This window comes from Corylus avellana, chromosome 8 (genome assembly GCF_965113065.1).
Source record: "Corylus avellana chromosome 8, dhCorAvel1.hap1.2, whole genome shotgun sequence".
In the NCBI taxonomy this organism is placed as follows: domain Eukaryota; kingdom Viridiplantae; phylum Streptophyta; class Magnoliopsida; order Fagales; family Betulaceae; genus Corylus; species Corylus avellana.
This window is the reverse complement of record NC_142497.1, coordinates 19040867-19327839: the sequence shown is the minus strand read 5'-3', so window position 1 is coordinate 19327839 and position 286973 is coordinate 19040867. Positions and strand designations below refer to the sequence as shown.

General features: G+C 34.9%; 27 protein-coding genes, 2 long non-coding RNA genes, 1 other non-coding gene and 1 pseudogene across 37 annotated transcripts; 14 read left to right on the top strand and 17 right to left on the bottom strand.

Moving 5' to 3' along the window:
- Window positions 1–12422: 12422 nt before the first annotated feature.
- Window positions 12423–14014, top strand: LOC132164151 (auxin-induced protein 22D-like). The gene is made up of 4 exons (XM_059574583.2): window positions 12423–12733; window positions 12826–13040; window positions 13174–13273; window positions 13623–14014. Exons 1-4 carry the CDS (start codon window positions 12549–12551, stop codon window positions 13699–13701), a joined length of 579 nt encoding a protein of 192 aa, XP_059430566.1. The 5' UTR covers window positions 12423–12548; the 3' UTR covers window positions 13702–14014.
- A 5752-nt stretch (window positions 14015–19766) lies between these two features.
- LOC132163061 (cytochrome P450 87A3-like) lies at window positions 19767–23072 on the top strand. Its single transcript, XM_088518817.1, has 7 exons — window positions 19767–19924; window positions 20037–20147; window positions 20318–20372; window positions 20483–20632; window positions 21932–22027; window positions 22335–22408; window positions 22982–23072. The coding sequence occupies exons 1-7, from the start codon at window positions 19767–19769 to the stop codon at window positions 23070–23072; spliced, it is 735 nt and encodes a 244-aa protein (XP_088374943.1).
- A 2245-nt stretch (window positions 23073–25317) lies between these two features.
- On the top strand, window positions 25318–30031 carry LOC132163461 (scarecrow-like protein 34; annotated as a pseudogene). Its single transcript, XR_015913003.1, has 4 exons — window positions 25318–26966; window position 27057; window positions 28488–29657; window positions 29770–30031. The product of XR_015913003.1 is annotated as a scarecrow-like protein 34 (transcript).
- A 1995-nt stretch (window positions 30032–32026) lies between these two features.
- On the top strand, window positions 32027–37945 carry LOC132163462 (K-stimulated pyrophosphate-energized sodium pump protein). The gene is made up of 11 exons (XM_059573762.2): window positions 32027–32357; window positions 32658–32742; window positions 33068–33264; window positions 34532–34614; window positions 35528–35573; window positions 35678–35734; window positions 35902–35956; window positions 36033–36133; window positions 36247–36310; window positions 36399–36532; window positions 37589–37945. Exons 1-11 carry the CDS (start codon window positions 32271–32273, stop codon window positions 37751–37753), a joined length of 1074 nt encoding a protein of 357 aa, XP_059429745.2. The 5' UTR covers window positions 32027–32270; the 3' UTR covers window positions 37754–37945.
- Window positions 37946–39348: 1403 nt separating this feature from the next.
- LOC132163463 (RNA-binding (RRM/RBD/RNP motifs) family protein) lies at window positions 39349–43030 on the bottom strand. Its single transcript, XM_059573763.2, has 5 exons — window positions 42750–43030; window positions 42507–42635; window positions 41448–41516; window positions 41180–41361; window positions 39349–39850 (listed from the first exon to the last, which is right to left on the bottom strand). Exons 1-5 carry the CDS (start codon window positions 42912–42914, stop codon window positions 39670–39672), a joined length of 726 nt encoding a protein of 241 aa, XP_059429746.1. The 5' UTR covers window positions 42915–43030; the 3' UTR covers window positions 39349–39669.
- Window positions 43031–43146: 116 nt separating this feature from the next.
- TRNAV-AAC (transfer RNA valine (anticodon AAC)) lies at window positions 43147–43220 on the top strand. Its single transcript has one exon. It is a non-coding gene; the product is annotated as a tRNA-Val (tRNA).
- Window positions 43221–46232: 3012 nt separating this feature from the next.
- LOC148584237 (uncharacterized) lies at window positions 46233–46592 on the bottom strand. The gene has a single exon (XM_088518816.1). The coding sequence runs from the start codon at window positions 46590–46592 to the stop codon at window positions 46233–46235; it is 360 nt and encodes a 119-aa protein (XP_088374942.1).
- A 6964-nt stretch (window positions 46593–53556) lies between these two features.
- On the bottom strand, window positions 53557–54235 carry LOC132163469 (putative histone H2B.1). Its single transcript, XM_059573768.2, has one exon. It carries the CDS (start codon window positions 54157–54159, stop codon window positions 53713–53715), a length of 447 nt encoding a protein of 148 aa, XP_059429751.2. The 5' UTR covers window positions 54160–54235; the 3' UTR covers window positions 53557–53712.
- Window positions 54236–57729: 3494 nt separating this feature from the next.
- On the bottom strand, window positions 57730–58482 carry LOC148584236 (histone H2B). The gene has a single exon (XM_088518936.1). It carries the CDS (start codon window positions 58403–58405, stop codon window positions 57959–57961), a length of 447 nt encoding a protein of 148 aa, XP_088375062.1. The 5' UTR covers window positions 58406–58482; the 3' UTR covers window positions 57730–57958.
- A 3754-nt stretch (window positions 58483–62236) lies between these two features.
- On the top strand, window positions 62237–65485 carry LOC132163460 (Pentatricopeptide repeat (PPR) superfamily protein). The gene has a single exon (XM_059573759.2). It carries the CDS (start codon window positions 62344–62346, stop codon window positions 65065–65067), a length of 2724 nt encoding a protein of 907 aa, XP_059429742.2. The 5' UTR covers window positions 62237–62343; the 3' UTR covers window positions 65068–65485.
- Window positions 65486–66613: 1128 nt separating this feature from the next.
- Window positions 66614–69687, bottom strand: LOC132163465 (actin-depolymerizing factor 2). The gene is made up of 3 exons (XM_059573765.2): window positions 69494–69687; window positions 67306–67571; window positions 66614–67196 (listed from the first exon to the last, which is right to left on the bottom strand). Exons 1-3 carry the CDS (start codon window positions 69494–69496, stop codon window positions 67046–67048), a joined length of 420 nt encoding a protein of 139 aa, XP_059429748.1. The 5' UTR covers window positions 69497–69687; the 3' UTR covers window positions 66614–67045.
- Window positions 69688–74996: 5309 nt separating this feature from the next.
- LOC132174623 (uncharacterized) lies at window positions 74997–78603 on the bottom strand. The gene is made up of 9 exons (XM_088518815.1): window positions 78058–78603; window positions 77535–77847; window positions 77279–77404; window positions 76925–77175; window positions 76542–76775; window positions 76360–76452; window positions 76171–76272; window positions 75546–76065; window positions 74997–75061 (listed from the first exon to the last, which is right to left on the bottom strand). Exons 2-9 carry the CDS (start codon window positions 77839–77841, stop codon window positions 75015–75017), a joined length of 1680 nt encoding a protein of 559 aa, XP_088374941.1. The 5' UTR covers window positions 77842–77847; window positions 78058–78603; the 3' UTR covers window positions 74997–75014.
- A 171-nt stretch (window positions 78604–78774) lies between these two features.
- Window positions 78775–81342, bottom strand: LOC148584235 (uncharacterized). Its single transcript, XM_088518814.1, has 3 exons — window positions 79349–81342; window positions 78992–79249; window positions 78775–78895 (listed from the first exon to the last, which is right to left on the bottom strand). The coding sequence occupies exons 1-3, from the start codon at window positions 81340–81342 to the stop codon at window positions 78775–78777; spliced, it is 2373 nt and encodes a 790-aa protein (XP_088374940.1).
- A 5074-nt stretch (window positions 81343–86416) lies between these two features.
- LOC132163470 (uncharacterized) lies at window positions 86417–99456 on the top strand. The gene is made up of 2 exons (XR_009438303.2): window positions 86417–86928; window positions 98963–99456. It is a non-coding gene; the product is annotated as an uncharacterized LOC132163470 (long non-coding RNA).
- Window positions 99457–101408: 1952 nt separating this feature from the next.
- On the top strand, window positions 101409–102640 carry HTA6 (histone H2A 6). Its single transcript, XM_059573764.2, has 2 exons — window positions 101409–101763; window positions 102177–102640. Exons 1-2 carry the CDS (start codon window positions 101566–101568, stop codon window positions 102417–102419), a joined length of 441 nt encoding a protein of 146 aa, XP_059429747.1. The 5' UTR covers window positions 101409–101565; the 3' UTR covers window positions 102420–102640.
- Window positions 102641–107095: 4455 nt separating this feature from the next.
- Window positions 107096–109726, top strand: LOC132163467 (glycine-rich RNA-binding-like protein). Its single transcript, XM_059573766.2, has 5 exons — window positions 107096–107249; window positions 108302–108370; window positions 108464–108570; window positions 108687–108749; window positions 109343–109726. The coding sequence occupies exons 1-4, from the start codon at window positions 107153–107155 to the stop codon at window positions 108732–108734; spliced, it is 321 nt and encodes a 106-aa protein (XP_059429749.1). The 5' UTR covers window positions 107096–107152; the 3' UTR covers window positions 108735–108749; window positions 109343–109726.
- Window positions 109727–110880: 1154 nt separating this feature from the next.
- On the bottom strand, window positions 110881–113518 carry LOC132163468 (organelle RRM domain-containing protein 6, chloroplastic). The gene is made up of 4 exons (XM_059573767.2): window positions 113437–113518; window positions 113270–113338; window positions 113085–113191; window positions 110881–111174 (listed from the first exon to the last, which is right to left on the bottom strand). The coding sequence occupies exons 1-4, from the start codon at window positions 113471–113473 to the stop codon at window positions 111106–111108; spliced, it is 282 nt and encodes a 93-aa protein (XP_059429750.2). The 5' UTR covers window positions 113474–113518; the 3' UTR covers window positions 110881–111105.
- Window positions 113519–126320: 12802 nt separating this feature from the next.
- Window positions 126321–127019, bottom strand: LOC132163704 (putative histone H2B.1). The gene has a single exon (XM_059574075.2). It carries the CDS (start codon window positions 126925–126927, stop codon window positions 126481–126483), a length of 447 nt encoding a protein of 148 aa, XP_059430058.1. The 5' UTR covers window positions 126928–127019; the 3' UTR covers window positions 126321–126480.
- Window positions 127020–130393: 3374 nt separating this feature from the next.
- Window positions 130394–136057, bottom strand: LOC132164293 (uncharacterized). The gene is made up of 2 exons (XM_059574777.2): window positions 135309–136057; window positions 130394–130770 (listed from the first exon to the last, which is right to left on the bottom strand). Exons 1-2 carry the CDS (start codon window positions 135824–135826, stop codon window positions 130767–130769), a joined length of 522 nt encoding a protein of 173 aa, XP_059430760.1. The 5' UTR covers window positions 135827–136057; the 3' UTR covers window positions 130394–130766.
- A 10784-nt stretch (window positions 136058–146841) lies between these two features.
- LOC132163816 (small ribosomal subunit protein uS8z/uS8w) lies at window positions 146842–148762 on the top strand. Its single transcript, XM_059574190.2, has 4 exons — window positions 146842–146948; window positions 147093–147243; window positions 147347–147507; window positions 148469–148762. The coding sequence occupies exons 2-4, from the start codon at window positions 147111–147113 to the stop codon at window positions 148565–148567; spliced, it is 393 nt and encodes a 130-aa protein (XP_059430173.1). The 5' UTR covers window positions 146842–146948; window positions 147093–147110; the 3' UTR covers window positions 148568–148762.
- Window positions 148763–155510: 6748 nt separating this feature from the next.
- Window positions 155511–162166, top strand: LOC132163637 (Ras-related small GTP-binding family protein). 2 transcript variants are annotated; one of them, XM_059574006.2, is made up of 9 exons: window positions 155511–155595; window positions 155808–155944; window positions 159356–159428; window positions 159526–159626; window positions 160529–160594; window positions 161078–161175; window positions 161415–161477; window positions 161551–161643; window positions 161770–162166. In XM_059574006.2, the coding sequence occupies exons 2-9, from the start codon at window positions 155872–155874 to the stop codon at window positions 161851–161853; spliced, it is 651 nt and encodes a 216-aa protein (XP_059429989.1). In that variant the 5' UTR covers window positions 155511–155595; window positions 155808–155871; the 3' UTR covers window positions 161854–162166. The 2 variants fall into 2 exon arrangements, with proteins under 2 accessions (XP_059429989.1, XP_059429988.1); XM_059574005.2 differs by having other exon boundaries at window positions 155565–155715.
- A 1011-nt stretch (window positions 162167–163177) lies between these two features.
- LOC132163570 (DNA-binding protein) lies at window positions 163178–167345 on the bottom strand. Of its 3 annotated transcripts, none has more exons than XM_059573899.2 (6): window positions 167135–167345; window positions 166797–166927; window positions 163973–165049; window positions 163817–163882; window positions 163538–163736; window positions 163178–163437 (listed from the first exon to the last, which is right to left on the bottom strand). In XM_059573899.2, exons 2-6 carry the CDS (start codon window positions 166797–166799, stop codon window positions 163373–163375), a joined length of 1410 nt encoding a protein of 469 aa, XP_059429882.1. In that variant the 5' UTR covers window positions 166800–166927; window positions 167135–167345; the 3' UTR covers window positions 163178–163372. The 3 variants fall into 3 exon arrangements, with proteins under 3 accessions (XP_059429882.1, XP_059429881.1, XP_059429884.1); XM_059573898.2 differs by having other exon boundaries at window positions 167198–167345; XM_059573901.2 differs by having other exon boundaries at window positions 167223–167345.
- A 33378-nt stretch (window positions 167346–200723) lies between these two features.
- LOC132164425 (zinc finger protein ZAT11) lies at window positions 200724–201347 on the bottom strand. The gene has a single exon (XM_059574936.2). The coding sequence runs from the start codon at window positions 201318–201320 to the stop codon at window positions 200844–200846; it is 477 nt and encodes a 158-aa protein (XP_059430919.2). The 5' UTR covers window positions 201321–201347; the 3' UTR covers window positions 200724–200843.
- An 11521-nt stretch (window positions 201348–212868) lies between these two features.
- Window positions 212869–213535, bottom strand: LOC132164469 (zinc finger protein ZAT11). Of its 2 annotated transcripts, XM_059574986.2 has the most exons (2): window positions 213066–213535; window positions 212869–212943 (listed from the first exon to the last, which is right to left on the bottom strand). In XM_059574986.2, coding segments are annotated over exons 1-2 (459 nt in total). In that variant the 5' UTR covers window positions 213524–213535; the 3' UTR covers window positions 212869–212942. The 2 variants fall into 2 exon arrangements, with proteins under 2 accessions (XP_059430969.2, XP_088375227.1); XM_088519101.1 differs by having other exon boundaries at window positions 212869–213535.
- A 5169-nt stretch (window positions 213536–218704) lies between these two features.
- Window positions 218705–227545, bottom strand: LOC132163813 (protein ALP1-like). The gene is made up of 3 exons (XM_059574188.2): window positions 227233–227545; window positions 226960–227130; window positions 218705–220051 (listed from the first exon to the last, which is right to left on the bottom strand). The coding sequence occupies exons 2-3, from the start codon at window positions 227087–227089 to the stop codon at window positions 219003–219005; spliced, it is 1179 nt and encodes a 392-aa protein (XP_059430171.2). The 5' UTR covers window positions 227090–227130; window positions 227233–227545; the 3' UTR covers window positions 218705–219002.
- Window positions 227546–232229: 4684 nt separating this feature from the next.
- LOC132164612 (UPSTREAM OF FLC protein (DUF966)) lies at window positions 232230–235725 on the bottom strand. 2 transcript variants are annotated; one of them, XM_059575149.2, is made up of 4 exons: window positions 235253–235721; window positions 234843–234912; window positions 233883–234755; window positions 232230–232518 (listed from the first exon to the last, which is right to left on the bottom strand). In XM_059575149.2, exons 1-4 carry the CDS (start codon window positions 235479–235481, stop codon window positions 232353–232355), a joined length of 1338 nt encoding a protein of 445 aa, XP_059431132.2. In that variant the 5' UTR covers window positions 235482–235721; the 3' UTR covers window positions 232230–232352. The 2 variants fall into 2 exon arrangements, with proteins under 2 accessions (XP_059431132.2, XP_088375030.1); XM_088518904.1 differs by lacking the exon at window positions 232230–232518 and having other exon boundaries at window positions 233879–234755; window positions 235253–235725.
- A 6497-nt stretch (window positions 235726–242222) lies between these two features.
- Window positions 242223–250537, bottom strand: LOC132164242 (uncharacterized). The gene is made up of 2 exons (XR_009438360.2): window positions 250195–250537; window positions 242223–242575 (listed from the first exon to the last, which is right to left on the bottom strand). It is a non-coding gene; the product is annotated as an uncharacterized LOC132164242 (long non-coding RNA).
- Window positions 245964–247353, top strand: LOC132164212 (transcription factor MYB48). 2 transcript variants are annotated; one of them, XM_059574656.2, is made up of 3 exons: window positions 246107–246193; window positions 246258–246387; window positions 246545–247353. In XM_059574656.2, the coding sequence occupies exons 2-3, from the start codon at window positions 246332–246334 to the stop codon at window positions 247059–247061; spliced, it is 573 nt and encodes a 190-aa protein (XP_059430639.1). In that variant the 5' UTR covers window positions 246107–246193; window positions 246258–246331; the 3' UTR covers window positions 247062–247353. The 2 variants fall into 2 exon arrangements, with proteins under 2 accessions (XP_059430640.1, XP_059430639.1); XM_059574657.2 differs by having other exon boundaries at window positions 245964–246387.
- An 18330-nt stretch (window positions 250538–268867) lies between the features above and the next one.
- On the top strand, window positions 268868–273834 carry LOC132164772 (uncharacterized). Its single transcript, XM_059575327.2, has 9 exons — window positions 268868–268947; window positions 269018–269103; window positions 269361–269408; window positions 269512–269597; window positions 269890–269943; window positions 271012–271079; window positions 271180–271226; window positions 271854–271942; window positions 273596–273834. The coding sequence occupies exons 1-9, from the start codon at window positions 268889–268891 to the stop codon at window positions 273698–273700; spliced, it is 642 nt and encodes a 213-aa protein (XP_059431310.2). The 5' UTR covers window positions 268868–268888; the 3' UTR covers window positions 273701–273834.
- Window positions 273835–278979: 5145 nt separating this feature from the next.
- Window positions 278980–282420, top strand: LOC132163579 (Protein-tyrosine phosphatase-like, PTPLA). Its single transcript, XM_059573920.2, has 9 exons — window positions 278980–279156; window positions 279233–279318; window positions 279554–279601; window positions 279700–279788; window positions 280077–280130; window positions 280733–280800; window positions 280917–280966; window positions 281111–281208; window positions 282012–282420. The coding sequence occupies exons 1-9, from the start codon at window positions 279098–279100 to the stop codon at window positions 282114–282116; spliced, it is 657 nt and encodes a 218-aa protein (XP_059429903.1). The 5' UTR covers window positions 278980–279097; the 3' UTR covers window positions 282117–282420.
- Window positions 282421–285299: 2879 nt separating this feature from the next.
- Window positions 285300–286518, bottom strand: LOC132164112 (aquaporin TIP1-2). Its single transcript, XM_059574536.2, has 3 exons — window positions 286329–286518; window positions 285971–286221; window positions 285300–285868 (listed from the first exon to the last, which is right to left on the bottom strand). Exons 1-3 carry the CDS (start codon window positions 286459–286461, stop codon window positions 285494–285496), a joined length of 759 nt encoding a protein of 252 aa, XP_059430519.2. The 5' UTR covers window positions 286462–286518; the 3' UTR covers window positions 285300–285493.
- Between the last annotated feature and the right edge of the window lie 455 nt (window positions 286519–286973).

The window sequence follows — 286973 nt, the reverse complement described above, 5'->3', positions numbered from 1 at the left end:
TTAATTAAAAAACAAATTAAAAATTAATTAATTAAAAAAAGGGGTTGTAGGTGGGCCGTCCAGCCACCCCCATGCTCCAAAGCCTCCTCTCTTTTCTTATCTGAAGAGCTTATGACAGTCACATGGTGCCCCATGGCCTTTGCTATCTTCACCCCCATGTGTCCCACTCCTCCAAGCACCACTATCCCTGCTCTCAACCCACTCTACTTCAAACCAAAGTGACTCAGTGGACTGTAAAATGTCACCCAGGCGCACAACAGCGGCGCCACCTGCTCTACATCCATCCCATCTGGTATCTTCACCACAAATCTGTGAACCAAAAGAAAAAACATCAGCTTTACTTTAAATTTCATCCAACGGTGATTTTTTCTAAACACATCGAAATATGCAAAAGTCACGGGGGTGGCTCGCTGGCCACCTCATGGCCTATGGGGTGGCCACCCAACCACCCCTAAACCACCCCTTTCAAATTTGTCTTTTAATTAATTTGTTTTCAAGATTTGCCAAACAACGTCGTTTTGGGGGCTTTTTTTAAATTGAATTTTTTTCTTTTCGAAAATGGCATTTTAGTAACTTAACCTTAAAAAAGGACACTGTATTGTATTTTCCATCCAATTTAACAGTATTGACTAACAGAATGGTCAAATTACAACTAGCTGGTAGTTTGTGGGGGCTACTTTATTATATTTTGAACATTGGGAGACTAAATTACAAATGGCTAATAGTTTGAGGGGCCATTTTATATTTTTTCCTTTTTATAAAATACAACTGTTTCAAAAATATTATAGTTACAAAAATGATTATTTGAAAAATAATAATCATTGAAAAATTATTGTGCTAACCGAATTACCATTGAAAAAATAAAGAGTAAAATAAGAATTTTAGAAAAGAAATAAATATAGAATCAATAAAGAGTAAAATATATATATATATATATATATATATATATAAATGACATAGATAAAAATATAGTTAATCGGATGTATGAGGCCTTTAAAAATTTATTAGCTAAACTAGATAAAGTGACTTTTGATGAGCCATTTTGCATAAAAATTTGGCTATTCCATTGTAACCACAGTTTTTTTTTTTTTTTTTGGTAAATATATTATAAGTCCCTGAATCAATCCTCCATACTTAAAAAATTCCTAAGTTTTTTTTTTTTTTTTTTTGACATTTTAGTCCTTGGGTCAATTGCAATGCCAATAAAATTCTTATCGTAAAAAATGTATAACTGCCGTTAGTCTTAATCAAAGCACACCGTTTTGTCACACCAGCATAATAATTTTTTTTATTAATTTAATTTAAAAATTAAATATTAAAATTTTTTTTTTGAAGGGGTGGCTAGTGGTGGGATTGCCACCCCTAACCCCTATGGGTGGCCGTAAGCCACCTCGATGGGTGGTTTGCCCATCCCTGGGTGGCTTCTAGCCACCCCCAAGGGGTTTGGGGTGGTCGCAAGCCACCCCAGGGGTGGTTTGCCCACCCCTGGGGTGGCTTCTGGCCATCCCCAAGGGGTTTGGGAACCATTTATGGGTGGTCGTGAGCCATCCCTAGGATACCCCAAATCACCTAGGGGGTTGGCTCGCAACCACCCCATGGGTGGTCAGGAGTAGCTCGCAACGGCAGTTACACAATTTTGATAGTAAAAATTTTATTGGCATTTTGATTTACTCAATGAATAAAGAGTCCAAAAAAAAATATATATATTAGGAATTTTTTAATTTTAAAAGGTTGACTCAGTAATTTATAATTTATTTATTTATTTTGTTGAGGGAAAAATTATAAATTGGATTGGTGGGAAATCAACATGGGAAGATGGATATGGAAGGCGGCAAATCCAACAACTCCTCAGTAATTTACCTAACGGTAACTTTATATTAAATTCTAGGGGAAACTTCAGAAAACCCCCCTGAAGTTCCAGCCGATTTGAAATACCCCCCCTAAATTTTTAAAACTCTCATTTAAGTCCCATGAACTTCCATTTTCTCTCACTTTGGACCCCTTTAACATTAAACTACGTCGTTTTGAATGTTTTACCCATTTTACCCTTCCCCAAAACTACGTCGTTTTGTATCCTAAAATTACCTAGCCTAAAACGACGTCGTTTTAGGCATTAATTTTTATTTTTTTTTTAAAAAAAAAAAATTAAAAAAAAAAAAAAACTGGGGTGGCCGAACCACCCCATTTTTGGCCAAGGGGTGGCCGGTCTGGGGGTGGCCGGACCACCCCCTTGGCCATGGGGGTGGTCCGGCCACCCCCAAAAGGGCAAAAAAAAAAAAAAAAAAAAAAAAACGGCCGGGGGGGGGGGGGGGGGGGGGGTTGATATGGGGTGGCCGGACCACCCCCAAGGGGCTGGGGTGGTTTCGGCCACCCCAGCCCCTTGGGGGTGGTCCGGCCACCCCCAAAAACACCCCATCCCCTTTTTTTTTTTTTTGGCCAAGGGGGTGGCCAGACCACCCCCTTGGCCATGGGGGTGGTTCGACCACCCCCAGATCGGCCAGGGGGTGGCTACAGTCACCCCCTTGGCCAAAAATGGGGTGGTCCGGCCACCCCATTTTGGCCAAGGGGTGGCTGAAGCCACCCGTGTTTTTTTTTTTTTTTTTTTTTTAATTTTTAATTTTAATTTTAATTTTAATTTTTTTTTTATATATATTTTACATTTTTTTTTTTAAAAAAAAAAAATTATGCTTAAAACGACGTCGTTTTGGGCTAGATATGTGTTGTGATTTTAGGACACAAAACGACATAGTTTTGGGGAAGGGTAAAATGGGTATAAAACATTCAAAACGACGTAGTTTAATGTTAAAGGGGTCCAAAGTGAGAGAAAATCAAAGTTCAGGGGGTCTAAGTGAGAGCTTTGAAAATTTAGAGGGGGTTTTTCAAATCGGTTGAAACTTCATGGAGGTTTTCTGAAGTTTCCCCTAAATTCTATTAATAGAATGTACCTAACGGTAACTTTCCCCACAAAACCAATCATACATTAATAAGATAATAAAGGGGAAACTAAATTCACTGTATACGTGGGAAGGGGATTCCGTGTGGCGCACTTGTGCGGTGTTTTGTTTGTTGGTCTACCCCCTCAGTTGGGCTTTCCTTCGGGCCTTTGTGGCTAGATGGACCTGGAATCCCGAGTGCCATTTGGGCGAGGAAAGTCCGAAAGTGGCCTTGGGTGGAGAGGTCCAATAGGCCTTCGATAATTGGTTGGTGATAGTGGGCTGAGTGGGTATTCGGTAATCAGGTACACCACATAGCAATAGATGATAATTCCATAAATAACCCCCAACAAAATGACTTTGATGTCAAATGAAACCGAACCAAAGAAGCAAGTTGTTGTCAGATCTGGCCGTGAAAGATAAACTCCATCTACTTTTCTTTGACCTGAAGGTTAGGAGACAATTACATCCTCAACCCGAAGACTTTGACAAAAAGAATAAAAAATAAAAAAAAATTTCTCACAAGCAGTGGAGGAGTAAGCCATCGTAGGCATTCCTATGAAGACATGTCTTGGGTGATGAAGATGATTAGATCTAAGGTTGAAGAAACTAGATCTAAAGCAATCCTATCAAAAACGGAGACTGGAGGAAACCACAAAGAAGACACCAAGCACTGCTATCGAAAAAGAAAGATCATCCGTAATTTCTTTCTTGGTTGCTAGAAAAAAAGAGAATGAAGAGTTCTAGAGAGAAGGCATAGCCCCTCTCTCTCTAGACTTTTATAATTTTGTAACTTCATAACTTTTGACTATGATTTTTCAGAGTTTTATGCTCAGTATTGTAAAACTTTTATGCTTTTGATATTTCATTAATGAAAATTACAAATTTTCGTTAAAAAAAAGAAGAAGAAAAAGAAATCAAACCAAAGGAAAGGATCGGCCACCAAAATATCCTTAAAAAATATCACCATATTGACAAGCTTTAGCAAAGTATGAACCCAGTTGGACCCAAAAATGTACAACAAGAGACCGACAAACACCATAAAAGATGATCAAAATTGAACTATTTATTATAGATTACACTTATTCAACCAAAAGATAAGCATTTTTTTGTTGCTCGAGCGGTAAATCTTTTTTTATTTTTTTTTAATTTTATTGACATGACAATGCGACGTGTCCTTGCTACTTAAAGAAGATGAGGATTGATAGAAGGAAAAACTTCACAAAGGACCCTTGAACTATTATGTGATTTAAAAAGACTTTTTCAAATTTTAAAACCTCTTAATTTTACTCTCAAACTTTTAATTGTATGCAATTTACTCCTTTGTCAGTTTTTGGACGTTAAAAAATGATGAAATGGCCTTCATACCATTAAAACTTTTATAAAATTTTAAATTTATCCTAAACTTCAAATTGAAAATTAAAAAAATAATAATAATAAAAATTAAATGGTAATGTGGTTTCGGTTAGGGTTTAACGAAAAAAATTGACTAAGATGATCAATTGTATCAAATTAAAAATTTAGAAGATAAAATTAAAATTTTTTAAAATTTATGAGGGTATTTTCAAAACGTATAATAATTCAAAAATCTTATGTGAAGTTATCCCAGAAAGAATTTACCGTTTCAAATTTGAATGTTTACATGTAACTTGAAAATACAAGTTTTTTTTTTTTTTTTTTTTTTTTGGGTGCAAACAAAATGTAGAAATCTCTTTCACATGGACAGACACCGAGGACCCATGATCATTGATGGTGTTCCGTCTTCGCGGGATCCTTGATTTTGCACTCACGTCAACGGTGATGCCCACGAATGGTCCTCGGTGCATCGACGTGGCTTAGAGTTTTAGACCAAACAGATGGCTCTCTCCTAATCATATGTGGGGATATTATAAAGACAAAGAGAGTACAATAATATCGGATGGGGCCCAAGAGTACCTCTCGTGTGCATCGCGCATTGGGACCCACAAACTCATCAACCACATCACACGTCAGACACGACAGATATTTGAAATCCTCCTGTCTGTGACATCTTTTTCACGCGCATTCACCACATCCTTCCCCTGGTCCTGGTCCACTACTTGTTGGAGCAGGATCCGAAGTCCGAAACCATATCCGAATATGGTTTTTCATTCCCTAGATCCAATTCAAAGGAAAAAGGAATAGATTTACAGATTTGATAATTGTATATGGTGTGTGTTATTTAAAATTTTTAGATAGCGTAACATTATTTACATAGTTAAATATAATATAATAAGATACTCTTAAACTCTTTATTGAAATTTTTTAAAAAGAGAGCATAACAGAGTGGGAGGACTCGCCCCCTCTCTCTTTTTCCATTCCTCCTTATTTTTCCTGCATCTACTATAAATCGATCAGGGTGTGTGTGTTAATGGTCTTCAAGATGTTTTTTAGCGGCGTGTGGCTAGTCAGCGGTGGCGCATGGAAAGCTTGAGGGTATGTTGGGTTTTTGTTATTGTATTTTCGTTGTTTTTAAATAAGAATATATTATCTCTAGATCTGCTTTTAGTAGCAATCTATAAGGTGAAGTTTTATTCGTTTTCTTAAGTTTTATTTTCACAAATCCTTAAGAATAACATAATTGGTTTCCAATCAGTCTTTTGTGTTTTTTTTTATGGTTCATTTTATGGGAGCAAATCATAGACTGATGACGGATGAATTATTAAGGGTAAAGAAGAATTGTCACTATGTTAAAGGCAGAGAAGGAGATTGCAATTGATAAAGCACTAGTAGCGGAGATAAAAAAAAAAAAAAAAAGTTAGGGAATCAAGGACCTGGCAGCGGATAGAGACGTAATTCGCTGGAATTTGCTGTAGATCTAAAACTGATTGAGGCGGTAACTTTTCATAGATATTATTTTATAATAGCCCAAGAGGTTATTGTATATGTCATAGATAATGTTTGAGTGTGAATATTCCAAATTATATATTTGGCATTGTACGGAGCATTTTGCCCAATTTGACTGTTATATTAATGAAGAGATAATTCATTCAAAAAAAAAAATAATAAAATAAAATAAAATTTTAAACATAAGATGATCATTTTTCATTCCACTTGAAATAGCAATTATTTGTTTTAAATAATTAAGGGCCAGTTTGAATTTATGATTTTAAAAAAGTGCGATTTAAAAATAGCTTTTTGAAATGTGATTTTTTAAAAACGTAGTTAAGCGTTCGGCAAAATTGCAGTCTGGCATTTAAAGTCGCAAATTTAACTTTTTAAAATTGTGCGTTTTCAAAACAACATCTCATTACTTGTAATTTAATTTAAAATCACACTTTTTTTTTAATAAATCCCATCACAAAACCCTTTTCTTGTGTAAGTTTAGACCAATTAACCATATATTTTTGAGAATATATGATCTTCATAAACTCTTCATCTTGATGAAACTAAAAAAATGGTTCCAACAAATAATCTAAGAAATTTTGTTTTCTAAAAGCCCTGACTAGGCCTAGGCAAATTCACCGCCTATCGACTTTCGATTGCCTACCGACAGATAGCCAACTGACTTCTACCGACACCGATTAACCAATGGGCGGTAGGCGAAACATTTGTTTTTCAACAAATTCGGTTTGGTAGGCAAAATAAAATTTGTTAACCGAACCGACTTTACCGACTGACTTCACCGATAATTTTCAATTTTTTTACATACCGACTTTACCGACCGCCTATCGGTGCCGGGACAAAAATTTGGCGGAATAAGTTGGTGAAATTTTCGACTTTACCGACATTTTGGCGAAACAAAAATTTTTCTACCGACACTAACCGACACCCAGCCCTGGCCCTGACAGATTTTAGAAACGTAATAATTGGAATTTTTGAGCTTGAATAAACTCAAGTTAATAATTTTTTTTTTTAAAAAAAAATTTAACTAGATGATAAAATTTAACTCCAATGAAATAATCTAATTTTAGGAGGAAAAGGAGGCAGGTTTCCTAATTTCATCATCCTAATTAAGATATCCTTTGCTTCATCAAAATTTCTAAATTCCTAGATATACCAATTTGGATGAGCTTTTCTTCTTTTTCTCTTTATTAATTTTTTTGTTTTTCTTTTCTTTATGAATTGGAGTTGTCAATTAAATCCAAAGATCGCATATAACAGAAGACTCCTCTGCCCTTTTGAGATTTTAATATTGGACGAAGACAATATTAGTGACATTGGAAAGCTTATTCGTAGGTCTAAAAAGTCATATTTCATAAAAAGTTTCAAATTTCAATACTTATTAGGTCAAAACAGATTGTCAAAAAAAATACCAAAAAAAAGTGTACTTGATAGCCTCGGTCAATACCCATTTGACCGAGGTGGTGCATCATACGACAATCTGAGACGTTTGGTCGCAAGCCGATCAAAGCTTGTTCGACTAAGGACTTCTTCGTAAGGTTCCATTCAAGTGGGATGCGATTTGGCAATTTCATATTGTTTCTCTTTCTTATTATGGTTTGGAGATAGCTTAGATCGCAACTTATGCTTATTTTTCTTCAATTTTCAACAAGAAACGCTCTAAGATTGAGTTTTCACGTATTCACTATTTTGTCTCAATTTCTTAATTGTACGTATTCTTAAATTTGAGAAAAGTTGCGAGATTTGAACGCACTAATTCTACGACCCACTGTACCACGATGCATCAAACTTTACAACTCAAAGGTACAAAACCAGTCTAAATCCATTTGTAGGTGCCTCATATGATCCGAAGTGATCATTTATTGAGATCATAAAATACAAATATTAAGACATTTCTATACCACAAGAGGTGGAGGGGGCAGGTAGATGGGTGTATCAAGGTGGGATTCTTGTGAAACATGTGATATGGTCCAATATAATTGCAAGATATTTGTTGGAGGTGCACAATTGTAGCAAAGAAATAAATGGTGGACCCTTTTGCAAAAGTTTTCCTGGCCAGATATGATACAGGGATACCCACGTATTTAATGGAAAATAGCCCCGGATTTAAAGCAAGAAAAGGGAAACACACCCCTCCCCCTCCCCCAACAATTAAGCTACACGTACAATGGGCTCGACAAGCTATTTTGGCTAGTTTTGTAGCCAAAATGATTTCATATCCGACTCAACAAAATGACTAGATTTGTTAAACTACTATAGTGCTAAACAAATTTGTTGAGCATTATTGATCAACAATCTATAATTTATGTTCTCAAGTGGTACCTCAATCGGCTGGGGACTACGCTTCATGAAGCGGAAGTCACTAGTTCGAATTCCCCTCCACCCTCTTGTGAACATGTCCCAAAAAAAAAAAAAAAATCTATGATTTATATTAATAAAAAAAATCAATATGATTCTCTCTCCTATTTGAGAATAAGGAAAGTAGATCGAGTTTCAAAGGAATAGCTCAATCGGCTGTGGACCACGCCTCATGAAGGGGAGGTCATTAGTTCGAATCCCTCCTCCCTCTTCTCTTGTATGGACATGTTAAAAAAAAAAAAAAAAAAAAAAGAGAGAGAGAGAGAGAGAGAGAGAATAAGGAAAGTAGATAAAGAAACAATATTTTAAATGAAAAATTGAAAGTGAAAAGGTAACATACTAAGTCGGATGTAAATATTTTAGAAAAGTGAGTAGGAAAAAAGAAGGTGTTATTCAGCTAAATTTTAGTTAAATATTTGTTTAACCGGATTTGAGTACTCCAATAAAAGCTCATATGAAACTTGTTCAAATAAATTTTAAGTTGCTCAATTGCCTGCCTATACGTACAGATGAATTTCATATAAACTTTCTCGTATTAACTGTTTAAATTGTTAATAAAGACGTGATGTGCTATATACATTCTCACCCGATCCTTCTTTCATCCTTCTAATTTTCAAAATCATAATTAAATTTGCAGGAGCTGCCTATGTGGGTCTCACACATAATCTCTCAAATATAATAATTTTAAAAAATTAAAAATAAATAAATAAATAAAAGAAAAACGAAAATGAATCATTTCTTTTGTTAATCATTTTATGTGACAGTACCCTTACTTTGTCCAGTGCTCCTTTGGGGGTTGCCTCTAGGGGACCAAGGCTCCTAGATAACTTGGTGGCATTTGTCACCTTGTCTTAGGCCCATGGGGACACCCTACAGCCAGGAAAATTCTCCCTGTTAAAGCTGGCCACCTAGTTGTGCTCTACCACTGACTCCTAAGGCTAAATGTAGGCAAATTTTTTATTCCAAGTTGCTTGGTTTTTTTAAGGATAAAGTGAGAAAGAGGAGACCTAAAAGCAGCATTTAGCTACACCAAAAGGCATCAGCACCGACCTCCTAATTGAGTCCTAATTGAGCCAAAGCAAGACAGTCCAACCTTTAACATTCTGTACAGGCCAGGGCTGCACTGCAGTGTCTGTGTTAGTAGGCAGAGCATATTCTCCATAATTGAAGAAATTTTTACAGTCTCTCATGTTTCGGACCTGCACTTCACTGTAATTACTGGATTGCATTTTATGCGGGGGCAGAAAATGAGTACTTTAGGCTTGGAGGAAAAAATTAATATCCTTGAAGTTATTAATTAAAAATATGTAAAAATAAATGATAACTTCACTTTAAACCCTTTAATTATCATTCGATTTGACAAGTCCTCCAAACTTCAAAACTTCTCAATTTGAACTCCTAAACTTTTAATTGCAGTTAATTTGAATCCATTCGTCAGATTTTAAACGTTAAAAGTGATACAATGACGTTTATACTCTGACTTTTTTATAAAATTCTAAATTTATCCTTAATTCCAAATTAAAAATAAAAAAAATAAAAATAATGGATATTTTGGTTTTTTTAGGTATTTCTGTTAGAAGTTAATGGCTAAATCTAACTGAGTGATTCAAATTGACTTCAATTGAAAGTTCAGAAGTTCAAATTGAGAGGTTTTGAAGTTTGGGGAGCGCTTGTCAAATCGCGTGGTAATTCAGGGGTCTAAAGTGAAGTAACCCCCAAAAATAATCATTTGAAAAAAAAAAAAAAAAATTAAGGAGGCTAATATGAAAAGGACACCTCTTTCTGGTGTTTTTATTTGTTGGTTAATTTTTTAATAATTTTAATTTTTTCCAGTGGCTACTTTTTAATAAATTTAAGGATATTTTGAAAAGAGAAAAATATAAAATTGTCTAATTTTATATGCAATGGTAGTATGTGAGACCTCAATATCATTTTTTAAAGTTTAGATGCATGATTGTAAAATGGGTGATAGGTCGGAGGTTTAAAGTATATATTTTCCTAATTTTTTTTTTTTTTTTTTTTTTTTAAAAAAAAAAAAAATTATGAGACCGAGGCCAATGCGACCCCTAAACTTGCAACGTTTTTACAGGTTATAGACCAAATATGTTGTTAAATACTACCATCTTCTGCCTACATATATTTATTGATTGGAAAAAAATGAGACAATTCGAATTAACTAGTATAGTTTTCATAAATTATTATATAGATATTCCTTTTTTCTGATTTTCAGCAACTGCAACAACATACAACGAGGATATAAGACAAACTTGACGCAGTAGTTAAGCATAGCAAGAAGCAAAGAACGTACAATGCAATACTCATGAGTCATGAAACAAATCTCATCCATTATCCATCACTACCATATTCTTCTTTTCTCGGATACCAAACACAAATCAGTGAGAATCAATGCAAAATAATCCATGTCGATCGTCACAGCAATGCAATGCCAACTACGTACGCTAGCTGCAGCAGCATCGACAGTACGTACACCATATCTGATCATACCCTACAGGGGAAAATTTCTTGTGTATCAAAATCTGCAAAAAAAAGAAAAAAAAGATCTAGATCTGATTCATTGATATATCTCTCTCGAGTACTTCTGGCCTGAGCAAGCGCCAAGCTTTCAGCACAGGCACCACAAGTGCAAGCTTACAGCTTACGTTGCCAGTTCATTGGTCAGAATATATTGATCAGACACCACAAATTTCAGCCAACTTTGCGGGTTTCATCAATGTTGTTGCTATCACCTCATTGCTGAAGCAATAATGACAAATTCCAACACGGCCAACAATGTTTAGACAGAATGAGCATTCCTTGCAACTAAAGCTAAAAAAAAAAGCTACTCAGCTTTAAATTGGCAAAGGGGTTTCAAAATTCATTCTAGAACTATCTTAATTTGGATCGATCAACATCGGATACCACAAATTTTAGCCTTGAAACTTATTAATATTCACTTGATAGCGGGTTTCTACACATACCCAAAAGCTTAAAATTAAACGGGTGATGTCTAATAAGTTAAATATTTAATTGAAATGATGAGTCTCGTAACATTTGGTTCTGATACCATGTTAAATCATTACTTATTCTAAAAATTTAAGCTTATGAGACGGGATGAATTTATTCATGTAATCAATACTTTAACACAATGTGCTAGCTTCATAATTTTATCTTATTAAATCACCGTTTATTCTAAAAACTTAGACAGGTAAACTATTTTTACTAGAGATGAGCATTAAGAAAACCAATCCTTGCTAAAACCCATGTTACCTTACATATGGTAACATGTATAGCTTCAATAATAAGAAAAAGTGATTAAAATATGAGCAAAGAGTAACCCTAAGTGAGACCAGTAACATCAATTCTGTATTTAAGCAATGTGTTAAATATTTAAGCATAGTTTGTCAACTTTTTATCCAGCTTAATTCAATAATTTCTCGGATAAGATCAAATTAATTGTTCAGAAACTTTGTTGATCGATCAGTTAGTTAAGTAAATTAACTTAATTAATGTAATATTTACTTGAGAAACATGTATTTCTACTTTTGTTAATGCACATTACCCATGCATGCACCAAACTATATATATATATTCTAAATTAAGATTTACTAATTCGTTCATTAATTTCAATAAATAATTATTTTGTGTTTGGTTTGTTAATTACTACTTTAATGAACCGACCTCAAGTTATTTTATTATAAAGTAAAAATTGTCTGCAAGTAGAATGCATTTTTCCCAATCGAAAATGCAAATTATTTTATTATATAAAATGAAAAGGAAGTAAAAATAAACAATAAAAGAATCATGTCAGGGATGACCATTTCCACATGCCATCCCACATGTCATGTGCCCCACAATCGATTAACGTACCAATTAAAAACTCTGCAAAAATTTAGTCCCACATGGCCAAACCTTATACCCAACGCCCACGTGGACCCCTTACACTTGGGAAGCTCTCCTCCTTTCCTTCAAACCAACGTCCCGGATTGCCGTCCCACAACCCGCCAGAACAAATCTTGACCGTCCCACTGAATCCCCAGTCTTCCTTATGGGCGGTTGAGCTTGTCCCACCCTTGTCCCCTCTTGCCGCGGCAACATGCCTAAAAGCTGCTGCTATTGCAACCGACAGCTTCGGTTGCCTTTGTCCATAATTCATGCATTTGTGAGAATAACAAAGCCCTTCACATCTCTCTTTAATGCCTTGTTTATCATATATATATATCCTATAAAATACAACCTTGCATTCCAACCATTTTCGCATTACACATTTCCTTCCAACAACTTGAGCAAACCCCAGAAGAAATTTCTTCAAACACTTGCCATTGCATCACTACTCTTGATCAAGAAGCTAGCAAGAAGAGACGCATCTTTTTAGTTGTAGATTATAAGGAAAAAAAAATGGAAAGCAATAAGGTGGTAGAAGAGAATGATCTCCATCTCAAGGCAACCGAGCTTAGATTGGGGTTGCCGGGAAGAGATGATAGCGAAGAAGAATCATTCTTTGGTGCTAGAAACAACAAGCGGCCGTTTCCCGATGCGAGGAATGAGTGTGGATCAAAGGATAGTTCTGATGCTCCGGCTAAGTAAGTTTGTCTGACTAATTTTTCCTGTAACATCATTTCAGTTGTATATTGATTTTCGATTGACTTATATATATATATGTTTGACATGACAGGGCAGCAATTGTGGGATGGCCACCAATCCGATCTTACCGGAAAAACAACCTGCAGCAGAAGATCAAGGCGGAGGATGAGGCTCATGAGGCTGCTGGAATTTACGTGAAAGTAAGCATGGATGGGGCTCCTTACCTAAGAAAGATTGACCTAAAGACTTACAAGGGCTACCCAGAACTACTCAAGGCTTTGGAGAACTTGTTTAAATTCACCATTGGTAAGAACTAATATTACTTCGATGGAATAAAAAAAAAAAAAAAAGAAGAAGAAGAAAACAAAAAAAAAAAAAAGATAAATTTTTTTATTTAACTAATAATTTAACAAAAATGACCTTGGTTTTACCTTTTCAGGTGAGTACTCAGAAAGGGAAGGCTACAAGGGTTCTGAATATGCACCAACTTATGAAGACAAAGATGGTGACTGGATGTTGGTTGGAGATGTTCCATGGGAGTAAGTTCTCTCTCTTTTCCTTTTTTCTCTTGTTAAGTGTTGATTAAATGATTAAATTTACTTTTTTCTATCAGCATAAGCTTTTGGACAACTGGTAATTTAACATGATATCAGAGTCAAAAGTTTTGGGATCGAACATTTTCTCAATCATTTACTTTTATTTTAATTAAATATTTCACATGTTGGGTTTCACTTATAAAAATGGAGTTTAAGCCCACACGTGAGGGGGAGTGTTAAGTGTTGATTAAATGATTAAATTTACCTCTTCTTATCAGTTTAAGCTTTTGGAACAACTTGTTAACATCTCTCTCAAAATGCTTACAAAGTTGCCTACTCTTAATTTCTACAGTATGTTCATGTCATCCTGCAAAAGGCTGAGAATCATGAGAGGATCAGAAGCAAGAGGTTTGGGATCATGTGGAGTATGAGAAACCCACAAGATCAGCAGGACAAGCAACGATTCTCTCTCTCATTAAGAGCAGAACTCTCAGCTTGGATTCTCGAAGATTTGAATTTGAATTTTCGTCTGGTCATGTTCTTGAGTCTTTGGCGCTCGACTGGGAAGCTGTAGACAGAAGAAATTAACAACATCTGGCAGCAACAACATCGATCTGTGCTCGTTTGTCCATCTACGATGCTATTCTGTCGAGCCAAAACTGCATGCAAGCAAAGACATATTTCTTTGAAAGAAGTTGTATACAAAGTGACATATTGTCTATTTAAGTTTGGTTTTGTATTGTTAAAGTGGATATATATAATCATATATATATAAACCTATATATTTAATATGTCTATACAAAGTGTTTGTGATCTATGGAACCTGCAAATTATGTGTGTTTATCAAGATTTTGTTCTTCTTTCTACGGTAAATTGTCTATAATTAGTTAAAATAGCATTTATGACCCTCAAAGCATTCAGCTTGTGATGGTAATTAAGGCTGTCGATTGAGAAATTGTTCGAACCTCTCATATTGAGGTGCAATAGTATTGCTTTGCTCATATGGACGATCCTTAAAACATGTTTTGTTGAGTGCGATTTCGAATATCATAAAAGACTTTGGTTTCTCTCACTGGACACCAATTGATTTTCAAACGAAATGGTTAAAAACCTGATCCAATAAATGGTATCAAAGCCAGGGTTATGGGTTCGAGCCGCAAGAGCCTCACGTTGAGTGAGGGATTGTTGAGGTACAATAGCACCACTCTGCTCACGTTGACGGCTCTTAAAACATGCATTGCGGGGTGCAATTTCAAATGCCATAAAAAGCTTTGACTTCTCTTATTTGACACTAATTTATTTTCAAATAAAATAGTCAAAGGCCTGATCTAACACCTCCTTCTGTCCCCAACCAAGAGAAGCATGTAGCCTTGGTAAAATTTGAAAGTTGTAGACCTGTATTGCAAACAGATTGGGATATCTTGTGAATTCTTAGGAACTGTAAGACCTAAATTCTTTAGATTTAAGTTGTTCTTTTTAAATGAACGACCATTATTATGTCATCTCAATCAACCCTAACGAAAAATGTTAAATTTCGATCCCCTTTCCCTCTTCAATTCTTAGGCCAACAACTTTTTGGGTGGTCAGGCTTACCCAAATAGCTAATGGATGACCAATGATCACCTCCATAAGTTGTTTTAAGTTGTTTTTGGAGTGACCGACTACTTCTAAAACAATTTTTTAGGATGTTTTGGAGTGGTCAGCTAACCTCAAAACACTTTCGACGTTGTCCAACTACCCTCAAAAGAATTGTAGTGTTATGGAGTTGCCGACCATCCCATTTGGCCTTAACTTCTCTTGTATTTTTTTTTTTTCTCTCTCATTATTTTATACATTTAGACCACCGAATTTATTTTGAGTCTTTTATTAGGAATAACATGGGATCTCAACCATTACAAATTCTTTAGAGAAAAATTGAATTTAGTTCCTAGGTTTTCTTGTGATTTCAATTTAATGGCTAGGTTTTTAACTTCGAAAATTAGGTCTGTCCGATATTTTTTTTTCTTTCTAATTTCAAATAAATCTTTTCGTTCATCTAACATCCAAAATTAACAGTATATACCATGTTAAACCAATCAATTATTTCCACGTGACTTAGTTTGACATGTCATGTGCTAACTATATATATATATATATGGGAAAATGCAGTTTACTCCCTGAAGTTTCAGGGGTTTTTAAATTTTAACCCAAAGTTTAAAAATTGGCAGTTTAAACCCTCCGTTTAATTTTTCCGTCTAAATGGACGGAAATCTATGAAAATTTGTAACGGAATGTTTAAATTGTCAATTTTTGAAACTTCAGGGGGGTAGATTGCCAATTTTTAAACTTTAGGATTAAAATTGAAAAATTCCTGAAACTTCAGGGAGATAAACTGCATTTTCTCCATATATATATCACATGACACAATTACTTTTTAAATTACTTTATTTAGTAAGCTTCAGCTAATTAATAAAGATCAATATCTTTTCTAGTAATCTTCAGCACATTACAAATTATGCATATGGGCAAGAAAAGTTGAAGTAGAATTAGAAAACTGCACATGACCATGATGCAGTTAAGTAGGAGAGAGAGATCATGGTCAATCACATAAGGGCAACTTAGATCGGAGTCCTTGCGTCAAAGTCCGTAGGATAGGTTCTATGCACATTTCACTAAATGGAATAATTACTGACATAAAAATTATTTAATTAACTTATTAGAATATTAATTAAATAATTAAATTAATTATTTTATATTAATTTAAACTTATGAGATAAATAATAATTTAACAAAATCTAATAAAAAAACTTAACCTAAGTCTGGTTGATCAAAACCCGACATGACATCTGACTATGTTAGATTTGTAATTTGTAAAATTCAATGATTTTTCACGGCAAGATAAAAATGTGAATCTTGTAGTAATCCAACACGCAAAAGTATGCTATATATGTTAAGCAAACAAATTAATGTGGTAAGCATTATTGGTTTGGTTCTTCTTTTTCTAAGAAATGGTTGTTTTTTTTAAGGTTTTAGCAGCCACCTATAAAACCTATCTAACCTTATACTTTTGTTGGGAAAATCTTATCGAGCAATGAGAAAATTTTTTGGAGTTTGTAAACATTATAGTAAAGGGTGATCAGTTAGGAGCACCAAGACATAAAGCAAATGTATAACTACTTTTTATTTAATTTCTTTAGTCTAAAAGATTACTACTTTAATTAGATTATAATTAATTTTCTTCCCTTTTCCCCTTCTTATATATAAATAAAAGATTATTAGGTAGAGTTTTCCCATGTGATTACAAGATAGTAAAGGTTCAATGGATTTCAATTATTAAACAAAAATTAGGTGAGGTTTACGAGATGCACATCTTAGTGCTAAACTATTATATTATTAATTCCAACAGTCTTATAGCAGGTTAACAAGATATTGTTCATCTTTAAACAACAAGACTATCTTCTCTTTTTCTCTGTCTTCTGCTAACAATATATATATATATACACACACACACACAAAGGTTATAGAGAGACAAAATCTGTCTCGAATCCAAGGCTTTGTCTCTTAGTGATTCTAAGTTTATGCAGATGTCGCTTTGGTGTTTGGATCTAATTGAAGAAAAATATAAGTAAAAGGTTCTTTTTACTGTTGTTCTTATTAACCGAACTTCTTTTTCTTCTCTATTCAAATAAGAGAAATGAAAAAAAATAAAAAATTATTTTACATCCTATTTTTCATCAATCTCTGTATAGTGGAGGAGTAAATTCACCATCAGACTTGTAGAGCCGTACATAGGCCTCACAAATTTAATGGTAAATTTGCAAACGGAATGGTTGGAAGAATGATCAATTTGTAATATGTATATTCAAATAAACTCTACAATAGTTATTATTATTATTTATTTGTACCAATTAAATATTCTTTCAAATAAATGTTAGAAGAAAAGAAGAGGAAAATGAGAGAGAAAATCTTTTTATATAAAAATAATGTTAATAGAAGCAAAAGTGCTATCCTAGATTTAGGGTAGCACTTTTAGTTCCTTTTGTGTTCCATTGGTTTATAATAAGGAATGCTAAACCGGTATTTCTTTTATTTTTGTTTGGACACGTGACATGTTTTTGTTACGACATGTGTCAGCCCATTAGTTTGATTGACGGAATAGTGACGTTGGTACTAAACTGATATTTACCCATAAATCATATATTATTTGTGATACAAATTGAAACCCATGTGAAAAAAAAAAAAAAAAAAAGAAAGAAAGAAAGAAAGAAAACTTAGGTACTAAAAAAGGTTATTAACCCTTTATTTAATACAGAACCAAAATGAAACTTAACATTTATATAACATCTTTGCAATCCATTCACTCAATATAGAACTTAACTTTCCAAAGCCATATTGTGCATTGTTTCTATATGACCAAACGCCTGGTGAGCTTATTTGTAGTCCATCAATGATAAATCCTGAGGTTAGGTGATATAGGTATTGGGTAGAGTTCACCCTTAAAAATCGGATTATAAAGAGAGGATGTTCAAGAACGTATATACACATGGTTAAGATTAACCTTAACCCATATGAGACACTAGAATCATAACATACCACCATGCTCATCAACCAAAGTCCATGGTAGCCTACTCTATTTTATAGGTTACCCCCTCCGTGACTCGAACCCGTAACGTAGTATTTGACTCTGATACCAAATGATATAAACTTTGAGTAGAACTCATCATTAAAAATCGACTTGCAAGGAAAAAGTGTTAAAGAGATTATATACACACATGATAATATTGAACTTGATCGTAACATTAAATTTTTTTTTTTTTTTTTAAAAAAAAAGGATGCCTTTGAAGTAGAAGAGACGACAAATTATTGGGTAAAATTTTTCTCCGATTATGAAGAAGAAATCAGCAAACTTACTAACAACAACCTAATCATAACCACAACTCAGGAACAAAATAGTCCCAATCCGAAACAATCTTCGAATAATAATCCTAAAACTAAAAATCTTCCCATCCATAAACTTCTATTATAGTGCAAGAACAATAGAAGTCTTCGGTGAAATAACTTGAACAGCATCTTTGACTTCAAATTGGACTTCTCGGCCGGCTTCTCTTACTGCTTGGGCTTAGACTTCTAACCTCAAAATACTTTGGATTGGGCTTTCTTGTACGATGAGGCCTAACAATATCCTGCATAATGATTGGGACACCATATGATTTACCTTGGACTTTAATTTTTAATTTTTTGTTTTTGTTTTTTTTTTTTTGTTTTATTTACGTTGGACTTACTCAGGAAAGATATGAATTAGCATGTGGGATATAGAAATGATTGAAGTCATTTTATTTTTAACTATTTTTAGAGTGAATAGATGAATTCACCATTAAATTTGTGTAGAATATACTTGAGTTCACAAATCTAATGGTTGATCTTTGAATTTATAGAGTGAGATGAGAAAAATATTGATGTAAATCATTTATATATCTTTAAATAACCCTAAAGAGTAAGAAGCGGTGTTATTGTCTACATGCCTTAAAATGCATGCTTTAAGTAGAGATAATCAAACAATATGGAATGTCACGATGAACATTAATATTAGGTTTCACAATGGTAACAAACTAGACTAACTAGCTAGTAGTAGCAGCAAAAACATTATATATCCCGGTTGCTATATGGCCTTCAATTGAATTAGGATTCAATTGAATTGGATAATATCTTGTAAGTTATATTGGAGAGGTATTTTTGTCATCTCAAAAAGTAAAAAGATAATAATACCCTTCAAATATAACGAACGGGATATTAGAGATGATCATGTTCCCGCTAATTACCCACCCTAGCATGATGATTGCGTAACAACCACCATAATTGCTTGCACCCCTACTCCCGAAAGAAGATTAATGGGAATCTAGATCTAAGATTTTATAAAGATTTTTCTTCTAGCAACTATATGATATTGAGTTATTGACAAATCTTTTATTAATTCTCCAAAGAATTTTTCTTCTTGCCACTAAATGATTGATATGGATTGATCGGAATAGGATCTTCTTTTGAATGGACAAAAATACTCTAAAATAACTAACTAAATATTATCCAGTTCAAACGAAATTGAGAGAATCCTAATTCGAATTGATCTTGCATTAATTATTAATTTTCTCCAAAGATTTTCAGTATGATTCTTCAAGATTTTTCTTCAGAGCCGGTAGATGGTTGACTTCTACTCCCTTTTTATGACCCACTTGCAAGACTCTTGAAAATTTTCAATCATACTTTCCTTGGTCAAGAAACATGGGGGGGTTCAATGGAGCACTTATCACATGTGTATGCTTTTCATGCTCCACACATGCAGATGAGCATTATTTAAATATACACTCAAAAGTGGGAGTATATATAGCATTTTTAGAAGAAGGAAACGCTCGTATTTGTCACCACAACACCTGTATAAGGCCGTGCTCTTTTACTGGAAACCAATTAACCCAAAGTTCCCCTAATACTCTTGTCCTGTCCTCTATTTTCAGTAGTACAAAGCATGTGGTCTGTTTGGCTTTCTGTCATTAGCTTGCTTTTAGTGGCTGTCACTCATTGGCTTTATAGGTGGAGGAACCCTAAGTGTAATGGAACATTGCCTCCAGGCTTTATGGGCTTCCCACTCATTGGGCAGACCCTGGATTTCATGGTCTCAAACAGGTACTCATCAGACATGTCCCCTTTTATTATGGCTAGCCCACAATAATCCTCACCATCTGCTCAACTTTATTTTTGCCATTTTCGACTCTTTTAATTATATCTGTCGTTTCAGATATAGACCAATATTTCGGACAAGCTTGGCAGGACGACCAGTTGTGGTATCATCTGATTCAGATTTCAATCATTATGTTTTCCAACAAGAAGGAAAACTAGTGGAACAGTGGTATATGGACTCCTTTGCAAAGTTTCTAACCAAGACTCAAAAAGAATTAATAATAATGCTCATAAAAACAATCATAAATACCTCCGAAACTTAGTGTTGGGTCACTTTGGTCCGGAGGCTCTCAAGCACAATTACATGCTTCCTAAGTTAGAGGATGCCATTAATCAAAGGTTGCAGGATTGGGCTCAGCTCCAAAGTTTGGAAGTGAAGAAAAGTACAGCTGCGGTAAAAACATTCCCATATATATATTAATTTGAAATTCGTATGCTAAACAAAACCTTTTTTTTAAAAAAAAAAATCTTTATTTTTACCTATAATTTGTTGGCTATTTGCAGATGATCTTTGATTTTACAGCCATGCAGTTATTAAGTTATGATGGTGAGAAATCAGGGGAAAATATTGGTAAATCTTTCACTAACTTTTTGCGTGGACTTATGACATTCCCCATTAACATCCCTGGCACAACTTACCATACATGTCGACAGGTAAGTTATCAAAATCTAAAACATTTCTTAATTATCTCTTCTTTTAGATAATAATAATAATAAATAGAATTTTATTAATTGATTTAACATATATATTATTGATCATCAATTCGTTTTTGACGGAAAAACTCATTATTTATATGATGTTTGGGCTTCTCCTCTTTGAGATAATATCATCAACTCTTACGTTGGCCATTAAGTTAATTACCGACAGCCCTCAAGTGTTGCAAGAACTAACGAAGTAAAATAGTTTGTAGAAAATGAATTTTGCATTTTAGAGTGTTTACTATGACTTAAAATAGTGGTTAACAAAAAATATTTTTCTTTTGATTGAAAATTTTTCTTTAATTTTCAAAAAATGGTTTACTGTTTTTAAAACAATAAACTATTTTCCGACTTTGACCATCTCATTCTCAAATTGACGGACTCTACCAAAACACTTCTAGGACCTCGCCGAGACTTGACTGAGACTTGCCCATGACCCGCTTGGGACCCCGCTAGGACCTGCCCGGGATCTAATCAGACCTGAACAAGACCTACCTAGGACTCGCTTGGGACTTGACTTACCTAGGACCTTGCCCCGGACTTACCCGGGACCCACCTAGGACTTGACCAGAATCGGATCGGGACCCTGCCAAGACCCACCCAGGACTTGCCCGAGACCCGACTCAGACTTGCTTGAGACCCCGCTAGGACTTGGTTGGGACCTGCCCGGGACCCCGCCGAGACTTGGCCGAGACTCGCCTAAGACCTGCCCGAGACTCGTCGAAAAATACTTTCGGCGGAAAACATTTTCTTTGAAAATGATTTCTTAGAAAACATTTTTTGGTATTTGGTGTATACGCAAAATCATATTAAACACTAAATTACAAAAATGTCCCTATCAGGTCTTGGGCAGGTCCTGCCAGGGTCTCGAGCTGATCCCGACAGGGTCCTGTAGGGTCTAGGCGTGGGGGCGGGTCCCGGGTGAGTTGCAATGGGGTCCTTACGGGACTTGGTTCGGACACCTCTAAGACTTGGTCAGGACATTTTCATAATTTAGAGTTTAATATGATTTAATGAAAAAATATATATATTTAAAAAAAAAAATTTATTTTCCGTGTGTGCGGTAAACGCCGTAAAATGTTTTTGGCAGAAAACATTTTCAGAGAAAATGACTTTCCTGAAAATATTTTCCGACGGAAATTATTTTACGTCGAAATAAACGGAGCCTTAATTAGTGACGAAATTAAAACAACATTTTTGGTGTTTAATCAGTATTTATTTCTTAACAACGTTTATATAATTATAATTAATTAGGAGGAGCATGAAGCAAATGTTAATAGTAGAGATGAAGATCATGATAATTCTGGACTCACGTGGAAGGAATATAAATCCATGACCTTTACCCATCATGTGAGCGGATTAATTCTCCCACTTTCCTTTTTTTCTTTAGTTCTTGAAGGGCTTATTTGGCTTTATTTTTACAATAGAGACTAATAATGCAATAATTAAGCGGAATAATAATAATGATAGAGATTAAAGTGGTTTGATATATACTCTACATCTACACATGTTAAAGCCTTATAAGCTACGTATTTTATTGATTTATAATTTGAGTATACAAAGCTTTACATATGATTTGAAATATTTCAAATACAAACATATCCCTTAAATTATGATTAACAAATATTATTTACTGTCCAATGAATTGGAAAAATAGGTTGTCAATGAATCACTAAGACTTGCTTACTCCTGGGATTCTGAGAAGAACACTTCAAGACATTCAAGTAAATGGTAAGCTCTCTCTCCCCCACTTCACAAAACTACCTAATAGTCTCATAAGAGCTAAGTGAAAATAGATTTCCTTTGTTGATAACCACACCATCTCCCATGAGCCGTTACAACCAACTTGTGCCCACAGTAGGATTGTCAGTTCATGGGAGCAAATTGACAATACGTTGTAGATGATGAGAGAAAATGTGGGATATAAAATTTCAACATGGCATGTGGGACGCATATGACGGGTTGACCGTCTAAGTTAACGCCTTTAACTGATAGAATGGGGATTTTGGGCATAAAATGGTAGTTTGATAGGGTCGGGTAGTAAGATTGTCAGTTCATGGAACAAAGTGACAATGCGTTATAGTTGATAGGAGAAAAAGGTAATCACACCCCTTTCTTTTTCTTTTTTTTAACTGTTTGGCCCCTTAAAATTGAACTTCTAGCTCCGTCCCTCTTCTAAATCATTTCTATTAACTATTTCATTCAATTTCCTTCAATATTGACATCACTTAACATGGACCAATTTTAGTTGGCTTAATTAATTACCTTATATTTTTCGAATCTTTCCTCAATTATGATCTGAAGGGCATCTCGGCAAACGTCAAAGCAAAGAATTTCATACCATTTGGAGCAGGCACGACGTCGTGTTCTGGAGCAGATTTCAGTTGGGTTCTAATGGGTGTTTTTCTTCATGTTTTTGTCACCAAATACAGGTACCTACTTTTGAGTTTGAGTAATTTTATAAGAAAGGCTTTTGTCTCATTCTTTTGTCTCTAGAGTTGATATAACTTTTAAAATTATCATTTGATTTATAATTAATCATTATTGAATTCTGATATAATGATAATTTTAAAAGTAACGTTACCTCAAGAGATAACTCAATTATGTGCCCTCCCTGTATAAGTGGACCACAATCAAGGGAGGAGAGGTGATTCGGTCTCCTTCTTTAGGATTTGGAGATGGTTTTTACATCCATATTTCAAAAAAGCATCGATGTTCATAGCTTCTGGATAATCATCAAGATCACAGGGCAAGTCGTTCAAACAGACACATTATTTTCCTCCCAACCTATAATGAAAGCAATCACCGTGTTCCACAATTAATACTATACCTTACTTAATAAGGTTGACTATTTATTTTTGGGTTTGTTGTAAAGGAGTCCATCTATTTTCGTAATTTGATAACTTGTAACCATTTTCTTATTTAATCAGAAAAAAAATAAAATAAAAAGGTTGATTGTTGTCGCACTTTGTTGTTTGCAAATGTAGATGTCTTTATTCCCTAGGATTCCGGCCATTTGCTAACAGGTGCTTTATTTCTGGGCCTTCGATCTGGACGTTGTTTACATTATAAAAGCACCAACCCATCTAGGAATACATTCCATTCATAAAAGGAAAGCACAAGGAGTAGTACTATAACGAAGATCTTTGTTTTCTTCGTCTCATCTAAAAAATCAGAAATGATAAAGGCACAATTTTTTGGTACAATTTTAGTCAAATTTTTCTTTTATGTGGTCATTTTTTAAAAAACAAAATAAAAAATAAAAAATTCTTAAGCAATAACATCTTATGTGGTCATTTTTCCATTTGGTATTTTTAAAAAAAAAAAAAGAAAATGGCCTTTTTCTTCATAATAATGACCATTTTCTTAAAAAAATACCAAAAAAAAAAAAAAAAAAAGATCACATAGGATGTTATTGCTTGAGAATTTTTTTTTTTTTAAAAAAATAAATAAATAAAAATAAGAGAAAAGTTTGGCCAAAGTTGTGCCTTTATCATGCCTCCTCAAAAATTGATATGACTCTTAAAATTATTATTGAATTTGTAATAGATTAATATTAAATTTTATTCAAATAATAATTTTAAAAGTCACATCAATTTTAGAAGAACACAGAAAAGACATGAAGTAAGTTTGCCTACTCTGTTGGAGATGCTCTTGCCATTGTAGGACACAAACTTCATAAGTGCACTTACAACAAAGATAGCCAATAAGATCTTTATTCTCAAAATATTTATTCTTCATTTTTGAAGAGATTCTTATTCTTAAAAATAAAATAAAGGGGAAAATTCACTCTACCCCCCTAAAGTTTGAAGTGTTTTTCAATTTGAACCCCAATGTTTAAAAATTTTCAATGTACCCCCTATTGTTTTAAAAATTTGCAATAGGGACCATCTGTTACTAATTTCCGTTTAAGTGGACGAAAATTATCTCACGTGCGTCTCACATGGGAATAATATGCATTCTCTTTCAATTTTGCCCCTCAGTAAAGCTAGTGAAATGACCTAATTGCCCCTCATTAAAACCCAAGGCATTTTGCAATTTAAGTAATTTCACTAGCTTTACTGAGGGGCAAAATTGGAAGAGAATGCATATTGTTTACACATGAGACGCACGTGGGATAATTTCTATCCTCTTAGATGGAAATTAGTAACAGAAAGTTTCTATTGCAAATTTTTGAAACAATATAGGGTACATTGAAAATTTTTAAACATTGGGCTTCTAATTGAAAAACACCTCAAACTTCAGGGGGGTAAAATGAATTTTTTCCTAAAATAAATAAATAAACAGTTTTTGGCTCAAAACATTTTTACAACACAGAGAGCAAGAATCTAATGAAAATATATCAATTCTCATAGTTAACATACCATATTTTTAAGGGTTAAACACTTAATACCCCTGGGGTTTGGCAACTTTATTTTTTCCCTTTTGTGGTTTCATTTTTATCACAGAACTCTCCTGGAGTTTTAATAAAGAACCAAGTTAGTCCATATGTTAGTTAAAAAATGAAGTGGCCAGAAATTATAGCAAATTTAATTGATGTGAAAAAAAAAAGAAAAAAAAAAGAATATTTTGTATATATATATATATATATATAATTCGTCTTGAGCTGCAAGGCAGCAAACAATGACTCCAAGGTTAGCAGTTGAGTGACGAGTCAAAACATTGAAAATGTATCAATGCCTCTCAGGATTGGAGTTTGACTCCTTTGTAAGTCTTCATCCACAGCGTCTTCGAAACTTCCCGAACGTCCCCAGAATTGTCTCGGTCAGAGCTGAGTGCCGCTCTCTGTAATCTCATCAATTTCTTCGGTTCCATCTTGCTGGTCTGCGTCTGAGAATTCTCTGCTATTTCTCAGATAAACGTGTTTGCTTTTCGCGGAGAAACCGATGGATGTCTGAGGTTCTTCAACTTTAAACCTTTTCTTTTGCCTTTAGCTTGTTCACATCTATCTTATAGATATATCCCAGTCTTTGATATGGTTTGAGTAGTTCAGTGTTTATTTGTTCTGGGATTCGGCATATTATAAATAGTTATGGATCCTAAGTTTTCTGGGTTGCCTGATTCCATAAACAATGTCTTGGTAGCTGATGACCATGCCTTTTCACCCAATTCCAATCAATACCCAGATCTTTTAAACGAGTACACATTCAATTGGCCCTCCCCTGATTTTAGCTTCCTTGAAACTTCTTTGCTTTCACCTGACCTGGGTCACACTGATTTCGCGCCGCCGATAACTGTGGACCCCGCAGCACAGCCATATGCTCCGTCCGCTGGCGATAGCATGAGCACACCGTATGTGGGTAAGATTCCGGGGGTAGACTCGACCTCGGACGACACTGAGTTCTCGGAAACGGTTCTCAAGTACATAGGCGAGATACTTACGGAAGATAACATAGAGGACAAGCCCTGCCTGTTTTACGACCCTTTGGGTCTAAAAGTCACCGAGAATTCCTTCTATGATGCTCTCGGTCAGAAATACCCTCCTTCCCCCAATATACACCAGGAAGAACCAACTTATATCAATCTCAACTTGGGAAGGCCGGATGATGTTTTTTCTGCAGGCACTGGTGGTGATTATGGTACTAATAGTGGTTCTAGCACTAGCAATAGTACTGATCCACAGTGGGTCAGTGATGTTGGGGAGTACAAGTCGTCTTTTTCGCAAGTTGTTGTTCCTGGTGACTATGTTTTCCAGTCCAATTTGCAGCCCACTAGTGGATCACAGTTTTTAGCCAATCAGTCGAACAGCGTGACTAATATCGATGATGGCATGGAGCTTTTGGCTCATAACATTTTTACTGATAGTGAATCTGTGTTGCAATTTAGGAGAGGGTTAGAAGAAGCTAGTAAGTTCCTTCCTAGGGGTAATCAGTTGGTGGTTGATTCGGGGACTAGCATGGTATCACCAGAGTTGAAGGGAGAGGTTCAAAAGGTGGAACTCAAGGGAGAGAAGGGTGAGAGAGAGAATTTACCAGATGGGTTGAGGGGAAGGAAGAATCATGAGAGAGAAGATGTAGATGTAGAAGAGGGGAGGAGGAATTAGCAGTCTGTGGTTTATGTGGAAGACAGTGAATTAACAGAAATGTTTGATAAGGTGTTGCTTTCCACTAAAGCACTTTCTCTACTATATGGTAACAATGACAATGAATCCGTGCATAATGAAGCAAGCAAGGCCTCACAGCCAAATGCACAGCCGCAAAGAGTTAGTGGTGGGAAGAGCCGTGCTAAGAAACAGGGCAAAAAGAGGGAAACGGTAGATTTGAGGACTCTTTTGGTTCAATGTGCACAAGTGATGTGGTATTTTTGTGTCAAAAAAATATCAATAATAAAAATTACCACTCGCAATAGTACGAATCCTGTAGGATAGGGCTATATTGAGGGTGTCGAACCTCAAGGACTGCAAGGGTTTAATTATCAAAATTAAAAGATCAAAGTTAACTTAATTAAAAGGGGTTTTGATTTGATTTGCTTAAAAACTAAAGTGCATGAAAATAAAAGAGATTTAAAATAAGAGAGAGAGAGTAGGGTATTAACTTCACCTCTATCCGCACAACAATGGTTAATCATAATTAATCCCATAAATTCATTCTATGCATGTTATAAATAAACAAGAAACTACCTTATTAAAGAATAAGCATAATCTATCTTTGGTTGGCACGGATCGTCCACCTAACCACTAAGACGCGGTACGACCCGTCTTCCCTAGGTATAAATTATCAAATTCTATAACAGGATACATACAATCAATGAATAAGTGTAACTCATCTTCGGTTGGCACGGACTGTCTACCTAAATTACACTAAACTAGGGTGTAGTACAATCCGTCTTCCCTAGGCATGGCCTATCAAATCCTATTGATCATATGTCAATTAAACTCATTGTATAACCATCATCCTCATAATCACAGAAAACAAGAATGATTTGAGATCAATAAAAGTAAAATACTTTCTAAGACAAGAGAAGAATTTCACAAATATTGATTTTGGAATTTAAGAGCAATTGCATTTAATAATTAAGAACATAAATCAATTGTAGCAATCCTCATAATTATACAATCAATATGCATAAATTGAAAATCTAGAAATTAAATACAATCAAACCATTGTGCTTGGAAAGGGCTACATCAATACCCCACGAATGGGTTTAGCCGCTCATGATCTCCTAAGCTCCAAAGACAATTTACTGAATTTTGCTCTAAGAGGCGGTGTGTTTTTTCTCAATGCTTAGAGGCCTATTTATAGGGCTTAGGAGAGTCCTAAAAGCCCTAGGAATCCTATAAATTTCGGAGATTTAAGTCCAAGTCCAATTATGATAAAGAAAACCTAAGTCCAAATCGGAATAGGATTCGCCCAGAATTGCGTTCCTATCTTGCGGGGCAATTTTGGCAATGCGGCGCTCCGAATTAAGAAAATGCTATTTCACAATGATTTGTAGAAATTTGAGTTAGCTTTCCAGTGCCGCTTGAATCACCTCAATCGGATATTTGAGCTGAAAGTTATGGCCAAAATACCGAGACGTATGCAGAATCCAAAATTGAATCCAATCCGATTTTAACTCCAATTTGAGAAATTCCGAATTAATCCTTTTCTTTATTTGATTTAAACTTAACCATGATTTGTTAAGTTTAACCATATCTTCTAGGTCTTCTCAAAGTGTTCTTTTAAGCCCAAAATCAATGGAATTAATTGCATCTTGATTTATATCCTGAAAACACAAAAACAAAACAAAATCAAACAAATAACAATGCTAAGGAATTAACATATGTAAATTAAGGGGTTTGAATGTGCAACATTCGACGCTTATCAACAAGCTGTCTCAGCAGGTGACATTAGAACTGCAAATGAGTTACTGAAGCAGATTAGGCAGCACTCTTCCCCTTATGGTGATGGGTCTCATAGGTTGGCCCATTTCTTTGCTAATGGCCTTGAGGCACGCTTGGCTGGCAATGGCACTGGAACTCAAATTTTTTATAGTTCCTTAATTTCCAAAAGGATTTTAGTTTTTGAAATATTGAAAGCTTACAAAGTTAATCTTTCAGTCTCCCCTTTCATGAGGGCCTCGCTATTCTTTGCAACAAAAATGATTCGTAAAGTAGCAGAGAAAGCTACAAGTCTTCATATTATAGACTTCGGTATCGAATATGGTTTCCATTGGCCACTTCTAATCCATAAGCTCTCAAAAAAAGCTGGAGAACCTCCCAAGTTACGTATTACAGGGATAGAACTTCCCCAACCCGGATTCCGTCCCACAGAGAGTATTGAGGAGACCAGTCGTCGCCTGGCTAATTATTGTGAGCGGTTTAATGTTCCATTTGAGTACCATGCTCTAGCATCACAGAACTGGGAGACTATCCAAATTGAGGAGCTCAAGATTGATAGAAATGAGATGATTGTTGTGAACTGTATGTACCGGTTTAAGAATCTACTTGATGAGACAGTTGAAGAGACTAATCCACACAATGCGGTTTTGAATTTAATCAGGAGGATAAATCCTGATATTTTTGTCCATTCTATTGTTAATGGAGCCTACAATGCCCCCTTCTTCGTCACACGGTTCCGAGAAGCACTCTACCACTTCTCGGCATTGTATGACATATTTGATGTTACTTTACCCCATGAGAACCAACAAAGGTTGATGTTTGAGAGAGAGTTCCTTGGGAGGGAGGCTATGAATGTTGTAGCATGTGAGGGCTTAGAGAGGGTTGAGAGGCCCGAGACTTACAAGCAGTGGGAGGTCCGGACTATAAGGGCTGGTTTCCGGCAGCTCCCATTGGACCAAGAGGTGATTTCCTTGTTCAGGTCTAAGTTGAAGAAATGGTACCACAAGGATTTTGTGCTTGATGAAGACAACCACTGGATGCTTCAGGGATGGAAGGGCCGTATTGTCTATGCTTGCTCTTGTTGGGTGCCGAATTAGGATACTTTAACCAGATGTTTGTGGTAACTCATAAGTGTGGGCAGGGCTGGCAAGGATACCTGAGGTACTGTTCAAACTTTTATTCTTGTTCAAATTTGAATGTTTTTCTCTCTTTTGTTGGTCCAGGTATATTATAAACGTATCTATGTATGCTTATCTTCTTGAACTTTCTACAGGTTTTTATAAATGGTGGTAGAACTATGGATAGGATAAAATACTTGGAACAAACTGCAAACCCTTTTGAAGATCCTGGTAATTACCCTAATACTGTCTACTGACTGGTTTGTTGGGACTTTTGTAACAAAGATTAATTTCCACATTACTAGATGCAATAGGAGGGATTTGCCCTTCTTCTTTGTATATTCTTCCCCGAGCTTGAAGTTTTGTGTTTGTTTTATATGATGTACTAAAAGTAAGTAAAGGATCATAATTTCATGATATTGCGGTTCTCTTCTGGTTTGTTGGCCATTTCATTGTGTCATTTTTGTGAGCATTGTATCTTTGTTTTCATTTTATGAACTGGATGTTCGTGATGCAATTTCAGATATATTAAATGATAGCACTATAACAGATTCTTCGTGATCTTAAAAATATATGCTTGGCTAGCGCCTGTGATGCAGGGCAGCAACAACTACTTGGTATTCAGAATCCTATTTCTTTGTGGGCTACACCAGCTTGTTTATTGTTGTTGGATGTATGCTGTTGCGGTGCTTGTTCTGCAGGCGCCATTCTAAAATTCTGGCTGCTATAACATTTTTCCCTCTCCAACGTAAGTTTTGAATCTTCTTTTTTGTTGTTTAATGTTTGGACTAAATGTTGGTGTATGGTTTTGGATTATGGGGGGCGATTACTGAGGGGAATGATTGTGGGAGATCGAAGTTGATTTTGGTTGTGGGTTTTATCCTGATAGGTTTGTCGAAATTTTGTGGTAGTTTTGTTTCTTGGAAGAATTTGGGTCTTTTGAATGAAGGATTGTCTAAAATTGGCGGAGGATGATTTGATGTGGCTTTTAAAATTACCGTTGAATTTGAAATGTGAATTTAAAAGCTGAATCACATTTGAGAGGATCCTAGTAAGACTCTAGGAGGACTAATAACATTACTCTGTTTGGTGATTGCAGTAGGCCAAAGAAAATAGAGAGTAGATCTAGAAGTTAAATGGGATAATTCATATTTTGGATTTTCTGATATACTGTTTGTTTTCGGCGCCCTAGTTTTCGCTATATATTTTTCTATATTTAGTTCTATAGTTGAGCGATTCTTCAAGGGTGTGAGTGAGAAGGAAACATGATACGTAAAGTTAAATGAGAATTCAATGATTTGAGGCAAATCTGGAGAAAATTCAACTATAAGTAAGGGTGTTAAGTGAGCGATGCCCTCGTGAGCAAGTTCGGGTTCGGCTTGTATTCGACTCGATTATTAAATGATGCGTTTCATGAACATAAATACTGGTTCAAATATTAAACGAAGCAAACTCGGCTCAACTTGGTTAAGCTCGTGAGCAACTCATATAAAGCTCGAATTAGTAGTTGTTCACATTGTTGCTCATATTAATATTAAAATTGATTATTTTTTTTTCCTAATAGATTCTCTCTCTTTGAAATCAAGTGCATTGTTGTATTAACTCCCTTGGCCACCCCCATTCGGCCAGATGGGGGTGGCCTTTTTTCCTTTTTTTTTAACATTTTTTAACATTTTTTTTTTTAAAATGGGTACTACGTGTCAACATCTGATTGGTCCACATGTTAGTCCTAACGGTCAACTAACAGATTAACTAACTTGGTCATTTATCAAAACTCCATGGGGGTCTTGTGATAAAAATGAAATCACAGAGGAAAAAAAATAAAGTTGTCAAATCCTAAGGGTATTAAGTATTTAACCCTATTTTTAATATGTGGCATTTTTCAAGCCTTTCGATGGAAAGAACGACTGTTTAGAGCCTTTGTTAATGTGCCACATTAATTTTGGATTTAAATTTGCTGTTGGAAACCCCACATTTTTGTTTTTGGGAGAAAGATCCTCTTTGTTTCATTTGAAATGGACGGGATCCATTTAATTGTTTTAAAAGGGTATTTTTGTTTAAATAAAAAATAAGAAGCTCAAAAATGATAAAATTATCCCTTAAAAACAACTAACTTGTTCTGGAGAGGATCCAAGTACACATTTTTTTAGGTGTTTTGAATTCTTATACCATTTCTTAATTTGTTTAGAAAAATAAATAAATAAATAAAAGAGTGGCCTTAATTTCGTCGCTTTCTACAAGCCAGCGTTGAGATAAGTTATTTTTATGGCAATCCAAAATCATCCAACACGTGGAAAATCTCCGCTACACGTCACGCCACCCCTACCCCCACTTACAAAGCTCCACGTCAACGAAATTCTCATATATCTAAATAATATAATAAAATAACACTAGGCGTCATAAATGCGCAATCATAATGTCTGTAAAACTCCGCAAACAGTTACTTCAAAATCTTCCCAACCCTCTTCTTCCACTTTCGTCTGAAGCGGTTTGTGACAATTGAAGAAACCCGTAATCGGCGATGTTAACGGCGTGTTTGGATCGGATTCGGGGTTAGGGTTTGTTTGGGTTTTTTGGGGGGCTCTGTGTGTGTTTTCTCAAATGCTATTTTTTTGTTTTGTTTTGTTTTGCTTGGATTGGATTGTTTTCCATCAGAATGATACAAGCTCAAGCTTCCGCAACGCTCCGGAGCTCTGCTTATCTCAGTGCTCTCGCCCAAGAAATCGAGAAGACGCTCCGGCGGGTTCGTTCTCTTTGCTCTCTGATTTTCTTTTCCCCGTTCGCTTGCTGAGAAAATGTGGGAAAATGAAAACGGGATTGGGTGTGTTGAACTGTTTTTTGATTGTTCGGGAGCTGTCAACGAGTGTTGTAGGACAAATTTTGTTTTTTTGTTTTCCTTCTTAGTTTTCTCGGCAACCAAAAGCTTGTTTATTACGAAGTTGCTTGTTTGAATGAATTAGTCTAGGTAGTGTTTGGATTGTGAGAGAATAATTCGTGCAATATATTGGAAGAGATTGTTTATTTGTGCCTTCATTTGTGGTAGGCGCAAGCTTCTCCTTCGCAGAGTCCCAAGTTGTTGCGAGAGCTGTTTGCTGACATTGCTTTAGAGGTTGATGACCGAGCGAGAGGTGAGTCGAGGTTGTGCAATGCCTGCCTATTTTCTCATTTTGATGCAATGTTTTCGTAGACAATGATGAAGGAAAAACGTTGAAAACCTATTCGGGACTTTTGCTCAAGTGCAGTGGCAAATCATACTAAATTACTAATTGTTTGTTGATATAGATTAGAGATTGATTTTATTAGAGTTTGTCTAGTAGCTTATGGGATTTTTTTCCATCACGACCAACAAAACTTAAATTTTGTAGTGTTACAAACAACAATTACGTTATTCATCCCAATAAAAACGAATATTACATAAAGTGTTCTCATATTTTTCAAATGAAACTGAAACAGATATGATTCTCACGCGAGAAGAAGGAATGATTTGTCCTGCAGAGGATGGTACTAGTGGTCCATTATGCTTTTTTGATGTTCTTGCGGATTATTATGTTCTGGTGCCCGAGAGTGGAAAGCCCATCCTTGATTTGATTGTCCAGCTATGGAGCCAGTCATTTGCATCCCATATTTTTACACTTTTGTTCCACAAATGGGTATGTTGGCTTGCATATAATTATTGTTTGGATTGAATTGCATTCTGTTTTACACCAATGATTATTGATCTTGTTTGATAATTCAAACCTTACACTAGGAGGATTTTCAAATTTTGCACACAACTTAGTTTTTCAAGATTCCACCTATTTGATTGGGCTGAAGGAAGTTTAAGGAAGCTTGTGTTGGAAAAATTAAATAATTAAATGAATAAAGACTTAGAGGTTAACTTTTGGCCAAAGTAGCATTTTATAACATGAACAAATAGATTTCTATTTCTGGTATCAAGGGAGCTTTTATAGCTTCAACTTTCATTTGGTCGTCAAGCAGGAAGAGGTTACTTTCTAAGCTGCAGAAATAACAAGCGCTGCTTGTCCACTTCTGAGATGCCAACTTGTCTAGTAGAGGACCACCACTTACGGGATTATCATTTTAAATTTATTCTCCCTGAGAAGACTTTCCCATTGGGGATTTCTGGAATTAGACTACTTAGTTGTTGGCTATAGCCATGTGAAGGACATAAAACATGAATTTGGCACATATTCAATCTTTTCTAATATGCAAAATATACCTTCAAAATGCCTACTTCTGCTGATCTGCGTAGCGCCACTGAAAATTGTAACAATTTAAAAAGAAAAAACAGATTACATTCGTCATGGATACAATAAGATCAGTCTTATGTCCTAAAGTTTGGGAATTTTATCCTTAATAATATTCTTGAAATACTTATCAAAATATTAATAATAATAATAATATTCTTCAAACATTGCAACCATGTCTGACACATGTTGAGGCTCCCAGATATTCGTGATTGATGTTGTAAGGCTTGTGAGTTTAGGTCAAACCCTGTTTCCCCTGTTTCTGTAGACTTTTGTTATGCAAAAGTGTCTATTTTTTTTTGCCCAAAATATTTATGTTACTCCATCCCTATAATTCGTTTAAAGCTTGGGTTCATTAATAATTACAGTTTCTTTGGGGTTTTTTTTTTTTGAAGGCTTGATTGTAATTGATTTCTTATGGGATCTTATATTAAACAATTGAACCTGGTTGACATTTAACTCTTTTTCTTCCATTGGGTTGAGGTATGTACCTATCATGGTTTGCTCAGCATGAATAGCCCCTGTGGAGCTTAATTGTGATATTTTGTTATATATGGATTCCAACAAATCTGTCTAATTCATTGAAGGCTTGTGATGATTACTTATTTACGCCTCTACACTGATGTTCATATGATGTTGAGTAGTACATATTTCTGTTTTTCTTTTGCAGCTGTTTGAAGTTCAACTTGACAATTCTGAAGTCCTCCTCCGTTACTCATCTGCTCTTGTTCAAGGTGCTTCAAATGTTTTATGGTACGAATATCGAAAATATATGTGGATTATAATTGGTTGATTGGCTAGTGTCAAGCTGGTTACCGATAACGTTTGGAGTTGCACTGCAGTATTTCCAATTTCTATTGAATGTTGAGTGCCTTCTCTAGATAATGCTGATGGAAAGATTTTTGAAGTTTACTTTCACTCTGTCCTTTGTGCTCTATTTGACTTCCGAGGTTTTGGAGCAAGGGATATTTGTGTTGTCCTCAGTTATTTCAAATTTTCTGTTTTTGTTTGCTTTCCTCCATCTTTATTGCTCTAAGTGTTAGGTGTCACTTGTTCTATCAAGATCTTTTTCTTTTTCTTTTTCTTTTTCTTTTTTGGGTGTTGAATGCAACATAACAAAAACTTGACAGTAGCCCATACTGTAAGATGTATTCTTGTTTTTTTTTTTTAAAAAAAAAAACACACATTTTTATGTGTGTGTTTTTACCATCGCTGTTTCTGTATAATCATGCAGCAAAAACTAATATTTGATGTACTGCTGTATTGTTATTCTTGATCCTCTCTTTCCTGTAACCCATGATTTCTCTGAACCCCATCCCAGCCTGATAATCTCCCTCGAAACCCAAAAGGGCAGTAGTAAATTTTATTTTTTATACTGTTACCTTTATAGTAGTTTTCATGAATGGTTTATAAGATTTCTTCTGTATTTAATTTTCATTGCAGTTGAGAATTAGGGTGCCGACAAATGGGTGCATGAGGGCCCTGAATTTTTATTTATTATTGTTGTTGTTGTTTTTTATTGCTATTATTATCGTTCTCATCCTCTTCTTTTAGAGTAATCAATTGACAGTATTCTGTTTTTGTGCTTTTACAATCCCCTGTTTAGATTAATGGTAAGTAGGATTTTAATACGTTGTTGTAATAATCATTGTATGGTTATTTTCAGGATTGACAGCCAAACAAATTCTAGGCGTTTTCAATCCCTCTTTCATGTAAGAGCCCTTCCACATATGAAATTTTACATTCCAGCATCTATTGGCTGAACAATGTCATGATTTTCTTTTATTTTAACCTTAATTTTTTCCACTGAACTCAGTATCTCCTTGAGGAAGTTGCACTGGAGCCCACACGCTTAAACAAGATTCCTGTGCAGGTCAGTCGTTGTTGTCCTTTCAGATCTTACATGCTGATACTTTCCTTTTATGTGGTTGAGCTTTCATGTATAATCCTATGAATACAACTCGACTGTGGAACCATTATCCAATTATTATCTGTAGTTTGTGTTTCCTTAACTGTCGGCAATTATTTATCTAATCTCAGGCCCAGAGAGATCTGTATCTTTTACTCTCAAGGTTCATAATTTTCTACAATTCAGGTAGGCTTTACAGTGCAGCTGATACTCTCTTTAACAAAATAGTGCATATTTCTTCATCGTGTTGCCGTTCATGCAGGTGACAAGCTTGAAAGTTTCTTAAAACATTTTCCAGATTTTCCAAATGCTTTCTTGGTTGGTGGTCCAGCAGACTTCTTCGTTATTGAACTTGCTGATCAGGTATATCCGATTGACCATCTTCACCGCATATAACTTTTTTTTCCCAAATAGTTGTGTACTGGATCATACACGTGTAACCCTTTTAATATTGTGTTAAATTCTTCTATCTTCAGCTTCTAAAGTTAAAGGTGGAACCAGTACTGCTCCATTACCTTTCACACCTTATAGTTCTCCAGGGTATTCAACCATCTATGAGATCTAATATGTTTTGTATTTGACATCTTATGGCTGTTTTTCCGATCAATGTGGTTATTAATTTTTGCAGGCATGGAACTAAGAATGACCACAAGTACAAGGTTAAAGACGTGTTTATATAGCTTCACATCTCCTGGTGGTCCAATGTATCCTACAAGAGCCGTTCGTCATGCTGCCTGGGATGCACTAGATTTGCTTTTTCCTGTGAGTTATATTTTTCTGAATTAGTTGGCCTAAAATATAAAATTGCTAGTTATTAATGAACTTGTATTGGCATTAAGCTCACAACAAGTTCATTATTATCAATATTCGTATGTGTCCATTATAACTGTTTGAAGAGTATGCAAGTTAATTATAGAGCAGAAGGTTTTGGTTGGGTGTTTATCATACTCAAAAAGGCTTTTAGGTTTACTCAAAGAGCTGTGATGCTTGGTGTCAACCCTACGAGAGAAAGAAAGGCTTTCAAGGAATAGAGATTTCTGGCTGCCAAATTGAGGCAGCCAAGCGTCAGACATTTTGTTTTGTTTTTTTGTTTTCTTTTTAAATTGAAGAAGAGATATTAAAAGGGAATTCAAATTTGAGGTATTAGCACCAAATTTGAGGCATTAGCACCAAATTTAGGATGATTGAATCCTTTTTTGGTGATACCATCCCTAAAGGATTAACCTTCTACCCTTAGGTTTTAGTTTTGAATCCAAAAACAAGTTTTGAGGCATTAAAAACTAAATATTAACTCATAGAAACTTAACTAACAAAAAAATAATAACAAAATTTTTTTTATTATTTTTTTTTAATATATGTCCGACGCTTGTTAGCCGCATAGCAAGACTCGCTTTCAACGTGCCCTAGAATCTGCCAATGAATGTGGCAACTACTCATGCACTGCTTATCACTTAGGCCCACATGCTTAGGATATATATATATATCACTTAGACCCACATTATGCATTTTTATTTAATATAGATCAACTATCTTGTTCATTTATGCTTCTAGTGTATGCTGCAATAGGTATACGCACCCCAAATTGTTTGGTAAGAGTCATCTTGATTAGACGAATTAGCAGAACTAATTTATATAAGTGGAATCCATTCAATTAGTAAGAGTACGATTTAGGAAGATGATTGAGACCAAGTTGTTTGGTGATAATTTAGTCCCATGCTTGACAAGGTCAAGTCATAACAATTCACAGAGTTTCCCCTTTCATATCTTTTTAATTTGTCAGAGGATTTTTCTGACATAAGATTAATTGCTGTGGTACAGATTGGGAGATACCCTCGGCATCTTATAAGCCTCTTTTTCCGATTGCTATATCCATGGTATTGGCCCTCCTCATGTTGGAACTTCGTAATCTCTTGCATAAAGGCCGTGCTATACTCTCTGTTAAGGTTGGTATTTTCCAGTTGGGAGAAGCTGAAAAGGCCATAGAATTTCATGTAGAGTCAAAACTGAAAATCTCTTGAAAGATTTAAAATTGTGTAGTGTATGTCTATCTTTTGTTTTCCCATTAGCCTCTCTTATTTTATTGTCGAGGGGTGGTCAATCGTACCAATGTTTCTTTGTAGAACATGGGGTACTTTGTACCCAACAAATTTGATATTTTAATGAGATTTTTTTTTTTTTTTTAAAGAGATATTTTAATGAGAATTTGTTGTCTAGTATTGCTCGCATACGGTTGCTCATTTATTCAATTTTCTTTTCCTATTTTAGATGCTTTCTAACCATGTCTTGCCAAATATAATTTCTTAGTATACATACAGCTTTCTTCGATTAAACAAGGGAAATAGATAAATCATACAGACGTTTAAGAAAGATTTGGCCTTGCCCATCTATTTCCACGTGACAGAACTCAGCAAAGAAAACAGACTGACGCAAGCCACATTCAAAACATATTTTGTGTTGAGTAACAGAGAACCGAACAGATTTATATAGCAAAGGAAGACAGCCCAAAATACATACGTAAATAGGGAATTGAAGTCTTTGATTACTAACTCCCAAGAAAGTAAAAAATAAAAAGAATGATTCTTGAGCTTTCAAGTGTATGAGATTGAACGTGTTAAAACTGAAAATCCAGATAATCACAAGCAGGCGGCGCGACAGAGAGAGAACATGAGCAGAATGGTCAAATTTGGCACAAAAACTGGCATCCTAATGCAAATACAGCACCAATCGTCTAAAATTTCATGGTGCAGCGTATTAAACAAAATTCTGCATCAATTAGAAAGGAAATGAAGTTGGGTAACACCCGAATCAGGCAGCAGCAGAAAAGCAACTAAGCAGGCTCTTGCTCTCATGGAACATGCCATCAATTGGCCACAGAAAGAAGACGAGATCCACCAACTGATCCGAGTCGACTCCCTCAGTTTCATTATCAAGCAGCAAATAATGGACTCTTTTCCAGATAAAGTACAACGAGGGAGAGACTGTGTGACCACAAATGTCAGGATGAGGGGAGCTTAATACTTTCAGGTATTTACTTTCACAAATATTCAGGCATCATTACCTTAAACCAAAAAGGCACTCCTTCCAGAGACGGAAGCCTTTAAGGTAGTGCACGATTCTGAGCATCAATGTAATCCTTACTAGTTGACCCAGGTTCCAGGTTTGATCCCTACATATGTCAACCTTGCTAAGGTGTTGACACCATGTCTGCCACCAACACGGCCTCAAGTTGAACTGAAGCAGCGCGGTTCCACATGATCTACTATGAATACATTAGAGATCCATAATAATAAACAGGGGAACTAACATTTCCCTGGCCAAAACATACAACAGATGTAACTCGACCAACCAACTAAATCAACTGCATTATATGAACACAGTATAAAATTTATGAGTGCACAGACAAATAAAAAAAAAAAACATAAAGAGATCATCTACCTCAATCGAAGTCTCCCAGTTTTACGATGCATTCATAACCAAAAGATGTTGCAGCTGTGGGTGATTTCAGCAAGGCTCAATTCTCCCACATTTGCAGCCAGAGTTTTCTTTGCATATGGAGTAACCAGAGAGAAAATAAGGCCTCGCTTCCAAACTCCGACTCGTTGAATGTAACAAAAAGAACTTAGGAAGCTAAAAAGCCAAAAGCATGGGTTCAGATTACATAGTGACAGCTGTCCATCAACCCACATAACGTATACCAAGTCAAAGGAACAATCGACATTAACAGGCCAAACTCCTTATAACAAAGATTCTAACAGTTCACTCTACGGGTAGTTTTTTCCTCTTTTCTCTTAAGTAGGATTTTGGTAGAGATACACAAAATATATGAGATTGTTGCATCACCACACAGCAGAAGGCCACGGGAGATTGTAATAGCCAAACAATAAAACATGATAATGCCTTTAATCTTTCTGCTTTGCTTCCTCATGATACTTTTCCAGGTCGGCATCAAGATCTTCCTGAGATAACTTTTCACCACGGCCTCTTCCCCGTCCACGTCCACGACCCCTTCCAATGCCTCGGCCACCACTGCTACCACTGCTACCACGTGGCCGTCCTGGTGCACCACCCCTACCTTGTCCACTGTTCATTAACCATGTTGAACACATTAATCAAAACTGCCATATCATTTTACATCAGCAGCACATGAGAAAGCATATACTAGAAAAGGTACTAACAACAAATTATTAACCCACAAAAACAAATAGTAACATTGAATTAAACAAAAAATGGTGTGGCACATCCAACAAGGCCAAATAAATGTAAACCAGATTCTGCGAGTGGATTAAAATCACAAATGGATCATACCATAGCTTGATTAGTTCCAAATTCCCAAAAAAAAAAAAAAGAAACTACAAAGATCCTAGCTCAAAGACACATTTCCAGTATAGACAACTGGTAATTTTCACAGAGAATCATTCATTTTTCTCAAACTATAATATTAAAAAGTTCTACTTACGCGTTAAATGCATTTTAGATATTAATAATACTCTATTTATTCTTTTGAATCCATCAGTTCTTTCATTCAACCCAATAGAAAAACAAAAACAAAAAACTGTCACCACAATACTATAATGACTCAAGGAAATGTGTCCGCCGCATCTACACTATCACCTCAAAAAAGACTAGTCAATTTAGAGCTTTCCTAGAATCACTTATAAAGCCCAATTTCACCTAGTAAGTAATGTGGGACTTAGCACCCATTAATATCTTTATAAACCATCCACCTTCCCAATATGAGAATGAAGTATTACAAACTCCCCCTCCCCCCTTAAACCCTCCCAATATGGGGCAGGAGTGTTACAAATACACCTATATACTGGCAGTAAAAACTGCAAATATTAATAATATTCCTAGTGTAGACTGACCTTTAGCAACAAAAAACCAAAATTCGTGCATGCCAACAACCTTTTTTTTTAATTGCTTAACAGCTAATAAACAGAGCTTTGAAATAATTCTCTCTAAATTTCATGCATTTCCCAGCAAGTTGGTACAAGCAAAATGCATGCCCCCTACTACACATCTATATCATGGATATTTAAAACATAAATGACAATACACTGAATAAGCTGAACTGTCAAAACTTTCTTCAACCAATTTGACAGCCAAATATTCCTATATTCAATATACGAAACCATGGCACAGCACACACTTTATTCCAAAAGAACATTTAGCAAAGACAAACCATTATTGGGATATCAACAATAATGCAAAGCAAGCATGCCCTCTGAATATGATAACTACTAATATTGTAAATAAGTGGAAAGGCCCCAAGCATAATAAACAAGACACAAAACTTGATGCCAAATAGGCCATCCCAAGCATAGCAAACAAGACACAGAAACTTAACACCATTATAACCTAAATTCACAAGAACAATGGAAGTGATTTTTTTTTTCAGAGAGTGCATACCCTCGGGGAATCCCGTTTGAATTTCCAAAAGTGCCATTAGCTGCTGGAGGCACAGCAGGTGTTGCAATGTTTGTTCCCACAATCTCTATCTTCATTGGTTTCCCGTCAAGCTGAACATTGTTGTATCTCTTAACAGCTGCCACACCATCTGCTCGTCTGGAGAATACTACTTCGGCCGTTCCCTAGGAAAAACAGTTTTTTTCTAAACCACAGCAGGACAGAAAGAATTCATCAGAAGGACCTACTTATGCCAAACTTGACAAGATACCTTCGATCTCCCGCTCCTGTCATAATGGATTGAATAACGCTTGAGGTCACCAACTTCAGCAAACAGTTCCTGCACATGTTTAAAGTAAGATTAGAAAACAAATAATGTAAAGATGCCTCTCAACCAACAAAAGTTTTTTAAATAAAAAAAATGCAATTCCCATCACCTCAAGTAAAGAAAGAAAAGGGAATGAAATCATAGCAGCTACAATATGAGTACATGCACATGGACAACACCAGAGTCATAAGCTTATAAACAGAATCATAAGCAGATAGATCTCAATTCAATAAACATGCCGAAAAAGGGCATACAAATGCCACAAGGAATTAGAATTCAAATGAGAGCAAATGAATTTCATGGGTGGAAGAACAAGGAAGTCTCTCCATGGGTAAAAAGCCTAAGAGATCTACCTCATGTAAAGTGTATTGGCCCATTAAACATTGCCAACAAAAACCCTCTAAGAAGTGTACTGAATGCAGGAAACATGAACCCAAAAGAGAAACAATTTAAATAACTACCAAGGAGTGGCCCAAGTACGCAGGAAAAAAAGGAAATTTTGAGGACATCATAGAACCATGGTATCCAGTCCATATCCTTGCAAACACGATCAATTTAAAGACATGGTCTCAAACAAAATAACCTTCTCTAAGAAGTATATTGCAAACAACGAGGTTTAATCAAAACCCATCTTATACCCATATCCCTATCTTTCCAACATAACAAAATCTACCACGTGCAGACCACATACTTGCTACTTAGAGAAAAAGTGACGATTTACCATTTCATGATTTGAAAAAGTAAAACAATGGAACCTCACCCTCCTGATTATTTACAATCGTTGGTTGCAGCGTTATATTCAAAGTCATAATTTAACAGACGCTAATAGATCCGATCTCGTACGGTTTTACTTATACGGTCCTTTCGAATCTGGTGATAAAAAAAAAATGTACTTTTTACCCTTTTCTTCTCCTATTGAACTAATATAGCAGGCAAAGCTATGAACGATCCAAAACTGAAGGAGCAAATTTTGACCACCAGAGAAGAAATATTGAAAAGTACCTTAATGTCCTCGTTGGAAACACCGTAATCGAGATTGGATATGTAGAGCTTGGTCCCGGTCTCTATGGCAGAGGCTCGACCCAAATTCTCATCCATGAACATATCGTGCTGCCACGTCGACTCTGGCGCCTAATTTGACATACAATCAAACAAATCAGAGAATAAATCGTAGCGAAGAACATAACAAACCATTTAATTTAAAGAAACGCTAAATCTATATGAACAATCGGAACCCTAGGTCACCTTGGCCGTGGCGTAAGGCCCCGTACGGTTGGCGGCGCGGTTGGGGATGCGGCGAGCTGGTCCCGGACCAGGAGCGGACGCCCGGCTACGGCCTCTGGCGCCGGATCCGGACTGCTTGTTGCTCTTGATGATATCGTCCAGGGCCATGTCTAAAGCGGTCGACATGTTTCTAGAGAGAGAGAGAGAGAAAAAACCCTAGGAGCTACAGAGAGAGAGATCTTGGAAATGAGAGAGAGAGAGAGAGAGCGAAAGAAAAGGGTTAGAACTTAGAAGATTGACGAGGAGAGAAGAGTCGCAGTCAGAAGGCACAGTGCCTTCACGCGGTATGGTCGTACTATTATTAGGTCTTGCTTTAATATTATATAATTAAAAGTGTGAATCCTATTACCAGTAGCATGGTGTCGTGGTGTAGTTGGTTATCACGTCAGTCTAACACACTGAAGGTCTCCGGTTCGAACCCGGGCGACGCCATTCCTTACAAAATGCTTTTTTATTTTTGAGACTGGTGGCAGATTCTCTCTCTTGTTCATAGAATTACCAATACCACAGTCATGTTTACAATGAATGTGTGTGATCTTTTCGGATGGTATTTTTTTTTTTAATCTTTTATTATATTACGTAAGTATAAAAATAGTTTTGAGTAGGGGTGCAAATTCAAATGCGGATGCGAATGCAAATAATAGCAATATCTGCATCTGCATTCGCAAAATGCGGATAATGATTTTTTGTCCATAAAAATATGCGGATGCAAATACAAAAAATCATTATCCGCATTTTGCGGATGCAGATATTGTTATTATTCGCATCTACATTAATAGACTAGAGAGTATCTAGTTTATCCTAGTTCCACAAATGTAACACGTGTCTTACTAATAAAAAAAAATAATAATAATAACAACAATAATAAATAATGGGGTCTTGGCCATAGTGGGTGGCCGACCACCCCCATTTTGGCCCAAGGGGTGGCCGGCCTGGGGTGGCCAAACCCACCCCATTGCCCTTGGGGATGGTTCAGCCACCCCCCTTTTGCACGTTGGGGGTGGCCATCGAGCCACCCCTAGCTAAAATGGGGGTGGCTGGCCACCCCCTATGGCCAAGGTGGGGTGGTCAGCCACCCCTTTTTTCTTATTAATTTGTTATTTATTTATTTTTAAAATTTTAAATAATATATATATTGTTTTTATTAGTAGGACACGTGTCCTATTTATGGCCCTAGGATTTCTTAAATCTTAATCATGAACTGAATACTTTTTAATCCATTGTGGATCGGAGAGGATCCACTTCCTATTTTTACTCCGAACAGTTAATGTGGTTATTATATGTTATTTGCATTTTTAAAAAAATAATAATAATAATGAACATTTTTGGCCACATTTTAAAAAATAATTAAGGCTTATTGGGCCCAATAAGGTGGGCTTTGTTATATATATATATTTGATTACCAATTATAACCGAATGTGTGAAAATACAAAAATAAACAGAAATAAACGGGGTACGCAATTACCCATTTTTGGACCATTTGTCTGTGAGTCATGATACAACTTACGCCGGCGTGCTTCAACAGTGAAGCACGCCAGGCTAAAAAATTTTTTTTTTTTTTTTTTCAAAAAAATTAAAATAATAAAATAATAATAAAAAAAAAAATCACGTCCGGCGTGCTTCACTGTTGAAGCACGCCGGGCGTGCTCAATATCTTTACCCTTTGTCTGTAGTCCCTGCCAACGTACGGCCAACCTCACTTACCACACACCGCCGCAGCGTGTGTAAAATCACCCAAATTTGTGTAATGCAGTGTTGAGTTGTATTTTAAAGCTAATTGTATAGAAGTGGGATAAAAATTAAGTATTTAAAATGACTCTAGGCAATTGGGCTTGTTCGTTCCATCTGAATTATTTTGCTTTGTTTCCAATAATTAATGAAGAGAGATATTTTTCCTTCGCATCAAAGAAGCTAGGCACATGCTAAATATATATATGATGATCGAAACAAATTGGCCAAAAAGCGTAAAGAATGAAGATATTTCCTGATGAAAATGCTCATACAATTTCAAGCTCCTTACCTTGTCGGTTTTTGTTGAGAAATAATCTCATATTGCTTGTGGATAAGACTTTAGGCATGTTTATAAGAAATGGGCAACCCTCTCTTATTGAATTTGTTTTATGAGATGACTTAGTCTCACGGATTTCTTCACGTGGACCTCACTAATTAAACGGGAATTTGAACCCACACGTAAGGGGGAGTATTAAAGTAATGATTAAGTGATTAAATTTATCTCTTCCTATAAGCTTAAACTTTTGAGATGAATGGTAGTTTAACAGTTTTACAATCTAATTATACAAAAATTCTAATTCTAATGCTACAAAATGCACAAAGATTAGAAAGATTGGAAAAACAAAGAGGATGATTTTTGTTTTTGGAGTTGGGTTTTTTTTTATAAGGATGGGTTAGCGCTTGATGATATGACATTAGTGTTAGGTGCTGACGTGACAAATTACAAATCATTAATAAATATTGTTTTCTAAAAAAATAAAACTTACCACGTACATTGGTTCCGATCGATGTGTGTGAAAATACAAATCAGCCACCCCTTTGAAAAGGTTCCGATCCTTACAAAATAAACTCTTAACTTCTGAAGTGGTCCTTTTTTACAGAACATGTACGTGTTGCAATCACAGTAGCCTTAATCTCCTTGTCAAGTGGCATATATGGTTTTGAATCCATGACAGAGTCCTTCACACTTGCCTGGCCAGTTGCCCGATATGTGTGCAAGTGTGATGAGACAAATTTGGCTAGAATTTAGGATGACTTGGCAAAAATTAACAAATCTATTGCAAAAGTGTTCCATTTTTTTTGTCTACTCTTCTAGCTTGTGCAAACAAGATCCCCGGCCAACATGTGCTTTGAAGTAGGGTAGGATAAATACTAGTTCTATTCGGGCATGTTCTAACACTAGAGCAGGAACAAGACCAAACCTTGTCTGTTCCAAATTTTGCCTTAATACATCATAAGTTGGAATCATGATTAATCCGTAAGTATTGTGATTTTGTAGATTAAAAGTGCGATTTTTACTCAAAAATATTGCAAAAAAATGTCTCGTTTTAAAAAAATTGCGATGTTTTTAAAACGTGTAACTTTAAAGGTTAAACCGTTATGAGTTTTAAATATCATTATTTTTAAATCGTAAATCCAAAGAACGCTTCCTATCAAAAGAGAGAAAAATTAAAAAATTAAAAATAAAAAATAAAATCATAGCTTTGAACATGTAGATAAAAGAAGATGGATGAAAGATTGACAGGAAATGGAGAAATAACATTTCTCTAAAAATAAAAAATAAACATTTCTCAACAAAAAAAAATAAAAATAAATAAAGAAAGTGTTAAAATATGTTTTTCTCCTCAAAAAATGAAATTATTATAACTGAATAATGACATCAACTTCTAGCTCTCCCTGTCTCTTAACAACCATCGACCATCGTCGTCGTCATCAATATTCTGTCTGAGTACTTTCCCACAAGCCCAGGGAGCGAACCATGCAAGCGGAACCAGACACAACAAGAGCTGCAAACACTGTCGGAAGAAAAAAGTCAAACGTGGACCTCCGGACGAAGTGAGCCGGAAAGCACATCACCTCCGATGGATTATCCAAAGGGATCCTCAGAAATCCGTGGGCCTTGCATGGCTTCGAGAACGATGAAGACGGGGATATAGCCGACACAAAGGCGATCTCCGGGCCGAAGGATGCCACGGCCACCGCTAGCGTCAACAGAACCGTCCAAACCGCCGCGCAGAGCAGCAGCGGCCACCGTGACACGAGTCGGTGAAAGAAAATGAGAAGCATCATCATCAGAAGTACTGGTTTTTGGAGTTCTGGGATCGAGGAAATGGAGAGGAGGGAGGGGCCACGTTTTATCAACTTCTCATGGAGAGAGAGGTGGAATGACGATAGAGCCCTCGTTCTCCTTTTGTGCCCTAGCGACGCGTACGTTGCATGATATTTTATACGTGAATTAATGTTTGGTAGAAGGCAAGTTTATTGTGAAGTGTAATGAGAAGAAATTAACAAATTCATGCATTGCTGTTAATTGATTTATTTAATGGGCATGGGTGAATAATCAATGAACAATGTTTTATTTATAAAACAATCATACGCTCTATAGATTGAAAAATAACTTTGTTCTTATTAATTTATTATATGCCAGCAAAAGCAGCTTACAACTATCTTATAATATTGATGTGACAGTTTCAACCAACTCTTAAATAAATTATTCTGGCTTTACTTACCTAGCAAACAAGCTAGCAAAGTGACAGATAAAGATGGGCTGTATTCAAAAAAAAAAAAATTATTATTATTATTATTATTATTATTTTCCAATAGGCTACTTTCTAACTTGTTGTAACATAACAATAAACAAACATGGTTAAGGTAAATTTATTGGGCACGTGGCAGATGAAGTGGTGCAGCAACCGAACATGCACCCAACTCTTCCTCACGATGGGAATTTGTGGATGAGAAGAATTATTAAAGGGAAGGTTGGAACTACCAATTGGCAAATGCTTCCTCTTTTCCCCCTCTCCCACTTTAAATAAAAAATAAATAAAAAAATTTGGCAAATGCTATATTCTGCGCGTGCACACCACGTGCTGCCTTGGCTTATATACGCTTCACACATCGTCGGCAATTCCGGTCTAGCCATTATCAGTGCTTGTGATTCTTAAGTTTGCTTGTCGGCAATTCCAATCTAGCCATTATCAATGCTTGTGATTCTTAAGTTTGTTTGTTGTTGTAGTAAATGTTTCATGCAAATTCTCTTCGAATTATCACTACAAACTATTTTTTTATTTTTGGACATGTCTACACAAGAGGAGAATTCGAACTAGTGACCTCCGCTTCATTAGACATAACTCCAGCCGATTAAACTGCCTCTTGGGAACATCACTACAAACTATTGTTTCCGAAAGATGGTCCAAGAATTCAATGGGCTCGGCTATTCATTTAACTCATTCCGATTAAATTTTAGGTTTTTTTAATTTGTACCGTTTCTGTTGTATGAAAGGTCTTTGTTGTGATGTCTGATAGACTGAGAAGGGAGAGAAGAGCCAACCTATTCGAAAAGTACGGAAATGAAAATAAAATTAAAATTAAAAAAAAAAAATAGAATTCAATGATAATGAACGAAAATAATAAAACAAATATATATTTTTGACAAAATTAAATCGAGCACGGCGAGGCTCGTCGACATTTAATCTAGAACAGGAAAAAGAGATGTGGCGTCTAAAAGGGACTGGGCACATTCTGGCAAGGACATTTGCCCTTTGTCAATCGAACACCAGTTACACCATTCATTATCTTCTTGGATTTCATCATTTCACAACGAAAGAAATTTTTGATTTCTAATCATTACAGAAAACTTAAAAAGTAACATAAATAGGAGACAATCAATGGTAATTGAAACCAAATCAAGGCAAGTGGGTATATAAGGTGGAGAAATGGAGGGAGTAAATTGGATAAGATCAGTGCAAACAGCAATTTCAATCCAGAATGGCTTGCCATGGGAAAGTTCACACCACCACCGAATGGTGCGTAGGCTGGCACAAATTTGCATGCATCAGAAACTCCATTATCAAACCTCTCAGGATTGAACTTAATTGTCTGCTTCTGGTCCCCAGAGTTCAGGATCATGGTGCAATGCTAGGATCCATATGCGAATGCTAACACCTTTGGAACCTGGGGATTGTATACATGGAGCAACTGCCAGGATTTGTTGCAAAGGGGGAGCAAGAAAACGGAGGCGTGCCTCCCGTCCCGGGTAAACCCACAGCAACTCATGAATCAACATTCTCAACTGCAAATCCAACAATTATTTTGGCTAACAAGAGAAATACAGGCCTACATACTATCACATCCAGTAGGAGCCCACTTACTCCACAACTAAGGCGTATAAAACCCAATAACTCGGTGATCACTCAACAACATTTGGGCTGTCATTCTAGGTTATGTATGTCCAACCCATTTTAACATACCAAAACCTATAATCATTGTAAACCCAATAAAGAAAATATTCTAACATCGTCAACTATAGATTAGCAATTGAGGATAACCGGAGCTCACCATGCTGTTGCACCCTCCAAAATTATTTGCAACATATCTTCGAAAGTAGCTGCATTGCATTTGTTTACTATGTCTACAATCATTGAATGAATAAATCTCCTTCTCCTTTTCTTCTTAATGGGAAGAATCCTTATCCAGAAGAACACAGACAAGGGATTTTCAATAATGCCACATTTGAATCACACTCTAGAACATGGATGGATAACCAGAGAGTATACTCTCTCAAAAAGTGTCAACAGAAATAGGACTTGATAGCGACTGATAGCCATCAATATCAGATCTACTTCCAATAAGGTGTTCTAGATGCTTTAAAAACTGATACGACCAACTGCTACATATGTCATCCCTATTTCATATGCAGAGATGTTCTATAAATTTTAGGATTGAAAAACAGAATTATGAGGAATTGAGGGAGAATGTACCTTGCAAAGGGAACCCCATTAAGTAATGGCCGGTGCATTCGTAACCGTAGAGTTATACACTTGAAAAATAACTTCATTCCTTCACAATAGCTGCTCTCCAACACCATCCTAGAAATTGTTTCAGAGGTGAAGCTTCTCACATACTCATCCACAGTTAACTATGCCATGATCTAACCAATGTACTTGCCATTATGTCTAGCATGTCCTGAAAAAATCATATGGTCTCCATCCTATTAGATTGACCAACCATTTTAGGAACAATATCTTAGTCAACGCCCAAGTATTAATCCTTTAATTAAGAATTTTACATTAAAGTTGGGGACCAACTGTTTTTCTCTGTGGAACCAAACCGCAAATAAAGGTCCCAGTCTCCCAGATCCTTCTGAGATAAGCAGGCTTTCTCAAGTCCAATGATTTAAATAGGCTTATTTTTAATAACTAGTAAGATCAGTCACATACAAGAATTGTTCTGTTCCAAGTGCAAACAAGAATGTTCCTCCAGTCATAAAGAACAGATAGATGACCAACCAGCAAGAGAATAAACAAAAGTGCAAGAAACAGCTTAAGATTTACATTTTGGAATAAACAATATAGAATGGAAGTGCCTGAAAAGTACTTGCGTATCTACATTCATCAGAATACACAATGAAATATGTGCCTTTATTTACAACTGAAAAAAATAGATAAACAAATAAATAAACATTTTGTGACTACCCATCTACCAAGCAATTAAATTGGGGATAATTTGCTATTAAAAAAGAGCGTGTACAATACTCATTGAGAGGAAAGGGAGGGGGGGGGGGGGGGGGGGGGTGGGCTGGGTGGAATAAAAGAAGAAGGAATGAGAGGATACACTGTTAAGCCACTTTTGAAAGAGACGAAAGGGGCAGCTTATTTTATCTCAACACAGCTTCTGTGTAGCACTTCTCTTAAAGCGTGTATTGAAGTTTCGTCCCTTGAGTTTGATTGTGACAGAGGCCCAATTCCAACATAACAAAGAGAAGGAGACAATATGACAAGCAAAAGAAGAACACAAATAAAATCGGAGCCTTGCAGTTTAAAGCAGTAATACAAATATATCCTAGGCGGAAACAAGGTCAAGATCACTCCATCCTGCATTTTCACCTTTATGATGAAAAATATGGAAATTACTTTTTTTTGCGTAATCTACCAATTTGACGACCAAGAGACGCACTCATCATAGAAGGATTCAGTTGCAAAGGACTAGAGAGGAAATTATACGGGCCAGTCTAATCATGATGGTATTAACAATCCCTTCCCTATGAGTAAAGAGTAACTTGAGTAGTAGTTCTAACAATACAAACACGAAAGAAATAATGAACTGCCTTGCAGATAACAGCCTGAGAAAGTAAGATAGATGGGGTTACAAAAGTTTCTCCTATTCCTCTTTCTGTCTCTCTCCCACACAGACACACACAAGGTGCATATCACATGCTTGTGATGATTTATGCAGTAATAAAATGCTGAGTAAAAATCAATAGTAAAACAAAAGGCACAAAATTAGAATATAGAACACTGGTTTCTATAGGTTCCTATGGTAAATAGATATATAAATTGTTACCGCTTATCTCAAAAGCTTAACCTGATAGAAAATAATGAATTTAATCATTTAATTAATACTTTAACATATATAAACCATAATAAGCGGTTTATTACAGAGATGTAAAGCAGAAAAATTACAAAACTAAACTCGTATTCTAGGAAAAATCTGTGATGAGTACCATTCTGCTCTGTTCCACTGCTTGAAATATGGGAAGGGAGTTAAAGAACAGTCAAATGGTGATATCTCCTTCAGAATTTGAAACCATCTATATCATCCACTTCATTTCGGGAAAGTTCCCCAGTAAAATTATGATCCCTTGCCTTCCAAACTTTGGTCAGAAATTTTCAAGCTTCAGCCGAAGAAAATGGCAAAAACAAATGAGCAAACTCCACATAAGAAGCCAAAAACTGGTAAATACATGGGACAAAAGCACCTGTTCCATTGCTTTACAATCAGTGCAAGGCTCAAACAAGGCTAGCAATATATTACAGGATCTAGATGCTGCTTTTGGTAAATGAAATGATGCAGCACCATTCCAGTAGCCAGTAACCATTAAAGCTAGCCTCCACAAGCACCCAAATTTCAGAGGAAAGAAGATTCCAGAATTTCACCTTCCTCCACACCTTAAGGTATATCTTGTAATAAACCACTTAGCGGGCCTCGGCAAGCCTCCACACTTTGCCACATCAGCGGTCACCAACCATCCGCTGACACTTCATGCAAAAATCTGTGCAGATAAGGGCAGTACAATATTATGGTGAAACCTAACCCATACAGCATTATACATATATGTTATATAAAACAGACCAGTAAAAGAAATATTTGTAGCATACGTGGTACCAACCACACCTTTCTGGCATCATTTTACCTAATCAAACGTTTAGAATTAGGCATGTCCCCACGTGAGGCCCATTTCCCTCATGCTTTCAGACCATGGAGTATTTAGAACATCCAGAACTTTGATGCAAAAAACCCTATTTCGTTGTAAACCACACTTGACAAGTTTAATTGGTTAGTTAGTCTGTCTGAGAACAATACAATTGACAAATCTGATTGATCACTGGGGCTTTCTCACAAAAATACTGGTACTAACAAGGTGTGGCATTAACTCTTGTGAAAATGGATCCCATACACCTGGCTCAGCTGAGCTAGAGTTGTTCACCTGATAATAAATGTATAACTAGCTACAGGGAAAAGAATGGATGGTTTTTTTTTTCCTCTTTTTTTTTTCTTTTTTGAGAAGTAAAACCATAGAATGGATGGTGTAACTTCACAATAATAATCAGAGAAAAACGCCCCTTCACTATTCTCCCATTGCAAAACAAACTGAAGTGCTCCTCCATGTCATTTCAAGACCTTGCAAAGGAGATTTTACAGAAAGGGTAGCATTTCTCATAAACAGAACATACACTATGCTTCCATTAGATAGATATGAATTAGTTCTAAGAGCCTCAAATGGAAGATGCTACAGAGATGAGATAACATGCACATGTGTCAACCAACTGCAACATTAACTAGATTAGAAGCTTATGTTTATCGCAAACATCATAACCCTGAATATGATATCAAAAGGCCCAGTAAAACCTCACCTGTTTTGCTTTCATGGCTTACTGTTTACTAAGCTATACAGACAACATATATTTTCCCAAAAGTGCTTCTTTTAAACCAAAGATCTACAGCAACTTTACAAAAAGAGATGAGTCATAAGCCTACAAAATTAGGAGTACAACCAAATTGAGAAGAGTCTTGAAGTATTATAGACAAGCAATAAGCAATATGTTAATCATATAATGTCAGTCACTACAATGGAGTGAAATTGTGTCAAACACAAAAAGTGAATAAATAATTGTTCAAGAAAATTTCAAATTTAAGTGGGGAAAGAATATCTAGGGCCAAAATACAATGATCAGAACCAATACACAATTGGTCCATTGCACAAGATAGTAAGCAGCCCGGTTTAACCCAAAAAGTAAATGATAAACAAATAAATAGCTCGCTAGGAAAGAGGAGCGCATACTACAGAAAGACAATTAAGGAAAAACTATGCAGAACAATCGAGGAGGAAAAAGACAAAGCAGACAACTGCTCCTATCAATCTCAACAGACTTCCTTTAAAGATAGTGGCTTTCATGAGATTTCTCTCTTAGGCCAGATTTTATAACACACTATAAAGGAATTGTGATTCTGTAACAAAGTCCCAAGTGGAAAATCATGCCAGAAATATTAAAATAAACAGTTTACGGCATAGCAGCATAAAAAAATAATAATAAATAAATAAATAAATTCAATCCGTAAACTATATCAACATTGTTGGCCACTACAACTAAACACAAAACAAATCAGGAGCATCAAGTAGAGGACGAACCAGAAAGCATCATCAAACTCCACTGTACATCAGAGCTCACTTCAGTTATTAAGATTAACCAAAGTTTAAAAACCACAGACGCAAGTGGCAACGACAATTTCCTTGCCACATCAGAGCCCTGCTCAGTTATTTGTTGGTAAATGGAGTAATCCATCTTAAAGTATATTTCTGCAGGAACCTTTCCTCTACCACTGCGACTCAAACAAGAGAGCCCTTACCATACCATTCTTGAATCAAATCAAGAGAACAATATAGAAACTAATTTCTCACAAGAATTACCATTACCAAACCAAAAAATAAATAAATAAATAAAAATAAAAATGTAAATTACTAAGAGAAACAGATCAATTGGGTAAAAACACTTTCATTCAATCTTAAAGCATATCAGTACTTACATCAGCTAAAACACATACTAAAAAGGGAAACCGATTAAAAATTAATAAGAAACCCTAACCCTAAAATTTTCCCCAATTTCACAAACGCTAGTACCGGCAGGCGTACAATTCAAGAGCTGGTAAACTTGGTGACCGCCTTTGTCCCCTCAGAGACGGCGTGCTTGGCCAACTCACCGGGCAGCACGAGACGCACGGCGGTCTGGATCTCCCGAGAGGTGATGGTAGGCTTCTTGTTGTAGCGGGCAAGCCTGGAGGATTCCTGGGCAAGCTTCTCGAAGATGTCGTTGATGAAGCTGTTCATGATGCCCATAGCCTTGCTGGAGATCCCAATGTCAGGGTGCACCTGCTTGAGCACCTTGAAGATGTAGATCTTGTACGTCTCCACGCTCTTCTTCGTCCTCTTCTTCTTCTTTTCTGTCGCGCCAGCTCCGCCTTCCTTCGGCAGCTTCTTCCCGGCCTTTGGCTTCTTCTCGGCCGGAGCCTTTTCCGCTACCGCGGACTTCTTCTCCTCGGCCGGTTTTTTCTCCGCTGGCTTCTTCTCGGCTTTGGGGGCCATTGGAAATTTCTCTTTTTTTCTCGTGAAACAAACACACACAGCGTCAGAGAGAGAATTGGTTGAGAAATGTGCGATGAGAAGATGTGAAGTTGGTGTTTCGTATTTATAAACGTGTAAGGTTGCTTTTGATTGGAGAATAAGAGTAGCCACAGATCGCTGACATGGCACAACTACGCCTGTTGATTTCACTCTGTTTGAAGTAGAAATCGGACGGTTCTGAGGACATGCGTCAACAGGTATATTGTTTATTTTTATTGGAGGAGAGGGAAAGGCACGGATCAATGACATGGCACGTTTTGACCGTTGGATTTTGTGGAATAGAGGTGGGAATCGGCGGTTCGGAGAGATGCGTGAAGAGCAGTTTGCGTGCGAAGTTGGGTGTTGACGTAGTGTGTTTCGATTTGGGGAATTTTTACAAATTTTGATGATTTAGAAGAATTTAAAATCGAATCTCATCTATAACCAAAATAATAATAATAATAATAAACAAAATAAATACTCATTTTTTTTTTTGATCAAAAATAAATACTCATTTATTAAACTAACAAAGCTTAAACAAAAATTGAGATTCGTTTATTAAATTATATAAACTTAGCTTGACTCTTATTGGCTCATATAAGCTTATAAAATTTTATTTTTATTATTTTTATAATAGTATTTTTAACTTTACAACAAAAACATCTTAAGTATTTAAAAAGATAAAAATGAATTTTCCTTATAATGTAATATATAACTTAATTATTATAATTATGAGTCATAAAATAAATATATATTCGTGTGTGTAGGCATAATGAATATATATACATGCTATAAGATAAACAATTAAACATATAAACTTGATATTAGATAATTCAATATTTGAGTTCATTTATCTAATGACTCAAATAATAAATCTAAACCATAATTAAATAACAAATAATTAGAATGAATTGTTCCAACAAAAAAAAAAAAATCACTACATTTACTAGATATATTATCTATAGAATAGTTCGTGAACAAGTTCGAGCAAATTATCTAACTCGATAATAAGCTTCTTTTTTTTTCTTTTTCTTTTTTCAAGTACATCTATTCAATCAAAAAAGATTACAACGAAAACAAAATACAAATACAAGTTAAACTGTAAAACCCAATCCAGACAAATCACTAGCACATCAATGAACTTGAAGGATACCAAAAAAGTGGAAGGCACTAGCCAATGCAACCGATTAAAGCCACGACGCTCTATGATGGATAGAACCATCTGGAGTAAGAAAACTCATAAAAACTTAAATCTTGATAAGTTTCCAAAGAAACCGTGAAGATTAAGTAGAAAAAGAATAATGGAAAAAGGGCTTCAGAAACACTAAGTCTAAAGCCCAACCAGTTCGGGTTATTTTTTAAAAACTCAATCGAGACAGACCACTATTACCTCAATGAACTTGAAAGAGACCAAACACGTGGAAAAAATATACCTTACACAAACACAGAGTCTGAACCCTAACCAAGGTTAAACAGAAAGCAACACAACAATAGAACATAATGAAAATACATGACAAAAGGCAAGAAAAAATTCTATGAGTCCAAAAAAAAACAAAAGCAACACCAGGAGTCGGAGATGTGGAGCAGCTCGTGTCAACGAGTAAGGGACACAGACCGAAGCTTATTGCCAGGGGATGTCGGGGAACGCCATAAGGGGTTGGTGGCAGTGTGAAGGGGTAGAGGAAGGTTGCACACGCTTCGCAGGACGCCCCACGCGTCGGCGTGTGGTGGTCAGATGATGGCATGGCTGATGGCGTCTAGAAGCTGAGTGGCCTAGGATCCTAGTGGAGTGGCGCTTTTGTGGGTATGGCTTCCTAAAATTTACAAATCTGATTTTAAAAAAAATCAAATCTAAAAACTTCAAAAAGTTTGTATATCCAGGGTTGAGGACGACGATATGATACTGAAACTAGGCAACTAACAGTAGAGAATGCGCTAATGGTGCTTTCGAACAAAAGATAAGACTTCAAAAGAGGCGGATAAGACCTCCAAAGAGATAGGGCATCTTAAGTGGCGGCAAGAAGGGGAGGGAGAAGTAAGGGGAAGTAGGGGAAAAGGGTGGGAAGAGAGAGCCATGAGTCCTTCCCCCCTAGGCTGCTGGAGATAAGGGGAAGGGTTTTTATCTTCTACTTTTGGAAGAGAGAGAAGAGAGCTATTTGACTCTTTCTATTTTTGTTAAAGATTGCTCGATAATAAGCTCAAAATTAGCTTATTTTCGAAAAAATTTAAATGAATGGAAATTGAACATTTAATATTCGGCTCAGCTCTCAAAAAAGATGAGAGGAGTTGGAGCCAATATGAGCATCTTATTAAGGAAGCTTGAAGAGTTCTAAATTGTTTACACAGATGAAAAGTTAATCATGTTAGACGACAGTCACGATACCTCAATGAGGCTGCCCACCGCCTTGAGAAAGAGGCACTTTCTCTCATCGTGGAAAAATGGTCTATTGAGGAAATTCTTCATTGTATTTTGAATACTATCTCTATAGAACGTTGTGCATAATATTAGTTTACTATTTATAATAATCGTTCTAAAAAAAAATAAAAAAATAATTTCAAAACATTTACACTTTTTATATCATATCATTTACTTTTTATTATTATTCAAATAAAAAATAATAATTACAAAATAAAACTTTTTTTCATTTTTCATTACAACAAATTCAAAATTTTTCCGGCAAACAAAAGCAAATGAGTTTGCAAAACAATATCTAGTAGTACTCATTAAATTGGTAGCCTTCAGTTGAATCCTTGATGCCAACTTGTTACGGACCCACTTGGTCGTGAGAATCATGAGTAGTGTGGAAAGGTACTAAGTCAATAGAGTTTTATTATAATTAAGATTATATATTATTAGGAGTCTTCAAGGATAAGCATGTTATCTTTCAAAGTCATCTGCTAAAAAACGAACAGTAGCGTATCATTTCAAGACAATCAAAACTCATGTAGCATATCATTTCAACAAACTCATTGGGCATAAATTGAAGAAACTTGAATTAGATTGAAGAACCATCATCAGCTTCCTTATCTCTATCGACTTGGTCTACGAGTTCGATGGATCCATTGACTTCCTTGCCACAACCGGGGGTTGGTGTTTGAGCATAAATTGAAGAAACTTGAATTAGATTGAAGAACCATCATCAGCTTCCTTATCTCTATCGACTTGGTCTACGGGTTCGATGGATCCATTGATTTCTTGCCACCACCGGGGGTTGATGTTTGAGCATAAATTGAAGAAACTTGAATTAGATTGAAGAACCATCATCAGCTTCCTTATCTCTATCAACTTAGTCTACGGGTTCGATGGATCCATTGACTTCCTTGCCACCACCGGGGGTTGGTGTTTATTAAATTGACAAAGAGAAGTGTAGATGAGTTCTTATTTTGAATCAATTCATTTGCCATGAGAGGCTTGAACAGGAATCGAATTTTGTTAAGAGATGGAGCTGAGAATCAAAAGCAAATTTAGTTAAGTGATGAGCCCAAATTCAAAAGGTTTACTTTTTTTCAAGTTTTGAATTTATAGCCTATCGAGTGAATCAAAACTACCAGTGAGGCAAAAATCCATTTTGTCCATCTTCGATTACTCTTTTACAGAGAATTTGGGAAAGACACAGAAAATTCATGTGCCAATTTTCATGAATATCAGTACTTACATCACCGAAAACACATACACAAGACATGGAAAGGAGAACGATATAGAAATTAAACAGAAACCCTAACCCTAACTTTTTTCCCCAAATCTGGATAAACCCTAATCCCACGAAACCCTAAGTGCAATTCAAGAGCTAGTAAACTTGGTGACCGCCTTGGTCCCCTCAGAGACGGCGTGCTTGGCCAACTCACCGGGCAGCACGAGACGAACGGCGGTCTGGATCTCCCGAGAGGTGATGGTAGGCTTCTTGTTGTAGCGAGCGAGTCTGGCGGCCTCCTGGGCGAGCTTCTCGAATATGTCGTTGATGAAGCTGTTCATGATGCCCATGGCCTTGCTGGAGATCCCGATGTCAGGGTGCACCTGCTTGAGCACCTTGAAGATGTAGATCTTGTACGTCTCCACGCTCTTCTTCGTCCTCTTCTTCTTCTTGTCTGTCGCGCCAGCTCCGCCTTCCTTCGGCAGCTTCTTCCCAGCCTTTGGCTTCTTCTCGGCCGGAGCCTTTTCCGCTACCGCGGACTTCTTCTCCTCGGCCGGTTTTTTCTCCGCTGGCTTCTTCTCGGCTTTGGGGGCCATTGGAAATTTCTCTTTTTTCTCGTGAAAAAAACACACACAGGGTCAGAGAGAGAATTGGTTGAGAAATGTGCGATGAGAAGAAGTGAAGTTGGTGTTTCGTATTTATAAACGGTTAAGGTTGCTTTTGATTGGAGAATAGGAGAAGCAACAGATCGCTGACATGGCACAACTACGCCTGTCGATTTCACTCTGTTTGAAGTAGAAATCGGACGGTTCTGAGGACATGCGTCAACAGGTATATGATTTATTTTTATTGGAGGAGAGGGAAAGGCACGGATCAATGACATGGCACATTTTGACCGTTGGATTTGGTGGAATAGAAGTGGAAATCGGCGGTTCGGAGAGATACGTGAAGAGCTGTTTGCGTGCGAAGTCGGGTGTTGACGTGGTGTGTTTCGATTTGTGGAATTTTTACGAATTTTGATGATTTAGAAGAATTTAAAATCGAATCTCATCTATAACCAAAATAATAATAATAATAATTTACACAAAATAAGGACAGAATTTTCCTTCAAACTGGGTTGGAGGAACTTCTTTTAACTCAGTCTATAAAAATGACATGTGGCTATTTTTTTAATAATATGTGAAATGTACATGAGTTTTTAATATTATTTATTTCAACTTTGTTTCTACTATTAAAAAACATATGTATCTCACATGTTCAAATGGCACATGTCATTTTTATAAACTGAGTTGAAGGAAGTTCATCCAACCCAGTTTGAAGGAAAACTCTGTATTTTTCAAAGTGATGCGAGTATTTATTTGTGGACAGTGTTTTCCTCCAAACTAGGTTGGAGGAACTTCCTTCAACCCAATCGATAAAAATGACATGTGTCTATTTTTTTAATAATATGTGAGATGCATATGAGTTTTTAATATTATTTATTTAAACTTTGTTCCTACTATTAAAAAGCATGTATATCTCACATGTTCAAATGACACATGTCATTTTTATAGACTGAGTTGGAGAAAGTTCCTTCAATCCAATTTGAAGAAAAACTCTGTCTTTTCAATGGAGAAACCTTTTTCAGGTCCTGCAGTAATTACAGCATCCAATATAGTATTGACACATTAGCAATACCACCTTATGGAATAGTAATAAAAAGCACTAGATTTTTAACCCTAAATCGACCAACAAAAAAAAACCATTTTCCTCTCTCACCCAATGGCCACATACAGAGACCATATTCGCCGGCCACTAGACACTGCCGCCGGCCACTACCCAACGTGATGGTTAGTATGATGATTGATAGATGCAGATTAGGAAAATCGTATATCCACAGTTGAAGCAACCAAGGAAGGTATACCAGAAAAATCATGCCAAATCAAGACAGGAGGAAGGGGGATAAGAGGTCACTATTCAGAAGATTTTACTGCTCCTTATGTTTAAGAAGAAAGAAGAAAGAAGAAAACCAAAACAAAATCCCCCAGCAAAGAAGGGAGTAAAAATCTGTAACTCAGACATTCATATTGAACAGAATAATAGACAAATTAATACAGAACTCATAACATTTCAGAGCACAATTCTCTTCTCTTATTAAAACTCAAATCAAATCAGAATTGAAGAACATGATTTGAATCGAAGAACATGCGTTGCTTTTCTCTGGTGGCCAACAAAAACCCAACATCACCGGCCACTGCCTAGCCACACTGAAATCCATGGTCAGGCCGTGACCCATGGCGGATTCTGTGGGTCACGGCCTGACCATGGATTCCGGCGACATTGGCCGATGGCTCTTTCTCTCAAGTGGATTCCGGCATGGCTGGATTAAGGATGGATTTGGTGTTTTACTCTTGGGGATGTAATCACGTGTTTTAATCTTTGTGTATTTTGGTGTGTTTAAGTGAGGTATGCAAAATGGGTGTTTTAAGGATGAATCTGATAGCAGGCTCTCTTTTCAATATAATTTCTAATAGGGATGAAAATGCGAGCGGTTAATAACCGCTCGCATCTGCTATCCACACTTATCTACAATCCGCTATTCGGATATGTAGATGCTGATGTGGATAGCAAAAACTAATATCCGCAAATGCGGATGCGTATAGCAGTTTTAAAGTATGTAGATACAGATATTATCAGCATCCTCATTCCTTTATACACACATATATTAATATTTTTTAATCTATGTTTGTCGGATTTATAATTTATGTTTCTTATATTTGCTGGATTTGTAATGTTTGTGATATGAATAATAATGTTCAACTATAAATAATATGTTTTTTTTTTGTATTTTTTTTTTTTTTTTGTATTTGTATTTGTATTTACTAGAAACAATAATTAGTGAATTTCAATTTCAAGGTCTAAAACGTTGATTACCTCAAATGTGGATAGCGAATAATATCCGCATTAACCACACAGATGTGCATAATAATCGCATGATGCGGATGTGGATATCAAAAACTATTATCCACATTTTCACCCCTACTTTATGATGTCTCTAAATCCAAATATTATGAATTAAACAATGTATTTTATGGAAGTTTATATGTCCCATTTTGGATAGAGTTGTAAATGAACAAAGTCACTCACGTATAAGCTTTGACTCGACTCATTTATTAAACGAACTAAGTTTAAACAAAAATTGAGATTCGTTTATTAAACGATCGAATTTATATAAACTTAGCTGGACTCTCATTGACTCATATAAGCTTGTAAAATTTTGTTTTTATAATAGTATTTTTAACTTTGTAACGACAACATGTTAAGTATTTAAAAAGATAAAAATAAATTTTCTTTGTAATGTAATATATAACTTAATTATTATAATTATAAGTCTTGATATAAATATATGTGTATTTGTATTGTGCGTATGAGTGAGTTTATATATATATATATATATATATGTGTGTGCGCGCGCGCGCGCCATACATAATGAATATATATACATGCTATAAGATAAACATATAAACTTGATATTAGATAATTCAATATTTGAGTTCATTTATCTAATGACTCAAATAATAAATCTAAACCATAATTAAATAACAAATAATTAGAATGAATTTTGCAACAAAAAAAAAAAAAAATCACGACATTTACTTTACATATTATCTATAGAATAGTTCGTGAACAAGTTCGAGCTCGTTCAAAAATAAATTAACAGATTTTGAACAAATTATATAACTCGATAATAAGCTTCTTTTTGTTTTTTGTAAGTACATCCATTCAATCAAAAAAATATTACAACGAAAACAGAATACAAATACAAGTTAAAGTGAAAAACCCAATTGAGACAAATCACTAGCACCTCAATGAACTCGAACGATACCAAAAAAGTGGAAGGCACTAACGAATGCAGCGGATTAAAGCCACGGCGTTATATGATGGATAAAACCATTTGGGATAAGAAAACCCATTAAAACTTAAATCTTGACAATTTTCCAAATAAACCATGAATATTAAGCAGAAAAAGAACAATGAGAAAAGGGCTTCACAGACACTAAGTCTAAGGACCAACCGGTTCGGGTTATTTTTTAAAAACTCAATCCAGACAAACCATTAGTACCTCAATTGTAACGACCCAAAACTAGCATTGGCCAGCATGACATGGTTACTGGCAATCTCCTCAAATAAACTAACTTGTAGTTAAATGAGGAATCGCCCCTTAAGCATTATCAAAATTAATGCATAAGAAGGTAAAATAAATTTGAGAAACTATTAACACTACTTGGACAAATATATTTCTTGAAATTAAAGACATGAAGCAAGTAATGATAATGCAAAGCAAACCTATAACAGTATGAGAATCCTAACTTAAGTCCGTAGTGGCATGTTCCTTATAACAGCGTAAATCTAACACTCATAATTAGGTATATTTGAACTGAGAAGCTTTTAAAGCGGCGGATGTGGATACTCACTCTCCTCGTGTAGCTCCAACCTCTGCAACCTCAAATGCCTCAAACGTGAAAGCCCTCTCATTCCAAACCCAGAATTGAAAATGAAGCTCACTCGTCCTCATCGACCCCTCACAAATTCCACCATCTATCCAAAACCAAGAAGCCTCTGTACCTCCAAATTCACCTCCCAAGATAATGACGAAAACGACTCGCACTTCGTGTCGATCCTCGGAGACATCGTGCGAGGAAACCAGAGCTGGAAAGTCGCGCTCAACAACACCTACATTTCGAGCACGTTGAGGCCCGACCACGTCGAGAAGGTCCTGATCCAAACCCTGGACGACTCCAGGTTGGCCCTCAGGTTCTTCAATTTCTTGGGTTTGCACCAGAAGTTCAACCACTCGCCGACGTCGTTTTGCATTCTGATCCACGGTCTGGTCCAGTCCAATCTCTTTTGGCCGGCGTCTTCGCTTATGCAAACGCTTTTTCTTCGTGGGTTAGACCCAAAAGAGGTTTTTGAACATTTTTTGATTTCTTATAAGAAATTTAATTTTGCTTCGAGTTTGGGTTTTGATTTGTTAATTCAGAATTATGTGCAAAATAAAAGATTCTTCGATGGTGTATTGGTTGTGAAGCTCATGAAAGAGAATAAGCTGTTGCCTGAAGTTAGAACTTGGAGTGCCCTTTTGAACGGGCTAGTGAGAATTAGGCAATTTGATGTAGTTTTACAATTGTTTGATGGGTTTGTGAATGCGGGTCTTAGGCCCGATGTTTATATGTACACCGTGGTGGTTCGGAGTTTGTGTGAATTGAAAGATTTTCTTAGAGCTGAGGAAATGATTCGGCGGGCGGAGTTGAATGGATGTGATACGAGTGTTGTGATGTATAATGTGTTGATTCATGGGCTCTGCAAAAGCCGAAAGGCTTGGGAGGCTGTTGAGATTAAGAATTCATTAAGCAGAAAGGGATTGAAATCGGATGTGGTTACATATTGTACATTAGTACTTGGTTTGTGCAAAGTGCAAGAATTCATGGCCGGGATGGAGTTGATTGATGAAATGATTGAGTTGGGGTTTGCTCCAAGTGAAGCTGCTGTTTCTGGAGTTGTGGAAGGATTGAGGAGGAGCGATAGAATTGAAGAGGCTTATAATGTAGTAAATAGGGTGGAGAGAGTGGGGGTGTTGCCTAGCTTGTTTGTTTACAATGCATTGATCAATTCTTTGTGCAAAGAAGGGAAATTGGACGAAGCAGAGTTACTTTTTAATAACATGGGCAAGAAGGGTTTGTTTCCAAATGATATCACTTACTCTATTTTGATTGATTCATTTTGCAGAAGAGGGAATTTAGGTATTGCATATTGTTATTTTGGTAAAATGTCAGAAGCAGGGATAATAGCTACTGTGTATCCCTACAATTCTTTGATAAATGGGCAATGCAAGTTTGGGAAATTGAGTGAAGCAGAGTTTCTCTTTAATCAGATGATTGATAAAGGATTAGTGCCAACGGTTGCAACCTGTACATCATTGATAAGTGGATACTGCAGAGAAGGAGAACTGCACAAGGCATTTAGGCTATATCATGAGATGACTGGGAAGGGCATTGTGCCGAATACTTACACCTTTACTGCACTTATTTCTGGTCTCTGTAGTGCTAAAATGATGGGTGAAGCAAGTAAATTGTTTGATGAAATGGTTGAGCGAAACATTCTGCCAAATGAGGTGACCTATAATGTTATGATAGAGGGTCACTGTATGAATGGTAACACAGTCAGAGCCTTTGAATTGCTCGATGAAATGGTTGAGAAGGGTCTTGAACCAGACACGTATACATATAGGCCTTTAATTAGTGGTCTTTGTTCTTTGGGTAGAGTTTCTGAAGCCAAAGAATTGATAGACGACCTTCACAAAGAGCATCGTAAGTTAAATGTGATGTGTTATAGTGCACTTGTACATGGTTACTGCAAGGAGGGGAAAATGAAGGATGCATTGAGTGCTTGTCGTCAGATGGTTGAAAGAGGAGTAGACATGGATCTTGTGTGTTATACGGTACTCATTTGTGGAACTCTAAAGCAGCATGATACGAGAACATTATTTGGTCTCTTGAAGGAGATTCACGATCAAGAACTGAAGCCCGATGAAGTTATATATACTAGTATGATAGATGCATACAGCAAAGCAGGAAATCTTAAGAAGGCGTTTGGGATATGGGATATGATGGCTTCTGAGGGATGCATTCCTAATGTGGTGACATATACTGCCTTGATAAATGGCTTATGTAAGGCAGGAAATATGGATAAAGCTGAGCTTCTTTTAAAAGAAATGCTAGTTGGCAATGACCTTCCCAATCAAATCACATATGGTTGTTTCCTTGACTACCTTACAAAGGATGGAAATATGGAGGAAGCTGTACAGCTGCACGATACAATGCTTAAAGGGTTTCTAGCAAACACTGTGACGTATAATATACTTATCCGGGGTTTCTGCAAATTGGGTAAGATTCAGGAAGCCACCAAGCTCCTTGTTGGAATGACTGACAACGGTATCTTTCCAGATTGTATTACCTATTCGACTTTTATCTATGAGCACTGTAGAAGCGGTAATTTACAGGAAGCTATTAAGTTGTGGATCACCATGCTAAATAAGGGTCTAAAGCCTGATACATTAGCATATAATTTTATGATTTATGGTTGCTGCGTTACTGGAGAACTCACCAAGGCATTTGAATTACGTGATGACATGATAAGAAGGGGGGTGACGCCAAATCGGGTCACATATAATTCTCTTATTCATGGAACTTGCTTAAAAAGTCCAGTTCAGTCTACCTAGATATGTTGGAGAATAATTTGTCATACTTGTTGAAGTAGGTCAATAGTCTCTGCGACATTTTACCAGTGTCTTTCTATTTGCTGTAGAAGAATCATGGTTGTTGATGATTACAGTTTTTACCAATCTAACAATCTGCATTGCCAGTTAAAGATGACTAGATTCTTTTCTGTATGCAAGTAAATTTGTAACTAGGAGGTGAAGGAGAGGGAATGTGCCATGTAAATTGAGGATGAAGGGAATCTTTAACTGATTGTTTGTCTGTTAACAACAGACTCTTGTAAGCACTTTTTTGAAGAAAATGAAATTGATGCTGTCGTAATAATAGTCTGTGTTACAATGGAAATTTGCTCCCTTTGGTTGAGTTGGCCTCTGAGAATCTGTCAATAGTCATTTTTTTGTGTGGTCTGTTGATGTTTCCTTTGCATATTTCTGAGGAGTATGTCGTGTTGTAAAAATTTGCAGTCTATAAAAAAAATGGTGGATAGAGGACATTTTTCTCTACTGTTCAGCTGCATTCTTGTTTCTTGCCAGAGCATTAAATGTCAGAGGATTTTTCTCTTTTTTGTTTTTTTTTGGTTGCATTTAGTGTGTTGGATTAAAGCTCTATGATGATCCTTCATCTTTGAAAGTAGGATTCTCTCGAGCGCAAAATAGACTGAAAAATATTCAGTTTATGGCTATAATTTTTTTTTAGAAATCATAGAGCTACAAATAAGGAGTGGCTGGCCACCCCATCACCTCCAAGGGCTAACCTATTATTATTATTTTTTTAGTCTGGCCACCCATCCTTTTTTTTTATTATTATTATTTTAGTTTTTATTTATTTTTTAAGTATTAATTATTATCATTATTTTTATTTTTATTTTTTATTGGAAGGACATGTCTATGAACTGGATAATGAATTAAAGAGGATCCGAATCCTCATCTCTCTGTTGGTGAGAAGTGAGAAGAAGGAATTTACCTTCAGTTCAAATTATCACTTCAAATTGCACCATGATATTGACAATCCAAAAAGTCCAGCTTTAGGTCTTATGTTGAATAAAAAAAATACACCAAGGTTGACTTATTTTTTCTTTCTGCAAAGTTAAATTCTTAAAATCTGAATTCAAGTTGTCCCAAGGCAATCTGCACTAAAAAAGGTTCAAATATGGGGCTTGTGCAGTAGTGCATAGCGGATGCTAACTAGCGTCAAGGGCTATGCAATTTGCCGCTGCAATAAGGCCTAGTATATAATAAAAGGCTCCAAATAAATACCTTTTATATAAATTTGTTAAAAAAAAAAGTTAAAAAGAAAGAAATTAAAAGGCCTAAACAAAAATAAAATAATGCCTTCAATATTAAATTTGTTAAAAATAAAAAATAAAAGGTGGAAAAGAAAGTAAAAGGCCTCACCAAAAATAAAATATTAAGTCATTTGAAAAAAATTTAGATAGGCAAATAAAAATCCTTGGACAAAGATAAAGCTCAAACAAGGAATAAACTGTTAGATCTGTGAATGTCAACAAGGAATAAACTGGCAAAGTTCAGACAATCCAAAGGACAAAGATAAAGCTCAAACAAGTTTCTCAGGTCTATTTAATAACAAATCTTGCTCGAGTTACAAACCAACCAGACCAGCAATATAAATAGCCCTGTATCATAGTCACCTCCTGCAAGGCTAAAAGGGTCAAAAGTCCACTTCAGAGTCTTAAAAACAAACCAGAAGTGCTTTTCTATTCCCAGATGATACACCTTTAGCATGTAGACATAACAACTACAATGAGACACTCATTGCTTCAGTTCCACACAACAAATCATAAGATATTAATTGGATCACTGAAACTTTGTTTTAGGACAAACTGTAAGGTAAAACTTCAACAACAAACCAATATCATAACTCAGTCAGGTTCACAGGCCCACAAACTATTAACATTTCACTTAAGAGTAAAACCGAGAGCATAGCCAAATCGTCGTGCAAGACTGGGAACTGGGAGATATCTCAGTTGGCACGGCTTTTGAAAACATCAAGACCCATCTCAGTTGGATCAGTCACCTGCAGCTCTATTTGAATTCCATCCAGTTCTCTCTTGAACCTGTCCTTGGAGCTTGCATAGATCATCTTGCTCCTCACCCTTGCAGTATCAGGAGACCTAAGTAAACAGTAAACATGAACAGAACAGCAAATGATTCAAGAGGATAGGTTTAAATTAAAAAACAAAATGAAAAACCAAACAACGAACTTGTAGCATGTAATATTACCATGCAATAAAGAAAATCCTGCTCTTCTGGCAGTTCTCTTCAGTCACAAAGTCAAAATCATACACAGCATATCGACACTCATCAGCTGGAAGGCTTGCAGCGAAATCTTCGTAGCTTTGAATTGGCTCAGCAACTTTTTCCACCACCACCTGCTTTGACTTCTCTTCAATCTTAAATACAATGAAGCGGTATGTTCTTTTAGCCTTCAACTCCAGAAACTTCAGCTTGCAGTCATCATGCACAGCCATACCTGATGCCGCATTTGCCTGTATATAGAATGAAAATAAAATGTACATTAAAATAAAATACTAAATTGAAAGAGACCATACAGCAGGAGCAATCATGGATCAACATTTCCAAAAGGCTCTTCTCTATGTTTTGTAATATAGGCATATACTGGAGTGCATAACATTTAAAGTTACGCCTTTCTGATAATATGAAATAATGCACATGGGTTTTTTGTTCTTTTTTTGGGAGATATAGAGATTGGATTAGGTTGTTCATTCCAAAAATCTTGTCTTCCCTCCATAGTTAATGGGGCAAAATCACAATATCAATGCTGCAATCTGGTTGAACTGGAACGACCTAACTGAGTTCTTTTCCAGATGATCATATTGGAGTTCCAAATGCTAGATTAAATCTTCAACATCCCTGGTCTCCCGAGAGTTTTACTGCTACAGATATATTGATGAAAAAAATTCATAACACCCTCTTATGCGAAAGCAGACATCTTGAGCCATGGGAATGAATACAAATTTTATCCTCATGTGCAAACTAGCCATTGAGCCTCTAGATGAGCAGGAGGCCAATAGATTTCCTCAATGTAAAGTCAGATTGCCAACATTGATCATGTCAAAAAAGTCAAAAAATTAGAGGATAAGCATATCATTGTTTCAAAAATGAGACAGTGGCTGAGGTAGAAAAACTTTCAGCAGCCATAGTCCATCAACAGCAGCTAACAATCAATCAACAACACAAACTATATTGGGTAAAGTTAGGGGTCTTCTACTGTTAAAAGGGCAGTGTGAACAGTAACAGTGCACCAAAAGAGAGAGAGAGAACACTCCAGGCATTCACATGCCATTAATTGGAATTCACATGTTGGTGCTACATATGAAAATTCTAAGTGGTCAAAACTAATACATTTTAAAGTAAATTCTAAAGACAGCAAATTGACTTTCATCCCATGGCCGCATCAGGTGGTTATGAATCCATATAATAATCAAAAGGTCAATGCAAAGAGAAGCACTCGGAAAAGGCATTTGCCTAATTTTCTGAATTTTAACCCCCACCCCCTCTTTTTCCGGAATAAAAAAAAAAGAAAAGAAAGAAAAGAAAAGCTTTTAATGGGCAAGTCCCAAGGGGTAGAACAAACAACATGCACAAATGTCAGCGTACAACTAAATCAGTCTTCCAATTCTAATAATAGAGGAATGATGATGTTGTTAACAATCAAAGGGATCTTGGAATTACAACGCTTACAATTTATGACATGAAACAGAAACCATATGCAATTTAATTCACAAATACCACTAAAAATAGCACATGGTTCTTTTACATAAGACATGCCAAAATTACCGACCCCATCAGGATTCATAAAACAAACACCTAATATCAACAAGATATAATAACAGACAATCCATAACCCACCCACCCCAAATGCAAAGAAATGCAGTCAATCAAAAACCAATTGTAAACTAAGAGCATCTATTCGTGGATTGAAACTAAATCACACCCACAACAGCATGCGCCACGAGGATGATCTAACTAATGCACAACCTTTTCATATTCGTCCATTCTCTACAAAATCAAAACATTGCAGCAAACACTAATAGCACTTATTTTTAAGGGTAATGATACCACAATTTAAGGAAGTCCAACCCACAAATAAATCAAGCGGCAGGATCAACCAAAAGATCCACTAAACCAACAACCCAAATGTGAAAAAATTGGTTCTCTTCCTAACGTACATCAGACACTCACTGCATCAAACCCAGTAGTTAATCGTACGGTAACTACCCAACAACTTCACATATCATAATCGACACCGAAATTCCAATATCAAAAGAAAACCCACATCAGATCCATAGTAGTAGAGCCCAAAACAAGCACATCGACGGTCAGTCAAACATCACAGATCAAGCACAAAAAGCAGAGAACAAAGAAAACATAGTTCAAAGAGAGTTACCATGGCTAAGGATCGAGGGCTCTTAAGACAGAAATGGGTGCAGAAAATCTAGTGCAAACGAGAAATGGGGATGAATCTGCGTGGGTAGAGACTAGAGAGAGAGATAAAGATTGGACTATATGAGACTCTCACGCGAAGAAAATACTTTTTCACTTTCTCTTCTCTTTCTGAACAATTCAGACCTGGGTATTCGGTGGCTCCACTCCCCTCTAAATATCAATGATGGTGGTCATGCGTGACAACAGGCAGAAGCCAGAAAGTATGTCTGTCCAATGAGGAAGCGACGCGTCTGATGAAACTGGAATGACGGTTTTGCCCTGCCAGTGACGTTGCTTTCTTGGTCGGTCTTCTCATCGTATGGATGACAGCTGGGCTTTGGCCCAGTAAAGCTATTGCTTCTGGCCCATACTTTTTGCCCTTTGTTTTCCTGGCCCATGTCTTTTGAGCCAGGAGTTCCCTTTTCTTCTCTCACTCCTCGAGTTTTGTAAAAACATTTTAGGAATAAATATATTTTGGCCCCTCAAGGGCCTCAACTAACAGGTTATTTATTATTTTATCTTATAAATTGACAGTTGTTACATTTAGATACATCAAACAAACTATAATTTTATTGCAATTAAACCATTTTTCTTTCATTCTTTCAAAAATACTCATATTTCTTAAAAATAAATTAAAAAAAAAAATTTCAATTAAAAAAACTAAAATAAAAAATCATAATTTCATGCAAATTATTTTTATATTAATCAAACCTTACTTATGTATTTTAGTATTTAATCAATTTTTTTTTAAATTCATTTTTTTTAAGAAAATATGGGTATTTTTTTTTAAAAAAAAAACAAAAAAGTAGTTTAATTGTAACAAAATTATAGTTTGATTTATCTAAGTGTCATACATGTTAAGGGGGTTTAACGGTGTTTGGAATTGTTTGAGGGCCCTAAGAATGCTTTTAACATTTAAAAAGTCTGTTTGAAGAAAAAAGTATTCGTTTGGTAAAAAAAATTTTAAGCGCTTTTAAGGGTTCAAAAAGCCTAAAAATAGCCAAAACACACTTTTGACAAAAATTAAGCTTTTGTCCAAAAGTTCTTTTTGACTTAAAAGTTCTGTTTCTTAAACACAATATCAAACAGGCTCTAAGTATATTTAACCCAATATTTTAGATTTTTTTTTTTTAAAAAAAAAATATGTTAGCAAAATCATTATTTTGTCGTATAATTTATTTCCCCCCACATATGTTGGCCTTTATTGTCTAGCAACCTTGCCTTAACCACAAGGGTCATATGGCAATTGGCAACTCTACATCAACCACCAAAACTGTCTAGCAACACTGTAGTGGTCGCGAGGACCTAATTGTAATGTGAATTAAATTTGGTGAAGTAAAAAAAAAAAAAATCATATATGCTATTTTTTTGTTCAACAATCTAGATTTTCAAATATTTTATGTGAAAGAAATAGAGAATAAAGTTAAATATGAGAGGTTAAAAAACACTAGAAGACATAAGGTCTTAGCCCTTAAAATCTAGAAATGACATTTATAAAAGCCTTTTTTTGCTTTGATGGGAAGATGGAAAGATTAGAAGAAAAAAAAAAAAGAAAATTACTTGACATTCTTTTACTTGGTTTTTTATTGACACGACATTTAAAGTTGTTTCTTATGGATTTGGCAAATGTGTTGTAAAAAAATTATACTACCGTGATTCAACTGTAGATTTGTTCTTAAATGGTAGTTTAATTGGTTAAAGATCACGTCTCAGGAAGTAAACGTTACTAGATTGAATTCTTCATTTATTTCTCCTTGTATGGACATATTAAAAAAAAAAGGGTTAAATATTTTTTTTGCCCCTTGTGTTTTAACAATTTTATTTTTTGTCTTATCAGTTTTCGTTTTTATTACAACTAGCACATCGATTGTGGATAAAGACAGAGACGATACATCCGTCTAACTTCTATTCAAAATTTGACAGAAATCTACACTAGCACCCCTAAAAACTAGATACCTGTTCATATATCTAATTAAAAAATAAATAAAAAAATAAAAAGATTAAAAATCCTTTAATTTTTTTTTTAAAGGCTAGCCACCCCCATTTTGCCCTAAGGGGTGGCCAGCCACCTCGGCCTATTTGGGGGTGGCCAAAAGCACCCCAAGGCTGTTGGGGCTGGTTCAATCACCCCCGTTTGGCCTGGGGTGGTTTCAGCCACCCCAAAAGGCCAATGAAAAAAAAAAAAAAAAAAAAAAAGAAGAAGTAGAGTTGGCTCTTGGGGGTGGCCAAAACCACTCCAGGCCAAACCACCCCTAATAGCCTTGGGGGGTGGTTTCGGCCACCCCCATTTTGCAACTTGGAGATGGCCGGACACTCCTTAGGGTAAAATGGGGTTTTTAATCATTTTAATTTTAATTTTTTAAATTTTAATTATATATATGGACACGTGTCGCATCTTTAAGGGCGCTGACGTGAATTTACGTCAAATTTTGGATGAAAGTTAAACGGAAATACTATCTCCGTCTAACTTGTTAAAATAACCGAGGTACCAAATGTGATAAAAAACGAAAACTGAAGGGGAAAAAAAAAAAAGTTGTTAAAATACAAGGGACAACAAATTATTTAACCAAAAAAAAAAAAAAAAAACTACAAATTTAACTGGGTAAATAATATAACCTGTCAAAAATAGAAAATTCCTAGGTTTTTTTTTTTTTTTTTTTTTTTTTTTTTTCAAAATTTTACTCCTTGGTTTAATCAAAATCCCAATAAAATTCCTACCGTTAGATTTTTGTAACATCTATTAGTCCAAATCAAAATGCACCGTTTTGCTATGCTAGCATAATAATTTTTATTAATTTAATTTAAAAATTGAAGAGGTGGCCAATAGTGGAGTTGCCACCCCCCCGACCCCTATGGGATGGCATCAAGCCACCCCAAGGGTGGGCATTGTAAAGTAGAGTATATGAATGAATGCATTAATGGTAAACATGAAAGTTAGAGAATGGAAGGCAAAGAATGCAGAAAAGTATGTGATTACCAATCATGTCTGTTGATGACAGTTTTCCGAGAGGTGACGTGGCATGAACCCTATGAGTGTTGTGATATCCGAAGAATCGTTTGCCTACAAAATAGCAGAGAATAGGATCAGAGTTGCCGGTGGTTGACGACAGGGGTAGCTCCGATGCCTAAGTCAATGATTGTATTTGGGAGAATATATGAACTTAAATGTTTTAAACAAGCGAGAATTGAGAATACTCCAATTTCAGGTAGCCCAAAAAAATGAAATGGGACTTCCCTTTTATAGGCATCAGATAGTAGCTGTCCACCTAGCATGGTGAGCCTCCCGAAGATCCACGTGTACTATTTTGGTGTGGTGAATCGTATGAGAATATTATGTAAGTAAATGACGTGCTCCTGAGTATTCATCGGGAGCACGTATCTTGTTCAGTTACCAAGTTTTTGACCGAAAGACTAATGTTCCTCGGTAAACCGATCTTTAAGTTGAATATGAATTACCTAGCAAGGCTTGGTAAAGTGGCATAAGTAACCGAGTTTAGCCTTGGTTTGGATCCATCTTTAGTGGTGATGTACTGTGGGTCGGATTTAATAGCCTGTTAGGTTTAGTGTGGCCGATCTATGACCCAACAATGTCCAAGAACAAAAATAGCCCAGAACATTGTTCCCCGAGCAGCTCAATAGAGTGGGAAAAAGATCCAAGAATCGAAGTAAATTGCAACAGCAACCAATGCAATAACCAGAAATATATCCGTGAGAGCATAACTAAGAGACATCCAGGGATTCTTGACCCAGCAATGCTTGGGAATGACAGCTCGGATCTCAGCAATCTTAAATGGAGACGACACACTTGGGTCGAAATCATCTTTTTTAGCAATCCCATTAAAGCCATTACCAAACCCTCCTGCATTCTCCATCTCTTCAAGCACTAGTTATTTCATTCGCAGGCCATCCCAAACCACCCATGGGGTGGCTGACCACCCCTACCTAAGGGTGCAAAGGCGGTTACGGTTAGCGGTTAGTGGTAATAACCGCTAACTGTAACCGCCTTAGCAGTTAGTTGATTTTACTAACCGCAACCGCTAACCGCATAGCGGTTAACGGTTAGCTGTTAGCGAAATAGATAACCGCCCGCTAACCGCTTTTTTAAAATTGGGCTTTTTAAAAATTTGGCTTTTTTGGCTTTTTTTTTTGGCTTTTTTTTACCCTCACTTTTTTTTCTTGTATTTTTAATATCTTCTTGGGCCCAATTGCTATAAAAAAAGCCCATATTGAAAAATAAAAAATATTTGACCCAAAATTTATATTTACTTGTACTTTAAAAAAATTTCCTTAAATATTAAATCATAACCGGTTAATTATTTAAATTCTTATCATATTTACTTATAATCTTTTTTCTTTGAATTGAACTTAATATCTAATGGTAAATGGTAATGTTCAAACTCCTAAATCCTAAATTCCTAAAGTATCTAATAATGCTTTAATTAAATTGTAGACTTGTAGTTATAAGTAATATATTGTTTAATTCAATTGAATTAATTGTGATTATCATTGTACATGAATCATATGATTAACTTGTAGACTTATGACTTATGAATTATGTCAAATTATATATGTATTATTTATTATTATATAATCATATGATTTAATGATCAAATCATCATGTGATATAATCATATCAATTATAGTGATAATATATAAATTACTAAAATTATAATGATAATACATTAATACACTACAAAAAACACATTTTTTGCTGACCCATGGTTACTGACGTGTCAGACGACCTGACACGTCAGTAAATCTTGCTGACGGAGCTTTCCTGACGTGTTTCGGTCGTGAAGAATGTGGGTGTCAGGAAATCGGAATTCCTGACGTGTCGAAATTGACACGTCAGGAATTACTGACGTGCTGAATTTTCACACGTGAGTAAATCTTCTGACGTGTGAAAATTGACACGTCAAGAAATTACTGACGTGTCAATTTTTGACACGTCAATAATTTCCTGACGTGTCAAAAACTGACACGTCAGGAAATTCCTGACGTGTCAAAAACTGACACGTCAGGAATTTGGTTCAAAACGAACCAAATTTGCCGACGTGTCAATTTTTGACACGTCAGTAATTACTGACGTGTCAATTTTTGACACGTCGGCAAATTTGGTTCGTTTTGAACCAGATTTTTTCCCTCCCCCCTATATTTTTTGTGATTTTTTTCAGGACTATACCCGAATTTTGTGTTACGGTTCACCTGATATTCAATCTATCCATCAAAACCATGCAAATAATATACAATTTTTCCATCAAATAACATACATCATATCCATTAACATCAATCACAAACTACCCATCAAAACTAACTTCAACACACCATAATAACACAAATAACATAATATATATACACCAATCACAAATATATATATAAACTAACTTCAACACACCAAAAATGTCACATACTAACATAATATACACAAATACAATTACATCAACTTATACACAACTCTGAATAGCCTCAAATTCTCGACCAGACTAGCGATCATTGACATCCATAGCATCCTCTCGACGATGTCCATTACCTGCAAATGATAAAACAAACAATATTCACCAATAAAACAACCACCAAACAAATAATCGATTGAGCCCGAATACAATTATAGAACTTCCATATAGGTTATTAATGTTGGGGGTTCAATGGAAGATATGATAAACACAAAGGGAAAGCGCCCTCCCTAGCATTGAGTGCATTTATATCTATTTATATTTAGAGTTACAAAATTAAGTTTATGAAGAACTGGTCTTGATGATATTGATATGCATGTATTGCTTCGTGCCATGCAGTTATATCCATTTATACGTGCATGAATAACTCTAAATAATTATCTCAACCAGCAAAACTCTAACCCACATCCATCACCAAACCAACCATGATATATAAACCAAATTTAAGCAAGATTTACAACATCATTAATTATTTAGAATGACTACAACATATCCAAATTCTAAATATATATATATAGGGACAGTTATAAAACTAAATTGACTATTAAAAAAAGTCAGTACCTGATCCACTGTCGACCGACGATCGCACCATCGCAAAGGGTGGGGAAGCATTGTCTGGTGGGGTGTGAAACCGGATCATTTCCTCAAGTTGGCGAAAACGGGCGTCAAACCTTGCCTGACGTTCAGCCTCCTGTTCAGCTGCCTGTCGCGCTACCCGGGCATTGTTCTCAGCCATCTGCTCCGCCACTTGCTGGGCTACCCGCGCATTGTTCTCGGCCAACAACGCATCCATCTCTTCCTTGTGCTTCGCCCTCTCCGCGTCAAGCGCTCTATCAAGTGTGTCTTGTGATATCGTGGAATACCTGACGTTTCCTGACCGTGCCTGTGACGGTGTATAGTATGAGTGTATGGTCCCCCGCACAGGCAGAATATTTGGTCCGGCCATCCGAACCCTACCGGCATACTCAGGCTTATTTCCCATTGCCTGGGCGAATGCGTCGTTTGGCGCCCACCTGACCGTTCCTTCTGTGATGCTAGACGATGCTGCAGGGTCGGTGGGTATAAGCTCATTCATCTTTTCCTGAATGTCACATTAATTATTGAGTCAGTGGGTCGCACAACTGTTAATCGCAAATAATTTATCAAATATACAAGCAAAACAACATATGAAAAGTGAATATCATACACATCTCTCCTTCACAATATCATTCGGATATCCACCGCCCTTCTTCGTGTGTGACTTGACATAATTGTGTGCACGAGTGGGTTGATGGCCCAAACGTTCGGCCTGCATTTAAAATAGGTAATTCATTTATTTTTAAATATATCAATACGATATAATGTTAGATATATATAGGATAAATTACACACGTACCTCCTCTTGTGTCAACCTGGCATAGCTCATTGATCTGTTGCAATGTGGTGAATCATTTAATGCTCGCAAGCTCTTCATTTTCGCCGCATACTCCTACACAGTTAACACTTTTAATATGTTAATACCAATACAATTACAATAAATGACAGTACACAACACTAAGAATTTAACTCATGACCTACCCTATTCTCCTGGGTACACCATCTCTCCAATAAGATATCCAGATCGACGGGATTGTACTCGCCTAGCGTCTGTCCCCCCAGTCTTGCCCGTATAGTGTCCGGCGTATCTTCCTCCGTAATGGCACATATTTTTTTGAGCTCGTGCCTCCAAGTCCGCAGCTTGGAGCCCATATCCTTAAATGCTTCATTTTTTACTGCTTCCAAGTTGTACTCGGGTGGAACGAAAAAGTATGCCTGCACAAGTTCAACATTGATAAATTAAAAAATAAAATAAAATATGTGTATATGCATTTACTTACTAAACACACATATATATAGCGTACTTAGAGTGTATATATACATATATACATTACTAGTGTTTAACTTATTATTAAAAAACATACCATCAAGGCGTCCCAAATATCCTCCTTGGTACGGTCCGGTACCTTCGTCCAATCGTCTGGTATTCGGACGAAATTTCCGCTCCTAACTATGTCTCCGGTCATCCGTCTGAACCGCATGGCACTAAATCCAACGGGCTGGCATGATGCATTGTACTCCAAAATGATCCGTTTGCCGGGGGGGACTCCCGGCCGCCTGTGCGAATCAAGAATGGTAAACACCTCAATAACGGTGTTTCCTTCAGAATCAGTACCTAACAAATTAAAAATTAGTTAGGTAAGTTATTTCGAATTCAATACTAGGTAACAAGTAAATTAAAACCAAATCAACAACGACATTAAAGTATATACACTTACTTATGATCCGGACCTGCCGAGGGCGTAACCGAGCGTCGGGAGCAGGGTTGGTGGGCTGCGGGTCATCTGTGGCCTGTGCCCCACCTGCCATGTGTTCCTGGGCCTCTGTCTCAGTGTCCTCCAGACCTGCTTTGTAGTTTTTAATAATGTTTAGAATTCTATGAAATTGTAGTTGTAGTTAAATATAATTGATATTGCACCAATATAGTTAGAAACTTTCAATCTTTTGAATCTTTAAAAAAACAGTCGGGCGTACCTGCGCTATGCTGGGTGTAAAGCCGCTCGACATCGCCCTCATAACTCTGTCGTAACTCGCTGTACGGGTACGAATCAACCCGAAACCCGGTTTGGGCCATGCCTGCCCGAGTGTATGAAGCATGGACAGGGGTCTCCCCTTCCATCGTACCTGGAAGAACTGGTCGATATCCTTCCTGTATCCCAAGAAGCTGAGCAACGTCTTGTTGCTCGCTGTCATCAAGTTGGACTGCCGGAGACCCAGGCGACGTAGACTGCCGCACTGCGGACGAGCCCCTGCGTGCTTTCCTCTTCCCCCTTGTACTCATGGTACCCTGTAAAAAACACCACAAACCCAATTAATTTCTTAAACAATGTATGAAATATTTACTACATTAAGTATGCATGAATAATAGTGCTACATGAGATATATATCAGATTTTAGCAAATGCACAGCTTAATTAAGTGTGTTGATGTAATGTGCATGTAGTGAACAACTACCAATCAAAACATAAATATAAAATTAATTATACTACTATACATACGCTTCGGTTGGATCTAAGTCGTGTCTGACGTATTCGATATGATCTTGTAGATCGTGATCAACATTTCTGGGCAAAATAAGAGGCTCACACTCGTGGTAATTGACACATGAATCTTGATGTCCTTCAACCTGACCAACGTCGTATATGTTTCTAGGCTTGGTCCTTACTGCGCAAGCCCAATCTGGGCACCTATCATCTTGTACGTAAAATACCTGGTCAACTTGTGAAGTTAGCACATACGGCTCATCAGAAACCAGGTCTCCCGTGTGGACAAGGTTTTTGAAGTTGACAAGTACTATACCATACTCATCCACCTTGTACCCCTTGTCCCTCGTGTTGTCTGCCCAATCACACCTAAACATAACGTACTTAGTCCTGTCGTAATACTCAACCTCAACTATTTCCGTTAACTTCCCGTAGTACGTGTCGCCATCAAGAGTCGGCACACACACCCCGCTGTTCTGAGTCCTCTTTCCGGCATCAGATGCAATAGTGCGAAACAGCTTGCCGTTAACCACATATCTATTGTATCTGACTGCTGCCTCCCTCGGCCCTCTACAATGCATTACCAATTTGTCACCAAGTTCATTCCTGGATCGCTCGTCCAATCGATCGACCTGTGAATATATTACGTACAATGGAAACGCACGGTTACTAGCTTTAGTTGATTTTAAAAATTGCACGCAAATAACTCCGACAATTGTGATAAGGTAAACATCACATCATTCTTACGTAGTCACGGTACCACTCGCAGAACAAGTCATAATGTTGGGTCTCCAACTGAGCCTCTGTTGTTCGTCCCCTATTGCATGATCGCCTAAGCGTATCTATGTGCATCCTACAATTCGAAATTATGTTAATTATAATTCAATACGAGCAATATTGTCACAAGTTCATTGAGCATGCAATGTACCAACAAAAGATCTCTACTTACATCCGCAATTGATGAAACTCGTCCAAGTTGAACATAATATACCGGTGTATCTGTGTCATTGTGATTCGGTCGAGTCGGACTCGTGTTCCATTTCCCTTTGAACCATCCAGATTTCTTTGTATCCTATTGTGAAAGGTTGGTGTATTCTCTAAATATCTCGAACAAAACGTCACCAACTCAGTTGCTATGTAGCCCTCCGCAATGCAGCCCTCGGGAGCCGCTTTGTTGCGCACATTAGATTTGAATACTCCAAGGCTCCTAAATATGAACCAATACATATTTTCAGTTTAGTTAGTACTTGTCATGTATTGGCACCTGAAACCAAAAAATAGAAATATATCCGTAAACAAATTTTACCTCTCTGCCGGATACATCCATCTATACTGTACAGGTCCACCGAGTCGGCATTCACGGATAAGATGCACGACCACATGAACCATGCTCGTAAAGAAGCTGGGGGGGAAAACTTGTTCCATCTTGCACAACGTGATACAGATGTCACACTGTAGTCGGTCAATATCCTGTTCGGTCAATGTTGTTGAACATAGGCACCTGAAGAATGTGGACATCTCAACAAGAGGTCTAACCACATTGCTTGGAAGTGAACCACGCAATGCAATAGGTAGAAGCTGCTGCATCAGTACATGACTGTCATGACTCTTTAACCCCGATATCGTACGGTCCTTAAGTCGTATACAACGAGAAATGTTCGAGGCATATCCGTCGGGCACCCTTACATTTCGTAGCACTTTCAAAAAATGTGTTTTATCATCCTTGGACATCGTGTGGGTAGCTTGTTGATAATAGGTCTTACCATCCTGCGGGTCCACAAATGTATGAAGTGTACGTCTCAAGCCCATTTCTTGCAAATCTAAGCGGGCGGCGTGGTTGTCCTTCGTTTTCCCTGGAATGTCCAGTATTGTACCAAGTATGTTGTCCATGACGTTTTTTTCTATGTGCATAACATCAAGATTATGCCGCAATAAATTATCTTTCCAATACGGCAATCTAAAGAAAATACTTTTCTTCTTCCACACTACATGGCCATTATTCGTCTTCTGCTTTTTTCTTTCTTTTTTCTCAGCCTCCCTTGCCTGACCGGCGTTCTCATCCCCAAACACCATCCCTTCTAATTGGCTTATGACTTCATCTCCACTTGGCACATCAGGGGCACATTCTAGTTCTACGTTGCCGTCAAATGTGCTTTTGTTTCGTCTCCATGGATGATCCATGGGCAAGTATCGCCTGTGCCCCATATAACACCATTTATGGCCATGTTTTAACCATTTTGACCATGTCGAGTTCATACAACACGGACATGCCTTCTCACCCTTGGTAGACCATCCAGACAAATCTGCATATGCTGGGAAGTCATTAATTGTCCACATCAACTGCGCTCGCATAACAAAATTATTTTTCTTTGAGACGTCATATGTGCGAACCCCTACATTCCATAGTTCTTGTAACTCTTCAATTAAGGGTTGAAGGTAGACATCTATATCCATTCCAGGTGAACTTGGGCCCGGGATAATCAATGATAGTATAAAAGATGTGTGTTTCATGCACATCCAAGGAGGCAAGTTGTAGGGTACAACCATTATAGGCCAAGTGCTGTGCGATGTAGTCATATTCCCAAATGGATTAAATCCATCAGAGGTTAGTCCGAGCCTTACATTCCTGCTATCCGCTGAAAACTCCTGATGTAAATTGTCAAATGACTTCCATGCTAAGCCGTCGGCTGGATGCCTCAATACGCCATCCTTAGTGCGGCCTTCTGCATGCCACCTCATAAAGCGTGCTGTATGTTCTGACATAAACAACCTCTGTAGTCGTGGTATGAGTGGAAACCACCGCAACACCTTCACCGGACGTTTCTTGCCCGATGATATGGGTTGACCGTCCTCATCTAAATTGATTGCTTCCGTCCATTTAGATTCTCCACATACGGTACATGAATCCAACTCTTTATTGCCCTTCCAGAATAGCATACAGTCATTACGGCACGCTGGAATCTTCTCATAGCCTAGTCCCATGTCTCGCAAAAACTTTTTCGCCTCATATGTATTAACTGGCAGAGTTTCACTAGTCTCGGGTAGCAACTGATTGATGAACTCTAGGAAAGCCGAGAAAATCGAGTTACTAACTCCACCAACACACTTCAAGTTGTACAGGTGAACAGTGGCACTTAATTTGCTATGTTTTGTCCCAGTATGAAGTGGCTTCTCCGCCTTTTTTAGAAGGGCATAGTACTTTAGTGCATCGCCTTCAGCGGCTTCTTCGGTCACAATTTCCTCACCCCCTTGCACTACGGCCTGAGGCTCACAATTGTCTTCCCTAACTACTTCGTGCATGCCGAATAAATCACGCAACATTCCGTGCATGTCTCCACCCTGATTTGCAGATGCACCCGCATCTGAGGCCGGGCGATTGGAATTAGACCCGGTATCAGGACCCTGTACATGCTTCTCACCGTGATAGAACCAAAGTGTGTATTCCGGCATCATTCCATTTCCCCCTGTCAAGTGGTCGAATACGAAACCCGGCGGGTGGCGCCGGTTATTTCGACAAACCTTACAAGGGCAATAGATGAATCCATCAAGGGTTCTACAGTTACTAACTGCAAACTCCACAAACATTCTACACCCGTCTCTGTATTCCCTCGTACCCCTAGACTTTGTCATCCAACTCTTGTCCATTTTTATCTACGTACATGAGTTAGGAATAAATACATAAGACTTACAAATTGTATACATACTTTCAAGCACATGCATGTATATAAACATAAACCGATACCTAAATATTTGAACCACATTAGAAATATAAACCTATACATTCTCGTATAGGGTTAAATTGTTTATGTCCAAAAATATATACATATTCATGCGTATCTACATTCAACCGTACTGAAGGGTGTATTTATAACCCTTATCTATTATAATTAATCTACAAAAACCAAATAAAAAAAAAATACTTGATCCAAAATTTAAGCATTTTCTTTGGTGGGGACCCTAAACAAATTAATTATAGCTAGCTTATAACTTATAAGGTTGTTCTAGTACATCTACCGAGCTAGGTTCGTTACGAGGACCCTAAATACAATAAATATAGCTTAAATGTCGTTAGCCTTTGGCATGAATTAGTAGGTGATGACATGCATGGGTCATACAACTCTTTTGTTTGGTGTATTTATTTATTTTGTATATGATATATATAAAGGTTAAAGGAATTTTGAGTGTATTGCAAATATGGCAAATGTTTTGGTAATATATATTTTTGGTTCGGACGTTTCTTGGGTTATTGACACATTAGATTAATTTCTTTCATATTAATCACAATTTTAACAAAATTCCAACTAGTTTTTAGGTAATATAAATTTTAATGCGTTATATTTCAACAAGAACAAGCTATATAAGTTCCTCAAATTAACCAAAATTTTATCCGTTTTGTATGGTTTTTTTTTTTTGTTTGAAAAAATAATATATGTGGGATAGAATAAAGTAAGAATCAAATTGAATATATTTTGCAAGTGTTTTAGGTTATGTGTTTAATTATGATTAGATTTGTTAAAAAAACTCAAAACAAAAGTGCGAAAAAATAGTCTAAAAAACAAAGTCATGACTTTTTGCTTATTCAATATAGCACGTCTATTTAAGTTTGACAAGGTTTGCACTTTTGCCAACTCTTTTTCCCGTTAAATCCATGTAATTCGGATTGAATCCTCGCGTTGTGTGACTTTATAACTTACAAATTAATCCATAACGTTTATGGTTAAAAGAATATTAAAAAACTCATTAACGTTGAATATTAATTAAACAAAGTCTTAAACTAAATCTCTATAAATATTATATATCACCACGCACTACACGTACTAATTAATTAGAAGGTCAAACGATATTGAAATGAATGATAGATTAAAATTCATATAATGTTTTATAAATTCTTTACTAATAAGCCAACCTTTAGCAATTATATTTTCAAACAAAAACCTAGCTAGCATGAGAAACATCATTTTGCATGCATGTGCATATCCAACGTACAATAAGTAATTAATTATTAGATATTCCTAAAAAGAAAAAAAATTTCAGCTCAATTAGATGCTCACAAATACTCAATCCAGTGCATTATTGAAATATATGACAGAATAAAACATCAAATTTATAAAACAACACAATATTATGCAATAAAACAATATTCTGCAATATTAAAACAATATTATATATAAAATAAATCAATATTTATAGTTATAAAATAAAACAATATATATATATACATATATATATATATATATATACCTGCAGGAGAGATGGTGGAGATTGGCGGAGCAGATTGGCCGGAGAATCGCCGGAGACGGCAACGGCGAAGTGGACGTGGCCGCCGGAGAGAGCTAGCTAGGAGAGAGAGTGCTACGTTGCTGCTGCAGAGAGATAAATTAAGCTTATCACAGAGAAAATGAAGGAGGAGCTAGAAGAAAATGAGGAAGAGTGAGGGAGGAGATAGAAGAAAATGAAGAAGAACCATACCTGCAGGGATGGCGCGCGGGAGAAGAGAAGTGTGCTGCGTGCGTGCGATAATGGAATAGCAGGGGAAAGAGAGAAAATATCAGCTGGGAAAATCAAAAGAAAAAAAGAAAAAAAAATGATGATTAAAACAACTGTGTATGCGTGCGATGGGACGGCCAGCAGGCGCTGGCCTTCCCAACGCACGTTCCTGACGTGCCACATAGGCACGTCAGGAATTACTGACGCGCCACATGTGGCACGTCAGTAATTCCTGACGTGCCTAAGTGGCCCGTCAGGAATTATTTAATATATGTATATATATAAATATGTTTATATATATGTTATAGTATTAATTATATATATTAATACTAATATAACTAATATTTGTCTGTTTTGTATGTATATATATACATGTACGTTTATATGTTTATAATTAATATAGCATTAATTATATTAATACTAATATAATTTATGTTTTCCTCTTTTGTATTTCATTTGAGTTCTCATGTATTTGGTTTTATTTTATGTACGTGAATAGTGCAGTTACTCTTACAAACAACAATTTCAATTTAACGTGCATGGCTCAAACCTAAATAATATATAGCGTGCATGATTTATATATATATATATATATATATATATATATATATATATATATATGTGTGTGTGTGTGTTTGTCAAAACTTTAATATCATCTATCACCAATATTGTTACTTTAATTATTTTAATTAATGAAATACCAAATTTGGTATCTCATAATTAAATGAATGAGATCGAGAAAAATGCATGTTATATATATATATCCTTTAGTCTAATTTGAACCATGCATGCACGTTAAATAGCCATGTTATATATATATCCTTTTGCATGGTTTTGCTATATATATATATACGGTATCTCGAGTAAAACATGGCTAACAGTTGGGAATTTTCTTATTTTTTTTTTTTAATTTTGAATGTTCAAATGGCATGGGTTACGGTACGTCTTGTAAAAGAGAAGTATATATATATATTAAAGTACTGGCCGGTGTTTCTTTTCTAAAAATTAATTTTATTGAATGTTAATTGGAATTCAATCATATTGTACAATATTAAATTAATCTGATAATGTTGGGATCAATCCTATATATATATATATATATATATATATATATATATGTATAATATATATATATATATATATTATATTTACTGACGTGTCTCTTTGACACGTCAGCAATTGTTGACGTGTCAAATTGACACGTCAAGATTTATTGACGTGTCAAATTGACACGTCAATAAATCTTGACGTGTCAATTTGACACGTCAATAAATATTGACGTGTCAAGTTGACACGTCAACAATTGCTGACGTGTCAATTTGACACGTCAATATTTATTGACGTGTCAGTATTTGACACGTCAGTAAATAATCAGCCAATTATTTATTAATTTTAAAATGATGTCACAATTAAATTTGGTTCAAATTTACTGACGTGCCAAAGTAACACGTCAGTAAATACTGACGTGTTGTTTTCAACACGTCAGTAAATATTGACGTGTACATTTTAACACGTCAGTAAATAATTTGCTGACGTGCTACTTTTAACACGTCAGCATTTACTGACGTGCCAAAAAAATGTTACTGTTTGACACGTGAAGAAACGACCTTTTTTTTGTAGTGATACTTAAATTGTGTTTATAAGTAACACATTGGTCATTGTTTAATTCAATGTCAATTACTTAATTTGATATTATACGAATCATATCATCATTGTACATTAATAATATAATTCACTTGAAGTCTTAAATAAAGTATTTAAATTGTCATTGAATCATATGATTAAGTATTGATATTATATATTTATATTATTCATATACATATGTAGACTTATATAGACTTATAACATATATAAACTTATAAGTTTATAACATACATTGGAAATAAGTCTCTAGATATTTAATTGTTGTATTAGTATGAATTGGTATACTTATGAGTTATGTCATATTATATATGTATAATTTGTTATTATATAATCAAATGATTTAATGATCAATCTCATATGATATAATCATATAAATTATAGTGATAATATATTAATACTCAAATTGTGATTTAATTATTTTTTTAAAAAAATTGTGATTTAATAATCAAGTGATTATATGATATAATCATATAAATTATAGTGATAATATATTAATACTCAAATTGTGATTTAATTATTTTTTTAAAAAATTGTGATTTAATGATCAAGTGATTATGTTACATCTATAAATATTTTTATAATTATAATTATAAAAATATATTATATAAAAAGGCGGTTAGCGGTTACGGTTAGTAGACCCAATAACCGCTAAACGCTAGGCGGTTATAGCGGTTAGCGGTTAATGCGGTTAGACGGTTAGGCGGTTAGACGGTTGGCGGTTATAGCGGTTAGCGGGCGGTTTTTAACCGCCCGCCTTTGCACCCCTAGGGTGGCTTGTGGCCACCTCATATGGGTTGGGGGGTGGCAGCCCCACTGCTGGTCACCTTTTTAACTTCTTTTTTTTTTTTTTTTTTTTTTTTTTTAAATAAATTTTAAATTAAATTAATAAAAAATTATTATGCTGACGTGACAAAACTGTGTGTTTTGATTGGGATAACGGGCATTACAAAAATCTAACGATAGAAATTTTATTGGCATTTCGGTTAACCTACAGGGTAAAAATTCAAAAAAAAATCCTAATAATTTTTTAGTTTTGGCGAGTTGACTCTAAGACTTATAATATATTTATCCAATTTAATTTGAAGTTTTTAATGAAAAAGCACGAGAATAAAATTAAATGTACTATTAAAAAATTACAATAAATATGTGATAGTTTTTTTAATTTTTTTTAATAATGTAGATAAGTTCAATCAGTTTCTTATCAATCATGGCAGCTGACAGCTGTCTTCTACGTTTTTGTCATACCCAAAAATTCGGTGACGCACTCGAAACGTTTTGGATGAAGATCTCAGCGGCATTCCTCTCCAAATAGCGACACTTTTGTATCCGAGACTCGGCGTTTTTCGTTGACGGCGATTGCACTGATTGGAATCATAGCTTGATTTCACCATCTTGTGCCTAGTAGCACCGCCTCAAATCCAATCAATGAGACACCTGCCGGAGGAAACCCATCCATACTCCAGATTTCTTCATGCACGATCCCTCCTATACCTAAAGAACATAATTTTTTTTTACCCCAAATATCTGATTGCTTAGATTTTGTCGCCGGAATTTTCATGCCATATTCCACGATCTATTGTTCTCGCCACTCGATTCTCGCTCAGTTTCCTTGACCTTGTGAAAACCTAAATCCTAAATCTCTAAACGCTAAACCCTAAATCTCTTAAAAGATCTTTTTTCATCATCCTAACCTTCAAGTCAGATCTGGGTTCTTTTCCATTGAATGGCTGTTTCAACGGGGCCTGCGCTTGGTAGGTACGAGACCTTCCTCCCTTCTCATTGTGCATTCTTTCTGCTAACTCTATCTGTTTCACGACCGTTTTTATTTTTACCTTTTATCTATATTGTTGTTTATATATATCCAGTTTGAATCTTTTTCCTAAGTTTTGGAATAATGTTGTTGATTTTAGTTTTTTTCCCCCTATTCTGTTGATCTTTGTTGATACACCGTCAAGATCTTTGACTGTTAACGAATTAAATTGGTTTGAGTGCTTGATTTTACATGGGTATCTTGCTCATGCACTTGAATCCTGCTGTACTTTTTTTTTTTTTTTTTTTTTTTTAAAAAAAAAAAAAAAAATTACAAATACTAATATTTACCTAGTATTGATAGAAATAAACGGATATCCCTGTTTCAAATTCCTATTAAAAAAAATCCCGTTATTGTTAATTTAGTGTTGGAGTAATTTGTAGGCCCTTTTAGAATGCTACCTGGAGCCAGCCATAATTTTTTTTTAACCCTATTGGTGATTTTGGGATGCTTGAAATTATGGTCTTAGAGGGATTAAGAAGAGAAAAGGTGTTGCAAATTACCTCATGATTACCATTATGTGTGACATAACAGATAAAGTTGAAATTTAATATGTACTTGTAGCTTATGAGCTCCTCTGGTTGCTTATGAACCAACGTGCACAACCATTGCTTTTCTTTTATGATCTGATGTACTAAATTCGTTGTGGAAGCAAATAATTTGTGCTTTTGGTACCATAAAGAGTTTCTTTAAGCCTTCAAATTTCATCTGGGAATATCTCTGACTCGCATTTTATCATGTAATATATTTTGATACACTAATGTTTTTGTTGCATGTGAATTAGTGAGTACATAATCGTTGCCGCTGCCATGTCTTTCTTACGGTTATGTTAGTATATTGGGTTAGTAACCACCGATGTATTGTTCCCTTTTGACATTTTCTTCTTCTTCACCATTATTCTAGATATCACGTAGTTTTCAAGCAGCTTTCTTAGTGAGGCAAAGACAAAGAAGTATGACGATTTGCATGCACTTTTTCAACTTCTTTCTAGCCTTTGTTGAAAGATCTTATATATGTTTACTTTTTTTATTTTAATCCTAGAGATGGGATCATTTACTTTTAGGTTTAAAATGAACCTTATTGGGAAATGATGAATATTGCAGATTGATTTTCCATAAGGTTTTATTGAGAAACTCACGAATATGGGTCAAGTAATTCCATTTTGCAATTAGTGTGTACTCTTCTTGTTTTATATACCTTTATCAAGCTATAATCTCTAGTTAATTACAAATCACAAGTGCATTGCCTTCTATTGATTATATGAGTTGAGCAAGTAGGGCTGGTATTTGAGTCGACCTTGTTAGAACAGATTATGGAGTTCTATAATTAGTCACAATTGAAGACTATAGTTGAAGTCTAGTTACAGTTAAAGACTATCACCTAGCTGCAATTAAAGTCTAGTCACAGTTAAAAATTATCACTAGCTAGAGTAGAGGGATTTGATTGTGACTGTCAACGATAGTTGATCGGGAACAGCTAGAGGCGGCGCGACGCATGAGGGCGCGCCAATGCACAGATTGGGCTGATTTTGATGGGGATGTGTAGATCGGCAGCCTTCGATCTAAGATCTGGTGGTTTTTCTTTGAACCGACTGATGTTGGCGGCGCGTGGTGGTCGGTGGTGGCACGTGACAAAAACTTCAGGGGGTGTGTGTGGCACTTCGAGCCTTTTATGACGTTGTTCCGAAGAGATCTGAGACGATCGACTGTAGTACATTGGCGCGAGCTTCGATACGATTGGCTCACTGATGTAATACTCATTGTTGAGCTAAATGACCCAAAAGAAATAGAAAATACAAATTCGAAGAAAATAAAATTTTGAAATCTACAGGATCGAAACTTGTGTTAGCCTATAGCTCTGATACCATATAGAAACTAATAATGCGTTGAACAAATAAATATAAAGTGGAAATAATAATAATAATGACATAGATTTACGTGGTTCGGTTTCAATATATGACCTACATCCATGGGATAAAGTCCTAAGGTTACATTAAACTCTTATTTCTCCAAGCGATATTTACAATATAACATGCTCTTATTTATAGGAGAATCATGTCGGATACAAATAGACTTTTACTCTAGCTAGTGATAGTTTTCAACTGTGACTATACTTCAACTGCAGCTAGGTGAAAGTCTTTAACTATGAATAGACTTCAACTATAGTCTTTAACTGTGACATAATTCTAGAAACTCCATAATATGCTCTAACATACCTGACGACAGAGGGAAAAACACTAATCACATATGCGCTTATCACCCCAAAAAGACTGGTTAATTGGGAGTGATAACATAGATGTGACTAACGCTTTTCCCTAAGTCGTTACAAATGGTATTAGAGCCATCTAGTAACGCCATGTGGTACTATCAATATTGCATGGCGTAGCCCTAACGAGGACGTTAGGGGATAAAGCGAGGGTCTATAACACCCTAGTCCCATATTGGGAAGTTGAGTTTCCCACATAGAGAGTGAACGGTTTATAAGTGATTCTGAGAAAGCTCCAAATTGACTAGTCATTTTGCGGTGATAGCGCAGATGTGGCTAGCGCTTTTCTTTGGGCTGTTACATTTTAACTAAAGAAAATTAGTACAATATACCCCCGCCATTAGGTGCCTAATGACCGTCTGCCTATGGCAGGCGACAACCTCCAACGGTGGTGGTAATAGCCATTGCCCCTTCCTTTGGTTGCTCTCCTGTTTACGTCCATTTCTTTTATCTCACATCGTCACAGGACAACCCATATGCAGCTCACTACACTGCTCAATCTCTCTCACATTGCCCCACACAATGAGTGGTGGCCACTGGCAACAGCTGGCAGCCCCCACAAACATCCCCTTTCAATGATTGAAGCCCACACAGATCCACTCTCTCCAACATCCAACCGGGAAAAAAACAACGCCCTAAGGTTGGCGACCATGTGGAACGGCTACTCTGACATGCTTCGTGGTCGGAGACCGCCCAGTGGTGGTTGTGCCACCAAAGCCAGCTTTGAAGACCCACCAACAACCGCCCTTCGATTCACGCTCACCTCGTCGACACACAAGCGTCGCCACCCACAGTGTTGAGAGATCTCTCTTTCTCTGTATATATGTTTTCTTCTTCTTTTTCTTTTCTTTCTTTCTTTCTTTTTTTTTTTTTTTTTTGGTTCCTTTTCGTTTTTGTGACAAAACACTCACAAGCCTTGAAGATTTTGAGTTTCAATTGATGTTTGAAGCAACAACTAGGATTATGATTAATTTTGGTGATGGTTGAAAAAGTGTTTTGAGGGATTTTGAGGATTTTCGCATGAATGACATGTGGACTGTGCATTGGGAGATATATATTTTTTTTAAAAAATCAATGGCTCAAATTAATTTGAAGATCGGACGACTGGGAGTAATGCAGGTGGAAAGTTACCTTGGTTTTAACATCTGCAATTGCTGCTATTGGATTAAAAACAACTCTTTTTCCCAACCGTTGGATAGAATAGAGAATCGATTGGATTGAGTATAGAAAAAAAACCGTAGCTAAAATAAAAAATTGCACTTTTTGATTAGCTATTTTACCTGGAGATGCTTTTAGTTAATATGTTACTAGTTAATATTTTAGTACTATTAGTTAATATTAACTAGTACTAACATATACAATTTTATTGTGGTTTGTCTTGTTATCAAATACCATCCAAATTTCAACGATGAGAAAACACAGAGGAGCCATTATTCCCTCCTCCCTTTTCCTATCCCTGTCTCTCTTCTCTCTGGTAGCAGTGTTCGGTGTCTTCTTTGTAGTCTCTTATGGACTTCGTTTTTGGCGGTTTTGTTTTAGATCTAGTGTTTCAAACTCAAATTTACTCGTCTTTACTAGCCAAGGCGTGTCTTCTCAGGGATGTTTACGATGTCGTGCTCCTCTGCTGCTTGTATTGAGGATTTTGTGTTTTTTATTTTTGACTTTTTGTTATTTTTGTCATGGTCTTTGGGTTGAGTTGTTTTCCTTACTTTTTAGGCTGAGAAGGAGTAAATCGGTATGGGAGATTCTCTCATGGTTGGAAAATAAAGTTTGGGAATTTGGGCTATCTATGTCTTAGATTTAGTATGTCCGGAGTATATCTGTTTTATAACTGTAATTGTACATGGATTAGTGGAAGCTGAAGTCATAGATAGTATTTGATTGTAAGAATTTTTTGATTGTATCTATGATTTTGTAACCTTATAATTTTTGGCTATGATTTATCAGAAAAAAACTAGTACTTACATATTAACTAACAAGTGTATCATATTAACTAGTAACATACAACATGCTACTAGTTTAGTATTGGCTATGTTACTAGTTATTAGTTAATATGTTACTAGTTAATAATTATAGGGAAAATATATTATAAGTCTCTAAGTCAACGCGCCAAAATTAAAAACTCCCTAGGTCTTTTTTTTTTTTTTTTCGACAATTTACTCCCTAGGTCAATCGAAACTACAATAAACTCCCTACTGTCAATTTTGTTAACTGCTGTTATTTTTATTTAAACGAACCATTTCATTTAAATCCACTTCAGTCAATTTTTTGTATCCTACGTGTCCACATTGGACACATAGGTTCAAAACTCACCGTTTTGAACCATCCAAAACGGTGAGTTTTGGCTTAAACTTGAGGGTTAATTTTTTTGAAATCCCCAATTCCAAAGAACATGATCTAGATCATGAAACCACCAAGCCACCTCAAGCGCAGAACCCACCAGCGACAACCCACCGGTGCAACCACTCAGTTTGGCGTTAGTTCTCCGGCTAGGGTTCCGTGAAATCTGAAAATTTTGCTTCAAAAAATTTTGGTTTGACGAAGGTATTTTCTAGAATTTGTTTGTGGGTTTTGTTGATTGAAAGAAATGGAAGCCTTTTATAGTAGTTTTACAATCTCTGGTCTAGTAACTCACTATGTAGATTAGTAACACCATCAGAAACCATGAACAACAAAAAGATTCCTAAAACTACTATAAAAAGCTTCCATTTCTTTCAATCAACAAATTCCAGAAAATACCTTCGTCGAACCAAAATTTTTTGAATCAAAATTTTTAGATTTCGCGGAACCCTAGCCAGAGAACTAACACTGGACTGAGTGGTTGTGCCGATGGGTACAGTCGCCGGTGGGTTCTGCGTCGGTGGGTTCTGTGCTTGAGGTGGCTTGGTGGTTTCACGATCTAGATCGTGTTATTAAATTGGGGGTTTCAAAAAAATAAACCCTCAAGTTTAAGCCAAAACTCACCGTTTTGGATAGTCCAAAACGATGAGTTTTGATCCTACGTGTCCAATGTTGACACGTAGGATACAAAAAATCGACTGAAGTGAACTTAAGCGAAACGGTTCGTTTAAATAAAAATAACGGCAGTTAACAAAAATTGACGATAGGAAGTTTATTGTAGTTTCAATTAACATAGGGAGTAAATTGTCGAAAAAAAAAGTCTAGGGAGTTTTTAATTTTGGCGCGTTGACTTAGGGACTTATAATATATTTTCCCATAATTATAATATGTTAAGAGTTCTACGTTACTCGTTAATAACTTACAATTCTAACATATTATAATTTTTAACTATATATTGACTAATAACTAGTAACATATTAACTAATAAGTGTAACATATCAACCAGTTATGTTACACTTATATGTTAGTACTAGTTAATAATTATAATATGTTAAACTTCGATGTTACTAGTTAATATGTTACTAGTTATGAGTTAATATGTTTTTTTTTTTAATGGAAATCTTGTCAGATTTTATTGATAAAAAATCAAGAGCATAAAGCTCTTACATCATAGAGCGTAAATCTATGATAAATTATAGCAAAAAACTATAAGGTTACAAAATCATAGATGCAATTAGAAAATTCTTACAATCAAGTACTATCTATAACTTCAGTTTCCGCTAACCCATGTACAATTACAGTTATGAAACAGATTTGTTCCAGGCAGACTACATTCAAGATATGGGTAACCCAAATTTTCAAACTTTATTTTTCGGCCATGAGAGAATCTCCCACACCGATCTATTCCTTCTAGGCCTAAAAGGTCAGAAAAACAATTTACGTTCTCGACCCAAAGACTAGGACAAAAACTAAAAAAAAAAAATCCTTATTACAAGCAGTAGTGGAGGAGCACGTCATTGTAGACATCCTCGAGAAGACACGCTTTGGCTAGGGAAGACGAGTAGATATGAGTTTGAAAAACTAGATCTAGATCTAAAATGAAACCAATAGAAACAGAGTCTATAAGAGATTACAGAGAACACACTGAACATTGCTACTAGAGGAACATGGACAAGGAATGGTAGGAGGGAAGAACGGCTCTATGTTTTCTTGTTGTTGGTTGTTCCTTATTAAGTAATAATGTAAAAAAAAATGGAATTTATTTTATAAGTTAATATGTTAACATATAAGTCTAATATATTATAATTATTAACCAGCGACATAGTAACTAGTATAAACATATTGACCAATAACAAGTATATTAATTAATAAGTATAATATATAACTATTAACTAGTACTACTTACTCACATTATACATATGCTATATTGTCTACCCTCTAGCTATATATAATAACATATTTTTATCTAAAGACTATAGTTGTATACTATATTATATAATATCCCTTACATAATTATATATTTATACTATAGTTATATATAATATATTAGTGTTAGTTACTCTCATAGTCGCTTATACTATAGTCTATAGTTATAACTTATTAGTTAATATATAAGTGCTAGTTAATAATTACAATATGTTGACTTGTATGTGACTAGATATTATGTTATTAGTTAATTTAACATAGGGTATTTTTGAGATAAATCCCTGAGTCAACGCGTCAAAACAGATTACACCTTAAATATTTTATTTTTTCAGTTTTAACCGCCTAATTTTATTGGAAAGGTGCAATAGAACATTTTGCTGGTTTTTTGTTCGAAACTGTGTCGTTCGATAGTGCCAAGTCAACATTTTTGCCACATCACATTAAAAAATATTATTTTAATATGATGTGGCAAAAATGTTGACGTGTTACTAATGGACGACACAATTTCGAACAAAAAACCAACGGAAAGATCTATTTCACATTTTCTAAGAACTTATGCAATTAAAACTGAAAAAGAAAAACATTTGAAGTGTAATATGTTTTAGCGAGTTAAGTAACATGTTAACTAGTAACATACAAGTCTAATATATTACAATTATTAACTTTTTTTTTTTTAATAAGTAATTGAGATATTATTAAAAGCGTAAGGCGCCCCTACGTACATAAAAAGTATACTTGAGAAAATATCTAGCTAGAGGAAAAAGAAGAAAATTGTGATAACTAATCACCAAAGGAAAAACGAAAGCAGTTGTCTAGACATATTGAGTATAAAAAATAAATTTTTAACCTCCTCGAAAGTTCTTTCACGGTTCTTAAAACTTTTGTCGTTTCTTTTCATTCATAGACACCATAACAAACACGAAGGTACCATCTTCCACACAGGCTACACAGCAGTACCCTGAGCTCTACCAGTAGTTTACCAACACGCATATAAGTCGACTACTCATATAGGCATAACCCAAGACAACCCGAATCGATTGAAGAAAACATCTCATAAGGCCTTGACAACCTCACAATGGAGAAGAAGATGGTTCACAGATTCCTTATTCTTTTTACACATAAAACACCTATAAATCATGATAACAAGATGTTTCCTCATATTGTACATGGTAAGGATCTTACCTCGGGTCAATGACCAAGCAAAAAAGGCCATACTCAAAGGAATATTAGTCTGCCAAACACTCTTCCAAGAGAAATGAGAGCCATCATTGCGAACTAAGACATTGTAAAAAGACCTGACAGTGAACAAACCTCTGTTGGAGGGAACCTACCAAAGCATGTCTTCACCTTCCTGTCTCACCCTAACTGAATACAACACCTTGAAGAACGAGGCAAAGTCATCCACCTTCTAGTCATAAGCCACTTTAGCAAATGTTACATTCTATTGATTGGAGCCACCTAAAATCTTCATGTGAGCCGCAACAGAAGCATCTTTTGTACAAGTAATGCCACAACTCTCCACCAAACCTCTCTCTCATGCCCATAGCACTATAACCATTTCTCTAAGAGGGCACGATTGAACATCAACCATTTCTTTAACTATTAACGAGTAAAATATTAGCGAATAATTAGTAACATTTATGTCTAAGATATTGTAATTATTAACTAGTACTAACATATTAACTAATAAGTTATAACTATAGACTATTGTATATGCAACTATCTAAGTAACTAATATTAGTAATATAACTAAAGTATAAGTATATAATATGTAACTATGTAAAGCATATTATATAATATAGTATATAACTATAGTCTATAGATAACAATATGTTATTATGTAAAGCTAGAGAGTAGAGACTATATATGTATAATGTAAGTAGTAAGCGTAGTACACTATATATAACGAATTAACTATTGTATAAGTATAGTATATAACCAGTAGGAAGACGGGCAATAAAGCGGAAAGGAAGCAATTGCACGCAGATCACTTAATAATACACACACTTATATTTGTAAAGCCTATTTATATTAATGTACGTATATATTTATATGTGTGTGTCTATATATATATACACACACACAAGTGAGCTAATGATTTGAGCCAAATGAGTTGAGTCGAGCTTATACGAGCCAGCTCACAAGGGATTTCTTTCCCCTGAACTATGGGCAGTTGGTTTTTTTTTTTTTTTTAGGGATAAGTATGGGCAGTTTTGTTCCCCTTCCCCCTCCCCTTTGGCCGTTTACTTATTAAAAAAAATGGTAAAGTCCTCTTAACCCTCTCAAACTACCACTTCAATGACAATCTCCCCCCCTCCCCCAAACTATCAATTGCGACAATTTATCTCCCAAAGTACCAAAACAATGACAATGTACCTCCAATGTTAGTAAAATGACACAATTACCCTTACTAAAATAAAACAAAAATACTAAAACTTATAAAAAAAAAATAAAATAAAAAATAAAACAAAAATAGGGGTGCCGGACCACCTCTGGATGGTGGCCGAACCACCCCTAGGTAATTGGGGACGATCCGGCCACCCCCTTGGCCCCTTTGGGGGTGGTCGAAACCAACCCCCTTTGGGTTTGGAACTTATAAAAAATAAAACAAAAACAGGGGTGCCGGACCACCCTTAGGTAATTGGGGATGATCCGGCCACCCCCTTGGCCCCTTCGACCACCCCCCTTTGGGTTTGGGCGACCACCTCCAAAGGGGCCAAGGGGGTGGCCGGTCATGAAGGAGGCAATGAAGAAAGCTCAAGCCAAACTTAGAAGCGCAAAAGAACTCATGGATAGGATGAAGGAGGGCTTTCATGGCAGCGCAAAAATGAGTTCAAAGAATCATGTACTGGATAGGGAAGAGAAGGAGAGTAAGATTGTTGATGAGTGTGCCATTTTGAGAGATGATAGTGAGCAAAGCGCTTGTCACAGAGAAGGCAACAGGGAGGAAAGGCAAAAGGTTAGAAAGAAAGCCCAGAAAGTTCCAGATTCAATTGAAGAAGAGAAACTTCTAAGAGTGACTAAAAAATCAGCAGAGAAAAAGCTTGGCCAGGAATCCTGGTCATCTCTGTGGTCTGATAAAATTGATGGAGATAGTGAATGGAAAGAAGCATCACAATTTTTTGAATTGGTGAGAACAGAATAGTCTGGTACGGCTCTACAACAGACGAACAATGTTCATATTTCAATGCATAATACACAAATGCATGAGCGAGGATGGAAGGAGACATGGCCAAGGGGGTGGCCGGCCACCCTCAAACCTTTTTAATATTTTAGTAGTTTTTTTTTTTTTTTTTTTTTTTTTTTTTTTAATTTTAAATATATTTAATTTTTTTTTTCAAATTGTAAGGGATATGTTTGTTTTATTGAAAATTTTATAGGGATAATTGTGTCATTTTACTAGCATTGGAGGGTATATTGTCATTGTTTTGGTAGTTTTGAGGGTAAATTGTCGCAATTGATAGTTTGAGGGGGAGATTATCATTGTGGTGGTAGTTTGAGGAGGTTAAGATGACTTTACCATAAAAAAAAAGTATGGGTGGTTTTGTTATCAGGGTTGAGCTGTAACTTTCTGCAATTCCTTCAAATTAAGGTTAGTTTGGTAATTGATTGGAGTCTAGAACTTCCAAGAAGCTTGTAAGTGTCTTTTGGGTTTGCTTTCTTTGAGTTCAAGTTAGTAGTTTATTTGGTTTAATAAAGTTTTTGGTTTACTACTAGAGAGAAAAAAAAAAAAAGGTCTTTGGTTTACTAGTCAAATTACAAATCCTAATTTTTGTACGTTAAGAGCCAAAAGTTCATTTAAATGAGAATAACTTTTATAAGGACTTGTTACAAACTAAGTTTTTTGTGTCCTCCTATAAGATAATGACATCAGACCAAAACTGAAAAAGACAAAAACAAATGATTACTTGTTATTCTCCTACACTCCAATTCTCCAAGCCAGAAAATGGAATGGAATCCAGTGACAAATTTTCTTCTCCATTAGGATCTTTTTGCAATAATGGATCTGAAGTTCTATGGAATAATGGAAGTCACCAAGAAGACTCTTTGTCTGGACTAGTTTGTTCTTTCTGGCATGAGCTTAAAAATTGTGAACAATTTGAAGCTGAAGCTGTTGGTGGCTTTCGATTTTGGAATTAGGGGTTTTGTCTTTAATGGGGATTAGCATTTTGTTGATGGGTTGAAGATGATAGGGGAAAATGTGTTTTCGAGTTTATTATGTTTGGTGTACCAAGTTGATGTGTCATTCTTTTATTGGAGGGCACAAATGACCTAATTTGTGCCAAGTTTTTATGGAAGTTATTCTCTATTTAAATATATGCTTCAATGGAATATGAGTGATGGGGCATATTATGTTCCTTTTTCTCTCTTTTTTGCTGTCCTTCTTTGATGCACTATTATTGTTCATGTCACTGTTCGTACAGCCCTGGACAGCAGCATGGTTTTGTAGTATTTTTTCTCTTTGCAATCCCAAGTCAATCCTTACCCTTTCCCTATCAAAACCTTAAAAGCCTATGTATTTTCCTAACTATTAATAGTCACTAGTAAGAGCATTCACAGTAGATTCTTTCTCATTTTTCCTAAATTTAGGAAACAAAACTACTTTTTTGCTTCCCTATTCAAATACACTTCACAACAGCTTTCCTTTATATTTTCCTATAATATTAAAATATTATTATTTTTACTTTTTTTTTTATTTTATTATATTCATTTATTTTGCATAGTAAGGTGTGAGAGGAGAGAAAATGTCATTTTATGATTATAATAAACCATGTGGTTGAACCCAATATTGGGTTCAACTGTATTAGGTTCAACTGTAGCAATCTTAATGTATAAGGAAGATATGAGGAAGTTGTTGTAGATGAGTTTTAGTGATTTTTTTTTAGATTTTCCCTATATGTATGAAAGAGAAGGAAAGCAGCTTTAGGGTAGCTGTTGGGAATGCTCAAATCCTTTGAAACGAGTCTATTAACCCTAATATTGTCTGTCCCTAAAATCCCAGCATGCCCTTTCCTAAACTATCAATGCCTTCAAACCACTAAAATTCAATTGTTTCAACCCCTCATTTGATCTTCAACCCAATTTCCATAACAGACACACCTAGAAAAGTTTTCCTAATCTGTCCTATGTCACCGAGTCATGTTGGGATCTGCGATGGATGTTCTTAACATGAATTTAGGGTTTCTTTAAATGTGTTTGTTATGGAACTTTTAATGGTCGGCAAAAATGTTCCTACTTCCCTTCCCAAGGCAACTATAACCATACCCTGTTTCTCTTTTCTTGGCAGTATAATTTCTGATGCTGTTCAGTTGACGTTTGCCTGCTTTTTGAATGCTTTGTCTCCTATTTCATCTTCCAATCTCACTTTCTTCCCCTTGTTTTGATAACTCTCTCATGCATAATTCAGTTTAGAAATCGAATTCTCATCTTTCTATAGTTCTTTTGCAGTGGAAGTGGATGAGATCATAACCTACCATTTGTTGAGGAAGTTTAGGGGTGAAGTGCTCTGCCTTGGAATGGTGGTGCCCAGGAGTCTATTTTTTATGATGAAAAGGCTCCTAGCTAGGAAAACCAGGGCTGATTTGGAGAACCTTTACGTTTGTACAAAGCTAAAGAAACCGAGAAAAAATCAATTGGCAAGGACAGGAGTTTGTGGCACCTGGCATGAAAAATGAAAATACTTGTGACAAAGTCTATGATATTATTAAGAGCGAGAATGTTATTGGGTTCAAGAATTCTTTTCTTCCACGGTAAAGGAGGGATCGTGTATGAAGAAATCTAGCTGGATTATGTACGAGTTCTGTCTTGGCGGTGTTTCATTGATTGGGTAGCAAGAAAAGTGCAACAACTTGCTTCTACGTGCTATTCAAAAGAAATTATCAGATACAGGATGAGTAAGATTTTTAGAAAATCAGTCTTTATTGCTATAGGATTTGAGGCTCCATCTGGCATTTTCTTCTTTGTAATGATATTCTCCTACAATTTGAAATTCAAAGCTCGAATTTTTATTTGTCAAAATTACAAATTTTGGCTCCTTTTTTGTCAAAAGTTGAAAACTCAAACAATTTGACTTTTTATGCTCATTATACCCACAATCAGCAAGTTAAAATTTCGAAATTGTTCGCAACTTCAGCACCCACCCCTAGCCCAAAACGATGCCGTTTTGGGTTAGACAAAATTATATATATATGAGCAGGAAATTAAAATTTCATTAGAGCAAGAAAAGAGAGGCCTTGAATTTGCATACATGAGTAAATACATGAGTAAATGAACATCATGGAAGGGGTTGAGAGAAACCTGTTGAAGCCTTGAAGGTGGGAGAAGGATCAAGAGGAGATGAAGATTGATGAGGATGAGAAAGGTGAGCTGATCATCAATTCTTGTGGACATTATTGCATTGTGAACAATGAACGAACGACTGTCGCATAGGAATTGTAGAAGAGGAAGAATATTGGAAAAAAGGTAGGGGTCAAAGGTTTCAGAAGATGAAGGCTATGAGTTAGAGACAACAAAGGCTGCTTGTGGTGATGAGAGGTTGATGGTATCGGAGAGGCCAAGGGTTTGAACTGCTTGGAAAAAAGCGCAGTTTAACCCTTAAAATTATGTGTTTTAAAAAAAACGTCTTTACATACTATTTGAAAACATAAATTTGAGTTTTTAAATTGTAATTTTTTAAAAATGCAATTCCAAATAATATTTTTATGATTTAATTTAAAATCACACATTTTGACTATAAAATTGTAATGCGAAACGCACCATAAATTGTATTCACTTACTCTTGGGTTCAGTTTTAAACCAGTGCCTATTGTATGAGAAATGTATTTTCTCCAATTGAATTCTGGAGAGGAATCGGTCCCTTTATTTAGAAGGGCAGAATTATCATTTTATAATTTTTTTGACAATTCTGTCTTTCATTTAGAAAGGAACGGCTCCTCTCTAGTTGAATTCAACTGAAGAGGATCCTTCTCCAATTATATGATGTTGGCGTTTTAAGCCCTTTTGTTTTTGGTCCCATAACTATGTACGACCTAGCAAAAGGAAGAATTAGGTGTTACGCATTCTATTGTAGAATAAGTATATTTTACATTTTCGTCCTAGAATAGGTTTTCGAACCAAACCAATGGACTTCTTCATAACTCGATGGCCCTGAGCCCACCACCAATCACTTGCGCAAAAATTGTGATGAAAGCCATCCATCCCAATTGCATTCTTGTCTAATTACGAAAAAAGCTCATACTCTTGAGTTCAATTCTCACCAAAATGGCAGCAAAGCAACAAGTTAGAACTTAGAAGGCACAAATACTGTGACATCCATCCACAACATCATATTATTATTATATTAACACACAATAACTAAACTAGGCACAAAAATATGGCCAGATAATTACATTTCTAAAGGGTTTCTATTTTTACACTTTCTTCCTCCATAAACTTTTTTTTTTTTTGTTGTTTCTCTCTTTCTCGTAGCTTTGTAAATCATATGTGATTTTTCGCATTACTATTTTTTTTTTTTACATGTCTGCATAAGATAAAGGAAAGGTAATTCGAACTAGTGACCTTCGCTTCATTAAATATGGTCCCAACTAATTAAAGTACCTCTCGAATAGAAATAAAGCAGGAAACTGAAAAATAATTGGCGGATGCTCAAGAGTCATGAGCCACTCATGACCCTCTAAAACGTGGCATCTACACAACAGAAAAAAAAAAAAAAAAATTCAAAATTCAAAAATTAAAACTCGCTCCCCATTGGTCTATTTCAAAATACACGGATCGTGGCAGGAACTCCCCCTCGCCCCTCACAGCCGTCGATAAGGCCCCAATCCAACGGCCACCACGCCTCACTCCCCAATACTCACGAGCCATGCCCACATGGTTCGCACTTTGGCACCCGTCTATATAATTACAAGAGCGATCCCACTCATCCCACTCCATCATCTTCCCCCAAATTTCTCGTTTTGCCCTAAAACAAATCATTCATTCATCAATTTCGGTTATTTTTGTGGTCCAGCTGCGAGGGCAGTGTCTAGCGGTGTGGGATTGTTAGTGTTTCGATGGAGAAGAAGGGTGCCGGAGGAAGAAGAGGTGGTGGGGGGCCGAAGAAGAAGCCAGTTTCCCGGTCCGTAAAGGCCGGTTTGCAGTTTCCCGTCGGGAGGATAGGCCGGTACCTGAAGAAAGGGAGGTACGCGAAGCGTGTTGGGACTGGTGCTCCGGTTTACTTGGCCGCCGTGCTCGAGTACCTAGCTGCTGAAGTAATACTACTACTCTCTCTCTGTCTTTCTGTTTTTCTCAGATCTGTGATTTTGCTTAATTAGATGTTGGTAGTTTTTCTCTGAAAATTCATGGGTCTGTGATATAGTTTGGTAGTTGACGCTTGTGTTAATTACCCTAGATGTATGTTTACTTTCCCGGAAATGTGGGACAGAAAATTTATACATTGCATTAATAGTGGCTGGTTTTTCTCGGACGTGCCCTTTTTTTTCATGTCGTGATTTTTCCGAGAAAACATGTTGAAATTTTTGTAGATTTTACTTTTTTCCATGTGGGTTTGTGAAAATGGTGTTTTTCTTTCCTTTTGATATTTTTTCTGTTCTGTACTGCTTGAATTTCGGCCTATGTTTTTCGTTCTCGATTATGAAGTAATTGTGCATAAATGTGTGTGAAGGTGCTGGAATTGGCTGGAAATGCAGCTCGTGACAACAAGAAGAACAGGATAATTCCAAGGCATGTTCTGTTGGCAGTGAGGAACGATGAAGAGCTTGGGAAGTTGCTTGCAGGCGTTACCATTGCTCATGGCGGTGTCCTTCCAAACATCAACCCTATTCTATTGCCCAAGAAGACAGCAGACAAGGCTGCTAAAGAGCCCAAGTCTCCAGCCAGGGCCACCAAGTCTCCGAAGAAGGCTTAGCTTTCTCTCGCCAATCAAGTTGCTTCTTTTTTATTTGTATGTAATTTGGGTGTAGGATGGATCTTTGTATTTTTTTTTGGTTGTATGTGTAGTGCAAAATTGATGAATTTGAAAGATCTTGTGACTTTTTTGTTAGGATTTTCTCTGAAATTAATGGATGAAACAACTTGTTTCATTACTTAGATTTAGTGATTAATAGCTGAATATCTTTTTTCCTTGTTTGATTTTGTTGCATTGGGTCATTTATCCATTCTTGTTGTTTGTTAGTTTGTATTTTGGGGTGTTTGGTTGTGTGGATGCTTCATCAATAGTGAAGATGTGGTTTGCTTTCTATTTATATATTCTTTCAAATGGTGTGCATATGCCATTTGGACTGCAAGTTAAAGCAAAGAACATCTTTTCCTTTTCTAAAGCGATCCTGCTTCCTCATATTTGATCTCTCATCTTTTTTGGATGATTCTCTCCCTTTTTTTTTTGTTTTTGGCATCCAAACTTTTTTTTTGGACTTTTAGATGTATAATTAAGAGCATCTCCAAACCCCTTTTTTTTTTTTTTTTTTTTTAATTTTAATTTTAAAATTTAGCTATTACTTTTTTAATTTGAACTTTAACAAATTATTTATTTCGTTCTCAATTTTTTTAATTTTTTTTAGTTTTCCATTTTCTTTCCCTCTCTCCCATCCAACTCTTTAGCATATTAGATAAAAGAGAAATATTAGTTATATTTACCTATTATTACTTTTTTTTAAGCTCCAATAGATTAGCTTTGAAAAAGCTAAACTAACTTTTTTGCTATAGTAGTAGCAATTTCTTTCTATTTACTGTAACAAAAATGTTCATGTTTTTTAAATTTTTTTTTTCTCCCTCTTCCTTTTCCTCACTTAGGCATTCTTGGTTTTTTGTTCAAACCCACTCAACAACCCCTCTCATTTTTCATAATAGTATCAAATCCTTCTTTCCGACTTACACCCCAAGACGAAGCCTATGATTTATTGATTTTCATTTGTTTGTTGTATTAACTTTTGATTTTATATGGTTTGCGTGTAAGAGAGTTGTCCATTGTAGAGAAAGTACCTAAGCCATGACTTTGGTCGGTAAGCCTCACCATTATATAACCCCTCAAACTCTTGGCTTCTTCAAATCATCTTAAATCCAAACAAAAGATTTTCTAGCATGAGCACCTGAACCCAATGTCGTAAATGGGGTTTAAATTCACTGCAGGCAGGCTGTATCAAATCCTTCTTTTGTGGTAGTGTTGGTTAAACTCTAAAAATTAAGTTTTTCTTGGATTGTGAAGGGATGAAGCGAGAGAAAGGAGGGGAAGAGATAATTGTAGAGGTTGGCCATGGAGGGTTTGGGTTGAATTGGGGAGAGAGTAGGGGTGGGCAAAAACCCGCCCGAACCGCCCCACCCCACACGGGTTTTGTGTGTATTTTTGCGGGTTCGGGTAGGATTTATCCAACCTGTGCAGGCAGGGGCGGGTTGCGGGAATAGGAGTTTTTTTTTCCCTACAGGTACCCGCCCCGCCCTGATCCAACCCGCATTCGTATAAAAAGGAAAAAACCCTAGGTACTTATCCTAACTCCTCTCTCTATTTTGTTTTGCCGCCTCTCTCCCTTAGTCCCTCTCTTGTTCTCTTGCTCTCTATTCGTTTTTGTTGTTCTCTCTCGTTAGTGGCTCTCTCTTCGTCTCTCGTCTACACCGCCCTCCACCTCTTCAAACGCTGCTGCGTCGCTCCCACCTCCACAGACTACAATCCAGGTTTTTTTTTTTTTTTTTTTTAGACCTCTTTCATGAATAGGATCCAAGAGATATCTTGATAAATTCATTAATCTGATGTTGGGTTGTTTGTTCAAACAAATAAATTTTCGTTTCTATTGTTTATGGGTTCTGATGTTGGGTAGGAGGAAAAGAAATCTGTAGAACAAGAGAGATGAAAATGGAGGAAAAGAACCCAACCCGCACAACCCCCAGACGATTTCCCCGCCCCGCAACACTTGAACCTGCGCGGATATTGCTCATTGTGCTCGGGTGGCGGGTTGGAAATCCCAAAACCCGCAAGGTGTGGGGTGGATGGAAAAAAGTTCAATACCCACCCTGCCCCGCCCTGCCCGGACCTGTGCCCAGCTCTAGGAGAGAGAGATGTGAAAAAAAAAAAGAAGATTAAATAATAATATTTAAAAAAAGCAAAAAATGAAATAAAAAATTTGTTAAAATTTGTATAGAAAAATAAATAAGTAAAATAGCTATCGCTAATGGAGATGCTCTTAGAAGGTCAACTCCAAGTTCAATTCCACCAACAGCACCAACTCATTCCAATGTTGTTTATGGACCATGTTGTTGTATGCCTTTTATGGTTGACCTTTCTGACAGAAGTCTAACTGAATTTAGAACTCGTTAAGCTTTGCATTTTTATCCTACAACAATATCCATTTTTATAATCACATTCTGTATGAGTTTCAAAAAGAGCCAAAATTCAATGATTATATTTTTTTAGTAGAAAAAGCTTAGACCCAATTGAAGTTTTTTTTGGGTAAGAGCATTCCCAGCAGACTCCCTATAAGGGAGTCTGTTCCCTATATATAGGGAATATGTCTAAAAAATCGCAAAAAATGTCCCCAGCAGACTCCCTATATTGTTCCCTAAACAATCAGATGCTACAGTAGAACCCAATGTTTTGGGTTCTACTGTACCGATCCTGATGAATTATTTAATTCTAAAAACACTCTCTCTCCTCTCACGGCTATCTATGCACGCAATCCTTCTTCTTCGTCTTCGACGTCTTGCTTCCTCTTCTTTGTTCAAGCACGCTTTAGCACTACTATTCCATGAGCTAGAAGTTCATGGATGAGTATCAGAAATCGCCGAAGAGTACTCAGGCGGCGGCCACAAACTGGAGGATCTCTAGTCGTGGAGTGCTTGCTTTGGATTGAGGGTTGATCTGCTTGGGATGGCTTTCGATTAGAATCATAATATGGGTTTCTTTGATTTTTGAAGGGAAATTTTGGTTATCATGGTGATTTGGTTTGCTTAGGGTTTTCTGAAATGTTGAGATGGGTCCTTTGATTTACCAGGTTGAGATGGGTCCTTTGATTTTGCAGCAAGGGCAGAGGACCGGCAGAAAGAAGAAGATGGAAAAATTTTGCAGCAAGGACTGGTTTTCTACCGACAGAAAGAGGACCTGCAGAAAATTTTTTCCCTTCCAGCAAGGGCAAAAAATCCAAAGTAGAGGGAAGAAGAAGATAGCTACGGGAAGAAAGAAGAAGAAAATATGAGGGAGAGAGAGAAAGTTTGTTTAATAAATTAAAAGAATAAAATAAAAAAGTAAAATAAAAAAAATAATATTTTAATGATATAGGGAACGACGAAGGGAAGCTATTGGGGTGCATATTGACATAAGGAAGCATAAAGTAGTTTGGATCCTTAAGTTTAGGGAAAATGACAGAGAAGCTGCTGGGAATGCTCTAAAGGAGGTGGGTGTATGCCAAGCAAGTAAAGGGCACCCATAGGTGTTACCTACCAACCACCGGTAGTCGGTGGCATGTCGGTGAGATCCATTCCACTGTCAAGTGAAAGCTCCAATAAAGCAAAATAATAAAAATGAATGCTTTTAGTAAATTTGAATACAGCCACTCAATTACTTAAGTTGCGAGTCACTGCAAAAATATTAGGATTTAGTGACGTGGCAAAAATATTTGGTTATTGATGTTAGATTATTGATTATTGATGTTGGGTTGTCGAGAGGTTGTATATGCTGGAGAAAATTACAAAAAAAAAAAAAAATTTCCCTGTAAACTGTAGTGACGTGGCATACACTGCCACGTTACTACCAGTGGTAATGTGGCAGATAATGCCACGTTACTATAAGTGGTAACGTGGCACTTTGTTACCATGTGACTAGTTGGTAACGTTTAACAAAATAACACATTACAATTTTATTGTAACGTGGTAATTATTAACACGTTACCAAATTGTAATGTGTCAAAATCTGACACGTTACAAAATTCAATTTTGTTATGTCCAATTTCACTACGCGCCAGACACGTTACAAAAAACATGTTACAATACTTTAGTAACGTGTTAACCCCATATACACGTTACTACTGGTCCGTGACTAAAAAAATTGATTTTTGTAGTGAGTGTTGTAATTTGCCCTCAATTTTACATCTTAAAAGGGAATGTGTAACATTATTTAGTAGATTGCTATACAATTTGATGGTGTAATATTAAAAATTAGTCATTAAATAAACACTTGTAAAAAATAAAAATTAAAAAATAAAAATTGATTTTTACTACCATGTCATCCAAATTGTACGATAATTGTTATATAATTGTCTATAAAATAACTTTACTCAAAAGGAAATTTATGATAATGAGAAATGCTACCTACTCTCAAATGCGCACTTCTCGGAGTGACAGTAAAAATTACGGTTAAATTTTAAATGGATTATTACCGCATTAAAAAATTTGCATTTGGAAGCTTGGGAGTTGAATAGCATTTAACATTTCTACGAGGATTTTGGGTTGCAATCTCACGCCAAGGTACAGGTACTACTTAAAAGTCCAACTGAACGGGCCTTAAAACTTTTTCTTTTCGGCCATCTTCTCCAAACGGATACCGGTTTTGCCGTCTCAACAAAACGACTGCCGTTTTTCAACTATCTTATACACCAGAGGGTTCGTTTCTATAATTTCAGATGCTATCATGCGCCCACTGGCGCCCGATAAGAAGAAATGCAGTGCTCGAGTGGGGGTGTTCGTCTTTCCCCTGCGTTCCCATTGTCCAGATGGTTGTGGGCCCGTGGATTTTCCGCCAAGCTCTTCGTTGGAGGTATTTTCTCGAACTTTCACTTTTCGATTTTCCATTTCATACAATTTCTCATCACACACGACTGGTTTTCTCGGAAACCAAACACGGGCTTTTATTGGGTATGTCAGTTAGTTCAGCGGGTATAGTCTCTTGTCGTACGAGATATCCGAGATTGACTGCAACGAGAAACACCCCCCCCCCCCCCTCCCTTTTTTTTAATAAATTTTCCTTTATAGGTAATCATTTTTGAATTATGTAATGTGCTCGTTATTCGATTTTTCTTGAAAAGGTATTGATTTTCAGCATCAAAACTATATTCCTAATTTCGAAACTCTTGTTGATGATAATCATTGTTAGTTATTAGCTCACAAATTGAATTCTAGAAGATTTTTCTTCTCCTTTTTCTCTTTTCAGAGCTAGTTGAAATCAATATTCGCTTCCAAAAGCAAGCATGTTTCTTCCATAGTTTGAATTGTGTCCTACTTAAAGTGAATCTAGCTAAGCAACATTCCTTAGGCTTGAGCGCATGAATTCCTTGTTTGTGCTGTGTGAATTGATGAAGTTTCCAAAGCTAGTCCCAAGGTATAAATCGGTTCATTGATTTTATTATTAATACGACGCAAGTGATGCTCTATGAGAGGCGAATCACAAAATTCATTGTCTGCATGTGAGAACTCTAAGAACAAATTTCAATTTAATAGACTAGGTTGGAAGAAATCAATTGAATATATTGGGTTAGAAGAATTTTCTCCAATTCCATTTAGAGAAAAACTTTGTTCATTTAACTTTCACATTCCTATACGGATTACTGAATCTGTAATAGTAGGTTTGGCACCTTTTCTGGAGTGTCATAAGCTAATCTTAAAGTTTAATTTTGCACATTTATTGTTAAGAGTATTGAGCAACATCGTTCATGTATTAATATCAGTTGCTAAGTACCAGAAAATGCACCTCTAGAAAAATTGGATTCTCTGAAAAAATGGTTGGATTTGTGGAGCCTTTGTTCCCTAGCTTCTTGAGAGTATCTCTTTTGCAGCCAAATTTGTCAGTATAATGTGTGTTTTGGCTTGTAGGGCTTTCCTATGATACCAATGAAGCTGTTCTAAAGGAAGCTTTTGGACGGCATGGTGAGATAATTGAAGGTAATGTAGTGTATCATAAAGGTTGAAAATTATGTTTTCAGGTCCAAATGGCAATATATTTTCTTAAGGGAATTATGCTATCATATTTGGCAGTTAAAGTTATATGTGATCACAAGAGTGGGAGATCAAAAGGGTATGGGTTTTTGCGGTTCATTTCTGAAACTGCAGCCGCCACAGCTCTAAAAGAAATGGATGGTCAGGTAAATGTACTAATTCACCATGAAATAATTCTATTATTGTCTTAAAGTTACCCTGTTAAGTGTTTGAAATGAAAATACTATAATCAGCTAAAGTCGTGTTTTGTGATCCTCTTCAGTTATTGGATGGCAGAAATATTCGTGTGCATTGTGCACACCAGGCATAAAAAGATGGACCTGAGGTATTACTTGGTTAGATTGTTCAATTTATTTAATTCCACTTTCAGCCATAAAGGAATTTGGTGTTGGGACTTAGTTGTATGTGCTTGGGCTCTCTACTTAATCTGTTCCTCCAAGATTTCTTTCCATGGCAGTTTACTTGATGAAGTTAGAAACAATCCCACCTGCCAGATGGGTCATTTTTCTATGCATCAAACGTGCACTTTCGCTTTCTATCAAACACCTTGCATTATTCTTTGAGCCAGTCCTCACCATCTCAATGTTGTGTCATTATGAGTAAAATGCTGAGATGGATATAGCCTGCATTTGGTAGAGTTTATGTGCCTTACCTCCAAGAGGTGGCCTTACCTCCAAGAGGTGGCTTTACTTCTTTGGCCATTCTGTTGATGCTATAAGGATGAAATCTTGGGCTGTATTCAGTTCATGATGTCCTATGTTGTTCTTCACAGACCCACGCACGCCACTCAAATTGTTAAAATTGGTGATATTGTTCAATCTAAGGGAATCTTTATCATTATTATTATTATTATTATTATTATCATTCTGGTGGCATATTATTTCTTTTGTTTCACCTTATGTGTGTATCTATATGTAGGTGAGCCGTGATCATCCCACCATCTCACAGCTACGTCTCTGAGGCTTCACCTGTTTTAGCAGGAAATGGGAAACTGGATGCTATTAAAGGTTGAGTCAATAGAGCCTTCAGTTTTGCTTGCTGCTGAATCCTGTGTGTTACAAAATCTTAAGAACCTCTTTCCTAAAGACAGTATACTTCAACTAAAACAGAAAGGGGCTTGCTTTTCTTTCAATTTTTGAGGATTGTAAAATTTGAATCGTCAAATCCCGTCTCCCGTTTGCTCATGTTATACGATGCTTTATTGGATTAGTTTTTCTCTAAAACCCAACGTAGCCAAATTATCTTTTTAAATGAAGAGTTGAGCAAGATTAGAAAAGTAATATTATGATATTTTTGGGTTAAGGACTTCCCTTTTGCTACTGTATTCATTGTTAGAGTGGTGAATGGAAACTTTTTGCTTATTTCAGCAGGGACAGTGGAGTGGTGACAAATCAGAGTCTGAAAGGTAATAAGAGTTGGTGTCTCTAAATCAAGTAGAGATTGGAAAAAAAAAGTGTTTAAACTTGTAGGAATTTCAAGGACCTTTATACATGTTTTGAATCTTTTGATATTCTAACCTTGATTAGACCATACCCTCTACAGGGGCAATTATTGAGAATATTAGCCTAAGCAAACATGCCCAAAACAATGAAGGAACATTATTTAATGCATCGTCTTTCAAGTTAAAAGAAATACTTTTAATGCATCCCAAAACAGAATAAAGAAGCACCAATATAGAAAGACTTTGAGTTCATTTTTGTCTGGCCTCCGCCTTTGACATTTCAAAGGCGGAGAGCAGAAGCATAGGAAGAGATCTGATGAATCTTATGAAGACTAAGCTCTTCATCTTCATCCTAGACATGAGATGAAGACACCTAACTTTTTGAGAGAGAGAGAGAGATGAAAAACACAGAAGAAGACTAGGTATTTTTAATAAATGTTTTAAAAAATACCAGCAGAGATAGGTTAGAATTCTGTCAGAAACGAGTAACCTCCACTCCAACCTCCTACTTTCGTTGGAAAAACAAATGGGCCTACGCCTGCCGTCAAAAGCCAACCCGCACGGGTCGAAGTCAGGTCAACGGTTGGAGTGATGTAATTTTGCACAGCCCTACCGCCAATCAAGAAATTTTTGCCCTGGTTTTTCATTGGTTTACCACCTTAAGCTCCCAAAATCATCCAGAGTCCCGAACACCTTTCCCTTCAACTTACAAATAAGCATGCAAGTGTAAAGAAGTTGTCCCTCCTCAACTCAGTTTAACTCGATGAAACCACATATGCAACTATTTAGGTCAACAATTTGAATTTTGGAAGTCATAAGAATCAGAATATTTGGTAGTGTATCCTTAGTTTAGGGCTCCACACACCTTGCTGGATGTTATGGTTCTAACTTTTTGTTTTATTTGAAGTATCCTGTCCTCAATCCTCCACACCGTACTCCATTAAAGACAGTATACTTCAAATAAAACAAATGATAGAATTCATAATATTATTTATCAAGTACTTGGAAAGCAACATCAACAAAAATGCAGTAAGATTAATAAGGCATACTGAACTTAAGCTCCACTGCATACATACACCATAATACCATTTTTCAATTGGGGGGGGGGGGGGGGGGGGGGGGGCGGGGAAAGGAACTACTACTACTACTAGAAACAATATGTTATTAGTCATCCGACACAGAATGCCAAAGGCATTTTCTATACAGATCTCTATATGGGACATTAAAATGAGCCTTCTCATCAAGAAGTGGCATCTTCAGCTCTCCTTGTCTTTGCAATTTCAACAAAAATCAGCCTCCCATCAACTATCTGTAAGGAAGTATAAACACAGAGGATGAAAAATAGGAGCAGCAGGGGCTTTGAAAAACATAGCTCTATAATCAACCACAAATCACAGCAATGTTGATGCAATTTGAGTGTTTGACAGCATATCTTGGAAGAGGGATGAAGATCCAACTAATTGCCATATAAATTGACAAGAACAAAGAAAAATAAAAATATCCTGCAAAAGTATAGGGTTTTTTCTTATCGGCTGGACAAAATATATGAGATGAAAAAGCGGTTTTAGTCTGATGTTATTCCTGTTAAAGCATGCCATATTCAGAAATTTCTTCACAGAGAAAGAGGTTTATCACAATGCAGAGACTGAAGTAGTGATCTTAGCGCTTTACAGAAAGATTGTTTCCATCAAACACAGACAAACAAAAGAAGTGCAAAACAAACCTCTGAATGATACATATCAATCGATGATTACACTAGCCAAAAAAAAAGGGACCGTCACAATGACTACGGGTAATTGAAAAAAGATTAAAGATTCATTTTATTTTTACTTCTTTTATTACATGAATAAAATGATGCAATGATATTGCAACATCACTAGATCGTTAAGAATGATTCAAGATATACAAACTAATGTTATATTTTCTAAAGCATAATGATCTCTTGCCTTCTACAATCAATAACTAGAATGCAAACTTACAGCCACCACGCTCCACACGGGTTTCATCAGAGATGTATCATTAGATTATAATAAAGACATGAAAACATTAATTAGACTTGTGAAGGAAGAACTGCTTCCCCACTTCTCTCTAGCCTGTTACCCAATAATTATTATTAGCAGAAGAATGGAAAATCACTACCTTAAACCAGAGGGTTCTGACAGATATGTTTTCTCTCTTAAGGTTCTTGGTAACCTTCTTCTGCTTATGGTTTCCATTTAGCTATTGTCACTGCAAAAATTTAAGTTTATTTGTTGGGCTTACAAGGTAGCTTGATTTTGTTTTCCCCTTCTGTGCACTTAAACTCAACTCAGTAACAATTTTGGATGATAGATAATTCACTGATAGAAAGATACGAGGGCAAAAACTTCGTATTGAGAAATACAACTCCTAACAATATAATGAATTGAAAGTGTATTCAAAGTGGAATGATGCATGCTTTCCCAGGGCCCATACCCCCGTTACTCCACTCTGGTAGGAGAAAACAACTAATACAACATTATAAGAACCTTCAAAACTCTAAACAAATATGAATAAGTTCTGGTATTTAATCCAGATATTCAACTACAGTGATTGAAAAAAAAAAAAAAACACCCTCGATAACTAATCTAAACTGAAATGCTAATCTTGACAGAAATTCTTAGGTATTATTACAAGTTCCTGTGAACATGAGTCCTGATACAGGTGACTTCTGGCATCTATAATCCAGATATTGAGCTACAGTGATTGACAAAACCCCACCATAACTAATCTTAACTGAAATGCTAATCTTGACTGAAATTCTTAGGTATCACACTAGAACAATTACTGCAATCGATTTAGTCTAATCATTACGTTGATACTTCTAAGAATGTTAACCTCAATTTGGTGATGGCAACTTAACTATGTGTTTCAACTTCTTAAGAATCTCTATGGACCATTGATCTTCATATGCATCATCTTCCGCTAAACTATGAACAATAAAGACCATTAATTACTGAAGAAAACCAGTTGGATAAATGATAATCAATAAATTTTTAACTAAAACAAATTCCCTTTATCGGATTGTGGTAAAAACTCAAGTCAATTTACTAATAGATGTAACATTTTATCAATAATTTGAATATAATTTGCTTAGTAAATTAAACAGAGATTTACCCCCAAAAAAATTCTAACAAGTTAGGCATTGATGACCCTTTGAATCAATCTATAGAAGATTTTTAGGGAAGAGAGAGATAATACCCTGCCATTCATGGCCTTCAAAGCCTTCTGAGCCTCAGCCTCTGACTCGTATGTTACAAAACCAAAACCTTTGGGTCTTTCGGTTCTTGGGTCTTTAACTAGCCTAGCTACAGAAACAAAAAACCCATCAATTGTTTACAATCCATAAGAATTAAAACCCAGAAAGGGTGATGAATAAAGCATACCTTCTGTAACTACCCCAAATGGCGAAAACAACCTCTTCAGTTGTTCATTTGTGGTGTAAAATGATATTCCTGAGCAAAAAAGCAAGAATCAGAAACCATGGTTCTGAACAAAACTCATTTACGCGCGCGGGCGTGTAAGTGAGAGAGCATGAGAAAGATAAGAGTACTGCTGACGAATAGCTGCGAGTTGAATCTTTTCGCCATCTCAGTTCTAGATGAGTGTTCTTCGCGGAGCCGTTTTATCTTGAACTTTCGTTTAAATAGTGTTATATAAGCATCAATAATAATACAAATCGTGTTTTTATAATAAAAATTATATATATAAATTTAGAGGTGTCCGGACCACCTAAATAGGCCATAGGTAACCAAACCATTCTCAAACTTTTGAACGTGGTTCAGTCATCTCATGCGACCAATTTCGATGCGGTCGTCTATCCTTAATTTATATATATATGTTTTTTTTTTTAAAAAAATTTTATTATTATAAGAAACACTTTATTTATTTATTTATTTTTCAATAACCGCAAATTATTTTAATTTTAATAATAACTAGAGCATTACTTTAATAACTTTAAACATAATTTTACAGCAAAATTTGGCTATATTTTTTGTCACTAAATAAACTTCAAACGGTCAAAGATTTCAAACGAAATTTTGGAGAGTGGAATTATTTGCCAATAAATGGTTACTAAGAGCATTCCCAATGGAAGAGCCATATTTTTATGTAAAATAGCTCTTTAAAACTCACTTTTATCTAGTTTAGCTAAGCTATTTTTAAGTGTCTCCACATTCGATTAGCTATATTTTTAAAAAGAAGGTGGGAAAAGATTTGAGAAAAAGATAAAGCAGGAGAGAGAAACACTAAAAAATAAAATGGCTCCCTTAAAAAGTGCTGCTACATTTAACTTTTTTTTTAGCTCTTCTAATCAAATATCTATTTTACATATATTTTTGGCTCATCCAATGTGAGAGGTTTTTTGAGCAGTTGAAGAGCTATTCTAGATAAAAGTAACATTTGGCTCTTCCATTGGGAATGCTCTAAGACGAGTTTTTTTTTTTTTTTTTTTTTGACATGTTCACACAAGGAAAGGAAAAATGAGAATTCGAACTAGTGACTTTCGCTTCATTAAGCATGGTTAACAACCGATTAAACTACCCCTTGAAGACTACTAAGACGAGTTCTAAATTAGAGTCTATTGCAAATTAATGCATAAATTCCTTGAAAAAACAAAAAAGAGGAGAATCCCCAATTCAAAGTTTACCATTTTTGAGTTGTAAATCTGACCTTAAAAAAAGTACAAATACCATTCTTAAATTATCATTTTACCTCAAACTACTAGTCTTCCTTAAACTATAAAATATCCTTAATTAAAAATTCAACTTAGTCCAGCTTTGCATCCACAAGCTGTTCTCCATCCCACAACAAGAGCATATCCCTGCTCACAAAAATGCGAACTAATATTAATTTTAATAAAATGTTATATAACCGTTGTACAACTGAGATGATGTGATAATGAAAAATAATATTTGGATGAACAAAAACTTGTAAATTTTTTATTTTTAATAAAAGTTAATTTTTTCAGTTAATTTTTTCTGTTAGGTCATCTCATTAGCTAGTATAAATAGTTCTAAGCATGATAATGACTTCATTAGAACTTACATGCTAAGTACAAATCCTTCTTCTACGCCCGTGGGTTGATTTTCATCTACAATCTGAACATAAAGAATCAGTGATCATCAGGAGTTGTGAAGTGAGTCAGAAAGAAATCTGTAAAGAAAATTAAATAGAGATTTACATATTTCCAGCCCAAGCAACCCAAGCATTTGTTGCAATTCACATCTGCCTTTATGATTGGACGAACCGTCCGATAATGTTCCGGACCGTCGACCAGCAGGTTGATTCTGCAATATCTCAAACACCCACATCAAAAAAAAAAAAAAAAAAGAAAGAAAGAAAGAAAGAAAGAAAGAAGATTAAATGCATTGAATGAAGTTTGATAATATCTTACGCCATTTCAAAGAAGCCTTCAGTGCCGAGACTAGCCTGCAAAATGCAATGCAGAACGATTGTAAGCAAAAGGAATCGATATTAATTTCTCCTTCGTTTCACCATTTGTTTTGTAATCAGTGATTTATGCATGAGGTGCAAAAACAAGAAACACAAGCTGATCAATGCCCAAGAACAATCAAATTCACAAAAACAGTCTCAAAAAAGAATTTCCTTTAAATGTATAACAGAATCCAAGAAAACGGAGAAGCATGCATTAAGGTAACACATACAATTATTTCTTTGCTATGAAAAACTGAAAAGAAAAGAATAATAATCAACAGAGAGAGAGAGAGAGAGATTTGTTACACTGAAAAGTAAGTCTCTGGCCAACGTAATATGGGTACGACAATTACGGCACACATAAAACTTAGTGTCGGGAGTTTGATCGTAATCAATGAGAAAGAGCCTCCCCATTTCAAAGAGCTCTGAAACTTTCAAGTGTTATGAGAAAAAAAAACAAACAAACTGTTCAAGAAATGTTGCTCTGAGTCTTTGCATGAGAATTGTGAGAAGAAGATCAGAAAGAAGAAGAAGAAGAAGATTTATAGCTTATCAATCCTCATTTAACTGTTTCAGTTAAATGCCAACGTGGCGGCAACTAAACAGTTTGTGGGGGGTTGGCAAATTAACGTGCACCAGATTGGTTGCTTTTTCTTTTTTTCTTTTTTTTTTTTTTTTTTTCTAATTAAAAGAGGGGGGAGGGGCGACCAGTGTAGATTTCCCCCCCTGGGCGTGACCATAGGGGCCCCCCCTCGCCATGGAATGTCCGGTTTGAGCCATAGCTACTGCCTAAGCGGCGAGCCCGTCACCACAGCCCCACAAAGGTGCGAGTTGGTAAAGCCCAGAGTTGAGCACGCACTACTACCGCAAGCGGGTTCGAACTCGTGCCCCTGGAGGGGGGGTTTACCCGGCTGCTTTACCATCTCGACTACCACCTTGGTGGTACCAGATTGGTTGCTTTAGTACTGCATGCATGCAGATTTCTCCGTCAGAAACAGAGGTCACAGATTGTTAATTTCTTATTTTGGTAGAAAAATTGAAATTCAGATCCCTTCTAATTGAGGAAAAATTAAAGATTCTCTAATTATTAATTGTGATCCTTTATTTTAAATTTAATGGTCTATAAAATGTCAGCTTCTTTTATATAACTGAGGGATTAAATGTTGGCTTTTGTTTTACTGAGGTTTAAATGATTTTATAGACTATTGGATTTAAAATGAAGAGCCACAATTAACAATTAGAGAATCTCCAATTTCTCCCAATTAGAGGGGATCCGGATCCGAAAAATTGTGACAACCATTATAATTTAATTGATCAATGAACATTTTTTGGTCACTCATTGAATAAATGATGCATGGACTACACCAAAATCTTGCTTTCCTTAAGAATTGATCATAATAATCTTATTATCAAAAAACATCTAGTACCCAAGTGGTTTTGACAAGTACCCAATATACTTTTACTTTCAAATGTTAATGAAACTCCAAATCAAGTGGAAAATGACAAGGCCAGGGATAACATCTATCATTCATAGGTTTGAACAAATGGCTATATAAATTTAGAGGTGATTGGATCACTCTAAATTGACTATAGGGAGTGGCCAAACTATCTCAAACTTTTGAATTTGGTCCGACCATCTCATATATATGGCCGGCCAATTTGGGTGTGGTCGACTACCCTTATTTTTTAGACACATTTTGTAACCCCAAATTATCTTACTTTTAATAATAACTAGCGCACTACTTTTATACCTTTAAACATAATTTTACTGCAAAATTTGGCTATATTTTTTGTCATTAAATAAACTTCAAGCAGTCAAAGATTTCAAACGAAATTTAAAGAGTACGGAGTGAAAGTAATACAAATAAGGTAATCAAATCACCACCAAGGTGGTAGTTGAGTTGGTAGAAGAACTCCTTTCATCTTAGTGGTCGCGTGTTCGAATCCGCTTGTGGTAGTAGATGCGTGAATCAAATGCTACTATGAAGGGACTCTACTGGCTTACACTTTGGTGGGGTTGTGGTGACCGGCTCGCCTTCCCAAGCAGTAGCTATGGCTCAAACCGGACATTCCACAGTGGATGGGAACCCCGATGGTCATGCTCAAGGAGGAAAACTACACTGGTCGCCCATTCCCATCCTTTTAAATTAGAAAAAAATAAAAAAAAATAAAAAAATAAAATAAAATAAAAATAAAAAAATCACACCAATCATAAGGATTTGATACGCAATTGCAACGATTTTTTATTGTAATTGTATGAAAATATATATACTCTAGACAAGAAGAAATTGCATCAATGGCTCTCTTTCTTCCATATACAATATTTCAACACAATTCGACACAGCCTTATTAATCCAGATTCACGAATTATCCATCAAATGAAAAACAACCCACCAACAAAAGTTTTGACAATTAATATCTCATCTAACTTTATAGACTACTGTGGAAATCAAACTTAATTAATCAACATATATATAATCATAAAGAATGTCGTGGTCGTCGTACATCTGTGCATCCACCATATCTCTGCCATTCCACAACATGAGATTGTCCCTGCCCACAAATATATCTGTTATATATACGACGACCGTCGTACAACTGAGATGACGTGACAATGAAAATCAGTATTTAGATCAACAAAAACTTGTAAAAAAAATAAAATGTTAGTTTTCACTGTCACGACATCTCAACACTGTAATAAATAGTATTTCTCTAATTTATAGAATGAAGCATGCATGATAATGACTTAATTAGAACTTACATACAAAGTACTAGTCCTAGTTCGAATGACGTGGGGTTTGTTGCATCTTTAACCTGAACATTATAAAGAGTCAGTGATCAGGAGTTGTGCAGTCAGAAAGAAATCTCTAAAGAAAATTAAATAGAGATTTTAATTTACATAGGCAAAGCCCAAGTATTCCAAGCATTTGATGCAATTCACAGCTGCCTCTACGAGTACTTCATTAATCCTCCGATAATGTTCCGGACCGTCAATCACCAGGTTGACACTGCAATATCTCAAACACCCAAATCCAAAAAAAAAAAAAAAGAAAGAAAGAAAGAAAGAAAGAAGATTAAATGCATTGAATGAAGTTTGATAGTATCTTACGCCTTTTTAAAGGAGGCTTCATTGCCGTGATTAACCTGCAAAATGCAATTAATGCAGAGCGATTGTAAACAAAAAGAATCGATATTAATTTCTCCTTCGTTTCACCATTTCTTTTATAATCAGTGATTTATGCATGAGGCGCAAAAACAAGAAACACAAGCTGCTCAATGCCCAAGAACAATCAAATTCACAAAAACAGTCTCAAAAACGAATTTTCTTTGAATGTATAGCAGAATCCAAGAAAACGGAGAGGCATTAAGGTAACAAATGCACTTTCAATTCTTTGATATGAAAAACTGAAACGAAAAAAAATAATAATCAACAGAGAGAGAGGGAGAGAGAGAGAGAGAGAGAGAGATTTGTTACATGGTCAATTTTGTTTGTGGCCAACGTAATATGGGTAAGGCATCTACGGCACACATAAAACTCAGTGTCGGGAGTTTCATCGTATTGAATGAGAAAGAGCCTCCCCATTTCAGAGAGCTCTGAAACTTTCAAGTGTTACGAAAAAAGTAGTTCAAGAAATGTTGCTCTGAATCTTTGCTTGCTTGAGACTTGTGAGACGAAGATCAGAAAGAAGAAGAAGATAAGAAGATTTATATATAGCTTATCAATTCTCATTTAACTGTTTCAGTTAATCTCGTGGCAGTCAAGACTCCAAGTAATATCAATCAATGGTGCAGCAAAGGCAAAAATATTATCTCCCTCAGTTGACAGACATGAAGATATGCATACACAAGGAAAGGCTTGACCTTATTTCATAAGACCGGCTCGGGTGCCCAAAACCACCACAGGGCAAACGGGATGGCTCTGGCCACCCCTTAGGGCAAAATGGGGTGGCATTTTGTCTACACATTTTTCTTTTTTCTTTTTTAATTTTTTAATAATTTGAGTTTTAAAATTTTTTTATTTTTAATTAATTAGGCATATGAACACATGTTGCTTTTTAAAGGGTGTTGGCGTGAATTTCTGTCAAATTTTTAATGGAAGTTTGACTTAAGTATTATCTCCGTTTTTAGTTATTATTGACGTGTCATTTGTGATACAAAATGAAATTGAAAGCAAAAAATAAAGTTGTTAAACCACATAAGGCAAAAAGTATTTAACCTTTTTAATAATAAAAACTCTAAGATAATGTATATATATATAAAACATTTAGAGGTGGTCGGACCATCCTAAATTGACTATAGGGGGTGGCCAAACTATCCTCAATTTTTTGGATGTGGTTCGGCCATCTCATGTGGCTAATTTGGGTGTGGTAAACTGCCCTTAGGGTGTGTTTGGCAAACCCTTATGCCTTTGTTATTATAGTTGATGTGGATTGATGTGATATAAAGTTTTGAATTTTTTGTATTGAAAAGTGAGAAGTTTTGTTTTATAGTATTTTTTTTATTTAAATAGTAATAAAAAGTAAATGATGTGATATAAAAAGTAAAAATAAAAAATGAAAATATTTTGATGTTGATTTTTTGGAAAAATGGAGTGTGAATAGTGTCAAGGAGAAGGGGTTGCCAAATGGTGCCTTAATTTTTTTGAGGAAAAATTCATATACCCCCTCAAACTACCACAAAACTCAAAATGTCATCTCAAATTTTTAACTGCAACAATGTCTTTTCAAACTACAAATAATTGTCAGTATTCACTCATTATGACAAAAATACCCTAAATAAAAATAAAAATTATATTTAAAAATAATTAAAAACAAAAAAGGAAAAAAAAAGTGAATTAAAAAAAAAATCCGAAAAAAAAATCCAAATTGATAGAGGTATTTTTGTCCTTTTGACAAAAATTTATGATATTTTTGTCTTTTTGTTGGCCTTGGGGGGATATTGCCAATTTTTTTAGTAGTTTTGGAAGAGGGGGAACATTAATGTCAATTGGGTGGTAGTTTGAGGAGAGTGATTTTTTTTCATTTTTCATTTTTATGTTTTTTTTATTTTATTATTATAAGAAACACATTTTGTAACGACCCCAAATTATCTTACGTACTTTTAATAATTACTAGAGTACTACTTTTATACCTTTAAACATAATTTTACATCAAAATTTGGCTATATTTTTTTGTCATTAAATAAACATCAAGTGGTCAAAGATTTCAAACGAAAATTTGAAGAGCGGAGTTATTTGAGTAATTCTAAAAGTCCATCTTGTGTCACTCTAAGAATGAGATGACTTTTAAAATCATTGGTTGATTAAAATTTAATAATGATCAATCATAAATCTAATAGTGATTTTAGAAACCACGTCATTCTTGGAGTGACATAAGTGAGACACAATGACTTCTAACATTACTCAAGTAATCAAGTTATTTGCCAATAATGGTTACCAAGACGAGTTCTAAACTAGTTTTAAAATTTTAGAGAGCTTGCAAATTAATGCATAAATTCCTTGAAAAAAGAAAGAAAGAAGAAAAAAAAAAAAAAAAAACAACAACAAAAGTTTTGACAATATCTCATCAAACTTAATCAATAATATTAATTGTGATTTCGTCCTCCGTGTTTGCATCCGCTACCTCTTCTCCATTCCACACCAGGAGCTTATCCCTGCTCACAATTTCTTGTATCAAGAATCCAAATATCCAACTGTATCTTAAGAGGACGTGACGGTAAAAAATTAGCATTTTGATTGGTAAAACACAAAAAGTTAAAAAGATTATTCTCACTGCTACGTTATTTCAATGGTACGGTTTTGCACTTTTATAACGAGGTTTAGAACTTACATAAAGAGTAAAGTTCCTGCGTATTTCCATGCCATGGGTTCATTTTCATCTTCAACCTGTACATAAAGAATCGGTGATCATCAGGAGTTGTGTGAAGTGAGTCAGAAGGAAATCTGTAAAGAAAATTAGATAGAGATTTACATATTTCCAGCCCAAGTAACCCAAGCATTTGTTGCAATTCACGTCTGCCTCTATCTCTTCACCAACCCTCCGATAATGTTCCGGACCGTCAATTACCAGGTTGACACTGCATTAATATCTCAAACAACAAGTCAAGAAAAAAGAAGAAAAAAAAAAAAGAAGAAGAAGAAGATTAAATGCATTGAATGAAGCTTGATAATATCTTACGCTTTTCCAAAGTAGATTTCATTGTCGGGTATAGACTGCAATATGCAATGCAGAACGATTGTAAGTAAAAAGAAACGAAGTATATATATATATATATATATATATCTTCAAAGCATATCCCAAGAACAATCAAATTTACAAAAAGAGTCTCAAAAACGAATTTTCTTTGAATGTATAACAGAATCCAAGAAAACGGAGAAGCATTAAGGTAACAAATGCACTTTCTTTGATATGAAAAACTGAAAAGAAAAGAAATAATAATCAACAGAGAGAGAGAGAGAGACTGATTTGTTACACTGAAAAGTAAGTTTGTGGCCAACGAAATATGGGCATGGCATGTACGGCACAGATAGAACTTAGTGTCGGGAGTTTGATCGTAATCAATGAGAAAGAGCCTCCCCATTTCAAAGAGCTCTGAAACTTTCAAGTGTTATGAAAAAAAAAAAAAGTAGTTCAAGAAATGTTGCTCTGAGTCTTTGCATGAGAATTGTGAGAAGAAGATCAGAAAGAAGAAGAAGAAGAAGATTTATAGCTTATCAATCCTCATTTAACTGTTTCAGTTAAATGCCAACATGGCGGGAACTAAACAGTTTGTGGGGAGTTGGCAAACGTGCACCAAATTGCTTGCTTTACTGCGCATGCATGCAGATTGCTCTGTCAGGAACAGAGGTCACAGATTATTAATTTGATATTTTGCTACAAAAATTGTGACAACCATTATAATTTAATTGATCAATTTAAATCATAGAGGAGAATTTAACAACATTACAACATCAATTGACATTACAAATACACCCATTAATTTTTTTTTTTTTTTTTTTTGTTTTTTTGTTCTTGGGCTGCACACAATGGTTGAGAAGGGGAGTAGTTGAATCCGTTGACGAGTCAAAACATTTGAACATCCTCTTTAGTCATTCGATTCAATTTCAACGTACTTCTTAATATTTTGTCTATTCGATTCAATTTCAAACATATTAATTGTGATTTCAACAACTCTACTGTATTCAAAACTACTCCAGAAAAGGCCAAATGAGAATTGCATGAGACAGAGGTATCAGTAATCTCATCAGTTTCAGCTCCATCTTTCTGTTCCACATTTGAGAGTTCTCTGCTACTTCTTACGTAAACTGGTGGATATCTGATCTTTTCAACCAATTCTAATCAATACCCAGATCTTTTCAACTAATGCTCTCAGTCAGAAGCATGCTTTTTCTGCAAGCAGTGGTGGTGGTGGGGATTATGGTATTGGTAGGAGTTCTTTTTCAAAAGTTGTTGTTCCTGTGGTGACTATGATGTTTTCCAACCCAATTTGGCTCAGAACATTTTTAGTGATAGTGAATTTGTGTTGCTAAAATTTAGGAGAGGGTTAGAGGAAGCTAGTAAGTTCCTTCCTAGGAGCTCAAATTTTCTATAGTTCCATAGTTTCCAAAAGGATCTCAGCTTTTGAGATACTGAAAGCTTACAAAGTTTATCTTTCAGCCTTCCCTTTCAAGAGGATCTCTCTATTCTTTGCTGCCAAAATGATTTGTAAAGTAGCAGAGAAAGCAACAAGTCTTTGGCATCCAATATGGTTTCCATTGGCCAATTCTGATCCATCAACTCTCAAAAAGAGCTGGAGGACCTCCAAAGCTAAGGATTACAGGGATAGAGCTTCCCAAACTCGGATTCCATCCAACGGAGAGTATTGAGGAGACTGGCCGTCGCTTGGCCAAGTATTGTGAGCGATTTAATGTTCCTAGTACCATGCTCTAGCATCACAGAACTGGGAAACCATCCAAATTGAGGACCTCAAGATTGATAGGAAAGAGATGCTTGCTGTGAATTGTTTGTACCTTTTTGGGCAATTTTGTTAAACCAACAAGTAGAAAATTTGTGGGCAAGCAAAAGCAAACAGCTGCTGGTCCACTTTATGGACTCTTTCCTCCTTAATTGAAGCAAAAAAAAAAGGCTAAAACTTGTAACAAGGCAGATTCCCATCCATCTCATTCAAGTCATCTTAATTGAAGGAGGAAGCAACAATTTTGACATCTCCTGGACCCATCAACAATTTTGATATCTCATCTAAATTTTTAAGAGTACTGTGAGCATCAATTATCAAAGTTAATCACCAAACTAGAATGAGAAAAAAAAAAAAAAAAAGGATGGTAATAAAAGACCAAAAAGAACACTAGGAGAAGAACTCAGTGCTGCTGTAGTGATTTCATGTTCATTGAATTTCAGGAAGATGAAGTTGAACTCTCTGATCTGTGCTCATTTATGTGTTGATAGGTCGTCGCATCAACTACCTCTGTTCCGTTCCAAAACAGGAGGTTCTTCCTGCCCACAAATTTTTCAAATTTGTCTGTGCAACTGCCTTGTATACAAACCAGTGTCATAATGATGATGTTGAAAACTTACTGAGGAATGAAAATTGTTCCTTCTCTGATTGCCCCGAGGGGTTGTTCAACTTCAACCTGAACAATGAACATGAAGAATCAGTTAGGAGCTCTGCAGTCACTTCATGAAACTGAAGAATCTCAAAAGAAAAATATATAGAGATTTACATATTTTCCTCCCAAGAGCCTATTGCATTGCATACAAAAGACATCCGCCACTTTGCTATTTTCAAACTTCTTATCATTTGCAGGTTTGTCAATCACCACGTTGACACTACATCGTCTCAAACACAGAATTCATAACTTTTAATTATAAATTGAAATAGGAAAAAATTGAAGATGAAAATGCAATGGACTTCGAGGCTTGATGACAATTTCAATTTGATACAGTTTATGAGCAGATCAAATCTTATGATTAATTTGACATCATATGGAGGAAAGCTTAGTGGCTTTAGAAAGCTTATTGAAAGGGTTACAATTTTGTTTTTCACTAAAATTTCTCAATTCTAATATTTACTAGGTCAAAACAGGTCGTTAATAGAAATACGAAAATCTCTTTCAGAAACTTGGATCAATCCAACTTAATGTCTGATCAAACTTCAGATAAGGTTGTTTAGTAATTTTTCTTGTCAGGGCTGGCTGACCGGTTGATATGTTTTTTTGTTTTCTCAATAAGAAACACTCAAACAGTGATTTTTCTTCAGTTTTTATGCAATTCCTTGATTTTTCTTGAATTTGTGGAAGAGTTGTGAGTTATTGTGTTTGTAGATTCAGCTTCTCACTATGCCACACTACATCACAATTTCTTTACAACACATTTCTTCCCTTTTCTAAAGTGCTACAAGAATTAGACAAAATAGTTCCCATGATACAAAGAAACCCCAGATTACTCTCGAATAGAATGAGAATACAAATGCACAGAAGTATAAAAAATGGAGAAAAGCTCTCTAAGTTTTATGTGTATCTTGGACGATCCACAGATCGAACATCATATGTTTCAAGATAAATGAACAGCACTTTGGTGATCAAAATACAAAGATCAATTGGATTGGACGAAGTTTGAATAATATCTTACACTTTATCAAAGACGCTCAAGTGTTCAGCCTGCAAAATGGATCGCAAACTATGAAATAGGATATTTTGTAGACAATGATTTATGCATGACACAGGAAACAAGAAACAGGATTTACAGTGAACAAGTTGCTAGATGGAGTTGGAAATAATAACAATATTGATTGCATTATAACATAATCTTTTTCTTTCTCCTTATAGATATCAGGATGCAAAATAATCAGGATATGATTTTAAAAGTTAGATTACAATGTTGATGAACTCTTGGAAATTGAGGTAGTTCAATATAACAGAAACTACATCATATAGCAAGAACCCAGAGCAGCATCTCCAAACACTAGTTCAACACTATCCAAGAAAACCCTGCAGAACTAAGAGAGAGGGAGAGAGTTATTACACTGCAAATAAAGTAGTGCGCCAAGGCAATGTGGTTACGGCATAAACGGCACAAGAAGAACTTATTGTCAGGAGTTTGATCGTATTCAAGCCTCTCCATTTGGAAAGTTATTGCTCAAGGAGCTTTGAAACTTGAAGCCTTGTGAGGAAGTAGATTCAGGAAAACGTTGTAGCTGCAAAGTTAGAATGGGCATGTATATGGGAAGAAGCCCCAAAAACAGAGCCAAAAACGAATTCAAGAGTTTGTTTAGATAGAGGTTCCCAGCTGTGAATTGTGAGAAGAAAAAGAAGATTTATAGCAGTGTTTATCAGCCCAGGAAGAGAAGGGCCTCCTTTAACTGTTTCAGTTATAAGCCAGCGTGGTAGGAAAAAACCGTTTGTGGGTAGGAATTTCATTCTACAAGAGAACACCACCAGAAACTCTGAAACCATAACCCTCAGCATAAACCCTAACCCCATTCAAATGCCAAAGAGAACCCAAATACACTTCTCATCTTCAACTTCCACACCGCCACCAAAAACCCAGTTTACAAAGAGAATTTTTGCCCATGACAATTTCTTTTTAGCCAGAACACCGCAACACCACAAAATCGACGTTTGTTCAAACACCTCAGGGATTTAAGGTAACGAATCAGAAATTATCAATTGGGAAAACCCTAACCCTCAGGGTTATGGTAACTCTGAAACCCTAAAACCCTAAAACCCCTAAAGCATCACAGCCGGACTTTCATCCCAACTCTAAGACCGTAACACTCGGCATAATTCAGTTTTCCACCACTACTTCACTTCTTATCCACAAATTCCACAGTAAGCAAAACCCAGTTCACAGAGATTCAACCAGAACATAGCAACACCATCAAAGTGACGTTTTTTCAAACACCTTAGGTCCTTAGGTATATAAGGTAACAAATTAGAAACCATCAATTGGGGTAAATCCAATCCAGGCCAATAAATTCACATTAAAATTGCACAAAACACAAATATTTTAACAAAAAAAATATTCCATTTCATTTCCAACATACACAACCCGGATCGAGGAGATCCATCTTCTTCACATACAAAACCAAATAAAAACCACAAAAAAAAAGTGCATGAAACTGAAATTACACCCTAACCCTAACCCTAACCCTAGATAGAAAGTCCTTAAGAGCTGGTAAACTTGGTGACGGCCTTGGTCCCCTCAGAAACGGCGTGCTTAGCAAGCTCACCGGGCAGCACAAGGCGTACAGCGGTCTGGATCTCCCGGGAGGTAATTGTGGGCTTCTTGTTGTACCTGGCTAGCCTGGAGGACTCCTGGGCGAGCTTCTCAAAGATATCGTTGATAAAGCTATTCATAATGCCCATGGCCTTGCTAGAGATACCGATGTCAGGGTGCACCTGCTTAAGCACCTTGAAGATGTAGATCTTGTAAGTCTCCACGCTCTTCTTCGTTCTCTTCTTCTTCTTGTCTGTCGCACCGGCTCCGCCTTCCTTCGGCAGCTTCTTCCCGGCTTTCGGCTTCTTCTCGGCCGGCGCCTTCTCTGCTACCGTGGTCTTCTTCTCCTCGGCCGGCTTCTTCTCGGCGGGCTTCTTCTCACCTTTGGGGGCCATCGGAAATTTCTGAGTGGGTAAGGGCAAAAGGAGAGAGTCGAAGTAAAAGAGATTCGCTAAGTTAATGGTTGCGTGAAGATTGAAGGGGTTGGGGAAGCGTTTATATAGATAGGAGAAGTGGGCTTCTATTGGACAAAGGGGGTTTCACGCGGATTGATGACTTGGCGTGTATGGACGGACCGTTGGATTGTTTTTTTTAGGGAATGACTGAATCGACGGCTGAGGTGGGTTGTAACTTGCGGAGATTTGGTTGTTCTGCAGATTGGTGACTTGGCGACTGTTTAAGCCCTTGAATGGCTTTCGCGCGGGCTCGTAGATCGACGGTTGCGATGATTTTAGCCTGAAAATTTTGGACGTGTTTGGCTCGCGCGGTAAGTTCTTTTTTCATTCTTTTGGTTCGCGCGGGGCGTTTCAAAATGAGGAAGCGCTTTTTCCTTTTTTTAGATTTTTTAGGCAAAATTACGCCATCACCCTTGATGCAATACAAGGACCATACTACAATAGATTTGCAAAATTGAAAAATAAAGAGGGAGAACGACGCGTCGTAGTTACAAATTCAATGGAAAATGAACTTGAACCCATTAAATTGTATATCATAACTCAATTTGTGAAAGGGAATATCTTCCGTTCGGTCATGGCATAAATGGCCAAATTTACGCCCACCAACCAGAAGATGACAAATCAGCTTATTTTAAGTTACAAAATGAACTTACCCACACCAAAATATACCACCCCCTTCTCTTAAAATGAAACCCAAAAACCCACCGGCTCTCTTATAAAAAACCCCTGCCCATCGACTGCCCCCTACCCACCGGCTGCCCTCTACCCACGAGCTACCCACCGCCCAGCAGGCCGTTCCCACCGCCCCCTCCCAGCAGTCCATTCCCACCGCCCCCGCCCAACACGCCATTCCCCAGACCAGCAGGCCGTTCCCCTGCACCCACTACCCAGCAGCCCACTGTTGGAAGTCAAAATAGCCTGAAATCGCTTGAAATCGGCGTGAAACCAAGCTTCTCGGGTGAAGTTTGCTATTTGGGTTTTTTTTTAGCAGAAGTTGTTTGGGTTATTATCCTGTAAAACCAAGCTTATTTTATATGTTGAAATAATATGAGGTGGCAGCATTTGAGTGCAAGGCAGAAAACATGAGTTTTCTGCCTTGACCGTATAGCAGCAGCACTCTTTGTGAAAATTGAACTAATACATCAAATGATTCTTCCATTCTATGGTTTAGAAAAAAATTACATCAAATTTGTGATTAGATATTTAGATTAGAGCCTTAAGACAAGACTTTGGGTGGGATAACGCATGTTATTTGGATTTTCTTTGCGTATGCCAACCATTTCTACTGTTTATAGTTCAACAAGGTTCACAACTCATTGTTCAAAGATTAAAAATGGTAGGTGTTCCTTGACTATGTGAAAAAGAGCGCGCGCGCATATATATATATATATATATATATATATATGAATCATGTAATTTTTATGTACTAATTAAAAAATGGGTTAAATACTTAATACCTTTTGAGGTTTAGGAACTTTATTTTTACTTCTATGGGGTTTTATTTTTATCACAGAACTCCCTTAGGGTTTTGATAAAGGACCAACTTAGTCAATCCGTTAGTTGACCGTTAAGACTGACACGTGGATCAATCAGATGTTGACACGTGGCACCTATTTAATTTTAAAAAAAATAATAAAAAAAATGTATTTAAAAAAAATAAAAAGCCACCCCCAATTTTTTTCCTTTTTTTTTTTTTTTTTTTGTTTAAATACATTTTTTTTAATTAAAAAAAAAAAAAATTTACTAGGTGCCACGTGTCAACATCTGATTGGTCCACGTGTTAGTCTTAACGGTCAACTAATGGTCAATTAACGGATGAACGAAGTTGGTCCTTTATCAAAACTCTAGGGGAATCCTGTTATAAAAATGAAACCCCAGAGGGATAAAAATAAAGTTTCTAAACCCAATGGGGGTATTAGGTATTTAACCCTTAAAAAATTATGTATTTCTTATATACTAAGAAATACATGACTATTCCTCTTGACTTGGTTCTAGAAAGAGAGGCTCTGCTTTCTCATTAAAATTTCTTCTCTCTACCTCCAAGCAGCATAAAGAAGAAGAAGAAATCATAGAGGAGGGAAGAACGGTAAAATCATTCCCCTTCTCTGGTAGTAGTGCTTGGTGCCTCTTTGTGGTCTCATCCGGTCTCTATTTCTAGCGGGTTTGCTTTAGATCTAGTTTATTCAACCTTAAATTTGATCGTCCTCATCAGCCAATAAGTGATTTCTTAGGGATGTCTACGATATCATGCTCCTCCGCTGCTGTTTGTAGGGTTTTTTCTTTTTCTTTTTCGCCTGGCCTTCGGGTTGAGGAGGGATTTGTCTCTTGACCTTCGGGTCGAGGAGGAGTAGATCGGTGTGGAGGTTTGTCTTTCACGGCTGAATTTTTAGTTTTTTAGTTTTTTTGTTGTTTTGATTTTTGATTTTTTTTTTTTTTGTATTTGGACTACCCATGTCCTAAATCTAATCTGCACGAAGCATATTTGTTCCTTAATTGTAATTATACATGGGTTAGCGAGAGCTTTAAGTCATTTTTATGACTTTGTAACATCATAGCATTTGACTATGATTTTTCAGAGCTTTATGCTCTGTGTTATAAGAGTTGTATGCTATGTGATGTAAAAGCTTTAGGCTCTTGATTTTTCATCAATGAAATTTACAGATTTTTCAATATATATATGACTATTTGATGAGTAACACTATGTACCATTTAGCCATCCAAAGAAATCTGGTTGATGAAAGTGTTTTTCCTTCACAACGACCGAAAGGGGGATCGCTTATTGGAGTAATGTCCACAAAAGTGTAAATGAAAAACCTTTTCACCTGGATAAAAAAAAATGTTGTACCTAGTATTACTCCAATTTGATAGAATGAGTTGGAGAAGAAAATTTGTGTCCATTTTGAAAAGCTTTTCCACTCTACCTGACACTGGAATAATCTATTAAAGATGATTATCTATCATTAATAGTTAGGAAAAAGTGTTAAATTGATTAATATGGTTTTGACATTGTGATAAAATACATCTCTAACATTTCAAAATAAACAAATAATTTTTTTGTGGTCTGCCTTAGTAACAAATATAAGTCCCTATGTATAAATATCGTCCATTTTTTCGATATTGACCACCTCATAATATGCAAGAATGGGTGTTCGAACCACCAAACGGCCTTTGAGGTGGTTTAGCCACCCTCATATTTTGAGAATAGTCGAACCACCTTCACGACTATGAAAATAGTATGGCCACCCCAATAACGCAAACAAAAGATTTAGGTTGTGCTCTAAAATCATGGCTCCGTTTGTTAAAATTTTTGTTTTCCCTTCTCCAAACAAAAATATTAACAAACAACCAAAACACAAATATAGTTTTCACACTAGAAAACTTGGTCAAACAAAAAACACTCCCGAAATCGAGTTAACAAAGAGTTTCTCTTCATGCATTCAGAAAGCTACAAGCATGGAATTGCATACAGTGACCGCCATGAAGGTGGAAGAAAACTGAAGATGCCATATGGTATGATGGTTTAAATGAATGGTAGAAATTAGCAATAAAATAGCCTGTATAGTATCATTTGGCTGTTTGGACAAGTAGAGCATCTAAATTAGAACTTATAGTACTATATTGGTAATTGGCACATTTCTAACTCCGATCGATCCCCAGCAGAAAGGATATTAGAAAAAAATAACCTACATCTATTTCTAAAGACTGGAATGGCAACGACATAAAAAGAAATGCCTGTTCTTTAGATCTTCAGGGTTCTTATGCCAATGTAGAAGCTCATATTACCTGCAGCATAAGAAAAACAAGCGATCAGAAAATGACATACATAAGCTGCAAAACAGAAATTCATAACAATGATACACGAGGACACAATGAATTAAAAAAATAAAAAGCATCAAATAAATCCAAGTTGCACAATTTTCAGTGGCAATTAATGGCACAACAATCTGCATTGTAAAGCCTGTTCAAAGATTTCGTGAGTTCAGCTTATACCAATCCAGAGGAGAAGGTTTTACAAAATGGTTAATTAAGAAAACAAGGTTTGTCGGTTAAAACACATTCTAAATAGTTCTTCAATGCAAAATGCTTTAGATTTAATGAAGCCTACACAATTCCGGGAGTGTTAAAACAAAACAAATTCAAAGGTTAGTTTAGTTTAAGAGGAAGTGAAGGCGAAGCTTTCAAGCAGATTTAGAAGAGAAACCAAAAATAAATCAATAAAAAAATTAATGGAAAATATTCCAAAACCCCTCTTGTGCTTTTTTGGATTTTGTAAATTGGGTTTATGCACATTTGAAATCTAAGACTTCTATCAATTTTTTACTTATCAAAAAAAAAAAAGAAAAAAGAAAAAAAAAGGACTTCTATCAATTTTTTCCCCAAATAAATAGCAAAAACGACATGGAAATACTATTATGCCATTTTTATTGAAAATTTAAATAAAGACCCATCCATTTTGTTGGGGGTGGCTGCGAGCCCCACCCTTCAGTTATGGGGCGGCCACCCCGGTCGGGGGGAGTGACTTGTGGCCACCAGCTTGCAGCCATCCTGTCTTCAATTTTTTTTTTTTTTGCTCTTTTTTTAGTAGAAATGGCATAATAGTGTTTTCACATCATTTTTGTTTTGTTATATATTTGAGGGAAAGACAGACAGAAGTCTTTGATTTAAGATCTGAAAGACAAAATGGGGAAAAGCACATGGGGGGGTTCTGAAAAAGCACAGGGAGGTAAATGATAATGCTGGCACCGCAGGTGGTAGATTTAACAAACTTCACCCAAGTCTCCAGCTTCTAGACCAAAGCAGAAGTTCCATTGTTCCAGATTACCATCTTGATCACATGTACATCACCATTTATGGTTTGCTTTAGGATTTTCAAGTTGCCAAGTCATTAGTATATAATTTCAGGCAGAATTAACTTTATAAAGTTAGTTTGTTATGGCCCAAATTCACCATCGAAAGAGAAACCATATATTTCAAGTAGATAAGCACTTACTTGCACATCCCTTCTATTAAAACTGAATACCATCAACATATTAATTCTAATCATAAATGCTATTTCTGATCATTTATGATTAATGGTATAGAAATATCAGACAATTATGATAAAGTGCATTGATGAAATCACTTTAATACCACAGATGTAATCCTTTAGCCTTGCAGAACTCTTTTTTACACTAAACAAGGTTCTGAAACCGGCTGCCATGGCTCTTGTTGCCTTAACTCACCATTCAAACCAAAACTAAATGGAAAACATAAAACATCAAGCATATTAAAGACTACACCAACCAGAAAATCCTTTGATCAAACCAATATTTAAAATATATTTATAAACTTTAAGCATCATTGATCAGTGGGAGATTTCAGGTACAGTATAGATAGAGTTCGATATTTGAGCTAACAAGACGACAGAAGAAAAGAGACCTTTGGACTAGAAGGGATTGCTTTCTGTAACTGTCTTTCCCTATGGAGGACTCGTAGTATCTCTCTACATCAAGCAAAAGGACCATGTAGGGCTGACAATTTAACCCGCGACTAGAGAACCCGACACGAACATGACACATAGTTTGGTTTAGATTAAACGGGTTCAGGTCATAAACGAGTCACCTATTTAATAAACGTGTCACAAGGGCCAACCTGCGAATCGGTTCGCGATATATATATATATATATATGACACGACCCGTTAATTAAACGGGGCACACGGGTTGTGTCGCCCATTAAATTAGTGTGTCGTGTTCAGGTTGACATGTTTGACCCATTTATTAAATGATTTGGGTTCATGTTGGCCTAGACGGATTGGCGGGTCAACCGGACCATGTCACAACAGTTTTGGTGTCAGGCATGACCCCTAACATAAGAGTGCACTAAATCAAAAAGAGGAGTAGAAACGGACGACTAGAGGGATAAGAGAACGAACTACAAACATATTGCAGATGAGTGGGAGACCACAGGTACAGAATTTGAAGTGTCATTCAATATTAGTTAATAAATATCAAACCTATAAGATGGCTATAAGACCATCCGCGACGAGAAGCAAGTTGTAACTCCATTAGTATTTGCTTAGAGTTGAGCTCAATTATTTTGGGCAAGCGCAAGAAAGACAACTTCTGTACCAACAAACTAAGAGGAATATGGATTCAAGTTTTTTTTTTTTAGGGGGGGGGGGCGGTGAAAAATGACAAAATCATCACGCAGTTAAGCAGTAAGAAGTGATAGGATCCTTATACTAAATAATGATCTGGAAGACTTTATGATTCCAATCCCAAAGTAATTAGGATGCGGCTTTGTTAAGTGTGTGCTATAGGACCTGTAGTAATCCTTGGGAATACAATCTGTATAATGGCAAAGGACAATTTTTGAAGTCAACCTCCAAGATGGAAAGTGAACAAAAACAACCAAATAATTTTGATGATAATGATAATTTACTATCATGCAATGTGGTGTCCCACATTGCCTGGATGTAAGAAAGGGGATGTGCTTATATAGTGCATGCTCTATATAAATGGTATGAACCCTTTTGGGATAAACCCAATAATAAAACTGTGCAAGCTTGGCCCAAAATAGACAATATCATACCACTTGGAGCGAGGTGTTACATATGGTATCAGAGTCGAAATCCAGCCTGAGATGGGAGAACATACACAAGCCCATGAGGGTCGCCTGCGAGGATGCTGGGTTCCAAGAGGGGGTGATTTACACACAGAATCTTAAACAAAACAAACATCAAAATAGAAAAAGTTTGAAGAATGCAAGACACTAATTGGCTTGAAAACCTACATCCATGGGTGAAACATTTAGGTTTTAATTCCAAATCCTTAGTTTATAAAATGATTCAGCTCCTATTTACCTTCTTGTGCGAACTTCTGAAAAGTAACTTCCCTAAAGAATTATTCATCATCAAATCCAGTTAGCATCATAATTTTGAAATTGATGACATTTCAATGAGCAATTCAATAGTATAACAACTTTTTGATGGGTTGTCAACCATGGTTCTCACATCCGTTAATTGCAAATCCATCGGTTAAGTACATATCATCCATGTGTATAAGTTCATGGGCACCTTCCTTTTGCTAGCTGGTTTCAAGGATAAGTTCTACCTGAGATTTGTATCATTTTGATATTATAACTGCCACCATGTCGAACATAAGATCGAATGAATTGCGGCTTTGAGGCCGAGTCCCAGAGGGGGGCAACTTATAGGGTGGATTAAAATGTGTTGGTATTATGTATGAGTATAGTGTTAAGTCATTGGATACTAATAGGTGAATGAAGCTGCCAAAAGAGAAAGGGTTACCATCGGCAGTATCGATAGAGTAGGCCGGCAGTGGAGCGTGGTGGTATAGTATAATTCTAAGTGTCTCACATCAATTAAGCGCAATCTTAACCATGTGTATATGAGCTTTTGAGCACCCTCCTCTTGCAAGCTGGTTTTTAATGGGAAACTCTATCTGGGGTTTGTATCATTTAGTATCAAAGCGTGGTGCTGTCTGCTCTGATACCAATTGTTAAGGGCCTAACTACTTATACAAAAACCCTAAGATGGTTGGATACTAATTTGGTTAAACCCTTATCATCGTAACAGATTGTGCTTGTATCAGATTTTTTGAGAAAGCATGAACTTGTCCAGCCAGCCTTTTCATAGTAAATAAATTTAAGGGGAAAGGCTTGCTGCAACAACAGTCTCTCTTAACAAAAGACTTCACTGATGGATGCTTTAACATATGCATCAAAAGATTTATGAGGAAATGCACATGTAACTGAAATACATTAAGATATAATGCATTCCCCATGCACCAAATCACATATGAAATCAAGATATGCTAGGAATTAAATGTATCAAATGCTAAATTTACAAAATCATTACAGAAAAGAAATATTGTGCCATTTAAATTTCCTAGGGTGGAAGTTATTGAAAGCTAAAAGCCTCTAATGAATGAAAGAGGATCCTAAATATATGATTAAACCTGAACACATCACACTACGACATACCCACAAATGTAGATGAAATTCTATGATCAGAAAACATTGACCATTTATTAACCATACAGATAATTAGCAATTTAACAAAAACCATTGCCAATACAATAATCATGCAACAACCAACAAAATCGTGCAAACCCCAACCCCTAAAGAACTGCAATACGTAATATCTATGAACAAATACAAACAAAGCAAGAAAAATTTGCCATATAACATAAAGACAGAAAACCCAACAATGATTCCTTGAATTAGACCTGAAAAAACACCCAACTCCTACATTTTGACACTCAATGTAACACAAAGCCAAACAAAATGCAAGCATATGCATACCAAAATCAAAACTACCTGCGATAATTGGCACCCATTTTCCTAGAAAATAGAGGCGGGCAATCCGTCAAACTCATGCCGGCAACCAAGTCTCCCAACCCCAAACTCCTTTCCTCGCTTTCGTCATCGCTCTCGTCCCCAAACACCTTCCTCATTGTCCTCTCAAAGTAATTCCCGTACACGTACTCCTGCGCAAACCCATTCTCTTCGTCGTAAAACACCACGTGCCCGTGCCACTCCCAAACTCTGCAATCCGAGTCAGGCTCCTCGTGAAACGAAACGCACACGTAGTGCTCGCCAATGGGTACGGACTGCCCCGAGTTGGGCCTGAGGGAGTCAAGCTTCCCAGCCGTGACTGCCTTGATAATCTCCCTCTCGATCTTTGTTTCTTCTTTGAGTATTTGTGCCCTGTGATTGTTGGGGTTTTCCTGAGCGTGGGGTTTGTTGGGAGTTTGAGAGAGGTTTGTGTGAAGGTGTAGCGGGTTCAGGGATTGAAGAAAAATGGAGTCACTGTTGCTGGCTTTGTATGAATTCATTGTTTAATTAAGATTTTTGAGACTTTGGCGGTTTAGACGATGGGGAAGAGGGTAGGGCTTTGAATTTTGACGATGGGTTTTTATATAGGGTTACAATAACCCATTGAACTACCCTTCCTTTAGATATGCTATTAGCGAACCGATTTAAAGAAATTGTTGATTCTTAAATTCCTCAACTGAGATCGGTTTTAGGCATCGAAACTGTTGATGATAGTTTTCTGAGATGATGATGTAGCACTTACGAGTATGTTGTGGTGTCCGAGGCAGCCTAGGATTGCAAAATAGTAAACAATAGGATCAAAGCTACCCGTGGTTAATTCGGCTGAGAAGCTCCGATGCCTAAGTCAGTATTCAAGAATATAAAATATAAGCAACAAGGAGCAAGAGTTGCGATTACCCGAGAATTGAGTTGTGACTTGCATTTTATAGGCATGAATCAGTTGGTGTTTCCCGTAACCTTCGGCCTCCATATCCTTGAGTATTTGCTATGTAATTACTGGCGAAGTATATGGGTTGTTAGCCTTTTCGTGATCTTAGAGTCTTGACATCGTGGGAGTGGCGGTTATGCCTGGCTGACGCTAGACGTGGATGCTCGAGTAATTCTTGGGCACACGTGTCTGTCTTTAAGTGTTGACAGCTAGTCCACGTTCTGTTGAGTGTAGGTAGCTGTTTAGATACTGGATAGGCTTTCCCTTTTATCTAGGGATCGTAGGTTTCTACCATGCGAAATGACCGATCTATCCTCGACCTAAGACTATTATACCCTCAATGAGTTAAGGTGTTAGATTGGGCTGTCCGAGCCCTCACTTGGGCTTAGTCTTAGCGAGTTCGTTCATTGGTTTGGGCCTAGAGGCATGTTGGGCCTTATATGACCGATCCATGACCCAACAGAAACGCTTGAAAAATGCTACATATTAAAGAGGTGACATGTTATCGAGAGTCGGCCATAAATAATTTTCATCTTAAAAGCTTACTCTTCACTTTTACAAATACGTCTATTTTTTAGAAAATCAAAAAATAGATTTTTGCTCAAAGTATTTTTACAACATAGAGAGAGAACATAATGAAAATATACTTAATTCTCAATTGTAATATGCCACCTGTTTGTTGAGGTACAACAATATCGTTCTACTCACTTTGACAACTCTTAGAACATACATTACGGGGTGCAATTTCAAATACCATAAAAGACTTTGGCTTTTCTCACTAGACACTAATTGATTTTCAGATTAGATGGTCAATGACTCAATTTAACAAATGGTATTAGATCCAAGGTCATGAGTTTAAGTCGGAACCTCATGTTAAGGGAGAAATTGTTGACGTGCAACAATACCACCCTACTCACTTAAACAACTCTTAGAACATGCATTGCATGCTCAATCTAACATTGTTGGTGCAATTTTTGGTTTGCATCAACCATCTATCCACTAAATTGCTCAGACCGGATCTTTGAATGCCGATAACAATTGGGCTCGTTGTTAAATCTATAAAAGAGAAATCGGTGAGGAGACCCCGACTATAATCGAAGGTCCTCGATCCGATGCTTAAGTCAGCATGTGATGATAGATGAAGTGTTTTGAGTTTTCGAAGGATTTTTTTTTTTTGTTTCTTTACATCCTTTTCTGCCTTTTGTTGCTATTTATATATCTCCGTTATTACAGAGTCTTCCTCTATGGGAGACTTCACACGTCATCTTCCTTGAATGACGAAAGGATGTCATGTATCATCACAAAAGACTTTGGAGGCTACTGTCATGGTGGGGGAAGATCTACGCCTGACTCGGTCAGCTGGCTGCAAGCTTGGGAATTTTAGTACACATGGTTAGGGCCAAAATCAAACAGAACCCGGTTTCAAAAAGTCTCTTCACTTGTACTTGTAATTATTGAAAATATTCGGTTGGTACTGTTGTTCATGTTCCATTCAAATATTTAACGGATTTTCATATCAGTATGAGTAAAATGGTGACACATGTCCCAAATGTCACTTATTGAGGCAAATTAGCAGACCAAATAACATGACGTTATATCATAAGTGGTACCTATGTTTTTGATGCCACATGTGCTGCATAAAATAATAAAAAATGGTAACTCCAATTAAAACAAAACAAAAAGGGGTGAAAAGTTGGCCGTGGCCGACCACCCCTAAGGCCCTTGGGGGTGGTTCGGCCACCTCTAGGCCAAACGGGGGTGGCTCGACCCCCCCCCCCCCCCCCCCCCATTTTGCAAGTTGGGGGTGGCCTCACCATCACCATTTTACGCATGCTGATGTAAAAATCTATTAAATATTTGGATGGAACATTGACGGAAGTACCAAGTGAGTATTTTTAATAATTACTGGTACCAGTTGTGACACTTTTTAAAACCGAGTGGTATATTTGATTTTGGCCATAATCACATGTACTAAAATTGCATTTAACTCCTATAATATTTTCATATTTTCAAAAGCTAAAATTCTTTTTTTTTTGTTCTTAACAAAAAAAAAAAAAAAACTCTATTTGAATAAAAAGTCTGTATTTTAAAGGTCTCAAGTTATTCAATTGTGATGATGATTCAAGAATTTATGTCTTTAACGTTCAAATAAGATAACTTCTAAAGTGGGAGAAATACTATAACAAAACTGATATTGGTGATGATGAAGTTGATTATCTCGTTGTACTTGAAGTACATGCTAAGGATCCTACCCCTCTTTTTTTATTCCACTCCACTGCCAACTAGTGTTCATCCCTTCCAACTCTCTGCAATTTTTTTTATTTTTTTATAGTAAAAACAGAGGTAATTTGGAAAATTTTATAGAATTTAACAAAAAGTCTTGATGGATGAGGGACAATGCAAAAAATTGAAAGTTTGATACCTTAAATTTAGAGGTTTTGAACTTTAGGGGGTAATTTCAAAAAGTGTTAAAGTTTGGGGGGGGGGGGGGGGGGAGGGGGGGGTCCAATTTTTTTTTTTTTAAAAAAAATTTATTGAAGTATTTTTGTCTTATTGGGAAAAACAATTATGGTTATTTTTGTCTTTTTGCTAGCCTTGGAGATATTGTCAATTTTTTGATAGTTTAGGGTGAAAATTGTTGGTTTGGGAGACATTGTTAAATATGTAGTAGTTTTAGGGATGTATGTAAACTTTGCCCTTTATTTAATGTCCCTGACCTTGGATGATAATACCTCTTCACTTGTTCTCTTAGGTAAGTTTTTTTAATATAGTTGAATTTTGTCAAGAGTCACATATTAATTGCGTAAAAAGCTATAAAACCTTATGCTCCTAGTTAAAGGCATTACTTGAACTAAAAATTATTTACTAGAATATTTTCATATTTTCAAAAGCTACAATTCTTTAAAAAAATAAAAAAAATAATAATAATAAAAATGAATAAGAGGTTTGTATTTTAAAGGTATCAAGCTATTTAATTGTGATGATGATTCAAGGATTTATGTATTTAACGTTCAAATAAGAGAATTTATAGAGCGGGAGAAATACTATGGCAAAATTAATATTGGTGATAATGAAGTTGATTATCCTCATAATACTTCAAGTACATGCTAAGGATTCTACCCCTCTCTCTTTTGATTCCACTCCACTGCCAACTAGTGTTCATCCCTTCCAAGTTGATAATGTGGGTATGAAATATAAGTTATAACCATCATTGCATTCAACATCAAACAGTTAAAGAATGTGGAGGCCTACCAGGTCTGGAGAAATGTATTACTCGAAGGATTATTGATTGCCTTTTTCATGAGGCAATGCATCCTAAAGATTACCCCTTCAAACTTAGAGAACTTACAAAACGGTGCCTTAGTTGTTGTTTGATGGAGTTGCAAGTTTTTGGCATCAATCGTGAAACCTGTGTAGTAAAATGCTATGAAGATCATAAGAAGATGCGCTGAAGAGCTCCATGTTTGGTAAGAGGTTTCCAACTACTTCTCTAGTTTTCTTGTTAAACCCCAACTTTAAACCCCAACTTTAAGCTCATAATAGATTTACATGTTAGTCTTGAGGATGGGTTAGAGGTACAGGCTCGACTTGTTGGATCTAAGACAGCTTAGTAAAATGGATTAAAAGCCCAAGAATGAATTAATAAAAATTTATTTATTATTATAATGTTCAAATATTATATTTGCTAATTTAATTTTAGATAATTACAAAAATTTAAAAGATTTCATAAATCATGCAAATTTTCTTTGTTGACAACTTCTCATTTTAAAATTGAGTTTATATCTAAAGCTATAAAACAAAAACTACATTATTTCTTGGAATTCAAAATTTTATAAAATCTCCTAAGGCTTAATAAAACACAAAACACATATTCTCATTATCTTATGTATTAACAACATGCTTTTAAATATAAATCCATAGAAGTTGGCCTAAAGGAGTTAAGCCACCTACAACACACGTTCTCCGCTTCACTCAAAATACACATTTTCTCTCATTTATCAAAACGCACGTACAAGCTCTCTCATTTACCAAAGCACATGTTCTCCTTCACTTATCAAAATACACATATACGTTGTACTGACTCAGAAAAAAAGTGCTAGCTAGGCAATGTGGAACTTAGCACCCATGATTATCTTTATAAACTACCCACTTTATGTGGGCTTTTTCTCATCTTCCTAATATAGGACCGGGGTGTTACCAACTCCCCTCTTAAATTCCTAACGTCCTCGTCAGGAAGAGGTCATGCAGTGCTCTACTACCACATGGCCCGGCGTTACTAGGTGTCTTTGATACCACTTGTAATGACCCAGGAAAAAACGCTAGCCACATCTGCGCTATCACCCCAAAAGGACTAGTCAATTTGAAGCTTCCATAAAATTCATTATAAAGCTCAGTTTCACCTAGTAACTTGGCAGTGTGGAACTTAGCGCCCATGACTATCTTTATAAACTATCTACTCTATGTGAGCTTTTTCTCATCTTCCTAATATGGGACCGGGGTGTTACATACGTTCTCTCACCCAACCCCATAACATATTTTTATTTTCTCTCAACCATCTCTCAAAAGAAAACCGCAAATAAACTTCTCTCTCAAATTTCTTGATCCAAGTAAGTATTATTGAAAATTCTTGTTTTTTTTTTTTTTTTTGTCGTTCTTTCAATCTATCAACTAATTTAATTTTGAACATTATTTTTGTTAATCATAGAAAAGTTAAATGTATTAAACTGTACAAAAATATTTCTTAATGGCCGAAGCATTTATATAAATTTCTTCATCAACATACTCTTTTAGATATTTTGTGATTTTTAAACTTATATAGTTAGTATACTTGGAGTATACTCTGTTATATCAGATTTTAGAATAAAATATATATATGGGATAAGAATCATGAAGTTTCGGTTGGTTATTGGATATCAACATTTTTTTTTTAGAAAAGCATGTGATAACCGAATGTGTAATTGAAGAGATAGGGGTTGTTTTGTCGGAACTATATATACATATATATAGCATGCGTAAGTGCAAAAGGTGTAGATAAATTGAAAAAGGGAACTATTGCCATGAAACTTTGAAACCTGTAGAAAACTTTTGTATAGTTTAATTGTTTTTTTTTTTTAATAAGAAATAAAATCATTTTAAATAAAGATGTTTTCTTTTATCTTGATCAAGTCTAGAAACAATAAGGGATTAAGTTTTTATAAATGTCATCTGTAATTGTAAGTCCAGTAAATAATAATGGGTATATTTGATCCAATTTTACTAAGGGTCGGGCATAGTCAAGATAGACTTATAGATAGCACCTATGTGTTTAGCCTAAGGCTGATATAGCTAAATTTTATCGGTTTAGGTGGTTAACGATACAAATCAGCCTTTATAGCTGCAGTATCAGGTGAGGAGAGTCCTTAACCCTTTCAATGTGTTATTTCATTGCATAATATTTATGAAAAACTTCTTACTCGTTTTATTTAAATGCTTATGTTATGTTATTTATATGCTTGCAAAAATTTATATGTCACCTTAAATATTTGTATAAGAAGTTTTAAAGTTAGAAAAACTATTTATTGTCACTCAAAGTTTTAAGGGTATATCATTTTTATTAATGTTCATTATGAAAGGTAATTCTGAATTAATTTTTGGAAAGTAAAGAGAAGTAAAACCCTCCAACACTTTGCCCAAAGTTGAGTTAAGAGAAAATAAGTAAAGGAAAAGAAAAGAGTTTATAAGATGGGGCAAGAGTGTGGAGGAGATAATTTTGGCTCAAGAATTCACAGAAACGCAACATGGTATCGGCACTAGAGATGGAAGTGCAACCCACTTAAGGACGATGAGAAGGTGGGATCCATCATTTTTGCCAAGCTAAGTACACCTTGAGCTAATCGGCTGGCCCATAAGGCACGTCTGCGGCCATAGGCGCTGCCATGGTCATAAAGGTCGCGCAACACTAGTACACAAGGGTAACAATGTACATGTGCCCTATTATGAGAACAACTCTATTAAGTAATGATTATTGTTCATTAGATAAATATTATTTGTTGTTCTATTGAAAGAAACATATTTTCTTGGAGATTTCATAGAAAAAGTTGGTGTTTAAGAAAATGATTTTTTTTTTTACTCAACTGATTTATGGTTGAGGATCTACTTAGTGATCAATTTTTTTCGCTCACACTTATTATTTTTGTTTTCAGGGTATAAGCATGAAGGAATAGAAGGCCGGAATGGGGACTCAGGAGAACCATAGACTCATTTCATAAAACATGTTTTTCTTTTATAATAAGTGCACTACCACGGAGTCTTCGCTATTTGGATTTTAAAACTATGTTGTTAGTCTTCTTTCGTTCAGACCAAATGTTTCCGCATTTAAAATTTTAATATTAAATTCTTCTTATGCTTATATATAAGAAAAAATAATTCAGCATTTAGATAATTGCTCTGGAAAGCCTTATAATAGTTTGAGTATTTGAGAGATCAAGTTAGCAAACCTAACCTTAACGGGTTGGGGTGTTACATTTCTCTTCACGAATATGAATATTGTGACATCCCACATCGTCTGGGTATGAAGATGGGGATGTGCTTATATGTATACTCGCATCCTTTCATGATAACAACGCGTTTTAAAGCCGTGGTATCAATGAATTTATCAGAACTCTGCAGTTAGGCGTGCTTTCGCGAGATTATTACTAGGATGAGTGACCTACTTGAAAATCTGGTTCGGATGAGCCAAAAGCGGACAATATTGTGTGACATTGGGGTAGGGTATTACAGATATCATTCTACAATATTTGTGATTTTTTTTTTCTCTCTTTTATTGTAAAAGAACACTCATTTTTATCTTTTTTTTTTTTTTTTTTTTTTTTTTTTTTCTTTAGACACTTTTTTTTTTTTTTTTCAAAAAGAAACTATCATTTATGATGCTTAACTCCTTTAGACTACCATTTCATTGTGATTTATAAACTCCGTTAGATTTTCTTATTAAAGTGGACAAAAAACCCATCTTGTGCTAAACTTTCCATCCATTTTCATGCTACAATCTAAGTGAGGGTGTAAATAGCAACAAATTGTAGTTATGAATGGGCAAATGTCATAAATTGATGTTTGGAAGTGTATTTGCAAAAGAGGTATTAGTTTGTGAAGGTCAAGTGTAAGTTTTTCTTTTCATTTTTATTCTCACCACATTACGGCTTGTTGTCCATTTCTTATGTTATCTAATTTATATACATCAAACTTGTCTCACTTCTTGAATTTTTATTTATGGTTTCAAGGTGATTGGTGTAACAAAAGGCAATGAAGGGAAATTTGGCCAGAGTACAATGACCTTCGTATTGCATGAATTTATAGAGGAGTACAAGAAGAAGTTAACACTGTTTACATGACTATTTACAAGATAAACTAGATCTTCCAAACTACTGAAATTAAATACATGATAGGATTCTCATAGCCTTAAATCTATTATGACTAGTAGAAGTATGAGACTTAGTACACGGCAACACTGCAGGGGATGAGTCCAATTCTAACTCAATGTCTAGAATAGAAGTAGACTCCTTAACAGCCCCCCTCAAACTCATGGGAGGAGAAGTAATCATGAGTTTGTCCCGGAGGTAAAGGAACCGAGACGATGATAGTCCCTTAGTAAACATGACAGCACAATTATCAATTGTAGAAATAAACCAGCAAGCAATATCTTTATTTAGGACCTTCTCCCGAATAAAGTGATAATCAACTTCAATATGCTTAATTCTAGCATGATAAACCGGATTAAATGCAATTGCAATTGCTTCCAAATTATCACACCACAATGCACAATGCTGGAGGGGTGGAAAGAGGAATATGCAATTCCTTAAAGAGCATTCTTAACCAATACAACTCTGTTGTGGCAATGGCCCGATATTCGGCTTCATTGCTAGATCTAGAGACAACAAGTTGTTTCTTTGATTGCCACGATATGAGACAATGGCCAAGGAAAACTCCATAGCCACTAGTTGACCTACGATCAATTGGATCTCGTGCCCAATCTGAATATCACAGTATGCTTGCAACTGAAGTGGTCTAGGAGTAAAGTGTAGTCCATGATCAACAGTACCCTTGAGGTAGCGAAGTACCCTTTTAGCAAAAATAAAATGGACGTTTGTTGGACAATGAAGAAACAGGCAAAGCTGGTTTACTGAGTATGAAATGTCAGGTCTGGTGAGGGTACAATATTGAAGTGCCCCAACAATATGGCTATAAATAGAACGATCCACTAACGGATCACCGTCAAACTTAGTGAGTTTCTTCCCTGTTGTGCGGGGAGCAACATATGGTTTGGCTCCTATCATGTTAGCTCGATGAAGTAAATCAAGGATGTACTTAGCTTGATTCAAGTGAAGTCCTGTGGCAGTTCTTTGTACATGAATCCCCAAAAAATAAGAAAGATTCCCTAGATCTTTCACCTTGAATTCAGATTGTAAGTTTGAGATAAGAGTGTCAATGCTTTAAAGTGGTGAACCTGTAATGATAATATCAACAACATAAATAAGAACAAAAATGTTAACATGTTCCTTTTGTAACATAAAGAGGGATGTATCAACAAGAGATCCTATGAATCCAAGTTCAAGAAGAGCTTGGGTTAGCCGATGAAACCAGGCTTTTGGGGCTTGTTTAAGACCATAGAGAGCCTTGTGCAATTTACAAACAAATTCAGGATGAAGAGTGTTAACAAACCCTCTTGGTTGCTCCATGAAGACTTCTTCAGTGAGATATCCATGCAAGAAGGCATTGGAGATGTCAATCTGCTTGAAAGGCCAGTTATAATGTATAGCAAGGGTGAGAAGTAATCTCACAGGGCTAAATGTCTCTGTGTAGTCGATCCCATCTCTTTGTTCAAACCCCTTTGCCACAAGTCTTGCTTTATACCTTTCTATAGAACCATCCGGCTTTTGCTTGAGTTTATAAACCCATGTGTTATGAATAATATTCTGGTTGCTAGGCCTTGGACACAAAGTCCAAGTGTGATTATCAAGCAAGGCCTGAAATTCACTCTCCATTGCAGCCACCCAATGGGAGTTGGATGAAGCTTGATGGTAGGTAGTTGGCTCAAGAGGAAGAGAGGTGATAGTAGCAGCTAAAGCTTTTAAAGGATGCTTAGTGGAATAAAACATTTGAAACCCTGGAAATTATTTAGGCTTTAAGCCACCTGTTTGTGGTCTAGTAACAATGTGAGGTGAATGTGGCTCATCTAGAGTAGCAAAGATTTGAGTGAGTGAAGAGTTGTCAAGGGGAATAACCTCAGAGGAATCGAATGCAGTGGGCTGTATTTCTGGAATTGCTGCAGAATTTGAGTTAGGGAAAAGGTGTGGCTCAGCAAAGATAGATGAAGACATTGCTTCTGCAGAAAAGGCAGAAGAAGCATGATTAGTAGAGGTGAGCTGCTGGTCTGGAACAGATGGAGAGGAATCTGCATCTGTATGAGCTATGTATGGAGCAGCTGAAACAGCTGAATTAGTAGGCGTTGGAGGACTAGAGGGATTTTTAAGCTGATTTTTAAAGATGAATTCTCTATTATAAATTGTTGGTTAAGATGTTACACCAACGTTATGAGATAATTGTGATGGTAGAAATGTGGTTTTAACATTACTCAATTTGCATTGGGGTACAGTAAGATGAGTAAGAGAAATGATGTATACTATACTTTTATCCCACAATGTGATAGTCCCAACCAACTATATATATATATATATATATATATATATATATATATATATATATCATAAAGACTGATCCAAGAATTGATTAGAATTGACACATCATTATTGTGAGACTATAATGGAATAAAAATGTGATGTCTAGCATTACTTAGTCATATTAATCAAATACGGCTCCATCAATTCTTTCATTTTTACCAAAATGACTTCGTTTGGTTGTATTTTTACGAGTATTACAACTTTTACTATAAGTTTTTTTTTTTAAAAAAAAAAATTTATTTATTAATTTTTTTTTTTTGTATATAAATTGACATATCAATCCATGTGTCACTTATCAAAGGAAGCAACTAAACAATTAAATTTACATGTTAAATTTTGTTACTTCATTTTTTTTTTTACCCTTTTAGCACCACATGGCACTTATATAGACTATCACTTGAATTTGTAAGAAGATTGTTATAAAATTTTCAATACCCTAAACGTTTTTCTTTAAGCAACCTTCGATGGTGGCAGAGAATGGACTATGAGAGAGACTTCGAGCGAGAAGGTGAAGCTCAAACTTGAGAAATTGTTTATTGTTTTAAAAAAATGAAACAATTTTACAAAATTTATTGCAGGTTTTATTGCTCAACCGAAATTATTTTTGATTTGATTATGATTTTCAGTCGTACCAAACACCGAAAAAAAAATTTAAACAAAAACCCAATTTTTCATAAAACATTTTACATCCAATTGAAACAAACCGAACTTAAATCTCTCCTCATTTTTCATCCTTTCCTTTTAACATTTTGATATATATATTTTTTCTGTTTCATCAACCATAGGCTTGACCCGTATTGAGTTTAGGTCCAAGGGCCGAGGCTCCTAAAATTGTAGAAGGGCCCAAAACCCTAAGGGCACTTTGGTAAAATAAAAGCACGTTAAGCTCTCCATATTCAGCTCGCCCCCCTCAAAGCCAAAACCCTAGTCCATTTGTTCTCTTCTCAAGCTCCCACTCGCGGCGGCCATCTCTACTGTCAGGTAAATCTCTGGATCTCACTCTCCGTCTCTCCCGCAAGATTTGTAAATGTTTACACTGTTTATTGAATGGCGACCCCTTTGTAGCGATTGATTTATAAATGGTATATCTTTGGCTTGTGAATGATTGGGCGTGACTTTTTTCAGGAGCTTGAATTTGTAAGGATGGTGAGAGTTAGCGTGTTGAATGATGCTCTCAAGAGCATGTACAATGCCGAGAAGAGGGGAAAGCGACAGGTCATGATCAGGCCGTCCTCCAAAGTGATCATCAAGTTTCTTATGGTCATGCAGAAGCATGGTTTGTTTGATTGCGTTCATTTGTTGTCTCATGTGTTCTCATTTATTCTTGTACGATCCCAGTTATAAAATGTTTCCAATTTTTTTAAAATTTGGTTTTGAAGGTTATATTGGGGAGTTCGAGTATGTTGACGATCACAGATCTGGAAAAATTGTGGTTGAATTGAATGGAAGGCTGAACAAGTGTGGGGTTATAAGTCCTCGATTTGATGTTGGTGTTAAAGAGATCGAAGGCTGGACTGCCAGGCTGCTTCCGTCAAGACAGGTTAGCCTCAGAAACTCCTTATCTATTGTTCTTTGTATAGCTTGGTTCTTAAAGAAAATAATACTCATTGATGGAATTGTTTGTATGAATGGTTAATGAGATTTCATGATAGAAATGAATAGAGAATGGATTTGGATGGGAGGGATGCAACTCAAACATGGGATTGCATCTTTGTTGTATTGCGATTATGCAGACCAAAAGTGAGATTTTAAACCAAATCACGTAAAATCTATCGTTTGGGAGTGTTTTAAGAACATTGCGATTCAAAACATAGAAATGCATGATTTAAAATACTAAACTGCAATTTTTAAGGTCAAACTTTGATTCAACCAAACTCTTAATTGTGTTTTAAAAGCGCACCTTTTGACAGCTTTTCTGATTTTCTTGCAAAATTTGCTAAAATGTTTGCAAATTGAGGATCACATGCCACAGAATTGGGTGCTTTGTGCCTAATAGTAGTATATTGAGTTCTGATTCAGTGATGTGGGCTCATCAGTGGTGTCCATCTCTTTTGGTGTGTGTTGGACTAGGGGAGTGGCTGCTGGTGGTGTTTGTGTGCTGTGTGGAGTACGCTTGCATATGTTGTGAGAACATTTGTATAGCTTAATGGATCGTTATCTTTATATGTAACTCATAATGCTGATTTGGATGAGTTCATTATTATATCCATTCGTTTTGGTACGCTTGCATTATTTGCATATGTTGTGAGAACACTTGTATAACTTAATGGATGAGTTTATTATATGTAAGGCGTAATGCTGATTTGGATGAGTTCATTATTATATCCATTCGTTTTGGTGCGCTTGCATTATTTGCATATGTTGTGAGAACATTTGTATAACTTAATGGATAATTATCTTTATATGTAACCATAGTGCTGATGTGGATGAGTTCATTATTATATCCATTCGTTTTGGCAAGCGACTGTGTTTGTTGTTGATAAACGGCATAAATTTTGCAGTTTGGATATATTGTGCTGACAACATCCGCTGGAATCATGGATCATGAAGAAGCAAGGAGAAAGAACGTCGGTGGCAAAGTACTTGGGTTCTTTTACTAAGAAGAATTTTAAGGATCCTTTTTGAAATTTTGGATGATCTGCTGAGTAGTTTCTCATTCACTGGCTGAAAGAAAAGAAACTGAAAAAAGACATTTTTCCTTCCAATGTTGGTATTAAATTTATTCTATAGTTTGCAAGGATTTCTATATTTTGTTATGTTTTAATGCTATTTTGCTGCAAGTTTGATGATGTTTAGATGCTATCCATCCTTAGCATTGGTTTTTGAATTTGTCATACTGCTGTTTAGTTTCTTTTCCCATTCTGCGCATTATAGTAACGTCACTGTTTTATAACTTGTATTACGTTTCTGTTGGGGTTTTAATATCATAATTTGCGATGTGGCATTTTTAGTTCTTCAATTGAAAAAAGACCTTATGATGAGAGACATTTCTTTTGCTCTTGGTAGTGTCTCTAATGTCATCAATTCCTTTTGATGCTTTTTTTAAGCTGTTGAATCTTTTCAGAGTTGGAGAGGTGGAAGGTTTTTTAGGTTCCAATTTGGGCTTTTCCCACGCTTTTGTATACTCTTTGATGTGACAATGAAAATTACTATTGGATCCAAAATCTAGCAATGATTTTAACTGCCACATTAAGTTAATGTTGTCAGAATGTTATACCAATGATCCTATATTATAGGGCCGATAAGCTAGATGCCTTATACAAATGATGTTGTTTTGCCATCTGTGTGGAGGGGGTGATTTACATGGGTCCGAAGTTTACCTAATAATAGTGAGTACACGAAGTGGCTTTGTCTTAGAGGAGTTTCTTTCGTTTAAAAAAAAAAATGCTTTAATCGTAGAGGTTTTTTAAGATGAGCGCAAAAAAAAAATATAGATTATCAACACAAAGGGCAAAATTATTGCAGTAATCTATTCTACAGCTTCAGAGACTTTTGACCAAAAAAAAAAAAGTTTATATGGGAATTTTGCTTGTCGTTAATAGAAGCTTTATGAGTGTTGGTAATAGTAGCCTCAATTGGCTTCATCTCAGATCGCACAAGGCGTGACATGTACTGTTGGGAACTGTGCAGCCACGCAGGAACTACCTCGGCCATCGATTATGCCACAACTGATCTAAGGTGGCGTCTGGTAAACCATCCCAGTCAAGAAATTTGGTCGCTGTCGGACATGACGCTTGAATTTTATTTTATTTTTTAACATTTTACCAATTTTAAATGACCAAACAGTTTCTTTATGTCAGCATTTATGCAACCAAATTTCTCATTAGCCAGAGAGTTGGAATGGATTGCTGCAATGGTGGTCTATGCCCCCAATCCATAAGAACTGTTTAACTGAAGATTCCTGGCACCAAGTTAAAATTCTAGCTCTTTTTAAGTGCCTTTCGTTGACTGCTTCCCTTCTATCCCGTGCCACCTGCAACATAAAAGGCTTTTTTTTTTTTTTTTTTTTTTTTTTTTTTTATTTAAGGTTACTATTTTTTATCAATTTAAACTTTTAGAATAATTGATAAATTAACGGAGATAAAATTTTATAATTTTTAACGTGGTATTTTAGTGATGTCTCGTCTTCTCACACCCCTTTAAAAGAAAGGATCTCGCATTCTCACCCCCACTCAAGGGAAATGAGACTTTCTTTACCCTCCACTACGCAAGAAAAATCTAGAGCCAAATCCTTAGAACAGAGAAGTTTCTTAGATTTTTTTTTCATCCAAATGCAAATAATTCTTTGAATTTTGATGAAGCCTAGTGCCCTTTCCCTTCCCTTCCCTCTAATCTACAGCTTACAACATAGAAGTGTTTTACCTATAGGACTGTACCTTGGCCTATAGTTATGATATAAGATATAATTCTATCTATTCCAATGTGATATTTTATTAACGTCCAGAAGGATTTTGCCTTCCCACCCCTTTCAAGGAAATGGAAACCTTCTATACACTCCATTAAGCTATACAAGAAAGATCTAAAGCTAAACCCTTTGAACATAAAAGTTTTGTGGAATCTTTTTCTATCCAGTCCAGATACAAATAATCCTTTGATCTTTTACTTTTTTGAGGTTTATGCCCCATAAGAACTATTTGCTTATAGTGTCCTTTAATTTATAAGTCCTTACACAAGTTAGAATTTAGCTTTCTAAGTGGCTCGCCCCCTTGGCCTGTAATCATGATGATACAAGATAAAATTCTATATTTTTCAAGTCGGATCTATCTTTCCCACTCATTTCAAGGGAAGAGAAACCTTATTTACCCTCTACCTAATCTATACAAGAAATATTCAGAGCCAAACCTTTGAAACAGAGAAGTTTCGTATAATCTTCTTCTGTCTAACTCTAGAAGTTCTGATCTTCACAGACATGTCTATTTCACTAAATCTTGTACCGCAACATGATTCGCCCTTTCATGCATGGCCTTTTCGTTTGGCACATGGGATTATTTTGGATTGGATTGGTTGCCGATATCATAATATAAAATATATATATTAAAAAAAAACAAATTACTAGAAAGATAAAATAAAATATTTTGAACAAAATCACTCACCAACGTGAAAATTAAAGATATCATGCATAGACGAAAAGCGAACTCACAAATAAATTAAGCAAGAAAAGCCAATAAGAGCTTTTTAGTTGTGTTATTCATCCAAGCTAGCTTCGAAGATATAAAAAGAAAAGAACTTAAAAGGATTCTTTCCATTCTCACTTGAACCACAATGATCTCATTCTACATACACTGCCAAAGGGTCTTTAGTTGCCCAACTGATCGACGATGATCAAACATGTCCCGCAACTTCAACGGCCACGATTCATGTGCCATGATCATCTTCTTCTTCTTCATCACCACCGTTGATGTCGCCGCTGCATGCCCTTGATGCCATGGGAAATGCCATGTAAGGAGCTGCAGCACTCGACAGAGCTAGATGAAGGCCATGGATGATTTCTCAAAGAGAATGAGTGCAGGGAAGGTTAAGGAGCTTTAAAGGAGCATATGTTTTTGTGGGGGAGAGGATCTTCTAAGCATATGCTTGGAGCATTAACTTTCTGGCCCATCCTTTTTCCATCTACTTTTCGATTATAATTATAATGGGAACGTGGGATGCAATTTTCTTAGGTTTTTTAATATTTGCAATTAATTTGCATTTCTAAATAAAAAATAAAAAATTATATATTTTTAATTTGCTACTTGTTTTCCCTTGTAATTTATTCCACGTCCAAAAGGGTTTCTTTAACAAAAAGTTATTCCAAAATTATTTTAAAAAACAAAGTAGTCAAGTCAAATTATGTCAGAATCCTTGTTATCTTTTTAAATATTCTTATTACAAACTTATAAAAATATATTATAAAAAACAATAAAAATAAATAATATACGAGTTTATACTACTTGAACCAAAAACTTATATGAGTTGGGCTTATTTAGCAAAAGAGTCTAAATTCATGTTCAAATTTGTTTTATTTAAGAAACGATTAAATTCAAATCAATTTTATACGAGTTAAGATAGAGTTGTTAGTTTGTTTACAATCGGGAATGGAGGCAGAGTTTAATATAGGTAGAGGCCAATGGCCAATAAATTGTGTTACTAGGGACATATATGCAAAAAATAAAATAAAAAATAAAAAAATCTTATAAATTAGTTTTACCAGTCACCCCCTTCCTCCGTCACTGTTTACAACCCTAGTAATATCTTAGCCTTATTTAACTTGTAAAATATATTAACAACAGTCTGTAAATATGAGAGAGCTTTTATGAAGCCTACTGCTTATATGCCCGAATAAAAGAGTGGGCCACCTAAAACTTGTTTAGACAATTAAGCTCTATAAAAGCTCTCTCACATTTCAATCTATCCTTGATTTCTTAATGGCATTTGGAGTGATTTACCATTGGTGATTTCTTGTGGTCAACTCTTGAAGCGCCTACGGATATCGATTTTGACAACCTCAATCTAAGTCAACACTATTTGTTATTTTTCTTCACTTTAAAAATTAGTTATTGAATTTGTACGATTCACACTTTTACTCATGCAAATCCTACAAATTCAATGATTTTTTTTTTTTTTTAAATAAAAAAATTTATATAAAAGAAAGACAGAAAAATGACGTTTAAACTTTATCTCTTCCGGGCCACGGCACATGTTGTGTAGATACCTAAGAAAGATGTGTGTATCAATGGAAAGTAACTGGAAAAGACAGAGAGATACATGGAGATGGAGGCCATGGCATCAGAAGAAAGAGGCAAAAACCCACTACAAGATGGACGATGAACTCATTTAATAAAGTATACTTCTTTTTTTTAATGTTGGATTTGCACCAATCATGGTTTATGCAATAAGATTGCACCGCACCACATTTTATTATCAATTAAACTGTCACCATTATCTCTCTGTTTACCTGATCAAACATATCATTTCTAGTTCCTCCTGCTCTACTCTCTTCTTTTTGGATCATCTTTTGCAAGTGGAGACGGTTGTCGTAATCATCTGAGTTATCATTTCAAAAAGATATGTTAATTTTGACTTTCTTTAAAAACTATTTATAAAATTCAATCTCATGGGTGTTACAATCTCTCATCTTTAAATTACCATTTATAACGATATAAGAAAATCAGAAGCAATATCAACACTAGTTATCGTTAAAAAAGATCAGTTAATTTGGAGTTTTGTTGTTGTTGTTGTTCATGTTCTTTTCTTTTTTTGTTGCATCCTGAAAAGATAATTGCAGAAATATTGCACAAGTTGAATGTTTATTTAATGATGAAGAGTCACAAAGCCCCCTTAATCAATAGTCGGTCTTAGGACAAAATGATATGCTGGCCTCCTATATCCTCATTGTGTTAATGTTTAATAAAAAAATTTAAAATATTATTGAGTGATCATTTTGTTTTTACACTCTCTGACGTGACTTTTAAAATCATTGTTGAATTTGAAATATATGATTATTGAATTTTGACGTAATGATAATTTTAAAAGTCGCGTCACGTCAGAGAGTGTGAGAATGAGAGTATGTGTAGTATTACTCATGAGTTTTATACACCTTAACTGATATCTATGGGATGCGGTTAATAATAGCATGTGGGATGAATGAACCTCAGTAAATTTTCTAGGAGAGTAGTTTAGGGCATGCCCATTAAGGGGCGGAACCAAATGGTGTCTTGAGGGGCTAGTTTTTTCTATTTTTTTTTTTTTTTTTTAAAATACTCTTATATTTTTTTTATTTAAAAAAAAAAAAAGAATTTTACTCTCCCCACCCCCTCAATTTTTATTTTTTAATTTTATCATCTAAACACTTAATGCTAGTTTCGTCCCTGTGCCCATTGATGACCACCTCTTAAGAGACGAGCAAGTAGGGAAAGATCTGGCTGCTAATAATTATATTTTGTTAATAATATAATAGAATTCATGGGATTGTTTGTATAGGTATTTTAAATTTCGAAAATTATTGATTTGTTTTGTTATATTCCCTAGCATGTTTTGTTATAAAGTTTGCACACTTTGTACTAAACTTTTTGAGGTGATTGACGTTATTTATGCAAGTTGCAAAACCATATTTCTGAAATGATTTTAAAACTTATAACGTAATTTAATCTATTATGTTTCTCCCTGCCTAATATGGGATGATTAGGTAATTTTATATTACAAAGGGGCTCCAAAAAAGGAAGAGATATATATATAAAAAAAAAAATAAAGATTATCTTCTCAATCCAAAGTGTTGGAGTCCAATATTGATATTGGTATATTGGGTGTTGGCATCTTAAGTTTAGAATCTCTTTTAGGGGTTGCGTTTTTAAGTGGAAAAGTCTTGGTACTAAAGCAATTAGCATTTATCAATAAGTGATTTCAACAACGTTCATCGGCGTAAAATGGATTACCCTTTTTATTTATTTTCGTAAGCCATTTTTCGTCTCCTCTTCCTCACCAACAAATCAATAAATTCATTGGCAATGATGATCGTTCAATTGTCTATTGTGCAAGTGTGACCTCGGATTTGATCAATAACCTTCTGGGTCCCCAACAAGTGGCTTTATTGTGCGATGGTGGTGCTCACATGTTGTCATTTCTTTCAAACATTGGTAGTCCGATATAACACTATGATACAGTAATGTAAGATGTCTCATCAGTTGCCGTCACTTGATCTACTGAGACAAGAACATCATTGATCGTGATAACCCTTGAACACATGACACAAGTACTTGTCTTCTTGATGATGAATCCTGATGATTAAGTCTTGTCCGATGATAGTGAGGCGGACGACTGCAATTGGTCAAATGGGACAAGCGTAGAGGGAAAAGATGAGCCTACCTTAGTTGAACTCTGTTTCATACCGTTTTGTGTGATTTTCGCTCTACGTTGAAGATATGCTAGAGTTAATCTAAATTATGAAATAAAACTCCCAATATTAATTTGAGTTCGTTATCAAAAAAAGAAAAATAAATCGGTTGCAAGGGACTCGGTAGCTCAGACCACGTCTTAGCTTTGTCAGAAAAAACATTTATATTCAATATGACCCGTTGGCCAACCTGGTCAAAGTTGTCCCAGTCTTTGAAACAATCTCTTCTCATCTCCATGATGTGGGCCCACCTGCATTCATAACCCTGCGATCATATCTTAATCTTTGGTTTCAAACATAATAATTGATTAACACACATATTAGGCTATGCATGTTATACACTGAAAATGTGCTCTATTAAAAAACCGATTTCCGGTGATGATAATTGGTTTGGGCGGCTCTGATTGCATGCAGCCAGCATACATTGGGTGTGTTTTTCGTTTGCTTCCCATACCCCATCTGACAGTTGTAACTTCACGCTTTGACAAAGAGGGATCTATTTGGTGATGATTAGGATGCCAGCTCATACATACATTACACCCAGCTTCACAATCTCCTACAGTCATGATCATCTGCAATATATCTAAGGCTACCATTCAGAAAATGACACTTGGGAAAATGAGAAAACTCCCCAAGTCTGTGATTGGTGGGGGCTAACGTGCGCAGGGGAGGGGATAGCGCACGCGGCGAAAAGGTGAAAAGGCGAGGAAGAGTGCGCATATTAGCGACGCACCCACCAAAGTCGGAGGAGCTTTGAAGGTAAAAATAACCAAAAACCACTCTCTCTCTCTCTCAAAATCTCTGCAGTTTCACTTCTGACCTCTCGGATACCTCTCTCTCCCACTTCCTCTCTCTCTCGCTCTCTAACTTTCCGATCTGGTATTTGTTCTTGCTAATTTTGTTCTTTCTTCAATTTCTCATTGCATTTTTTATTTTATTTGATTTTTTAAATTTTTGCTCTTTGCTTGCAGAGAGGTTAATTATTTGTGGGGGAGGTTTTTGATTTGTTAAACTTAAGTTTTAATTGATATTCCTATGGCTGCTCCACCGGCAAGGGCTCGGGCCGATTACGATTACCTCATAAAGCTCCTACTGATCGGCGACAGCGGTACAGTTTCTAGAGCATTTTTCCTTTATTTTCTCTCTCATTTTCCCGTGAACCAAGCGGATCATTACGTGTGTAGAACCTAGGGAGGGTTGCTGGGCTCGGGAAGATAATTTTTTATTTTTTATTTTTTTCTGCATTGTAGGTTGCCTGTGGTTTGGTTTGGTTTGATTTGCTCCGTATATGACTTGTTGATTTTGGAATTTGAGAGTTTTGGTTTTGTTTGGGTTTTCTAGGCATTGTGATTTAGTATTTGTGTGGATCTAGTTTGATTGAGGGTTAAACGTGCTCTGACCTGATTTTTGAGCTATTAGGGGTTGGAAGTATCAATTCGAAAACGAATCCCGTGAATTTATATGTAGGAATTGCTACATTGGATTCTCAACTTTGTTTCATTTTGAGAAATGGCTGCGCGGTTGTGTATCTAAGTTTTGATGGATTAATTTGATGTGAAGTTGAACTCTCCAAATGATCATATTAGTTTTCAAAATGCTTCAACTCTCCATAGTTTTTTTTTTTTTTTTTTCCTGAACTTCTGAAGTGTTCAGGCTTCAAAAATATGACATGTAGTGTTTTTCCATGTTGTTACTATGTGTAATCTTGCTTGATATGTTTTGGCAGTGACTGGGTCTATAATATTCTGACTGTTTTATGTTTTTTTTACTCCAATTATGCATAAATGATGTGTTAGTATTAAGATTCTTACTATTTTTTTTTTTTATTCTTTCTTCGTTCATATATGTTTAAGATGATTGCTTTTTTGTTGCTTGTTGAGTGGGGGTAAGGAGTGAGATGAGAAGTGTGTGCATTTTGTCACGTAAGTCAGAATTTGGTCAATTTAAGTCCTTGAAGTTTTGATTTGTTGTCAATGTTACCTTTCCATCTAAATCCATTATTAGATCACTAAATGAAAAAAAAAAAAAAAAAAAAAAAAAGGGAAAAGAAAAGAAAAAAAAAAAAAAAAAAGAACAGAGAAATTTGTTAAATGATGTCGCATATGCCCAATTTTTTTTATTTTTTGAACAAGTAATTGGCCCCAATGGGAGAAAATACACATAAAAATCAAAAATTAATCTCTCTACCTCTCTCCCCACTTCCACTGTTCCCTAGTGGGATACCTCCTGACCTCAGTTAGTCGCACTACTACCTCCCTCATGCGCCGCAACTCACACGCCAAGTCCATCTAACAGAAATCACCCTTTTCAACTTCAAACAATTCTAAAACAGCCCTCTCACATAACTTCAATCAAGTGGATTCAGTGGAACGTAAGGAGATGCAAAGTATTGAGCCTGTACCCATTTGATAGTTTAGGCCTTGGAGCTCACTTCCATGCCCGTGCATTATCCCTTTTGTAAGTTCTCTCCGATTCCATTTTATTATCTCATCCCCCTCCCACAACATCGAAGCAACTTCTCCAAACTACCAATTACACCTACTCATACCACTTCCACATGAACTCAATCTCAAACATTACCGCACAAAAATTTCACCAAAGCACCATTCGGTCATGGGTATTGGAACCCATGATCTAACTTCAAATCCATCCTCCACAATCCAACCTCCAAATCTAACCCAAATATTAACACACACTCATTATCACAATCCCAAAATCAAGATTTAGAAGAAAGGGTCAATAGAAGATGGGGCAAGTGAAAGAGAGAGAAAGATCAACTTGCTTCTAAAACCGTGGGTGGAGTGGGTGAGTTAGCATCATTCCTAGCTTGAGCTGTTGGCAGAAGATTAAAGAAGGTGATGGAGGATGCTGGTGGGTTATGCCTTGAGGAGTGGATGGTGGGTTTAGCGGAGAATTGATGCAGTTTCTTACAACTCAAAAGCCTTGTAGCTATATATAGACGGGCTAGATAGGTAGAGAGAGGGAGATATTTAAATTTGGAACTTACTATTCTTATTTTGTTATTTTTTAATGGATATACAATAAAGGGTCAAAATTTGGATACCCCCCCCCCCCCCCCCCCCCCCCCCCCCCCCCCCAACACACACACCCAAAAAAAAAAAAAAAAAAACACTTTTTTCTTTATCATAAAATCACAGGATGTGGGTTGGCTCTTAACTGACCTGACTAAGAGGAAAAATTTAAAAATACAGTAGCCAAAGTTGTAAATGGTATTGTTCACCACAATATAATATATTGATCATGTTTCTGTTCATTAGTTCTATCTCCTTTGTGCTAGGACCTGATTTTGAATGGATTAGTCATTGGATTAAGGTTGTAAAACTAAAATTTATTTGTTTATTTATTCATCTAAGTGTTTGCTGGTTTCCTGACTGTTGCATATAAATATTGCAATGGAATCAACATTCTGTTGATCTAGTGTAGCGATTTGGAGCTATCTGCTGTGTTGCTATGTTGATCTATATTACATTAAGCATCAAGTTTTAATTAAATATTTATATGAGGTCCCTGAGGCTTATATTGGCTCTGGTGCTAGATAACTTTAATGTTATGCGAGTCATATATTTGGGAATCAGTGGCTTCACGAGAATGTACTAATTCAACAATATTTTTGTTGTTGTTGTTTTTCAATTTATTGTGTACCTTTCATGTGAACTTAAATTAACAAAGCCTTGCCCCCACCTACTTGTGATCAGTCACCAGAATTTTTAAAGTCCCCTTCTGGCCTTTGGTATATCCTTAGGTCTCTTTTTTGTTGTTGTTGGTGGTGGTCGTTTTGTTTTTGTCCTCTTCTCTTCTCTGCTGTGTGTGTGTCAGTGTGTGTGTGAGAGAGAGTCAATAGAAAGCTTTAGCGTGAAGTCAAATTTCTTCATGATATTTGGGCAAATTAAGTGCTTTTAAAGTAGTGATCTAACTACTAGCTGAGAGAGAATTCTGAAGTGGGTTATGCTGCTGAGTTTTTCCTGCGTTTGAAATAACTTTCCATTGAAACTTTTATTCTTGTGTATACTAAAAACTTTGATCTTTTATTAAGCATACTAAAAATAGAACTTTTCTACTTAGGTCATTGCCCTTCTGAGGGTAGTTAGCAATTTTTATCATTATAATACAAATATTAGTAGTAACAAGGATCGCAAAATTGTGAGCTTATAGCATATGGAAACTTTACATTTTTATGGAGATGGTTATGCTATCTAGTTGAGTTGAAGCTGGAGATCTGATGATTTGTTAATTGGTATGGTAACTTGCTTCATGCTATACTGATATTCTCATTGGGCTACACTCAGTACTGGGCGATATCTCAATTTGTTTTTTCGTGTACTTCTGGAAAGCATATCAGCAATTTTTTAGTATTTTCAATTAACCCTACCCATAACTAGAAAATCTATTTTGTGCAATGAAAATGATAATCTCATTAAAATAATTTGTGGACTAGTAATGCATGCACGTAAAGATTTGACCAAGGGGGTTTGATGATTCTTGTTATTTACTTTTGCAGGTGTGGGTAAGAGTTGCCTTCTTTTACGCTTCTCAGATGGTTCCTTCACCACAAGTTTTATCACCACCATTGGGTGTGCATTCTTTGAACATTGGAGTTGAACTGCTGTATTTAGTGTTGGGTTCTTGAAAAATTTCACCACTCTCACTATGTTATTCTTCTCTTTGCAGCATTGATTTTAAGATAAGAACGATTGAGCTTGATGGAAAACGGATCAAGCTACAAATTTGGGACACAGCTGGTCAGGAGCGGTTCCGAACAATCACAACTGGTATCTTTTTTGATCTTTGTAGATGTAGGCATTTTTATATTGCAGAAATATAGATAGTATGGTGGATCTGGTCACTTGTGAACAGGCTACATAGCCTGGTAAGAAACAGCATACAGGTGAAGACAGTTGCTCTTAAATACTGTGTCTTCTAAAGTGTGACTCTGGTGATGCGATTAATTTTAACACGTCGGTTTTAATATATGACTAAATGTAATCAAAAGATTGGTACCCATGTCTCATATTTAAAATAAACACAAAAGAGATGTTGCTCTCTGTAACATGTTAGCTGTAAACTTGGGTCCACCGCATGGCATGTCTGTACCTATGGTTATCATAATAGAATAAAATTGTTGAATGACTCCCAGAGTGGCCCATTAATTTAGTAGTTGCTTTTAAGCTTGTGAACTGAGCTCGAGTTGATACTGTGTTGTTCAATTCAAGCTGGGACCGAGCTCTAACATCTTGTTGTCCAACCCAAGTTGAGGCAGATAGATCGTCTCTTGTCTTGTCTGCAGCTCTGAGGAGATGTACCAAACAAATTGCTAGAGTTATCCCCTTATTTTATGCCTTTTTATTTTCAGAATTCCTAATTGTATATTTACCATATACCCCCATGGAACCTTCTAAGGGTTTCCGGTGGCCTCCACCAAGTAGACCCATTTACTTGATGTATGGTAGATGAAATTTCTAGAATCATCCAATGATTTAGGTTGGTCTTTTAGAAGCATTAACACAATCGTTTTGACACTTACACTAGGAGGTCAGATGGTAAATTCTTGTATTGCTGTTTTCTCATACTTTGTTTTGTACTGCCGAAAATTACTTGTATTAGATTACTTTTGCAGATTATTTCCCTAGTTATTCATTTTTTTTTTATTATTATTTTTCTTTTTCATTTCCAGCTTACTATCGTGGAGCGATGGGCATTTTGCTGGTCTATGATGTGACTGATGAATCATCTTTCAACAGTATGTTTTTTTCCCTTTCTATCTCTCATAATGACGTTGTAGAAGGAAGAGGAAGAGATGAAGTCTTCTTTGTTGAATTCCTTGAAATCCACCGGAAGAAGACAAAACAATGAAACAAAGTCTATTTTATTAAAGAATGTATAATGAGGCTCTGCTAGAACATAACATATTTATCCTTCCAAACCCTTGTATCTCAAAATGAGTAGACTTACTAATTGACTCGTAATTCTTGAAAGTTGAACCAAAATCCTAGTCACACTTAAAATTATGGTGCAACGTCTACGTCATTTGCCACTCTCTCTCTCTCTCTCTCTCTCATGCACACCCACGTTGGTTAAAGATTTGGATTATTGGAGATGCCTTTTTGATGTACATTATCTAGTCCCACTGAGGTGGATGGTTGAGAATCTGCACTGATTTGACATAACTTAATTTATGGATTTCTTCTGCTTTCTCATAGATCTGGCTTCTCACTTTTTTCAGACATTAGAAATTGGATTCGCAACATTGAACAACATGCTTCAGATAATGTTAACAAGATACTGGTTGGCAATAAAGCAGACATGGATGAAAGCAAGAGGGTATGTTCCTTTATGCATGATTCCTATCGCATGAAACCTATTTTGCTGTAGGCTGAAAAGAGAAAAAACTTACTTTGATTAATATCTGGAATTAATTATTCTTCCAGTTCCTTCCTTGTTCCTCTCTCTCTCTCTCTCTCTCTCACACACACACACACACACACACATGCAGTTGTCGATCAGTGTTTGCACCTGACCTAATCATCTTTTTTTTCTTCTTAATATTCATTTTTTGTTAGGCTGTGCCTACCTCCAAGGGCCAAGCACTTGCTGATGAGTATGGTATCAAATTCTTTGAAACTGTAAGTAATGCTTAGTGATTATAGAAGGTGGCGAATCAGTATAGCAGGTACTGAAATCTATTCTCCATTGCAGAGTGCAAAGACAAATCTAAATGTGGAGCAAGTTTTCTTTTCGATAGCAAGGGATATAAAGCAGAGGCTTGCAGACACCGACTCTAGGGCTGAGGTAAATAAATTCCTGCCTTATCTTGAACACAAATGAAGAAAGAGTAGGGCGATTATATTATTACAGATCACACTATGGTATCAGGTATCAATTTTTGAAAATGTTAATATCTTTCTGTCATTGCAGCCTACAACCATCAAGATCAATCAAGCAGATCAAGGAGCTGGAGCTGGCCAAGCTGCCCAAAAGTCGGCTTGCTGTGGCTCTTAAGAACTAGTTATTTGAGCACACATAATGGAGGTGACACTTTTCTGGAAAGGGAAAAAGGGGAAACAAAAACTAATTGTGATAACAATGTGATGGGTGCTTGTAATTTTTCTGACTCATTCTTTTCAAACTTGTTTAGTGTGTGAAAGGTAGTTTCTTATTATTTGAGTTTTATTTTTGTGGCTAACGTTGGATGTGTATCTTGTGGCAAACAACACATTTATTTGTTTTCTCGCCCGTTTCTTTCTTTTGATTGGGACATGAACAGTTTAAAGTAAATGTAGTTTGTAATGTAGACAGATGGGTGTTTTTTTTAGATGAGTAAATTTGCCCCTTGAAAATCGAGTTCCTTTCTTGAAAGACGACCATAATTGGAAAATAAAAATAATAATAATAAAAAAAAAGTAGCTTTGTAATAATATTAGTATGTGCCACATATAATCCCTTGAAAAATGTTAAGAGATTCAACTTTTTTATAACTTATCATTAATATTATTTTTTTTTTTTTTGGCTGACATAATTCTAATTATATTTTAACACAGGTTAACAAATTATAGAGTTGTATATCAATTTTAGTACTAGTATTATTCAACCATTTTAGATCATTTCCAATACAGTGGTGCAGCAACTAGGGTTGACAATTTATTGTCATAACTTGCAAACTCGATACTAACTTAACGCGAGATTAGAGTGTTAAGATTAAGAAATGTGACCTATTTAATTAAATAAGTTAAGTTATAGTTGATTTATATAATTTTATATCTATGCTTTGACTAACACGTAACATTTGGAGTTCACAACTTTTGAAACGATCTACACACCCTATACGAACCCAACATAATTAGCATAATAAAATTGAGAGGTCGGACTAGTTTAAATAAATGGGTAGGATTAAAGTTGGTTTATATAGCCTTATACTCATGTCTTGTCTGGATACGACTTGAACCCAACACACGAATGGTGCCTGAGGGTTCACCTATGGAAAATATGCAGTTTTTGTAATTCCTTCCATCCCTAAAGACACCCTTGTTGGAGTTTTAAATGTGTTGGTATAGGAGCATCTAGAAAACATGATCCACCATCAGGTAGAGCATCAAGGAAGTGTATCCTAATTCATCACCAACATGAGATTGAGACTGATTTTATGTTTCTCATAAAGCTAGAAAAAAGCAAAGCAAACAATTTAACCTTCCTCTAACGAAACTAAACATGATGAGCTGGAAATTTTACTACTGAAGAGGTTTACCCGCCACCTGCACAACTGGAAACAGTTTCCTTAATGAGGTGATTGAAGGCACCAGCTTCCCACAACATAATAACACTACCATTGGAAAGATGCTGATCTTAATGGATGAGCACAGTTTCAAATTTACACATATAATTGTGCACCTAAATAACAAAAACTATCCGTTATTCCGTACAAGAAACAGAATACATAATTTACAAAAGCAGTAGTACTAGTTTCTGTGCACATAATACTTGTCGAGGCTATCTTACAATCTGATTAAGGCTCACCTAGCACCTATAGATTCAGTTCTTCCTTTCCATATATACGCTGAAGCTCGCGAGTTGCCGCTTGAAATGATTCTGAAAAAAATAAGAAACAAAAATAATCAACACTTACAGAAATTAAGTAGGGGGAAAAAAAGAGCCAAAAAAAAATTGTTGTAATGGACAAATTTTTTACCTTTCCAAATGCGAAAGGATTTCTGATTAATTGGTGCACCAAAAACAGTTTGAATTGCATCGAACAATAAACTCTCGGGCGTGCTTCTTAACTCTTGTACAATCTGATAGATAGTCTTTCCATTCTCAAAATATATGTGATTGTTCGGATGTTTTGTTTTACAACCAGCATGGCGCTCAAATTCATAAGCATTCAGCGCCTTAAACAGAACAGATAAGATTCATCAGTTAGCTCTATCGATATTTTACGGCACAAAGTTAGAAACCATAGATGACTTACCTTGGAATAATTACATGACTGACACCCACAAAGATAGCCAGAACCTTTTATAATTCCACGAAGCTCCTTGTTAAATGCAGAAATATAATTACCAGTCATTCAAGTGCAATGGCTACTGAAGTCTGAAGAAACGTACAAGAAAAAGCTGGAATTTACCTCCCGTGCCAAGGAAACATACTTTACAGGAACCCCATCAAGCATGCCGGTTGATATCAAGCTTCTAACATTGGAGGGGAAGCTGTTTGGAGCTTCTTTCCTTGATGTTTTAAATTCCGACTTATTCTTGGAAACAGATTCAGGCCTTGATTTAGCTACCTGAGTGGCACAAAGAACTGCATTGGCATTTGATGCGTCTGACTCTTTCTCGCAGGCAGTGTCTGATGTTTGTTCTGAAGACGGATTGTATAATAGATCGTAGCCGCCACTTACGGGCCTGCCCACAGGGATAATATCTTGTTCATCAGGAAACCCACCAAAAGAAATTACATTACCTTCCCCCTTACTGTAGGTGTCACCACCCATTGATATTGAATTGCCATCTCCACTGCCATAGGTGGGACCTGTTGATCTTATATTGGCATCTCCCCTGTTGTAGGTGTGGCCCATTAAAGTAACACTGTCATCCTGGTTATAGGACTGACCTATTGATGTAAAATCAGCCTCACTTTCTCTGTTATAGGCTTGTCCTGAAGACAAGTGGTTGATATGTTCCCCAGTAGAACTATGTCCCTTTGGAATATGTATACCATTGTCATAATCCTTGACTTCATTGACTTTAACTTTTCTTATTCCACCATAGGTGAGACACGTTTCAGGATCTTCCATAGCATGAGGAGATATGGACAAACCAATGGATGCATCTTCTCCAAATTGGTCATCCATACCCTTTCTTCTCACATTCAAATTCTCTGTTCCAACAGGAGACATATTCCTTTCAACAAAGTTGACAGGGCTTGCTGTTTCAGATCCAAATAAGCGGTTGATGAACTGGCCTGGCATTGAATGAAAACCGGAAGCATTCTCCCAAGAAGGAATACTTGCATTTGACACTCCTGAACTTGATTTGCTGTTTGAAGCTTGCACTACCTGCTTCTTGTTAGGGAACAGCTCTGTTTCACCAGCATCAACAAACCATTGGTGAGATCGCTTCGATTCAATTCTTGAAGTATTATCAAATGTTGAGTCTCCATCATTTACGTGTCCAACACCCTTCGCCATCCAAAAACCCTTGTTCTGGAAAGATTGGCAGAATCAATTATTCAACAGTTGACTCTAATACAAAAACACGCACACTCTTCATTCACAAGTTTCATTTTTCCCAGAACTTAACTCCCTAACACACACGCGCGCACACACACAAACATATATATTTCCTTTCCCAAATGATTATAATATAATTATACTTGCCTTCTTAAAATTGAAATGTTAATATTTTCATTGTCTTAGATAAATGACAACAAAAAAGAAACCACATAATACCTTTACTCCAACAAAAGATGTTAAAGGTGATATTTGCGTAGTCTTTAATTCAAAAAATACAAAGAAAAAAACGCATCCAACACCTCATGTTTTCTCAATAAAGAATTGGAAGAACAGTCATTTTATTCCACAGTACATCAAATACAAAAGCCCCAAAAATTACATCTTGAGCTCTCCCTGAAGAATAAGTACCACATAACATGACAAATATCTACTTTTATAGAAACATAAGCTGATAAACAAGAAGATATGTGATAGCCTCCTAAGCAACACCCTCTCATAATACACCAACATTTCACATTGTATACAGTACTCCAACGTCATGAAAGAGCAATATATCGGCACAACCATGCTTTTTCTTTGCATATCTCTTCTCAACTACATTTTCTTTTTATTTGATAAGATATTATTATTTATTAAAAAAATAGAGAAACACAAGTAAAACAAAAGCTTAGTGCAAACTGAAGTTCAGAGCAATGCTACTTTCATCCAAAAAGTTCACCCTGTGTATACACTGAAAAAAGTTCCCCTCCCAAACAAATATGTTCTTACGTCTTTTATACACTTGCCAAAATCTGATCCAACCATCAAAGAAGAATACATTTTTTAGCCTCCAAGCAAACCATTTTCCGAAGCCTTAGTACTCATAAACTAAAGTAAACTAGAATAATAACAAGAAGATAATCAAAGTTGAGAGAGTGCCTAGACAAAGACGTAACTAATAACAATCTAGCAACCAAAAATGAAAGGGTGAAACACTCCTAGAAGGCCACACTCTCACTGTCCATGAACCACTGCATTCCATATATTGTGCAATGCTGTTTCAAGTTTTAACCATAGCTCATTTAAAAAATTTAAACAACCTTCAAAAGAAAAGTACGCAATCAATTTTCCAATCTCAACCATAACAAAAATTCATCCAATCCAAGTGGTAAATTATAACACACACTTGCACACGCGCATACGTTTGTATGTGTGTATTCACAAAATTGTCTAACTTTTAACACACGTAATGAGAAACCCAAATAGCAATTTCAACTACAATTCGCCATTTCCAACCACCCAATTAAAATAAAACAAAAAAAGAGAGCAACTGGGAAAAGTTCCAACATAGAAATAATCAAGAACATATGGACAATTTTCAACAGAAAATTTAAACAACCTTCAAAAGAAAAGTCTCCAATCAATTTTCTAACTTCAACCATGAACATAAATTTTAACTTGGAAAAACATTAAACCCAAGCAGTAATATATATATAACATATACACTCATAAAATTGACAAGATTTAGAATGTGTGATCTTTAACACACGTAACAAGAAATTCAACAAAAACGGATTCGATAATGTAAGTCCAAGTAAATACAAATTAACATATGAAGAAACCCAAAACCCTACCACAATTTAACATTTCCGACAGCACAAGTTTTTTTTTTTTTTTTTTTTTTTTTTTCATAAAAGGCTACTGGGAAAAGTTCGAACATAAGAATGAAGAAGGATACCATTTTGCTTGGTCTGCTTCCAAGTGAAGAGGAATGCTTTGTGAAATTGTGCTTGCACTTTCGCTTTCACTACATATTCTTTACTTCTCGATGAAGTTTGTACGGACTCTACTATTCATTCAAACAATCATCTGCAAAAGACACTCACCCCTTTAGTGGACGGAAATCCCAACCACGCAAAGCCCAAAAGAATAACACCAAAAAAATAAAAAACGATCATTGTATTAAAAACCTCGTATAATTCATTCTCAAAATCAGATACTAAAAGAAAATTTCAGTTTTCACTAAGAAAAAGCAAAAAGGCATGCAATTCAAAAAACTAGACGTGAATTTTCAACCTCAACAAGTACGAGTAACAGAAATGCCATAACCCTAGAAATAGAGAATTTGACGATCAGTACCTTCGAAGATGACCGAGAAACTGACCAGACGGTTATCTCCGGTCGGAGGCTACGAATTTTCAGGCGAATCCGCACTGGCGGCGAATTTTCAGAGAAGAAAAATGGGTCACAGAGAGGAAGATGGATATTGTGTCTGAGGAGCACTCGATCTTTTCTCGGAGGGGAATATAAAATTTGTATGAATCCGCATGATCAGAAGTCACGGTTACACTCATCGCAGTCGTACACGTGTGGAATTAAAAATGACTCCCAACCGTTGACTAGATTGCGCACTCGAATTTGGGCGCCTTTTCGTCTTTCTGGCAGAGTAAGGGTAAGGGAATCCGAAACGGGTGGTCGTTAGGTGGAGTTGAGGCTCTCAACACGTGGCGAGGAACTGGTGGATAATGTCTGTAACAGTCAAATAAAAACTACTTGTGTGCTGTTGAACCAACCCTTTTTTGACACGTTGCATATTTTTCAAAGCTTTGCCACGTGTTCTTCCATGTCAGCTTGGGATCAGGATCCCCTCCCTGGAAAATAAATCGGAGATCTTCCAATTGTGCATCCTAGCTGTTGATTTTCATCAAACAGCCCACATTACACTACGTATTTCACTCAAATTTAAATAATAAAATATTAATTAACTTTTAAAAAGAGAATAAAAATAAAAATAATAAAAAAAGTTAAAATCAAATAATTAAAAAATTGGGGGTGGAGGTGGTTGAAAGCCATCCCCAATGGCTGGTTGGAGGTGGCTTCATGGCCCGAGGGAGTGGTTCGGTCACCCCTTAGAACCAACCTCAAAAAATATTTTTTATGGGTTTGGCCTTAGGGGGGTGGTTCGGCCACCCCCAACTAGCCCTTGGAGGTGGCAGAACTAGCTGGAGTGGCCGGCCACCCTAGTTTTTTAATTATTTGATTTTAATTTTAATTTTCTTTTAAAAAGTTAATTAATATTTTATTATTTAAATTTGAGTGGGACACGTGGTGTGGTATGGGCTGTTAGATGAAAATGGACGGCTATAATGAATAATTTGAGAATCTCTAATTTTCTCACTAATAGGAGGGGATCCGGATCCGTCATCTTGATGCCCATTGCCCTCACACAACTTGGATTGATCAGTCTTCTAGGCTATGCCTGTCGATTAATGATTCATGGACCCGGCTTAGGCATAGAAATAACAAGGACATAATTTTCCTCTAAATTGGTTTAGAATAATTTTTTAATGGAATTCATAAAAAATGAGAAATAATTGGTTTCAATACATTTTTTTTCTTCTTCATATTTTTCTCATCTCATCTTACGTACAAACCAACTATTGGATTTGTAAACTTATGTAGACCCACAAATTTCATAGTTGATCTATTAAATATGTAAGAAAATATGAAAAAAAATATAGGCAAATTATTGACATGCAACAATATTTTCTCATTAAAAAAAATATATTTTTCACATATTTTTAGAGACGAGTTAGAGAAAATTAAATTGTTTTGACCCGTGTGAAAAGGAAATTTATAGGTGTGAAAAAGTGGTTATTGGCTAAAACGGCTAACTGTAACCGCCTAGGCGGTTACAGTTAGCCGTTTTAGCCAATAACCACTTTAGGCGGCTAGGCGGTTACAGTTAGCCGTTTTAGCCAATAACCACTTTAGGCGGCTAGGCGGTTACAGTTAGCCGTTTTAGCCAATAACCACTTTAGGCGGTTAGCAAGTAGTAACTTTAATATCCACTAACCGCTTTTTTTTTTTTTAAAAAAAAAAAAACCAAAACAACAGTAATACAATAATATTATACTACATACAATATTGTTTCTAGATTTTTATACATTTTTATATATATTTAAAATTTTAAACACAAAACAACATCATATATATATATATATATATATATGTATATAATCCTACTTAACTAATAATTCACTTCCAACTAAAACGCAGTCTCTATTCCATTTGCGTTACATCTTACATCACCAAATCCAAGTTGTAAGAAAATAAGAATCGAAAGAAGTGATAATGGCTGAAACGTGGTTTGATGTTCATGATGACGACAATGAAGAAGAAGAAGACGCCTCTTGCGTTGATCTTGATCATAACATTGAAGAAGATCTTGAAGACGACGGCAACTCCGTTATGTCGAAGGCTAATGGAGAAGTTGATCATTACCCGCAACTCACATCATTTTTGCAAGTTGATAACTCCTTCTTTTCGCCGTGGAGCTGGAACCCTCGTCCCAGCTGTGACGACGATGGGGTTAGGGGTCAAAAACGCATGCGTATGAATTTTCAACCCGGTTCATTCTTCACTTATCCAATGACTAAAATCACGTAAGCTTTTATTATTATTATTATTATTAATATCTTCTTTTTTCTTTTCTTTTTTAGTTTTAAGTTTTAATTATTAATATCTTCTTGTATTTTTGAAGTTAAATTTCTAATTATTCCGTTCTTGTTTATTTTTGTTTGGTTTAATTTAGATTCTGAATATGGAGCAAGGCGAATGGATATGCGACCCGGCCCACAGACCCAGTTCTTGAAACTTGCAAGCTTTCTTTTCACATGATCAATGGATTGGAGGGTGTTGGTGTTGGAGATTAATTAGCACTCTGTTTGTTTGTAATTTTTATTTCCTTCCAATTAATAGGCTTTTAATCACGTGATTTTGTGTATGTTTGTTAGGTTAATTTGTTGTTTTTAGTCCCATGCAACTACTGTATGTAGTAGTTGCTGACATGGCAGTAATTAATTAATGTGGTTTCATTACGTACATCTCTTTCCTTGACACATAAATTTTCTAGTAGCTAATTGAATTTGAGTTTTATTTAGGGTATTTGTGAAATAAATTCATGAGTCAACGCATTACACCCTTCAATGTTTTTTTTTTTCTTTTTAATTTCTACTTTTAACTCGTTAAGTTGATCCCAATTTCGTAACGTCCGTCCATCTAACCAAAAACGCACAATTTTGTGCAAGTTAATAGCAGTTTTCATGAAACCAGGGAGGGCGTGAATGAGAGTTTTTCTCCTAGAAGCTTCGGGGACCGCCAGAAGCCTATATAGAACGGTGTGTTTTGGGTTAGATGGACTAGAGGTGGCAAAACGGGTCGGCGGGCCGACCCATTTATGACCCGTAATGACCCATGACTGTTTAGGGTAAACCCAAATATGACCCATTTAGCTAACGGGTCGGTCCCACCAAATTCAAACACGACATGATAATTTCGCGGGTCACTCGACAAGACCCGCTTAACCCGTTTAGCTTTTTTTTTTTTGTTTGGAAAAATGACCAATTGACCAATTTATCAAAGTAAATGGGTCATAAACAGGTCAATTGACCCATTTATCAAAATAAACGAGTCAACCAAACCCGTTAAGAGTATACAAAAGGTAACCTGTGACATGACTCGTCAAGAGCAAAATAAATGGGTCATTCCGTTTATGACCCAAAACCGTTTAGGATAAACCCAAACTCAATAATTTCGTGTCGTGTTGTCGGGTTGTACCAAAATTGTCAGCCCTAAGATGGACAGACGTTACGAAATTGGGAGGAAATATAACAGAAGAGGTTTATAATACATTTTCATGAACTTAAGGAATTAAAAGTGAAAAAAAAAAACATTAAGGGCGTTATTTGTTTTCACACCGCGTGTTGATTTAGGAATTTATTTTACAAATACCCTTTTATTTATTTTCTTCATATTATATATCAAGTCAAGTTGATAATTTCTTAATAAAATTCAACTATGATTTTGTCTTGATTACTAAAACTCAGAATCTTGGTTTCTATTAAAGAAACCCAAATCCATCACTCATATTCTTTATTTTATTTTTCCCATAATTGTCTAATTGCTAATATACGATCCTAAATCCAGTAGCCACAACTACAATTCAGAAACACCAAAGCAATTTTTATTTTTATTTTTTATTTTTTTATTTTCGTCTCCCCTAACATTAAAATATCTATCTACACGATGTTGTTTGGCTTAAAATACTGTAGTTAAATCTAGGCCTGCATGTTGTTATTTCTACATAACCTAATTAAGATGGATATCCATGTTTCACTACTTTGTATATAAATTATATATACAATATTTCTTAATTGGCCACTACTTTAAATGAATGGCATTTGGGAAGACTTTCTTAGATTGAGATTTCTTATAATTGGTTGTTCAATTTGAAAGACTTAGGCCCCGTTTGGTTTGTGAAATAGATCCTTGGATTGGACTAGCTAATACTAGGTATAGCTAGTCCTTTGTTTGGTAACACTCTATTCTTGGGAATAGTCTATTCTCATAGGACTACTAATCTCATACACACAGAGTTAACTAAGCCACTAAAAAATGAGTGGCTTAGCTAATTCTTTCATGTGAGATTAAATTAATTGTGTAAATTGCCATAAAAAACCCCACTTGTAGGATTAAATTTCATTCTCTCTCTGATTCTTCTATATTTCTCTTTCTCTCTGATTTTTCTGGTATAATTTTTTTGCAAGTGCAAACAATTTTTTTTTTTCTCTATGCCGTCTCCCTTTTCTGTACCCTTTTTTTTTAAAAAAAAAAAATTCTGTTTTTTTATTTCTTTTGATTCTCTGTGTCGTTTCTCTCTGATTTTCTCCTCTCCATTTCTCTGTTTTTTTTTTTTATTTATGTACCTTTTTAAAAAAATTTTAATTTTTTTTTTATTCTGTTTCTCCGTATCTCTTTTTTTCTCAGTTTATTTTTTTTTTCTTTGACGGAGAAATATAATCTGCAAGGTTTTTATAAAATAAAAAATATATAATCTGTTTTTTTGATTTCTTTTGATTCTCTGTACATTCTCCAACTATATTTTTTTGATTTCAAGATTGAGTTTGATTATGTTTTCTCCAACTATATATATATATTTTTATATAAATAATTTTGTAGCATAATTACAAAAAAAAAAAAAAAAAAAAAAAAAGGCCACATACTTGACATAATTAAAAACAAAAAAGAAAAAAAAATTATAATAAAGTTGTTTATTTATTTTTTATTTTTTATTGTTTTAAAAAAAGAATGAAAGTCATTAATAATATAAATTGTATTTATATTATAAGGGTATTTTAGGAAATTTGATCACAATATAATTCCATTCACCAACATATTGTATTGTACCAAACGAATGAATATGATTAGCTAATCTATTTCAATGTTACAACTAAACAAAGGAATAAGAATAGCTAATCTATTCCACACTTTTCTATTCCCGGTAGTAGTTAATCATTTTTCAGTGGACTAGACATTTCGCGAACCAAACGAGACCTAATTTATCCAAGACAAATAGGAGTGAAAAAGCGAGCGATTATTAACCGCCTAAAGCTCGGATAAAACTCATCATTCGATAAATCAGTTTCCTCTTCCTTTTCTTCTTCTAGTTCTAGACTTCTAATTCTAATATTATTTTTCTTCGACTTTTAGCTAATCTCATTGTGTTATGTTTATTTTTATTTTGTTGAGCAGATGCTAGGCTATTCTAGCCAGCCGGATGGGGTAGGTTTTTAGCTATTCTGCTGCACCTGGCAGCTACCATCGTGAGTAGATGTATATATAATATCTTCTTCTGTTTTTAATTTAAAATAATATATATCCAACTAATTCAAACAGAATCCTAATTATATTAAAATAAATAAAAGAAGGATTAAACGAATATGGTCTCTTCAAATTAATTCAAACTGAATCCTAATCCTACTTCACTAGAAAACTTGTCGAGTTCTAAGAATATCAGAATCGAAAGAAGTGATCATGGCTGAAACGAGGGTTGATGTTCTTGATGACGACATTGAAGACGTCTTCCAGACTCTCACAGATTATCGGGCTTCCGTGGGTCATCCCCCCAATGAACCTCATGAAATGCCAGGTGTTCTATTTGGCGGCGGCGTTGGATCTGAATTTGATCCTTTTATGACGTCCGTCACCACACTTGCGGACCCTCTCACCATTGAGGAGATGCGACTGCAACAACACCAGTCCTCCAATATTGATTTGTCTATTGCAGGAGCCAACTTTGCTGCCCGTGGTCAACATCACTCAACTTCACGTAGCAACTTCTCTGGTCGTGGCGGCTCTCAATTTGGCCACCAATTCTACCACCCAATCTGCCAGGTAAGCAATCGTCAAGGTCGTATTACACTGGACTGCTACAATAGCTTCATTGAGGCATACTCCCATGACCAGATCTCTCCACCACAAGCATACCTCTTTGCTCCTACTGCTAGTGGTGACATGAATTGGCATCCGGATTCCGGATCTACCCATCACTTGACCTCTGACCTGGCCAATTTAAACATCAAGGCTGATGACTACATGGACACAGATCAAATTCGAGTTGGAAAAGGTAATGGGCTTTCCATCTAACATGGAAATACCCGTCTCTCTCTCTCATCCTTCACTGTTGATTTACTTAACCTCTTGCATGCATGTTCCCCATATCTCTAAAATTTTAATCTCTGTTCACAAACACAATATTCTTTGAGTTTCATCCATTTTATTTTCTCTTGAAGGATTGCCGCACGGGGAAGCTCTTGCTCCACGGCCAGAATAAACATGGCCTTTTATCAATTTTTTCATTATGCAAATAAACCGCCTGCTTCTACGACCATGGTGGGTGAGCGAGTCTTAGAGTCTCAATGGCACTCAAGGTTGGGTCATCCTGCTTTGAAAGTTGCTCATAGCGTCCAGTTTTCATCTACCTATTGCTTCTTCAAAAGACTCCATGGTCTGCCCTGCCTACCTAGGTTCCAAAAGCAAACAACTCAAATTTTCAGCATCTTCATCTACCGCCACGTGTCCTCTAGCATTAATTTACACTGATGTATGGATCTTGCTCCAAATGTTATGTATCTTTTCTTGATGCTTATAATAACTACACGTGGCTTTTTCTTATGTCTTGCAAAAGTGATGTTAGCTCCATTTTTTTAAAATTCAAGTCATATGTTGAATGTTACTTCAATTCCAAAATTAAGGTTGTAACAGCGAACAACCAGAGCTATTACTCACTACATCAAAAAATTTTCATTGTTCAATTTGTTTGGGATGACGAAGCCTTACAATATCTTCGTATCACTTGATCAAATATCTCTTATTGTGTGAACAAGCTCTCTCAATTTATGCAAAAACGGCTATTGCACTATCTCAAGCAAACTGTGCAATATGGCTTCAATTCCATAAGTCCAACACCACTGCAATTCAAGCCTTCTCAAATGCCGACAGGGCAGGAAGCGAGATGATCGCCGATCAAAAGGGGGCTATTGCATATTTCTTGGTGACAATTTGATCTCTTGGAGTTGCCGAAAACAACAAACTATTGCTCGTTCAAGTACGGAGGCCGAATACAAAGCCCTTGCAAACACTGCTGCCGAACTCTAATGGATTTTATCCTTATGCTCTTAACTAGGATTACACCTCTCCACAACTCCTACACAATGGTGCGACAACATTGGAGCTACGTACCTATCCTCTATTCCAGTTTTTCATGCACAAACGAAACATGTCGAAATCGACTTCCACTTTGTTCGAGACATGGTTGCTAAGAAGACGCTCAACATCAAATTTATTTCTAGCAAGGACCAGATGTCTTGTTGTCTTCATCTTGGTTTGGCTTTCTTAAAGACAAGCCCAACGTCCATTCCATACAGTTGAGCTTGAGGGGGCATGTTAGAGACGCCTCTTCCATAAAAAACTCTACACAAGATAATCTTAGATTGACAACAGTTAACAACATCCCAAGATAAGGACTGCAATAGATAAATAGATAACAAACTCCTAGTGTAATCTCATCTCTATGTATAACTTATCTTGTAGTGTTTACAATACATAAGTATTGTAGTCTCACCACTACAAAAAAAAAAAAAAAAAAAAAAGTGTTATTAGTGACGTGTTTATTGTGTAGGATTTTTTCACATGTCACCATTTGGTAACGTGACAGTTTTTCACATGTTACCAAAGTTTTGGTAATGGTAACATGTCAAATTTGACACGTCACTCTCTTGCATGTGCATGATTTTTTCACATGTCACCATTTGGTGACGTGGCAGTTTTTCACACATTACCAAAATATTTGGTAATGGTAACATCTCAAATTTGACACGTCACCATTTAGTAACGTGTCAACTTTAACACGTTACTAAAATTGTCTTCTTTTTTTTTTTTTTTTTTTTTTTTTTTTTTTTTTCAGTTTTCAAAATGGTGACGTGTCAAATTTGACATGTCACCATTTGGAAAAATTAAAAAAAAATACAAAAAAATAATAATAATTTGACAACTTTAGTAACGTGTCAAATTTGACACGTCACCGTTTCGAAAAATAAAAGAAATACAAAAAATAAAATATAAAAATTTGACAACTTTAGTAACGTGTCAAAGTTAACACGTCACCGTTTCGAAAAATGACAACTTTAGTAACGTGTCAAACCACCCCTGGGGTGGCTTACGGCCACCTCATAGGGGTTGGGGGGTGGCCAAGGGTGGCACCGCCACCCCTGGCCACCCTTCAATTTTTTTTTTTTTTTTAGATTTAACTTTTAAAATTAATTTAATAAAAAATTAATATTTTAATTAGGTAAAACTGGGAGTTTTGAGTAACCCTAACGGACCGCCACCCTGGCCACCCTTCAATTTTTTTTTTTAGATTTAACTTTTAAAATTAATTTAATAAAAAATTAATATTTTAATCAGGTAAAACGGAGAGTTTTGACTAACCCTAACGGGTGTTAAAAATTTTTAACGATAGGGAGTTTCTTGTAGTTTCGATTGACCCAGAGACTAAACTTCTGGAAAAAAAAAATACATAGGAAGGTTTTAATAAAAGCACGTTGATATAAGGAGTTTATATCTAAATTCAAAAAAAAAATAATAATAATAATAAAAAAAAATTTGACAACTTTAGTAACGTGTCAAAGTTGACACGTTACCATTTGGTGACGTTTCAAATTTGACACGGCACCATTTGACACGTTACCAATGGGCATTGGGAACATGCGCTAACTGGTTCCCTCTTTTTCTCTTTTACTTTCTTCTTCCCTCTTTTTTCTTCCTCTCGGCCATGCTTCTTCTTTCTTCTTTCTTGTTCTCTTTTTCTCTCTTTTGCTCTCACGCCCATGGCAGCTCTTTCTTCTCTCAGATGGGAAGAAGAAAAATAAAAGGTGAAGAGAAAAAAAAAAAAGAAAAAAGAGAAGATAAGAAGAAAATGTAAAAGAGGAGAAGATCTGACATTTTTTTTTTTGCTGGGTTTGGGATTTTGAAATTTGTTTTGGCTGCTGGGTTTGGGTTTGGGATTTTGAAATTTTTTTTGCTGCTGGGTTTGAAATTTTTCTGGGTCTGAATTTTTTGGTTCGTTTGGTTTGATTTTTTAGGTTGAATCCACTTGGGGAACAGACATTGTATACTTTAATAAGTAATTTTTCTAATTGATTTTTTTGTCATTTGTCTTAGCTTTTAAACCTATTGATTTTTCTGGTTATTTGGTGTTGCAGGTTTCTGATTTTTGCTACTCTCCAACCCCACATAGTGAGTGAGTAGTAAAATTAGATTATAAGTTCAAAACTTTTGAAATTTTTTGCTTAAATTAATTTTGGCTGTTGGGTTAGGATTTTTGCTATTGGGTTTGAATCTATTGATCTATTCAAAGTTTAATTAATTCTTTTTTTGTCAATTAAATTTTTATTTGCTGGGTTTGGAATTCCATGATATTATTTGAAAAAAAAAATTCCGAAAAAAAATTTGAAATATATATATATATATATATATATATATATATATATTTTACTACTTTTTTAAACTTGAGTAACGTGTCAATTTCTGACACCTTACCAAAGGGTGACGTGTCAGAAATTGACACATAACTAAATTCTCATTAGTAACTTTCAATTTTTTAACACGTCATACACGTTACTAGTAACACATTACTAACTGTTAGTGACGTATCAACGTGTCAACAGGCTTGACACGTCACTAATGGGCCGTTACCAAAAAATCATATTTTGTAGTGCAGGTAGTGTTTCTAAACCTAAAAGTGCTCCTAAGTTAGCCACAACAAATTCTTTAAAAAAAAAAAAAAAAAAAAAGGTTCCATATGAATTATGATAGTATGAATCCTTAAAATTATATAAAATGACCTCTCAAAATATTACGCTTTAATGCTTTTTACACCTATCTATTACCATTATTCAGAGTTTTTTTTTTCCCAACAATCCTCATGCCCCATTTTCCTCTCTCTCTCTGCAAATAGAGACTAATGCCCGGGGAAAACTCGCTATTCGCTAAATCATTTTCCTCTTCCTTTTATTCTTCTAGTTCTAGTTCTAATATTATTGTTCTTCTCCTTTTAGCTATTCTCATTGTGTCATGTTATTTTGATCGGGTTACAACTAAATTTAACAAATTTAGTTGTTAATCTCATTGTTTTATATTCTAATCATGACCCATTAAAACAAACAGCATTAATTATCCAAAGTTTTAAGATATGTTTGGCCTAGCGATAGACTAAGGAAATTATTTTCTTCTGTTTTTTAATTTAAAATAATATATATCCAACTAATTAAGAGAAGACTTTGACCAATTAAGTTTCAGCGTTTACTTATGTAGGCATTCATGTTGTTGCATGGTGTGAACTTGTGATTCAAATTATATTAAAATAAATAAAAGAAGGATTAAACGAATATGGTCTCTTCAAATTAATTCAAACTGAATCCTAATCCTACTTCACTAATAAATAATAATTCACTTCCAACTAAAACTCCACCTCTATTCTATTACGTACTAATTAATCTTACTTCACTATACTTAAGTAAGCGTGTAATCCATTACAATTAATCTTACTTATATCATAATCAAACGCTAATCCTATTCCTAATTGAAACGTTATATACACCGTCTATAAAAGCTATATATAGTACGTAGTAGAAATATCAGAAGTGATCGATCATGGCTGAAACGTGGGTTGATGTTCTTGATGATGACGACATTGAAGACTGCTTCTGCATCGGTTATGTCCATGACCTTGAAGAAGAAGACGGCTACTGCGTCGTTGATCTTCATGACCTTGAAGAAGAAGACGGCTACTGCGTCGTTGATCTTCATGACCTAGAAGAAGAAGACGGCTCTTCCGTTGAAGAAGAAGACGACGGCTACTGCGTCGTTGATCTTCATGACCTTGAAGAAGAAGACGGCTACTGCGTCGTTGATCTTCAAGAAGACGGCTCTTCCGTTGAAGAAGAAGACGACGGCTTCTGCGTTGATGATCTTGAAGACTTTGATGTTGAAGACGACGGCTTCTGCGTTGTTGATCTTGAAGACGTTGATGTTGAAGATGACGGCAACCGCGTTATATGGGGGGAGCAATATGATCATTACCCGCAACTCACATCCTTTTTGGAAGTTGATAACTCCTTCCTTTCGCCGTGGCATTGGAACCCCGACGACGACGATGATTATGAAGAAGATGATGATGATGATGAGGTTATGGGTCAAGAACGCATGAATTTTGAACCCGGTTCATTCTTCAGTCATTGAATGAGTAAAATCACGTAAGTTTTTATTATTAATATCTTCTCTTTTTTTCTTTTTTTTTGAAGTTTTAATTATGAATATCTTCTTGTATTTTTGAAGTTAAATTTTTAATTCCTTTCTTGTTTATTTTTGTTTGGTTTAGATTCTCAATATGGAGCACCGCCAATGGATGCGACGACCCGGCCCACAGACCCAGTTCTTGAAACTTGCAAGCTTGCTTTTTCACCTGATCAATGGAGATGGAACCAAGTCGAATTGTTTAATTGTTAATTAGCACTCTGTTTGTTCGTTATTTTGTTGTTGTTTTTATTTCATTAGAAGTAATAGCTTTTAATGACGTAATTTTGTGTATGTTTGTTAGGTTAATTTGTTGTTTTAAGTACCCCAACTACTGTATGTAGTAGTTGCTGACATGGCAGTAACGAATTAAGGTGGTTTCTTCCGTACGTCTGTTTCCTTCGACATATATATTTTTTAGTAGCTAATTGAATTTGAGTTTGATTTGTTCTCTTCATATTATATATATATATATATATATATATTAAAATCATAGATACAAACAAAAATTCTTACAATCAGGTGCTATCTATGACTTCAATCTTCCGCTAACCCATGTACAAATAGTTAAATAGCAGATTTGCTACGAGCAGACTATATCTAAGACATGGTTAGCCAAATTTTCTAACAAAATTTATTTGAACCGGCCGTGTGAGATAACCCCTCACACCTAATTATTCAGGTCGTGAGAAATAACTCCACACCTAATTATTCTTACTCACTCATTAAGGTAAATCTAGAGAGAATAAAGCTCTTATTTAAAACAAAAACACAAACAAATAACCAACAGCGGTCGGGGAAGAGATGAACGGCATAACACGGTGAAAGGTGGACGGATGCATAGTGAAGAGGCTAAAGTTGCTGATCTAGAACACCTAAAAAAAAAAAAGGAGGGGGAGGTTAGGAGCGGGAAGTAAAAGGGGAAGGGGAGAGGAGGAGGGAGCAAATCACCTATGCTGCTAGCATCTCAAGACTAAACTTGTGTTCTTTTTTCATTGACAATGTTAATTGTTGATTTAAAAAAAGAGCAATATTAGAAAGATGACTTCAAGGCCTCCCAAATGTGACTTGGTTTTTTTTTAAAAAAAATTATTTAACATAAATGTAAAAATATTCATTTTTCTAAAAATTGAAGCCAAATAGAATGGAGAGTAGCCGATTCTTTATTCAATAGGTCCAAAATAAAAAAACCCGTTCTTCTCTATTTTGTTTGTCTTTTTGGGTTTTCAAAAAAAAATTGATGTGGGTGACATAGAATGTGACATGACTCACTAGGTTGTCAATGTGATGCATTCACTACAAAAAAAATTGATGTTTTTGGCGTGCCAAACAGTAACAAAATTTTGCCACATCAGTAATTATTGATGTGCCAAAAATGGCACGTCAACAAAATTTTTTTTTGAAGTACGAAAAGTGGCACGTCAATATTTATTGACGTGTTGAATCTAACACGTCAGGATTTACTATTGACACGTCCGTAAATTTGAATTCAATTTAATTTTTAAAAATTTTATTTAAAAAATTTAATATTTAAATATTTATTGACGTGCTAAAATTAGACACGTCTGGAAATATTGACTTGTCATTTTGACACGTCAATAATTTTTTTTTTTTTTGATTTATTATTGTCCATGAAGTAATATAGAAATAAAAAATAAAGTAAAATAAAACTGTTTTCTGACGTGCTAGTTTTAGCACGTCAGATAACAGTTTTTTTTTTTTGTTTTTTTTTTTATTTTTTTATACATCAAGTTTATTTATATTATATATATTTCATATAATTTTTGTTTTTTATTAGGAAGGATTTTAAATGAAAATAAGGCACAAAATCTTTTCAAATCTTTATTAAATAACTGCTCTTTGATTTATTATTCTCCATGCAATGATAGAGAAATTTTTTTTTTTTTTTAATCAGGTTTATTTATATTATATATATTTCATCTAATTTTTGTTTTATATTAGGAATAATTTTAAATGAAAATAAGACACAAAATCTTTTCAGATCTCTATTAAATTACTGCTCTTTGATTTATTATTCTCCATGCAGTGATATAGAAAAAAAAAAAAAACTTTTTTCTGACGTGCTAAAACTAGCATGTCAAAAATTCTGACCTACTAGTTTTAGCACGTCAGAAAACTGTTTTTTTTTTTTTTTTTGTTTTAATCAAGTTTATTTATATTATATATATTTCATCTAATTTTTGTTTTTTATTAGGAAGGATTTTAAATGAAAATAAGACACAAAATCTTTTCAGATCTCTATTAAATAACAGCTCTTTGATTTATTATTCTCCATGCAGTGATAAAAAAAAAATAAAAAAAATAAAAACTTTTTTCTAACGTGCTAAAACTAGAACGTCAGAAATTTTTGTTTTGTTTTGTTTTTTGTTTTTTGTTTTTTTTTTTTAAGAGATATATATATATATATATATATATATATATATATATATATATATATATATATATGTTTCTGATGTGCTAATTTAGCAGGTCAGAATTTTCTGACGTGTCAAAACTAGCATGTAGCAGGTCAGAATTTTCTGACGTGTCAAAACTAGCATGTCAGAAATTTCTGACGTGCTAAAACTAGCACGTCAGGGAAAAAAATAGCGAGATATTCAACTAAACTTTTCCTCTTTTATTATTTATTGTTTCCCCAGATCTACTTTTCTTATTTAATTCCAAATCTTCTTTCCCTCTCTCAATCTCTCTGCACGGCAGCAGAGGTAGAAGAAAAGCAGATCAAGAAGAAGAAAAACAAAAGGAGAAGAGAAGATCGAAGAAGAGAGCCCCCCCCCCAAAAAAAAAAAGGGCGAAGAGAAGAAGATCGAAGAAGAGAGATTTTTGATTTGAAGAAGCTCTGATTTGGTTTATTTTGATTTAATTTGAGAGATTTTTGATTTTTGATTTGAAGAGAAGAAGATCGAAGAAGGATAAGGTTTATTTTTTTATTTGGGTTTTTGATTTTTTTGAAGATTTTTTGGGTTTGGGTTTTTGAAAATGGAGGAAAGAAGAGAGAGAGAGAGAGAGAGAGAGAGTGAAAATAGAGGAAGGAAAAGATCATGGAGAGAGCTGGGGAGAAGAAATGTACCCGAATTAAAAAAATATTTTTAATTGAAAAAAAAAAATCCAGGAAAAATTTAAAAAAAGAAAAATTATTTTTTTAATAATTTTAAATTTCCTGACGTGTCAATATTTAAAAACATTTACTGACGTGTCAAAACTTGACACGTCAAAAAAATTTTCTGATGTGCCAATTTTGACAGGTCAGAAATTTTTGACGTGTTACATCTGACACATCAGAAGATTCTGACGTGTTAAATTTAACACGTCAGAAATTTTTCGTTTCTGACACCCATAATTTTAACGCTTGAGACACATCAAAACCGACCCGTCATGAGGATTTTCTGACACGTCAGAAAATGTAAGTCAGCAAAAAATTAATTTTTTGTAGTGATTGCAAAAAAAAAAAAAAAAAAAAAACTTATTCAAAGATCCATCTCCCTTTGAATGTACTTCAAAAATAAAATAAAATAACACTCTAAAAAGGGGTTATTAAACGAACATGAATAGTTAAGACAAAGAGCAAAACATGTTTATAAAAGTGACATATATCTTTTAAATATGTGTGATGCACATGTTTTTTTAATAGTAAGGACAAAGTTGAAATAAATTTTAGGGTTAAATACTAAATACCCCCTGGGGTTTAGTTACTTTATTTTTTTCCCCTTAGGGTTTGATTTTTATCACAAAAGGTCCCTGTAGTTTTGATAATAAATCAAATTATTCCTTCTGTCAATTGACCGTTAGTTGATTTAACGGAATTCTACGTGTGTACCAATCAAATGTTGACACGTGGCACCTACTTATTTTGTTTTTTAAATTAAAAAAAATATATATATATTTTTTTTAAAAAAAACAAAAACAATTGGGGGTGGCTCTTGGCCATTTGGGGTGGCCCATCTGGCCAGATGGGGCCTTGATGCCCAAGGGGGTTGGCCGAGCCACCCCCAGTATCCACTGGGGATGGTTTCGGCCACCCCCTAGGCTCCATGGGGGTGATTTCGGCCATCCCTTGGGCACAAAATGGCCAAGGAGCTACCCCCAATTTTTTTTCTTTTTTTTTAAAAAAAAAAAAATGCATTTTTTTCAATTTAAAAAAAATAAAAATAAATTAAAGTAGGTGCCACGTGTCAACATTTGATTGGTCCACGTGGAGTTCTATTAAGTCAACTAACGGTCAACTGACAGAATGACTAATTTAGTTTATTATTAAAACTACAAGGACCTCCTATGATAAAAATCAAATCCTAGGAGGAAAAAAATAAAGCAACTAAACCCTAGGGGGTATTTAGTATTTAACCCTAAATTTTATTAAAAACTCATGTACATCTCATATGTTATTAAAAAAATTGACACATGTTCCTTTTATAGATTAGGTTAAAAGAAATTACTCCAACCCAGTTTAAAAAAAAAAACCTTGTCTAAATTATAATAGTTGATCGTAAATGAGCTTTTATTAATTTTAATTTTTAAAAACTTCTTTTACATAAGCTACTATTATGAACATTGTCAATAATATTATATAAGCAATGCAAGTATTTGGAAAATAAATGACTATTTTTTCATATAGTTTAATATTCAATTGGAATATAAGTTTTCTATTTGCAAAACTTTTTCTATCAGGTTTTTGTCCGGTTAGTAATTTTCAAATGTAATAGGTCATAGATAAAAATAATATACTCTTACAACTTTTTGACATGCTACATCAACCACTAAAAAAAATTGAATCACTAGCATGTGTCAACAAGTTATAAAATAACTGTAAATCAATAATTTCTTTTATAAAGAAAATGTCTATTGTTTTTGTCTTTTATGAAATTTTGGGATAAATGCAAAATCAGTTTATGTGGTTGGCCTAAATTACAAATGTTTGATTGCATTATAAAAAATAATTTAGACGTCTTCAACACCAATAAAATAACGATACGCGTAACTCTTAATTAAAAAAATATATAAATATATAAAACTTAAAAAAAAAAAAAAAAAACTCCATAACTGCTTATCTCTCCAACTTTGAAAAAAAAAAAAAAAATTGTTTTTTTTTTTTTTTTTTCAAAGTTGGAGAGATAAGCAGTTATGGAGTTTGTTTTTACTATGAGTACATTAACATATATATTTAGACACAATATTAGCCCAAAAGCCTAAAATAATGGGCTTGGATCCATTTAGGTGTATATTAACTATTCTTCTTCTTTATATTTTCTCAATGTGTGATTCAACGCACACAATGATTTCCTCCTTACTTGTGAGTCTCTTGTTGGAAAGATAAAGAGTTTTTACCAAGATTTGAAGGTCACTCTAGCCCAAAAGCCTAAACTAATGAGCTTGAGTCCACTTAAGTATATTAACTACTATTTTACCAAAAGTACATTAATTGGTTTTGGTTGTGTTTGAAATTTTGGGAGATTTTTTATTCCATTCCGGTGGGTTTCCTGTATTGGGTTGTTTGGTTGCGGAGAAAAAATGTGGGAAAAGGAAAAGGAATGTGTCAAGTTTTAATCTTGTGGTGTTTTTTTCGTTTAAAATGCTCACTTTGATTGCTAAGACTATGTTGGGAAGGTGAAAGAACATGATGTTTGGATCTGTTTAAGGTTTGTTTGCCATTTAAATGAATTTGAGTTTTATTTTATTTTGAGCGGTTTATAAGTAAAACAAGTAAACAACCTCTGCTAGCCAACTTTTTTTTTTTTAAAAAAAAAAAAGGAAAAATTAGGTTTTCAAATTTTTTAGTTTTATATATTTATATATTTTTTTTTCTATTGACTTAGATACATAATTTTTACAACTTGTTGATATGTGTCAGAGTCTGATTGGAGCATATCAATAACTATTGTTTTTTTTTTTTTTTAATACCCTTCACATTCTAACATGTGTAGAACAAGTTATAAAATAATTATAAATTTAGCATTTTTTTCATAGAGAAATGTCTATTATTTTTATCTTTTATGAAATTTTAGATCATTATCTCTAACTTGAACTTCTTTCCATCAATAAATCTTTTAATTTTATATCAATATTTTTTTATTGGCTTGGATCAAATTTTGTATAAATGTGATATTTTATCAAGATTTATACTTTCTTTGCTTATATATATATATTGCATATTTCTTGGTGACAATTTGATCTCTTGGAGTTGCCGAAACAGCAAACTGTTGCTCGTTCAAGTACGGAGGCCGAATACAAAGCCCTTGCAAACATTGCTGCCGAACTCTCATGGATTTTATACTAATGCTCTTAACAGGGATTATACCTCTCCACAGCTCCTACACAATGGTGCGACAACATTGGAGCTACGTACCTATCCTCTATTCCAGTTTTTCATGCATGAACCAAAGCGACTTCCACTTTGTCCGAGACATGGTTGCTAAGGAGACGCTCAACATCAAATTTATTTCTAACAAGGACCAGCTAGCAGATGTCTTCACTAAATTGTTGTCTTCATCTCAGTTTGGCTTTCTTAAAGACAAGCTCAACGTCCATTCCATACTGTTGAGCTTGAGGGGGTGTGTTAGAGCCGCCTCTTCCATAAAAAACTCTACACAATATAATCTCAGACTGACTACAGGTAACAACATCCCAAGATAAGGACTGCAGTAGATAAATAGACAACAAACTCCGAGTGTAATCTCATCTCTATGTATAACTTATCTTGTAGTGTTTACAATACATAAGTACTGTAGTCTCATGTAGTGTTTCTAAACCTAAAAGCGCTCCTAATTAAGTTAGCCACAAAAAATTCTTAAAAAAAAAAGAAAAAAAGAAGGTCCCATATGAATTATGATAGCATGGATGCTTAAAAAAAAATTATATAGAATGACTTCTCAAAATATTACGCTTTAACGCTTTTTACACCTATCTATTACAATTATTCTTAACTTTTTTTTCCTCGTCAACAATCCTCATGCCCCATTTTCCTCTCTCTCTCTCTCTCTCTCTCTCTCTGCAAATAGAGACTAATGCCCGGGGAAAACTCACTATTCGATAAATCATTTTCCTCTTCCTTTTATTCTTCTAGTTCTAGTTCTAATATTATTGTTCTTTTCCTTTTAGCTATTCTCATTGTGTCATGTTATTTTGATCGGGTTACAACTAAATTTAACAAATTTAGTTGCTAATCTCATTGTTTTATTTTCTAATCATGACCCATTAAAACAAACAGCATTAATTATCCAAAGTTTTAAGATATGTTTGGCCTAAAGATAGACTAAGGAAATTATCTTCTTCTGTTTTTTAATTTAACAAATTTAGTTGCTAATCTCATTGTTTTATTTTCTAATCATGACCCATTAAAACAAACAGCATTAATTATCCAAAGTTTTAAGATATGTTTGGCCTAGCGATAGACTAAGGAAATTATCTTCTTCTGTTTTTTAATTTAAAATAATATATATCCAACTAATTAAGAGAAGTCTTTGACCAATTAAGTTTCAGCGTTTACTTACGTAGGCATTCATGTTGTTGCATGGTGTGAACTTGTGATTCAAATTATATTAAAATAAATAAAAGAAGGATTAAACGAATATGGTCTCTTCAAATTAATTCAAACTGAATCCTAATCCTACTTCACTAATAAATAATAATTCACTTCCAACCAAAACTCCACCTCTATTCTATTACTTACTAATTAATCTTACTTCACTATACTTAAGTAAGCGTGTAATCCATTACAATTAATCTTACCTATATCATAATCAAACGCTAATCCTATTCCTAATTGAAACGTTATATACACCGTCTATAAAAGCTGTATATAGTACGTCGTAGTAGAAATATCAGAAGTGATCGATCATGGCTGAAACGTGGGTTGATGTTCTTGATGATGACGACATTGAAGACGGCTTCTGCATCGGTTATGTCCATGACCTTGAAGAAGAAGACGGCTACTGCGTCGTTGATCTTCATGACCTTGAAGAAGAAGACGGCTACTGGGTCTTTGATCTTCATGACCTTGAAGAAGAAGACGGCTACTGGGTCTTTGATCTTCAAGAAGACGGCTCTTCCGTTGAAGAAGAAGACGACGGCTACTGCGTCGTTGATCTTCATGACCTTGAAGAAGAAGACGGCTACTGCGTCGTTGATCTTCAAGAAGACGGCTCTTCCGTTGAAGAAGAAGACGACGGCTACTGCGTCGTTGATCTTCATGACCTTGAAGAAGAAGACGGCTACTGCGTCGTTGATCTTCATGACCTTGAAGAAGAAGACGGCTACTGCGTCGTTGATCTTCAAGAAGACGGCTCTTCCGTTGAAGAAGAAGACGACGGCTACTGCGTCGTTGATCTTCATGACCTTGAAGAAGAAGACGGCTACTGCGTCGTTGATCTTCATGACCTTGAAGAAGAAGACGGCTACTGCGTCGTTGATCTTCATGACCTTGAAGAAGAAGACGGCTACTGCGTTGTTGATCTTCAAGCAGACGGCTCTTCCGTTGAAGAAGAAGACGACGGCTTCTGCGTTGATGATCTTGAAGACTTTGATGTTGAAGACGACGGCTTCTGCGTTGTTGATCTTGAAGACGTTGATGTTGAAGACGACGGCAACCGCGTTATTTGGGGGGAGCAATATGATGTGTGGAAACCCCAGCCATACGAACTGCATAGATGGAAGCAAGCACCGAAGGCTAATAGAGAAGTTGATTACACGCAAGCATTGAAGCTGGCTAATGGGGAAGTTGATCATTACCCGCAACTCACATCCTTTTTGGAAGTTGATAACTCCTTCCTCTCGCCGTGGCATTGGAACCCCGACTACGACGATGATTATGAAGAAGATGATGATGATGATGAGGTTATGGGTCAAGAACGCATGAATTTTCAAGCCGGTTCATTCTTCAGTCATTGAATGAGTAAAATCACGTAAGTTTTTAATTATTATTAATATCTTCTCGTTTTTTTTTTTTTTTTAATTATTAATCTCTTCTTGTATTTTTTAAGTTAAATTTTAATTCCGTTCTTGTTTATTTTTGTTTGGTTTAGATTCTCAATATGGAGCACCGCCAATGGATGCGACGACCCGGCCTACAGACCCAGTTCTTGAAACTTGCAAGCTTGCTTTTTCACATGATCAATGGAGATGGAACCAAGTCGAATTGTTTAATTGTTAATTAGCACTCTGTATGTTTTGTAATTTTGTTGTTGTTTTTATTTCATTAGAAGTAATAGCTTTTAATGACGTAAATTTGTGTATGTTTGTCAGGTTAATTTGTTGTTTTAAGTCCCCCAACTACCTGTATGTAGTAGTTGCTGACATGGCAGTAACGAATTAAGGTGGTTTCATTTCGTACGTCTCTTTCCTTCGACATATATATTTTTTAGTAGCTAATTGAATTTGAGTTTGATTTATTCTCTTCATATTATATATATATGACTTTTAAAATCAGGTGCTATCTATGACTTCAATCTTACGCTAGCCCATGTACAAATAGTTAAATAGCAGATTTGCTACCAGCAGACTATATCTAAGACATGGTTAGCCAATGACTTCAATCTTACGCTAACCCATGTACAAATAGTTAAATAGCAGATTTACTACCAGAAGACTATATCTAAGATATGGTTAGCCAAATTTTCTAACAAAATTTATTTGAACCGGCCGTGTGAGAGCTCACCTAATTATTCAGGTCGTGAGAAATAACCTCACACCTAATTATTCTTACTCATTCATGAGGGTAAATCTAGAGAGAATAAAACTCTTATTCAAAACAAAAACACAAACAAACAACTAACAGTGGTCGGGGAGGAGATGAACGGCATAACACGGTAAAAGGTGGACGGATGCATAGCGAAGAGGCTGAAGTTGCTGATCTAGAACACCTGGAAAAAAAAAAAAAAAGGGGGGGGGGGGAGGGTAGGAGCGGGAAGTAAAAGGGAAGGGGAGAGGAGGAGGAAGCAGATCACCTATGCTGGTAGCATCTCAAGACTAAACTTGTGTTCTTTTTTCATTGACAATGTTAATTGTTGATTTAAAAAAAGAGCAATATTAGAAAGATGACTTCAAGGCCTCCCAAATGTGCCTTGGTTTTTAAAAAAAATTATGTAACATAAATGTAAAAATATTCATTTTTCTAAAAATTGAAGCCAAATAGAATGGAGAGTAGCCGATTCTTTATTCAATAGGTCCAAAATAAAATACCCGTTCTTCTCTATTTTGTTTGTCTTTTTGGGTTTTCAAAAAAAAATTGACGTGGGTGACATAGAATATGACATGACTCACTAGGTTGTCAATGTGATGCATTCACTACAAAAAAACTGATGTTTTCTGGCGTCCCAGACAGTAACAAAATTTTGCCACATCAGTAATTATTGACGTGCCAAAAATGGCACGTCAACAAATTTTTTTTTGACGTACCAAAAGTAGCACGTCAATATTTATTGACGTGTTGAATCTAACATGTCAGGATTTACTATGGACACGTCAGTAAATTTGAATTCAATTTAATTTTTTAAAATTTTATTTAAACAATTTAATATTTAAATATTTATTGACGTGCTAAAATTAGACACGTCTGGAAATATTGACGTGTCATTTTGACACGTCAATAATTTATTTTTTTTTTGATTTATTATTGTCCATGAAGTAATATAGAAATTAAAAAAATAAAATAAAAAATAAAAAAACTGTTTTGTGACGTGCTAGTTTTAGCATGTCAGATAAAAGTTTTTTTATTTATTTTTTATTTTTTTATATATCAAGTTTATTTATATTATATATATTTCATATAATTTTTGTTTTTTATTAGGAAGTATTTTAAATGAAAATAAGACACAAAATCTTTCAAATCTTTATTAAATAACTACTCTTTGATTTATTATTCTCCATGCAATGATAGAGAAATTAAAAATAAAAATAAAAACTTTTTTCTGACGTGCTAGTTTTAGCACATTAGAAAACTGTTTTTTTTTTTTTTAATCAGGTTTATTTATATTATATATATTTCATCTAATTTTTATGTTTTATTAGGAAGGACTTTAAATAAAAATAAGACACAAAATCTTTTCAGATCTCTATTAAATTACTTCTCTTTGATTTATTATTCTCCATGCAGTGATATAGAAAAAAAAAAAAAAACCTTTTTTTTTTTTCTGAAGTGCTAAAACTAGCATGTCAGAAAACTGTTTTTTTTTTTTTTTTTTTTTTAATCAGGTTTATTAATATTATATATATTTCATCTAATTTTTGTTTTTTATTAGGAAAGATTTTAAATGAAAATAAGACACAAAATCTTTTCAAATCTCTATTAAATAACAGCTCTTTGATTTATTATTCTCCATGCAGTGATAAAAAAAAATTAAAAAAAAAAAAAAAAACTTTTTTTTGACGCGCTAAAACTAGCAGGTCAGAAATTTTTGTTTTGTTTTGTTTTTTTTTTTTTATTTCAGGTTTATATATATATATATATATATATATATATATATATATATATATATGTGTGTGTGTGTGTGTGTGTGTGTGTGTTTTTGACGTGTCAAAACTATCATGTCAGAAAACTAGCACGTCAGGGAAAAAAATAGCGGGACATTCAACTTAATTTTTTCTCTTTTATTATTTATTGTTTCCCCATATCTACTTTTCTTATTTAATTCCAAATCTTCTTTCCCTCTCTCAATCTCCCTCTTCTCTCTCAATCTCTCTGAATCTCCCTCTTCTCTCTCAATCTCTTTGCACAGCAGCAGAGGTAGAAGAAAAGCAAATCAAGAAGAAGAAAAACAAAAGGAGAAGAGAAGATTGAAGAAGAGAGCCAAAAAAAAAAAAAAAAAAAAAAAGGGAAGAGAGAAGAAGATCGAAGAAGAGAGATTTTTGATTTGAAGAAGCTCTGATTTGATTTATTTTGATTTGATTTGAGAGATTTTTTATTTTTGATTTGAAGAGAAGAAGATCGAAGAAGGATAAGGTTTATTTTTTTATTTGGGTTTTTGATTTTTTTGAAGATTTTTTGGGTTTGGATTTTTGAAAATGGAGGAAAGAAGAGACAGTGAAAATGGAGGAAGGAAGAGATCAGGGAGAGAGCTGGGGGAGAAGAAACGTACCAGAATTAAAAAAATATTTTAATTGAAAAAAAAATCGAGGAAAAATTTTAAAAAAGAAAAATTATTTTTTTAATAATTTTAAATTTTCTGACGTGTCAATATTTAAAAACTTTTACTGACATGTCAAAACTTGACACGTCAGAAAAAATTTTGACGTGTCAGAAAGTGTCACGTCAAAAAAATTTTATGACGTACCAATTTTGACAGGTCAGAAATTTCTGACGTGTTATATCTGACACGTCAGAATCTGACGTGTTAAATTTAACACGTCAGAAATTTTCCGTTTCTGACACCCATAATTTTAATGCCTGAGACACGTCAAAACCGACCTGTCAGGAGGATTTTCTGACGTGTCAGACCACTTGACACGTCAGAAAATGTAAGTTAGCAAAAAATTAATTTTTTGTAGTGATTGCAAAAAAATAAAAATAAAAAATCTTATTTTGAATGTACTTCAAAAAAAAAATAAAGTAACACTCTAAAAAGGGGTTATTAAACGAACATGAATAGTTAAGACAAAAAGAGCAAAATATGTCTATAAAAGTGGCATATATATCTTAAACATGTGCGATGCACATGTTTTTTTAATAGTAAGGAGAAAGTTGAAATAAATTTTAGGGTTAAATACTAAATACGCCATGAGGTTTAGTTACTTTATTTTTTCCTCTTTAGAGTTTGATTTTTATCACAAAAGGTCTATGTAGTTTTGATAATAGATCAAATTAGTCCTTCTGTCAATTGACCGTTAGGTGATTTGACGGAATTCCACGTGGACCAATCAAATGTTGACACATGACACCTACTTAATTTTTTTAAAATTAAAAAAAAAAAAATGTATTTTTTTTATAAACAAAAAACAAAAAAAATTGGGAGTGGCTCTTGGCCATTTGGGGTGGCTCGGCCACCCCCATCTGGCCAGATGGGGCCTTGGTGCCCAAGGGGGTTGGCCGAGCCACCCCAATACCCATTGGGGGTGGTTTTGGCCACTCCCTAGGCTCCATGGGGGTGGCCGAGCCACCCCCAGTACCCACTGGGGGTGATTTCGGCCATCTCTTGGGCACCAAATGGCTAAGGAGCCACCCCCAATTTTTTTTCTTTTTTTTTTTTTTTTTAAAAAATGCAGTTTTTTTAATTTTAAAAAAAAAAATTTAAAAGTAGGTGCCACGTGTCAACATTTGATTGGTCCACGTGGAGTTCTGTTATGTCAACTAACGGTCAACTGATAGAATGACTAATTTGGTTTATTATTAAAACTACAGGGACCTCCTGTGATAAAATCAAACCCTAGGGGGGAAAAAATAAAGCAACTAAACCCTAGGGGGTATTTAGTATTTAACCCTAAATTTTATTAAAAACTCATGTACATCTCATATGTTATTAAAAAAATTGACACATGTTCCTTTTATAGATTAGGTTAAAAGAAATTCCTTAAACCCAGTTTAAAAAAAAACCTTGTCTAAATTATAATAGTTGATCGTAAATGAGCTTTTATTAATTTTAATTTTAAAAAACTTCTTTTACATAAGCAATGCAAGTATTTGGAAAATAAATGATTATTTTTTCATATAGTTTAATATTCAATTGGAATATAAGTTTTCTATTTGCAAAACTTTTTCTATCAGGTTTTTGTCCGGTTAGTAATTTTCAAATGTAATAGGTCATAGATAAAAATAATATACTCTTACAACTTTTTGACATGCTACATCAACCACTAAAAAAAATTGAATAACTTTCAATCATATGCTAACATGTGTCAACAAGTTATAAAATAACTGTAAATCAAGAATTTTTTTCATAAAGAAAATGTCTATTGTTTTTGTCTTTTATGAAATTTTGGGATAAATGCAAAATCAGTTTATGTGGTTGGCCTATATTACAAATGGTTGATTGCATTATAAAAAATAATTTAGACGTCTTCAACACCAATAAAATAACGATACGCGTAACTCTTAATTAAAAAAATATATAAATATATAAAACTTTAAAAAAAAAAAAAAGAAAAAAAAAAAAGACCTTTTTTTTTTTTTTAAGTAGACGTTTTTTTTTTTTTTTTTTTTTTTAAGTTGGAGAGATAAGCAGTTATGGAGTTTGTTTTTACTATGAGTACATTAATATATATATTTAGACACCATATTAGCCCAAAAGCCTAAAATAATGGGCTTGGATCCATTTAGGTGTATATTAACTATTCTTCTTCTTTATATTTTCTCAATGTGTGATTCAACGCTCACAATGATCTGCTCCTTACTTGTGAGTCGCTTGTTAGAAAGATAAAGAGTTTTTACCAAGATTTGAACGCCACTCTAGCCCAAAAGCCTAAACTAATGAGTTTGAGTCCACTTAAGTATATTAACTACTATTTTACCAAAAGTACATTAATGGGTTTTGGTTTTGTGTTTGAAATTTTGGGAGATTTTTTATTCCATTCCGGTGGGTTTCCTGTATTGGGTTGTTTGGTTGCGGAGAAAAAATGTGGGAAAAGGAAAAGGAATATGTCAAGTTTTAATCTTGTGGTGTTTTTTTTTCGTTTAAAATGCTCACTTTGATTGCTAAGACTATGTTGGGAAGGTGAAAGAACATGATGTTTGGATCTGTTTAAGGTTTGTTTGCCATTTGAATGAATTTGTGTTTTATTTTATTTTGAGCGGTTTATAAGTAAAACAAACTCTGCCAGCCAATTTTTTTTATTTTTTTTATTTTTAAGAAAAATAATGTTTTCAAATTTTTTAGTTTTATATATTTATATATTTTTTTATTAACAGTTTATTGGTGCTAATGCGATACATTAACGGAATCCGTCAAGTGTTTTGATAGTATTTAACTATAAAAACTAAGTTGTTATTTTGGCCTACCAAGAGGATCTCTAAATTATTTTTTAAATTTTATTGAGCGATTTGTTCATTCAATTTTTTATTTTGCATATATCCATTAAATTTTTTGTCATTATATCTAATTGAGCTTCTTTCTGTCAATAATTTTTTTTTTTTTAAATTATGTATAAATATTTTTCTATTGACTTAGATACATAATTTTTACAACTTGTTGATATGTGTCAGAGTCTGATTGGAGCTATATCAATAACTATTTTTTTTTTTTTTTTTTTTTGTAATACCCTTCACATTCTAACATGTGTAGAACAACAAGTTATAAAATAATTATAAATTTAGCATTTTTTTCATAGAGAAATGTCTATTATTTTTATCTTTTATGAAATTTTAGATCATTATCTCTAACTTGAACTTCTTTCCATCAATAAATCTTTTAATTTTATATCAATATTTTTCTATTGGCTTGGATCAAATTTTGTATAAATGTGATATTTTATCAAGATTTATACTTTCTTTGCTTATATATATATTTATATTGCATATTTCTAGGTGACAATTTGATCTCTTGGAGTTGCTGAAATAGCAAACTGTTGCTTGTTCAAGTACGGAAGCCGAATACAAAGCCCTTGCAAACACTGCTGCCGAACTCTCATGGATTTTATCCTAATGCTCTTAACTGGGATTACACCTCTCCACAGCTCCTACACAATGGTGCGACAACATTGGAGTTACGTACCTATTCTCCATTCCAGTTTTTCATGCATGAACCGAATCAACTTCCACTTTGTCCGAGACATGGTTGCTAAGAAGACGCTCAACATCAAATTTATTTCTTACAAGGACCAGCTAGCAGATGTCTTCACTAAATTGTTGTCTTCATCTCGGTTTGGCTTTCTTAAAGACAAGCTCAACGTCCATTCCATACTGTTGAGCTTAAGGAGGTGTGTTAGAGACGCCTCTTCCATAAAAAACTCTACACAAGATAATCTCTAATTGATTACAGGTAACAACATCCCAAGATAAGGACTGCAGTAGATAAATAGATAACAAACTCCTAGTGTAATCTGATCTCTATGTATAACTTATCACGTAGTACTGTTTGCAATACTACAAGCGCACCAAATAAAGTTAGCCGGCCACAAAAAATTCTTAAAAAAAAAAAAAAAAAAAAAAAGGTCCTATATGAATTATGATAGCATGGATCCTTAAAAAAGATAATATAAAATGACCTCTCAAAATATTACCTTTAACGCTTTTTACACCTATCTATTACCATTATTGAGAGCTTTTTTTTCCCAACAATCCTCATGCCCCATTTTCCTCTCTGTGTGTGCAAATAGAGACTAATGCCCGGGGAAAACTCGCTATTCGCTAAATCATTTTCCTCTTCCTTTTATTCTTCTAGTTCTAGTTCTAATATTATTGTTCTTCTCCTTTTAGCTATTCTCATTGTGTCATGTTATTTTGATCGGGTTACAACTAAATTTAACAAATTTAGTTGTTAATCTCATTGTTTTATATTCTAATCATGACCCATTAAAACAAACAGCATTTAATTATCCAAAGTTTTAAGATATGTTTGGCCTAGCGATAGACTAAGGAAATTATTTTCTTCTGTTTTTTAATTTAAAATAATATATATCCAACTAATTAAGAGAAGACTTTGACCAATTAAGTTTCAGCGTTTACTTACGTAGGCATTCATGTTGTTGCATGGTGTGAACTTGTGATTCAAATTATATTAAAATAAATAAAAGAAGGATTAAACGAATATGGTCTCTTCAAATTAATTCAAACTGAATCCTAATCCTACTTCACTAATAAATAATAATTCACTTCCAACTAAAACTCCACCTCTATTCTATTACGTACTAATTAATCTTACTTCACTATACTTAAGTAAGCGTGTAATCCATTACAATTAATCTTACTTATATCATAATCAAACGCTAATCCTATTCCTAATTGAAACGTTAGATACACCGTCTATAAAAGCTATATATAGTACGTAGTAGAAATATCAGAAGTGATCGATCATGGCTGAAACGTGGGTTGATGTTCTTGATGATGACGACATTGAAGACTGCTTCTGCATCGGTTATGTCCATGACCTTGAAGAAGAAGACGGCTACTGCGTCGTTGATCTTCATGACCTTGAAGAAGAAGACGGCTACTGCGTCGTTGATCTTCATGACCTTGAAGAAGAAGACGGCTACTGCGTCGTTGATCTTCAAGAAGACGGCTCTTCCGTTGAAGAAGAAGACGACGGCTTCTGCGTTGATGATCTTGAAGACTTTGATGTTGAAGACGACGGCTTCTGCGTTGTTGATCTTGAAGACGTTGATGTTGAAGATGACGGCAACCGCGTTATATGGGGGGAGCAATATGATCATTACCCGCAACTCACATCCTTTTTGGAAGTTGATAACTCCTTCCTTTCGCCGTGGCATTGGAACCCCGACGACGACGATGATTATGAAGAAGATGATGATGATGATGAGGTTATGGGTCAAGAACGCATGAATTTTGAACCCGGTTCATTCTTCAGTCATTGAATGAGTAAAATCACGTAAGTTTTTATTATTAATATCTTCTCTTTTTTTTTTTGAAGTTTTAATTATGAATATCTTCTTGTATTTTTGAAGTTAAATTTTTAATTCCTTTCTTGTTTATTTTTGTTTGGTTTAGATTCTCAATATGGAGCACCGCCAATGGATGCGACGACCCGGCCCACAGACCCAGTTCTTGAAACTTGCAAGCTTGCTTTTTCACCTGATCAATGGAGATGGAACCAAGTCGAATTGTTTAATTGTTAATTAGCACTCTGTTTGTTCGTTATTTTGTTGTTGTTTTTATTTCATTAGAAGTAATAGCTTTTAATTAATGACGTAATTTTGTGTATGTTTGTTAGGTTAATTTGTTGTTTTAAGTCCCCCAACTACCTGTATGTAGTAGTTGCTGACATGGCAGTAACGAATTAAGGTGGTTTCATTCCGTACGTCTCTTTCCTTTGACATATGTATTTTCTAGTAGCTAATTGAATTTGAGTTTGATTTATTCTCTTCATATTTTATATATATATATATATATATATATTGTACATTTTTCATACATATTTTTTTTTTCAAATAAACCAATGGCTGTTTTTTTTTTTTTAACGGAAATCTATGATTTTATTGATTAAAGTTCACTAGTACAACCAGAACAAAAAGCTCTTATCTAAGACATGTAGAAATACAGTTAAAGAGTATAGTTAAAGAGCAGAACCCTTGTAGAAATATAGTTAAAGAGCAGATCTGTTCCGAACAGACTATATCTAAGATATGGGTAGCCAAATTTCCTAACAAAATTTATTTGAACCGGCTGTGAGAGATAATCCATCACACCTAATTATCCAAGCCGTAAGAAATAACCCCTCATACCTAATCATACCTACTCACTCATGAGGGCAAATCTAGAGAGAGAAAAACTTCTTATTTAAAATAAAAATACAAACAAACAGTAACAGCGGCTAAGGAGGAGATGAATGGTACAATACGGTGGAAGGTGGATGAACGCAAAGCGGAGAGGTTGAAGTTGCTGATCTGGTCGGAGAACACCTTAAAAAAAAAAAAAAAAGAGGAGTGGGAGGGTAGGAGGGGGAGTAGAAGGTGAAAGGGAGAGGAGGAGGGAGCAAATTGCATGTGCTGCTAGCATCTCAAGACTAAACTTGTGTTCTTTTTTCATTGACAATGTTAATTGTTGATTTTTTTTTTTTTTTTAAAAAAAAAGCAATATTAGAAAGATAACTCTTAAGGCCTCCCACATGTTACTTGGTTTTGAAAAAAAGAAAATTATGTAACATAAATGTAAAAATATTCATTTTTCTAAAAATTGAATTAAAATGAAATGGAGAATAGCCGATTCTTTATTCAATAGGTCCAAAATAAAGAATCCGCTCTTCTCTATTTTGTTTGTCTTTTCAGGTTTTCAAAAAAAATATTGACGTGGGTGACATAGAATGTGACATGACTCACTAGGTTGTCAATGTAAGGCATTGCAAAAGCCAAAAAAAAAAAAAAAAAAAAAAAAAAAAAGAAGCACTTTTTCAAAGATCCACCTCCCTTTTAATGCACTTAAAAAATTAAATTAAAAAAACACTCCAAAAAGGGGTTATTAAACCAACATGAATCGTTAAGACAAAAAGAGCAAAATATGTTTATAAAAGTGACATGTGTCTTTTAAATATGTGTGATTATTAAAAATTAATGTGCATCTCATATGTTATTAAAAAATTAGATATATGTCACTATTATAGACTAAGTTGAAATAAATTCCTCCAATCCAGTTTAGAAAAAAACTTTGTCCAAATTATAATAGTTGATCGTAAATGAGCTTTTATTAGTTTTAATTTTTAAAAACTTCTTGTCACATAAGCAACTATTATGAACATTGTCAATAATATTATATAAGCAATGCAAGTATTTGGAAAATAAATTATTATTTTTTCATGTAGTTTAATATTCAATTGGAATATAAGTTTTCTATTTGCAAAACTTTTTCTATCAGGTTTTTGTTGGGTTAGTAATTTTCAAATGTAATAGGTCATAGATAAAAATAATATACTCTTACAACTTTTTGACATGTGATTGGAGCTACATCAACCACTAAAAAAAATTGAATAACCTTCAATCACATGCTAGCATGTGTTAACAAGTTATAAAATAATTGTAAATCGATCATTTTTTTCATAGAGAAAATGTCTATTGTTTTTGTCTTTTATGAAATTTTGGGATAAATGCAAAATCAGTCTATGTGGTTGGCCTAAATTACAAATGGTTTATTGCATTATAGAAAATAATTTAGACATCTTCAATACCAACTAGAAGAGACTTTTTTTGTCTCTTCTAGTTGGAGAGATAAGCGGCTATGGAGTTTGTTTTTACTATGAGTACATTAATATACATATTTAGACAACATATTAGCCCAAAATCCTAAGATAATGGGCTTAGATCCATTTAAGTGTATATTAACTATTCTTTTTCTTTATATTTTCTCAATGTGTGATTTAACGCTCACAATGATCTCTTCTTCACTTGTGAGTCTCTTGTTAGAAAGATAAATTGTTCGAGAGTTTTTACCAAGATTTGAACGTCACTCTAGCCCAAAAACCTAAACTAATGGGTTTGAGTCCACCTAAGTATATTAACTACTATTTTACCAAAAGTACATTAATGGGTTTTGGTTTTGTGTTTGAAATTTTGGGAGATTTTTTATTCCATTCCAGTGGGTTTCTTGTATTGGGTTGTTTGGTTGCGGAGAAAAAATGTGGGAAAAGGAAAAGGAATGTGTCAAGTTTTAATCTTGTGGTGTTTTTTTCGTTTAAAATGCTCACTTTGATTGCTAAGACTATGTTGGGAAGGTGAAAGAACATGATGTTTGGATCTGTTTAAGGTTTGTTTGCCATTTAAATGAATTTGTGTTTTATTTTATTTTGAACGGTTTGAGTAAAACAACCCTGCGAGCCATTTTTTTTTTTTTAAAAGAAAAATTAAGTTTTCAAATTTTTTAGTTTTATATATATATATATATATATATATACTAATAGTTTATTGGTGCTAATGCGACACATTAACGGAATCCGTCAAGTATTTTTGATAGTATTTGCCTATAGAAACTAAATTGTTATTTTGACCTTATAAGAGGACTTTTGAATTATTTTTTAATTTTATTGAGTGATTTGTTCATTGAATTTTTTATTTTGCATTTATCTATTAAATTTTTTGTCATTATATCTAATTGAGCTTCTTTCTATCAATAATGTTTTTTTTTTTTTTAATTATGTATAATTATTTTTCTATTGACTTAGATACATAATTTTTACAACTTGTTGGTACGAGTCAGCGTCTGATTGGACCTATATCATTCACTAATTTTTTTTTAAAATTTTAATACCCTTCACATGCTAACATGTGTGCGTCAACAAGTAATAAAATAATTAGAAAAAAAAAAAACAAGTAATAAAATAATTATAAATTTAGCATTATTTTCATAGAGAAATGTCTATTATTTTTATCTTTTATGAAATTTTAGATCATTATCTCTAACTTGAACTTCTTTCCATCAATAAATCTTTTAATTTTAGGGAAAAATATAAAATCAGTCATTGTGGTTTACTTGATTTGCAATTAACTTCTTATAATATCAAAATGAACTCAAAAGGCCTTAAGATATGCCAAAAAAATAATTTAGTTTCTATAGTCAAATTATGTTCACTGACTTAACAGATTATGATAAGATGAAACGTTAAAATTAATAAAATTGTGATACTTGTCATATTTAAGTCAGTGTCACACTAGCTAAATCTATTAAATTAGTGGATAGAATTTAACTGTAGGAACTAAATTATTTTTTTGGTATATTTCAAAAACCTTTAAATTTATTTTGATACCACAAGGAGTTAATTGTAAATTAGATAAACCTTAGAAAAGAAAAATCAAAAATCAAAACTTCACGAGGAATTAGGTATTTAATTTTTTTTTATTTTAATAAATCAATTAATATTTTATTATTTAATTTAAATGGGACAACATTATATGAGCTGTTGATAAAAATAGACGGAGAAGATTTAAAATTGGAAAATCTCCAATTCTCCCATAAAAAGAGAGAGGGGGTCCTGATCCCGCTTTCTCTAGAGAGAGCTCGACGCTTGTGATTCTGTGGGGGCAGTGTGCTTGTTCCCACATGCATTACCTGCCACATCTTTCACGTCAGTCTGCTTTCTTCCTTACACAGCTTGCTCTCCACGAAAGCGTATATACTTGTTTTACTCTAAATATATTTTAACTTATCCATATCAACACTCAAAAATCATTTTTTGTTGATTAATATTATCTGCCCACAACAAATACTAGAAAATGAAATATTATATTATCTTCGATTATTTTTTAAAAATATTTTTTTAATTTTACATCTAAACAAACTTAAATCCCTTTAAGGATGACACGTCTTATTTAGTTGAAAGGACTCTAATTTTTTTTATATTATTGGAGAACACTCGAAAATTGAGAAAATAAATAGTGAAAAATCAAAATAGAAAAATAAGATTAAAAAAAATCACAAATATAATATAAGAGTAAGAAGAAAAAATTAAATCTCTCTAATATGAACACAAATACATTAATAAAAGCAATCGATCTATGACCAACTACACAACTTGAGATCGTTCTCAACCGGAGCCAAATTCAAATCCAAGCACAGCACCCGTTTACTACTCGATTTCTTCATGACCGGCACGGCGGCGTGATGACGAATAATCGGCAAGCCTCCACTCATGACAGCCCTGTGCCGCCTCATGTGGCCCCCTAGCGCTTGTCCGACGGCGAACTCAAGCCCGCACACGGAGCACTCGTGCGTCTTCGGCTTGGCCGGCGAGGCCGGCGTGTGGTGGAATAAGTCGCCGGCCATGAGCCTCGGCTTCTTGTGGCTCGCCCGGTGGCCTCCCAGGGCTTGGAACGACGTGAACTGCCGGTCGCATGTCTTGCAGACAAAAGCACGAGCACGTGATGAGTTTTTGGTGACGTCAATCTGGCCGACTTTAGATAAGAGCATCAAACAGTCGGCCATGTGTATGGTCTCTAACTCTAGATCCTCTCTGCCTCTCTTCATGTTCATCAGTGTGAAACTTACAAAGTACGACGAAGTTTATGTGTTGAATGTGGAAGGGAAGAGGTTTCTCGTGGTATTTATAGACCACGACACATGGTTTTAGCGGCTGTTAATGACTTAACTGCTGACGATTACTGAAATGTCATATTTGCCCTTTCATTTCTTGGAGATTAAGTTACGTATGGATGATAATATATATTAACACGTGGGGCTCAGACCTTGTTTAGGTATGAGTATAAAATTATGTAAGTCAATCTTAACTTAATCCTTATGTTGTGTGTCAAATTTGAGTTGTATAAGGACATAAGTATACATGACATATTAGTCTATAGAGGCTTTGCCTTCTCTTCTCCTCCAAGTAACACTAAAGAAGAAATCACAAAGAAGTGAAATAAAAAATTATTGTTCTTCTGTCCTCCCCCTTCTCTAGTAGTCGTGTTTGGTGTCTTTTCTAGCTATGGTCTCTTCGGGTCTCTGTTTTTGGCTAATGTATTTTAGATTTAAATCTAGTTTTTTCAAACTTAGATATGATCGTCTGCATCAACCAAGACTATCTAAATGTAGGGGTTTATCTGGCCGATTTTTTTGTTTTTTTTTTTTTGTTTTGTATATGGGCTACTTAGATCTTAGATTAGTCTGCTTGGAGCAAATCAGTTTCATAAATATAATTGTACATGAGTTAGCTCGAAGCATATCTGTTTGATAACTGTAATTGTACATGGGTAATTAGCTGAAGCTTGAAGTTATAGATAAACACTTGATTGTTTTCTGATTGTATTTATGATTTTGTAATCTCATAACCTTTGGCTAAGATTTTGTTTTGTGTTATAAGTGTTTTTATGCTCTTGATATTTTATTAATAAAATTTACATATTTCCGTTAAAAAAAGAAGAAGTATATTTACCTATTTAATTAAACTGGTCAAATATCTTAACTATAATTATTTTTAATCTAATGTTCAATCTCTCCGGATCATATAAAAAATTATTATTAGTGATGAGAGCTATGGCAGTGGTGTAAATATGTAGTGTTAGTTGGGGGTATAGTGGGAATCGCTGCCTCTGTTGCTTTTGCGATACCGCGTGGATTTGGTGAAGCGAAACTTGGGGAAGGGGTTGTGTTGTGTCATGTGTGAGTGAGAGGTAAGGCAGTGGAGAGTCTTGTTACGTTTAAACCTTTTGACAATTCTAGAAAGGAGAAAGTTCTTATTGTGATGATGTCGGGCCCATGCGCACAACATGGCGCGTATCAAACGTGCGCCTGTGGAACACGCCGTTACACGCGACAAGAAAATCGCATATCATTTCTCCCACTCTACCCACCTTATTTCAACGCCAACAATCACTTGTCACAAGAAACTATCTTTTTTTTTTTAATTTTAGTATAAGGTAATTATTTTATGTGTTCCTTTTTATATTTATATATTCAACATGGAAACCGTTAATTTACAAATAATAACTTGAGTTAAGTAAAGCAAATATTAAAAGATTATAAAAATTACTGTTAAAAATATTAAAGAAAATATGTGAGATACGATATTTGGAGACTAAGTTATAAAAAAAAAAAAAAATCCTTTTATCAAAAAAGAAAAAAGCGTAAATTTTTTTTACGCCCCCAAATCAAATTTGAGTAGAATAATTTGGCTGTGTTTGGGAAATGATTCAAAAAAAAAAAAAAAAAAAAAAGATTATTATTCCTCTCAAAATCAACTCCAATAATTTGGCTGTAGTTTGAATCTCCTTTCCTTTCTTGTGTGGATAGTCAAAAAAAAAAAAAATCAACCCCAACATTTTTACATTTTAAATCACATAAATTACTTTTTATTACTATTCAAATAAAAAAATCACTATAAAGCAATTTTTTTTTTCTTCATACAAAATATTCTTACTTTTTTTTTCACATCAATCAAATTTATTACAGTTCTAATCCACTTCATTTTTCAAGTCTTTTGGCAAACAAACTCTTTACTTTCATTTATCCAATTAATATAAAGTAAATATAATAAATAAATAAGAATAGTAATATTATTTAATTAATTGTTTTTAAAAGGGCAATTTAATACTCACACCCTGAGATAAGACATGTTGAGGTGGGTGCGGAGGTGGTGGGGAAGGTTCACCCACCGCGCCTCCAAATGGTGTGGACATGGGTTTTAGTGTTTACTGAGAAGCGCGTGGCGTGGATTTTAAATGATTGTTGACTAAGAAACAACTGGGAACTGACTAAGCAAAAACTGATAAGAATGGTGTGTTATGTCTTACTAGGATGTTTACGGCTTACGCGGTCTCTCATCCTCATCATATTTTCACACCAAGTACAATTCTTTTATGATTCCATCACACACGTGTAAACGCGTTGTTGTTGACGTGTATATATATATATATATATATATATATATGCATAATAATTATAAGGGTAAATTATTATGCTTTAAATAACATTTTTATTTCATTTTTGTTCAGGAAGGATCGACGGAATCGGAATCGGGTGTGATAAGAGTAAAACAAAAATATTGTTTCTAATATTACTCTAAGAATAATGCTATATATTGATGTGACAACTTGTGTTCGCACATTGAATTCCTGTTGTATTAATGTATGAATATATACGATTATATAAGTCAGTTATAACCTGATTCATTTAATTAAACGAGACAAACTCTTTTTCAACCATAACCCGACCCATTTTTTACATTGAGTTCGTGTCAAATTTGTGAGTCATGTCAAAAATTATAAATCATTATGTCACGTGTCAGGCTCGAGTCATGTTGATGCAGGAATATAAGGTTATATAGGTAAAATCTAACTATACTCACATAATTAAACTGGTTAGATTCATCAACTCTAATCCTTTCATTTTGTGTTGAATGTTAAAGTAATGGTTAAATGATTAAATTTACATCTTCCTATAAACTTAAACTTTTGAGTAAACTGTTAGTTTAACATGGTATCAAAGCTAAATGTTTTGGTATTCCTAATGATTAAGTAATTAAATTTATCTCTTCTTACCAGCTTATCATTTTAAGATAATTACACCCTTATCCCACAAGACTGATGTAGCATTTTTTTCTTTCGCACCTACGTACCCTTTCACATGATCATGATATCAGTTATGATAATTCGTTGGTTCTAGATGCATGGCTTTATCACGTACCAACGGTCTTTCTGTACTGCCTAAAATCCTAACCAAACCTTCATTCTTCAACATGTTGGATTAGATGTAGATCGTTTAAAGAAGATTCAAAATTAATGACTTAGACTTATTAAAGAAAAAAAAAAACATATGACTATCACACTGAGCTGGATCTTGTTAGTGCCGTGTGCATCTCTCTCTTGTCCTCCTGGCGTACGGTTTATCCGATTAGAATTTGACATTTGGGGCTGTTTCTGGAATTTTATCTAAACTTGTAGAAGAGGGGCCACTGTGCTTGTCAATCTAGAAGGATCACACGTCTTATCGCAGATGGATGGAAACTTCCTCAATTTTTAAGTTCTTTCTGTATTTTGACAATATCCCGGCTCTATTTTTTTTTTTCCTGGGAAAGTTCCGCTAGATTTTTTAGTTATTTGCTGCGCTAGTTTTTTCTAATTAATATATAAAACAACTTCTTAATTTGTTTTAGGGTAAAGTACACATACCTCCCTCAAACTACCACCCAATTAACAATGTCCCCCCAAACTTTAAATTACGATAATGTACTCCTCAAACTACCAAAATATTGTCAATATCCTCCCCCAAAGCTACCAAAAAGATCAAAATGCCCATATATATTTATTAATATGACAAAAATACCCTTAAAATTAAAAAAAAAAAAAAAAAACGAAAATTTTAATTTTTAAACCAAAATTTTTATTTTTTTTAAAAAATCAATTTTTATTTTTTTTATATTTTTTTAAAATATGTTTTAAAAAAACGAAAATTTTATTTTTTTTTAAACGAAAATATTTTAATTTTTTTTTAAACGGAAATTTTTATTTAAAAATTATAAAAGAAAACATTTTTTTTAAAAACAAAAAAACAAACGAAAAATTTTCAATTTTTATAAAAAAAAAAAAATCGAAATTTTTTAATTTTTTTTTCTAATAAAAAGATTTTTTTTTTTTTTTTTTAGGTTTTTCCATAAATTTTAGTTTTTTTTAAAAAAAAATTTTACTAAGGGTAGTTTCGTCAATGAGAGGGACATTGACAATGTTTTAGTAGTTTTGAGGGTACATTGTCGCAATTTAAAGTTTGGGGGGACATTGTCAATTAGGTGGTAATTTGAGAGGGGTATGTGGACTTTTCCCTTTGTTTTAATACTCCATTAAATACAAAAGTCCAAAACTTTAATTTGAATAAACGATATTTAAAACACTATTGCCTCCCCTCCACTACTGTTTGTTTTTTTTTTTTTAATTTTTCTTTTTACATGTCCGCACAAGGAGGGGAGGGGGATTCGAACTAGTGACCTCCGCTTTATTAAGCGTGGTCCCAGCCGATTGAGCTACTTCTTTGGGACATCACTACTGTTTGTTTGATGGCTTCGCTTGAAATCTGTTTTGTCCATTTGCTGTCATTTGTTATACATTTATTCTCGGTTTAATTTGTTAATGATGTTTAAGGAATTTTTTTTTAAAGGTATTTTGACAGACCAATAGAAAAAAACTTTAACAAATATGTTAGGTTTTTAGTTTTTGTTTTTCAAAATAAAACATTTTAAAGTTATCTGCAGAAACGAGTGATGCATGACTGTCATAAACTAATACTACTTTTTCCTTCCTAGCGTGAGCTCTATGCCAGGGCATGAATTTTGAATTTTGGATAAATTTCATAGAGTTCTAGAAGATGACTTTTGAAAATTATATGCTACATTCAATGTCTCACAACTTCATATGAATTGTGTGGGGCTACATTTGCTTAGATTCCATGTGAAATGGGTTATGATTAGAAAAAAATTTTAAAAAAAAATCTTGAAAACATTTTTGAATTTTGTTTTTTGACATGTCCAAACAAGAAAGGGAAAGAGAGAAAGATGATTTGAACTACTGACATCTATTTCACGTAGGGGTGTCAAAAATTACCGGGAGACCGGGGAGCCGGTTCCGATTCCGGTTTGAAAAATCCAAAAACCGGGTACCCCGGTTCTGGTACCCAGTTTTTACCGGGAACTGGGTTTCCATCTTATTTAATAATATTTATATATTAATATTTTTTACACTTAGGTTTAGCACTTCTCCTTCATCTTCATTTCTCACACTGCAAGCCTACTTCTCTATTTTCTCTTCTCTTCTTCATTTCATTTCTCCCCTTCAGTGAACACCCATTCGGCCATTCTATTTCCTGTTTCCCCATCTTCATTTCACAACAGTACAATACTCATTCGGTAAATCTTCATTTGAAACTTTTATGAGATGTAGTGTCCAACAGATTGAGGTACTCCTTGACAACAAACTAAATTAAGAATGACATAAGCTTTGCAAAATGGCTTACGCAGTTACGCTTTAAGTGGTATAAGTCATTTTCCTTGCTATAGTTGCAAATTTGTTATTCGACCCAAAAATTATTTTCCTCTGATTAGTATTTCTCGTCTGTATCAAACACCATAAAATGAAAAAATATTTTACGTAAAACATTTTATATCAAAACAAACATAACATAAATGCGAGATCCTTCTAATTACATTTAGGGGAACATTTAAGAAAAAATAATTTTTTTAGGGGTCATGATATAAAGCACGCTAGCGTGCTTCAACAGTGAAGCACGCCAGGCTAAATTTTTTTTTTTTTTTTTTTTTCAAAAAAATTAAAATAATAAAATAATAATAAAAAAAAAATCACGGCCGGCGTGCTTCAACAGTGAAGCACGCCGGGCGTGCTCTATATGTTTACCCGCTAAACTTTGGCAATGTAGAGAGAAAATGACATAAGAACTCTCAAGTGTATACAAGGGAGGTCAACATTAAGGTGCCCGTACAAATCGGGTGGTGGAAGAAGGATTATTTTAATTAAAAAAATAAATTTTCTCATGATTCGTGTGCTTCTTTTGCAAGACATGGCGGCTTCAAAGTCAAACAACTGATTTTTGGTGGTTTATTTACACTCTCTTCACATTTTTCTACCACTCATTGCTTACGTACGTGCCTTAGCTCAACTAGCTTTCTATTTCACATTTAGTATAATATCTTTTCTTACCCAAAGTGTATTCAATTCCAAGTCAATAAGTACCAATTTTATTTTTTTTTTAAGAAAAAATTTATAAAATTGTCATTTATCTCTTAAGCATGTGAGAAGCGGATCTTGATTTACTGTAGATTTTGGACAACAAATATGAGAGCGTGCCTATAAGACTCATCAACCCTAACAATGAGATACGTTGCCCGAAATCTGGTATATATTATAAAAATTCTCTCACATTTGTTATTCAAATTGTTAGTAATTCAAACAGTAAAATTTTTGAGATCTCTATGAGTGAGAACTGGGAAGTAAATATTTTTTAATAGCACTAAAAAAATTAATATATTTCTCACATGGTAAGAAACTTGAGTTGAAACAACTTCTCTGTTTTTTTTTCTTTTCTAAAATATATTATATTTTCTATATGTTCGCATTGCAACCGTCAGCTGTGATGGCAGACGATTGAGTTTCTTGGCACTTAATTGGTTCAGTTTGTTGAAAGCAGACATGGAAGATTAGTTGTTTTCCATCTTTCTTTGTATTTTCTTGATTAAATAATTTAGAGATGTCTTTAGGAATATGTGAATGCCGAGAATTCAGACATCTTGGTCTCATGCCAAGCCCCATGTCTCACAGTCACAGGAATGAAGTAATCAATGGTTTAAAAACAACCTTTGAGAATGAGGAAATTTAGATTGTTGTTTCCCATCGGGTTGGTGGGAGAGATAATGTCTCTTCTAGGGCCTAAGTTTTTCAACCCTCTGTTTGACTCACTTTTTTATATTTAAAAACAAAATAAAATCGGTGGGTGCAGATTCTTTCTTTTTTCTATTCAAACTAGTTAAGTGTTTAGGAGGTAGGAGTGACCAAATTGGAATAATAATTATGGAAAGAAAAAGTACCAATAAACTAGGGGCCGGGTAATCACCACTAAAAAAACGTGGTGATTAGATGCTTTTAAGGTGATTAGCTTAGCTTTTATGTAGTTTAGTTTTCATGTGAAGTTTGGATGCAAAGCTTTGTGGAGATTACCAGAGAACTAGTTATAGTGATTTCGTCCGTATTGTGGTTTGATCCCGTCAAGTTTTTTTTTTTTTTTTAGGGGAATCTTTCATATATATTCATTCATTGAAAAAAAAATCAAGAGCATACAACCCTTACATCAGAAAGCATAAACCTATGATAAATCATAACCAAAGCTATGAGGTTACAACGTCGTAGAAACAAACATAAAAAACCTTACAATCAAGTTCTATCTATAACTTTAACATCCGCTAACCCCATGTCCAAACTTCAGTTATAGAGCATATCTGCTCCATACAGACTCAATCTAATACATAGATACCCCATATTCCCAACTTTTATTTTCCTGGCTATAAGAACAAAACCCTCACACCTAGCATTCTTAAGCTATACTTCTTATTTTGTGTCAATGCAAGTTTTAAAAATGCTTTGACAAGTTTTTGTACCTATTTTTTTACAAAGACTAAGAATGTTTTTAAAGAACTTTAAACCCGCCTTTTTTTGCTTTGAGTTTAGATGATAGCATAATGTGTTACTTTGCATGTGTCTGCTAGGAGCCTAGAATGAGATATAAAACACCTTAGAACTTAGAAGCATAAGATCATGTTTGTAGCTTCCGGTCGAGAATTTCTACTCATTGGCCGAACGTACACCCACGAGGCCAAGCGTTTGCCCAGAGAGAAGGACGTACACCCAGTGACCCAAATACGTGAATTTAGGGTTTTGACGACCCCTTTCGCTAGGTAAGAACTTATTGAATCACTTAGAGATTCTCTTGTACTACTTATAACGATGTGTCGTATTTTATTATAGTAGGAATTTGTGATGTCGAAAGACTTGAGTGAACGCACGAGGTAAGTAAATACATACGATCGCTCTCCTTAAAAGCATGTGATATGTCAGCTGACTGAGCACGCATATGATATGAGCATGCCTACGTTTTCGTATAACTTGGTAACTGTTTTAACAACTGGTTGATAGGATGCATCGTATGACATGGTACATCGTTATGTGTGGTATAATGGCCATGAGCTTACTATATAAACTTGATTCTATAGTCAAATATGTATGGATGTGATATAAGGGCCTTGGATCTAATGGTTATTTTGTGATTGGCGCAGCCTTAATGGGCGAGTCATTACAGGACGTATATCATTAGTAGTGTGTGTCACCTAAGGTCGGACTTGATCGAGTTGCTAATGTTATGGACGATAGCGTACAATGGTCAGGGCGCTGCCATTGTATTACAGGTCCCTTGGGATAACGTCAACCCTGCTGAAGAGGGATAATATTTTGAGTAGACATATGTGATAATTATAACTTATAAAGCATTAGTTTTCTGAATTAAAATACTTAGGTGATTGTTGCTGAAAGTACACATGTTTCTCTCAACAAAACGGTATTTGTTTATGGTGTATTAACAAAGATAACACATCTTTCAAATCTTTAACAAAACTGTACGTTATTTCTACTCAATAAAAACTGGCTCATGTCATACTCAATTGTGAGGTTTACTTACTAAATCGTTAGACTTACGCTGTTATTACACCTTGTAGGAAACCCATTTCTAGAAATAAAAGAGTGGCAAGGTTGCAACTACAGACTTTGCTTAAGATTAAGATCTTCACACTGTTACCAGGTTTGATCAGCAATTTATACTAGTTGCTCTGTGTCTATGCATTGAGGATATTTCATGTTTTATCTATGGTTATTAGACTTCTCAAATTTATTTCACATTTCTTATGCATTAACTCTGACTTTGCTTAGAGGGGTGGTTCCCGTTTAGCTACCAATTAGCTAAACTAGGGTAATTGCCAGTAACTCTACTAGATTGGTCAAGGCCGGATTTGAGAGCGTTACAACAAAGCACACTGGCCAGCGCGTGGTGGACGAGATGGAGCTATTTTGGGCCGATGGGCAGCTAAGGAGCGAGGGAGCATGGTGGGCCGGCGCATGGCTGAGCGAAATCAGTTTAGGAGACTAGATCTAGATTTGAAAAACTAGATTTAAAGCCCAACTGATTTCAAGGAGGCGAAGAGCGGACGGAAGCAGCGCAACATAAGCAAAAGGATGACCGGAGCAACTAGACTAGTAAGAAAAAAAAAAAAAAAAAAAAGACTGAAAAAAGAAAGGAAAAAACACGAAGGGGACAGGAAGGAAAGAAGATGAGAGTAGGAGGCAGAGGGGGAGGGGAAAGAAGAACTCCCTCCTCCCCACAGGTCTGGTTTTTTTTGATCTCGTCAGTTTAATGTGGGATATTTTCTGTTTGGTTGCTAGGAAAGGCAAGGAAAGAGATGGGAATTTTTTTTTGTTTAATCTTGATTGACGTTTTTTTTGTACGAACGGCGTTAAAATTATCGTCATTTGTACAAGAAACAAAGTAAAAGATTTACATCCTTCAACGAAATGACATAAAATGGTTTACGTTGTTTCAGGAATCAGTATAGACGACGAAAATTTTCATTGTATCTTGTACGAAGGACATTAAAATTTTTTCCCGACACTAGGATTTTGCGACCAATGAAAACCGACTGCGAAATAAACGACGTCATCTGATTGACATCATTAAAATCTCAATCATTTAATTTACAAAATAATCATTAAAATTTGAAGAAATTTAAATGATAAAATGCCCTAAATTTTTTAGAAAATCTTGATCGAAGTCATTTATCAATTGCAAGAAATTATTACCAGTTTTTAAATCCTTTTCACTTTTCCAATATCCACCTCTTATTATTTCCTTCATTTTTTTCATCTTCCCTATTATATCATTCCTTCCTCTTTTTCACTTTCTTACCAAGCAAACCATTACTTCAAATGATATGTACGTTTTAGAGTAAAAGAAGTTAACACATGCATTATTGAATGCATGAGTTAACTTTTTTTGCGGTTTTGGTATGGTTTTAGCTTATGTTAATTTCTTGTTCTATATATGTTGTGTGTATTTTGGGACTTTTTTTTTTTTTTTTTTTTGGTTGGGCATGCATAAATGCGGTGACATGAATTAATTTCCTTTTCTTTTTGGGGATTAGTTTGTAATAATTTATGGTTTTTGTAGAATGAAATTAAATGTGTTGAAGCCTGATGAAGTCTCCTGGCCAGTTTTGAATGAAATTTGGTGATTGAAGAGCCAAGAAAGATGTTTACCATGTGGTATTGTACAAAGATTCTGGAAATATTCATGTTAGGAGCCAAATTGCTCATGTGGAGGCCCATGAGATATAGAAATTCACCAGAAAAAGAAAGCCAATATATACACCAGCAAAAGAAATTCTTACAAGCAAAATTTCAAAACAGGAACTCTATCAGGTTCCATAATCCAGCGCCAACAGAAACCATCAAACCATTAACCCAGAATAGTTGAAGGTATACCTCCAAGCATATTTTCTGCAACAAAGTTTCTTCTCAGTTCAATCAATTTCCAAATTTCACATCATTTTTATACCTCTTAAGTATTGTAAACTGCTGATCCCCAATCCAATTTACACACCACTGCTTTCAAACTTCCACCCTGCCATTCTCCAATACCTTTCCTTATAATATCCTCTCAGTCAGTAGGAATAGAAGGTATTTTTGCATTGCTACCCTCCTACTAGAACCACAACCGATAAAAATTTAGTCACAACATTCAATAACCCTTCTACAAACCAGACATTTGACACCCCATTTCAACAATTTATCACCAGTTGAAAGACCCTTTTTTACAGCCAACCAGAGTATAAATGCATGCTTTGGTATTTCCATTGAAATCCAAACCAGCTTCCACTAGTCAACCCTAGGCTGCTTCATCCTTATTCCTTCCCAAGTTTCCCTACTAGTGTACTTGTTTGATTTTGAAGCTAATCATATAGGAACATCACTACTCCCCCTCTTGTATCATAAATAGCTTACTTTGAATATTAACCAAACTTTTGAACCTAGCAGACAACCAATCCCATTCTTTCCCTTTAATAACACTTGATAACTTTGCATTAAGTTTACTCCTACCATCACATATAACTCTATAGCCGTACTGATGCCAAGAGTCCAACCACAAGTAAATTCTGCTACCATCACCCCACCAGAAATTTCAAGAATTTCTTAGCAGTATCTTCAAGTTTAAGAATTTTACACCAACTCCAAGTAGCAGTTCCTTTAATTAGATTCTGTTTAGCCCAAGCAACCCACAATGAGCATGATTTGGCAAATAAGCTCCAAATATGCTTTAGGACATCAACCCTATTCCAATCCTCTAGCCTTCCTTAGCTTTTGCAGAATAGGTCTCATTGCCATTCTATAAAAAAATGGTTAATTTTTTTTTTTTTTTTGGTGTGAAAATTGAGACCAATATATTTGAAAGCTATACAGAATTGAAGATAAAAGTTGGAACCTACCAGCAAAGGAGAGACCTGAGGTTCTCTGAACCTCACAATCCATGGCTGATTGTCCTTTTTGACCTTCAAACAACTCGACATCTGCTCCTTACATATTAAAAACACCCCCAACACAGAAAAAAAAGATATCTATAGTATTCCGTATGAACACGAATAAAAAATTCTCTGAGAAAAACTCCAAACTAAAGTACAAGTATCCTCACCAACTACACAACTTGAGATCATTCTCCACCGGCGCCAAATTCAAATCCAAGCACAACACCCTTTTACTACTCGATTTCTTCATGACCGGCACGGGGCGATGATGATTAATCAGCAAGCCTTCTCTCATGACAGCCTTGTGCCGCCTCATGTGGCCCCCTAGCGCTTGTCCGATGGCGAACTCAAGCCCGCACACGGGGCACTCATGCGTCTTCGGCTTGGCTGGCAAGGCCGGCATGTGGTGGAATAGGTCGCCTGCCATGAGCCTCGGCTTCTTGTGGCTCGCCCGGTGGCCTCCCAGGGCTTGGAACGACGGGAACTGCCGGTCGCATGTCTTGCAGACAAAAGCACGAGGACGTGGTGAGTTTTTGGTTATGTCAATCTGGCCGACTTTGGATAAAAGCATCAAACAGTCGGCCATGTCTATGCTCTCAGCTCCCTCCTCTCTACCTCTCTTCATTGTGAAACTAAGAAGAAGAAGAAGTTGAAATTTGAATGTGGAATATTTGAACCGGTTTGTGGGAGTATATATAGGCGACAGCGTGTCTTATATGAAAGGTCAGATTTGCCCTTTTGATATGTTGGTGATTAAGGTAGGGAAGAGCTGTGGTTTTGATTGGTGTTAAGTAGGTGTAGCCAGTAGCCGCCTCTGTTGGTTTAGCGTGAGCGCGTGAATTTGCTGAGGCGAAACTTTCTTTGTGTGAGTGTGTAAGGACGTTAAAATGTTTTAGACTTTCTAGAAAGTTTGTATGATGATGTCAGCGCCCATGCTCATCACCAGGCGCGTACAAGACGTGCGCCTGTGGAACACGCGACAAGTAAACTAACATATAATTTCTCCCACCTTTGCACCTAATTAACTTCCAACGCCAACAATCACTTATCACAAGAAAGTTTCATATTTCTTAATTTTAATATAAGGTAGTTATTTTATGTAATATATTATATTATATTATTGTCTTGTTTTGATGATGTGTAACACTTAATTGATTTAAAAGTTAATTAACTCTAGAGCAAGACTAACAGAAGAATTGCAGTAATTTTCTCAATGTAAATTACCTTCACGTGCGAAGGCGATTATAAAGAAATTTACTATGAAAAATAGAATAAAAAATTCATCCGGACCCCAAAACTTCAATATGCCCAAATCGTACATAATAGAGATTATTCTCAAAATAGAATACAAAAGATACAAATACAAATTCTTCTTTTGTTTAGACTATATGACTGATAGTTTCTCTATTTTTCCCTCTTCCTGTAGCACTTTTTTTTTTAAAAAAAAAAAAATTTATTCTCTTGTATTGATCTAAAAATAAATTAACACTGCAACACCAAGCTAAAATAATAATAAGAATAAGAAAAAAAAAACAAGGAATTTATAGGGAAAAGTATACTTTACTCTCCCAAAGTTTAGGGTGATTTTCAATTCGACCTTCAGTGTTTCAATTTTTGCAATACATCTCCCAAACTTTCAAATTTTTGTAATTCGACCAATTTTATCCCAAAATTTTTATATTGCCCATAATTTTTTTTTTAATTTTTTGTATAAAATATATATTGAGATGCAAAAATGGCTAGATGGAGCCACCCTGAATTTTTTTTTAATTTTTTATCAAAAATAAAAATAAATAAAACATTAAGGGCAATATGAGAATTTTGAGATAAAATTGGTCGAATTGCGAAAATTTGAAAGTTTAGAAGTGCATAACAAAAATTAAAACATTAAAGGTCGAATTAAAAATCATCCCAAACTTTAAGGATTGAAGTGTAATTTTCCCGGATTCATAACATTTCTCTCTCTCTCTTTGGGAACCCTTTGCATGATGAGTTATGATTGGTTGTTTGTAGATGGGTTTAAGGAAGATTCAACAATGACTATAACAGTGAGCTGGGTCTTCTTCTTAGTGGCGTAAGGATGTAAGTGTCCTCCCTGCGTATGGTTTATCCAATTAAATTTTGACTTTTTGGGGCTGTTTCTATAATTATCTATAAACTTGTAGAATGGGGCACTCTGCTTAATTGTCTATTTTATTTGATCTTCTCGATCTATAACACTCTTTTAACGCGTATGGACGGAAACTTCCTCAAGTTCTTTCAGCTACAGAATGTATTTTGCCAATATCTCAGCACTATTAATTTTTTTTTTGTTAGAGTTCCTTGTAATTTTGGAGTTACTTGCATTGTTAGTTTTTCTAATTAAATTGTTTAATACTCCATTAAATATAAAAGTCTAAAGACTTAGAATAATTAAACGACATTTAAAACACACTTGTATGCCCTCGGGCCTCAACTATTGTTTGTTTTATTGCTTCGCTTGAAATCTATTTTGTCCATTTGCTGCTTCTATCAATTATTAATTAGAGGCTACATTTGTTTAGATTCGATGTAACATGGGTTATGATCAGAAAAATATTTTGTAGGTGAAAATGTTTTTGAAATAAATATTTATTAAATATATTGAAGAAGGGAGAAAGGAAAGAGAGAAGTAAGCGGAAGCATAAAGAGAGTTTAGGGTTATATCTTTATTAAGGAGTTGGCTTGGTGGTCTAAAGGAGTAGAGCCTAAGACTTTGAGTTTGCTCTTCACTGGTCTCAGGTTCGAAACCCACCAGGTGCTACCTGCCTCTTGAGGCCATACCTCTCTAGCGAAGCTAAAGACTTACCCGATCCGTATAGAAAAACTTTCATAAGTGCGGTGCACGGATAGGGGGATTAGTCGGTGGAGCCTGTCTGGACCTCTATACTTGGTAAGCCCTCAAAAAGTGAAGGACAGAAATTTCTTCTAAATCAATTTGAAAGAAATATCCTCAAATCCATGTAAAATAGTATCAAATGTCTATAAACATTTAAAATATTGAGAGTTGATTTTTTTTGTTGATGAATAGTAACAGACTGTTGCCAATCGATGCCCTTTGTACATCTCAACCTTATTAGAAGAACATTTAGGTCAACGACTCGACGTCTCATGTATTTGTTTTCAACATAAAACATTTCTCAGAAAATGTTTTCTTCTTTCTTTCTTTTTTTTGTAGGAAAAATACTAGTAAATAAAAAAATAATTTATGAGGTAACATCAAATTTGTCATTCTAGGTGGAAAATGGCATACACCTCTCAAGTGTATACAGAGTAATTAAAGGTCAAAGTTAAGGTACCCAACCCATTCCAACCCGTACCAATCAGGCGGTCGAAGAAGGATTATTTTATTAATTAATCATTATTATCTTATTAATTCACACTCTCTCCAATATCCACTATGACTATCTTTCTCCAAGCTGTGGGCCAACTCCATATCTCACTCACATGCATCCATCTTGTCTAACCCAACCGCACACGCTGACGCTTTCGCCAGCCAGCAAAATTGTATTCAATTCCAAATCCTAGATTTGAAAACACTCAACCCAAGTACCAAGTTTTTTTAATTTTTTTTTAATTTTTTAATTTTTTAATAATTTTATATTTGTTATAATTTTTTTTCTTTTTGGATCGAAAGAATTTACTCAAATCTAATTTAATGAAAATACGTTTTTTTTTTTAAAAAAAAAAAAATAGCATTAAAAGAGTTATTGAGTTTCTCATATGGTAATTGGTAAGAGAAGTGATAGGGAGCCAAATAAATGAATCAAAAAAAATTTTCAAATCGACGTGGCAGACCATGAGTGGTAGACAACAAAGAGAGAATTGCATTTTTTTAATTAAAAAACCCTTGCCTCGTCAGTTTGAAAATTTTTCTGAGTTCATTTGTTTGATTCTCTAACACTTCTCAATTGGTAAATGGTAAGGAAGACAATTTTATAGACAGAATTAAAAGAACTTTTGGCCCGTTTGAAAGAAAACTGTCTTCTTCTTTTTTTATTAATATATTATATTTTTCATATGTCACATATGATTCGTACACACTGCAGCCGTCAGGTGTGATACCATAGGATTGAGTTTCTTGGCACTTGGTTCAGTTAATTCGTTGAACGCAGACATGGAATATCGGTTGTTATTCGTCTTTCCATGTATTTCCTTGATTAAATAATTTAGAGATTTCTGTAGAAATATGTGAATGTTGAGAATTCAGACATGTCGGTCTCACAGGAATGAAGTAATCAATGGTTTAAAAACAACCTTCGAGAATGAGGAAATTTAGATTGTTGTTTCCCATCACCCATCGGGTTGGTGGGAGAGAAAATGAGTAGGAAAGAAAGAGAAATGAAGAAGATTGTCCTCTAGGGCCCAAAATTTTCAACCCTCCTGTTGTGTTTTGGTCGGTTCTAGTGGGTAGGAGTGATCCCAAATTAGAATAATTATGTAAAAGAAAAATACCAACTATTAAGAAAATGAATAGAAAATAAGATTTAAATTAGAGGTGGGTATCGGTTCGGTTCAATAGATATGACTCGTTGGCTGTGTTTGACAACCGGTTTTGGGGCAACGGCGTTGGTTGTGCACTGTTCAATCACTTTGAAATTATCTGCCAAAAGCTGCAGGAGTTAAGATAGTGAACAGGAGATTTGCTTCAAATAATGCGCCCATTTTCAGCCTGATTTTGCTGTTCCAAAAATGCCCCTGCAGCAAACATAGTGATACTTTTTCTTGCCTTTTGGAACAGCAAACATAGTGATACTTCTATTTGCTGCAGGGGCAGTTTTGGAACAGCAAAATCAAGCTGGAAATGGGCGCATTATTTGAAGCAAGTCTCATATTCACTGTCTTAACTCTTGCAGCTTTTGGCAGATAATTTCAAAGTGATTGAACAGTGTCAGCCAATGCCGTTGCCCCAAAACCGGTTGTCAAACACAGCGGTTGTGATAAGCCTTTGTGTGTTGCATTTTGTGTGTTGCATTTGATTTCGAGTCAATTTTGCTCGGGTCCGTTTGAGTTTGAGTTTGAGTTTGCTTTCGGCTTCAAAACATAATTTCTAAAGACGCAATTAAGCATTTTGGTAAAATCTCGGTTTTGCCTTTAAAATTACTTGCGATTTGAAAAACATAAAATTTTTTACGTTTTCAAACCGCTATTTTTTAATAAACAAAATTCCAAACAAGACATTTTTCGGCATTTTTTGACATGCGAAATCACCAAAGCCATAGAAAAAATTCAATTTAACAAACTCTGTATTTGACTGTGTTTGATTGATGGAACTCTTATCAATTTTGACCGGATTATGTGTAAAAAAAGGTTGATCCCCTTACTTGCAAGGCCTTAAGCCTCCCCATTAGAGCAGAGAATATTGACAGATTCTGTTTTATTATCAAATTCCCATGAAATTCTTTCCTTAATTGATGTTTCTCTTTACAAATCTAAATTATCTTAACCTTTTTCTTTTCTTTTCTTTTCTTTTTTTGTTGGGGCACAATGTATGTTCAATGAATTATCAGCTCTTAATCATCCATAATTTGAATAGTGATGTTAGCACAACCAATTGAAGCTTGCTCACTGCTATCTGAATGCAGAAATGCAAATAGCTTCTGGAAAAAAAAAAGATCAGAAGAAGCTAAGGGCCTTGGCCTCCCCAGTACACATCCCTCACCTACATGGCATTGAATTATCAAAACTTGGAAGCCTTCAGAACACTAAATATATTTTTATCATTAAAAATAAAGAGATTGAAAAGGTAATTGCAACTCATTTCCAGCTTCTCATGTGCACCAAGAAATGAAACAAAAACATTACAATGAAAAAAGTAAAAAGACAAAAGATGGTCATAAGAAAAATAATTATCAGAATTGTGCAAATTTGTTTTTTGAAGTACAAATCTCAAGCTCTCACCTGCTTGTCTCAGCCTGTCATCTTGTTCTTGAATCTTACCCTGTAATGCATGTATATCTAAAGACTAAAAATAAAAATCCGACTTCCCTTTATAATTTTAAGGAGATCCTTGCCCAGAAGCTCTTTATAAATTAAAGACAACAATCTTTAACTAACTGAATCAAATACCAGAAATGGAAATTTAATCAAGGTGGAAACCTTCCAGACAAGTACAGAGACAGCTTATCTCTCAGATGAACACCCTTTATGTCGACGGTTCCACAAATCTGTTGGTGGTAACCCGAGTCGTGGTCATGAGACAAAGGTACTTCATCCTGTGCCACATCCTCCATGTCAATAACAATGTTATGAAGCAGGCAGCAAACGAGAATAATCCGCGGTAACCTATGTTTGTCGGGCCTCCACATCACTCCTTGAATGATTCTCCACATCTCTTTCAACCTCGCCAACGCCCTCTGTGCCACCATTTGAGTGGCATGATGCCGCCTATTGAATTCTTCCCTCGACTCCGGGAGTTCTTTTCCTTCATAGGGGATGACAAGATAGGGCAATAAAGGATAGCCTGAATCCCCAATTATGTATTCCCTTATTTCTGATCCTTCAGAGAGCTTTAAATTTTTCCCATTCAACCTCTCTCCTTTGTCACACAGTTTGTACAAGTTTGAACTCTGAAGAACCAACCAATCCTTCATTTTTCCAGGCCATCCGGTGACTATGTCCCGAAACCTCATGTCCGGGTCCACAATTGCCTGCAAAACCATGCTATGATTCTTCTCATGATCAAGCCATACATTACTTGTGGGGTCCGATTGAGGCAAACACATCATGATGTGGGTTGTGTCAATCACACCACAGCAATTAGGGAGGCCTCGTATTTTCTCAAATTTAGATTTTATTTCAGCCATTTCTGGTTCAGTGGAAGGCCATTTCAGGTGATGAAGCCCCCTTCCTTCCATGGCTTCCACAAACCGCCAGGTCACTTGGGAGACAGTAGAGTGGTTCAACCCAAATGAATCACCAACTGTCACTAGTGACTCACCAGAGCTCAGCCTTCTTAAAGCTACAGCTACTGAATCACATAGCGACATAGGCTTGCCATTTGCAAACACAAAATGTGCAGACTTAGCCATCATATCTTCCTTCACAAGTGAACATATGTAGTCAAAGGTTTTTCTGGACATCTTAAAAACAGATTCAAACCTATTATCTAAACCCTTAGATGGAGATTGAAGACCTGCAATGAGAAGTGGAGCAGAGAAAATAATGATTAATGCGCTTTGTAGGATTTAACGATATATTAAAAAGAGCCAATACTATTTCAATCCTCTCCTAGCAAGGAAAATCACTAGGTAACAGAAGACATACAAAACATATAATAGCATAGTCAATTTATGGATCAATTCACACATGATATATTTTGAGCTAGCAAAACATTGAAAGTTACAGATATATACACGAAGACAACTAAGAAAAGGACATGATACTACTATTGAGTTATAACGTAAGAGTATTTTTTTCACATCACTTGGCAACTTAGTTGACCATAACTTCATACGGAGGTAAACTTGCAGTTACAAGATTGATTGCTACTTTATACTAACCAAATTTCTATTAGGGAAATCATGTCAGCATATGCAAAACCCAGTCCAACTTTGTCCAAAAACAAGAACGGATATATGTAAGAAGTTTCCAATTCTTATGCTAGACTGCTTTGGGGTTAAGGGGTCAATAGATGAGAAACAAACAGCCATCTAAACAAGAATGTTCTGGAGCAGAGGTTCAAATGAGAGGACTCCACCTGTCTTATTCTCCTCTTATTTTTTAATACGCACCTGTCGCATGTTCATTAGTAAAGAAGTTGAAAATCTGTCCGAGAGAAGGGAAGAGGAGAAATTTTCAATTTGTCGTGACTCATTGTTTGATTCACAATTGGGAGAGAAATGAAGCAAGGAAAAAATTGAAAATTTTCCAAAATTCTTTTCAGCAAAATTTTGGAGCGAAATTTCTCAAGTTTGGTACAACAATTTAGCAGAATTATGCTTCGTTTGCACAAACAAACAGATAAATTAATAAATAAATTAAAATTCAAGGAAAGAGAGATATTGAGAAGGAACTTTCTCTCCCTTCCCCCTCCTTTTAAAAATAAAAAATAAAAACTTTTTTCACCTTTTTTCTACTTTTAAGTAACTAAGCAAATAAGAATCATAAACCTATATGTGCATTGACACTTACATCATGGGACTTAGACCTATTGAAGATAAATAAAATCAAACAATACAGAGTAGGAGGTAGCTTTTCTAGTGTACCGAGAGACGTGCTCAGAAAAAAAAAAAAAAAAAAAAAAAAAGGGTGTCCCTAGAGATGTTTATCATTGCTTTGACATCTAGTTACCAATGGACCTGGAAAATGGACCTGGAAAAACTATCTCCATCCCTAGTTTTCAGACATTTGGAATCATCAGTAAGTGTCCTGAACCACTTGCATAAAACAATGGAAATTTTTGTATTCTATGTTTAAATATCATTCATTAAAGCTTATGGAGTTCTTGGGTATTCATTTGTAACTAATTTCTCAACTCATCAGCTTCATATAGCAGTTTGTCCTGTGTGGCGGCTGTTTGTGGTTCATTGAATGTTTCAAGGTTTTAGAACGCCATAAGTTTCCCTTCAAGCAGAAACAAAATCAAAGGCATATGTGCCTTGAAGTTCTTTTCAATATTTACTATTAGTGAATCCCTACAGCAATTTTAAGTTTCAGATTACCAAAAAATGAAAAATGACACTGTACACTACTCTTGACCATCAGAACAAAGAAGTTGAAACGGTTATTGTTACAAAGGTTATTAAAAGAATTTTAAGGAGAAGAACTAAATGGTACCTAAGTTTCAAAATTAAATGAGAACTGCAATTTTTACTCTAGGTGAAGGTTGATTGAGACCTCATAAATGAGCGGCCAGTAACTGAATCCCAAACTAATATATTGCAAGTCCTACAGCAGCAATATACCAGATAACATTCTCTAATCTCTAGAGCTTCATTGATCATATTCACTCACATTGCGCATGCATATATGCGGCATCACTGCATGTAGACTATTTTAAATTTTATCCGAGTCTACGGTCAAAACGGGAATGATTTTTTCTTGGTGTTTTGAGAGTTATCACTTATCAGCATGGAAATGAGGCAGTGAATACCGGTTGCCATGGTATGTAATGATTTTGTAAATATTACCCAAGAAAATATATTCAAAAGCAGAATCAGATTCTTGACAAATCAGAGTAAGCTAATTTTGAAATTTAGGCTACATGCACCTTTAAAATTATATCTATCAGCAAATGTGACGTATAAGACAGTTGCTCCTACTCCTAATTGCCTCTTGCTGCCCTTATATGCACAATGAATGAACATTTTCATCGACATTACGTTTTTTGAGATATAATTAGCAGGACGGAAATGGCTCCATTTCAAATGAAATGGAGAGGAGCCATTTAGTGAAAAAGGTGTAAATATTGAGACACGATTACCCTCATCTTTTAAGAGAAGGACAATTATGTCCCACCTTTTTGCCTAAATGATTCCTCTTCATTTCATTTATCCGTTTCCTAGCAGGATATCTAAACCATGAATGCATTAAATACAGGAACTTAATAGAGATAAGTAAAACACTTCTAATACAGACACCAATAGCATGCACTAAGAAAACTACTATTGCAAATTTTGTCTAGAACGACAACCTCATAACTGCATATAAATAGACCAATACCTAAAAGTCCAACCAACCAGCCAAGAAAATGAACAATCCAACCGTCTCGACTGCACCAAAATAAGCTGAATGATTTTTTGCACAAACTTGAAAGCATAAGGGATGAAAGAAAATTTCTTCAGCCAGTCATAATATCCTTTTATGAGTCAAAATGAGCTTCCCCCATGAGTCAAATGTTCCATTGTGTGACAAACCAATCATCTAAAATTGGCAGCCTTACTAATGATGAGAAAATTACACATTGAAGTCTGAAAATCAACCTCAAGTGTGTGCATGTGTGTGGATATAGAGTTGATTCTCAATTATATGATTTTTCATCTCTATTAACAATTAGGATGATCTATCGGCCACTTGGAAGGCAAATGTTACTCTATCTTCATCATAAGAAAATCTTCAATTAGTCATGCATTTTACAAACTAGTTACTGACTGCTTCTTTGTTTTTAAATTTAAGAGACAATGAAACTTTCAAAACTTTGCCGCACTGATCTGATGCTTATACCTCTCATGGAAGCTATCAATTTTCCACATTTCCAAATGATAAAAATGTCATTTTTCTTTGGATAAGTAAAAATCTCTTTGACCTATATTCAATAGATCAATCCCAGATGTATCCTTGAATTTCCAACCATAAGACACCAACACATTGAAGAACAGGAACAAGCAAAGAGCTTAATGGAGCATCTTAGACCATATTTGTTAATGATAATCTTCAAGATCCACATTCAAAGCATCATTCATCTACATTAAAAGACATCAAAGTCTGGTTGTATTACTTAGTAGACATTATGTCCATCTAGATCACTATGTTACAATGTCTGTTTAGATCACTATGTTATATCTATATGCATAAATTTGTAGCAATAATCTCAAATGTAGTTACGTTTGATAGGAGACCATTCATGTAACCAAACTCAGTTATATACACAAGATGCTTACTCTGATTGAAGTAGTACAACACAAACACAAATCTGTTGCAACTTTACATGGGATCAGCGCCATAAGTGACAAAAGTCATTTCTTTCTCAATCTAATGGCTTCATATTCCACCTCCACCACTCACAGCCCCACCCTTCAATTCACAAATCTTACTCTACCTTTTCCTCACAAGCTCACAAGAGACAATTACCTCTTGTGGAAATGCAATTGTTCCTTACAGAAAAAGTCAAGATCTCTATGGTTTTGTTGATGGATCTAATGTCTGTCCTCCACAGACAATTACCACAAAAAGCAACAATACTGCCAGCATTACACAAAATCCAGCATTTTTGAAATGGCATCTCCAGGTCCTTAGTGCCTTAATTTCCTCTCTCATATAGAACATACTCACACTCGTGAAATGTGCTAGATCACGGGATGTTTGGGTTACTCTTGAACAAATGTTCACTTCCCATTCCCGAGCCTGTACTATGCAAATCCACTACCAACTCGCCACTTTGAAGAAAGGAAATTGGTCCATTGCGGATTACTTTCAAAAATTCACCAACCTTGTTGACACCTTTGTAGCACTTGATCAACCTTTAAATGATTCTGAGCTAACCTCTTTCCTGTTGGTGGGTCTTGGCTTTGACGATGACTCACCACAAGAGTCGATCCTCTCGCACCTGAGGATCTATGTTATATGCACTATGCAGAAAATCAACCATCATATGCTTAGGCAACAGGGCGGCCAGAACAGAATCAATCGAAAAACTTGTGGGTGGTATAGTAAACAAAAACTTTCTCTTGCCTACATAAGCTATTGATTCTTATTTTTGAACGTTTCCTTCTCCAGTTGTTATAATTGGCCTCTCAACAACCAGTTCCACCTTTTAGTAACAGAGTGCCTATTGATTCTCCACTTCAAGTAACGATTGAAAAAAAATTTCATTTCCAACTCTAAAGGTAAAACATCTGAGAATTTTTATTTTTCTTGTAAGATTCATTGTATTGATTTATCAAATTTCCTTCAAAAAATGAAAAAAATATAAATTGTATATTACAACCTCTCAAAACTATAATGATAATTTGACTACTTTGAATAAAACAAAAAAACAAAAACAAAAGAAAGAAATGGGGAAACATGAAAAGAAAATAAACATCTTTACTTTTTAAACCCGCATATCATAGGCAGCAAATTTGATGGAAGCTATGACTACATTGAACATGTCTCCAGAGCATTATGTAGTAACTCTCCACAATATGAACAGTTCATACTATTATCATCCAAGTATGGGTTTCATTTTTATTTTCCTTCCTTTTTTATAACAAGTAATTGAGATATCATTAAAAGTGTAAGGCGCTCCAGATATACAAGGATAATACAAAAGAAGGCACCTAACTAGTAGGAGCAAAAAGAACAAGCAAATCATGTTAACTAATCACCAAAGTAAAAACAAAAGCAGCTATCAAAGATTCAGGGTATTGAAAAATAAAGATTTAATTTCCTTCAAAGTCCTCTCACAGTCTTCAAAACTTCTATTATTCATTTCCCTCCAAAGACACCACAAAAGGCACGAAGGTACCATTTTCCACGCAACAACACTCTGAGAACTGTCGGCAGTCAACAAGCAAACAAGTCGACTACTTGTTTAAGTATAACCCAAGACAACCCAAACCAACTAAAGAAAACATTCCACATAGCACAAGTAACCTCACAATGAAGAAGAATATGATCCACAAACTACCAATTTCTTTTACATATACAAAACCTATTGACCACAATGACGTGCCCCTTTCAGAGCTTGTCCATGGTAAGGATCTTCTCTAGGACCGCCAACCAAACAAAAAAGGTCACCCTCAATGGAGCCTTAGTCCGCCAAACACTCTCCAAGGGAAGCGAAAACCATCATTACAACTCATGACACTATAAAAGGATTTAACACCAAACAACCCTCTTTTGGAGGTAACCCACCATAGCTTGTCTTCGCCTTCCCTTCTCACTCTCCCTAAATACAATACCTGGAAAAACGAGCAAAGACATTCACCTCTCAAACATGAGCCGCTCTAACAAATCTCACGTTCCACTTAATGGTACCTTCAAGAATTTCCATGTGATCCGCAACAAAAGCATCATTAGCGCATGCAATAGTAAGTAAACTCGAAAAGGCTTCTTTAAGAACCATATCCCCACACCATAGATCATGTCAAAATCTAACCTTGGAGCCATTTCCCACCTCAAATCTAGTATGACTTGAAAACTTCCCCAACCCCTCTTAATATTATTTCACAACCCCATCCCATACGCCCCAACAGGCTCCCTAGAGCACCAACCTCCCCATGAACTTCCATATGTAGCGTCCATCACCTCTCTTCACCAAGCTTCTCTCTCAAGCCCATTGTGACAAGGCCATTTACTTAAGAGAACATGATTGAACCTCAACAAGTTTCTAATCCCCAAGCCCTCCCTTAAAAATTGGCGTACAACCCTTGGACCAAACCACCAAGTGATATTTGAACTCTCGCCAAGCCCACCCCATAAAAAATTGTGTTGAAGCTTCTCTATACGATTTGAAGCACCCATAGGGAGAGAAAAGAGGGACATGAAATACGTAGGTAAATTAGAAATGGAGCTCTTGATAAGGATAAGCCTACCACCCTCAGACAAATACAACCTTTTACAACTAGCCAACTAACATTCTATATTTTCAATAACACCATCCCATATATGCTTGGCCTTTTGGGAAGCCCCTGACAGAAGACCAAGATATTTTAATGGCAAAGACACAACCCCACAGCCCAAAATCCCAGCCAACTCAGTCACATTATCAACATTTCCAGCAGGAACCAATTCCGACTTGGCTAATTTTAGCTTCAAACCCGACACAGCTTCAAAACATAAGAATAAGCTCTGTAGATATTCTCCTTTCTTATCTCAGGCGAAGTAAGATAATCAGCTATTCTCAAATTTCTTACCTATTCAAAATAAGTTATATACTTTGAGTCTCTGGCCGAGCCATTAGATAACATACCTAAAATTAAATGTACTCTAAAACATAAACATAATCCACAAGCATTATCCAACGACAAATATACCATTCTTGTGTGAAAGTTAATTACATGCTCATTAATTTTAAGATAGCCTTATCGCTTCCTGCATTCCATAAGACAATAAAACCAGAATATTTGGTGAAGGGACGAGTTTAAAGTCAGATTAGGAATAATCCTTCTTATTTACATAATGTTCTCCTATATTTCAGCTGTATAAAAAATAAAGCATAAACTCAATTGAATTAGACAAAATTAAATTCAATCCACGAACCATCCATCAAATATAGATAGAAAGCTACATACCCATTATACCAAGAATGATCATCAAGAACAACATCAACACATCATAAATGAAGAAAAAACAAAACAAACCAGAAGCTGAAAAACAATCATAATCTCAGAGAAGAAATACCATTAATTCTCCTCGAGAACTCATCCCACCAATCTAGAGGCCCCTCCTCAGGGGACCCAGAAGCAGAAGCATTTTCTTCATGCTTCTTCTCTGTCTTTTTCCTCTTTCTGGACCCTCTTACAGGACCCATAAGTGGAAACAACCCAATCGAACCAAAACCCAGAAACCTACCTGCTTCAAGCAACCATAATCAGACCCAAAAAAAAAAAAAAAACTGTATTAAGAATTCACAGAAAAGGCAATACCCATTCGAGATAACGCAAAAACATTTACCGCAAGCACAGGAAGATCATGAAAGAATGATGAAAGATGTAGAGGGTCGTAGCATGCAAAGAAGATTGTTAGTTGCAGACTTGCAGTGTGTTAATAGCTGTTTCTATGCGTAGGTCTGTGCAAGTGTTTGAAGCATGCAAGAAAAGAAAGAGCTTGTTGAAGCTTGAAATAGGAGAGAGAGAGAGAGAGAGAGAGAGATAGAGAAGCTATTTGTGGGTAACTGATGCAAAATCTAAGCAACACATGTGGTTTGGTGGCTGTTTAAGACAATGTGGCAATCCAAGTGAGAGACATGGACATTGGTCCTTGGTAGTGATACTCTTCTCTCACTTCACATTTAGATTGCCCAGAGACAAGTCTAGCTTTAGAGGTTGTATTTTTTTTTTTTTTTTTTTGCCTTTTTTGTGAGTAGCTGTAGAGCTTTGCTTGATTTGGTTGAGTTTATGTTACATCTATTTTTCAAGTGTCTCTTAATTATATTTATATAAGTTTCTTGACATCTTTTCCTTGTAAATGATTTTTAAGAATGAATTTTATTAAAATTTGTATTATTTAGCATCAAATGCAACTACTACGTTGAATATGGAATTGGATGCATCATAGTCGATAAAGTAAGCTGCCATGAATGTCGGTTATGAAATATGGTGGTATATTATGGTTATTAGTGTACCGATTAACTTTAAGCACAACTTCTAGATTGAATTTTCCTCAAATTTATTTTTATCATAGATTAAGATTAAACTTACTTATTAAAAAAAAAAAAAGATTAAGATTAAACCAAAAGAAAAAGATGGTCAATCTTGGAGAGAGAGAGAGATATGAAGATGAAAAAAATAATAATAGCAATAAGAGAAAAGAAAAGAAAGGACAATATTAAAGTGGACAACAAAGTAGGGAAAAAGTTGGACAGGTAGTTATCAAAATAAATATATAAATATATATTTTTTATTTGAATTTTTAAATTACTATAATGACCTTAACAATATTTTATTTTATTTGAATTTCTTCCAACGAAATATGCTTTTCGTCCAACAATTGATTTGAATTGTCTGACAAAATATTTTTTCAATCTCCTTTTCCAGAGTCATATCATAGTTGTGCGCATGCATTTACAGTGGATGAGCCATTACTTTTTTGTATTTATTTTTTCTCCTAGATGTTTGAGAAAGGAAGATCTTGCTCTCTGATTCTTGCAATAGGTCTTCTACCAACACAAAATTTTTTGAAAAAATTTGTAAAATTAGTCCATGATATTATTTTATCAATTTGTAATTTATTATTTAAAAAACTTTAATGATAGCAAATAGCAAATAACTCTCACCCCGAATTTCAGTTTAAAACTTTTATGAAAATCATTAGAGTGCTATATCAGCATTAATAATAATTGGACACATCTCTTTTATAATAAAAAATATATAAAAATTTAAAAAAAAAATGCAAAACTATTAGGGGGTGGTTTTTTTTTTTTTTTTTTTGACATGTCCACACAAGGGAATGGGAAGGGAGAGGAGGGATTCGAATTAATAACCTCCACTTCACGAGACGTGGTCTACAACCGATTGAGCTACTCCTTGAGAACAGGAAGTGATTATGTTAATTTGGAGACACGTGTATTTGTTGCGTTAAAAAACATAATATATCTTATGCTATATATATATGTATAGAGTAATGCTAGGTACTATTTTTTTATCATCCTAAAATCTTACTAAAGTTGATGTGGTTTTTAAAATCATCATTACTTGAATTTTGATTCAATGGTGATTTTAAAAGCCACAACAGCTTTAGGAAGATTTTAAGAAGATAAAAATATGGTACTTAGCATTACTCATATATATATATATATATATATATATATTTGAAAAGAAAAGGAAAAAACAAAAAAAAGGAGATCGTCCTAATAAAAGCTTTAAAAAACCTAATAGAGTTAAAAGTAGATATAATGAATAATGCGATTTGGTAAGGTTCATTTATGTAGTAGGCTGTTCAATAAAGAAGACCTTTTTCTAAGCTGACAACTCAGTAAAGGCAACAATGTGACAAAAGCAATTTAATCCTTTCCTCTTTGCTGTCATTTGGCGGTGGAATTTTTAAGAGAAATGTTAATAGTAAATAAGTTGTTTATATTTGTTCTATATTTTTTCTATCATTTTCTTATGTATGGTGCACATAAGTCTATAAATTAATGGTTGATTTGTAAAATGAGATTTTACAAAATATAGAAAAAAAAAAATGACCCTTAGCATTTCTCAATTTTTAATTTAAGTGAATTTTTTTTTTTTAAAATGGTGCTTTTGTTGCTTGAAGATTGTTATGATGTGGAATAAATGTGAAAGTAATTTTGATTGTTTAGGTAATACTTACTAGTGCATGTTTGGGTGTACGTTTGAAGGGCCTAAAAGTCTGTTTAAAGAAAAAATTACTCGTTTTGTAAAAATAATTGAAAGCACTTTTAAGAGTTTAAAAAGCATAAAAATGGCCAAAACACACTTTTAGCAAAAGCTTAAAAATGAAATTTTTATTAAAAAGTGTTCTTTTGACTCAAAAGCTCTATTTCCGTAACGCAAGTTTTATTACTCCAATCGAATAATAATATAAAGAGGACTAGAGTCCTGCTAAATATGATATGACTTTTAAAGTTACCATTAAATTTGAGATGATCATTACTAAATTTTGATCTATCGATGATTTTAAATGTCATATCACATTTTGAAAGATTTTAAGGAGGACTAAACTCTAATCCTTCTTATCTCAAACATGCTCATAGTATTACTCATGTACAATTGCCATATATCTAGGGAGATGTGAATCAAAATCAGTTATTGTCTCTATCTTTTCTTTTTCTTTTTTTACGAGCACCAATCGAATGGTTGATTGTGATTTATCATCGAGTTGTATTACAAACGATATTCACCCATGTAGTCTCCTCCTTTTTAACTAAGACTCCATTTGTTTTGACATAAGATCTTTTTTAAAAACCATTTTTCTTCAATGTTTGGTACGAGTGAAATCGTGGTCAAACCAAATTTTCAATTGACCAAGAAAACCTTATTAAATTTTTGTAATTTTTTTTTTTTTTTTTTTAACCTTAAACAATTTTTCATGTTTAAATTTCTCCTTCTTGCACACACTCTCTGGCAATTCATTTTCTGTTACCGCTAAAGTCCTCCTACAGTCGCCATTAGACTTCGTTGAAAGTCACTAACCTTTTTTTTGATGTCGTCGCTAATTTTACATATGCGCCAAACACCAAAAAATATATTTTTTTGTGAAAAATGATTTCGCTTGCATCGAAACAAATGGAACCTAAGTGTGGTGCAAAAGAAAAATATTTGAAGTTATTTGTTACACATTAAAAAATATATAATAAGAAGAAGAAGAAGAAGAAGAAGTAGAGAGAGGATTGAAAATTGAATTTAAATATACTTTACATTTCTTTTATTTTCTTTTTGGGCAAATTTCACGGAGAACCCTAAACTCTCACGCGATTTGAAAAGATTATCCAAATTTCAAAACTTTTAATTTCACCTCCCGAACTTTCAATTTGATGCAATCTACCACCTCCGTCAATTTTTGGATGTTAAAAGTGATGAAATGACTTTTATAGCCCTAAAAATTTTATAAAATTCTAAATTTAGACTTAATTTCAAATTGAAATTTTTTTTTTTTTTTTAAGAAGGATAATTTGGTCTTTTTAGTGATTTCCATTATGGTTTAACTACAAAAATTAACGGAGAGGGATAATTGCATCCAATTAAAAGTTTGAGATGTGAAATTAAGAGTTTTTAAAATTTAAAGAATCTTCTTAAAATGCAATGTCCTAATTGAAGTTCTCTCTTTCTTTTTAGTAAGTAGTAAGTACTTCTTTTCTTGGTTTTGGATGTTGGCCGTGTTTGTGCTTCCTACTTGGGCCTTGGGGTTTTTGCTCTCCTCTTCCTTGGTCAGAGCTTGGGCTTCTTTTTTTGGGTAGAACCCATGGTTGACTTGGACTTCAGGCTTAATAGTTATTTTTCTTTTCATTTTTAGTAGAAGAGGGGATCTTTGCCGCTATTGAATCTGAAAGAGGAAAGAGGAAAAGTTTCCAAAATATTGGTTAAAACGGGGGGCCATTTTGCCAAAAAGTGTGCTCTCTTGCATTCGTTATGACCAGCAGTGAATTTCCTTCAAGAATAAGGGAATGGCTACCTTGGGAAGCAGCATGAGCCTCACCAGTATTGGTTTCCAAAAGTGCAGGTGTATTGTTTCTGCTTGTATAATCTCACCACCTTCGTTGCTTATGGTGGCTGCAGTTACTACGAACCCAAGCTTGATGGCTGCATCAAAATCGGCCTTGAGAAACCCGACAGGAGGGGACCAATGTTCTTGGGTGGAGAGGATTTTGTCCAAGCACTTTTATGGGAATGGAGGGAGTAATGGTTGTGCTTCTTTTGTGCTGCTAATCGTATGTGAAGCCCAAGCCCAAGCCTAAGTTGAAATAAAAATAATAATAATAATAATAATTAAACCGCGTCTTCTAAGTTTTTTCAATGTCCCAACTTTAATATCACTACCTACTTAAATTAAATTTAAACCATTAAAAAAACTCAATAAAAAAAAAAAGTGCTTTACAAATACCTATGCGAAATTAAGTTGACATTACCAAACATGCCACAAGATGACTTTCTTGGTAGCACCAAATCTCCAACCTCAATACCCTCAAAACCATGTCGGCCACAAGAACCAAATTCAGCCGTGATCTCACATCACATGAACGTGCGTGCTCAAATCCCATGTTTTAAAGTCAAATTAGACGGTCAAAAAAGGTAAACGCTAGGGGTTAGTGCCGATCACCATAAATTAAACCCAAATTTGACCCTCCTCCCTTCCTTTCTCTAACCCCAAGGCCCCCAAATTTTGACAACCGAGAGAGCTTTCTTCTCAAGATTCCTTTCACTTTACCCCCCTCAATGCTTGTGCCCCCTCCCTCGCCTTGCCGTGACTTGCAAAATGCACCCACCACAAATTTCGCCCATCTTTTTCGATATCATACCATATATTTTCTTTTTCTCCCTCTTTTAAGCTCTTGTTCTTAGTTTTCAGTTACAAAAGTACAAACTACAAGTCTACAATACACAATGGCTAGGTTAGGCGTCAATTCTTTTGCTCCCTCGTTGACTGCTACCACCGGCCGCCATACAAGAGCTGTCAATGTTACCGTCTTTCTTTGCCGGCACCGTCTTCGGTTTCCTCGGGATGCATTTTGTGCTCACCCCCTCCGCCTCTCCTTCCGCTAATTGCAATTGGGAACTCCTGCAAACAAATTCATATCAAAATCATTGCCCCCAAAAAAAGAAAGTCAACTCATTGGAGCAAGACCCACGAGGCCCAGCCAGCTTTACAGGATTTTTAATGTACTGCTGGCCCCCAGTGACTTTTTTTCAATGCGACTTAAATTCTCTGGACTCAACTTCGGGTTCCTCACGTGGTGGGAAATGGGGTTTAGATATGCTCAATGAATTTGGAGGGTGAGTAACAGAAGGGATATATGATATATCACAGTCGCAGTAAATTTGTGCAGCAGGAGCAAAGTGAATGGCAGCCAGCGCCAAGCTGGCCATTTCTGAAGAATCCCCGTACGAATCTCAGAATTCAAATTCAATGCCAAGGCCAAAAGGGTGAATCAAAAAGTCATCTGACCCAGAATCCCAGAAAAAGGGTTTGCTTGTAAACAGAGAGACGGACTGGCGGAGCCACCGGCTGAGTGAAACTTCAAATCAGCATTTATTCCATCACTGCCTCTTTCCCAAACAACACAACAAAACAGATCGCTTTCCTAAAGAAAAAATTTCCCTTCCGATTTTGTGTTATGCTTATTGTTTACTGTAAGCATAAGAGTCGTTGCTTTCAATAACCTTAATCGATCAATTGACTAACATAATAAACATACGTTGTTCGATGACAAAAATTGTCGTCTTCACAAAATCCATACAATACATTACAGAAACTGTTGAAAATAAGACTGTTCAAATTCATGCTAATAAAAATAAAAAAGGGTATGTTATCACTGTTATGTATGTATGTTAATGTGTTTTAGGACTATTTTAGATTGTTTGATAGTGTTACATATTTTGGGAAGAGAAAGAAAGCAAACGACAAAAACAAAAACAAAAAAACAAATAAGAATTCAAAAACTAGAAACCAATGATGGGCAATTTATTACAACTCACATGCCATGCCATAATAGCATTAATAAAATCAGCTTTTCATAAAATGCTTATTAAGTTTAGGGTTACTTGCCAACCAATACAATATTAGCAAATAAGAATTGATGTTTCAATCATGATATGATACGAATTAACTAATGTTAGTAATTTTTTATATGATTTGTAAACCCAAATGAACCCAACGCATGTATAATTAAACGAGTCGAATTAATATACCCGATACATATTATTAACTTTCCCTTGTGACATAACAGTTGAACTGTGTGCAAGTCATACTCTACAGCCAAAGATGCCCAATAATTAGAGGAGCTGGAAGTGTAAAGGTTGGTTATATCAACCTTATATGTACTGTGGGTCTGTGAGCATGTGATTCTCTCCAACTGGCAAACAAAAAAAGAAAGCTGTAAACTGTAAAGCAATATTATGGGAGGAGGGATCAGAGTGACCTACCGATCTGCATTATAAGAAGAAGACCTCTTCAAACTTGGAATCTCCTCTTTCTTGTTCGTCTCAACCAAGCTGCCGCTGAAATACTCCTTATCTTCCAATTTTAACCCCGTAAAACTGGAAATTCTCGACGAAGTCCCAGCCTGATTATTCGCTGCTCCGCGGGGCAACCTCGACTTATAGTGCCCAATCAACGAGAAACCCTCGTCCTTAGCTGGCGTGGGCCCACAGTCCTTGAACGACATCGAACCGCACGATATCAACTGCATCAGAACAGACGAAGCCTTCATTCTCCCACTTGGACATATCTCAACCGTCCGATTCGAATTGTCCTCATTCGCGCCAGCTGAACCAAGCACCAGCCGTCCATCGGCCTTCATTAAAGATTCTAGGGTTTCGGGACTCGAATCGGACGGCGGAGGCGAAATCTCGTCCCTGCTCAGCTCCGTGCTTTGACTCTGACACATTTCCTGTTGACCTTTCTCTTCACGTTCGTGTTCTTCTTCTTCTACTTGTTCTTTCTCTCTGACTGGTCTGCGCCTTCGTCGCTTGTCGTCGGTCTGAGTCGACGCGTCGGCAGCAGCTTTTCCGGCGGACTCGCCGGACGATTCGGATTTGTAGACCTTGTACTCGTTGAGATCGATCGAGCTCCACGACTGGTTTCTCCGCCGACTGATCAGAGGGTAATCGGGATCCTCGCCGGACTTGTCCGTCTCCGGCGGCCTCAGCGATCGCGAAGATGCCGTTTCGTGGAGCTTACGGTTCAGGCACGGGTCGAGGAGCTCCGACCCCTTGAGAACGTACTCTTGGCCGTGCGCTGGATATATGAAATCGTTCTCTGCGAGGTCGTGCCAAACGAAGCCGTTTCTGTAGCTCCTGAAATGAGAAAATCGCAATCAAGATACACATTGCAAAACTGAGTCAATAATTAGATCGAACGGCTCAGGGAGTCGGTGAGTGTACCGTTTGGATGACCACGAGTACACGCTAGCCATACCCTTGCCTCGGAGGAGATTCAAGCGGTTGATGACATCTGAAGATATATAGAGAGTGAATTAGGCTCTGTTTGGTTGCCGATTATATACAGAAAAAACAGAAAAGAAATTTGATTGAAGTCCTCAATGCTGAAACTCTCATGTTTGAGAGCGACGGAGAAACCGATAATGTGAGCTTATAGCTGATACTTGTTTCGCATAACGAGGGTCAATTAACTCAATTTCGCATTTTCCTATCTTTTTCTTCCATTTTCTCAGCAGCCAAACAGAGTGTAAAATCAATCATACACAGTACTATATAAATCGAAAATTTCCTAGTTTTCTCGGCAATCAAAGAGAAACTCAAAAAACGAATGTTTCTTTTACTCCGCGCATTACCTCTGAGATAGAGACCTTCAGGAGAGGAAAGAGGGACCTCCATGAAGTGAGGGTGCTCAAGCTGGCCATTCCTGGAGAGATAGTACACAACAGCGACAGACCTTTTCTCGGCTGGCTTGAGCTTAGGCTCGGTCCAAACCTTGGTCCTCTCTGGGCTCGCCTCTCTGTCCCTCCACTTGGTCGGGACTTGAAGCTCTGTCGCCGATCTTCCTCTGGAAGCCACAGCCATGTCAGATAAACCAGTGATTGGTTGCTGGGAAAAAAAAGGTGGGAAAGTGCAGGAAAAGAAAGCGCTGTGGAGGTGAATATATAAAAGGGAAAGGGAGGGGTGTGAAAGGTGTGAAGAGGGAGAGAGATTCAAAATGGGGATGCGGCAGACAACAGCTACCAAACAAGAGAACCCTTGTCTGGGTTTCAGTACTTGAAGTTTTGTCGCAGAAGAGTTGGCTTGTAGGTATTATTTTATTGGCGGATAGAGTTGCGACGTCAAAACGCCGTCGTTGGGAAACTTGACCACGGTTTTTTTGGCTTCTTGCATAGCATTCTTTTTCAATGTTCAGTTAAAAAAAAGTAATTATCGAGGATTGGTAGGTTTTTCAAACTGAGAATTTTTTTTTTAAGAATTTAGAAATTGCTAGAAACTTAAATAACTTGAAATTCACGGATAATTTGCTGGAGATTCAATTCATGATCGCTTTCGATGGAGGCTTTATAGAAATCGTAACAGTTAGTGGTCAATAAAATGAGCCGAGGTAGCTGCAGCATTAAAGGTTATTAAGTTGTGTCAGGAACTATGCTTTTACAAGGTGGTTCTGGAAGGTGACGCCTTCCAAATGGTGTAGGCACTCAATAAAAATAGAAGAAATTAGAATCGATATGAAAACCTTATTGAGGAGGAGGCTCAAGAAATGTTAAATAATTTACAAAACTAGAAGGTTAACTATGTTCGACGGCATCTCAATAGTGCAGCTCATTATCTAGCAAAAGAAGCATTATCCTATAGCGTGGAACATATCCTTATTAAGGAAGTCTCTAATTGTATTTTAGACATTATCCCTTTAGAGCGTTGTGCTCAAAGTTGTATTCCTCACAAAAAATAAAATAAAATAGTTATAAAATAAAAATATAATTTCTACCCTTATTCATAAAAACAAGGGTAAAGTCCATATATACTCCTCAAACTATTACCCAATTGACAATGTACCCTCAAAACTTTCAATTGTGACAATGTCCCTCCCAAACTACCAAAACATTGTCAATGTCTTCCCTAAGGCTAGCAAAAAGATAAAAATGCCCTTATGTATATCTCAATAAGACAAAAATACCCCTATAAATTCAAAAAATAAATAAAATAAATAAATTTTTTTAAAAAAAAAAACGAAAATTTTAATTTAAAAGGAAAGATTTTTTTTTTTTAAAAAAAAAAATTATTATTTTTTAAACGAAAATTTTATTTAAAAGAAACGGAAATTTTTATTTTCTTAAACGAAAATTGTTAATTTTTTTTTTAAACAGAAATTTTTATTTTAAAAAGTTATTAAAAAAAATATTTTTCATAACAAAAAAAAAAAATTTGAATTTTTTTCTTAAGCAATGGATTTTTTTTAAAAATTTTAAATTTGCCACCCTTTGGATTTATTTATTTATTTTAGTTTTAGGTTTTTTCTAGACGTTTTAGTATTTTTTGTTTTTATTTTACTAAGGGTAGTTTCGTCATTGGGGGAAACATTGACAATTTTTGGTAGTTTGAGAAAAAAATTGTCACAATTAAAAGTTTAAAGGAAAACATTGTCAATTAAGTGGTAATTTGAAAGAGTTATATCGACTTTCGCCTAAAAACAAATAATAATAAATGAAATTTTGCCATCAATAAATGATGGCTTGACAATTCGCTCGATATTCGTTATCATCTCACATTTTTCAAAAGAAGGCACCATTAAAGTGGGGTGTTTTTTGTTTTTTCAAATTTGATATGCCACTACATTTATTTCTTAAGGGTATGGTTTTCTTTGTAGGTCCAGAAGCATTTTTCATTGGTGAATTTTCAATATAAATACTATTATTTTATATATATATATATATATATATATATATGGAGAAAGACTTCTTCAGTTGCTGATTAAATTCTTTTTTCATTTACACGAGTGTTGACGATTTTCAAAAAGTTTCTAAACAAAAATTCAAATTTTTGAGATTGAGTTGACTAATCATTCTTTATTGTCCAAACCTAACATTGACTATAAAACCGTTGATTGCGTTTCTCAAAGGCTCTTTCCGCGGGTTTTAAAGGCCGTGAAAATGAACCACGTGACGTGTCCTCTTTTGGAAAAAACCCACTTTTAAACGCCATCCATCAAAGTGTATCTGAAACCCATGATGGATAGATTGGACACAACTTCAATCAAAATCGTCTGCCAAATGTACGGTCCAGATGAGTTAAAGACACTTTTATACGGTCTGCAAGTGGATATGGCTAGATCTTTTGGTGGGTTGGGTGGGTGTGGCCTTCTAGTCCTTCTGGATTTTCTCACCCTGATCAGACGGCCGTCGCTCTCTTGTGACAATATCAAGGGTGCGGATTAGAGGGAGGAACGTACATGGTGGCCCGCCTAGGTATTGAGGTTACAATTGTCCCCTAAAGTTGCAGCGAGGAGCAAAATTTGAGCTTAAAAAAAAAAAAAAAACGTTTTTTAATTTATTATCGTTGGATTCGCTCTAAAAACGTATTGAAAAATGGTCGGCTAGTCCATGTTTTCGGCAAAATAGTCCAAAAGTTGAAACATGTTTCCATACGCTTGGACAAGCACTGGCACGTGGGAGTGCACATGGGATTGACGTACGAGTCCAAGGCAGTCGAGAAGGGGGAGCGTTTAAGCCCATCACGGAATTGTGTTATTATTATTATTATTGAATATATGTGTAATGAAAAATAATTGTTTAATATATAATATAATTCGGTCTAGATTTATCACTTTAATAATATATTTGTTTTTGTTGGATCGTGCTTTTGACCATCTCATCTAAAAACAGTATTTGAAATCGCACCTCGTAATGCATGTTCTAAGAGCCGTCCAATTGAGTAGCGTGGCATTGTTGCACCTCAACAATCTCTCACTCAAAATGACACTCACACGACTCAAATCTATAATCCTAGCTCTGATATCATTTGTTGGATCGAACCTTTAATCATTTCATTTAAAAACCAATTAATGTCTAGTGAGGAAAGTCAAATCCTTTTATGGCCTTCGAAATCTCACCCCGCAAGTCATGTTCTAAGAGCCATCCAAGTAAGCAGAGTTGCATTGTTGCACCTCAACAGTTTTGTTAATGGTAAACAAAAGAAAATTTAACTAACGGAGCCTAAGTTTTGGCGATGATAAGTGGTACTTAGTAAAAGACTTCCATGTGAAGGAGAGTATAGTAAGAGGCAATAAGGTAGACTTATATGTAAGAGTATAATTATTTGGTGTATGTGTAAGTGAAAATTAAAATAAAATAAAAAATTATTGTATTAAAAGTTCATTAAAAATATATCGTAAGAGTTTAAATGATTAATATAGTACCGTTGGAGTTAGACTTCTTAGCTCGAGTAATGCTATATCGCCCCTATCCCTACCTCCCTCCCCCCCCCCCCCCCAAAAAAAAGTTTCCATAGTATTTAGTGCATAGAGATTGTTTGGTTGGAAGAACCACGCCAGATAAGCTTTGAGGAGATTGTGGTGATCAATAGAATTACTCTTTTAGTTCAAGTTTATGGATGAATGATTTTCCAATACACTATATTATAGTTTCACTTCAAAAAACAAAAACTCTTTAAAGTGATTATATCATCTTACGTGCCACATAACGTGGGGTGAAAAATTACCAAAATAATATATTTTTGGTAGGATAATTCGATGAATCATACGCTTCGTTAATTTAAAGTAGGTTAAGGAACCTTAAACCTCTCATATGGTGTCTTTAAAATGCATTGCATAAATAAAAGACTAATCAGAATAAATCGCTTCTAATTAATCGGATGGATAATGGATTCACATACAAAACTTTACACAAAATAGGTGAAAGAAATGAAGCCCAAGGCTTGAATATGTGTACCTCAAGGCCCAACTACTTACTGGGCTGCACTGAGGTTGAGATAGGGCCCAACTGTAATGCCAGCTCGGATTTTGAAACCAAGTTTGTATGAAATAATACGGGCTTTTAAAAGCCCAAGTCCTAAAAGACTGCATCCTACCTCCCACTCCCCAAACCAATTTCCAACAAAATTATTTTACTTTTCCCAGTGATGTGTCGACACGTATTACATCTTTTTTACACTAGTAATGTTATATATACTCCCACTTCTTTATATAATTTATCCACATCTAATTACCATTGGATTAAAATCTAATAAAGATTCATCTCAAATCTAATGGTAATTTTAAAAGTCATCTATGAACGTAAGAAAGTGAATGTGTAAAATTACTCTTTATATATATATATATATATATATATGAGAATAACTTTAATAAAAACTTGGCATAAACAAGTTTTTTGCGCCTTCCAATAAGAAGATGACACGTAAACGTAATTGTGTAGAACACAAAATATAATAAACTCATAAAATATCATATTTTGATTGCTAAGAAATTCTTGGAGGATTGGAATCTATTGCTAGTTTTTGTTTTTGTTTTCGCATGTGAACCCAAGTTTCCAGGGGCCTTTATAAAAGATCTACGAGGTGCTTGGGTGTGTGTGATTTCTAGGAATTTTGGAAATAGACTATTAAATGAAGATTGAAGAAGCTTAATCAGACACGTAAAGTAGACTTTTCCAATAAACAGTTGCATCGACAAATAACATAAAATAAGCCATTTAGTTGAGAGATTCAATTTGTGATCTTGGGTTATAACAATTTTTTATTTTTACTTTTGGTATATTCTGACAGCCCAAATCTTATAGGTTTGACTAAAAGTAAGTTGTCATAATAGGATTAAACATATTGATGGTAGATGTCGCTTTGTTTGTGATGTGTTCTAAGGAGATATTATAGTGAAAAAAAAATTAATAGATTAAATAATTCCCTAAACATGTTGACTAAATTAGTTCTTGTACTCAGATTGAAACAGTTTTCTTGTTCGAAAGTGGACTCGACTCAAATCAAATCTTAAATTTTAAAAACTCATGTAGTTATGGATGTTTTGAGCGTTCGAAGTTTGTACCGAGTATGAGTTTCATGGGAAAAAGAGAGAGATAAAACTGAGTTTTTTCACGTAAGCGAATCCTAATTTTGCATATGAATATGTATTGAAAACAAAAATAAGGCCACATATGCATAGCACAAGAGATGTGCTTTTACAGGTTTTTGACCTAATCTTACTAAGACATCAGTGGTTCTACATGCGGTTAATACTAATCAGGCTTGTGTGAGTAATTTTTCATTGTAAAGAGTCGAATATACGTCCTAATATGCGCCTAATCTCACTTGAAATGACTGAATCACCGCCGCCCGTGATTTTTATATTATATCTAAATATTTAATGGATGAATCAAAGAAATGATGGATGAATTGAAAAGGGTGTACTGTGATTTGCATGTTGACTGGCCGCCTGTGGAATAGAGATGAGGTAGAAGAAGATACCATGAATCTACGATCTATCCTCTCGCTTTCCATCCCTGGGCAAGAGAGCACTTTGGGCTTGATGAAACGCCACCGCACCACAGAGACCAGCTGACGTGAGGCTTATCTCCAAGAAGCTTTCCCTTTCTTATTATGCGATTAGACACGCCACCGATCACCAGTCGTTGCAAATACGTAATCTACACATGACACCTCCAACACAGAAGATAAGGTTATTTCCTCATTTTCTTATCATAGACGGTGATAAAAATATCGACTCTCCTCTCTTCCAGAATGCTCAGTGCCATCAGTATCTACAATTTCTTATCATAAACGCCAAAATAAATAAAATTTTCAAATTGCAAATAGTAGAATTAATACATTCTAAAAAAAAATGATTTTAAAGGTCAAAATGCGATATTACTAAACGTTTAAGGGTCCGTTTAGGATTGCGGTTTCAATAAAATGCGATTTTAAAATTACGTTTTTGAAATTGCTACTTTTTAAAATCGTAAAAACTTTTAGTAAAACATGTTAAAAAATACTTTTTTTTTTTTTGTCAAATATTTGTTATGTGAAATTGTGATTTTAATTTAAATTCGTGTTTTTTCAAAGAAACGCCCCTTAGCCTGCTTATACAAATTGCAAATTTTTTTTTCTTCCTATTTTAGATTAAGTGTTATTTAAATCATAATGCCAAGCACCTTACATTTTGCAATATCTTTTTAAAAAGCAAATTATTCTTGCGAAATCGCAATCTCAAACGTACCCTAACTACGCTATTTAATTTTGAGGTGTTAAACTCATTAAAAAAAAAAAATTGGGGGGATTTCTGCCCCCAAGGGCACGGATAGTTCCGCCCCTAATTTTTTTTTTAAAAAAAAAAATTATTTAATTTTTTAATTTAAGGATTGAACCATTGGATTTGCCAAAAAAAAAAAAATGGTTGTGTAACATGCCTTTTTTTTAAAGAGTATGTTTTGAAATCGTTAAATCAAACAGACACTTTTAAGTGGTGATAGTGGGATGAGCAGGGCTCACAACCCACTCATTTGATGGGAAAACACATATATGCCCCAATACTCTTAAGATAAGAAGATATCAACCCCTATGGAGGGTACTAATGACAAACTAACGGCCCACGATTATTGTCAATCCTCCATGTCAATAAGGATATTGAGTACATGTTCAGAATTCAAAGATATGCTAATTCCAATATCACAGATTCACAACCAGAAGTTTTATTGGATTGAGCAAAAGCCTCGAATCAATTAAGCCCAGCTATTATACCTTAGAAACTAGTTCAAATTTCAATTGCCCAGTTGGGAAAAGTAATGATGCATTGAAGACCAAAAGGAGAGGACATAAATAAAACGAGACCCACATGAAAAATTCTGTATTTTCGTAATCATTCTAATCTTGCAATCACAATGGCTGATCTGGTTTTGACTAATCACCAGTTTCTCCTATTAGGGAAGGGGGGAAAAAGGGTTTTCACCTTTAGAATTAGACCCCATTAGCTTATGCCTAATTATCATCAAAAGAGGTTTATACGGAATATGGTACACAAAATAATTAGTTAACCATGACTTAATTATGATAGGTTTGATCAATTATAGAAAGCCATCTCCCACCATCCAAACATATGGGGTCTTGGGGTCTTTAGCTTACTCCCATTGAAGGCCAGACAATTGCCTCCCCACCACTAGCTTTTTTTGGTGCAACTATTACAGAAAAAAACAAAATATGGAGTCAAAAAATAATAATAGTAATAATAATAAAAAGGCAAAGAAATATAAAATATTATCTTGTCATATATATATAATATAATATGTTATCACAACAGTTAAAATATTTGAAGTGAAAACGTTATCACTGACGTATAGCTATAGTTTGTAGACACGTAGCATACCCGTTGGGGCCACTATCCATTATAATTATTAAAAAAAAAAAAAACCGACTTTTCAGAAAATAAAAAATAAAAAAATGCCACTAAAAACCCTAAAACAAATCCAACAGCTAGATATCATTGAAGTGTTTAATATTACGGTCCAAAATCTGAATGGCTATTGCCTATGGGAGTTGGCGAATGAGATGAAAGCACCAAGAATTTTGGACAATAGAGAAGACAAGCTAATTAAGGATTATTGGCGAGTTTACTCTTATTATACAAATTTCTCTTCTAATTCGCTGAAAATATAAAAGGCCAAGAGGATAATAGGTGGGTATATAACCATTTCATCCCCTAATATAAAAAAAAAAACACAAGATACACGTTACATGGCCGGCTCTTCAATTAGGCAACTTAGGGTTGTCTAAGGTCTCCAATAGAATGAGATCCCTAAATAGTGGCACTATAAGTAGGGCATATTCTATATAAAATAATAATAATAATAATGTTTAAGCTCCAATTATGGAAACAATATTAGTTAATATATTTAATTAAGGCTCCAAATGAATTTTTTTTTTTTTTTTTAAAAAAAAATTTTAAAACTATTACCATGAAAGATGAAAAGAATTCAATAAGCAAGATATGAAGACTTTAAGGGGAGAAATGAAGAAAGATAGGAAAGTCAAAGAGAATGAAAGGCACCAACTATTAAAAAAATAAAATAAAGGTAATTAATGCGCTCTAATTAAGGACCCAACAATGATTAAAAAAATTATCATGTTGAAAGATGGAACGAATCCAATACGCAAAATGAAAGGTGTTTATTTATCGTACTCATTTCATTTCACAACACCGGTTGACGTAGAGTGTTTTAAAGGAAGAAAGAGAGAAATAAAATATCACAGAGATAAAATAATACTCAAAATATAGAAGAAAAAAAATGTTAGTGAATGGTCTCTAATTAATAACCCAATTATGGTAAAATTATTTAGTTTCAAGAAACTAACATCATTAGATGATAATAGTTTGCAAAAAATATAGTCCTAATCTTGAAAGTGTTCTCCAATATGATATGTATTTGATGTTTTAGATTTATTTTTAGAATCAAAAGTTTTTTTTTTTTTTTTGACATATATATATATATATATATATATATATATATATATAAAATCTTGATTTAAAACGAAAAACATAGGAAGAGAGAGAGAAGTGGGGTGGCCACAAGTTGGTGGTGGTGTCCTCGTCACAGGTTCTTTTAGGCAAGTCTGGCATCACCACGCCACTAAGAAGGCCCCTCAAAAGAAGGGGGGCGTCATTCCCATTTGGTTTATATTAAAATTCTTTATATATAAGTTTCGTGTATGTACTGTGCCAGATACAGTGCAAACATCACCACACAAATATAATGCTTGGCAGTAATAGTATAAGCAGAGGCATATGATGCCATCCCTCACTTTAAACATCACAATTGTCATATTCTTCCCTAATGCAAATCACCATTATAATAATTTCAGATGAGATTCAAAAACATGTTGATCTATTTAATCCTAACAACTCTCCCATAAATGACAAACGCCCAATTTTAAATGTTGTGAGCCCCAAATGCAAGGTAAATCGCACGCGGACAGATTTGTGATATTGACAATAAAGTGTAAGTTTAATCAATACTTTAGTATAAATAAGACTCAACACGTGAAATATTATTTAATTGAAATGAAAAGTAAATGACGAAAACAAAGTTCAAAATCAGGACATTTGCTATGATATCATGTGTAAATCGACACTTATCTCAAAAGCTTAAATTAATAAGAAATTGCAAATTTAATCATTTAATTAATATGTTAACAACATTAAATCAACATAATACTCCTAACAACGCTATCAGCTATTACTATTTTAAGTTAGGACTATTTGGAAGACTATAAAGTTGCAATGATTTTACTCCGAAGATTCTGGGAATTCAATATGCAGTACACAAATACTATGGAAAATATTTGTGTTTCCCACCATATTAACTCATCCAATTCTAGATCTATAGCTTTACATACATACACATGTAAAGCAAACAGATTGAGAGTCTCTCTTTTTGTCTCCTCTTTTCCTTTTTCACCCGTCCTGCCGGGGGGAAAGAGGGTCGAATTCTTAATAACGAAGACGTGATACTCCCTGGATACGCCGGTAGATATACTCTATAAGCAAAAACAAATAAAATATTCTAACAACAATGGGATAAAAAATTTTAAATTGGCCCATGCTCCAGAGCTTGAGCGACACATGTCTAACACAACTTTATCACCCTGTGTGGGGGTAGAACTAAAATCATTTTTAGCTGCACGCCTGGTAATTAATTTCACCTTCTTCTATGAAAGAACTGGGATTGTTTTATCAAAAGTGAGCATAAAGCCGTAGTATGCTGCAGAAAACAACTTGTATTAGCCCTGTTTAGGTAGGAACTTGATTCTCCCTAGCATTTAACAATAAATCACTTAGATTAACATCTCATATTTTAATAACGAAAAAGAAAATGTCAATTTTAAGACACTTAAAAACAGTTCATTCCTATTCCCTTCTTTTCAAGATTTGTCCTTATCTTCTTTATCTTTTGCTCACCTTCTAGTTTATGGCCTTTACTAAAGTCAAGGGGCACTACCACCATCAATTCCTCAAATCGGATGGAAGGAGAAGAAGATCTAGAAATGTGTATCCAACCAAGCATGAGCTAAGCCTCTAGCTAAAAGAGTTTTCCTCAAAGTGCCACCTTTTTGGCAATTTTATTAATATGATTTACCACATATTTTCTAATATATACTCTTACTTTAAACTATATAATGAAACTCTATTATATTAAAACATTTCTTCTTTCAAATTGGTGTGGAATCATGATCTATGACTGAAGGCCATCTCACCCAGTCAGAAACATGAGTAATTGATAAATATAACCTGTCTGAAAATGATCAAATGCATAATTCACTAAAATGATCAAATCATATAGTCACAAGGAGGGCTGAGAATGAAATTCACATCAACAGATCAATCTCTTACTTTGATTATTTGGTTATAATGGCTGACGTCGGATGCACAAGGTGCCTATCACCAAATGAGCATGCGAGCACCATATGTACGGTGAAGATGCACAATCATTATTTTATATTAACCAAAACTTTTGGGCAGTTTCTCAATAATAGAAACTGGCTTATATATATAGTAGTAGTGTACACCGAGGTCTCCATAAGCCCTTGATAGGTAGAGCAAGATAAAGAGTTAAGAGAAAGAGAGATAGAGATAGAGAGGGGAAAAAGTTGAAAAAATGGTGCAAGAGGGAATCCGAAAGGGTCCATGGACAGAACAGGAGGACTTCAAATTGAACATCTTTGTGGGCTTGTTTGGAGATCGACGATGGGATTTTATAGCTAAAGTTTCAGGTTTGAAGGTGGCGGGAGACAAATAATAGGTATGCTTATTTGGATATGGGGGATTGTGGGAGGAGCTGCCTTTAACCACCTCATTTTGTGTAGGTTTGAACAGAACAGGTAAAAGTTGCAGGTTACGATGGGTGAATTACCTTCACCCTGGTCTCAAACGAGGCAAGATGACACCTCAAGAAGAGCGCCTTGTGCTGGAACTTCATTCCAAATGGGGAAACAGGTTTGAGGGCATCTCAAAGAATATTAGTTTCACTATTTTTAACCCATGTATAATCGTCAGTGGCGTGTTTGTTCCTATGATGGTGATTTAACTAATTTCCTCAATAAGTAGTTCACATATACCTGTATTCAGAGCATATAATGATGATCCAATGCAGATGGTCAAGAATTGCCCGCAAATTACCAGGGCGTACCGACAACGAGATTAAGAATTATTGGAGAACTCATACGAGGAAAAAGGCTCAAGAGAAGAAACAAGCTACCTCTCCATCATCATCATCTTCCAACTGTTGTTCGTCATCAGCAAGCAATCCCACTGTGGATTCATTGCCCTTCCCAGAGACAGGAGAAGAGAGCTTTTCTGACACAGGAGGTCCAGACACAATAGCTGCAGCAGAAAAGCAGATGGAAGAAGAGCAAGCAGGTGAAAAGGGATACTCCATGGATGACATATGGAAAGATATCGCTCTGGCAGAAGAGAACTATATAAAACCAGTCCAGGATAGCTTTAGTGTAGAAGGTAATTTCTCGTGTCCTCCTTTGGCTTCTCCATCATTGGAGTACTGTTTGGACTCGCTATGGAGGGTGGATGAAGAAGAGAGTAAGATGTTGCTGCCCATGAGTGATCAATGTTTTCCGTTCTACGGATATGGGGGAGCATCTATAACAGGCTAATCACAATTTTATTTATTAAAATTTGTTTATAAATGTAATATTGTCCTAAGGAAGCTCTAACCTGTATAGTGTGGGTTTTCTCTAAGCTTTCTGATTCAGTTCTGCATCACTTCAAATCACTGTAATCATCTCATGCATGACAGTAGTCTATCCCTGTGTTTTGTGTGTTTTCACTTTTCAGAGAGGAAGAGATAATCTCATCAAAATCTCCCATAAGGAGGTTGGTAAGTTCATGGATGTAATGTATAATACGCCTTGTAACTTTTCAATAAAGCTGGTACCGTTTAATGTTGGAGTCTTTCTAATATATAATTAACACTCATACTGATAGCATATGTAGCTAGCACACTTACACACACCTGCATAAATATATGAGTTTGAGAGGAAGAGGAAGAGGGAGAGAGAGAATATACACAGGTTTTCAACTCGTTGGCAGAAGTTGCAGCAATTAACACTTAGTAGCTTCGACATTTTCATAACCAAGTGATTGAGAGTAATATTAAGAGATTTCCAGATGAAACCAACCAATGAATTAATACATTTGATGTTCTATCTCCTGCAGTTCGGAGAGGACTCAGCTGTTAGTTCACCAATTAATAGTTACAGTCAGCACCTATGTAAAGATCCTCTATAAGATGGCACGACCCCTGAAAATGAGCTTGAATATGAGTATGGAATCCAAGGAATAAAAGCCTCTTCTTTCTTCTAATCTTGTTCTTAATTGGTAAATCGATAAAGAAACCCGTCCCAGATGCTAAATTGCCTCTACCCTTGTTGCTGTGAAATTTCAAACAATCCCAGCAGTCCAAGTAAGCTAGTTTTGGTATGCAAATTTAACTGATTTTCATTGTCATCAATTACATTTAAGTTGAGGACACAAGGTCGATGGATTACTGGTAGTGTATTAATTCGGTCAGGGACATATATTAAGAATAAGTTAAAAAGGCACCAAGGCTAGTGCATGCCAAACTGGAGAAGCTTCAGCTTTTCAGAAGTGATCCTGATCAATAGTTTTGATCTTCCTGAAGTAAAATACCAGCTTAGTGGTCAGCCACCAAAATCCATTACATCTCTCTATTTTCTACATTTTTTTGGCTGATCAATAAAGCCAGACACTTTTGATTAAAAGGAAATGGACACTTCCATACAATCAAGTTGATTTTGACATGGGGTTCTCTTAGTCTGACCCACATCAGTTAAGCTCCAACACGAACATCCACTTCTTAAGAAAGGAGAAAAAAACTAGCAAAAGCACTGGAGTGATAAAGGCAAGACAATTGAAACGCATCTTTGGGAATCAAAGCATGATGCCAAGACTATCTATGAAGGTGATAAGTCAAACAATTTCAAGCTCTTATGTCTCATCTTCTTGAGACTCAATTCCTTTTGAAATTTCCACCAATGTTCTTTCCAAAAAGAACAAGACATGCTATTTTAGCCACTTTTCAAACCAAGTTCGTGTATGGGTTCTCCTTCGCTAGGTTATTAGATATCACTTAAGACCTGTAACAATGAGAGGTTTTGTTTTACTGGCCTTTATGGTAAGAGTTTGAGCTCTATTTTGTTGACATCTATAAAACCTTATATGACCAACTGCAGAAGGATAACAGAGTTCATTCATTTGCCCACTCAGATTACAATCAATCATAAGGTAGGGACAATATTGAGAAGGTTATGGATGACAAAACGCTTTGCTTTCATATTTTTGGATATGCACACTTGTTTCCCAAGTTCACTGTACCAATCACACGCAAAAAATCTCACTAAAACGTAATTATGCATCTTTAACATATAAGTTAATCTAATGCACTAAAAGCATAGACAATGTTCAACTGGACACAAGCTCAACACGATCAAGTGTCATCGTAGTCCAGCTCCATGTCTATTCAGTGTCATCATAGTCCAGCTCCAAGTCTGCAAACCCAACCTTTGTCCATCTGTTGCTCACATATTGAAGCATTTTGCAAATCGAGATTCTGATACAAACCTTAGAACCCACCCTTGGAAACCGGCTTACAATACATACCACCACGCTCCGCAGCAAACATTTACGGCTTCCCACTCTACCAACACTGCCCTGATGATAACCCTTTCCTTTTGGCAGCTTCACTAATCTATCAGTATTCAATGATACTTGATGTGTTGGTTGACTCTGATACCAAATGATACAAAATTTATGTAGAACTCACCCTTGAAAACCAACTTACAAGAGCAGGATGTCCAATAGTTTATATATACGTGATTAAGATTTCCCTTAAGCCATGTAGGACTTGTAACATGGTAACAGATTCTTCAAGTGGTGAGCTAGTTGTACTAAAACAATCTATCATGGTATCGGTTCCTCCGGTTCACATATCATTGTTCATAATGTATCCAACTAAACAAACTCAAATATTTGCTGGTCCTAGTACCACCTACCATGGATTATAATCAGAGAAAAGAATGTCTGGATATGAATTTTATCTTCAGCTGATCACATCTTTCAAATTGTTTAATGCTACTGAGGAATATAGAATACACAACTTAGTTTCTACCATATCGCCTCTAGATCCTAATAAAATAAGGCAACTTGTTATTTGTCTAATCTGTTTTAATCTCTTGTTTTTCATTGGAATGCAGGTCAAATCAGTCATCCAAATGTTTATATTATCTTCCAGAGTGCGTATAATCACATCTTATCCTATCCTTCCAATTAGTCAAAAGCCAGGTATCTGAAACCAAAAACAAAAAACAAGCAATTCCACCACTCTTGCCGCATAGATACACAGTACAAAATACGTAAATCCTTAATCATGCCCACTTTATACATTCATTTTCCGTCAATCAACTACTGAATATTCTCATCACCTATACTGTATCATTTGATTTCTCCCAGTCAATCAGTAGCACATGGAAGATCCATTACTAATCCAAGTAAAGAAAGGACTTCTATTGCCAATATCTATTCATAGGAATAAAAGTGCTCACAGAGAAACTCAATTTGAGCACCAAATTAACCAAATCTAGATAGCCAAATTCCAATTTTAGCAATACAAAAATCAAGTACAGAACAAAAAACAGTAAAATTCAAATAAAATTACACAGGCACACACGTACATACATACACGAAAGAAAAGAGGAATAGAAATCTTACAGCGGATATCTTTAGTCCACGTGTTGTAATGAGGTTTTTGGAGTTCTCTCAATTTTCCCGCGATTTCTCAGGAAACAAACGGACCGCGAACTTCATGAAAGTCAAACACTGGGGAAATTGAACCAAAGGCACTCGTCGGTCCCGCTTCGTGGTCGGCTAGAAAGGATGGAAATGAAAACGACGCCGTTTCCGATGACATAATACCCATTTCCCAGGAAAAACCAAAAAGAAACAGGTAGAAAAATTAGAATGGGATATGATGCAAGCTTGGAGGGTTTTAGTTAATGGTTATTGTGTCTAATTGTTAATCGCACTGCCTTATGCAGTTAGCAGGTTTGAGTAATTGCACTGCCCGTCTAAGTGAACAATAACTAACGATCATCGCTGCCGATTAATGCTTAAGTAAAGACTTTGATTCTACTGCCGTACGATGATGTGGTAGTAAAAATTAATATTTGGATCAACAATAACTTGTAAAAATAAAAATTAATCCATTGCCACATCATATATATATATATATATATAAAAGCCGAGTTTTGATGTAGAGAGTGCTTAGAATTGCGATACGTGTCTATATTTTTTAATATCTGAGAGTGCTTAAAATTGTGACACGTGTCCATGTTTTTAATATCTGAACCATTTTTTATTTTTACATCTGGTCATTAATTAGCTTAATTAATTAGGTTGATTATATTTCAAGAGTTTTCCATACATAAATTATTCAATAAATTAAGTATTATTAATGCCCGAATCAAATAATGAAACAAATAATATAAATGAAATTATAACTTTTTTTTTCACACCAACAATATTTTCTTTAAATTTTAAATTTTAAATAATTGAACCGTGCAAATATTAAAAGGGTTTTTCCTATTTCTATTTTTTTTTTTAAGAATTAAGTGTATGATTTTTTCTTAATTAATTCCTTTTGACCTTTCTTTTTATTAACTCACGTGCCCCTTTTTTTTAATTTTAAATTTTTTTACTCATAATTTTTAATAATTGAACCGTGCAAATATTGAAAGGAGTTTTTCCTTTTTCTTTTTCTTTTTTTTTTTTAATGAATTAAGTGTACGATTTTTCCTTAATTAATTCATTTTGACCTTTCTTTTTATTAACTCATGTTTATCTCTCTCTCACCCTAAATCATGATTTTTGTTTTTAATAAATTAAGTGTCTTAATGCATTAATATCTCTCCCTTTATTAAAACACATTTTTTCCTTAATAAATTCTTTTTGACCTTTCGTTTTATTAACTCATTTATTTCTCTCACCCTAAACCACGTTGGTCTCTCTCACTCTAAATTCACCATCTCCTTCTACGGCAACAACGTTTCAAAACACTTTCCTATAGAAGTTGACGGTTGCACAAAGTTTATTTGATCAGTTTCATAAAAATATATGTGACTCTGAACTATGATTAAGGTATGAGATATTCGAGATGAATGTATCTTTGAGCTTTTATGTATAAATTTTTAGCAATTGTGAATTGATTATCTTTAGTTTGTTTCTTTAGAATTTTTTTGTACCAAACACCATTTTAAATTAGAGATTAGGTTGAGATTGTATCTCTTCCTTTATTAGAGCACAATTTTTCCTTAATTAATTCATTTTGACCTTTCGTTTTATTAACACACATTTATCTCTCTTACCCTAAATCACGTCAATCTCTCTCACTCTAAACTCATGTCTCTCCTTATATGATAACAACGTTTCAAAACTCTTTCCTATAAAAGTTGACGATTGCACAAAGTTTATTTGATCAATTTCATGAAAATATATGTGACTTCGAACTACGATTTAAGGTATGAGATATTCGAGATGAATGTATCTTTGCGTTTTTATGTATAAATTTTTAGCAATTGTGAATTGATGATCTTTAATTTGTTTCTTGAGAATATTTTTTTAATACCAAACACGGTTTTAAATTAGAGATTAGGTAGAAATTAATATGTTTCCGTTTTGTTTTGTGAATTTTTTTGTTCAGCTTTTTTTTCTTTCTTTTTTTCATTTGCTTTTTTGAATGTTCAGAATTATGAGTTTTATTTGTATTAAAATATAATAGGTATTACACCAAAAATATTAAAATTTTATGCTAATTTTATATTAATACTTTGATAATCAAAATTCATGTTTTTTTTTTTTTTTTTTTTTTTTTTTTTTTTTTATGCTTTTCATTTTAAACTACACATATGGGGACGAATTTAGGTTGTTTTAATTTATTTTTTAGATTAAGGGAGGATTGAAATGATTTATTTGATTGCATTAAATATTGAGTAAAAGATTTTGTTATTTTTGTATCCATAAAAAATAAAAATAAAAATAAAAATAAAATAGTTATTTTGCTTTGTATTATTCTTTAAATGTCCAGAATTTTATGAGTTTTATTTGTATTGAAATATAATAAGTATTACACAAAAATCTATTGGGTTTACGGTTACTCTCAGGTTTGCTACCATTCTCAATATATTGTTATAGGGTTTAGGGCTATTCTTTCCTTATTTTCTATTTTAATTTATATATTATTTTTCATTCAAATTTCTTATTGTTCTTTTGTAAATTTAATTACTTTGTTGTTCATTATGTTTTTTTGTGTTCCAATATTCCTTCTACGATTTTTTATCTCTTTCTTTGATGAAAGAAATAAAACTACTCCTATGAGAATAAATATTTTAATATGTTTTATGAGTCTTATGATTTAAGGGTCTTATGTTTTAACTCATTCCAGTTGGTTTTAAATTACACATATGAGAATTTTTTAATATGTTTTAATTTATATGGATTAAAACTAAAATTATATATGGTTCTTATGATAGTATATTTTTATGTGATTTATATATTCATGCAAACGTATGTGTAATTGTATCACTATGTTCAACAATATATTGTTGAATAACTTTTTGTATTTTTTTATTATTATTATTGAAATAGGCATGATATATTTTTTTACACAATTTTTTTGACCTATAATAAAAAAAATACAATGAAGATGTGTTTTAAGTTTTAAAATCAAATTATAATGAATAACCACACGCATAGCGCAGGTTCTAAGCTAGTTATAATTGTATGACAATCGTATGAGAGTCTATTAAATATTATTTCTCCTCTTCATGTAAAAAAGCAATATATATATATATATTGCTTTTTTACATGAAGAGGAGAAATAATATTATATATATATATATATATATATATATATCATTTCTCTTAATGGTTGTTTAAGCCCATTTACACAAGGGTAAATGGGCTTTATGAGCATATTTTGGTACTTTTAGCCTCTTTTTAGGGACTTTTTTGGTGTTGTTCTAGTGTTTTGGTAGGAAACTCTATACCAAATGAATATCGTTTTGTTATATTAATTTTTTTGGGTAACTTCAGTTTAAACTCCTGAATTACTACTCAATTTGATAGCCCCCAAGTTTTAAAACTTCTTGATTTGAACACATGAACTTTCAATTGCAGTCAATTTGAACCCCTCTGTCAGATTTTAAACATTAAAAGTGAGACAATGACATTTATAACCCTGACTTTTTTTATAAAATTTCAAATTTACCTTTAATTTCAAATTAAAAATTAAAAAAAAATAAAATTATACAGTGACCCACGGTTGGGCCACCTTGTGACAATTTTTTTTCAATTTTTTTAATAAAAAGAAAATTGAAGGGTAATTTTTTTTTTAGGGGTTTTAACGGCAAAAATTGACGGAAGGGGGGGTAAATTGACTGTAATTGAAAGTTCAAGAGTTCAAATTGAGAGGTTTTGAAGTTCGGAAATTTATCAAATTGTGTGGTAATTCAGGGTCTAAATTGAAGTTACCACCAATTTTTATTATTATTATTATTATTATTATTATTATATAAAAAGTAGGCAGAGGTGATTATGGATGACCATCGCTTGCCATACCACAACTAACTGCACTGCCTTAGGTAGTTAGCTGGAGAAAAGCCAACATCTCACTCATGTAGTTACATTCTTAACAGTTAGTAATTAGTGGCAGTTAATAACCCTCCATTAGTCCAAATAAGTTTCGGTAAGACTATATATGTTGGTAGGTATTAACCGCAACAATCCACTATTTGCAGCGGTTTTAGGGCATACAAATACGGTTATTACCGCATCCGCATTCCCATTCTATTCCATCTAAAACCCTAGGGTGTAAAAACACTAAAATAGGCAAAACCACTAAAAATACGTCCAAATTATTTTTAAAATCATTAAAAATATATCCTAATAGAGAGTCAGAGACCCAAAGAAGGCCCAAAATGCACATTAACTCATATGCATATAGCGGATAATAATCACATATAATAATTGTGGATAATAATCGCATTTAACAACCACGTGGATGCGAATAGTAATCCCACTATACATATGTGGATATCTAAAAGTGATAATTGACAGCATTATGCGGATATTGCTAAATAATCAAGGATTAATCCAATTCAAGGATTAATCCAATTTTCGGAATATATACATATATATATATATATATATATGTGTGTGTGTGTGTGTGTGTGTGTGTGTGTGAGAGAGAGAGAGAGAGAGCGAGAGAGAAAAAGAGTGAAATTATAATTAAAAAAGAAAAGTAAAAAAGAGAAGAAAACCCGTAAGTGATGACACGATTTGGAGGAAGAATTGACGAGTAGACTACTTTTTCAGAGTCTTTCTTTTTTACTTTTCTTTTTTTGTAATTTATTTTTTCAAAATATAATTATAATTTGGGTAATTGTATAATAAATCCTTGAGTCAACCCTTCAAAATTTAAAAATTCTTAAGTTTTTTTTTTTTTTTTTACTCTTAGGGTCAATCGAAATGACAATAAAATCCTACCGTCAAAATTTTTTAACAATCTTTAATCCCAATCAAAACGCATCGTTTCACCTTATTAAAATATTAATTTTTTTTATTAATTGAATTTTAAAATTTAAATTTAAAGATAAAAAATAAAAATAAAAAAAATTGAAGAGGTGGCGCCACCCCCCAACCCCTATGGGGTGGCTTGTGGCCACCCCCAAGGGGGTTTGGGGTGGCCGCGAGCCAGTGCCACCCTTGGCAACCCTTTCAATTTTTTTAATTTTTTTTTAAAATTTAAAATTAAATTAATATTTTAATAAGGTGAAACAATGCATTTTGATTGGGATTAGTGGCTGTTAAAAAATTTTGACGGTATGAATTTTATTGTTATTTCGATTGACCAATGGAATAAATTTTCAAAAAAGAAAACTTAAAGATTTTTAAATTTTAGAGGGTTGGTTCAGAGACTTATTATACAATTACCCTTATAATTTCACATGAAGTGATGGCATCGCAACTGGTTGGTGTAGTAAAAATTTGTCAGTAATTTGGATGAAAAACTGACAGAATGAATAATTTTTAAGTTATGAAACGTAAAAATTGATTTTTTTTTTTTTAAAAAAAAAACTTGGGATTAATTTTTAATGCATCAAAACCTAAAGACTAATTTTCTTCTTTTCCCATTAGAAAAATGAAATAAAAGAAAAGAAGTTAGAATGAGATAAGGAGCAAGCTCTTGGACATTGACAGTGTTCTACTCTTTTATTATTATTTTTCATAAAAAAAAAAATTTTAAAAAAAAGTTTTCTAACCTAATATAAAATCAAGGGAACATATATTTTGATCCTCTTGAGTAGGAGCATTTCCAATGGGTCATGCATTTTGAATACGTATGTAAAATAGTTAATCAAAATGCCAAAAGGAAAAAAAAAAAAAAAAAAAAAAAAAAAAAAAAAAAAAAAAAACCTCCACCGGCTTCTATAGAGTGAATGTAAAATGCATTTATGCTATAGTTATATTGTAGCTCAATGCATAACTTATTATTATTATTATTATTCCTTTCTTTTGGATAAAATAGAGAAAGCCTTCATTTGTAAACGAGAAATGCTATGGATAATACTTTTATTATATTTGGCCAATTTCATCTTACAAATCAACCATTAAATATGTAAACTTATGTGGATCTCACATAAATCAATGGTGAACCGATCCTACAAATCTAATAATTAATCTATTGAATTTATAAAAAAAATACTGCTTGTTCGTCCCCCACCCTTATTTTCAATTTTGTGTTATTTTTATAGGAAAACTTCACTTTGGACTCTTGAATTATCACTCATTTTGACATGCCCCCAAACTTCAAAACCTCTCAATTTGAACCCTTGAACTTTCAATTGCAGTCAATTTGAACCCCTCCGTCAATTTTTGCCGTTAAAACCCTTACAAAGACAAAATTACCCTTCAATTTTCTTTTATTAAAAAATAAAAAAATTGAAAAAAATGAAAAAAAGAAAAAGAAAATGAGAAACTTCACTTACCCCTCACAAACTTACACGTCTTTTGCAAATACCATTCCATTATTCAAAATCTCTCACTTTGGTGTATCCAACTTTGATTTCCTTACACTTTCCTCATTCTGTTAGGATTTTTTGTGAAATCCTAACCGGTGGATGTAAAATACCTAAAATGCCCTTATGTTTTATTAAAAAATAATTTTTTTTTTAAAAAAATCTTGATATGTGGGTTCACCGGTGGATCTAAACCACTCGTATTATGATCCACGGGTCATATTATTATTATTATTATTATATATTTATAAAATAAAAAAAATAAAAATAAAAAGGAAAAAAAAAAACAAAAAAGACAGGTGACCCACCGTGGGTCACCAATCAGTGGGTCACCTTTTTTAATTTTTTTTTTTTAAATATAATAATTATAATAATAACTTTTTTTATAAGTAAGGGTAAATTTGAAATTTTTTTAAAATTTTAGGGGTATAACTGTAATGCCCAAGTTCTAGAGATAGAGCGACTGGGAGCAATTGTAACATATTCTTAATAAAAAAAATATATATAAATTTCTCCTACCATATGTTCACCACAAAAACATAAAATCACTAGAGTACTGTAAACTCTCATTATAAAATCATAAACACATAATGTGCTAGTATTCAATAATCTTATAAGCAATAAAGTTACACCGTCTAAGCTTATCCAAAGCCGTCTAGTCTATAGAATGGAGTCTCAGACACTTCTACTGCTCCTGCTAGTCCATAAAGTAGCGATAGGATATTTAACAACTAAGAGGCCCACCGGTACCCATGTCTTTAGTACTACGATATATAAAGCAATCTGAAAAAGATGTATAAGGAGAAGGGGTGAGTTCGACAACTCAGTAAGTAGCCATAACACCAAGATGCTATAAAACATGCTATGCAGATTTCTATGTCAAAATCTCTGTCATGCACAATAATAATTTGTGCTGAATAACATAATTAACAAAATAAGCATGATAGTTGCAAAATGAGTAAGCTTTTCCTTTTATTTTCCTTTCAAAATAATTGTTTTACCCTTTGACCCGACACCACAATTTTACCGTGAGCAGCGCACGTTGGCTTGTCCCGAAGGACCTATATGCTCATCCTGTCGTCACAGGGGAAAGCTACCAGGTTGGGAACTTCCCTAGGTGAAGGCCACCTGGTCGGTAGCACACACCTTCTTGTAACCGTCCTTCGGTGTGCTTGCCATGCTACCCTATGCGGTACCGATCGTCACTATAATCGTGTCTCGGGTTAAACATTTATAATCATGAATGCACATATAACATTTCATATAATCTGTAAACTCATCTATAACTGTATATTGTGCCATGAATGCATATATAACATTTCATATGATTTGTAAACTCATCTGTAACTGTATAACATATAACATTTCATATGATCTGTAAACTCATCTGTGCCATGAAACTTTGAGAGTTTTTTTCATTCATAATTGCAGTTATGCATAAATCATGAAATAGGGTAATTGTAACACGTAAAATTCTTAAACAATGACATATGATTGAATAAAACTTGACATTAAAATATGGAAGGAAGTGCAATTGAAAATCATGTAAGTGGATTCTTTATAAAATCCCCAACATTTTTCTAAAAGATTTATAATAAAATCTGTTAGGGTTTTTGGTGTTATGTTCCCTTACCTGGCATTGCATGCCCTTATTTTGAATCCGCATCCAACTCACAATTCCTATAACAGAGGTAAAAAGTACCTTAGTCATCAATTCGTTTTCAAATTTAAATCATGCATCACTTTAGTTGCTACGAATCTTAACTCTAATCTCTATCCCACCATCGCCTATCCTTAACCAAAAACATTATAGTGACATGCTTGATTTATATGTCTCACATAGAATTCTAATAATCAACTCCACTAAGGCCTTAATTTAACCAATTGCTTACACTAAAACACCAAGGTTATAACATTCTTATCACTTTCAAGTCATCCGACTACAATTAACAGCTTAAGAAGTCTATCTAGCCATAATATCGCTATCTTCCTAAGCCATTTAATTTAGCAACTTACTTCCAATATCAAAAGCTTAGAAACATTTACAACAATTACTCTAATTATCATAAGACGTACTAACATCTAAACCCAATAAGCATCAACTTAATATTAAGAATTTAGCTACATACTAAAAATACTATAAAAGATATGAAAATATTACCTTGGAGAATTCTCATATTTTTTATTTTCCTTCTTCCTCCTCTTTCTTTCTCTTCTTCCTCTTTCTTTCTTCTCTCTTTCCTCTCTTTTCTTTTCTCTTTCTCCTCTCTTTCCTTTCTTTTCTTCCTCTTTCGTTCTTCTCTTCTTCCGGTTCTCTCCCTCATCTCACGCTCACTTGAGCTGTGAGCAATTGAGATTTGAGAGGGTTTGCTCTCCTTAAATACCCACCGTATGTGGGACATTTTCCCTTGAGAGCTTGCCACATGTTTGTCCCACATGCATCCAATTCCTTCTTAACCACAAGACAAGTGTCCACCAAGTGTCTACCAAGAAAGCCATAGAAGCACATGTTACTTTAAGTGTCAACCAAGGAAACGATACAGACATGCTGTATAACACCTGTAGCTATAGGTGTCAACAAAGTAACTAAAGTTGGTCTCCATGCAACTTATCATGTAAGGCATGTGTCATCTTGAGCTTTGATGACTTGTCAAACAAACTCCTCAAGCATTTACATTAAAACTGATCATAAAAAAATCTACAATTAATCCTCAATAAACCTAAACCTTTGACTAACATATACCAAAAAAATCGTGGCTTACAGACATCATTAACCCATCCAATTAATTTCTCAAATCGTAGGTATTTGAACTATTCTGCAGCTTGACCTATTAAACTTGGAAAAATCATAACTCTTTCAATTTAACTCCAAATGACACAAACTTTGGTTTGAAATTTTCCTCATTTAAAGATGCACAACATATCCAAAAATCATAGTAACCCATAACTGTTTGGTACCTCAAAAGTCCCACGAAATTCGGTGCCTCTGTTTTACTGAAATTCTTGTTTTGACACTTGCATCTTCTAAAAATCATAACTCCTTCTACAAGCATCCAAAAATCATGAAACCACTTTTAAAATCTTCCTTTCTCATCATTCTATAAGATCTTAAAACAGTTTTATTTAAGGTCACTCATTGAATTTTCGGAGTCCAAAACAATGTGACTTTTCTTTCAATAACCCACTAAAATTATAACTAGCAATTTTCCATCATCTTTCACATTAAGTCTATTCACCTAACTCCATATAAATATTAATAAAATTGCAAATCCTTCTTATCCTTGATATTAAGATCACCTTTATTTTAGGTATAAATTTCGAGGTATTACAATAACGGTCTTTTTCTCATTTCACTGTTTGATTTAACTGCAATATCTAACGGTAGGGGGGTCTTTACTCTTTAGAACTAAATGAAGTTGAATACACCAAAGTGAGATATTTTGAACTATAGAGAGGTATTTGCAAAAGGCACATAAGTTCGTGGGGAGTAAGTGAAGTTTTCCCAAAAAATTTTTTGAAAAAAAAGGGTTACAAGGTGGCCCAACCGTTGGTCACTTTGTATTTTTTTTTTTAATAATATATATATATAATTTTTAATTTGAAATTTTATAAAAAAGTCAAGGGTATAAACATCATTGTGTAACTTTTAATATTTAAAATTTGAGGCATGGGTTTAAATTGACTCCAATTGAAAGTTTAAGAATTTAAATTTAAAGGTTTTAAAGTTTGAAAATCACATATCAAAACTGGCAGTTATTCAAACATCCAAAGCAAAGTTTCCTATTTTTATTTAATATTGTGCCAACTATACATAATACAACACTGCTTGTGCGTAGGCTTGACAAATTGGCTGTGTCATTTAATGAGGAGAGGTTATGGAGAGAGGACCACCCTCCGATTCCCTTTGTGTGTCATGATATTGTAATTGCTGAAGCTATTCCAAATTAATGATATTTGATTTCTTTTCAAAAAAAATAATAAACAATACTGCTTGTTCGTCACCCACCCTTATCTTCTTTAATAAAATTCAATTTTGCTCTCAAAAACTGCCACCAAACTCACAAGGGAATTAGTGTAGATTCGTAGCAGCCTTTTATTTCGGCTAAAGTCCGACTTTCTTGAATGCATTGATGGGACTAGACAACCTCAACTGTATATTATTAACTATATTCTTATAAGAGAAATGCTATGCATATATAATTTTTATACGATTTTGTTTTTTTGACTGTTTTTTTTTAAATTATTATTAAAAATAAAATTTTTTTGCATAGGAGTTTTTGGAAAGTCTTCTATGGTGCGGCCCAGCTGGCCGCAGTGATGGATTTACATGGGGGCGACCTGGAGGCAGGTGCCCCTGGTAATTTTTTTTTTAAAAAAAAATTCATTAAGTATTTTCAATCAAAAAAAAAAAAAAACACCTCCACCGGCTTCTATAAAGCGAATGTAAAATGCATTTATGCTATAGTTATATTGTAGCTCAATGCATAACTTATTATTATTATTATTATTCCTTTCTTTTAGATAAAATAGAGAAAGCCTTCATTTGTAAATGAGAAATGCTAGGGATAATACTTTTATTATATTTGACCAATTTCATTTTACAAATCAACTATTAGATATGTAGACTTATGTGAATTTTACATAAGTCAATAGTGGACCGACCTTACAAATCTAATAATTAATCTATTGAATTTATAAAAAAATGCTGCTTGTTCGTCCCCCACCCTTATTTTTAATTTTGTGTTATTTTTATAGGGAAACTTCACTTTGGACTCCTGAATTATCACCCGTTTTGACATGCCCTCCAAACTTTAAAACCTCTCAATTTGGACCCCTGAATTTTCAATTGCAGTCAATTTGAACATCTCCATCAATTTTTGCCATTAAAACCCTTACAAAGACAAAATTACCCTTAATTTTTCTTTTATTAAAAAAAAAAAATTGAAAAAATAAAAAATAAAAAAATAAAAAGAAAGTGGGAAACTTCACTTACCCCTCACAAACTTACGGGCCTTTTGCAAATACCCCTCCATTGTTCAAAATCTCTCACTTTGGTGTATCTAACTTTGATTTCCATACACTTTCCTCATTCCGTTAGGATTTTCTGTGAAATCCTAACGGGTGGATGTAAAATACCTAAAATGCCCTTATGTTTTATTAAAAAATATATATTTTTTTTTTTTAAAAAAAAAAAAATCTAGACATGTGGGTTCATCGGTGGATCTAACCCACTTGTATTGTGACCCACAGGTCATATTATTATTATTATTATTATTATAAAATTAAAAAAAAAAAAATAAAAAGGAAAAAAAAAAACAAAAAGGACGGGTGACTAGGGCTGAGCAAATTACCGACTAATCGACTTCCGACCGACTTTCAACCGATTTCGACCGACACCGACCGTTACCGACTAGATGACGGCCAATAGGCGGCATGATTTTTTTTATTCCGAAATTTTTGGTTCGGTAGGCGGAAGAGGCTTTTTAACCAAACCGATTTTACCGACCGAATTTGCCACTTTTCCACATACCGACATTACCGACATCGACTTTATCGACTTCCGACCGATACCGACTTTACCGACCGCCATTCAGTTCGAAATGCAAAAATAAAATTTTTCTACCGAAACCGACATTACCGACCAATGCTCAGCCCTATGGGTGACCCACCGTGGGTCACCATGACCTGCCGTGGGTCACCAAGTGACCCACTAGCCTCCATGGGTCACCTTGGTGACCCATCGGTGGGTCATTTTTTTTAATTTTTTTTAAATATAATAATTATAATAATAATTTTTTATTTATAAGTAAAGGTAAATTTGCAATTTTTTTTAAAAAAAATTAGGGGCATAACGGTCTTTTACTCATTTCACTGTTTGATTTAACTACAATATCTAACGGTAGGAGGGTCTTTAGAACTAAACGAAGTTGGATACATCAAAGTGAGATATTTTGAACAATAGAGAGGTGTTTGCAAAAGGCACGTAAGTTCGTGGGGGGTAAGTGAAGTTTCCCAAAATTTTTTTTTGAAAAAAATGGGTCACAAGGTGGCCCAACCGTTGGTCACTTTGTATTTTTTTTTTTAATAATATATATATATATATATATATATATATATATATATATTTCTATTTTTTAATTTAAAATTAAGGGTAAATTTGAAATTTTATAAAAAAATAAAGGGTATAAACGTTATTGTGTAACTTTTAACATTTAGAATCTGACGCAGGGGTTTAAATTGACTGCAATTGAAAGTTTAAAAGTTTAAATTAAAAGGTTTTAAAGTTTTGGAAAGGATGTATTAAAACTAGTAGTTATTCAAACATCCAAAACAAAGTTTCCTATTTTTGTTTAATATTGTGCAAACTATACATAATACAATACGAATCTGGCTTCCATGCGGTAGTTTAAAACTACCACATGGTGCGGTAGTCCAAATTTGGGTAGTAAAAAAAATACTTTTTTTTTTTTAAAATAATTAATCTAAAATTTATTAAATATTAAATAATTAATAATTTAAAAAATAAAAATATTAAAAAACAAAAACTATTAAATTTTTTTTTTTTAAAAAAAAAATCAAAATGATTGTTCGACCTAGCCCTTGGCCAACCGGCCAACAGCCAAACCTTACTAGGCTTCATGTTCTCTGGCATGACGAAGAGCGGGGCCGAGAAGATTAGCCCCGTCCACGTGTTGAGCTCCGATTGGAAGCACATGAGCATGGCGGTGCCCATGGATTCGCCGAATAGGAAGGCGGGGAGGTCCCGGAATGATTCGTTGCGGGCCGGCGGCGAACGTCTAGGAAGAAGGACAAGGGGGTGGCCGGCCACCCCGACCTCTCCGGCCTTCTCAATCTCAAATCCCGGCAACTTTCCCGCCTCCCTCTTCAGCCTCCACCGCCTCAAAGTCGTCGACCTCTCTGGGAACCATCCGGCCAGATTTCGGTCTGTCTTGTCTGGCTTAGGCCACTGTACGTGCTCCATTTGCATGACAACTGGTTGAGAAGCACCATCCCTCCTCAGTGGCGCTGCTGCTCTGCGTGCTCCTGCTATGGATGGGTTGCAGGAAGCCAAGCTGCGCAGGAGGCATGGCCAAAGTGGAAGATGATTGGGTTTTGATATTTTTTAATATTTTTATCTTTTTTAATTATTATTTGTTTTATAATTTTTAAGTTTTAATATTTTTTTATCATTAACTTTTTAAACTTAGTTTTTAACTAAAACGGTACCGTTCAATGGAAAACGGTACCGTTTTCCACTACCGCATGCAAGCTGGATCCAATCATCTTCTACTTTGGCCATGCCTCCTGTGCAGCTGGGCTTCCTGCAACCCATCCATAGCAGGAGGACGCAGAGCAGCAGCGCCACTAAGGAGGGATGGTGCCTTTCAGCCTGTTGTCCTGCAAATGGAGCACGTATAGTGGCCTAAGCCAGACAAGACAGACCGGAATCTGGCCAAAGATCTGGTTCTCGGAGAGGTCAACGACTTTGAGGCGGTGGAGGCTGGAGAGGGAGGCGGGAAAGTTTTCGGGATTTGAGATTGAGAAGGCCGGAGATGTCGGGGTGGCTAGCCACCCCCTTGTCCTTCTTCCTGCACGTCCACCGCCGGCCCGCAACGAATCATTCCGTGACCTCCCGGCCTTTTAGTTCGGCGAATCCATGGGCACCGCCATGCTCATGTGCTTCCAATCGGAGCTCAACACGTGGACGAGGCTAATCTTCTCGGCCCTGCTCTTCGTCATGCCGGAGAACATGAAGCCCAGTAAGGTCTGGCTGTTGGCCGGTTGGCCAAGGGCTCGATCAAATGATCATTTTTATTTATTTATTTTTTAATTTTTAATAGTTTTTGTTTTTTAATTGTTAATTTTTTTTAATTATTAATTATTTAATATTTAATAAATTTTATATTAATTATTAAAAAAAAAAGTATTTTTTTATTACCCAAATTTGGACTACCACACCATGCCGTAATTTTGAACTACCACATGGAAGCCAGATCCCTTTTTAACTATGGAAAACGGTACCGTTTTACACTATCGCATGTAAGCTGGATTCATACAATACTGCTTGTTCGTCACCCACCCTTATCTTCTTCTATTTAGTTAATAAAATTCAATTTTGCTCATAAAAAAAAATTGCCACCAAACTCACAAGGGAATTAGCGTAGATTGGTAGCAGCCTTTTATTTCGGCTAAAGGCCGACTTTCTTGAATGCATTGATGGGACTAGACAACCTCAACTATATATTATTAACTATATTATTACAAGAGAAATGCTATGCATATATAATTTTTACACGATTTTTTTTTATTGTCTTTTAAAATTACTATTAAAAATAAAAATTTGTTGCATATGAGTTTTTGGAAAAGTCTTCTATGGTGTGGCCTGGCCGTGCGGGTAAGCAATAGCCGTACACTAATAGCCCACGAAAAGTACTCATTTTTCTTAGACACTAGTAGTCATTTAATTGAGCTTAATTTATTTCGTAAGTAGTTTAAATTATTATGTGTTTGTGACGTTGTTAGATGAAGATTTTTAATAGTTACTTTGATTTTTGTTTTGTTTTGTTTTGTTTTTTTTTTTTGTTGGGTAATTTGATGAGTTTGATTTCATTTGTGATACATATATTATGGTATAATTTATTTTTTGATTGTATTTACCATATTATAAAAAATATATATAATACATTAAGAGAAATTTTATTTTTATTTTTTTACGCCCCTGGTAACTCCAATTCCTAGATCCGCCACTAGGTGCGGGTAAGCTGCACTTGCAAACCCACGACTCCACACCGGAGTTGCTTAGATAGATTTGTGTTGGGAAAATAATGGAAAAAACAAGGGACTTGTTCGTGTGAGGCAAGCAGAGGAAATCTAGGGTTCAATCGATTGAACAATAAAGGATAAATGGATATCAAATCAATTTGGGTATAATATAGGGCTCAAGATTGTTTTTGTTTTAAATTTAACGTAGGTAATTTTTTAATATTTTTGGCATATGACATGGTATAAATATCACCTGTGATATAGTGATATGTCATAGGATATGCTGATTTATTTTACAGATGTGACATAAGGGACATGTGTCGCATAGTGGGTGAATGTTTTAGTGTTTCTGGTCATAGTTTATAGATAAATGTGGGTTTTTTTTTTTTTTGTTGCTAAATTTAGACTCTAGTCTCTTTTATGTAGGCTTAGACTTTAATGTAATTTATGCTTTGAGATTTAGGCTTATATAAAAGAAATAGTCGTACACTAATAGCCCACTAAAAGTACTCATTTTTCTTAGACACTAGTAGTCATTTAATTGTGCTTAGTTTATTTCGTAAGTAGTTTAAATTATTATGTGTTTGTGACGTTGTTAGATGAAGATTTTTAATAGTTACTTTGATTTTTGTTTTGTTTTGTTTTTGTTTTTTTTTTTTTTGTTGGGTAATTTGATGAGTTTGGTTTCATTTGTGATACATATATTATGGTATAATTTATTTTTTGATTGTATTTACCATATTACAAAAAATATATATAATACATAAAGAGAAAATTTTTTTTATTTTTTTACGCCCCTGGTAATTCTAATTCCTAGATCTGCTACTGGGTGCAGGTAAGCTGCACTTGCAAACCCACGACTCCACACCGGAGTTGCTCAGGATTGTTTTTGTTTTAAATTTAACTTAGGTAATTTTTTAATATTTTTGGCATATGACATGGTATAAATATCACCTGTGATATAGTGATATGTCATAGGATATGTTGAGTTATTTTACAGATGTGACGTAAGGGACATGTGTCGCATAGTGGGTGAATGTTTTAGTGTTTCTGGTCATAGTTTATAGATAAATGTGGTTTTTTTTTTTGTTGCTAAATTTAGACTCTAGTCTCTTTTATGTAGGCTTAGACTCTAATGTAATTTATGCTTTGAGATTTGAGGATTTTATAAAAGAAATAGCGGTATACTAATAGCCCACTAAAAGTACTCATTTTTCTTAGACACTAGTAGTCATTTAATTGTTCTTAGTTTATTTCGTAAGTAGTTTAAATTATTATGTGTTTATGACGTTGTTAGATGAAGATTTTTAATAGTTACTTTGATTTTTGTTTTTTGTTTTTTTGGGTAATTTGATGAGTTTGATTTGATTTGTGACACATATATTATGGTATAATTTATTTTTTGATTGTATTTACCGTATTATAAAAAATATATATAATACATAAAGAGAAAATATATATATATATATATATATATATATATATATATATATATATATATATACACACCCCTAGTAACTCAAATTCCTAAATCCGCCACTGGGTGCGGGTAAGCTGCACTTGCAAACTCACGACTCCACACCGGAGTTGCTTAGATAGATTTGTGTTGGGAAGATAATGGAAAAAACAAGGGTCTTGTTCGTGTGAAACAAGCAGAGGAAATCTAGGGTTCAATCGATTGAACAATAAATGATAAATGGATATTAAATCAATTTGGGTATAATATAGGGCTCAAGATTGTTTTTGTTTTAAATTTAATTTGGTAATTTTTTAATATTTTTGGCATATGACATGGTATAAATATCACCTGTGATATAGTGATATGTCATAAGATATGCTGAGTTATTTTACGGATGTGACATAAGGGACATGTGTTGCATAGTGGGTGAATGTTTTAGTGTTTCTGGTCATAGCTTATAGATAAATGTGGTTTTTTTTTTTTTTTTTTTTTTGCTAAATTTAGACTCTAGTCTCTTTTATGTAGGCTTAGACTTTAATGTAATTTATGCTTTGAGATTTAAGGCTTTTATAAAAGAAATAGCCGTACACTAATAGCCCACTAAAAGTACTCATTTTTCTTATACACTAGTAGTCATTTAATTGTGCTTACTTTATTTCGTAAGTAGTTTAAATTATTATGTGTTTGTGACGTTGTTAGATGAAGATTTTTAATAGTTACTTTGATTTTTGTTTTGTTTTGTTTTTTTTTTTTTTTTTTTTTTTGTTGGGTAATTTGATGAGTTTGATTTGATTTGTGATACATATATTATGGTATAATTTATTTATTTGATTGTATTTACCGTATTATAAAATATATATATAATACATAAAGAGAAAATAAAAAAAAAAATTATTTTTGTACGCCCCTGGTAACTCCAATTTCTAGATCCGCCACTAGGTGCGGGTAAGCTGCACTTGCAAACTCACGACTCCACACCGGAGTTGCTTAGATAGATTTGTGTTGGGAAGATAATGGAAAAAACAAGGGTCTTATTCGTGTAAGGCAAGCAGAGGAAATCTAGGGTTCAATCGATTGAACAATGAAGGATAAATGGATATCAAATCAATTTGGGTATAATATAGGGCTCAAGATGTTTTTGTTTTAAGTTTAACTTAGGTAATTTTTTAATATTTTTGGCATATGACATGGTATAAATATCACCTGTGATATAATGATATGTCATAGGATATGCTGAGTTATTTTACAGATGTGATATAAGGGACATGTGTCGCATTTTTACGTGCGATGATGGGGATCTCCGTTAAAAAATTGGATGAAACCTGAATGAACGTACCAAGTTAATATTTCAATTTTACTAGAGGTACCACATGTGACACTTTTTGAAACCAAAGTAGCCATTTGATTTTGGCTCAAATTATAGGTACCAAAAAAGTATTTAACACAATTATTTTATCAATCTTTTAAATAGGAAAAAATTCACTTTACCTTCCTAAAGTTTCAGGAGTTTTTCAATTCGAATCGCAATGTTTAAAAATTGGCAATATACCCTCCTAATGTTTCAAAAATTTTCAATTAAGATCCTCCATTACTAATTTCCGTCTAATTGGACGAAAATCATCTCACATGAGATTTTGATGTCCTCTATTCCAATTTTTTCCTCGTTAACATATTTTATATAAGAATAATGCTAAATACGACATTCACGTAATGTCTATGGGCCCTTAAATTTTAATTTTTAATTTTTTTTTTAACAAAATCCAATAAACACTGACACATCATCTTAATAAAATGAAAGGAATACGCGGTGTAACATTGGAAAGGGTGGTAGATTTCAAAAGAGAAATAATTTTCTTGGATTTATCGAAAATTATTGTAAAAAGATTTTTAATAAAATAAGTTGGTTTTGGAATTCCTAGATTTCCGTACTTCCTAAATCTTACTAGCAGGGCAGGGCACTTGCTCTAGGGTGGCCCTGAGGACCCCATCCTCAGGGCCATCTCACAGCTTGCCCGATTTAAGCGGAGTATTTACTATTTAATAGGAGATGGTGAGATACTGCAATCTACAGCTAAAAAATCCCCGCGCAGATTCGCCAACTGAAAACCAAATGTCTCCACTCTCCAAACGCTATCTCTTCGCTTACAATTCTCTGCAGGCCCTCGGATGGTAATTCTCTAACAAATCTCTCTCTCTCTCTCCGCGTGTGTTTATTGTATTCGTAATTTTCATATGACAGGGCATTTGCTCTCTCAAGAATTTTGAGCAGCTTTGTATTCACCAAGTCTATTCATGGAGCTTACGCTTCGGCCGGAGAGCTAATCTGTCAGTTTTCTAGCCCTCTGTTTGGTTTCTGATAAAATTGGAAAGAATGAGAGAATTTCACCAACCTAATTAATGTTGATTTTATTTCAAACCAAGAAAAACACAAAAGTCTGTCAAAGTCGTTTTTTTTTTTTCTATTTCTAATTGCTGTTATGCCCTTCATTTTATCGGTATTGAAGTAAACCCAAGCTTGAAAATGTATATTAAGTTTTTTTTCGTTTTTCTTTTTTCTTTTTTGTTATCTTTTTGGAGTGAAGGGTTGCTGGAAGCATTTCAATTCTTGGAAGTTGTACATGCGGCCATTGGTAGGTTTCCTAGGGGTTCATAGACTTTTCATTTTTATGGGAATTATATGATTGAGTGTAATAATTAATATATGTGTGATTTTGATGTCTGATTATTTGAAAGGTATTGTGCCAAGTGGAGTGTGGACTACCTTTATCCAATGGGAAGGAAGGATTATTTTTCTTTTAGCGGTTCATCAAATCGATGAGGTTCTCTAAATTGTTTTTGGGTTCTCATAATTCAATTTAAGTACTAATTAAACTATTTTCATGTTTGATTCCCCGGATATATTTGACTATTTTTCTTTGTTACTTCTTCTAAAATTTTGAATTTTTTTTTTTCGACAGTTGATTATCAAATAATGTGTTAATGTGATAGCCGCTTAAAGCCACTTGTTATTGCAGTGTAGGAGATCAAAAATAGATTTTGAATTCATATATTTTATATGGTATGCTTGTGATGCTCAAAGAGAAACAATTCATTGGTTATGGCTTTTTGTAGGTCCAAGAGTTGCCAACAATTTTCACGACTCTTGTTGCTTGGAGCCTAGCTGAGGTAAGACGTTTTTGTTGAGGAAAATTGAGCAGAAATGAGCACTATCTTTAAAGTGGTAATTGTCTTCACTCGAAAGAGTTTGCTTTCGGATTATAAATGTTAAATCACCAATTGTCCTAAAAGTAGGGCCGGCTCAATGGCTAGGCCACTGAAGCGGTCGCCAAGGGTCCCCAGTTAGTAAGGTCCAAAAAAATTTTTAATAAGGCCCAAAATTTTTTTTTAATAAAGCCTAAATAATTTTTTAATTTTATTTTAACTTAAGGCCTAATTTTTTATTTTTTATTTTTAACATAAGGCCTAAAATTTTTTCCCATAAAAATTTAAGGCCTCTAAAATAAAGCCCCAATATAATAAGCTCATTGTAAAATAAAGCCAATTAACCCAAAAAAATAAATATGCCACATCAATTTTTTTGGGCAACTAGTTAAAAGTTAAACTTAAAAGTTATGAAACAACAATGAGAATGAAAGTGATAATAATATTATAAAAATATAATAATATTATTAAAATAAATATTAAAAAAAATAAGGTCCAACTTCAAAACTTCACCTAATGCCTCCAAATATATTGAGCCGGCCCTGCCCAAAATCATAAGCTTATAGGAAGTCCCTCACATATGAGCTCAAACTCCATTTTTAATAGGTGATGTCCAACACGTGAAATATTTAATTTAAACATGGGTAAATTGACTGAGTCAAGGTTCGAACTCAAAACCTTTGGCTCTGATACTATGTTAAATCATCAATTGTCTCAAAAGATTAAGCTTATATGAAAGAGGTAAATATAATCACTTAATTATTACTTTAACAATAAATAATTCATTTTCAGGATACAACAAAGTCACCAACTGGAGACATCAATTCTAAAGTCTGTTCTTCAGAGTTTTTGAATTTTGAAAGATAATTTAAAAACGCATGCAAGTTAAGGAAGATCTTGTGAAGTTTACTCGAATAATTATAATATCATGTCCGACTTTCTTCACATACTCTCACGTTTGTTTTTGTTTCTGCTTCATGACTTTCATGGTATTATCAATAAATATAATAATGGTGATGATCCTGGATGCAGATAATTAGGTATCCACATTATGCGTTGAACTGCATAGGAAAATGTCCATCTTGGATGACCTATCTCAGGTTCCGAAATTATATGCATGCACCATTATATATATATATATATATATATAAGCAATATTCGATGCTTTTATATAAAATTACTCACTTTATGCTTCACCAGGTACTCTGCATTCACTGTGCTGTATCCTATTGGAATCACTGGTGAAAGTAAGTCTACGGATTCCAATCATCTTGATTTTCTATTCAGGGTCATCTCAATGGCTTTGCTGTATAAAAATATTACAAGAAATTTCGTTTAATTCTCCTGAACTTTCATTATTTTTGTAATATTTTTTTCAAAATACAAAAACTTTTAATGTAGTGAATGAAACTTTTAATTTTTTATAATGTCACGTCTCCATTAGATTTTTTCGTTAAATTTTGTTAAAATTTTTAAAATCCTTCTTTTTTTTTTTTTTTAGTAAAAAAATTTAAAGATTCAAGCATGAGTAATTTTGAAAATTTCGTTAAATCTTGAGTAACGCTTGAGTTTTTGCAGTTTTTATTTATTTATTTATTTTTTCAAAAAAAAAAAGGGGTGTTTTGATAATTTTGACACCCATCTATTAAGATTTAATGGAAAAATTTAACAGTGATATTACAAAAAATTGGAAGTTTCATGCAATAAATCAAGAGTTTTTAAACTTTAAGATGAGGTAATTACAAAAATGATGAAAGGTCAAAGGAATTAAGTAAAATTTCCAAAAATATTATTATGATCCACTCTCCATTCCCTGTTCTCTTATTTCTTATCACTTGTTTCTTCTGTATAATTTGGCCAATATTGCCATGCAGTGTGGCTCGCATACCAAGCACTTCCATTTATAAAGAAGAAGGATCTTCTTTTTAGTGGCCTTCCCTTCAGCTATTATAGTTATCATAAGGTTTGTTGATATTTTAGATTCTGTGAGGAAACCTCAATTCTTTCTTGGAAAGATGAGGAACTTAAAGCTAAAGTGTAGTTAAAAGAAATGGAAAATTTTACAAAGAAGTCTTAATCAAAAGATTAGCAATGTACCCTCATCTATCACTTACTGGATATTAAAAGTGATGAAATGACATTTATACTCTTGAAATTTTTATAAAATTCTAAGTTTACCCTTAATTTCAAATTAAAAATTTTTTAAAAAAGAAGAAGGCCCACGATGGGTCATGGGTGACCACGGTGGGTCTCGGCGAGAGACCCGCTGTGGGTCAGCACAGTTGGGTCTGGCCCCGACCCAGCCCTGGGTCAAAAAACCCCGTGGGTTTGCTTACCCACAGCCATGCATCTGCTGACCCACGGTAGTGGGTTTGCTGGCCCACGGCCGTAGGTTGGTTGGATCATAAGATTTTTTTTCTCTTTTTTTTTTTTGAAAAATAAAAATTCAAGGGTAGTTTGACATTTTTAGTCATTTCCGTTAGGAATTAATGTAAAAATTTGACAGATGGGGTAGATTGCATCAAATTAAAAGTTCGAGGGGTGAAAGTAAGAGTTTTTGAAATTTGGGAGGATCTTCTTAAAACGTTTGGTAGTTCAGGAGTCCTATGTGAAGTTTTCTCTTTTAAAAAAAAATAAAAATCAAATTGTATTGTTTATGTAACTTTCAAATTTTCTTTTGGGTTAAGTTCACAAAAGTCCCATCAACTTTCACCCATTTTGAGATGACCCCCTCAAAGTTCAAAAACTCTTAATTTTACCCATCGAACTTTTAATTTGATTCAATCTACCTTCCTCCATCAACTTTTGGTGTTAACCCCTAATTGAGTCTATGAAAAATACCAAGATACTCTCAATTTTTTTGTCTTTTTTTATTTTTATTTTTATTTTTTATTAAAAAAAATAGTGAAATTAATGGTAAATTCAAAATTTTATAAAATTTTAGGGTAACTTCACTAAAGACTTATGAATTTCCACTCGATTTGACAAACCTCCCCCCCCCCCCCCCCTCCTCCCTCCCAAAAAACTTCAAAATCTCTCAATTTAATCTCGTGAACTTTCAATTGTTCTCAATGTAAACTCATCTGTCAAATTTTAAATGTTACATGATATTTATACCCCTGACTTTTATATAAAATTCTAACTCTACCCTTAATTTCAAAATGTTTTTTTATTTAAAAAAAATGAAAATCAGGAATATTTTGGTCTTTCTAACGGTTAAAATTGACGGAGTGGTCCACATTGACAGCAATTGAAAGTTCATGGGTTTAAATTGAGAGATTTTGAAGTTTGGAGGAGGGATTGTCAAATCGGGTAGAAGTTCAGAGGTCTTTAGTAAAGTTACCCAAGTTTCAAATGTATAAAGGCTATTTCATCAATTTTAACGCCAAACCTTAACGGAGGGGGTAAACTGTATCAAATTAAAAGTTTGAATAATGAAATTGAGAGTTTTTGAACTCTGAATGGTTTTCTCAAACGTGTGAAAATTCAAAGGGCCTTTGTGAAGTAATACATATTATTGTTCTTTTCGCATGTAATACATCTATTACTTGTTGCCTTCTTGCTCCTACTTAGACTCTTTTTTTTTTTTGATATTTAGTTGAATTTTCTGTTTCAGCTTCATCTTCTCTGTTGCCCTTACCCAAATTTAAAGCTTTACCAGCATATGCTGAAGCAACGGAGGTCAAAACTCGGAAAACTCCATAAAAAGGAGAAAATTTGAAGGTTGATGCTCTTTCAGATATAGTTACTAGTTGGTTGCCACTAAATGGTTGCTCTAGCTTGAAACCTTAGATATCGTATGCCATGTACATTGGCTTCATATGTATTCTTGGTTAATGGTTAGATTTATTTAATATAAATAAAAACGAAATCTATGTTATATCTAAAAGTTTTTATGTGCATTTAATTGAAAGATTTCCCTCTTTCAAGTTCCCTCAAAATTTTGAAGTGCACGCAAGAAAAGTTTGTTTCACATTGACTAGATACAAAGATATCAATTAGTTTATAAGGAATTCTCCTCACTTAACAATAAATTGAAGTGATGGAGAAAAGAGCTAGCCACCTAACAGTGGCAAAGTTGCCCTCGGCAGTCAGCACTTGACGCGGTGTGTCATGTGCAAGGGCAATGGGCTTTTGGCCCTATGAGTTGCACTTTGCAACGTTTTTTAGCCGTTGAAAGGGTTTAATATTAGATTTATGGTGCCTATTAAAGTGGATTTGGGGGTTACAATTTGTGACCATTGGATCAAATGATCTAGGACAGTCAAATGTGTCTAGAATCACTATAAATATGACCATTTGGTCATAGGCAAAGTGTAACGACCTTGATTCTAGGCTAAAGTAATTCTTAGGACTAGCCTTGATAGATGAATTCAGAATTGTGTGGCTCATCAATATGATTGATTTATCTTAGTTAAATGGATCAAAACAACTTTAATTCAATTTGGTATGGGTATGAGTTTGGTAGCCGTATTTAAGGAATCCTAAAGTTATTTATGTCACTCAAATTGGTAAGTTATAACATTTGATATTCACGAAATTTTAAGTGAAATAATCTCCAATGGGTAGCTCAATTATCTGTGGATCACGTTTTATAAAGCGGAGGTCATTAATTCGAATCCCCCCTCATCTTCTCTTGTGTGGACATGTCAAAAAATAAAAATAAAAAAAATAATGAAAGATGACCTATTTTAATGGGATTCTATTCTTGGAAAGTTTCCAAGAGTTCTATTTAAGGTAAGAATTTTCATTTATGGAAAGTTTTAAATAAGGAAAGCAACAAAGATGTGCTAACCCTTCTATGCATAGTCTGATAGTATTAAGCTATTCATGACAAGTAAAATAATTAGAAGGAAATTATTATGAAAAGAGTACGCGTGGGGAGGAGGGAATTTTTGGCCCACATAGATGTTTAAAAATGTATTAGCTCGGAGCGGTAATGTTGCTCAAGATGGAAGCGCTGAGCGCAACCGCTGAAGGACATTTGAGAAGGCAGTAATCCATGCTGAGTGCACCTAGATTAATTAGTAGACCGGTAGGTTTGTGGCCACAATCACTGCCATGGTCACAAGAACCACACAACCTTAGTATACATGGCATAATGGTGTACACAGGTCCTATTATGAGAAAACTTACTTACAAGCAAAAATGTTTTGTGTGTGGAGGTGAGCGTTATGTTTTAAAAACGAATGAAAAATATGTTTTTCATTTGGTATTTTTGGTGGAGATGGAGTTTCAACTTTCAACAAATTATTTTAATAAAATAGAAAGTAAATTTAAATAAGTGGTTGGATGTAGTTTTCGAAAAGTGGTTTAAGTAAAATTTAAAATATAAATTTTAATTAACTATTTTAGATAAAATAGAGAAAGCTTGCATTTGTAAACCATTATGATGCTCGTCACGGAGAAGAGAAGAGGAATCAAGGTATGCCAAAAATAACAATTTATTTTTTAAAATTAATTTTCGTTAAGTAATTTAACAAAATTTGTCACTTTGCTACATCATATCCAATAAAAATGCTAACAAAATTTGTCACTTTTTTACATCATATCCAATAAAAATGCGACATATGTTATTATTAATCTATGACTTTCAAAAATAATAATTAGGATTTTTCATATCATTTTATGACACTAGATAAGATTACACATTAGCCCTTACTGCACATCATATGGCTATAGTAAATTAACTCAATCTCTTATATCCCTAAAATTTAACCTGTGCGTAACCCTTCCTCATCTTCATCTTCGTCGACAGCTTCACAAAATGTGACCGTCAAATTCTCACAAAATGCTCTCAAATCGTGGCGATGATGATGAAAATGAGGGAGGGTTACGAACAAAGAAAAATTTTGGGAATAGAAGAAATTATGTGAATTTATTATAGTAGTATGACATAACAAAGTAATAGATTCTTTTAAGTTACTCAATGAAAATTGATTTTAGGAAATAAATTGTTATTTTGGCCTATCCTGAGGACGTATAAATTATTTTTTATACAACAAGGTGTGACTTATAATTTATGCCAACTATAGGGACCTATAAATTATTTGTTATATCACAAAGAGTGATTTGTAATTTAGGCTAATCACAAGGATCAATTTTGCATTTATTCCTAACATAAAAGTGAAATGAGTTTTAAATTTTTTTGTAAATATTTTATGAGAAACGTTATTGGTTAATGTTTTGACTTTTTGGGTAATAAGGAAAAAGGTAAAAGGGAAGGGGTTAGCAAATGGGGATGTCCCTTAATCACTAGTAACTCGGCACCGGATTTTCAACAATTTATTATCCTAACAACAAAATTATTGAGCATTTCCATAATTTATTTAGCTTATTTTTAATTTTGTATTATTTTTATTTGGGTAAAATTCACATACTTCCAAACTACCACATAATTGACAATGTTCCCCTCAAACTATCAAAACATTGCCAATGTCTCCCTAAGCCTAGCAAAAAGAAAAAATGTCCATATGTATTTTTTAATAAGACAAAAATACCACTAAATTCAAAAAATAAATAAATAAATAAATAATTTCTTCTATTTTTTTTTTAAAAAGGAAAATTTTATTTTTTTTAAAAAAAATTTTAAACAAAAATTCTTTTTTTTTTTTTTTAAAAAAAAAAAAAGAGTTTTTTTAAACGGAAATTTTTATTTAAAAGAAACATTTTTTTTAAAAAAAAATTGTTTTAGAAAACGAAAATTCTTATTTTCTTAAAAGAAAATTGTTAATTTTTTAAAAACAGAAATTTTATTTTAAAAATTTATAAAACCAAAAAAAAATCGAAATTTTTTATTTTTCTTCTTATGCAAAGGATTTTTTTTTTTCATTTTTTTTTAATTTAAATTTGCCACTCTTTGGATTTTTTATTTTATTTTATTATTATATTTTATTTTATTTTTTAGTTTTAGGTTTTTTCTAGAAGTTTTAGTATTTTTTTTGTTTTTATTTTACGAAGGGTAGTTTCGTCATTGGGGGAATATTGACAATTTTTGGTAGTTCGGGGGGAAATTGTCACAATTAAAAGTTTATGGGAGACATTGTTAATTGGGTGGGAGTTTGAGGGGGTATGCGGACTTTCCCCTTTTTATCTAATACTGCACCCTTATCTTCTTCTATTTAGTTAATGAAATTCAATTTTGCTCATTAAAAAAAAAATGGAAAATGATCATCTCCATTTCAAATTTTATCAATTTCCTCTATTTAGTACATTTTGAAGGGTAGTGTAGTCCAAAAGCTTTAATGATGGTAGTACATTAAATGTACTACCCTTCAAAATGCACTAAATTGAAAAAATTGAGGAAATTTGAAATAGATCGGGATCTCCAGCAATAGTTGGGGAATTGCCCATCAGCTTTTTTGCAAATCTTGGCCATTGAAACTAATCCAATGGTCTACAAGCTACCATGTGTCCACTAATTAAAATATAATATTTTATTATTTAAATTTTAAAAAAGTAAATACAAAACATAATAATAAAAAAAATGGAAATAATAATAATAAAAAAAAGACACCCCATTTTTGCCATAGGGGGTGGTCGGCCACCCCACCTAAGACATGGGGGTGGCTTCGGCCACCCCCATGGCCCTAGGGGGTGGTTTGGCTACCTCTATATTTTTGGGTTTTGGCCCTATGGCCAAACCACCACCTAGGGCCATGGGGGTGGCTTTAGCTACCCCCAATCAGCCCATGGGCCACCCCCATGTCTCAGGTGGGGTGACCGGCCACCCCCTATGGCAAAAATAAAATTTATTATTATTATTTTTTCATTTTTTTTATTATTTTGTTTTATATTTATTTTTTAAAATTTAAATAATAAAATATTATATTTTAATTAGTGGACACATGGCAACTTGTAGATCATTGGATTAGTTTCAATTGCCAATATTTACAAAAAAGCTTATGGGCAATTCCCCAGCTATTGCTGGGGATCCTGATCCATTTAAAATGGAAATGATCATTTTCCAAAAATAACTACCACCAAACTCACTTGAGAATTAGTGTAGATTGGTAGCAGTCTTTTATTTCGGCTAAAGACTGACTTTCTTGAATGCATTGATTGGGACTTGACAACCTCAACCATATTATTATAAGAGAAATGTTGGCACCGTTTGCCAAAGGACCAAACTGGAAGTAGATCGGACTGTACCCAAAATTTTTCTCAAAATCAATCCCAACATTCTTACTTCTTATATCATATCAATCACTTTTTATTACTATTCAAATAAAAAAATTACTACAAAACAAAATTTTTCATTTTTTTATATAAAACATTCTTACTTTTTTCACTTTTTTATACAAAACATTTTTAGAAAACAAGATTTTTCACTTTTTCATACAAAATATTCTTAATTTTTTTTTCTCACATCAATTAAATCTGCTACAGTTTCGGTCCACTTCCTCAAGTCCACTCCTTTGCCAAACATAACCGCTATGAAGGGGATGTTCGATTTTACGTGGTTTTTTTTTTTTTGGTTACATATTATTTTAATATTTTGTAATTTGACATGGCACCCAAAAATACAGGTTTCACGCCATGTGTCGCCTTGAAACCACATGTATCAGTCCACGTATAAGGGTTACATGGAGCTTGGTTAAAAATACTAACGGAATCATGATGGAAGTATCAAGTGTGTTTATTTGCTTATCATAAGTACCATTTGTGACATTTTTGAAAATCAAGGTGACTATTTTATTCTAAAACAAAGCACATATATTGAAAAGGCATTTAACCCATCAAACGGTTCTTTAGAACTGCCACGTTAGCATTACAAAATACTTATGAGATAAGAGAAAAATGCTAAATGCTACTCCTCGTACATACTCTCATTCTATTAGGCTGATGTGGCGGTGTGACTGTTCTTTGTTTATTTATTTATTTTAATAAAGGTGAATTAAAAGGCCGATGGATACTTACAATATGAATAGAGGTGAGGTGAAAATTTACTAGGTACTCTTTAAAATTCTCTACACGAGGGCCTCTCCATCCGAACAACTTGAGGTGGGCCTTCTCAGGCCCATCTCACAGCTTGCCCGGGAAATTTTGGAGTATTTAGTAGGCGACACTCCAATCTACAGTGACCGAAGCCCGCGCAGATTCGCCAACTGTAAACCAAATGTCTCCGCCGTCCATCCACTATCTGTTCGCTTACAATTCTCTGCAGGCCCTCGGATGGTAATTCTCTACCAAATCTCTCTCTCTCTCGCTCTCTGTGCGTGTGTTTATTGTATTCGTAATTTTCATATGGCAGGGCATTTGCTCTCTCTAGAATTTTGAGCAGCTTTGTAATCACCAAGTCTTTTCATGGAGCTTACGCTTCGGCTGGAGAGCTAATCTGTCAGTTTTCTAGCCCTCTGTTTGGTTTCTGATAAAATTGGGGAAACAATTGGAAAGAATGAGAGAATTTCACCAACCTAATTAATGTTGATTTTATTTCAAACCAAGAAAAACAAAAGTCTAATAAATTCGTTTTTCTAATTCTAATTACTGTTATTTCCTTCATTTTCTCAGTATTGAAGTAAACTCAAGCTTGAAAATGTGTATTAAGTTTTGTTGTTGTTTTGGAGTGAAGGTTTGCTGCAAACAGTTGCATTCTTGGAAGTTGTACATGCGGCCATTGGTAGGTTTTCAAAGGTTTTATAGATTTCTCTTTTTTATGGGAATATGATTGAGTGTAATATATATGTGATTTTGATGTCTTATTCTTTGAAATTGGAGGTATTGTGCCAAGTGGAGTGGTGAATACCCTGATGCAATGGGGAGGAAGGGTTCATTTTCTGTTGGTGGTTGTTCGTCAAATCGATGAGGTTCTTGTTTTTGGGTTCCCATAATTCAATTTAAGTACTGAACTATTTTCATGTTTGATTCCACGGATTTGATTCTTGTTCATGACGTACATGCTTCGATGTGAACCTTTTGCCTGACAAAAGAGTGGTTGAAGAGGGGAAGGGCAAGCACACAATGTGACAGTCCCTTAGGGCCATTTGTTAGTGCAGTGTGGGAGATCAAATATATATTTTGAATTCCTGTATTGTATGTGGTATGTTTGTGATGCTCAAAGTGATAAACAATTCATTGGTTCTAGCTTTTTGTAGGTCCAAGAGTTGCCATCAGTTTTCATAACTTTTGTTGCTTGGAGCCTAACTGAGGTAAGTTGGTTTCTTATCATCTTTCACTTGAATTTTGATATGTATCAGTATATTGTAGGCTCCGTTTACTGAAGACTGGGATCTTTGCTTTCCAAATAGGGATGGATGTTTGATAGGTTTATATACCAGTTATGTTGAAGACAACAATGTGGTTCAGGAACAATTTGGTGAAATGAATATTTACACAGTCAAAGAACTGAGTCTCACAATTCTCTCACTGTGACAATAATAGAGTCACACTGTAAGGACTAAAAATCCTTGTGTCAACGGTTCAAATCCACTTCTAATGATCTTTCACTCATTCTTTGAGAATTGTTCTCATTCTCTCTCTCTTGTTGGTTAGGTAATTGGGGTTCTCTTCATTTATTTCTTTTATACCACCATGTCACTTTTTTTTTTTTTTTTTTTTTTTTTTTTGATTTATTTATCCTATTTCATTACAGGTTACATATTTTTTATCCATGCCAACATGATAATTGATATTGAGTAATTATAATATCATGTCCTACCTTCTTGGCATGCATCTCACATTTGTTTCTATTTGTGCTTCATGACTTTCACGGTATAAATAAATATGATAATGGTGATGATCCTGGATTCAGGTAATTAGGTATCCGCATTATGCTTTGAACTGCATAGGAAATTGTCCATCGTGGATTACCTATCTCAGGTTCTTCTTCTTCTTCTTCGTCTTCTTCTTTTTTCCATACATGCACCATTACAGATACATTATATATACAGAAGAAGATGTTTTTATATAAAATTACATACTTTACACTTCACTAGGTACACTGCATTCATTATGCTGTATCCTACAGGACTTGTCCCTGGTGAAAGTAAGTCGATGGATTCCAATCATCTTGATTTTCTATTATTGGTCATCTGAATGACTTTGCTATATAAAATATTGTTACGATCCACTTTCCATTCCCTTGTCTCATTTCTTGTCACTTCTGTATAATTTCGTCATTGCCTTGCAGTGTGGCTCATGTACCAAGCACTTGAATTTATAAAGAAGAAGCATCTCCATGAAGATTTATTTAATGGCCTTCCCTTCAGCTATTATAATTTTCTCAAGGTTTGTTGATATTTTAGATTCTGTGAGGAAACCTCAATTCTTTCTTGGAAAGATGAGGAATTTCGCCATTCTTTCCAATTCCTTTGAATTTTTGTATTATGGCTTTGGTATGAAATTAACTTAACTGGTACACGTTTATTTATACCAGGATATAACCTTTGTGATGTGATCCTAATAATTAGGGATATTATCTAGATAACTATAGATAATGGTAGGAGTTAGCAATAAGAGTCATTTCTACATGAGACTATGAGTAGTTGCATTTCATTTGCTAACTCGCGCCATTATCTATAGTTATCTTGATAATGTCCCTAATTATTAGGATCACATCACTTTTTGTTTTTTTTTTTGTAAGAAAATCACTTCACTTTGACTTAAAGAGAAGATGGTAATTTGATAGGTTGTTTGCCCTACCTACCTGCTCCAGCAGGCACAGGGTTTGAATTTATGCAATTGGGTTTAGGTTGGGAACTTAAAGCTAAAGTGTAGTTAAAAAATGAAATTATACCGTTTATGTACCTTTCAATTTTTTTTTCCTCTATCATGTAATACATGTATTACTGGGCTAAGCTGTGTTCTAGCTCATACTTGGGCTGATTTAAGGAATATTTAGCCATTTCCTGTGGTTTTCACTAAACGATGGGCCTGGTGTTCACTGTATCTGCATAAGATATGTTGTAGCAAGGGGAAATTGATGTTTTCCTTCTTTCCATATGCTACAATGCCCTGACTTCTCTTTCTAACTTCATTTTTGTAACTTAGTTGTTTAACTTATTGATAGTTAGTTGAATTTTCTGTTTCAGGTTCTTCTTCTCTGCTACCCTTTCCTAGGTTTAAAGCTTTACCTGCATATGTTTAAGCAACGGAGGTCAAAACTCGGAAAACACCATAAAAAGAAGAGAATTTGAAGGTCGACGCTCTTTCAGAGTTACTAGTTGGTTGCCACTTAATGGTAGCTCTGGAGCTTGAAACCTCAGATGCTGTATGCCATGTATCATATGTAATACATGTATTACTGGGCTAAGCTGTGTTCAATTGTACCGTTTATGTACCTTTCAATTTTTTTTTTATCTCTATCATGTAATACATGTATTACTGGGCTAAGCTGTGTTCTAGCTCATACTTGGGCTGATTTAAGGAATATTTGGCCATTTGTTAGGCAGGAACTGTTGTAAAATTCAAAATCCGTGTCATATAATGTCTTTTGCTTTAGAGTTGCTCCTCCTAAACCTTCTCCAATGCCATACCTAATTTAAGGATAGGCTCACATCACTTTGATATAGAATGCTTTTCTGACATGGAAGTTTCTTAGGAGAAAAAGTCGGGGAGTTTAAAACCATTTTGGAACATCTAATTTTTTGAACACATCGATTAATCTCTTGGATTCCAGATCTTTCCAAGAACATATATCATAATATTCCAGGTCGTCCTGTGAGGTAGATTGGCAAATTATTGCAGTTCTCTCTCTAATTTTCTCCTTTTAAAATGCAAGTAAAGCCCAAATGTAATTGGCACAACGTCGACGGTTTGGGGGCCACGGGCTTGGATCCGGTTTTGAATCCGATTCTGGATCTGGTTGTGGATCCGGTTATGGATCTGATTCTAGATCTGGTTGTGGATCCTGTTATGGATTCGGTTATGGATCTGGTTCTTGATCCGGTTTTGGATCTGGCTTCGATTATGGAGTTGGAATCGGAAATTGACGCAGATGTCCCGAAATTATATGGGTCTACGCCGATCTGTTCTACCGAGTGTCTGGGATCGTTGGCGTCATGCGCGGAGTATGTGTTTGAATCGCCCATGTCTTCTCTGTTGAGATCGGATTCCCTAATTTTGGCATGCTGTGTGGCAGAGACGGTATGTTCAGAACCAGTGAAGGTTGTGGTCTCCAATGGGTCCTTGAATATTATCAGAGAAGGCCTTTCCTACGCAATGGGGTGTCCGATTAGTATTCCGAGTCTGGTGAGTGCGAAACCAATATTGAGGGAGGATGCGGTGGGTTCTGCTACCCTGACGGTTGAGGATGCTCCTGTTAAGACTAATCGACATCCTGCCCGGTGAAAAGTTTGATGCGGTGGGAATTTTTTGGGTGTCGACCTGTTGTTCCTTCGCCGCCTGTGGTGAAGGAAATGTCCTCGTCTCTATCTTCTCAGAAGTTGGGACCTTCGATTGTAGAATCAACCAGCTCTACAGTCACGAATACTCCTTCTTCTTCTAGGGCGGCTGAGCTAGGTATGAGGCTTCGCAAGCCTTACGCACGATGAAGAGTGGTGCACCCATTTGTTCTTTTGTTTCCAAGTCTCAAATGGGGTATAAGTGGAGAGTGATAGGATAAGATAGCTAAGCAGGTGCATACGAACAAGGAGTTGCTGGCCAAGGTTGTGGCGGAAACTTCGATGGAGGGGGTGGAGGGCTTTTCCAAGGTGGTGCTCGATGCGGTGAAGTTCCCTTCTACTGTGGAGTTGTCTTGTGGAGGTGATGAGCAAAGTCTATTGAAACTTTTCTCAGTCATTGAAGAGGAGAAGAAGCCCAAAAATGACAGTTCTACTTCAAAGGTTAAGAGGAAAAGAGAAATTCAAAATTTTTGAATGCTCCATTAATTTAGAGGCTAGAGGCCGTGACTCTAGTATGGTCGGTGGCAGGGTGGTGTAGGTTTTGCATAATGAGCTTAGTGTTATTGTGGGTTTTTTATGGGGCATCAAATTTCTTTATGATTTTTTGGGTTTTATGGTTTGCATAGGGTCTTTTTTGTGGGTTTTTGAGGGTTCCCTACGTATACTTTTGTGTACTTAGAGGCGCATTGCGCTTTTTTTTATATATACAATATTACTTATCGAAGAAAAATTTTCTCCTTTTATTCTTTCCTGTGGTTTTCACTAAACGATGGGTCTGGTGTTCACTTTATCTGCATAAGATATGTTGTTCAAAGGGGAAATCGGTGTTTTCCTTCTTTCCATATGCTACAATGCCCTGACTTCTCTTTCTATCTTCATTTTTGTAAGTTAGTTGTTTACCTTTTTGATATTTAGTTGAATTTTCTGTTTCAGGTTCTTCTTCTCTGCTACGTTTTCCTAGGTTTAAAGCTTTACCTGCATATGTTTAAGCAACGGAGGTCAAAACTCGGAAAACACGATAAAAAGAAGAGAATTTGAAGGTTGATGCTCTTTCAGATATAGTTACTAGTTGGTTGCCTCTTAATGGTAGCTCTGGAGCTTGAAACCTCAGATGCTGTATACCATGTATCATATGTATTCTTGTAATGTTTTTCTTCCCTGATTCACTACTTTCAGACTGCATATGCAGTTACCTCAACTTTGACCTAATTTAATTAGATGCCCATTACCATTATTTAAAAAAAATAAAATTCAAATGTTTACTCGATGATATACGAGTAAATTTGTGTGTTAATATTGAAAATTTTATATGTTAAGAACATGTATCCTAGGGTCATAGGCTGCCATGCTGGAGCCTGTTGCTTGGTAATGGCCCTATTGGGTGTGTAGCATTGCAATCTAAGTACTTTTCAAAGATCTAGAAACAGAGCAGCGTTGTAGTCTAGCGTAGCTGGATTATTGTAGAATAAACAAACTTTGGATTCTCATTTGTGATCACGGGTCTCTTTGGGGCTGAGGCTGCCTTTTCTATTCATATGATGTGAATAGATCTCTATGATATATTATAATCTCTATCCCAATCGTTCATAGATAGCTCTTATTTATTGTAGCATTGCTTTGTTTCCTTTGAAGATCCCATATTCTCTCGGGCATGTGTGTTCATTTGTATATATATATTTGAAAAAGATACAGGACAACTGGCATTGACTCTAAAGAGTGCTCGTGCCGTGGCTGGAAGCCAAACCATTGGGCTGGCCAGGAAATTTAAAATCTTTTTACATTATGGTTAATTTATAGGGCAGAATGGCACCTAACGAATATGCTGCTAAAATGGCCATTTTATTACTACTAAAACCAACCGACTTTTTTTATTTTTTTTTTTGGTGTGTGTGTGTTCATTTTAAAATCATGGTGGATTATGGGTACCCACCCAACTCTTTACATCAAAACCTTAAAAAAGGACAAAAAGGAAAAATCTTAAACTGAGCACAGATTGACATTACTGATCAAAATGATTGCAGGAATACAAGACAGTTACACAAGAATCAACGATTTAACAACAGCAAGGTACAAACAACACCCAAACACACCCACAGCTGAAACCAAAGGAAACCCTTTTCTTTTTTTTTCCATAATCGAGAACAGAGAAAGAGAAAGAGATCTTTTGTTGCTTAGAAATCTGTGGTAGGGAGTGGTTCATGGGTGTTTGGGCTGATGAAGAAGAGCTCGTAGACGATGGCGGCGATGGCGGAACCAATGAGTGGGCCGACCCAGTAGACCCAGTGGTTGTCCCATGACCAACTGACCACAGCAGGGCCGAAGGAGACTGCTGGGTTCATGGATGCACCGTCAAACGCACCGCCGGCTAAAATGTTGGCGCCTACTATCAAACCAATTGCAATGGGTGCAATTATCCCTATATTACCCTTCTTTGGGTCCACGGCTGTGGCGTACACCGTGTATACCAACCCAAATGTCATCACTATCTCGAACACCACCGCATTCCACACACTCACATCAGAAGATAAAGTGAACGCCGAAATTTCCTGCATCAAATTGATTTAAACATTAATCTAAATTCAACAAAATATATTGAAATTTGTGCAGATATATATATATATATATCCGTGAATCGGTGAATGCCTTACCAGTCCACCGGTGGAAAACTTGAGAAGCAAGCAAGCAACCACCGATCCAAGAAGCTGGGCGATCCAGTACAGAAGACCCCTAATGAGTGAGATGTGCCCACCGAGGAAGGCGCCGAATGTAACGGCGGGGTTCACGTGCCCGCCGGAAATGTTTGCACCGATTGACACCGCCACGAACAGTCCAAATCCATGAGCCAAGGCTGCGGATACAAGGCCGGCCGGCGTTGTCGAGCCATTATCCGTCAGCTTGTCTGTCAAAACATTCATCATTTGATCAGTTTAGTTTCTCAGTAATCTCAACTATAACTACGAAAAAAAAAAAAAAAAAAAACGAAATTAGTTTCAGTCAGAGCATTACTGAAAGCCACCCCAGAGCCTTCACCGGCAAACACAAAAATGAGCACCGAGATGAACTCAGCCAGTGCCGCTTTGAGAGCACCGGAATCGCCAAACTCGGCTGGACTTCCAACGGCAATTTGGGAAATCGGCATTTTCTATAATCTCAATTCCCGAAATCCAAATTGCACTAGCTTTTTCTTTGCTTCTTTCTTCTTGCTTTCTAGCTTTACATGGAGGTAGTTTATATACAGGAAGGGCCAAGGTTAACGGACTTTTGGAAAACCGGATATAGCCGGTTTCTACCCGGTAGCAGCTTGTTTTCAACGAGAAAAATAAGGGCTCTTTTCCTCTGTCACTGAAAACAAAGGTTTTAGGCCGGGCCTCCATTTTGTTCTGGGCTTGCCACGTGTACGGATGATCGCATAGTTGTGAAATTCTAATCACCGACCAAAATGGGGTGTGGTAGTGGGTCCACCAATGATTGTTTGCTGTGGCTTTGCTTGACCGACCATTGGATTGTTTATGCGGCTGTGATGTAGACCTCCGTGGTTAGTTGTGCTGGCTTCATTATCATGAACATTGATCATCACTTAATTATCCTTAATTTTGTTTAGTGGGAGATCATGAAGAGACGATGATCTCATGGCTCAGGGGGGTGATATGG

Coding starts and splice junctions, on each gene's coding strand:
- LOC132164151 (XM_059574583.2), top strand. CDS start 12,549: ATGGAAAGCAATAAGGTGGTAGAAGAGAATGATCTCCATCTCAAGGCA. Junction 13,041..13,173: donor CTTGTTTAAATTCACCATTG/GTAAGAACTAAT, acceptor TTACCTTTTCAG/GTGAGTACTCAGAAAGGGAA. Junction 13,274..13,622: donor GTTGGAGATGTTCCATGGGA/GTAAGTTCTCTC, acceptor TAATTTCTACAG/TATGTTCATGTCATCCTGCA.
- LOC132163061 (XM_088518817.1), top strand. CDS start 19,767: ATGTGGTCTGTTTGGCTTTCTGTCATTAGCTTGCTTTTAGTGGCTGTC. Junction 20,148..20,317: donor GGAAAACTAGTGGAACAGTG/GTATATGGACTC, acceptor CATTAATCAAAG/GTTGCAGGATTGGGCTCAGC. Junction 22,409..22,981: donor TCAAGACATTCAAGTAAATG/GTAAGCTCTCTC, acceptor TATGATCTGAAG/GGCATCTCGGCAAACGTCAA.
- LOC132163462 (XM_059573762.2), top strand. CDS start 32,271: ATGATACAAGCTCAAGCTTCCGCAACGCTCCGGAGCTCTGCTTATCTC. Junction 35,957..36,032: donor CATAATTTTCTACAATTCAG/GTAGGCTTTACA, acceptor CCGTTCATGCAG/GTGACAAGCTTGAAAGTTTC. Junction 36,533..37,588: donor CACTAGATTTGCTTTTTCCT/GTGAGTTATATT, acceptor GCTGTGGTACAG/ATTGGGAGATACCCTCGGCA.
- LOC132163463 (XM_059573763.2), bottom strand. CDS start 42,914: ATGTCGACCGCTTTAGACATGGCCCTGGACGATATCATCAAGAGCAAC. Junction 42,636..42,749: donor GGCCTTACGCCACGGCCAAG/GTGACCTAGGGT, acceptor ATGTCAAATTAG/GCGCCAGAGTCGACGTGGCA. Junction 39,851..41,179: donor TCAAACGGGATTCCCCGAGG/GTATGCACTCTC, acceptor GTTAATGAACAG/TGGACAAGGTAGGGGTGGTG.
- LOC148584237 (XM_088518816.1), bottom strand. CDS start 46,592: ATGATGATGCTTCTCATTTTCTTTCACCGACTCGTGTCACGGTGGCCG.
- LOC132163469 (XM_059573768.2), bottom strand. CDS start 54,159: ATGGCCCCCAAAGCCGAGAAGAAGCCAGCGGAGAAAAAACCGGCCGAG.
- LOC148584236 (XM_088518936.1), bottom strand. CDS start 58,405: ATGGCCCCCAAAGCCGAGAAGAAGCCAGCGGAGAAAAAACCGGCCGAG.
- LOC132163460 (XM_059573759.2), top strand. CDS start 62,344: ATGAAGCTCACTCGTCCTCATCGACCCCTCACAAATTCCACCATCTAT.
- LOC132163465 (XM_059573765.2), bottom strand. Junction 67,197..67,305: donor AGGATTTTCTTTATTGCATG/GTAATATTACAT, acceptor CTGTTTACTTAG/GTCTCCTGATACTGCAAGGG.
- LOC132174623 (XM_088518815.1), bottom strand. CDS start 77,841: ATGAGTACAAGGGGGAAGAGGAAAGCACGCAGGGGCTCGTCCGCAGTG. Junction 76,453..76,541: donor GGTGTACCCAGGAGAATAGG/GTAGGTCATGAG, acceptor TTAACTGTGTAG/GAGTATGCGGCGAAAATGAA. Junction 76,066..76,170: donor ATATTGTGAAGGAGAGATGT/GTATGATATTCA, acceptor TGTGACATTCAG/GAAAAGATGAATGAGCTTAT.
- LOC148584235 (XM_088518814.1), bottom strand. CDS start 81,342: ATGCACGAAGTAGTTAGGGAAGACAATTGTGAGCCTCAGGCCGTAGTG. Junction 79,250..79,348: donor TGGATGTATCCGGCAGAGAG/GTAAAATTTGTT, acceptor GTTCATATTTAG/GAGCCTTGGAGTATTCAAAT. Junction 78,896..78,991: donor GAGTTTCATCAATTGCGGAT/GTAAGTAGAGAT, acceptor TTCGAATTGTAG/GATGCACATAGATACGCTTA.
- HTA6 (XM_059573764.2), top strand. CDS start 101,566: ATGGAGAAGAAGGGTGCCGGAGGAAGAAGAGGTGGTGGGGGGCCGAAG. Junction 101,764..102,176: donor TCGAGTACCTAGCTGCTGAA/GTAATACTACTA, acceptor ATGTGTGTGAAG/GTGCTGGAATTGGCTGGAAA.
- LOC132163467 (XM_059573766.2), top strand. CDS start 107,153: ATGCAGTGCTCGAGTGGGGGTGTTCGTCTTTCCCCTGCGTTCCCATTG. Junction 107,250..108,301: donor CGCCAAGCTCTTCGTTGGAG/GTATTTTCTCGA, acceptor TTTGGCTTGTAG/GGCTTTCCTATGATACCAAT. Junction 108,571..108,686: donor TAAAAGAAATGGATGGTCAG/GTAAATGTACTA, acceptor GATCCTCTTCAG/TTATTGGATGGCAGAAATAT.
- LOC132163468 (XM_059573767.2), bottom strand. CDS start 113,473: ATGGCGAAAAGATTCAACTCGCAGCTATTCGTCAGCA. Junction 113,339..113,436: donor CTCGCAGCTATTCGTCAGCA/GTACTCTTATCT, acceptor TTTTTTGCTCAG/GAATATCATTTTACACCACA. Junction 111,175..113,084: donor TGAAGGCCATGAATGGCAGG/GTATTATCTCTC, acceptor ACTTCCTTACAG/ATAGTTGATGGGAGGCTGAT.
- LOC132163704 (XM_059574075.2), bottom strand. CDS start 126,927: ATGGCCCCCAAAGGTGAGAAGAAGCCCGCCGAGAAGAAGCCGGCCGAG.
- LOC132164293 (XM_059574777.2), bottom strand. CDS start 135,826: ATGAATTCATACAAAGCCAGCAACAGTGACTCCATTTTTCTTCAATCC.
- LOC132163816 (XM_059574190.2), top strand. CDS start 147,111: ATGGTGAGAGTTAGCGTGTTGAATGATGCTCTCAAGAGCATGTACAAT. Junction 147,244..147,346: donor TATGGTCATGCAGAAGCATG/GTTTGTTTGATT, acceptor TTGGTTTTGAAG/GTTATATTGGGGAGTTCGAG. Junction 147,508..148,468: donor GGCTGCTTCCGTCAAGACAG/GTTAGCCTCAGA, acceptor TAAATTTTGCAG/TTTGGATATATTGTGCTGAC.
- LOC132163637 (XM_059574006.2), top strand. CDS start 155,872: ATGGCTGCTCCACCGGCAAGGGCTCGGGCCGATTACGATTACCTCATA. Junction 155,945..159,355: donor CCTACTGATCGGCGACAGCG/GTACAGTTTCTA, acceptor TTACTTTTGCAG/GTGTGGGTAAGAGTTGCCTT. Junction 161,644..161,769: donor ACACCGACTCTAGGGCTGAG/GTAAATAAATTC, acceptor CTGTCATTGCAG/CCTACAACCATCAAGATCAA.
- LOC132163570 (XM_059573899.2), bottom strand. Junction 163,883..163,972: donor ATGTTTCCTTGGCACGGGAG/GTAAATTCCAGC, acceptor GCATTTAACAAG/GAGCTTCGTGGAATTATAAA. Junction 163,737..163,816: donor AGTCATGTAATTATTCCAAG/GTAAGTCATCTA, acceptor GTTCTGTTTAAG/GCGCTGAATGCTTATGAATT.
- LOC132164425 (XM_059574936.2), bottom strand. CDS start 201,320: ATGAACATGAAGAGAGGCAGAGAGGATCTAGAGTTAGAGACCATACAC.
- LOC132164469 (XM_088519101.1), bottom strand. CDS start 213,523: ATGAAGAGAGGTAGAGAGGAGGGAGCTGAGAGCATAGACATGGCCGAC.
- LOC132163813 (XM_059574188.2), bottom strand. CDS start 227,089: ATGGGTCCTGTAAGAGGGTCCAGAAAGAGGAAAAAGACAGAGAAGAAG. Junction 220,052..226,959: donor GTTCTCGAGGAGAATTAATG/GTATTTCTTCTC, acceptor TTCTCATTGCAG/GTCTTCAATCTCCATCTAAG.
- LOC132164612 (XM_059575149.2), bottom strand. CDS start 235,481: ATGGCTGTGGCTTCCAGAGGAAGATCGGCGACAGAGCTTCAAGTCCCG. Junction 234,913..235,252: donor TGAAGGTCTCTATCTCAGAG/GTAATGCGCGGA, acceptor ATATATCTTCAG/ATGTCATCAACCGCTTGAAT. Junction 232,519..233,882: donor TCTTCTTATAATGCAGATCG/GTAGGTCACTCT, acceptor ATTTGTTTGCAG/GAGTTCCCAATTGCAATTAG.
- LOC132164212 (XM_059574657.2), top strand. CDS start 246,332: ATGACACCTCAAGAAGAGCGCCTTGTGCTGGAACTTCATTCCAAATGG. Junction 246,388..246,544: donor CATTCCAAATGGGGAAACAG/GTTTGAGGGCAT, acceptor GATCCAATGCAG/ATGGTCAAGAATTGCCCGCA.
- LOC132164772 (XM_059575327.2), top strand. CDS start 268,889: ATGTCTCCACTCTCCAAACGCTATCTCTTCGCTTACAATTCTCTGCAG. Junction 268,948..269,017: donor TCTCTGCAGGCCCTCGGATG/GTAATTCTCTAA, acceptor TTCATATGACAG/GGCATTTGCTCTCTCAAGAA. Junction 271,080..271,179: donor TCTTGGATGACCTATCTCAG/GTTCCGAAATTA, acceptor ATGCTTCACCAG/GTACTCTGCATTCACTGTGC.
- LOC132163579 (XM_059573920.2), top strand. CDS start 279,098: ATGTCTCCGCCGTCCATCCACTATCTGTTCGCTTACAATTCTCTGCAG. Junction 280,801..280,916: donor TCGTGGATTACCTATCTCAG/GTTCTTCTTCTT, acceptor ACACTTCACTAG/GTACACTGCATTCATTATGC. Junction 280,967..281,110: donor AGGACTTGTCCCTGGTGAAA/GTAAGTCGATGG, acceptor ATTGCCTTGCAG/TGTGGCTCATGTACCAAGCA.
- LOC132164112 (XM_059574536.2), bottom strand. CDS start 286,461: ATGCCGATTTCCCAAATTGCCGTTGGAAGTCCAGCCGAGTTTGGCGAT. Junction 286,222..286,328: donor AGGCTCTGGGGTGGCTTTCA/GTAATGCTCTGA, acceptor ATGTTTTGACAG/ACAAGCTGACGGATAATGGC. Junction 285,869..285,970: donor AGTTTTCCACCGGTGGACTG/GTAAGGCATTCA, acceptor AATTTGATGCAG/GAAATTTCGGCGTTCACTTT.